The sequence below is a fragment of the Notamacropus eugenii genome, chromosome 3 (genome assembly GCF_028372415.1).
Source record: "Notamacropus eugenii isolate mMacEug1 chromosome 3, mMacEug1.pri_v2, whole genome shotgun sequence".
Lineage (NCBI taxonomy): Eukaryota > Metazoa > Chordata > Mammalia > Diprotodontia > Macropodidae > Notamacropus > Notamacropus eugenii.
In genome coordinates this window covers 434,139,721-434,428,078 of record NC_092874.1, presented here as the reverse complement: position 1 = coordinate 434,428,078, position 288,358 = coordinate 434,139,721, and the positions used below count along the sequence as shown (strand labels likewise).

The 288,358-nt window shown below is 39.9% G+C and overlaps 1 protein-coding gene and 3 pseudogenes across 2 annotated transcripts; 3 read left to right on the top strand and 1 right to left on the bottom strand.

Moving 5' to 3' along the window:
• Positions 1-18,553: 18,553 nt before the first annotated feature.
• On the bottom strand, positions 18,554-20,541 carry LOC140531753 (heat shock cognate 71 kDa protein-like; annotated as a pseudogene).
• Positions 20,542-56,432: 35,891 nt separating this feature from the next.
• SLC6A11 (solute carrier family 6 member 11) lies at positions 56,433-230,408 on the top strand. 2 transcript variants are annotated; one of them, XM_072598487.1, is made up of 14 exons: positions 56,433-57,086; positions 69,016-69,150; positions 70,485-70,625; positions 75,934-76,024; positions 121,368-121,500; positions 161,083-161,217; positions 193,532-193,635; positions 203,441-203,565; positions 207,495-207,607; positions 211,985-212,122; positions 219,672-219,774; positions 223,523-223,623; positions 224,756-224,926; positions 230,192-230,408. In XM_072598487.1, exons 1-14 carry the CDS (start codon positions 56,864-56,866, stop codon positions 230,342-230,344), a joined length of 1,866 nt encoding a protein of 621 aa, XP_072454588.1. In that variant the 5' UTR covers positions 56,433-56,863; the 3' UTR covers positions 230,345-230,408. The 2 variants fall into 2 exon arrangements, with proteins under 2 accessions (XP_072454588.1, XP_072454589.1); XM_072598488.1 differs by lacking the exon at positions 161,083-161,217.
• Positions 133,325-135,006, top strand: LOC140497483 (26S proteasome non-ATPase regulatory subunit 14 pseudogene; annotated as a pseudogene).
• LOC140497486 (protein regulator of cytokinesis 1 pseudogene) lies at positions 221,203-222,951 on the top strand (annotated as a pseudogene).
• Positions 230,409-288,358: the final 57,950 nt, after the last annotated feature.

Sequence of the window (288,358 nt, the reverse complement as noted above, 5' to 3'; positions counted from 1 at the left end):
TGGATTCAAGGAGGCAACAACAAACTCAGTTAAGTATAGAAATACAACCAGTTCTATAGGCAGTAAGAAGGGAAGGGGGAAAGGAAAGGTAAGCTAAAAGGGAGGGAAGAAGTAGTAAGGGAGAAGGGGATTAATAGGGAGTGGGGTTGAAAGAAGGGAGGGAAGACTGAGAGAGGTGGTGGTCAAAAATTAAAACTCTATTGTGGAGGGGAAGGTAGAAGGGAGAACTTTTATGCTTTTAAGTATAAATGGAGTGAGGGGGAAAGGGGATGGAGGGAAAAACACAGATAGTAATCATAACTGTGAATGTGAATGGGATAAACTCTCCCATAAAACAGAGATGGATAGAAGAATGGATTAAAAACCATAATCCAACAATATGTCATTTAAAAGAAACACATTTGAAATGAAAGGATATGCACAGGATAAAGGTAAAAGGTTGGAGCAGAATATATTGTGCTTCAGCTAATGTAAAAAAAGCAGGGGTAGCAGTCCTCATCTCAGACAAAGCAAAAGGAGAAATAGATCTAATCAAGAGAGATAAGGAAGGAAACTATATCCTGCTGAAAGCACCATAGACAAGAAACAATTTCATTACTAAACATATATGCTCCAAGTGGTATAGCATCCAAATTCTTAGAGAAGAAGTGAAAGGAGTTTCAGGAAGAAATAGGCAGCAAAACTATACTAGTGGGAGACTTCAACCTCTCCCTCTATGAACTTGATAAAACTCACCTCAAAATAAAGAAGAAAGAAGTTAAGGAGGTGAATAAAACTCTGGATAAGGTAGATATGATAGTTCTCTGGAGAAAACTGAATAGGGATAGAAAAGAATATACCTTTTTCTCAGCAGTACATGGCACATATACAAAATTTGACCATGTACTAGGCCATAAAAACCCCACAGTCCAGTGTAGAAAGTCAGAGATAGTCAATGCATCCTTTTCTGACCCGAATGCAATAAAAATTATATGTAATCAAAGGCCGTGGAAAGAGAAACCAAAAACTAATTGGAAATTAAACAATCTAATCCTAAAGAATGAGTGGGTTAAACAACCAATGATAGAGACTATCAATAACTTCATTCAAGAGAATGACAAAAATGACACAACCTACCAAATGTTATTTTATAATGTAGAAGCAGTTCTTAGGGAAAGTTTTATAACTTTGAAAGCCTACATGAATAAAATAGAGAAAGAGGAGATCAATGAATTGGGCATACAGCTGAAAAAGCTAGAAAAAAGAGTAAATTGAAAATTCCCAAATAAATACCAAATTAGAAATACTGAGGAGGGATCAATAAAATTGAAATTAAGAAAACTATTGAACTAATAAATAAAAGTAAAAGTTGGCTTTATGAAAAAAGAAATAAAATTGATAAACCATCTCTTCAATTTGATTTAAAAAAAGAAAGAAGATAACAAAATTACCAATATCAAAAATGAAAAGGTTGAACTAACCTTCAATGAGGAGGAAATTAAAACAATAATTAGAAATTACTTTGCCCAACTGTATGCCTATAAATTAGACAATCTAAATGAGATGGATGATTATTTAAAAAATATAAATTGCCCAGATTAACAGAAGAGGAATTTGAGTACTTAAATAACCCCATCTCAGAAAAAGAAATTGAACAAGCCATTAATGAACTCCCTAGGAAAAAATCTCCAGGGTCAGACGGATTTACAAGTGAATTCTATCAAACATTTAAAGAACAGTTCATTCCAATACCATATAGACTATTTGGGAATATTGCCGAAGAAGGAGTTGTACCAAATTCTTTTTATGACACAAATATAGTTCTGATACCTAAACCAGGAAGAGCCAAAACAAAGAAAGAATATTATAGACCAATTTCTCTAATTAATATAGATGCAAAAATTTTGAATAAGATATTAGCAAAAATAATACAGCAACTTATCACAAGAATAATACATTATGACCAGGTAGGATTTATACCAGGAATACAGGTTTAGCATTAGAAAAACTATTAGCATTATTGATCATATCAACAGCAAAACTAACAGAAAACACATGATTATCTCAAAAGATACAGAAAAAGCCTTTGACAAAATACAACAACCATTCTAAATACAAATACAGCATTCTAGTGTATTGAAAACAGTGGAATGCACAGGAATAAATAGAACTTTCCACAAAATAATAAGTAGTATTTACCTAAAACCATCAGCAAGCATTATATGCAATGCAGATAAACTAGATGCATATCCAGTAAGATCAGGGGTGAAACAAGAATATCCATTATTGCCACTGTTATTCAATATTGTATTAGAAATGCTAGTGGTCTCTGGAGGAGAAGTGAGGCTGGTGGCCTGCACAGCCCTCCCTCAAAAAAAACAAAGTCAAGTGCAAAGTCAAGTCATCATTTCCCTAATGGCATGGTCTTCTTTAGCAACGAAGGATGAACACAATCCTGTGAGGAGACACAGCTGAATGGGGACCTAGCTACCTGGGTGACTCAGCTCCTCCTCTCCTGTCTGCCTCCCCCTCCCCTTCCTTCTCCTCTCCAAAGGATGATAAATTTGGATGGCCAAAAGATTCCCAGTTGACTGGGTTTTATTGGCTAGTTTGTTTCCTTCCCTCCTCTCCCTTCCCCTCTGCTGCCCTCCCCTCCCCTCCCCTTCCTTTCCCTTCCCTTCCTTTCCCTTCCCTTCTCCTGTCCTATCCTGTCCTTCCCTGTCCTTCTCTTTCCTTCTCCTGTTCTATCCTGTCCTTTCCCAAAACTTTAAACTTACTGCACCCTGAAGCTGGGACTCCACTGGGTCCCTGCCTAAAGGCTCTTCTGGACCCACCTAGGTTTAGGGTGACTATCAATAGTAACTGTTGCTGTTTCCCTCCCAGCATGATGTGTTTCTTTTTCTTGGTCTCATTAAAGGGGACATGCCCTGGCTACTTCTTAACCAGTCCTATTCAATGAATGGGTGTGGCTTCACCCTAAGTGAGGTCTAAAGGGACCGAGGTCTGCCAGGGCATCCTGGGTCATCTCCAGTCATCCTGATGAATATCTGATCACTGGATTCATATGGCTCTGGAGGAGAAGTGAGGCTGGTTACCTGCACAGCTCTCCCTCACTCAAAATAAAGTCAAGCGCAAGTCACGTCATCACTTCTCTGATGGCATGGTCTTCTTCAGCAATGAAGGATGAGCACAAGAAATGCTAGCTGTAGCAATAAGAGAAGAAGACATAATAGAAGTAGACATCATAAAATATCTTGGAGGCTACCTGACAAAACAAACCCAGGGACTATATAAACACAATTACAAAACACTTTTCATGCAAATAAAGTCAGATCTAAATAAGTGGAAAAACATTAGTTGCTCAAGTGTAGGCTAAGCTAATATAATAAAAATGACAATTCTGCCTTAATTAATTTACTTATTCAGTGCCATACCAATCAAACTACCAGATGATTATTTTTGAGAGCTAGAAAAAATAATATCAAAATTCATCTGGAAGAACAAATGGTCCAGAATATCAAGGGAACTAATAAGAAGAAATTCTATGGAAGGTGGACTAGCCCCACTAGATCTCAAATTGTATTATAAAGCAGCAATCATCAAAACCACTTGGTATTGGCTAATAAACAGAGCAGTAGACCCGTGGAATAGGTTAGGTACTCAAGACAGAGCACTCAATCTACTATTTGATAAACCCAAGAACCCCAGCTTCTGGGATAAGAACTCACTGTTTGACAGAAATTGCTAGGAAAACTAGATAACAGTGTGGCAGAAACTGGGCATAGACCAAAGCCTGACACCATACACAAGAATAAAGTCCAAATGGATACATGATCTAGGTATAGAGATTGATACTATAAACAAATTATGGGAGCAAGGAATGGTGTATTTGTCAGATTTATGGAGAATGGAGAAATTTTTGACCAAACAAGATATAAAGAACATTATGAAGTGCAAAATGGATAATTTTGATTACATTAGATTGAAAAGTTTTTGCACAAACAAACCCAATGCAACCAAGATTAGGAGGGAAGCAGAAAACTGGGAATTTTTGCAACTAATGTGTGTGATAAAGGCCTCATTTCTAAAATATATAGAGAACTGAGTCAAATATACAAGAATACAAGTCATTCCCCAATTGATAAATCGTCAAAGGATATGAACAGAGAGCTTTTAAAGGAAGAAATTAAAGCTATCTATAATCATATAAAAAATGCTCTAAATCACTATTGATTAGAGAGATGCAAATTAAAACAACTCTGAGAAACCACATCACATCTATCAGATTGGCTAACATGACAAAACAGGCAGATGATAAATGTTGGAGAAGATGTGGGAGAGTTGGAACACTAACTTGTTGTTGTTGCTGCTGTGATCTGATCCAACCATTACGGAGAGTCATTTGAAACTATGCCCAAAGACTACAAAAGTGTGCACACCATTTTACCCAGCAATATCGCTTCTGGGACTCTATTCCAAAGAGATCACAGACATAGCAAATGGTCCCACATGTACAAAAATATTTATAGTAGCTCTCTTTGTGGTGGCCAAAAACTGGAAATCAAGGGGATGCCCATCATTTGAGGAATGACTGAACAAATTGTGGCATAAGAACGTAATGGAATACTATTGTGCTATGGGAAACGATGAACAGGAAGACTTCAGAGATGCCTGGAAATACTTATATGAACTAATGCAGAGTGAAAGGAGCCAAACCAGGAGAGCTTTGTACACAGCAACAACTACAGTATGTGAGGAATTTTTCTGGTAGACAGAACCTCATTGAAATGCATGGACTTAAAAAATTTCCAATGACCTCTCGAGGCAAAACGCCTTCCACATCCAGAGAAAGAACTATAGAACTGGATCGCAGATAGAAACAGTCCATTTTCTATTGTATTATGTTTTGTTTTGTTTTATTTTATTTTGTCTCTCATTCATTTTAATTCTTCTATGCAACATGTATTTAATAGGAAAGTACATGTAGAACCTATATAAGATTGTATGCTGTCACAGGGAGGTAGTGGGGAGGGAGAAGGGCATGAGAAGGAGGGACGGGAAGAAATCTAAGATATATGGAAGTAATTGTTGAACACTGAAAACGAATAAAATAATTTAATTTAAAAAAATGAAAATGAAAATGGAAGGATATGGAAGGAATGTGCCAGTAATATGAGACTTCAGAGAGTAAGGGTCACTTAAACTTAGCCCTGAAGAATAGATTATATTTAGCTAAAATTGAGGTATACCAGGAGACTACCCCAGCATGGAGGATGGAGAAAAAGGGAGGCAGAGAAGAACAGTTTCTGTAACAAAAGATTCACCTCACTTGAATTTTGAGTAGCCAAAGTCTTAAAGGGAGGGCAAAGGGAAAGTCTAGCACTGGATCTTGGCCTTTATGCTCTTTCTGCCACTGGCTTACTTGAGGCAAGTTATTTCTCCTCAGTTTCCTTATCTGTGAGGTGAGGAAATCGATCTAGGTAATGTCTTAAGTCCATTGCCACTCTTAAATTATGCAAGCGTGATTTAGAGAACCACTGAATCTTAGGGTGAAAAGGGACCTCAGAGGTAAACACACCTGAACAAAATTCACCTCTATAACATGTCCAATAAATAGCTACCCTGCTTAGAGTCCCCTAGTAATGAGAAATTCACTATAAATTCTGACCAGATGACTGAAATCTTCTCAGCTAGGAAGTTGGACCAAGGTGAGGTTTTCTGTGGACCTCAAGAAAGCTCTGCAAGATTCATTATGAACCTGTGGTAAACAGAAATGGAGTAAGTCCTGCAGGTTCTCCTATCGTTCCCCTAGCCTTTTCTATCCTAAATTCAGGGATGCAAGAATTTGAAGAGCTGATGGGAAAACACTGCTCCTTACTAATTTTTCCTACCATTCCATTCTTCTTTAGCTTTTCATCATGGAAATTATGCTTGATTATCTTTAACTATATATAATTGGACATTCATTCCACAGGGGTTGTTTTGTTTCTGTTTTTTAATAGAGAGAAGAGAGACCTCAGAGAGACATGCTTTCAATTGCTTTATATATAGGACATGACTGATGAGGTGTGACATGAAATGAGCCATTTAAAGAGATGCAGATATGAGCTGAAGCTGGTGCTCATTGTGTCTAATCCCACTGACAAGTAAATTTCATAAAACCTCTGTTTTGAATTCTTCTCCTAATATTAGCCATTAACTGACTGAGGGTTGCATAATCTATAGGCACTAAGAGAGAGATGGAGGGAGAGATGATAGAGAACAGAGAAGACTTGGTTGAAAATAGACAATTTAGTAGAAATGGCTGTATCGGTTGTCTTTGTTCATGCCTTCTCTATACCTACCTTTCCTTCTCCCATGCCTCCACCTTGCTCTGTTGAATTCCTACCCATCCTTTTCTGATCAGTGTGAATGCCATTTGTTCCATGATTCAGTTTTCTGCTATGACCTTTCTTTGGGCACTCACCTTGTTCTATTTTGTGTGATATGTCGGTGTGTTTGAAACATATCCATGGTATTCTCCATCCCCATAAGTATAAGCTCCAGAAAGGCAGAGGCTTGATCTGATTGACAGTTGTTTCTCTCCACCCAATCCTCCCCTATCCATAATGTCCATTTTATTGTCCTGAATCTTCTGCCTAGGGAAAGATCATTAGAGGCTTTTTATTTTCACTCAAGTTTTTTTCCCCTAATTCTTCTCTCAGTATTTTTAAAAAATATTTTAAAAAGTTTTATTTTGGGAATGGATTTTCAGTTTAAGATGATGTCTTGACTTGCAAGTGAATTGGCTTTCAGTGAGGTAGGGCTGTGCAAAGTCACCAGTCTCACTCTCTCCTCCAGAGCCATCTCAGTCTAGTGGCAAGGTATAGATCAGGATGACTGGAGATGGCCCAGGATGCAGTGAGAGACTTTGGCTTTTTTAGCTAAGATCTTTCCTAGGTCTCAGTTTATCTGAGGTAAAACTCATTCAGTGACTAAGGGCAGATAAGAAATGGGGCAAAAAGTGACCTCTTTTACCTGCTCAAAAAACAATCTGGGAGGCAAAGACCCTCAGGATTTCTGGCCAGAACATAAACAATCACTATTTGTATTCACTCTGAGCCAACAAAACCAGACAATGACCAACTGAGGCTTGGGTTGGGACCTATTATTGGCCAATCAGTGAAAGCCAGAATGTTTTAGGTTTAAGACATAGTCAAGTAGTTCCAATTCTGGCATGACCTTCTCTGGCTTCCTTCAAGCCCCAACTAAGATCTCATCTTCTACAGGAAGCCTTTCACAACCTCTCCCAATTCTAGTGCCTTCGTTCTTATAGTTATTTCTCTTTATCTGGTATAACTTGTTTCTATGTATTTAATTATTCACTGACTCTCCATTAGATAATGAGCTCCTTGAAAGAAGGGACTTTCTTTTGCCTCTTTTTGTATCCTCAGTGTTTAGCACAGTGCCTGGCACATAGTAGGTACTTAAATCTTTATTGACTGCTAATGTTATGTTTAATGTTGTTATTGTTATTATTACACAGCTGAAATATAATCACAGCATCTTGGGTTCCTATTGTATTCTTAGTTTCTCCATAGTCTCTATTCCAATAAGATTTTCCTCAAGCCCCTTTGCCCCATGGACTAACTAGAGTACTTTGTTTGACTAATTCCAAGGAAGTAGCATGAAGACATCATTCAGTAGGATGAGTGTTGGATTTGGCATCAATGTTCATGAGTTCAAATCCTGATGTTGCTATTTATAGCCATCCATCACTTCAGCTTAATCTTTCTCCCTTTATTTACTCAGTCATAAAATCATCAGGTTGGACCAAATCAGTCATTGTCAAACTTTTTAGTCTCAAGAACTTTTATACTCTTAAAAATTATTGAAGATCTCCAAAGCGGTTTTGTTTATGTGGGTCATATCTTTTGGTGTTTATTTGATTGGATATTAAAAGATATTAGTATTATAAATAGCTTTGACCTTACTAACCCTCTCAAGGAGCCTCAGGGACTTCCAGGGGTCTCTGGATCACACTTTGAGAACTGCTAAAATAAGTAATCTCAAAGGCACAACCCAACTTTGAATGAATGCCTGCATGACCTGATGTCTTAGCTCTCCTGATAGTTATATCAGGTTGGGAATGGCATCAGAACAGTCTCCTGACCTGGTAAAGGTTACAGTACAAAGTGGAAGGACAGTTACTCCATCCTCTGTCTCACCTCCAATCAACCTGACCTAGAGTCTATACAGTGTTATGCAAGATTGATCCAACCCTGATATTTACACTTAGGTCTCTGCCTCCCTCACTGTCAGGAAGGTTTTATGGCATAGGAAGCTCTGAACAGTTCACTGTTACATTAGACTCAGTCTCATCACCTCTCCCTGTATCCTATAACTAACTCATATTATTGTTTCTTCTCCCACCCACTCATGCCTGGGCCAAGAAATGATGTATGATGAAATCCATAATCTTCCTAATGCTATTGCCCCCATATCTTCCACATTAATAAATGGGAGCATCAGAAGAGGGAAATTAGAATAATGGAAGACCTTAATTAGGCTATATTAGTATCAGTTGGAAGTGGAGATGTTTAAACACCCTGTACAGTATCTAGAATATAACAAGCAATAAAGAAACATTTTGAACGATTGGAGAAAAATCAAGGGGTGCATGCTAACCATTTGAAGTACCTGAAAGGCTGTCTAGTGGAATGATGGTTAGGCTTCTCTTTGGAACACAGATATCAGAACTTGGAGCAATGTATGAAAGTGGTGAAGGTGCAAATTTAAGTGTAATGTCAGGAAAATCTTCCTAACAATTAAAACACTCATTGGAAATTTTCAAACAAAGGTTGGATGATCAATTGTTGGGAATGCTGAAGCAGGGATTATTTCTAGTGTTAGACTAGATGGAAATTGAGGTTTCTTCCAACTCATTTGGTTTCTAATCAATTTCTTGGTTTAGAGGAGAAGTATTCCCAGCATGGTAAGATTTCCTAGATTTTACAGTTCACCATTATAACCATCAAGAACCCAAGGTCACCTTTGTACCACATTGAGACATCAGAGGAGGTCTTCAGTGAAGACTTTAGAGACATTGACCATGACTATCATGATTTGTTATAAAAGCTAGAATTGATGCAAAATAATTGTCATGATGAGGAAGAAGCTTAAAAAGTTTAGGAACTGTCTCAACAAGAAAACCAACGTATGACCTCCTAGACAAGCAAAGAGACATGGCTGCCAAGGGCAATTTTTGGAGGAAGCAGATGGGAGATTATGAACAATATTGCTTCATCAAACAATGTAAAACAGTTGGGGCAAAATGAGCCTGAAGAAAACTTGACTTGAGATCCATCTAAACTAAGTTAACCTCCCCCCCCCCAAAGAATTTATAGCTGAATCTAAAACAAGTATAACAAATAGATTTGAAATAGAGAGTTGTGCCAGCATTTCAATATAGATCTATGCTCCTCAGTAATGATGATGGAGCAAGAAAATATGAGTTTTTTCCCCTCATTACACAATGAGACAAATGGAGTTGGGAGGAATGGTTGGACCTTAAGAGATACATATAGAAAGCAAGATCTCTACTGGAGTTTACACACTTTCAAAGACACTCAGGAATACATTTTCAAAATATCTCAATTAGTATAATATTCCAAGAGTAGAAAAAATAATGAACAGTACGATTATTAAAAGGAGGGACAAATAAGGAGGCATAAAAAATTACTAGCCTATATACTTACTTTCTCATTTTTGTAAATTTTGTAAATGTTTATGAGAATGATTTATTCATAAATTAAGGGACATGCTACCAAACCGTGCAGTTTACCTTCTAGCTGCTGAGTTTAATTTCACCCTCTGCCTACTGCTAAATTGCTACTTACCTATCTACCTTTCCCCATGAATTCTTAGAAGGCTTTTTAAAATGGATTTTTTAAAAATCAGAGAAAGGGCTAAAGAGACTTTAATTCAGTTGCCCAGAGGGGGATGCTTGTAAATCTTGGGGTTCCTTCAGGAAAGCATGTGTCTCTAAGAGAAGAAGAACTATGGCTATGGAGATGACAGTGGCTTCAATGGAATGATGGAAGAACTAATGTACAAGCACAGGAATTCTGGTCAAGCCTTCTGAAGAGAGTAGTGGGCAGCAAGGTAGCACAGTGGATAGAGCGCCAAGCCTGGAGTCAGGAAGACTCATTCTCTTGAGTCCAAATCTGGAACCCTGGATGAGTCACTTCACCCTATTTGCCTCAGTTTCCTCATCAGCAAAGAGCTGGAGAAGGAAATGGTAAATCACTCCAGTATCTTTACCAAGAAAACCCTAAATGCAGTCATGAAGAGCCAGACTGAAAATAACTGAACAGCAACAGAGAGTAGGATAAACTCTTTTTTAACCACACATGCTTTCACCTTTTGGAAGGGCATCTGATTCATAGGGTAGTGTTATAATTCTGGAAGACTATTTTGGTATCTGTGAGAAGTGGGGCTCAAGATAGAGGAGAATGGTTTTTTACTGTTAATGAACTTCAAGTTGGAATCTTTTGTGGATTATATTTTCTGTTGCATGAAATAAAGTCAATTCTACATTCAGTGTATTATTAGTCACTGGAACTGAGGGCCCTTTTACATTTTCTGTAGAGACCTAGATGTTATCTTAGTTTTGATGTTTCTGGGGTCAACCCTTGATGGTGGAGTCAAAATGAACTAATTTCTAATGTTCTCAGAAGTCAAGTGGAATGATGTGTGGCATGCTCCTAAGGTTTGATTTAGTCCATGTAAACCCAGAGCTAGGATTCTGGACAACATGTTCTATTCATATGTCAATCATGATTTCCCTTTACAGAAGTCACTCTGGCCTCCAGTGGATTATGCTTTCTTAGGTGTTCAGTGACAACATCCTTTAACAAAGACAAATTAGTAATTTGATTTGATCATTTGGCAAGATATATTGTTAATAGAATTCAGTGTTCACCACTTGACTATGTGATGATATTTATATGGAAAACCTTCATAACAACGAATGCTACTTGAAAATGGACTACCTTGAGAAGTAGTGAGTTCCCTGTTATAGAAAACATTCAAGTAGAGATTGATTTACTATTTATTGGGGATGCTGTAGACAGAATTCTTCTTCAAGTGTTGATTTGAAAAAAATGATTTCTGAAAGTTTTTCCAGCTCTGAGATTCTGTGATTTTTTGAAGGAAATTCTTACCTTTTCTGCCAATTATGTAAGATCATTTTCTCTTCTTTAAAATTCAAGATTTCCCTCCTCCCCTTTCAAAGCTGTTGAGCTTCAAAGGGCAGCTTTAGTTTTGTTCAAAGGAAAGCAAATCTTACCTTTTCAACATGGGAGAACCAGATAAAAATATTTCGTTCTCCTTAGGCATTAACCACCATGCTTTAGAGTCTCCTAATCCTACCTCTAAATAACTATTGATCAAATATGCAGCTGTCATGGGTTAGAGAGCAAAATGTTACCTTTGGGCTTAGATGGCTATGGAAAATTGGGAACAATGGCACCTGAAGTTACTTCAAAAGACAAATAATCAGGAATTAAGTTGACATGAAATCAACTGCGGACAGGAAAGTGGACAATTTACAATATTTTCAAGTTCAAATTACTAAACTCCAGGGGACAATCAATTTTTTTCTCTCCCTTATGTTTTCTCTAAATGTTTATTAGAAGTGCTCTTCAATTGATTTCTCTTGCCAGAGTAGTCAGTCAAAGCCATCTTGAAGAATGGCTTTTCTTCCACAATTTTGGGCAGTTAGGGCATGCCATAGTGCATAGGGTGCTGGGTCTGGAGTCAGGAAGACTCATCTTCCTGAGTTCAAATCTGGCCTCCAACACTTACCAGCTGTGGAACCTGAGCAAGCCACTTCACCCAGTTTGCCTCAGTTTCCTCACATGTAAAATGACCTGGAGAAGGAAATGGCAAACCACTGCAGTGTCTTTGTAAAGGAAACCTTACATTGGGTCACAAAGAGTCAAACACAACAAAAACATCAACTTTTACTGACAACTATAGATATACAAATATATGAACAAAACCATATAGACATAAAACAAGAAAAAGGAATAATAAAATGAATAGTAAAAAAACATACATGTGTAACCCCATCATTAATCATTATTCCCACAAAGACTACAGATTTTCTTACCATATTTTTAAGAAAGGATGGAATCATTTAAATTCCCTTTTACCCTGAATTTAACAAAAACAAATAAAATGAGCATTTCTATATACAAAGTAGAATAGAAAAAGGTATTGTAAGTACAACTACATATTTCTTACATACAACTTTCTTTTCCTTTTACGTATAGTGAAGACTATGCTCTCATTCTTTTAGAGTAAGAAAAACTATATTTCCCTCTCAGAGTTCCTGGTGTCTCTTAAGGTGACTTAAGCCCTCATTACAGTGTATTCCCCACATTGTTAACCACCAGTAATGGTATCTCAGTTCCATTTAACGAATGAACCTCACTGAACTTTTCCAAAGATCTATTTACCACAAAGATATATCAGGGGTCCACTCTCTTACATACCACTTTGTTCCCTTGGGAGAATGGGCTTAATCACAAGGCACTTTTTACATAGTGTTCACCCCTACAAATTCATTTCCAAATGTGGCCTGTTATATGACTAGATGAGTCTGTATCACTGTTATTGCTGGACTGGGGTGGTTGAATTGCTCAGGATTTCATTTCTCATAATTTCCTGACAATCCATGTATAGGCATCAGCTCCTGGACTCTGGTGGTTTGCTCTCCTGACCTTTAAAAACTCAGAAAGCCATAATTATTTCTAATACCTTTAAATAAATACAAAGAGGCAAAGAACAAAGAGGCCCATACTCATATCAATTTCTCAGGGAGAAGGCCCGAGGCCTTGGTCTTTATAACACTGTTTCTCACAAGAATACTGCCAGGCAGGAAAAATGACCAACCAAGGGCTAGATTTTGACTGACTAGTACATTTTGAATACATCTCAGTTCTAATTATACAAATAATTAACAATCCGTAACCTCATCAGAAAATGAGCAAATCGGAACCAGCTACATAGTATCTGTGCATACTCCAATTGGAGAGCAAGATTCTTATATTCCAAGTTCTCCATGTTAGTGAATTACATCACCTCCTGCCCCATTACCTATGACAATAAAAATCTTGCAGCCAACACACATAATTGAACCAAATAAATTAATGCCTTGAGCTTGTCAAAAAATTCTTCACCTCAAGTCTATCACTTCTGCTTCCCCATCAGTCCTCTGAAAATGTGGTTGGTAATTACATTGATCAAAATGCTCGTCTTTCGAAGTTGTTTTTTTTTAAAATGATGTTATTGTTGTATACCCCATTCTCTGAATTCTGCTTATGTCCCTCTGACTCAGTTCATTCAATCCTTCTCAAGTTTTCTGAAACCATCCCTTTCATTATTTCTTCCAGCACAATAATATTTTATCGCATTCAAGGATTATAATTTGTTCAGCCTTCTCAAATTGATTGATAAGCACCGCTTTCACTTCCAATTTCTTGCTGTAACAAAAAGAAGCACTAGAAATGCTTTTGTGCATTTATGCCTTCATGTCCTTGTAGTAATGCTGCTGAGTTATTGGATTTAGTGATTTTGGGAGCGTAAATCAATATTAGTTTACAGTATGGCTGGAGAAATTCCTACTTCCCCCAACAGTGCCTTATTTACATAGTATAGAGATAATTAGTGCCCTAAATGATGCATTTCACTCATGAATCACCTATTCCTAGAATATTTTAAATGTAGCAGTTCCTAATAATTGGTTCATTTAGGTTATCTATGTCCTACTTTGCAAATTTGAGCATTTTATAGCTTTAAAAGGAATTAATCCATCTCTTTAATATCCTTACTTTTGTTGGTATTTAACAGCATGCAATATTTCCTAATAACTCCCTTTGTTTCTTCATTATTCATTGTGATTTCACCTTTTTCATTTCTAATTTTGGTCATTTGGATTTCTCTTTTCTTTTCTGTTTACATTAGCTAACAGCTTATTAGTTTCATTAGTCTTTTGCAAACATTTCTTTGTTTTATTAATTCAATTATGTTTTTATGCTTTTGACCCCTGGTAATTGCTTCTTTTTCTTTAGCACGATCTTTATTTGCACTTATTTGAGATGCATTAAATTGTTTGATTTTCAGTTTTTAAAACATAAACAACTTGTGAATCTCTTTTTTTTGAGGTTAAAATAAGCATTCAGGGAAATAATATTGCTTTTTGTTGCAACCTACAAATTTGGTATGCTGTATTATAATTTTCATTATACTTAACATAATTTTATTGGTCTCTGGTCAATAAAAATTAGATAACTAAGTCTTTGAACTAATCATTCTTTTGCAAATAATGTTGATCTTCATTTAGTTCTGCATCTTTGGTCAAATTTACCTTATTAAACACTATTTAATGTGCTATAGTCCAGAGAAGTAGTTTAAAATTTATGGTTTTTTGCATTAATTTTAAAGTTTTTGCCACAGACTTTGCTCAGTAACTACGAAGGTCTCATGCATATTTGAATAACCAATAAATTCCCCAGTGAAGTCATACAATTTTTTGGTTGTTGTTGTTTCATTCATGTCTAACCCTTTGTGACCTCATTTTGGGTGGGTGGGCAGGGTTCTTGGCAAAGATACTGGATTGGTTTGCCACTTCTTTCTCCAGCTCATTTTACAGATGAGGAACTGAGGCAAACAGAGTTAAGTGACTGTATGCCCAAGCAAAGTGGGATTTTTTTTTTTGTTTTCTTTTCTGGAGTTCAGTTTCTGAGGCTCATTCTAAATTGTGAGCATCTGAAGGTTCAATCTCCTTTGAACCCCAGTAGTTCACAGCTGTGCTGAGTTATATGGGTTGTGATGACTTCTGGCTCTGAGCCTATTAGTTGAAAACTATATACACTGGGAGGTTGGCATTTTGCTTTGGGGTTTTTGCTTATGAGAAAGACCTTTTGATTCTCTGGATGGGACTCTGAGTAACAGCTTGTTAAGAGTCCCCTGACAACTCAAATGTTCTTGATGGTCCCTTATCTGGTGGTGTATGTAGGTGGTTGTATTACTTTGTCAGACAGTTGGAGCTCTGTCTGTTGATCTTTATGCTAATTCCTCTGCTTGTATTTTCTGTATTCACTTCTTTCTCATTAAAGTAAGATTGTTGACCCCTTTAAAACTTTTCTTTCCATTAGCAAAGCAGATCAAAGAACCTGTGCTAGCAGGTCATCCTGGGTGTGCTAGGGTTCTTCCTACTATAGCGTCTTGCCTGGGGTCACCTAGCTAGTAAGTGTTTGAGCCTGGATTTCAACTCAAGAAGATGAATATTCCTGATTTGAAGTCCAGCACTCTATCCACTGTGCCACCTAGCTCCCTTCGGTTTTTCTACATAGTTATAAAATCTAACTTTTTCCAAATCCTGTTCAATTCTTCAACTACTTTTTTGTTGATCTTTTTGGTTGACTTAGACTCTGAAAGTGAGGTGTTCAAGTTACTCAACACTACTGACTTCTTTCTAAATCCTTTTGCAATTCTATTAAATTTTTCTTTTAACATTTAGGTACCATGCCATTAGGTGATTATGCACTTAATGTTAGTACATTTTTGTAGTTAAAATTCCTATAATCATGATATGGTTGCCAGGGAAAAGCAGCATAGTGTAGGGAGTAGAGAGTTGACTTTGCAGTTCAGAAATTCTACCTCTGACACACCTTAGGGAAATCACATTACCTTTTGTTGTACCAAGGAAGGAAGGAAGGAAGGAAGGAAGGAAGGAAGGAAGGAAGGAAGGAAGGAAGGAAAGAAGGAAGGAAACAAATATGTATTAAGTACTTAATATGTGTTAGACACTGTGCTAAGTGCTGGGGGTATAGCTAGAGGAAAAAAGAAAGATAAGGAACTTTCATTTTGATGGAGGAAAACAACACACAAAAAGGAGCAGAAAAGTTAGGGTGAGGATGAAGGATGAACTAAATTAATTATATAGAGAAACAGACAGTATGATTATAATGATGGGAGACTTCAATTTACCCTTATGATGCCTAGATAAATCTAATCAAAAAATAAACAAGAAAGAGGCTAAAAATCTGAATAAATATTTAGAGAAATTAGATATGATAGACCTCTACTGCTTACTGAATGGAAAGAAAAATGAATATTCATGTTTTCAGCTGTGCATAGTACCTTTACAAAAATTGATCATCTCTTACAATATAAAAATCTCACAAACAAGGAGAGAAAAGCAGAAATATTATATGCATCCATAGTTGATTACAACACAATAAAATTATGTTGAAGGTGCTACTGAAAGTGTATTAAAATGAATGGGAGGCTAAATAACTTAATCCTTAAGAACTGGCAGATCAAAGAAGAAATCATGGAAAAAAATAGATAATTTCACTGAAGATAATGACAAGACAAAATACCAAAGTGTTGAAGGTACAACTAAAACAGTCCTTAGGAAATTGTATATCTCTAAACAACTCTATTAACAAGAAAGAGAAAGAACACAATAATGAATTAGAAATGCAAGTAAAACACCAGAAAAACAACCCCAATTAAAAATTTAAACAAAATAAAAATTGTAAAAATCAAAAGAGACTGACAAAATTGGAAACAGACACTGAATTAATAAATAAAAATAGAGGCATTTTTTTCTGTTTTTTAAACAAATAAATAATTAGCTAATATGATTAAAAAGAAGAAAGAGAAAAACCAAGTTACCAGCAGCAAAAATGAAAAAGGAGAATTCAAAGCAAATGAAGAAATAAGGGATATTATTATAGATTATTTTGTCCAAATACATGCCAATAAAACTTACAACTTATATAAAACAATATATACAAAAATTTAAAACAATCTACATTAACAGAACAAGTTACAGGAAATGTAAACAACCCAATATCAGTGGAAGAAACTGAATATGCCAGAATTTCCAAAGGAAAAAGCTCTAAAGCCAGATGGAGTCACAGGTTAGTTCTCTCACACATATTAAAAACAATTAATTTTAATATCACATAAACTGCAAAAATAGAAAAAAGAAAGGATCCGACCAAATTCCTTCTATGATACAGTCATGATACATAAACCATAGAAAATCAAAACGGAAGAAAGAGTGTAGACCAATATTCCTAATGAACTTAGATGCAAAAATGTTACATAAAATATTGTTGTTCAGTTGTTCAGCTCTGTTTGATTCTTCATGACATGTGGACTATTGCACACCAATGCTATCCATGAGGTTTTCTTGGCAAAAATACTGGAGTGGTTTGCTATTTCCTTCTCCAGTGGATAAAGGCAAACAGAGGCTAAGTGACTTGTCCAAGGTCACACAGCTAGTAAGTGCCTGAGGCTAGATTTGAATTAAGACCTTCCTGACTCCAGGCCCAGTACTTTATCCACTGAGCCACCTAGCTGCAAAGATTATGCATACAACTAGGTTAGATTTATCCCAGAAATGCAGTTTAATACAAAATATATATTTTATATTCATATTTAATAAATTTATGTAATATATAGCAATAAAAATTTCATTAGCCATATTAATAACAAAATCAAGAAGAATCATTTGATTATAACAAAAGGAACAAGAAAAGTTTTTGACAAAATACAACACCATTTCTGTTAGAAAAATAAAACCTAGAAAACAGAGATAAATGGATCTTTTCTTAAAATAATAAATCATATATAGTTGAAACCAAGAGGTTGGTACCTCTTGTGTGTCATAGAGATAAACTAGGATCTTCACCAATAAAAATCTTTATACAATCAAAGGAACATAGAAACAACAACTGATTGACTAACACGTGCAAATATGAGAAACTCTTTTCATCAGTCTTGGGCTCTGACTTGGCTTTCTGGTGAGCATAACCTAGGTCCTTAGTTTGCCACAGTTGGGACTTTATGCAATTTTGTATAAAGATAGTTGAGAGAAGCGGGACCCCTCTTTTTCTGATTTCAGGGAATTGTACCTGATTGCTCTCTCCCTCCAAACCTGGAAAGTCCCTCATATTCCCCCAATTAAAAATCAGATTACCTAATGTTATATCGAGATTAATGTTTTCTTTTAATTAAGTGGTCTTATTTGATCAATTGTTTTCAGTGTATAAAAATCTGTCTCCCCTTGTATTTGAGGTCTAGCCCTAAGCTAAGAAAGAGATTTTTAGGCAATTTTTAGACGGTTGACATGCATTGTTTATTGTTTATTACATTGATAAGCTTTGAAGCTCAAACCTTTGTTTCCTCAGTCATTTCATCTTTTACACACCACAGGTAGAAGGGAAAGAAAATACATTTCTGTTAATTTTTTAAAAACAATTGAAAGATGAGAGAGAGAGAGAGAGAGAGAGAGAGAGAGAGAGAGTGCTCCAGAGGTGGAATGTTGCAAGCTCTTTCAGATAAGGTCACTGGGTTATTAGTTTTACTTAATTGTTTACTTTGTGATGAGTAGCTTCTAAAGGAGCATGGTTAATCTTTAAAAGTTTGTAATGTAAAAACAAATCCTATGAGTAAATTTTTTTTATGGTGCCAATTTTAAATAATTTTTTTTCTCCAGGACAAGAATTGCATTTCCACTTGTTTACAGTACTGATAAAGTGCACTGTTGTTCACTTCCCTCCCCTCTGCACACATTCAAGTATTCAGAATGCCCAGATTTACACAGTAGCTTAAATGTGACTTTTAAACTGCTACTGTCTTGGCTACAAATTTTGAGTCCTTCAATTTTTGGAAAAGCTGTGTGGAATGCTCTTTCTTCTCTTGTTTAGTCCACCTCTTCAATGGTGGGTCCAGAAGAAGCACCTCCAGATGGGGCTGCTCCACTCCCTGGGAATCCACCAGGCATGCCTCCTGGCATGCCCCCTGCACTCTGGTACAGCTTGGTAATGATGGGGTTGCAGACCTTCTCCAACTCTTTCCGCTGATGTTCAAATTCTTCCTTCTCAGCAGTCTGGTTCTTATCCAGCCAGTTGATTATTTCATTTCATTTGTCAAGGATCTTCTGTTTGTCTTCATCACCAATTTTGCCTTGCAATTTTTCATCCTCCACTGTAGCCTTCATGTTGAAAGCATAAGATTCAAGAGAATTCTTGGAAGACACCTTGTCTCTCTGCTTCTCATCCTCGGCCTCCTGGACCATACGCTCAATGTCTTCCTTGCTTAGACATCCTTTATCATTGGTGATGGTGATCTTGTTCTCCTTGCCAGGTTGTTATCCTTTGTCTTTGCCCTCTCACCTTCATAAACCTGAATAAGCACACCAGGTTGGTTGTCCGAATAGGAGGTAAATGTCTGTGTATGCTTGGTGGGGATGGTGGTATTACATTTGATCAGAACAGTCATAACTCCACCAGCAGTTTCAATTCCAAGGGAAAGAGGAGTAACATCCAACAGCAACAAGTCCTGCACATTCTCAGATTTATCTCCAGACAAAATGGCAGCCTGGACAGCTGAACCATAAGCAACAGCCTCATTAGGACTGATACTCTTGTTGAGCTCCTTACCATTGAAGAAGTCTTGCAAAAGCTTCTAGAGTTTCAGAATTCGAGTGGACCCACCCACCAGGACGATGTCGTGAATCTGTGATTTATCTAGCTTGACATCTCTTAAGGCCTTTTCCACAGTGTCCAGTGTGCCACAAAAGAGATCATTCAACTCTTCAAAACAGGCTCGAGTGATTGATGTGTAGAAGTCAATACCTTCATAGAGGGAGTCAATCTCAGTACTGGCCTGGGTACTAGAAGAGAGGGTGCGTTTTGCACATTCACAAGTGGTGCGAAGACAGCGAACAGCCCTCTTGTTCTCCTTCTTGTGCTTTTGCTTGAACTCTGCAATGAAATGGTTCACCATTCGGTTGTCAAAGTCCTCCCCACCCAAGTGGGTGTCCCCAGCTGTGGACTTGACCTCAAAGATGCCATCTTCAATGGTAAGAATGGAGACATCAAAAGTACCACCTCCAAGGTCAAAGATCAACACATTTCTCTTGGCACCAACCTTTTTGTCCAAACAATAAGCAATAGCAGCAGCAGTTGGGTCATTGATGATTCGGAGCACGTTGAGACCAGCGATGGTTCCAGCATCTTTAGTGGCCTGACTTTGGGAATTGTTGAAATAGGCTGGTACTGTGACCACAGCATTTGTGACGGTCTTCCCAAGGTAAGCTTCAGCAATTTCTTTCATTTTGGTCAAGACCATAGAAGACACTTCTTCTGGATAGAAACTTTTGGTCTCCCCTTTGTACTCCACTTGGACCTTAGGCCTGCCTGAGTCATTCACCACTGTAAAAGGCCAGTGCTTCATGTCTGACTGTACAACTGCATCATCAAATCTGTGACCAATCAAATGTTTGGCATCAAAAACTGTGTTGGTGGGGTTCATTGCAACTTGATTCTTTGCAGCGTCATCGATTAAACATTCTGTGTCTGTGAAGGTGACATAGCTGGGGATGGTCCTGTTTCCTTGGTCATTAGCAATGATCTCCACTTTCCTATGTTGGAAGACTCCCACAGAGGAGAAAGTGGTGCCAAGATCAATGCCAACTGTGGGTACCTTCGACATGGTTGCTGGGGAATCGGGGGTCATAGCTGACCACTGTGGAGAAAGAAGGGCTGCTGCTGCGCTGAGTGTAAAATTTTTTTAAAACATCAAACTTGCAACAGATTTTTCCCATTACCTGTTTCTCTTCTAACTTTAAACATTAAATTTGTTAGTGTAAAATTTTTAAAACTTTATATAACTAAAATTATATATTTTATCTTCTACAAAATTTCTACCACTTATTTAGTAATTAACTCTTCCCCTATTCATAGATCTGGAAGGTAATTCTACTTTGCTCCTCTAATTTGCTTATTATACCATTTATGAGTAAGTCATATACCCATTTTGAGTTTATCTTAGCATATAGCTTGAGATTCTGGTTTATAGCTAATTTCTTCCAGAATGCTTTCCACTTTTCTCAGTTTTTGCCAAATAGTGAGTCTTATTCTAGTAATCTGGCTGTCTTGGTTTATCAAATATGATACTATTGTACCAAGACTTGCCCCTCCCTTCAAAGGACTCTGGGGCTTCTCCATAACTCTACTGAAACCCCAATTCTCTTATAACAGGGATCTGGGACTGCCTTCTGTGTTGGACTCTGCATGGTTCCCCTCTCTGTTACTGGGTTCAGTAACCTGTCCTGAGCTGGAATGTACCTATGTCTTCCATCTTTTCACAGGGGTTCCTAGTCACTCCCTGTTTTAGACTTGCCTGGGTCCTTTCCACCTTGATGCTGGGTTTGGGTCCTTCCTGTAGTTGAACTTTAAAAAAAAAACAACCTTGTTTTTTGTTCTTCTTCTGTAACAATTAGATTCATTTGAACATAACATCTCTTCAAGCAATCATCTTATATTAGCAGAAAGAGCATTGCTTTAAGGTCAGAGGAACCAAGTTCACATTCTTCCGTTGTGTGACATTGGACATGTTGCTTAACCTCCCTATTGTCATCATTATCATCCCTTTCATTGCCAGTATCTATCCATAGTGCCACCTAGGTCGGTACCTGCTTCCTCCACTTCCTTCTCCCCCACTCACTTCTTGGTCCATTACAGTCAGGCTGCCAGTGCTGTCTCTCAATTGAAATTACTTTCTCTAAGATTGCCAATGATTTCTCAACTGGCCCTCAAACTAAAGGCTTTTTTCAGTGCTCATTCTCCTTGTCCTTTCTGCCCCTTTGACACTTTTCTATTCTTCTCCTCAATACTCTCTCCTCCCTTTTTTGCTCTCTATTCTTTCTTGGTTATCATACCTTACCCAAAACTATATGATTGGCCTCATCGCTGATGTATAAATGTTTTTTTTCTAGTCAGCCAATGGGTCTGCTCCTCTCTGAATGTGGCATTTTGGGTCACATGATGTAGTTTGGGGCAAGTCTTGGTACAGTAGTATAGTATTTGATAAACCAAGAGAACCATATTACTTGGTTCTCCTGTGTGACTATTTCTTATTAATAGCCTTTACTGTATCATCTTCTGTCCTGGGTCCTCCTCTTTTCTCCTGCTCATCTGCTCTAACTGGTTTAAGTATCATCTCTATGAAGATGCCTTGCAATTTTTATAGTTTAGTCTTAAACTCTCACCTTAAGCTCAGTTCCACATAAGAAATTGTCTTCTGGGTATGGCTTCTTGGATGTCTCAAAGGCATTTCAAAATCAACCTGCCTTAAATGTACCTCATTATCTTTCTCTGAAAATCCTCCACTATCCCCCTCTTTACTATGCTTCCCTACAAGTCCACTGTTTCCCATTTGACCAAGTTCATAATCCAGAATCAATCTTTAACTGTTCCTTCTCCTTCTCCTTCACCTTTCCCATCCCCATATCCAATCAGTTGCACTGTGAATAAAGAATCAGCCCTGGAGTCAAGAGGATATGAGTTCAAATCTGACCATAGATACTTGACATTTAGTAGCTGTGTGACCCTGGGCAAGTCACCTAACCTTGATTGCCTAACAAAAACCAAGAAAAAAAAGAAAGTCCTTTGAAATCTGGCTGCTTCCTACTTTCCCAGTCTTCTTACTTTTACTCCCCTCTTTAATACTCCAGGATCCAATTACATTGGCCTCCTCACTCTTGATACTATATCTCCCAACTCAGCATTTTCACTGGCTACCATCAATGCCTGGAATGCTCTTCCTCCTTATCGTCACCTTCTGGCTTCCCTTCCTTTCTTCATGTCTCTGTGAAAAATCTCACCTTCTGCAAGAAACCTTTCTAGATCGGCCTCAACGCTAGACTATTCCCTAGGAGATTACCTCTAATTTGCCTTATATAAATCTTGTATGTACTTAATTGTTTGTAGATTGTCTCCCCTATTAGAATGTGAGCACCTGGAGAGCAAGACTACGTTGTCTCATTTCTTTGTATCCTCAGCATTGCTTGACACGTAGTAGGTTCTTAATAAATGCTTATTGACTGACTAGGATAAAATGCAAATTCATCAGACTGACTTTTAAGGTACCCTATTATCTTGCCCCTGTTTGTCTTTGCAATTGTAACTTCTCTCTTCTTAATGTCTTTATGTAATTTTTACCTGTAGACTGTTCTAATAGAATATAAACTCATTGAGGGCAGGAGCCATCGTAATTTTTGTCATAGTGCTCCCAGATTTATCGCTGTGTCTTGGACTTAAAAGTTTCTTTAAAAATGTTAGCTCAAGTGCATTAAATTAAATACTGAATCTCTCTCCTGGTTCTCTCCGCTGACCCCTGTTCAGTTATGTCTGATTCTTCACGACCCCACTTGGGGTTTTCTTGACAAAGATACTGGAGTCCTTTGCCATTTCCTTCTCCAGTTCATTTGACAGATGAGGAAATTGAGGCAAACTAGGGTAAGTGACTTGCCCAGAGTCACACTAGTAAGTGTCTGAGGTCAGATGTGAACTCAAGAAAATGAGTTTTCCTGACTCCTTGTCTGGTATTCTAGCCACTGTGCAATCTTGCTGCCTGACCCCTTAAGACAGTTTTAAGTCATAAAATCTCCACTGATTTTGCTAACGCTTTTAACCTATATATTGAATTCAGTGTTTTACAGCTTACCCAGGCTTTAATTTGCATATCAAAGGTTCCCACCTGTTCTGACTTTTCTAGAAATTTATCTAGATTTTTGTTTCTGGTTTATACATCAAAGACCAGAGCAACTTTGTCCTTTTTCTGTCAAAATGCTTGGAAATGTGGAAAGTCAAAAGTTATGTCATCTTATTTCAATCTCTAATTTAGCTATTAGGATATTCAGGAATACAGTCAAGTTTTAATTTGACTTTCAATAAGCCATCTTCATTTTTTTTTTAGCTCCCAAGCAATGAGTTTTTTCTCCTGACAGGTACACAAAATAAAACTAGATCATTAGAGAAACCCACCTCCTTAGCCTATCTTTTGCTCATGTTCAAATTAATTTTCAGGATAAGCCAGTCGGGATCTTAGGAATTTCTAGCCCCAAATCAGACAGTTTTCTCTGAGAAAACTATGATCTCAACTTCAGATATAAGAAACAAAAAGAAAAAAAAAACTGAATCTTAGTCTAGAGACACTTTGCTTACTTATTTTTTTAATCTGAACTGGTGGCTTTAACTGAAGGGCTGGTAGTCTTCTTTTTTCAAGGAGAAGTTTTATAGTCATTATACTCTAACAGATGATATGTATAAAGAGCCGGCCATAGAATTGGGAAGACATAAGGGTAAATCTTGACCATGATAGGTATGACACTAGGCAGGTTGCCCTAGGCAACTTCCTTTAAGATTTAAAGTTGGAGGATAGGTACTGATCAGCATTGGGAGAGGGAATTTTCTCACAGGGAGTTCCTTAAGCCCATGAAATCCCTGGTTCAGACTGAAAACTAAACAACGACAGTAAAATGCTCCAACACATTAGAATTTATGTGAATTAATTATAATTGATTAATTAGGACTAATTAATGAACACATATAGAATTAAGATGGCCAACAAGCATGCCTGAAAACCTGAAGCTCAGGAATAATGAATGCCCAGAAGATAAAATTTTATTCTGCATTTATTCCAAGACAAGCCCAATAGAGACCAATGACCCAAGATGTCACATTCAGAGAGGAGCAGGCCCACTGGCTGAGTAGGGAAAAAAAACATTTATACATCAGTGATGAGTCCAATCATATAGTTTTGAGGGAATGTGGACCCACAAAATCTATTGAACCCAGGGTAGCTATGTGTAAGGTGGGGGGGGGGGGGGACATCCTAAGAGCTACAACTCTCTTTTCTTATTTTGGGTGAGTAATGCAGGGCAATATGAATGTCAGTTCCTTAATAAATGACGCTTTTCTTCCTAGAGGCATCCAAAATCCTCTCTTTGATCATGAAACTCTAGTGTAGTATGACAATGTCTGAATGAATTAAAACTGACATTTCTCCCTGTGGCCACCAGATGGATTCCATTGAACTATATATCAGTACCCTCTGTTTTACAGATAAAGAAACTGAAGCAAGGAGAGATGAAAGAGTAAGGTTACATATTGAGCTCCTATTGGAATTGAGCAGCAAGGTGTCATAGGGGTTAGAGCACCAGGCTTGGAGTTAAGAAGACCCGAGTTCAAATGTGAGCTTAGACTCTTACTAGCTAAGTGGCCTTGGGAAAGTCACTTAACCCTGTTTACCTTAGTTTCCTTTTCTGTAAAATGAGCTGTAGAAGGAAATGGCAAAACCAGTCCAGTATTTCTGCCAAGAAAACCCCAAATGAGGTCATAACAAGTCAGACATGACTGAACAACAAGAAAAAAAGCAGAAACTACGGTTTCTGATGTCCAGTTTGGTGAGCTCAGACCTCAAAAGCAAGAAAATTTTGATTTTAAAATGTCAATATCCCAGGGATTTCTGATTTCGTTGCCATAAGAATGACTAGTTCAGGAACTCCCTCCATCAGTGTAACTTGCAACCCATCTATAACTTAAAGTCTCAGAGGATGAGATGATGAGGTTCTTCTTTTCCATAATCACATGGAAAGTAAGTATCAGAGATAAGATTGGGACCCAGGTTGTCCTGACTCCCCAGCCAGCATTCTATCCATTGTTTCAAGCAGTCCCTCTTGTTGTAATGTACTACAGGGAAGTTTTCTTATACAGTTTTAGAAAAATGGTCGTTGGCTTTGGTCATACTTTGGATTTTCTGGGGAATGTGATGATTTGAATGCTCTCTTTGGGCTCTGTTCTCTAGTTCCACCATCTTTGCTTAAAAAGCTTTAAAACTCCTTTCCAGCCGACTGACTCTTGGATCTTATTTTTCTAATTGTTCTCCCATAATAGCCAGTCTATCTTCCAGCATAATGATTTTATTACTTATTTACCAAGGCCATGCTTTTCTTGAACATTTCCTCTTTATTTCTCCTTGTCATTGTTTTTGTCATCATTTTGTCATGTTCTATTTTTACTAATGACAGGAGCTCTCATTACAGAAGTCAGGCCATTCTTTATGAACAGCAGTTTCTCTTTTACATTCTTTTAAATGTTTAATATCTAATTTGATCCATCATGCTAGATGCAACTGCACCGAGGGGCTGTTGCTGCACTTAATTGGTTAGTTCCTTTTTCCTTCCAATACCTTCCCTTGGAAATTTTTTCATCTGTATTTGTTCATTGTGTTGGAAGACTTTTTCTTTTGTCTCCTACTTGCTGGATTTTTGTCCTTTTCTTTCCCTTGTCTGAGAACCTGCTTGCTTTTGCGACTCCGGGCTCACTGAACTGGGTTTGAGGGGCTCTAAATGTAGCTCTAGTATGAACTTTTTAAAATTTAAATTAATGGAATGAAACAAACATTTCCATTACCTGAGTATAATTTTTAAAAACATGATTGCTGCAAATCTATTATGTGTAACTTACTATTATCCCTTTTAAATGTATAATAAAGTTCTCATGTAAATTTCTTTTTTTTCCTTCCCTCCCCATCTCCACTCTAGAGATGGCTACCATTAGACACAAATATGTATACATATAATATGTGCGTATAAAATCATTCTGTGCGGTCTTCTACTTGTCAGTTCTATATCTGGATGCAGATAGTATTTTACTTCATATGTCCTTTGTAGTTAATTTGGGTATTTATAATAGTCAAAATGACTTACTTGCTCAAAGTTTTCTTAAAACCATATTGCTGTTACTGCATACAACATGTACTAGGAACTTAGTGTATGATATTATCAGTTCAGCTCCCTGTGCCTCAGTTTCTTTATCTGTAAAACAGAGCGCACTAATATCTTACCCTACTTTCTCACAAGCACCTTGAGAGAACCTGAGAGACCATTACCAAAAGTGACTCTCAAAAGTGATTTCTTAGGAAATGTGCAAAGCAAACAAGGCTAACTGAGAGGCTTTGTCTTTTATCTAGGAACTTAAGGCAGCAATGACACTAGGTAGATTTGTATATGGGCCACTAGGTGCTGCCATAGTGCATAGGGTGCTGGGCCTAGAGGCAGGAAGACTCATCTTCATGAGTTCAAATCCAGCTTCAGACATTTACTTGCTGAATGAATTTGGCCAGGTCACTTGACTCTATTTGCCTCAGATTACTCACCTGTAAAATGAGTTAAAGAAGGAAATGACAAATCACTCCACTGTTTTCCAAGAAACCCCCTCCCAAGAAAAGGGGATCACAAAGAATCAGACATGACTGAACAACAGCTAAGCAACAACAGGTCTATACATTAGCTTAGTCTTTGGAGTTCACCTTCAGGCTATGTCAATTTAGAGTGACTTCTTTGAACTGAAACTCAAAAAATGTATTATAAGAGAAAAGTAGGTGGCATAATTGATAAGAGTTCTGGACCTGGAGTCAGGAAGGAATGTATTCAAATCCAGCCATAGGCACCTACTAGCTGGGTGATCTTAGGCAAGTCATTTAACCTCTACCTGCCTCAGTTTTCTCAACTGAAAAATGAGAATAGCACCTACCTCCCAGGGTTATTTGAGGATCAAATCTGGTATTATTTGCAAAGTGTTTTATAAATCTAAAAGTGCTACGTAAATACTAGCTGTTATTATTATTACTGTTAATGGCATGGTTAGTAAAGGAAATAGTGATCACAGTAAGACCACATGACTTCAATAAGATAAAGTAATGCCAGATAAATTTAGTTTACTTAGATGTATTTGACAAAGTTTCATACTCCCTTTGTGAACAAGACAAAGGGATGGGGACAAACAATGGTACAATTATCTGCATTGAAGGAATTGAGGGGATTGGAGCAGCGACTGGTGGTGGGAATTGAGTGAATCCCATTGACTCCATCTTGTGACTCCATTCTGGAGTTAGCTTAGTTCCCCTTCTATTCAGTTTTGGGTCTAGTCCAATTTCTGTCCTGTAAGAAAAGTTTGTTCAATTGTGGGAATGGGGAGAAAACTTTATTGCATGGTTTGAACCTCGCCCTGTGTGTCTGGGAAGCTCAACTACCTCTCCCTGTTGCTAAGAGACCCTTAACTAAGGCCCTAGGTTATGCTGACCAGAAACCCTGTCAGATCCAAAGATTGATGCAAGGAGTTTTCTCACAATTATGCATCTCAAGCAACCCATATGTCTTATCTGAAAACTAGCCCTGTACTGCCCAATCAGTTATCCTTTCCATGTTTCTTTGATTGTATGCAGACATTTGGGGGAGGAGTGGGACCCTGTTTGTATGATTTCTGGGAATTGTACCTGTTCACTACACCCTTTCTTTGGAAAGTCTCTAATCTTTCCTCCAATTAGAAATCAGATTACATAATGTTATATACTGGGTGTTTTCTTTTAATCAAGTGGTCTTATTTGATTGTTTTTCATGTATAAAAGTCTGTCTCCCTCTGTATTCAGAGTCCAGCCCTAAGCTGAAGAAGGGCTTGCTCCTGATTGGGTAGGCAACTGGCATGCATTGCTTAGTAAATCAATATGCTTGGAAGCTATAACCTTTGTTTTCTTAGTCATTTCATCTTTCACCTGCCACAGCATCCCAAACCAATTGAATGGCTGAATCCAAAGAATAATAATGAATGGTTTGGTGTCCTCTTAGGAAGAAGTCTCTATAGGAGCATTATGGAATTCTTTGCTCTATCTTGGGCTATTTAGCATTTTTATTAGGTACTTGGATAAATGCATGGCCGATATGAGGTAAATTGTGCATATATCACAAAATTAGTCAGGATAGCTATCAAATTGGATGTTAGAGCCAGGATCTCAAAATGTATGGTTGTTAGGCCAAATCTATTTGGATGAAATTAAATAGAAATGTATACAAAGTCTTACAGTTGGGTTCAAAACATTAACTTCACAATCACAAGGAGGAGCTCTGGTGCTATATATTTTATTTGAAAAGACTTGCAGGTGTTAGCCAGTTATAAACTTGGTATGTATCAACAGTACACTCTGGGAGCCACAAAATCTAAGATGATTTTAAGCTGCATTCAAAGTCTATCAATAAGGGGATGCTATGCCTTGTTCAGACAATATTTAAAGCATTATGTTTCTGTTCTAGGCACCACATTCTTGAAAAGAGTACTATTAAGTTGTAGATTATCCATAGGATGATGAAAAGCCTTGAGTCCATGCCATTCCCCAGGTAGGCTAGATAGCCCATCCCATTTGAGTAATATTGAACACTACCAAACATGGAACCAGTTAGAGAATTTGGAGAGCTGGGACTTGGTTTAACAAAATGGGGAAAACCCTCTTTGGAAGCTGATTGTGAGTCATATTTTTGACTTATAAACTCAGTGACAAATGGATTTTCCCAAGACATGAAGACCTAGCAGTAAGGAAAGGTGATTTGGAAAATGCTAATTAGGGTTGAAAGACTTTCTTCCTTGAAGATTTTATCAGCTAGGGATATTACATTTTTTTCCTCAGAAAACTTTGTTTAGAAGCAAATACTATAGTCAAAAGAGTGTAGGGTTTGAAGTCAAGGGGTCTGGGTTTAAATCCCAGGTGTGCCTCTTATAGTCTATGTGATGTTGGATAAATTATTTACTGACTATGGGCCTCAGTGTCCTCATGTGTAAAATCAATGTTGTTTTAGATGGTTTCAGGTTCTTCAGGCTCGAAAATGATGTTTATATGAAAGCAATAGCTGACATTTTCACTGAGTTTTAGGGTTCGCAAAGTACTTTACAAATATTACTTCATCCTAGCATGTTTACAGATCCTAACACTTTTTTTCTTTACAATTTTACATCCTAACACTTTACAGATGAGAAAACTGAAGCTCAGTTCAGTGAAGTGATTTATGTATACATGCCCAGCTATGAAGTATGAGAGGTGGGATTTGAACTCGGATCTCTTCTGACTCCATATCCAGCCCTCTTTACAGCTATACTTTGCTGTACCAGTCATTCAGCATTGGCTTTGGATGAGATAATATCTGTGGTTTCTTTCAGAGTGAAGTCTAAGGCACCCCCCATTTTCTGATGGATTTCAACAAAGAAAACAACCAACCTAGACTGGCTAAATGCCTCCAACCCCCTTTAATAAAACATAAATTATGGTGTTTCCAAGGAAATGCTGCCTGATCTTTTGGTGAGATTGGTGAGATTGCTCTCTACTTTGTTTCTTTAGAAACATACAGTATACATGTTGACATATGCATAAACATATCATAAACACCCTCTTCTGATCCCTTGTTTAGGCAATACACAATCCTGAGTTCATATGTTTGAAGACCTGTTTCTATATCCTGATCTCACCTCCCTTTCTGAATTCTGAATTCCTCTCCTCCTTCCTAGTTTCTCAGGCATATAGTGCCTTCATCCCCTTTCCTTCTCCACCCTGCTCCCCCACCCCAACACATTCTTCAGGTACCTAGGAGTCAGATGGTTCCATCTCAGGCTCTCTACACTCTATCAACAAGGCTTCTGAACTCTTAACTCATCTATTTCATTCCAGGTCCTTGATACAAAATATCATCTCACTATTTCATTCTCTACTCCCTCTAAAACATAATCAAAGCTCTGAATCTCCTCACTCTGCTCACTTGGAGTTTTCTGTATGAATTACTCCATCAGCTTGTTTTCCTAAAGGTGTGTGACTACTAGCCACACCCCCCAATAGATACCTGTCCCTGCGTCATGGGCACACTTGCTAATACCAATTATTCCCTGATAGAATGTTAAGCACAATCAGGAACAAATTTGGGGCACAGGATCATCCTGTAGCACTGAACTTTCTCCTCTATGTGAGGATAATCCTGGGGGGAGGAAGAAAGTTTTTTCTCCCAGCATCTAGATCTTCTCTGCTTCTCTCCTCTTCCACTTCCTGCATGTCAGAAGGGACCTTAAGGAACTTTTTACAGCAAGAGAAATCCAGAGGGCTCTACCTATTGGAAGGGCATTTAGTATTTTTGTTGGTGACAGACTTATGTCCTGGAAGCAATTCTGAGTAGTGAAAAGAATACTGTCCTGGGTGTCAGAAGACCTGAGTTTAAATCTCAATGCTGCACCTTACTCCTTGAGTGGTCTTGGGGCTTTGTTTCCCCTCTCTGGGATGAATTTTCTTGGGAAACAAGAGGATTGGCCAAATTGATCTCTGAGGCCCCTTCCATCTCTAAATCCTAATATTAAGTTTTCAACCTGCTTTTAAAAAGCAGATGGAATCTTATTTCCATGCAAATAGGAAGGTGTTTAAAAGGTGGTGGCGCCTTGGCAACTGGATAGACAGCTAGTGGTATGACTAATGTTTGGGGGTTTGGAAGGAGCCCAAACACACTTGTGGAAATACAAAGAAGGCCTGATACCATGTTATTAGTGCATGGAGTTTACTAAGAACTTCTGGAAAGATGGTAGAGTAAGAGCATATAGGTGACTCCCTCCTCCCTGTTCTCACTAAATCCACTAAACAAGAGAAATATCCAAAGCAAAAAGATGGGGAAGGAGGTGCTCAAAAGATATAGCTTTCAAAACCTAGGGAAGCAGACTTCAAGCTTCAGTGGAGGTCAAACTTCCAAGAGCTGAAACCTTTTCCTAAACCCCTCCATTCTCTCCTCCATAGTGGAAGATCACTTCCTTCTAACTGAACTTGTCAGTAATATCTGGAGACAGAAATGAGCATGAATGAGTTATCACTAAGGTCTTTCTCATTCCTGGAGTAGCCTTGTGGATACGAACAAGAAGAAGAGGAGACAAGGACTCATCTGGCAGTTTAGCTTCATCAGGATTTGAATCAGATGGCACAAATGCCATGTAGGAACTGAGCTGTTTGAAACTTACTTCCCATCCCCTCAGAGCAAGGTATACTGGACTGAAACCTTGGTGCAAATCTAGTTTACCAGAATTTCAGCAAAACATTTGATGTAATCTGTGTTATTAGAGAGATGTAGGTGCACTTAGGTAGATTCAGAATTGATCGAATGCCCAAAACCAAAGATAAGTTCTTGTTGACTTGGTACAAAGTCTCTAGAGGAATTCCCCTATCACCTATATTGGCTCTATACAATTTAATATTCTTGATTTTTTGTGAAGTGATTGGGGTTAAGTGACTTACCCAGGGTCACATAGATAGTGTCAAGTATCTGAGGCCAGATTGGAACTCAGATCCTCCTGACTCCAGGGGCAGTGCTCTATCCTCCGTACCACTTAGCTGCACCTATTTAACATTCTTATAAATGATTTGGATAAAAAGATAGATCTCATGCTTATCAATTCACAGGTGACAAAAAGTTAGGAGGTTAGCTAACACGTCACATGTGAGAGGCAGGATCCAAAAATTTCAGCAGGCTAGAACACTTGACTAAATCTAATAAGATGAAAGGGAATAGGTACAAATGTAGTTTGGACAACATGGTACAGTGAGTGAGTGGAGAAACTGGAGTCAGAAGACCAGGTTCCTGGTCGAACTCTGTCACTAACTATCTACGACCCAGGATAAATCACTTATGTTCTCTGGGTTTCATTTTACTCACAAGTAAAATGAAGGAATTTTATTAAATGATTTCTTTCAAGGCCTAAGTCTATGATTCTATGATCTTACACTTGGATTCAAATAATCAAATGTGATGAGTACAAGATTAGGAAGATGTATAATCAGTAGATGAGCAGAAAAATACCTTTTAGTTTTAGTAGAATATAAGCTAAATATGGTTCAATATAGAAGACAAAAAAGCTAATGTACTTTTGGAGGATGTTAAGAGAGGCAAACTTTTTGGGACTTGGTGATAAGGCCACATATTGAGAATTGTGTTCATTGCATCGAGTCACAGTTTAGGAAGGACATTGAAAAGCCAAAAATTCTCCAGAGGAGGGCATCCAGTATGGTGAAATGCTGTGAGATCATGGTATAGGAAAACTGGTTAGAGAGGGTAGGGATGCTTAGGCAGAAAATAAGATAACTGAGGGAAGACCAGATGACTGTCTTCAAGTATTTATAAGGTTGTAATATGAAAGAGAGATTAGACTTGTTCTGCTTGGTCCCAATGGGCAGAACAGGGAAATAGAAGTTGATGAGAGGCACATTTTAGTTTGATATAAGCAGAGGTGTCCTGGTAAATGTTTAACAACCATATGCATCAACACATTTTTAAATTTCTTCTGCATTATTAATACTTGAAGTCAAGACAATGAACAAGATAACAAACCAAGCCTTGATTTGCACCATTTGCTAAGGTATACATGAATGTCCACATGGAAAATTTAACAGTCTGGGCTATTGGAGCTGGTTCCATCATGCCCTTGTGGATGAGGAGAACTTTCTAATGAGTGGGAGCTATACAAAGGCTTTCTGTGGTAGTGGGATTGCCCTCATTAGAGATCAGTAAAGAAAGGCCTAAGGTCCATTTACCCAGTATGATGGAGAAGGGGTTCTTGATTAGGTGTCTGGAACTTTTTGGAACTAGACATTTTGTGATCCTCTAATCTCTTTTATTCATTCATTCACTCAATAAATCAAGAAGCATTTTGCTAAGCACCTACTATTTGCTATACTGGTTATACAAAAACAATAGTGAATCAGTCTCTGTCTTCAAAAATTTATTCTCTAATGAGAGAGACAATATCGACATATGTAAGGATATACCAAAATTCTAGAGGTCAGATACAAAGTGATCTGGGCAATGGGGAGGGCACCAGAAACTCTGTGGACCAGCCAAGGCTTTATGAAGAAGTTGATGCTTGAACTGAGTCTCGAAGAAAACCAGGGATGACAAAAAGCAGAAGTGATGAGAGACCACATTTCAGTCAAGGGTAAAAGCCAGTGAAAAGCTAGAGAACTGGCAACAGCAAGAAGATGAGTTTGGCTAGACCATGGAGTGCATCGAGGAGAGTAATGTGTAATAAGGAAGGGAAGGTAGGAAGTGATTAGGCTATGGAGCTTGAAATACCAGAGCACTTTATATTAGATCCTAAAAGCTCTGATGAAATTCTATAAATCATTCAAGGCTCAAATCAAATACTATAACATCTTCCCTTACTGCCTCCTTCTACAGCAGGAGATATGAACCTTTTTTTGTGTCATGCAACCCTTTGACAGTCTATGAACAACTTCTCAGAATGATGTTTTTTGTTAATTTGTTTATTTTCATTTTTCTACAATCATTTCCATAAGTGTAAGATTTTTCTCCCCCTTCTTCCCCTGTCTCTCCTCGAGATGGCATAAAATCTTATATGGGTTCTACATGTACGTTCTTATTGAACACATTTTCATGTTATTCATGCTGCATAGAAGAATTGAAACGAATGGGAGAAACCATGAGAAAAACTCAAACAAAACAAAACATAACACAAGAGAAAATATCCTACTTCAGTTTGCATCCCAATTCCATAGTTCTTTCTCTGGATGTGGATGGCATTTTGCCTCAAGAGTCCTTTGGGAATGTTTTAGGTCCTTGCATTGCTGTGAAGGGAAACAATTTTTCTACCAGAAATATTCCTCACACACTGTGGTTGTTACTGTGTACAATGATCTCCTGGTTGTGCTTCCTTCACTCAGCATCAGTTCATATAAGTCCTTCTAGGCCTCTCTGAAGTCTTCCTGTTCATCATTTCTATACCACAATAGTATTCCATTACATTCATGTACCACAGCTTGTTCAGTCATTTCCCAATTGATGGGCATCCCCTTGATTTCCAGTTCTTGGCCACTACAAGGAGAGCTGCTATAAATATTTTTGTACATGTGGGACCCTTTCCCATTTTTATGATTTCTTTGGGATACAGCTATAGAAGTGATGTTGCTAGGTCAAAGGGTATGCACATTTTTGTAGCCCTTTGGGCATAGTTCCAAATTACTCTCCAGAAAAGCTGGATTAGCTTGCAGCTCCACCAACAATGAATTAGTGTTCCAACTCTCCCACATCTTCTCCAATATTTATCATCTTCCTGTTTTATCATGTTAGTCAAGGTAGGTTTTGTGTGGTACCTCAGAGTTGTTTTGATTTGCATCTTTCTAATCAATAGTGATTTAGAGAATTTTTTTGTATGACTATACAAAACTTTAATTTCTTCCTCCGAAAACTGCCTGTTTGACCATGTATCAATTGGGGAATGACTGGTATTTTTACACATTTGACTCAGTCCTCTATATATTTTACAGATGAGGCCTTTATCACAGACACTAGTTGCAAAAATTCTTTCCCAGTTTTCTGCTTCCCTCCTAATCTTGGTTACTTTGGGTTTTTTGGTGCAAAATCTTTACAATTTAATGTAATCAAAATTATCCATTTTGTACTTCATAATGTTCTCTATCTCTCATTTGGTGATAAATTTCTCCAATCTCCATTAGTATGACAAATAGACTATTCCTTGATCCACTAATTTGTTTGTAGTAACAGTCTTTATACTTAGATCATATATCCATTTGGACTTTATTCTTGCGTATGGTGTCAGGCATTGGTCTACGCCCAGTTTCTGCCACACTGTTATACAGTTTTCCCAGCAGTTTTTGTCAAACAATGAGTTCTTATCCCAGAAGATGTGGTCCTTGGGTTTATCAAACAGCAGATTGCTGTATTCATTGACTACTGTGTCTTGAGTACCTAACCTATTCCACTGGTCTACCCCTCTATTTCTTAGCCAGTACCAAGTGGTTTTGATGATTGCTGCTTTATAATACAATTTGAGATCTGGTAGGGCTAGACCACCTTCACTAGCATTTCTTTTCATTAATTCCCTTGATATTGTGGACCTTTTGTTCTTCCAGATAAATTTTGATATTATTTTTAAATATGAAATAAAATACATAGATTTATAAAAGAAATCAATTATGTTGAAATACAAATTATATTGAAAAACAGATTCATGGACCCTGGTTAAGAATTCCTGCTCTACATTGAATTCATACCACTCATGCTTTTTATAACATCCTTTCTTGCTTTATTTATATGTGTGTCTTATCTTCTATAATAGATTATTCATTCAACAAACATTTACTAAGAGTCTTTTATGGAAGCTGTCAGGCAGTGAAGTGAACAGAGCACCAGCCCTGAAATCATGAGAACCTGAGTTCAAATCTGACCTAAGACATTCCATACCTATGTGACCCTGGGCAAGTCACTTAATCCTGTTTATGTCAGTTTCCTCAAACGTAGAATGACCTGAAGAAGGAAATGGCAAACCTCTCCAGTATCTCTGCCAAGAAACCCCAAATGAAGTCATGAAGAATTGGGCAAGACTGAAACAACTGGACAACAACATTCTATAGTTGAGGTTATGGAATATTTTGCAGGTCTTATTGATGGATATTAGTAGAATGCAAGTTCCTTATGAACATGGAATTTTTTATGTCTTTTCTTTATATCTCCAGCATCTTTGCCTGGCATTTTGTAGGCACTTTAAAAAATGCTAATTGATTTGATTAATGTCCTCTGGTTCCAGACACAATTACAGACTGATCCATAAATGCTATGCTTCTGTTGCAGCCCAAGGCATTAAATCAACATTTGGCTTGATTGTCTATATTGATGGACACTTTTAAGTAATTCTCTGACTTTGAAAGGTACCTTGGTATAGTGTTTTGTGTGCTGGACCTAGAGCCAGGAAGACCTAGATTCAGATTCTGCCTCTGGTATGTACTACCACTATCACTCTGGACTAATCATTTAATCACTCTGAGACTCAGTTTCCCCAGTCACAAAACTGGAATGATAACAATGCCTTTAGAATCTATTTCACAGTCTTATCATGGCACTGTGTTTGAGCACTCAATTAACACCGAACTACTATGGGTACCCAATTGGCTTAGTCCACTGCAACTTAGAATGCCCAAGCTCAAGAGATCCACTAGCCTCAGCCTTCCCAATAGCTGGCATTTCAGGCATAGACCACCATGTCAGGTCTTTAGGCTAACTTTACTGGACAAATTGAAGTGTGAGGATAGATGAGTTTTTTAGAGCTGGGGTGAAAAGAAAGAATGAAGGGCCTACCCCCAGCCTACCTTTCTACCCATGTACTCCTTAGCAGAATTTTTCAGCCTAATTGGCTGCTGGTGAGTTTGCAAAGGCAATATGAAACTAGTTCTGTACCAGGAGTTAGAAGGCTTGGATTCTGGTCTCACCTTTGTACATAAGGCAATTCACCTTTGTACCAGAGGCAATTCACTTTCTCAGTAGTCAAATGATGAGGATAATCTGGTTCTGGATAATTTCAGATAGCTAGAAGTTTCAAAATGTGTAAATGACTAAATGCATTATGCCATTAAGTCTCATGTGAGAGATTCTTTGGACATAGAGGGCTCAGAAATTATAATCTGGCTTACAGTCCCCACTCAAGAAACCCAGGGAAATCATGACCTGATCCCTCCAAGGTCTCCTCCTCCCCCTGACAAGAGCAGATGACAGTATTGAAGATGATAAGTTTATTGAAGAGAAGGGAAAGAAAAACAAATATCCTTCAATGGAAACCAAAAAATAAACAACTCTCTCTCAAAGATCTCTGTGAATCCAAGTCACAAATAGTCTTCCATATACACACAGGTCCTTTCTATGACTTCTTCCCTATTCCTTTTCCCCGTAAGTACCTCTGAAGGCTGCTTCTACCTATCTGCTACTGCCCTCTACTGGAGAGTGTCTCCAGTGGTGGAATTCCCTCTCCACTACCCTGTCTTCAACGATGGTGCCTTGCAGAGCACCAAGTGTTGTAGCCTATGGAGATGTGGTGACATTTCTGGCAGGATTCCTACACGTGTTCCTTTTGGAAATACCATTAACTTGGGAAATGAGAAAGGAAGACATTTCACAGCAGCCACTTCACATATTTCCCTTCCTTATTATAGAGAGTGCACTGAAAATAAATTAACCCTTTCTTCACATCACCAAAATGATCTCTAGGTCTGTGTTTTCAAATATCTGCTAGACATTTCCATCTTGGTGTCCTCCCCATGCCTCAGACTCATCAGGTCTAGAACTAACTCACTACCTCCTCCTTTCCCCTAAACCCCACCCCACAACCCCGTTCCTTTTCCCAAATTCCCTATTTCTATTTTTCTATAAATGCTTGATTTGTCCACCATACATGAGCTGTGGTTGTCTCCTACCAATACTAACATTCTGGAAAAGGGTATTAACAATGCTACTGGCTTGGAATAAAAGACAATTTTAGAAGTGAAGCTGAATGGAAAATAGAAGGAGCTGAGGAAATCTGAGAGATGATACTGGAATCCTAACTAGCATGTGACAGTAAGTGAAAATCAAACCAGTGTCTGGCAAAAAGTTAACAACTCATTGGAGGCTTCATTCCATCCTCCTTCTCTCTCATATCCCTTTTTCCCTGTTTCATTCTCCTCCATCCCTTCTCTCTCTCTCTCTCTCTCTCAATAAACTTTGAAATCTTTCCAATTTTGAAAAACCCTTTATTCAAGGGGAGTTGGTGACAAACCACTAGGTGATATCATATGTAGAGAAGTCATTAATGTTCAGAGTGGGGGTAAGGCAATGTTGTGAGAAATTCCCCAAAGCAGACCCAGACTCTTTCTGCAGCGGAAAAGTTTGTGAGAGAAGTCTTACTTGCTTTTCATTCTTCATTTCTCCAGATGGATAAGGATTAGTTTTTATTCTCTGCCTCATATAGAAAAAGCACCAAAGCTTTAAAAATATCATTTAAAAATCACCTAGTTCAATCATCTCATTTTAGAGAAGAGGCATCATGATTATCCCAGGTCACCCTCTGAGACAGTGGAAGAAGCCCAACTAGAATATGTGTGTCCCACCATAGTCCTCTTTTCACTAGGCTTGTCCAAAGGCTCCTAAAACCATCTCTGGCTCTATAGTACACATGTTGAGGTATGGCACCCAGCATCCCAGGGGTAACTTGATATGCTTTTGTACAAATAAGGATCATGATTTCTGTTTTCTGTCCCAAACAATACCTTCCAGTTTGTTCCCAGCAGGACATTGCCCTTTATGGTCATAGCTACATAGTAGGCCAATGTCCTGAGGGAAAAATCCATAATGAGTCAAGGACCCTTTTCTGGGTCATGCCTGATATGGAGTAGAATGATAGAAGTTTTTCAAGCTTGAATGGACCTTGGAGATACTCTAGTCCAATATCTTCATTTCACAAGAGAAGAAATGGAGATTTAGAGAAAAAAAATATTTACCCTAGAGTGCACAAATGTTCCCTGACAGAAGATTGGGATTCAGATTCAGACGGCTTGAGTTAAACTGCAGACTCTCTGCAACTTACATTTTTTTTTTTTACATTTTCTCTTTAATTTATGGAATAAAACAAGCATTTCCATAATAGAGCACAATAAAAAAAGATGATTGCATATGAAAATGCAAATCTACTATGCACAACCTGCTATTCATTTCAAATATGCAACAAAATTATAATGTAAATTTCTTTTCTTCTGCCCTCCTCCTCTTAGAGATGGCTACAGGTTAACTTGGTGCTGAATGCACAAATGGCTTTATTCACTAAAATCTTGTGTCATCACTGAAGAGTTCAGATCTCCATCTGGCATAGTAGCTGTATGACCTTGGGAAAGTCTTTTAACCTCTCTGTGCCTCACTTCCCCATCTGTGAAGAGAGAAGGATAGACTTGATACCTATTTTTGTGTGCCCATTTTGCAGATGAGGAAATTGAGGTCTAGAGATAGTAAGTGACTGGTCCACAGTCACAAAGCTGATGAATATCAGGGCCAGGATCCTTTCCACTATAACACACTTCCTGTGTCTATCATATGTTAGACACTGTGCTGGATCCTGAAAAAAACCCAACACTACTTGGGTAAACAAAAGATAAGTCTCTTGAAGGACAGACTGAACAAAACAACCCTGTATGCCTATTTAGGAAATTAAATTATGCTGTTGGAAACTGATTGCCATGTCTAAAACAGCATTTTTAAAAAATGGAACAATAAGGAAAGATAGGAAAGTCAAGAAAGAATGGGATGTAAACTAAAAATCAGGCAAAGTAAAATTAATTGTAGCCAATACTTTGGAAGGGATTATAAAGTTAGTAATAAGAGATCTTTTAAATATACCCATGGACTGAAACCAAGCAGGGAGGATCAGGTTTTCAACTTGATTGCATGTAAGAGACATGTTTATTAATGACAATGTGATAATAGAATTTCAATGGATATATATATATATGTGTGTGTGTGTGTGCCTGTGTGTGTGTGTGCGCGTGTGTATGTGTGTGTAAAATTACTCTAGACATAATTCCATTAATTTTTTTCTCTGGATGCAGATAGTATCTTTCTTCATATGTCCTTTATAGTTAATTTGGGAATTTATAATAGTCAAAATGATTTATTCTTTCAAAGTCATTCTTAAAAGAATATTGCTGTTACCCTACACACTGTGCTTTGGGTTCTACTCATTTCTCTCTTCATAATTTTGTGCAAATCTTTCCAAGTTTTTTTCCTAAAATCATGGAGTTCATCATTACAATGTCTCTAGGTCTCAGTTTTCTCCTTCATAAAAAGAGGGGGTTAAATTAGATGGCCTCTAAGATTCCTTCCATCTATGAATGCTATGAGTGAATCTCTTCTTGTCCCAAATTCTCTGTGCTGCACTATATTGTCATTGCCATTCTATATTTTGATGTTCTTATCCTTAAAATTATTTCTCTTTACTTACAATTATCTGAAAATTAAAAGCTAAAAATTGTCACCTTTTTGTACACTCACAGGGATTAGTAGTTTTGCCACACTTGACATTATCATGTTACTACCAAGAAGATATTAATTTTCCTCAGAGGCATCATCTGACAACCTATGGATATAATATGCACTCACTAAATAAGGTGGTTCCTAATATTGATCCCTGGAACACTCTTAGGGCCATAGTTCTTTATTTAATTGAATTCAGTTCAACAAATATTTGTTAAACACCTACTTTGTTCCAGGTGCCATGCTATGTGCTAGAAGTAAAAAAGACTAATAAAAGGAAATGAGAAAAAAAAAAAAGAAAACTGACAGTCCCTGCCCTCAAGGGGCTACATTCTTTTGGGGGCAGTGGAGAGAATATATACACAACTTCCATTTCAAATCTTTAAGCTTATTCCCTAATAGTGACAAAACATCCGCCTGGTATCATTATGAGTCACTGTTAAAAAAATAATTTTTTGATATGGAATCTTATAAAAGGCCATTTAAATGCCTAAGTGATTAAAATTCATTGGTTTTCTTTTATCCATGTACATATATCCCCTCTGACTTCCAATAAACTCTAATAGATTGGTCAGGTCTGATTTCCCCTTACAGAAACCAATCCATCAACCAAAAATTGTTTATTAAGCACTTATTATGTTTCAGGCCCTATGCTAGGTCCTAGAGATTCAAATACAAAGAATGAAACAATCTTTACTCAAAAAAGAAAAAAATAAATACATTTGTTTCCTTGTTCTTTCCTTTACCATCGTTTTACTACTATGGAAAGTAGAACTCACAATTCTGTATTCCAGAGTCACCTCTGGAATCTTTCTCCTGTTGGCAGTCAGCCCACATCTCAGCACAGTGCCCATCTGTAATGGAAGGTTGCACATGCTGCTCAACTGTTACATAATTTCACCCTTGAGTTCCTTCAAAGCCCAGGTGGTTTAACTGTGCTTGGGCTGCATCTACACTGAGAGAGGACCATTGGGTATTCAGGGCAGTTATTACTATTCTCAGTCTTAAAGAGGGGAAGGGGGAAAATCCCCAACATTATTCTTTAGTCCAATCTGAAGCAAAGAATCCATTGAAACTCTATTATCACATTGTCATTAATGAACATGTCTCTTACATGCAATCAAGTTGAAAACCTGATCCTCCCTGCTTGGTTTCAGTCCATGGGTATATTTAAAAGATCTCTTATTACTAACTTTATAATCCCTTCCAAAGTATTGGCTACAATTAATTTTACTTTGCCTGATTTTTAGTTTACATCCCGTTCTTTCTTGACTTTCCTATCTTTCCTTATTGTTCCATTTTTTAAAAATGCTGTTTTAGACATGGCAATCAGTTTCCAACAGCATAATTTAATTTCCTAAATAGGCATACAGGGTTGTTTTGTTCAGTCTGTCCTTCAAGAGACTTATCTTTTGTTTACCCAAGTAGTGTTGGGTTTTTTTCAGGATCCAGCACAGTGTCTAACATATGATAGACACAGGAAGTGTGTTATAGTGGAAAGGATCCTGGCCCTGATATTCATCAGCTTTGTGACTGTGGACCAGTCACTTACTATCTCTAGACCTCAATTTCCTCATCTGCAAAATGGGCACACAAAAATAGGTATCAAGTCTATCCTTCTCTCTTCACAGATGGGGAAGTGAGGCACAGAGAGGTTAAAAGACTTTCCCAAGGTCATACAGCTACTATGACAGATGGAGATCTGAACCATTCAGTGATGAAACAAGATTTTAGTGAATAAAGCCATTTGTGCATTCAGCACCAAGTTAACCTGCTATCTCTCACTTTTGGTACATTATTGGACCATCTCCTCTGTCAATTATCCATGTCTTTGATGATGCCTTCTTGCAGGCATGTAATTGTTGGCAACTTTAACTCACTGTGAATCTTTCCATTGCTCTTTGGATTTGAGGATTTTCCTAAGAGACATGTGTTTCACTTGTCATACAGGCCAGCCAACACCAGAGGGCAATTTAAGGCTCTCTTTGACTCTTGGAAAACTGACTACCTCTCTTCCCTTAGCTCTGAATCCCTGGAGGTGGTACACTTTCTCTCATTGATGCAGGAGTATGGATGAATATTCTCCAATCAGATTATGGGTACATCCTACTTAGGAAACTCGTCCTTTCAAACTGTACCTACATTGTGCCACCAATTATTCAAGCCTCCATACATAGGCTAAACAGGTGTTTAAATGAATTAGATAGACTGCAACAAAATGTAAACAGCAAATGACAACCATTTCAGTTTCACTCTCATTGACTTTTGCTCCATGATTGAAAGAAAAAGTGTTCAGATGCTATATTCAAACCTTATTCTTCTTGCTGATCCAGGAAAGGAGAAGCATCAGCCAACCACACAACCCAAACCAGGTGTTAACATTCTGGGCTTAATCCCAATCTCCATTTTCTCTCTGTTGCTGTTATTGGTTGACCACATGGAAGCTGGCAGGAAGCTTGATCCTTTCCCTCAAGAATCTCCTAGGGATCACTAATTAGCTTGACCAGATGGAAACTACTGGTTTCTTGTAGTGAAGGAGATATCTACCACTATGAGATAAAACACAGAGACAAAATGGATTAGGTTTTTCTCATAAAGAGTGTTCCAGATACTTCTCTTTCTAGAGGTCATTGTTATGATTTCATCAAGCCATATTTGTTAGGAAATTTTTCCTTATAACTTATCTAAATTTCTCTCCTTGTAACCACCACTTATTTCTCTTAATTCTGCTACCTGGGGTCAAACAGAACAGATAGAATCCTTCACCTACATGTTGAAATCAAAATATCTGAAACCAACCATTATGGTTGCCCTCCCCCCAACTCCCATTATCTTCTCCAGATTAAATATACTGTTTGGTCAACTAATTTTCAAATGGCATGGGTTCCAATCTTCTCACCATCAGAGGAGTTTACTCTTTTCTACACATGTGCCAAATTGTCAATATCTTTCATAAAATTCCTTATAGAACTGAACACAATGCCTAGATGTGATCTGACCATAACAGAGTACAATAAGACTATCATTTCCCTGTACCCTGGGGTTCTTAATGTATGATCTATGAATTCGATTAAAAATATTTTATACCAGTATTCTGACATAATTGGCTTCCATTTTGTGTATTTAATAACGTTTCTCTGAGAAAGGATTCATGAGCTTCTCCAGACTTCAAAAGAGATCCATGACCCCCAAAAGGTAGAGAATCCTTGCTCTATCTATTCTTCCATTAAGTTGTGCTGATGTTAGATTATATTTTATGGATGTCGTGTTACCCTGGTAACTCATATACAGTTTCCATTGCAGTCAAACCAAGTCTTTTTGTTTTGTTTTAGCATGACCTGTTTTGAAACTAAAACTTTGATTTTTTCAAACCAAAGTGTAGGACTCTACATTTATCCCTGTTAAATTTCATCTTATTAGATTCTGCCCATTGTTCTAGCCCATCAATATATTTTTGAATTCTGATTTTATCATGCAACATGTTAGCTGTTGCCGCCAGTTGTATGCCATCCATGGATCAAAGAAGTATGCCATAAAATTCTTAAGAAAAATGCTGAACAGAGAAACACTAAGGATAGAAGCATGGAGCATTGCTCTAAAGACTTCTTCTCAATCTGACATCATACTCACAGAATCATAGATGTAGAGCTTGAATGGACTTCAGGGGCCATTTAGTCCAACCTCTCATTTTACAAATAATGAAACCGAGGCCTAAGTAGGTCAAAGGATTTACCCAACATAGGTGGAAAACATCAAGAATGAGATTTGAACCCATGTTCAGACTCATTGCTTGCTCTACTGTTCTTTAGTGCTTCTCCCTAATACTCTCATGAGAAATTTATCAAGATACAAGTTGTCAAATGACTTGCTGAATTCCAGGAGCATGATGTTTATAACATTCCCTTGATCTTCCAGACTAGTAACCTTGTTAAAAAATAGAAATGATACCGGCATGACCTGATTTCTTTCAGTCTTGTGACAATCATCAATTCCTTTTGCAAATATTCACAAACCATACCTTTTATAATGTGTTTTAGAATTTTGTCAGGAATTGATAACAAGCTTACTGATTCATAATTTGAAGAATCCTTTCTTCTTTAATCTTCTTTCTTAAATTGGAACATTTGCCTGTCTTTAATCCTGTAATAAGGCAGCTAGGTGGCACAAAGGATAGAGCACTGGGCTTGGAATCAGGAGACTTATCTTTATGGGTTCAAATCCAGCCTCAGAAGCTTACTAGCTGTGTGACCCTGGACAAGCCACTGTTTGCCTCAGTTTTCTCATCTATAAAGTGAGTTGGAGAAGGAAATGGAAAACCACTTCAGTATCTCTGCCATGAAAACTTCAAGTGGGGTCATGAAGAGTTGGGTATGACTAAAACAACTGAATAGCAGAAGCAATTGTATAAGAACTCTTAAATTCTTCATAATTTTTCCAAGATTATTTGTGGTTACTCAAATATCATGAGTTCTCACATTACCCTGGGATGTACCTGGTTTGAGTCTGTTGCCTTGAACTCACTGACAGCAACCAAATGAGGACTAATTTATCAGGTCCTCACTCATCTTGAGTTTTAAATATTTATTGTTGTTTTATCTATTTTTTGTTTTGTTCAGTAGTTTTATCTACTATAGCTTATTTTAACCATGTTAACTATTTGTACTTTCTCCTTCCTCCATGAAATACTATTTGTCTTTTTTAGAGAAAACAGAAGTAAAATTAGATTGGGTAGTCTTACACTCTCTCTGTGATCTCTTACTTTTGTCCCATCAATGTTGAGTTGTTCTATCTACCCAAATCTTTCTCTTATCCCAAAATTACTTAAAATCATTTTGCTTATCTGTAGTATTCACAGCCTCAATCCATTCTGAGATTGTGATTCAGGATTATTCTTAGACAATAGAACCATTTTTTGCACTTAAACTTTGTTACCATCTCTTACTTCTGTCTTTAAAAAAATCAGTTAGTCAATGAGTTCCATGTGGATCCATATCAGTCTCTTTAGACCCAGCATCATGGTGGCAGCTGTGGTGAAGGAGAGAAGGTGACACATAATAAAAATATTATAAATGTAGAAACAAGACTTGGCCTTAGGTTAGATATGGGGGAGTGGGTGAGATAGAATGAGAAGGTGAGGATGCCATTGAAGTTACAGGCCTGTGTTACTACAACAATGGTGGTTGCTTCAATAGTATTAGAGAAATTTGGAAGAGTGGAGCATTTGGTAGGTAGCTGATAATATAAGATGAAGTCAAGAGAGAGGTTAGGCTAGGAGAAATAGATCTGAGAATCATCTTCATAGAGATGAAAATTGAATCTATGGGAGCTGATGAGATCATTACATGAGATAGTAGAGAAGAAGAAGAAAAGAGGGGAAAAGAAAGAGCCATGGGGGATGCTCATGATTAGGGGACAAAACATGGAGGAAGATCTAGTAAAGAAGTCAAAGAAGGAGCTGTCAGCCAAGTAGGGGGAACCTAGAGAAAGAGAAGAGTTATCAAGGTGAGAATGGCTGATAGTGTTCAAGGTTACAGAGAGATCAAGAAAGAGGAGAATTGAGAAAAGGCCATTAGATTTGTCAATTAAGAGCTCATGGGTAACTTGCTAGAGAGAAGTTTCAGTTGAGTGATGAGAGCAGAATGTAATCATAAATAAACAAAAAAATTTTAAAGAACTATTTTCTTCAGTGAGCTTTTGAACCTCCTTTTCCATTTGGCTCATTCTGCTCTTTAAAGCATTCTTCTCTGCATTGGCTTTTTGGGCCTCTTTTGCCATTGGAGTTAGTCTGTTTTTTAAGGTGTTAATTTCCTCAGCATTTTTTGGGTCTCCTTTAGTGAGCTGTTGACTTGCTTTTCATGGTTTTCTTGTATCACTCTCATTTCTCTTCCCAATTTTTCCTCCACCTCTCTTATTTGATTTTCAAAATTCTTTTTGAGCTCTTCCATGGCCTGAGACCATTGCATATTTAATTTGGAGGGTTTGCTTGCAGAAACCTTGACTTTTAGGTCTTCCTCTGAAGACCTAAATTGTTCCTCCTCATCTGAAAGTATGGAAGGAAATACCTGCTCACCAAGAAAGTAACTTTCTATTGTCTTATTCTTTTTCCCTTTTTTGGGCATTTTCACAGCCAGTTACTTGACTTTTGAGTTCTTTGTCAGGGCTGCCACTCCAGGCTGAGATTCAGATCAGCTGCTCAATTCCCCCAGGGGCTCTAGGCAAGGGGGCTTCAAAAATGTAAGCTGCAGCTGCTGGGGGTTCAGACCAAGCTCCCCTCGCCCAGGTGAGGGGACCTTTTCACTGAGCTTTGAAGCTGTTTGTGGGTTGAGCAATCTGGGAACTCGTTGCTGCCAGTGGCTCCCTGAAGTCTATTCAGGGTCCTGTCCCTGCCATGTCAGGCTGTGCTTCATACTTCCTGGGCTGCGCTGTGACCAACACAAAAATTATAGCATGCTAATAAGAATCAGAAAGTACTATGAAAGAAAATGTGAAGTTCTATTATGAGTAAGTGGGTTTTTAAATATATATATATGTATATTTATATATTTATACGTGTGTATGTATATATGTATATGTATCTGTGTGAACACGAACAAATATATAGGTATATGTAAATACAACACACATGTGTGTACATGTATATATGTATACACACATGCATATATGTATATGTGTGTCTGTAAGACACATGTATTATATATTTTATAATACATTCATATATGTGTGTGCAACCCATGTGTTACATATTTTATATTGGGTGTATATATTTATACACATATATTATATATATTTTTTATATTGTGGTATAGACTGTGTTTAGGGAGGAGCAGTACTTTTGGTGTGATTGCTACAGAGCCCTTTTTGGGGCTCTTTTCACCTTTGGTGTCCACCTATTCCACCTAACTCTCATCTGTGGTTCCAAGTAGCTGTAGCATGCATAGTGGCCACACCCTGGCAAACTGTTTCAGCAGATGGGCCAAACCAGGATGGGGGTAACCAAGGGTTCTCAAACCCATTGGTGAGTTAGGGGGGTGTCTACCCCAAGCATGTGAAGTCTTCCTCTAGGGGAGTGGGCAGATGAGAACAATTTGTTCAAATGGTCATGAAGGCAAATGAAGCAGGCAATGTGGAGTGCTTACAGCTTGATTAGACAGCGAATATGCCATGGTCATTCACTGCATCCTGAGCCATTGCCAGCCATCTTGACTCTGTCCTGCCACTGGACTATAATGACTCTGGAGGAGAGAGTGAGGCTGACGATTTTGTGCAACTCTGCCTTACTTAAATCCAATTTATGTACGAATCAAAAGACATTACCCATACCATTTCACTATTAAGCCTCAAAGTCCTGTGGCAACAGGCAAGTGATGAAGCAGCAGGTCCAGATACACTGGGAGCTGTAGTCACAACCCTGCACACAGCCAGCCCAGGCCATAGTGTCATTTCTCACTGGAAGTAGCAGTGGGACTTGGCAGAACACTAGTTGTCTGAGCAGCCTTTTAAGGATTGCACTGCTCACCTCCTGGTGTGAGGAAAGGGGCTAGAAAAGGTGCCTAAACATTGTCTGCTACCCAGCCTTGGCCTGATTACCATGGCAGGTGGGAAAACACACAAAAATATACAAAATGTATGAAAAGATCTTCAAAGATGATTCCAGTCACCATCGGCACATGGAACATGTGCACTCTAATAGACAACACAAAATCCAGTAGACCTGAAAGAAGAACTGCTCTTGTTACAAGAGAACTAAACAGGTGTCACATCCATTGAAAAACCATTGTTTCCCCTGAAGTATTACACTCAGTTTTGCTGGGTGGGTGATTCTTGGTTTTAGTCCTAGTTCCTTTGACTTCTGGAATATCATATTCCATGCCCTTTGATCCCTTAATGTAGAAGCTGCTAGATCTTGTGTTAGCCTGATTATATTTCCACAGTACTTGAATTGTTTCTTTCTAGCTGCTTGCAACATTTTCTCCTTGACCAGTGAACTCTGGAATTTGGCCACAATGTTCCTAGGAGTTTCTCTTTTTGGATCTCTTTCAGGTGGTGATCGGTGGATTCCTTGAAAATTTATTTTGCCCTCTGGTTCTAAAATATCAGGGCAGTTTTCCTTGATAATTTCATGAAAGATGGTGCCTAGGCTCTTTTTTTGATCATGGCTTTCAGGTAGTCTCATAATCTCTAAATTGTCTCTCCTGGATCTATTTTCCAGGTCAGTTGTTTTTCCAATGAGATATTCCACATTATCTTCTATTTTTTTCATTCTTTTGGTGTGGTTTTGTGATTTCTTGGTTTCTCATAAAGTCATTAGCCTCCATCTGTTTCATTCTAATTTTTAAAGAACTATTATTTTCTTCAGTGAGCTTTTGAGCCTCCTTTTCCATTTGGCTAATTCTGCTTTTTAAAGCCTTCTTCTCCTCATTGGCTTTTTGAACCTCTTTTGCCAATTGAGTTAGTCTATTTTTCAAGGTGTTATTTTCTTCAACATTTTTTTTGGGTCTCCTTTAGCAAGGTGTTGACCTGCTTTTCATGCTTTTCTTCCATCTCTCTCATTTCTCTTCCAGTTTTTCCTCCACCTCTCTAACTTGATTTTCAAAATCCTTTTTGAGCTCTTCCATGGCCTAAGCCCACTACATATTTATTTTGGATGTTTGGGATACAGAAGCCTTGATTTCTATGTCTTTCCCTGATGGTAAGCATTGTTCTTCCTCATCTGAAAGGAAGGGAGGAGATATCTGTTCACCAAGAAAGTAACCTTCTTTGGTCTTATTTTTTTTCCCCCTTTTCTGGGCATTTTCTCAATCAGTTACTTGACTTCTGAGTGTCCTCTCCACACCCACCTTGCCTCCAGATCTGCCTGGCCAGCACTTGGGGTCTGAGATTCAAATGCTGCTTCCCAGCCTGGAGGCTTTTGGTGGGGGCGGGGCTGCTATTCAGTGTGAGATTAAGTTCAGGTGTTCAGGTGGGGGCAGGGCCACCCCACGGGGCTCAGTTCCCTCAGGGGGTTTATGCAGAGACCTTCAACAATGGATCCAAGCTCCTGCCTGCTTTGGGAGCCCCTGTCTGTGGCTGCCTCTGCTGCTGCCTCCCAAGGGGGCCTGAGTTATGGGGACACCCCACCCCCTCTCGGCCAAAAAGATTCTCTCACTGACCTTTGGTGTCTGTGGGTGGAGGGACCTGTGCAGCCACTGGAGATTCTGTCCCTGAAGCCTGCTCAGATCTGCTCCCCTCCATGCTGTGCTGGCTGAGATGGGGCTGGGCTCTGCTCCAGGTCCAGTTCGTGATGGACCTTTCAGGTCAGTTTTTCAGGTCTCTCTGGTACAGAAATCTCCTCCACTCTGTTGTTCTGTGACTTCTGCTGCTCCAGAGTTTGTTGGGAGTTCTTCTTTACAGATATTTTATGGGCTGTGGGTTCAGAGCTAGCGTATGTGTATCTTTGTACTCTGCCACCTTGGCTCCTCCCCCTGGGTTATCCAGGTGTCACATCCAAATAGCAGCCGTGAGTGAAATAAGATTGGCAAATGAAGGCTAGTTTACTGAAGCTGGAGATGGATACACCTTTTTCTGGAATAGGCACAGTGAAGGGGACCACCATGAAGGTGGTTTGGGTTTTGCAATCAAAACTAATCTAATCAGCAAGCTGATATGCCTTTCAAAAGGAGTGAATGACAGGCTTATGACAATGAGATTGCCACTCACAGCAAAATGCCCTGCCACCATCATCAATGCCTGTGCCCCCACCATGACAAACCCTGAGGAAGTCAAAGAAAAATTTTATGAAGACCTAGAGACCCTTATTGTCAATGTGCCAAAAGAGGACAAGCTTATAATTCTGGGCAACTTTAATACTAGAGAAAACTCAGACTACCAGACTTGGCAGAGAGTCCCAGGGAGGAATGGAGTTGGAAACAGCAACAGCGATGGTCACTTACTGCTGAAGACTTATGCATCGCATGACTTTCTCATCACCAACACTGTCTTCCATATACCTAAAAGTAATAAAACTTCATGAATGCACCTTCACAGCAAACATTGGATCTAACAGATTATGTGATTGTAAGGAGAGGAGACAGACAAGATGTGAGAGTGACAAAGGCAATGTGTGGTACAGAGTGCTGGACAGATCATAGACATCCTTTCCAAGTTAACTATTTGCATTCATCAAAAGTGCCACCTCCCCAAGACAAAATGACTACCAGAAGAATTAATGTCAACAAATTAGAACTCTTCTCTAAGAGTGAAGAGTTTGTTGCTGACTTGGGGGAAAAGTTGAGCCAACATACAGTTGGCAACAGTGGAGCAGAAAAGGAGTGGGCAGCTTTCAGAGATTTGGTGTACAGCACTGCATCTGGGTCAGAACACTCACAAACACCAAGACTGGTTTGATGAAAATGATGGGGAAATTCAGAAGCTGCTAAATGAAAAATGAGAACTCCACAGAATTTACCAGCAGGACAGTTTATCCACCTCTAAGAAGGCAGCATTTAATTCCATCAAAAGCAAAGTACAAGCAAAGCTTAGAGAGATGCAGGATTTCTGGCTCAGTAAGAAGGCAGATGAAATTCAGTTTTATGCTGATAGTAACAATCCAAAGAGCTTTTATGATTCCTTGAAAGCTATGTATGGACCAAAAGCCCATGGTGCATCACAACTACTCAGTGTTGATGGAGCCACACTGGTTAGTGATAAGGACATGATTCTAGAGAGATGGGCTGAACACTTCCATAGTATTCTCAACAGACCACCATCAATCAATGCTGAGGCCATTGGCCGTTTACCTCAGGTTGAAGTCAATCCCTCCTTAGTTGAACTTCCAACTGAAGAAGAGGTTTTGAGGGCCATTAGGCTCCTTTCATGTGGCAAAGCACCTGCTGCTGATTCTATTCCAGCTGAGATTTACAAGGTAGGGGGACCATTGCTCATACAAAAGCTGACTGAAATTTTCCAGGTTATATGACAAGAGGAGGTTATCCCCCAGGAGTTCAAGGATGCTTCCATTGTCCATCTCTATAAGGGTAAAGGGAATAGATTGCCTTGAGACAATCACAGGGGGATCTCTCTCTTAGTCATTGCTGGCAAAATTCTTGCTAGAGTCCTTAATAGGCTGATCCTTCACCTGGAAGATGGTCATATACCTGAGAGCCTGTGTGACTTCAGAAAGGGCCGAGGAACTGTCGATAAGGTGTTCGCTGCCTGACAACTCTAGAAGAAATGCCAGGAGCATAACAGAGGTCAGTACACAATGTTTGTAGATCTGACCAAGGCCTTTGACACTGTCAGACATAAGGGTTTATGGAAAATTATGTCAAAATTTGGTTGCCCAGAGAAGTTAATCAATATTGTACGTCAATTTCATGATGGCATGTTTGCCCAAGTTCTGGATAACGGACAATGCTCTTGTGCCTTCCCAGTCACCAATGGAGTGAAACAGGGCTATGTGCTGCCCCCATGCTTTTTAGCATGATGTTTTCAGCCATGTTGACAAATGCTTTCAGTGGGGATGAACATGGCATCAAGGTCACTTACCATACTGATGGCAAGTTCTTCAATTTGAAAAGGCTACAAGCCAAAGCCAAAGTGGAGGGAGTGTTGGTGCATGATTTTCTGTTTGCAGATGATTGTGCACTCAGTGCAGTCTCTGAAGCTGAGATGCAACAAATTATGGATCAATTCTCTGCTGCCTGTGCTAATTTTGGCCTAATAATTAACACCAAGAAAATACAGGTGCTCCATCAGCCACACCACACCATTCACACATGGAACCATTGGTTGCAACAAATGGAGAAGTTTTGAATGCTGTGGATGAGTTCACTTACCTTGGTAGTGTAATTTCCAGGGATGTACACATTGGCAATGAGGTTGATACACGCATTGCCAGTGCTAGCTCAGTGTTTGGGAGGCTCCGAAGAAAGGTTTGGGAGAGAAGAAGTATTAGACCGACTACCAAACTGAAGGTCTACAGAGCCATTGTGCTGACCTCACTGTTATATGTTTGTGAAACATAGACAATCTACCAGCGCCATTGCAGGAAACTGAATCTCTTCCATTTGAACTGTCTTAGGAAGATTTCGAGGATCACCTGGCAGGATAAGGTATGAGGCACTGAAGTCCTTGCTTGAGCTGAACTGCCAAGTATTCAAACTATGCTTCAGAGAGCACAACTTCGATGGTCTGGCCACGTTGTTCCAATGCAAAATGCTTGCTTACCAAAAAGACTATTTTATGGAGAACTCGCATGGGGCAGGTGATCGCATGGTGGCCAGAAGAAACAATACAAGGACACTCTCAAGGTCTCTCTCAAGAATTTTGGATTTGACTATGCAACATGGGAGACACTGGCACAGGACCACTGAGTGTGGCGTGCCCATATCAGAAAGGGTGCTGTGCTCTTTGAGCAAAGCAGACTTGAGACAGCGCAAAGTAAGCACAGGATATGCAAATTTGGAATATCCACCCCAAATATTCACACAGACTATCTGTGCCCAACCTGTGGTAGAGCATTCTGAGCTCTCATTGGTCTGATTAGTCACAGTCAGACACACTGAAATTTCACTTTATCATGGTGATGTCATTTTGGTCCTCTTTGAAGATGAAGGACAATAACCAACCAACCAACCATATATATATTGCTTACATATATATATGTGTATGTATATATACATACACATATATTTATACACATACATATGTATATATATTATATATAAACATAACACACAATGTTACGAGAGCAGAAATGACAGAATTTAGAAAAGAATTGGATATGTAGGGTGAGGGAGGATAAGGAATGAAACATGACACTGACATTTTGAGTCTGGATGACAAGAAGCATGATGGTTCTCTTGACAAGAGTTGAAGAATTGAGGAGGGTTTAGGGGGAAAGATAATGAATTTCTGTTTTGCACATATTGAGTTTGAGATACCTGGGGGGAATGAGTAACTGCAGCTCAGGAAATATGCTTTTGTTGTTCATTTGTTTCAGTCATATCCAACTCTTCATGACTTCATTTGGGGTTTTCTTGGCAAAGATATTAGAGTGGTTTGCCATTTTCTTCTCTAAGTCATGTTACAGATGAAGAAATGGAGGCAGACAAGGTTAAATGATTTGCTTGAGGCTAGTTAAGTATCTGAGGTCAGATTTGAACTCATGAAGATGAGTCTTCCTGACTCTAAGTCTTGCTACTCTATCCACTGTACCACCCAGCTGCCAGGAAATATTCTAAGGTTGGATAAATAGATCTAGGAATCATTTGCATAAACATCATAATTAAAGATAAGGGAGCAGATGAGATCACCAATGAGACAGGGTAGACCAAAAAGAAAAAGAATGACCTAGGATGGAACCTTGTGAGATACCTACGGAATGCAGAACCAGCAAAGAGGGCTCAGAGAGGTAGGTGGAGAAGTAACAGTCAGATAGGTAGGCAGAGAACTAAGATACTATAGTATCACAAAAATGGTGAGAGGAGAGCCAGTCTAGACGGAGGAAGTAATCTACCATGTCAATTGCTACAGAGAGGTTTAAGAGGATAAAGAAAAGGAAATAGACCTGGCAGGAAGAGATCAATGGTAACTTTGGAGAGCTGAATTTTCAGTTGAATGATTAGATTGGCAATCATATTACAGAGGGTTTAGAAAAGAATGAGAAAAAAAAGTGGAGGCATCAGTGTTAGATGGCTTCCTGAAGGAGTTAGCCATGGTGGGGAGGAGAGAAAAAGGATAGTGGCTAGCAGGGGGTTTGATGAGGAGAAAGTAAGATGGGGTTGTTCTCAAAGAATGGCCTCTATTTTTTCAGTGAACTATGAGGAGGTCTTGAGGTAGGAAGGGCATGTGGGGTGTTTAGGAGTCATGGGAGGATTGAAGGGGAATGACAAGGTTTGAAGCTGCTGCAGTAGAATCTCTGATAGTGAACTGATTAGGGAGGAGTGGGATGATGGCCTTGCTGCAGTGAGAGCCTAGTCGAGATCAGCTAACATAAATCTGCAGTGACCCCAGTCAACACCATGTAGGTCACAATATATAAAGCTGAAAGAAACCTTATAGGTGCAGCCTCTTCATTTTAGGATTGAGGAAACTGAGACTCAGAAATGTTAAGTTCCTAACCTGAGATCACCCAAGCAGAGTCAGAGCTAAAATTTAGAGTCCTTCTGGCTCTTTACAGTCTTGCCTCCAAATGAAGCATCTCTACAGTAAATATATATAAAGCTTTCTAGAGCATATATAAATAAATTAAAATAAGACTATCCTGTAACTAATTATACCCATTTCATTTATTTAAAAAGCCCTGGGAAAGACACCTTCCAGGATGGGGACACAAGTTGTGCGAAGATGAAACCTCTAGGGAGAGATAAAGGAGTGGATGGGTAGGGAGACTGGCTGAGAACACCGAAGGAACAGGGCTTGGGGTATGCATCCAAGCATGTCAGAAAGCTAACTAGAAGTCTGCACACAGTCTATTGTAAATAGTAGCCTCAAAATAAATGATAAAAGAGCTTTAAGTGTGAATCAGATTAAGTCAAGAACTGGCTGTGTGCCCTTCTGAAGAAGGTATGGTCATAATGTAGCTTCGAGAACCACCCTCAGTGACTTCTTAAATAATCCTGAAAAATGCAATCTTCAGTTATCTGAAAAAATACTTCCTTCCTAATGGTATAAAATATCCTAGCATGTCGATATCTTTTTGGGAGAATCAGTAGACTTTAGTAGGGCTACCAACTCAGATACCCACAGGTTGTGTTACCAGTTAGGTAGTCCAATGGACAGAGAGTACTGATCTCAGGTATTAACTATCCCAATGATCCCTAGCAAGTCACTTAACTTCTGCCAGTCTCAGTTTCCCCAACTGTAGAATAGGATTAATAATACAATATTTTTATTAGCACTTATCACAATGTCTGGAATACAGTAGGTGCTTAATAAATGTTTGTTCCTTTCTCATTTAAGAATGATCGTTAACTTCTCAGAAACTGTTTCCTCATTTATAAAATGGAGATAATATACTTGTGTCACCTGCCTTCCAGGAGAGGGTTATGTAAAGTTTAAGGGCTAAAATTATTAGTCCAGTCTCTCTCACGCTACGTAATATGTCCAAAGTTGTGAGGCTCAAGAGAACTGCGACGCGATGAAGGAAGCAGACAATGTATTAGGGGTGGTTTCCAGATCCTGCAGGTGAAAGCCAGGTGGCAGGGGTCTAAGGGCAATTTACCTAGGGGTGGTGGAGGAACTGTGATCTCCATCCACTGCACCTGGGCCCACTAAGCATCTTGGAAAGAATGTCACCCTGTCTTTTTTTACCCAGCATTGTCAGCCCACTCAGCCTCGCCCCCCCCTCCCCCCCCCCCAGAGGTAGGTGTGTAGGGAAGGGAGTGAAGAAGGAAAGGCTGTAGTAAATGAGGTGCGAGCAAATTGGTCAGGCCACCGAGACTGCCGTGTTCTCCTCTGGGTTTGCAGTATGGGGAGGGGGGGGGGGGGGTGTCGGGGGCGGGCAGTTGTTGGCACTGCATTTTCTCCTCCGCTCCGCTCCTTCTTTCCCAAGGCAGGAAAGGAGCTGATCGCGAGCAGGGCCCAGTCTGTGGCTGGAACCAATCTGGTAGCGTCCCGGTGAAGCCATCCCGAAGACTGGGAGAGATGCGTGCCTGTGGGGACTAGGGGCAGAGGACTGGTCTGGCTGCTCGGCGGCTCTCGGCGGATGATGCATTGCCGGCAGAGCGCGCTGGCAGCAGCCACATTTGTGGATGAGAAGCTGAGCTGCCAGAGCCAAAGCCGGGGAGAGCGCGGGGGAAGGAGGGAGAGAGGGAGAATAAGAGGGAGGCGGGAGAACAAGTGTGCCCGCTCCCGCCCCCACCGCCTCTGCGGGGCTACCCCGTTAAACGGAGCCGAACCCAACCAAGCCCGTAGTAGAGGCGAGGCGAGAGGAGGAGAGGGGAGGAGAGGGGAGACAAGCTAAGCCCGAGGAAGGCTGCCCACCCTGGATCCCCAGCGAAGGGACTCGGGCTGTGCGCTCTCTGGGCTCACCAGTTCCTGTGCCTGCCCCCGTCCCTGGCACAGTCTCCCATCCTGCCAACTTGTCTTCCCCCGCCGCCCATCTGCCCTCTCCACGCCTCCCGCCCTCCAGGCCCCCTCCCCCTTCCTCCTCTCTCCCCCCTCCCCAGTGCCTCCTGAAAACCCAGCCCTCCCGGGGCGGCCCCGCAGTGCCAGGGACCCGGGGAACCACCACCGCCAGTGCGCTCCTCCGATCCATTCTCGCCCAGCACCCAGGCTGCAGGTCCGCCCGACAGTTCCAACGTTGGTCCGACAATCCCACCATCAGTCCGAGAGCCAGTAGCCATGACCGCCGAGAAGCCGCTGCCCATCGGCAATGGCAAAGCAGCGGAGGAGGCGCGGGACCCCGAGGCCTCCAATGCCAGCCTGGTGCCCAGTCGCGACAAGAAGGTCCACGAGCGGGGCCACTGGAACAACAAGGTGGAGTTTGTGCTGAGCGTGGCTGGCGAGATCATCGGGCTGGGCAACGTGTGGCGCTTCCCTTACCTGTGCTACAAGAATGGAGGAGGTGAGAGAGGGGAACGCGGGGCAGGGGATGAGGGGTCTGAGACCCCGGGTCAGGATTCTCCACTAGCAGAGCCAGGGGTGGGAGGGAGGGGTCTGCGGAAAGGGAATGTGTCTGATAGGAGAGACGAGAACTGGGAAGGGGAAAGTGCCTAGCTGAGACGGGACACTCTCTAGGGAAATATCTCCTGACTGGCCACTTTCCTACCTGAGAGTAGTTTACGTGAGTATGTTGCTGAGATGCACACCTGAGAGGGGGACTTGAATGACACTGTTTACAATACCCCCACCCCACTCCCCACCATATACATTTGAAGTTCGCTTTGTTATACTGCATTCTAATGTTAGCCCAGCACAACTTATGCTCCTTGAGGGCAGGACTATTAGATTTGAGTTTTTACAATGCCTGGTACATCTTAGGCATTTAATAAAACCTTGCTGTTTTGGATTGAACTATGATGTGCACCTCAGAAACTCGCCTTACCTTTGGGTATGAGAACACTCACACTTGAAACCAAGGTTTTTGTTTTTTATACTGATCATATGGAGACATGCTTATTACTGCCTTAATATAGCTATAAATATCTGTTGAGATTTCAGGAATATATCTACCCAGATCCCAGATATTGCCTGGCCATTTAAATACTTTTTGGTCCCTGCTCCTTCCCTTAAAAAAAAAAAAAGTTGGTAATTCAGTCTCTCAACTCTGTTAATTTCATATTAGCTCTGGTCAATCCCCAATTCCCTTCCCATCACCACCCCCAAACAAATCCCTATCTGTGTGGGCTTGAGCAATGAAGTGGTTCACTGTACTTGAAAGCATGCTGGAGAGCGAAGGAAGGAGAGGTTAAAAGTCCGTAAGAGGTTAAAGGTCCATAGAAAGAATCCTGACTCTGGAGTTAAGAGAAGCTGGTGTAATTCCCACCTCTAATGCTTACAAACCGTGTGGCCCCAGGTAAGTCTCTGTGGGCCTCATTTTTTATCTGTAAAATGAAGGGGCTAAACAAGATGGCCCAATAGAACCCAACTGAACAGCTTGTTGTGAAGATCAAAAACATTTGTGAAATGACTTTGCAATCCCTAGGATCATATGTGTGTCTGCTATTAGTTGTAGGAAGAGAATTAAGGCAGTCTGGTGTCCTAGTATAACTAGTGAGTCAATAAGCCTTTATTAAGTACCTACTGTGTGCCAAGCACTTTGTTAAGGACTGGTGACCACACACAAATAAGTCAAAAGATAGTCCCTAACCCTGAAGAAGATCACAGTCAAATGGGAAAGACAACATGTAAACAACTACGTACAAACAAGCTATATACAGGATAAATAGAAAATAATCAACAGAAAGGAGGCACTAGAATTAAGGAGAATTGGGAAAGTCTTCCTCTAGAAGAGGAAATTTTATCTGGGACTTGAAAGAAGCCAGAAACCAAAGATGAGGAGGAAGAGAACATTCCCAGGGAGGGGGAGTAAAAATGGTTGGAGCCTAGAGATGGAGTGTCTTGAACTGAACATCAGGAGACCTGAGTTGCATTCATGACCATTGGTGTATCAGTCTGAACAACTTATTTGACTCCTCTGACCTTGGCTGGCTGGTTTAATTTCTAAGTTCTCTTCTAATGTGTTACGACTATGAATGGATGGAAAAAACTGACTTTTCTAGGCATGTTGCTGAGCCTTTATTTCCTCAGACCTACTCACTTCATGGCAGGGGATGAAAGAGAAGGAACTTTAATTAGGGGAGGGTAGCAACAAGTCACTCAATCTGTCCCTGTCTTATTCCACCCCCACCTCCCCCCAAAAAGTACTTTGAGGGAAATAACACGTTGGGGTGGGGGAGGAATGAAGCTTCTGCTACCCCTAGTGTTTTCCCTTGACCCCTGGAAAGCTTGTGCAGTTGATTCTGGGAATCCGTAACTAAGTGAATATTCCTTCTGTAGACTAAATAATATGCCTTTCCAATAATATGTGTATTATTATTCAAATGTTTGTAGATAATGTTTTGATGGATAAATGTAAATTCATTTAGAAGAATTACAGAATTCAAAGCAGCCTTTTGTTGTCCTGAATTTTCTCAATCCAAAAATATTAAATATAAAACTATTATCATGTAGAGGTCCAACTTTTTGGAAAAAAAAAAAAACTGTGAAAAGGCCACACTACTTCCTTCTGTCCTAGAGGATAAAAAGAATACCCAGAACATGAAGAAGATAGATTTCCCTTCAATAGGGATAGGAGGCGCCAGTTGACTGTGCTCTTCACAAAGAACCTTACAGCGCACAACAGTTACACAAACTTGAAAACCCAAAGAAGTGTAACTAGTTTTGGGTATTACTTTGAAGTAATTGTCCAAGTCTCTTCCTTCCTCTAGTCTCAGATTTCTAATCCATAAAATGACGGTATTTGGCTAGAAACTGCTTTACAAGACCCCTTACTATTCTACTTTTGACGTATAGTGCTGTGGGGATGGTGCAGTGAGTTTTAGTCATGCATACAGTCACCCACAGCAAAAGATATTTAATTTATTATTTAGTATCAATGCACTACTTGGAACTACTGGCTCCATCCTTTTATTTAGCAATTATTTCTAAGTTTTTAAAATAGTTTTCATGGTGAAGGAATAGTCATTAAGGATCAATAAATTCAGTCCAGGAAAAAGGAGACAATTCATAGTTAGAGCTGAGTTCCAATTTTGGCACAGACATTAGCTGTGCAACTTTGGGAGAGTCATTTACCCTCTATCTGCCTCAGTTTCCTCATTTGTAAAATAAAGCTATTTATCTCACAAGGTTGTTGCAAGGATCAAATGAGATATTTATAAAATGTTTTGCAAACTTTAAAGTCCTATGTAAATACTAGTTATTATTATTATTAATTTTTACTATTATTTTAATACCTTTTATCTTTTCCCTAATTATGTTAAAAACAATTTTAACATTCTTTGAAAGTTTTGAGTTTCAAATTCTATCCCTCCCTTTGTCCCTGCCCTCCCCCCTTGCTGAGACAATCAGTGCTTATTAGCTATTTGACCACTTCAGTTCTTAATGAACCTGTCAGGACACATATCTGATAGAATACTCATTGGAAGTTGCCTCCACTCTTATCAAAAAACCCACAAATCTTGTTTGCATGATTTTTATGAGATTTCTACAAGCCCACCAGATGTTTTTCCCACTTTTGTTATAGTGACATAGTCTTAAAAAAAAAAAAAAAAGCACCAAACCCAACAGACTCAAGTAGCTCATTTTGCATATGGGATGTTTTCCATCTGTCCACAGCCTATTTCTCAAAGCTCTTTCTGTGCCAGTGGAATGGTGAGAACAGAAGAGAAGGGCCACTTCTTGGTTTGAGCTGTTTTCTTTGGAGACTTGCATAAATACAGCAAGTTGATCGAGTCTGCTCAGCACTGGTAATGAGGGGACTTCGGCAGCGTTTGTATGAGAGCTAGGTCTGGGAAACAAAATTGCCATCCTGCCTTCTGCTGTGGAAAAGCCATTGCCAATGCTCTGATTCTAGTTTCTGAGTTTTACAATTTGGTGTCATGTTGAAAAGCTCTCCTTATTACGTCCTAGTACTGGATATATTGGGTAGAGAGAAGATAGGAAGTCCTGAGTTCATTCCCTGACCCCCCACCCCCGCCCCATCTCTGTCTCTGTCTCTGTCTCTCTCTCTCTCTCTCTCTCTCTCTCTCTTTCTGTCTCTGTGTCTCTGTCTGTCTGTCTGTCTCTGTCTGTCTCTCTGTCTTTCCCTCTTTCACACACACATGCGCGCTCTCTCTCTCTCTCACACACACACACATACACATACACACATGCGTATATAAGACCATGGAGAATCTCTTCACCTCTCAGTGCCCCAGACAAGTCTCTAAGACTCTAAGTTTCAGATGCCTTCTTGATCTGAATAAGTGGAAAAATCTTCCAATAGCAAAGACATCAAATATCTGGACCAAAGGATAAATTTTAAAAACATTGTTTTGGGAACATAATAACAAAACAGTTAACTCATTCTCAGCAAAATGACTGCATACAGATTTCCTGTATTCTGAAATAAGTTCTGTAATACTTTGCTATTTGAAGGAAAAGGGGGTTGGTAATTAACCAATTAGAAAAGCCTTACTTTAATACTTTGGGACTCACTGCTACAGCAGGTTTCCAAATTCTAGCTTAAAAAACACAGAAGGAAAAGTTTCACTGAGAAAAGTCCAACAGCGTGCAGTAATGGAAAAAGCTCTCATAGAGATCCAGGAGATCTCGGCTCAGCCACCAACTCACTTGCTCCAATCAGCTATTTCACTATTCCCCTCTTACTTTCCTCATCTATTAAAGGGTTAGATAAGATGATAGCTAAAGTCTCTTCTCCCTCTGTAGCATTTTATGATTCTAGTTATTTGGCTTTTAAGCTGATGTCCCCAAACCTTCCCTTGGGCACGTGCACATGCATGTATAGACATGATGCATAGTGAGATTATGTATCAAATGTCAGGTGGCACTTTGCTTTTTAAAAAGCTACATAATGATTTACAATGTTGAACTATCTCCAAAAAATGAAACAAAACAGAAACAAAACTTTTTTTTTGCTGAGCATAGAGATGGCACTTATCAAATATTTTTTTCTATGTTTAAATGAATTGACTTATTGGATTCCTTTAGCAAGTCAGTGTAATCCTTGACTAATGTGAAATATTGAAATGGGATTGACCGCTAAAAGATACAGAGATAAAATTTACCCATTCTAGCATAAACTGAGTGAAGCAGATTCTTTTGTCATGAAAGAACTACTGTCTGCCCAGGCAGCCAGCAGACAGCTAAATCAATCATTTAATTGATAGGTATTTATTAAGCCACTTATTATATGCCAGATGAAGGTGGTAAAAGCAGTCCCTAACCCCCAAGAAGTTTACATTCTATCTAGCTATTAGGTAACTTCTGTACTCATCAAATAGATTAAAGGAATGAGTGGAGGTATAAAGACAACAATTTCCTCAGTAGTTCCATGAGATACTCAGAGATTAAATGAACTCTCCAGGATCCCTATTACTAGTAATTAATGACAAGTGGGATTTGAACTTAGTGCTTCCTGTCTCTAAACCCAGCATTTTATCTACTGCACCAATATGCTGCTTCTATAACCAGAGATTAAGCCTTGTATTTTTTTAAGGTGACTTACTTCAGGGCAATAACATTTTATTTATTTTTTAAATTAAATTATTTTATTTGTTTTCAGTGTTCAACAATCACTTCCACATATCTTACATTTGTTTCTCCTCCCCACCCTCATACTCCCCTCTCTCCCCACTCCCTCCCTGAGACAGTGTACAATCATATAGGTTCTACATATAAATTCCTATTAAATATACATTGCATAGAAGAATTAAAATGAATGGGAGATACCATAAATCAAAACAAAACATAATACAAAAGAAAATGGTCTGTTTCTATCTGCAATTCAATTCCATAGTTCTCTGGATGTGGAAGGCATTTTGTCTCAAGGGTCCATTGGAAATTTTTTAAGTCCATGCATTGCAATGAAGTACTAAGTCTTCCAGAAAAATTCCTCACACACTGTGGTTGTTGCTGTGTACAAAGTTCTCCTAGATCTGCTCCTTTCATTCATCATCGGTTCATATAAGTCTTTCCAGGCTTCTCTGAAGTCTTCCTGTTCATCCTTCTCATAGCACAATAGTATTCCATTACATTCATGTACCACAACTTATTCAGCCATTCCTCAGTTGATGGGCATCCCCTTGATTTCCAGTTTTTGACCAAAAAAGAGCTGCTATAAATAAGTTTGTACATGTGGGACCCTTTCTCATTTCTATGATCTCTTAGGGATAGGATCCCAGAAGCGATATTGCTGGGTCAAAGGGTATGCACATTTTTGTAGCCCTTTGGGCATAGTTCCAAACTACTCTCCAGAATGGTTCGATCAGCTCACAGCTCTACCAATAATGAATTAGTGTTCCAACTCTCCTACATCTTCTCCAACAGTTATCATCTTCCTGTTTTGTCATGTCAGCCAATCTGATAGGTGTGGTGTAGTACCTCAGAGTTGTTTTGATTTTCATCTCTCTAATCGATAGCTATTTAGAGTATTTTTTCATATGACTATAGATAGGTTTAATTTCGTCCTCTGAAAACTACCTGCTCATCATATCCTTTGACCATTTATGAATTGGGGAATAACTTGTATTCTTGTAAATTTGATTCAGTTCTCTATATATTTTAGAAATGAGGCCTTTATCACAGACACTAGTTGCAAAAATTCTATCCCAGTTTTCCGCTTCCCTCCTAATCTTGGTTGGATTGGATTTGTTTAGGGCAATGACATTTTAAAGGAAGCCTTCATCTGAGAGATTGTTTTAATTTATTATATAGGTGGAATGATTCAAAGAATCCTGGAGAGAGAGGTGGGGGGGGGTGGGGGGAGAGAGAGAGAGAGAGAGAGAGAGAGAGAGAGAGAGAGAGAGAGAGAACAAGAAGCACTATTTCTTTTCTTTAAAGATTTATTGATGCCCCTTTTCTTTAGCAACATGCTCATTTCTCAATTAGACACATTTCCCTCGCCCTTAACCCTTCCTTGTCACAGGGCAAAATAGTTGAGGAAAACCTATTAAAAAAACAACCATGTCTGGCAGAGTATGCCACATTTCACTCCCAGAGTCCCTTTCAATGGAATGTGTTTCTGTGTCTGTTCTCAAGGATCCAAAATTGGTCATTGCAATTTATCTGATTTTGGTCAATTTTTATTGTTGTTTTCATTCACATTATTTTGGTCATTGGTTATATTATCTGTCTAGCTCTGTTTAATTCACTCCATTAATTCATGCTATATCACCTCATACAAGTCTTCCTATGATTCTCTGAGTTCTTTAAATGCATGTTTATAGTGATGTAGTAGTCCATTACATCCATCCGAATTTCCACCTCCATTCCTCCACTTATAGACAATCTTTTAGTTTAGTTTTGTTTTGTGAAGGGGTCCAAATCACACTGCCACAAACACACACACACACACACACACACACACACACGAATGCTTCTATGGATATTTTGGTATATATGAGACCTTTCATTCTCTCCTTGACCTTTCTGGAATATAAACCCAAGTTGGTGAGTCAAAAGGTATGAAGTCTCATCGCTCTATTCCAAATCCACATAATTTCTTTTTTAAACAAATATTTGCATTTATCATTATTTATTTATTTTAATTATTGTTTTAAATTTTGAATCCCAAATTCTTTCCCTTTCCCTTCATCCTCTTCTACACCCACTGAGAAGGTGAGAAATATGATACAAACTACACATGTGAAATCATGTAAAACATATTTCCACATTACCTATATTTCAAAAAAGTAAGAAAAATAAAGAAGGTGAGAAAATTACACTTTACTTTGCATTCAGAATTTATTGGTTCTTTCTCTGGAGGTGGAAAGCATTTTTTTTCATAATGAGTCTTTTTGAATTTTGCCTTGGATTGTTGTATGGATCACAGTAGTCAAGTCTTTCATAGTTGATCATCAATACAGAGCTGCTGATACTATGCACAAAGAGCTCCTGGTTCTTCTCACTTCACTTTCCATCAGTTTATATATGTCTTGCCATGTTTTCCTTAAACCATCCCCCTTGTCATTTCCCATAGCACAACAGCACTCCATCACAATGATATGCCACAGTGTGTTCAGCCATTCCCCAATTGTTGAACATTCCTTGAATTCCAACTTTTTGCTACCACAAAAAAAGCTGCTATAAATGTTTTTATACATATAGGTCTTTCACTTTTTTCTTTGATCTCTTTGGGGTAAAAACATAGTGTGGTATTGGTAAGTCAAAGGATATATACAATCTTATAACCCTTTGAACATAGTTCCAAATTCTTCTCCAGAATGATTGGGCCAGTTCACTACTACATCAACAATTCATTAGTGGACCTATTTTTCCCTCGTTCCCTCTAGCATTTGTTATTTCTGATAGTACCTTAGAATTGCTTTAATTTGACTTTTTCTAATCAACAGTAGTTTAGAGCATCTTTTCATATGAATATAGAAAGCTTTGATTTCTTTTGAAAACTATCTGTTTGTATCCTTTTTATCATTTATCAGTTAGGGAATGGCTCTTATTTTTATAAATTCGACTCAGTTCTATATTTGGTATATATTTGAGACAGGAGGATTTTATCAGAGAAATCTGTAAAAAAAATTTGATATTATTTCATTGTCTGGTACCTTTTAGTAAAATATTGCTGCCATGATTATTCCTTTTAATTAGACCTATTTTTGCTTATGCTTTGTCTGAGATCATGATTGCTAACCTTGGTTATTTTTTAAAATTTCTTCTGAAGTATAATAGATTCTGCTCCAGCCCTTTATTTTAACTGTGTGTCTTTCTATTTCAATGCGACTCTTGCAAACAACATATTGAATCTATAATTTGGTTTATAATCCATTCTGCTATCTACTTCTATTTTATGGGTGAGTTTATTCCATTTACATTCACAGTTATGAATATATGAATTTTCCCTCCCTCCCATTTTCTTCTGTTTTTTCTTCTGTGCATATATCTTTTATCTTGTCCCTACTCAAAAGTCTGTTTTGCTTCTAACCACTGCCTCCCTTAATCTGTCATCCCTTTTTATCATCCTCCTCCTTTCTCTTATCCCCTTCCCCTCTATTGGGTAAGTTACATTTCTATATACAACTGTGTGTGTATATTTTCCCCTCTCTGAACTCATTCTGATAAGAGGAAGTTTCTAGCATTGTCTGCCACACTTCCCTATCTCCTCTCCACTATAGAAACTCTTCCATGAATATCTCTTTAATGTGAGAAAATTTCCCCATTCTACCTCTCCCTTTCCCCCTTTACCCAGTACATCCCTCTTTCTCACTCCTAACTGCAAACAGTTTAACTCTATTGAGGATTTTATGATTACTCTTTTATGTTCACCTTTTTATGCTTCTCTTGAGTATTGTGGTTGAATGTTCAATTTTCTATTCAGGTCTGCTCTTTTCATCAGGAATGTTTGAAAGTCTTCTATTTAATTAAATATCCATTCCTCTCCCCAGGTTTATATTCAGTTTTACTGAGTGGATGATTATTGATTATGATGTTAGATCCTTTGTCTTCCAGAATATCATATCCCAAGCCCTTCTATACTTTAATGTGGGAGCTGCTAAATCTTGTGTGATCTTGACTGTGTCTCCACAATATTTTAATTGTTTCTTTCTGGCTACTTGGAGTATTTTCTCTTTGATCTAAGAGATTTGGAATTTGGCCATAATATTCCTGGGAGTTTTCATATTGGGATCTCTTTTAGGAGGTGATCAGTAGATATTTTCAATGTCATTTCTCTCTGAATCTAAGGTATGGGGCAGTTTTCCTTGATATTTCTTGAAATATGTTGTCTAGATACTTTCTTTGATCATGACTTTCAGGTAGCCCCATAATTATTAAATGATCTCTCTTTGACCCAGGGGTGGGGAACTTGCTGCTTCAATTCAACATGTGGCCTTCTAGGTCCTTGGGTGACACCTTTTGACTGAGTCCAAGTTTTACAGAACAAATCCTTTTATTAAGGGGATTTACCCTGTGAAGTTTGGATTCAGTCAAAGTGACCCACTTGAAGACCTAAAGGGTCACATGTGGCCTCAAGGCCACAGGTACCCCACCACTCTTTTTTTTGAAATTAGGTTATTTTATTTGTTTTCAGTGTTCTACAATCACTTCCATATATCTTAGATAATTTCACCTCCCTCCCTTTCTCTCCCCCTCCCTCCCTGCTCCCTCCCTGAGACAGCATACAATTTATACAAGTTCTACACATACATTCTTATTAAATACATTTTCACCTTAGCCATGTTGCATAGAAGAATTAAAATGAATGGGAGAAATCATAAAACAAAACAAAACATAATATGGAAGAAAATGGTCTGCTTCATTCTGAAATCAAATTCCATGGTTCTTTCTCTGGATGTGGAAAGCATTTTGTCTCGAGTCCATTGGAAATTTTTTAAGTCCTTGCATTTCAATGAAGTACTAAGTCTACCAGAAAAATTCATTGCACACTGTGGTTATTGCTGCTTACAAAGTTCTCCTGATTCTGCTCCTTTCACTCAGTATCAGTTCATATAAGTCTTTCCAGCCTCTCTGAAGTCTTCCTGTTCATCATTTTTTATAGCATAATAGTATTCCATTACATTCAAATACCACAATTTATTCAGCCATTCCCCAAGTGATGGGCATCCCCTTGATTTTCAGTTTTTGGCCATCACAAAGAGAGCTGTTATAATTTATTTTTGTACATGTGGGACCCTTTCCCATTTTTATGATCTCTTTGGGATACAGTCCCAGAAACTCCCTACCACTCTTGATCTATTTTCCAGGCTATTTGTTTTTCTGATGAGATAGTTGATATTTTCTTCTGTTTTTTTTTAAAAAAATTTAACCTTGTTTCTATTGTTTCTTGATTTCTCATGGAATCATTAGCTTCCACTTACCCAATTCTAATTTTGAAGAAATTGTTTTTCAGTGAGATTTTGGACTTCTTTTTCCATTTTGCCAATTCTGATTTTTAATGTTCTTTTCTTCAGTGCCACTTTTAAAACCAAGTTATTAATTCTGTTTTCATAATTAACTTGCACTATCCTCATTTCCTTTCCTGATGTTTTTCTCTGCCACTCTTATACTTCTTTAACTCTTTAAGGAATTTCTTGTTGGGTTTGAGTTCAATTAGCATTTTTCTTTGAGGCGTTGTTTGTCTCTTTTTTGACATTGTTGTCTTCTTCTGAGTTTGTGTCTCAGTCTCCCCTGCCACTGTAGTAGCTCTTTATGGTCAAATTCTTTTTTTTTTTTTTGTTATTTGCTCATCTTTTCAGCCTATTTATTGACTTTAAACTTTAGGTTAAAGTTGGGTTTTTCTCACTTGGGTATGGGGAGCCATGTCCCAAACTTCAGGCTTTTTTTGCTGCTGTTTTCAGAGCTAGTGCTGCTACATATGTCTTTGGTGCTTTCCTGGGAGAGGTATAGTAATGCTGTCCAGTAAACACTTTGATCTTTTCCCAGGAAAAGACTCTGGTCCTCTGTAGCCACAAGTGCTAGCACTCTCTTTGCCTTGTAATGTGACCAGAGTCCCTGTTCCCTTATATCAGACCCCCATTCTTTCTCTCCACCTTGAAACTGCAACCTAGAACTTTGTATAGGCAATAGAGTTGCCAGTCAGTGGTAGCTGTACCCAGTGCCAGCATAGGATCTTCTGTAATCTCTTTCTGAACATTCATTCAACTCCCTCACTGTCTCTAGGCTAAGAACTCCCAAAGCCATTGCTACTGTTGTTGAGGCCACTTGTTGCTGCCATATTTATGAGCTCCAGACACACTTCCATCCTGGTGTTATAAACTTTTCCTGCTGACCTCCTAAGTTTTCTTAGGCAGGAAAAAATGTCTCACCCTGACCTTTTGTTGACTCTTCAACTCCAAAATTTGATTGAGGTGTGATTTTAAAGTTGTTTGGAGGAAAGTGTTGAAAGACTTCAACTGGGTTGCCTCTAATCCTCCATCTTCCACGTAATCGCTTTTTCCAAATGAATTAAAAGACATCTTTGTTGCACCCTGTTTAATACTTTTCCCCCTATGGACTCCCCTCTAGAAAGATATTTAATTATTTTATGTTTGATTAATGTCACAACACACAGCCCTCTGAAAGTCTTTTCTTATGAAAAAGATCATGTGTGGTTGGTTCATTTCCTGGGTAAAGGTGATTTTTTTAAAAATGAGAATATATCTGAGAAGGGAAAGAAGACATACAGTTTTTTAGGAGTGAGTAAAGATAAAATCACCACCCAAACTTTCAAAATATGTGAAAGTAGATTTTGAAGCTCAGAGCATATTACATTTTCAATCAGTTTCAGTAAACTAATTTCCTTTGGCTGTATTTTGTTGCAGGTGCTTTTTTGATTCCATATGTGGTGTTTTTTATTTGCTGTGGAATCCCTGTGTTTTTCCTGGAGACAGCGCTGGGACAGTTTACTAGTGAAGGTGGCATTACATGCTGGAGGAAAATTTGTCCTTTGTTTGAAGGTAAGTTTCAGGATCAGTAATATACATACATACATGTATACATACACACGTACATATACATACATATATACATGATTATAGATTTGTACATGTATATGTGACTATATATATGTTTACTGTCTATAGTCATATGTGTATTTTTTAATCTGGGACTATAAGTTCTTCAGAGTTGGGAACTTTTAGCATGAAAAGGCCTCATTAGTGGTCTTTCATTCCTACATGGGGCTACAGGGTAGTCAGTAATTATAATGTTAGGGAATTGCCAGGGACTAAGAGGTTAAATAACTTCCCTATGAACCTACAGCTAGCATGTATCAGAGGTAGCTTGCTTGTATATTATTAGCTAAAGAGCTCACTTTGGACTGAGTATATGCATACATTTCTCTATATGTAAAGAAAGCATATACTACCTATACGTTTATCTAGGCTTATATACACATATGGACATGTAGCCACATGTGTGCATACATATTGGATGTATATTTATAAGCATGCATATGTTTGTTTCATTGAAAGCTTCACATATCATTTCTTGTCATCTAAGAATATTTCATCTCTTCTATTTACCATAATTTGTTTAGCTATTCCCCAGTCAGAGAATAAATGAATTGTTTTTTAGTCATTTTTGCAATTATGAATCAGGATATTGTTGCTACTTTAGTATAGATAGGTCCCTATTTCACTTTACTGCTATTATATACCCTAATAGTTGGGCAGGAGAAACAGATCTTGTAGAGCATAGGATTGAATGTTTCCTGATTTTAAAGATATTCACACCCTTACTTTCTGGGAGAAAAGAACAGCAAACGATGACATCATAACAGTAGATGGTGTTATCTTTGACATTTTTGTTTCCTGCCCCCCCTTACCCCCATAGCTAATGACCATCTTCATAGCCAAAGCTCTGTTCTGTTAATACATTCATTTCCCAGGACTTTTAACCACAGCTTTTACTGTGTGCGCCTCTTTCTTCCTGCTCTATAGAGATGTCAGGCACATAGTGGGTGCTTACAAATTTCTTGAATGAATTAATATTATACATGTGTGTATGTGTATGTATTTGTGTGCATATGGCTGTGCTGTGTGATGTATGAGTGATGTTAAAGTTACTCCTCACCTCCCCAGGAGAACTTAAGCTTTGTAAGGGTGGGAATTGTGCTCAGTATCTTGACGATAGTAGGCACTTAATACATTTTTGTTGAGTTGAATTGAACTGAATAGAAGTGAAATTAAACAAATTGAATGGAATCAAAGAAACCGAGAACCCCAGCTGGGAACCTTGAGGAGGGTGAAGGGACTGCCTGACAGATCTGTCTCTGGTATTCCCTCCTCAGGCATTGGCTACGCAACTCAAGTGATCGAGGCCCATTTAAACGTATACTATATCATCATTCTAGCATGGGCTGTTTTCTACCTGTTCAATTGTTTCACCACGGAGCTACCCTGGGCCACCTGCGGGCATGAATGGAATACAGGTAGGAACCAGAAATCCTCTCTCAATGAACCCAGGATAATTCCCTATTTGTGGCTATGCTGGAATGTGGTATAAACTGGAAAGAATTCAGAAGGACAAACAAGATGGTGGAAGTCCTTGAGTTCATGTCATATGGAATGGGGTATATTTAACTTGAAGAAGCTAAGATGCAGGTAGAACGTGAGGCATGCTTTCTTTTTTCTAGTATTTAAAGGACTGGAATGTGGAAGAGGGTTTAGACTTGTTACGATTTGTCTCAAGGGGCAGAAATTGGAAGCAATGTTTGGGAGTTGCCTTGGGGCAAATTTAGGTTTCACAGAAGGAAAACCTTTCTGATGATTGATGATATTTGGAAATGGAAATTCTTAGGAGACTGTGGCTTCTTCCTCACTTGAAATCTGTCAGTAATGACTAGGTGAACACTTGTCTAGTATATCACAGAATGGATTATTTTTCTGGTGTGGGTTGGAATAAATGACCACTGAAGTTTCTCCCAACTCTGAAATTCTCTAACACAGGAAGCAGAAATACATTCCTAGACTTCCAGAAGGAGGTGGTGCTTAGGTGAAATACTGAAGAAATCAGGGGGATCTAAGAGTCAGAGTTTGTGAGAGAGTGAAAACATGCCAAGAATTGGGGTCAAGCCCTGCAAAAGCATATCGTGGAGAAATGGTGTATCAGTTGCAATGTCAAGTTGGCCAGGATGGAATACCTGGAGGGGAGTAATGTGTAAAATTATTTGAAAGGGTCCAGGTTGTAAAAATCTTTAAGTGCAAAATAGAGGACTTTGTGTTTGATTTTTGAGGTAACAGGAAGCCCCTGAAACTTATTGAGAAAAGAGATGACATGATCAAATCTTAGCTTTAGCAAAATCACTGAGGCAATAGCATGGAAGTTGGACTATAGAGGAGAATGACTTGAGGTCAGAAGTGCAATTGGAAATCAATTGTAATAGCCCAGGCAGGACATGGGGAAAGCTTGAACTAGGGTGATGCTATGGGAGTGAAGAGGAGATATTTGCAAGCAATGTTGTACAGAATGTATACAGCTAGTTGGGTATGTGGGATGAGTGAGGAGGAAGAGCTGGGGATGGTACCAAAATTGCAAACTTAGGGACTGGAAGTAAGGTGATGCCATTGACAGTAACAGGGAAGGTGGGAAGAGGGGAAAGTTTTGAGTTCTGTTTTGAACCTGTTGAGTTTGGGATACCCATGTGACCTCCAGTACAAAGTATCCTGGGGATAGTTGGAAATACAGTCTTTCAAGAGGGAGACCATGGTTGGCTATAGATCTGTATATCATTTACTTAGATAAGACCATTGAATCCATGGGCACCATTGAGATGAATGTAGAGAGAAGAGAACAGAGAGTGGACTTGAGTCCATAATGATCCAGGAATATAGACTGAAAGGAAAAGTCAGAGAAGTGAGAGAGATAGAGAGAGACAAAGACAGACAGAGAGACAGAGAGATAGAGAAGGAGAGGGAGAGAGAGACAGAAAAGGGGAGAAAAGGGGAGAGGAGGGGAGGGGAAGGGAGGTAAGAGGAAGGGAGAGGAGAGAGTATCCAGGAAGAGATCACTGGGGACTTTACAGAGAACAGTTTCAGCTAAATAATAAGTCTGGAAGTTAGAAATGCAGAGGGTTTAGAAGGGTTTGAGAGGAGACCAAGTGGAGGAGGTGCCATTTTATCCAGCCAGACATTTCTTATTAAAAAAAATGTCCAAAAGACCACCAGGAAATTTATGAGGAACAGCTTGCTCCCCAGCATCTGCTGCTGGTGGTGAGAAAGTTGGAAATCCTCCTGAAGAACTCAATGAGACCCTCCAGATTGAGTCAACATATATTTTAATTACTCTATGACTCCAGTGCAACGAGCAGCACAGAAGAGGATGAAAAATATGTTGGGAAAAATGATTCAAAGAGAAGAAATGAAAGAGGAAAGAAACAAGCATTTATTAAGTACCTACTCTGCACCAAGCACTGTGCTCAGTGCTTTATAAATATGATCTCATTTTAACCTCACAAAAACTCTGGAAAGTACTATTATGCTATTATTATTACCATCTCCGTTTCACAGTAGAGGAAACTGAGGTAAGCAGAGGTTAAATGACTCCGCAGAGTGTCCAAGGCCAGATTTGAACTCAGGCCTCCCTGATTTCAGGGCATCTAAGTGGTGTTGTGGATAGAAAGCCAGGTCTGGAGTTAGGAAGTCTCAGGTTTGTGAGTTCAAATCTGGTTTCAGACACTTACTAGCTGTGTGACTCTGGGCAAATCACTTAACCCTGTTTGTCTCCATTTCCTTATCTGTAAAATGAGGTGGAGAAAGAAATGGCAAACTGCTCTAGTTACCTTTGCCAAGAAAACTCTGAATGGAGTCACCAAGAGTTGCACAGGACTGAAAATGACTGAACATCAACATCAACTTCCTGACTCCAGGTCCAAAACTTATTTATTATGCAAAAATAACATACCTATATATTATGAATATGTTCTTAGAGAAAATATACTTCCCTTAAGGACTTTAAAATGGTTCATCCCCACCTTTCCACCCTATAGTTTATATGCAGTACAGCTGAGGATGGGGACAGGGAACGAATAGCCTCTCAAAGTGTTTCTTTCCATTCTAAGATCCACTGTTTTGACAGTTATATTTCTTATATTCAGTTATGGGAGAACATAGGCATGAGTCCCACTATATGCGCAGGAATAAATTGAGTGTGACCTATTGCATTGGAAGAAACAACCACATCACTGAGATCGTAGGTCCATCTGAGAGCATTTGAGGCTGCAGTTCATTTCTCCAAATGGTTGAAAAGTGCTGGCCATGGTGAGAGCTGAACATCACTCAGAAAAAGAGAAATCAACCGTATTAGATAAGATGGATAAAGGGGAGAAAATCCTTGTTACAGATACTTTATAGATGTGCAAGTCATTCCCAAGACAGCTGTCAACAATTGTGCAACTAGACCATTAGCTGCTAGAAAGAAGGAAAGAAACAAGCATTTATTAAGTATCAGGTAGTTAAGCACTGGAACAAAGCAAAGCTAGCACTAAATTAGAAAAAAAAAAAAGATTAAGATGAGAAACCATGGCGAGTAGGTACAAGTTTCATGTGCCTTATTTGAACAAGCTATTCAAAACAAACAATGGGAAATTTCCAAAGAAAAATAGATCGACATGTACCATCCCAATTTCCTCTGCAAGTTTACCTGAGGCAAAGCAGTTACCACAAAGGAGAGGCCAAAAGCAAGTATGCAGACAGCTTGGTGCCAAATCTAATTAAGTCAGGCTGTCCTGATGAGAATGCTCTGTATTTGGAGTCTAAACATCCCAGTCCCCTATCTGCTATGTAAAGGTGGGTAAGTGGCACTAAGTAAAGCAGGGCAAGTGGAGCAGCTCCCCAAAGGTGTTTGCTACTGTGGTAGATGTCCAGTGAAGAAATGCCCCTACTGATGATGAGGTCCCTACAGTGACTCCTGATCAGAAATGACATTATATTGACTCCATCAAGCACAGGAACACTAGAGAACCTTCTAGATAAGACCCCCCACACTCTAAATAGAGACTCAGCCTTTTGAATGTCATGAGTCTACTGAGCAGTCTGGTGAAGAAACCAATGTTTCCCTTCTCAGAGTAATGTTTTTAAATGTGTGAAAGGAAATGCATAGGACTGCAAAAGAAACTGGTTATATTGAAATAGTTACCAAATATTAAAGAATAAAAATCAAGTTCAACGACTCCCAGGCTAAGAACACCATCTCTAATGAGTTCATGCTAGCAATCCACATAAGAAAAGTCAATGAAGGGGCAGCTGGGTGGCACAGTGCTGGAGTCAGGAGAACCTGAGTTCAAATCCTGCATCAGACACTTACTAGTTGCTTGATCCTGGGTAAATCATTTAACCCTGATATCCTCTATTAAAAAAGTGGATGAAGATAATAACTGCCCAGTTGAATTAGTCCATTAATTTGTATGTCTTCTGCAGACGCTACAAATGGACAATGGAGCTGAGTCCAGAATTTAACAAGAAGAGAGAGGGTTGGATGACACTTGGAAAATTGTGTAGTATTTTTAATGACTTTGCTCTCTTTGGAGGTACCATGGTTCAATCAAAAGAACAATGGGTTTGGAGTCAGAGGAGCTGAATTCAGATTCTGACCTGACACTCCCAGTGTGACACTGAACATCCCATTAACTTGTCTTGGCACCAGTTTTCTCATCTGTGTAAGATGGGGGGAGGAGTCTAGGCTAGATTACCTCTCCTGCTCTAAATCTATGACTCCACAATTCTATAATGAGATGATCTCTTAGATTTTTTTCCAGAAATAAGTCTTCAGTTCTGTAATGCTGGCTGATGGATACTTGATTCTCTGAAATTAGAGTGAAGAGATCTGAGTTTGTTTCTTTGTTCTACTACTGACTGGCTGCGTGTCCTTGGGAAAGTCACTTAGCCTCAATGAGCTTCAGTTTCCTCATCTATAAAAGACATCAATGGATTTAAGTTCAGTGTACATAAGGAGTTTAGTGACATGGATATCTCTTTTCCCTCAGCAGCCCCATTGCTGACCGCGACAATCACTGCTTGGAGTTCACATGCTTTCCTGGAATGCATTGTCTTGGTTAATGTTTTATTACTCAGTTGTTTCAGTCACATACAACATTTTGTGATCCCACCTGTGTATTTTTTGACAAAGATATTGAAGTGGTTTGCTATTTCCTTCTCTAGTTCATTTTACAGATGATGAAACAGAGGCAAACAGGTTTAAGAGACTTGCCCAGGGTCACACAGTTAGTAAATGTCTGAGGCCAGATTTGAACTCCTGAAGATGAGTCTACCTGACTGCAAGCCAAGTGCCCGATCCACTGCACCACCTAGTTGCCTCCAATAAATACTAATTATTATTGCTAGCATTATTGTTGATTTCATGCACTATGTCCAACACAAGGTGTTCATCCAGTCCCCTTTTTAAACTTATATTATTTAATATATACCTTGGATATATTTACTTACTTGTGTATATGCTGTACATGCAAGCTCCTTGAGGGCAGGGCCTGTTTTATTTCTATCTTATTTTCTTAAATTCCCAATCCTAGCATAGTGCCTAGAAATTAGTAGGAACTTAAACAGATTATTGAATTGAATTCAGTTAAACTGAATGGCACAGTCTCCTTTGTGCTCAGGTTGCTTAGAGTAAGGAGGCTGGTAAAATGGCTTCACTTTCTCCCTGACCCTCCTTTGCTGCTGTGGCATATTTCCCTCACGGAAGCTGACATACTTTATGGCATCACTGTTTGGTTTCCATTGCAGATCGCTGCGTGGAGTTCCAGAAGCTGAACATGAGTAACTGCAGCCAGGTGTCCCTCCAGAATGCCACCTCACCTGTCATGGAATTTTGGGAGTAAGTGTGACCAAGAATTCCCCTCCGCCATGTTCCATCTCATCATGTTTTGAAAATAGTAGAAAACAGGATACTTAAAACGTGCTAATCAATGAGTATATTGATCCTCTAGATGAATCATAAATGGAAACCTAGATTTGGAGCAAGAAGACCTGGGTTTGAATCTTGGCTCAGTGGCACATTGTGAGACCTTGAATAAGTCACATTCCTTAGCTGACATCCAGTTTTCCTCATCTGATAAATATAATGGTTGAACTAGATGACTTTCAAGGTCCCTTCTGACTCTAAAACCCCATGTACAAGTACCTGTAGAGAAGACTGAGGACAGATGTGATAACTGATTTTAAATATTTGAATTCCATGCAGAAGATGGCATAGACTAATCTAATCCAATCAACTTGTATCAAGTGTTTATTATGCACACTAACAATGATATTGGTTATATAAGGCTTAAGGTTTGTAAGATGCTTTACATATGCAGTCTGCTTTGGTCCTCAAAACAACCCTTTATGGCAAGTTCTATTGTTATCCTCATTTTACAGTTGAGGAAACTGAAGGTCATGGAGGTTAAATGACTTGCCCAGTGTCACATAGCTAGTAAGTATCTGAGGCAGGATTTGAATTCAGTTCTTGACTCCAAGTCCAATGCTCTATTTTCCATGCCTAGCTGTCACTAACAAGACACTATGGTGAAGAATGATCTTCATCCTTAATAAGGGTCCATTTCAGGGTTATGTTTCACTCTTATATGCAGCTAGGTGATGTGGTAGATTAGAGTGCTTGACATCAGGAAGGCGTGAGTTCCAATAAGACATTAATCCTGGAAAAGTCACTTAACCTCTGTCTACATCCATTTCCTCATCTGTAAAATGGGTATAATAATAGCATCTACTACATAGACTAATTGTGAGTATAAAATGAAATAATGATTGCAAAGGATTTTGCAAATCTTAAAGGGCCATAGAAATGTTAGCTATTATTTTTACTATTTCTTATTATCAACATCATCATTATCTCAAAAGTTACACAAGAACTAATGGGCGATAGTATACAAAAAGGCAGCTGAAGATAAGGAAAGATTTTGTAACAAGAGCTTCCATAGGGGCAATAGGTGCCTATCAGTGAGGTATTCAAACAAAGGCAAGATAAACACCTTGTTGGGGGTATCTCACTTCCCCTACAAAATCACTTGGAACTCTTTGTCTGGATGTCTCCTGTGTGATTTTCATCTATTAGCTACTATTATGACTATTTGTATCTTTTTCTTGTTCCCTCCCAAATATAATAATAAGGGAGGAACTTTGCAACATAAATGTGAGCCATTATAAACTCCTTGAAAACAGAGATTATGTCTTGTTACTTCATGTCCCCTGTTCCAAGCTCAGTATAAGCTAGGTGATTAATAAATGTTTGAATTGAATTCACAGCTACAGTAGAGATCCCAAGGCAGCAGAGTATAGTGTGATATCTACTGAATTTGGAGTCACAGGAACTAGACTTAAATCATTGATCTGCCACTCGATGCCAGTGTGACTTTGGGCAATTCCATGAACCTGCCTGGGCATCAGACCCTTCATCTGTGAAATGAGATCATTGTACTAGAATATTTGTTGATTACCTTTCAGCTTGAAGTCTCTGATCCTATGATTCCTCTTTATTTGAAAGACTGAGTCTCTGAGGTCCCTTCTAATCATCAACATCAATTATTTTGTGAGTGCAGTTGACTGCTGATTGATTGTGGGCAGGAAACAAGAATTTGATTCTTTCTCCTATGACTTTCACTGAAATGGCTGAATAGTGTTAATGAATGAGTGATGAAGCACTTAAGAACTCTGTGTGTGCCATTCACTTTGCTAAACACTGGGGATATCCCCCAAGGAGTTTATACTCTGGTGGGGGAAGACCATATATAAAGGGGAGGAAAGGGAGTGGTGACGTTTGCATGGCAGATGGTCTGGAAATGACTGAGAAGTGATGTAGAAACATGATTCCAGAAACGACAAGGTGAAAGCTCACCTTTCTATCCCAGGGGTTCTGGGTTCCTATGGCAAGGGGATGGAAAGGATGAGGACAGCCAAAGTAAAGAAATCATAGTTTGGAAATGACCAGTAACCTGTAAAAGCTCATTTATATAGCAGGTGATGTTTTACAAATTCTTTACACAGGTCCTCTGGGAAGTTGGCTCTTCAGATACTATTGGTATTATCCCCATTTCACAGAGGAGAAAATGGAACATAGGTATCTTACATGACTTGTGTAAGGACACATGGTTAATAAGTATTAGATGTGGGATGTCAGCCTAGGTCTCCTGATTGCAAGTCCAGTTCTTTTTTGGGTACATTCCTCTGCCCCTCAGCAAAGATGGGATGTAGTAGAGAGTCTATTGGATCTGGAAGGAAAGACCTGGATTCAAATAGCTCTATGTTAGCTGTGTTACCATGGGTAAGCCTCAGTTTTCTCATTTGCCAAAAAGGAAATAGTAATTTCCATCATACTTACCCTGTTATGAAGATCAAATAAAATAATGTATAGAAAACACTTTGCAAACTCTAAATTCTTATATAAATATCAGCTATTATTATTTATTTTATTATATTATTTATTATATTATATTTATTATATAAATATTATTATTTATTTTTTGAGACTAGGTCTCCCTATCTCATCCAAGCTGGAAACACAGCAACCACACACCAACCTGATGCCAATACTGACAGACATAGCTTTTCCATATCAAGGAACCTGGTAGCCCTCCACTGATGGGGGTTCACCATATTGGTGATCAGCCTTAGCCCTATGACAGCTCAGACTCCCAAACTCAAACCTCAGCCTCCCCAGCAGCAGGGATCACAGATATAGGCTGTCATGCCCAGCTCAGCTTTTATTTCAAAAAATAAATTAACTTAAAATACAGGTTTCAAATAAAAATATAAAGGTAGATTATATGAGACCATAAAAAACTATCAGTTTCATGAGAACAGTGACCATTTCTCCCCCAGCAGCTAATATAGTATAGTGTTGTGTATACATTTGGTGCTAAATGTTGGCTGAATTTAATTGTGTTTGAAGGACATGAGGAAAGATTGCAAGGGAGAGATTAAAGTGATTTTCAAAGGTGGGGAGGAGACAAGGCATTAACTCTAGGTTATACTTTCTAAACTAGTGAAAATGGAATATATTGAGAGGTGGTCATTGTATAATTGTATATATGTGCATTGTGTGTGTATTACATATATATATGTACATGTGTAATACATATGAATAGGAAACAGTTTGCCAGAATGAGTACATACCATTATTATCTTTAGATCCCTCCACAAATGGAGTTTGTTAATGTGTATTGAAAAGGAACACCAGGCAGCTAGGACAAAGGAACCGGCAGAAGCATCGCCCAGAGTCTTACATGTCCTCATGTCCTAGTCACTTCCCAAGACAGAAATTCCCTCGACAACATCCCAGCCAGGTCTTCTGCTCATCTTACCTCTAGCTTAAATACTCTCGATGATGAAATGTGAACAATCTTACAAGACCCCCATTCTATTGTTGAGCAGCTCAATTATCTCAAAATCAAATCTCATGGTCAGTCAGTGGCTCAACCAATGAGCATTTATTTAGTGCTATCATGTGCCAGAAACTGTGCTAGGCACTGGAGATATAGAAGCCAAGATGAAATGATGCCCACCCTCAAGGAGCTTACATTTTATTGAGAGAGACAACATATGCCCATATGAAAATATATATCCTAGGAGACTATGGACATGGAAAAATACGTGTGGTCCAATGTTTTTCACTTGGTTAATTTTGCTGAACTTTCTCTCACCTCTTTTTTATTCTTTTTTATAAGTATTCTCTAATAGGAGGATAGAGAGAGATATATTGGAAAATATCAATGATGTAAAAATAAGAGAGTAAGGACATTTATTTCGAAGATAAATATTTTGTTGTTTAGTTGTTCAGTCATGTCCAACCCTTCATGACCCCATAGACCATAGCACATCAGGCCTATCTATCCTCCACTATTTCTTGAAGTCTAAGTCCATGTTTATTGCTTCCATGACACTATCCATCACAACCTCTGCCATTCCCTTTTCCTTTTGCCTTCAATCTTTCCCAACATCAGGTCTTTTCTGATGAGTCCCATCTTCTCGTTATATGGCCAAAGTGTTTAACCTTCAACTTTAGTATTTGAACTTTCAGTGAATAGTATAAATTTCTTTAAGGATTGACTGATTTAGTTTCCTTGCTATCCAAAGGACTCTCCAGGGTCTTCTCCATTACCACAATTTGAAAGTGTAATTCTGTGACCCTTAGATCTTCTTATAGCCCAGTTCTCATACCCATGCATAAATACTGGGGAAAAAAAACTAGCTTTGACTAGTTTATGGACCTTTGTCTGTAAGATGGGGTCTCTAATTTTTAGTATGCTATCCAGATTTGTCATAGCTTTCCTTCCAAGAAGCAAGTGAATTTGAATTTCATGGCTGCAGTCACCATCTGCAGTGATTTTTCAGCCCCAAAATAAAAAATCTGACACTTCTTCCATTTCTCCTCCTTCTATTTGCCAGGAAGTGATAGAACCAGGCACAAAGATTTTAGTTTTTTTGATGTTAATTTTCAAGCCAGCTTTTATACTTTCCTCTTTCACCCTCATCAAAAGGCTTCTCAATTCTTCTTCACTTTCTGCCATCAGAGTGGTGTCATCTACATCTCTGAAATTGTTTTTGTTTCTCTTGGCAACCTTAATTTTGGCTTTTGATTCATCTAGTCTGGCATTTCACATGTACTCTGTATGTAAGTTAAATAAATAGGTTGACAATATACAGCTTTGTGGTATTCCTTTTCCAATCTTAAACTAATAAGTTCTTCCATGTTTGTTTCTAACTATTGTTTCTTGGTCCAAATACAGGTTCCTCAGGAGACAAGTAAGATGAGCTGGTACTTTCCTCTCTTTGAGGACTTGCCACATTTTGTTGTGATCCACACAGTCAAAAGCTTCATAGTAGCCAATAAAGCAGAAGTAGACATTTTTCTGTAATTCCCTTTCTTTCTTTGTAATCCAGCAAATGTTGCCATTTGGTCTCCAATTCCTCTGCCTCTTTGAAAACCAACCTGTTCTGGTAATTCTCAGTTCACGTATTGCTAAAGCCAGGCTTGAAAAATCTTAAGTATAACCTTACTAGCGAATGAAATGAATGAAATTATTTGGTATTTTGAACACTCTTTGGCATTGTCCTTCTTTATGACTGGGACATAAACTGGTCTTTTCCAATCCAGTGGCCACTGTTGAGTTTTCCAAATTTACTGGCATATTGAGTACAGCCTTTAGTAGCATCTTCTTTTAGCATTTTAGAAAGCTCGGGTGGAATTCTGTCATTTCCACTAGCCTTATTTTTAGCTGTGTTTCCTAAGGTCCCACTTAACTTCATTCTCCAAGATTTCTGGCCTTCATTCAGTAACCATACTATCGTGGTTATCTGTGATATTAAGATCTTTCTTGCATAGTTTTTCCATATACTCTTGGTACCTCTTCTTAATCTTTTCCACTTCTGTTAAGTCTCTTGCATTTTTGTCTTCTATCATGCCCATTTTTGCATGAAACATTCCCTTGATAGCTCTAATTTTCTTGGAGATATCCTGTCTTTCCCATTTTATCGTTTCTTCTATTTCTTTGCATTGTGAATTTAAAAAACCTTCTTGTGTCTCCTTGCTATTCTCTGGAATTATGTAGTCAGTTGGTCATCTCCCTTTCTCCTTTTCCTTTCCTTCTTTCCTCAGTTACTTGTAAATCCTCATCAGACAGTCATTTTACTTTCTTGCTTTTCTTTTTTAAAAAAAAATACATATTTTGTTCCTGCTAATAGTGAGAACCTCTCTGTTCATAGGTCTTCAGGCACTGTATCTACCATATCTAATCCCTTAAATCTATTCCTCACTTCCATTTTATATTCATAAGGGATGTTAATTATATCATTCTTATATGATCTGATGGTTTTACTTACTTTCTTCAATTTAAACATGAATTTTGCAATAAAAAACTCATGATCTGAGTCATAGTCAGCTCCAGGTCTTGTTTTAAACTTATATAGAGCTTCTCCACCTTTGGATTCAAAGTTTAATAGATATGATTTCCATATTGACCATCTGCTGATGTCCATGTATAGAATCACCTTTTGGGTAGTTGAAAAACAGTGTTTTTTATGACCAGTAACTTATTTTGACAAAAATCTATTAGCCTCTGCCCTGTTTTATTTTATACTCCAAGGCCAAACTTGCCTGTTATTCCAATTATCTTTTGATTTCCCACTTTAGTACTCTAATGTTCTATGGTGAATGTGATATCTTCTTTTTGGTGTTATTTCTAGAAGATGTTGTAGATCTTCATAGAACTGATCAACTTTGAACTCTTCAGCACCAGTGGTTGGAGCATAGACTTGTATTGCTGTGATGTTGAATGGTTTACCTTGGATCTGAACAGATATTATTGTGCTATTTTTGAAATTATACTCCAGTACTTCTTTTCTCACTCTTTTATTGACTATGAGGGCCACTCTATTTCTTCTAAGGGATTCTTGCCCACAGTAGCATATGTAATGATCACCTGAATTAAATTCACCGATTCCTGTTTATTGAAGTTAATTAACACCCAAGATGTCAATGTTTAATCTTTCCATCTCCTGTCTGACCACACCCAGCCTTGGTTCATAGATGTCACATTCCAGGTTCCTACGCGATATTGACTTTCCTTTCCTCACCAGATGCATCCACAGCTGAGCTTGCTTTCAGCTTTGGTCTTGCTTCATTAGTGCTGGAGCTACTTGTAGTTGTCCTCAGCTCTTCTCCAAGGGCATGTTGGACACCTGCGGGGTTTTCCAGTGTCATTTTAAAAACATCGTTTTAAAACTATCCATGGAATTTTCTTGGCAAAGATACTAGAGTGGCTTGCCATTTCCTTATACAGTGGATTTCTTTCTGTTAGAACTCTTCACTATGACCTATCCACAGGGTAATCTTGCACAGCATAACTCATAGTTTCATTGAGGTATGCAAGCACCTCTGCCATGACAAGGCAGGGATCCAGGAGGTATGTGTGTGTGTACGTGTGTGTGTGTGTGTATGTTCAAGATATTTGCAAAATAAACAAGGTAATTTGGCAAGGGGAAGACATTGGCAGCTAGAGGATCAGAAAAGATTACATGAAGATGGTAGCTCTTCAGTTGAGTTTTGAAGGAAACTAGATATTCAGAGATGTGGAGGTGAGGAGTGAGTATACTCTGGATATAGAGGGATAGCCAGAGTGAAAATGTGGAGAGGGGAGATGGAGTTTTACCTCTTGGAACTTTTAGCCATTGTTCCTGGGTAAAGGTTCCTTCCTAAAGCTATGAAAAATCCCTATTCTTTTTTTCCACATGGTAGCCCCTCAGATCTTTGGAATAAAAACTCAATGAAATCAAACCAGAAAAAGTGAAGAACTCAGTAACTAATAGCTCAGGAAAAGATCTGTATGATGAAATCAGCCATACATCTTCTCTTCAGCCTATCATGCCACAGGGAACCCTAATTCTTCAGCATTCCTGGTTGCTTTCTGCTATTTAGACAGTGTAGGGTTTATGGCAAGAGAACTGGAAAGGGAACTGAAGCCATCTAGTCCAACCCTCTCACTTTACAACTGAGGAAACTGAGATCCAGAGAAGTTAAGTAGCTTGGCCAAGACCCTCTGGTAAGAAACATGAAATGGGATTTGAACCCAGGTCTTCTGATACTAAAACCAGTATTTTTTTTTCCATTCTAATATTGCCTGGGGGCATCTCTTCCAGGTCTTACACTCTAAACACTCTCTTCCTTCTAGAAACCATGCCTCATTTCCTCAGTAGGGTAAGATTATTTATTTGTTCACTTCTCCTACCCTACTACAGATTCCTGCATCGAGATTACTCACCTCCTTTGAACCCTTTTCTAGCCCAAATATTCTTTGATGGTCTTCCCTCATATCTGCTGGGTGGAAACACAGAATTCTTAGAAAAGGTAAAAGCTAATTGATGCTCTCTCAGCATCCCAAAATTAATACAATAACCTTTTGGTTGCATTTAAGGGTAGGAAAAGATTGGCTAGAACTCTAGGAATTTATGATAATAAAGAATAAGATGAAGATTTGACCCAGGTTTATCTTTGCTGAACTAAAGGCAAAAGGGGATTGTGCAGGTAATGAGTGTTAAAGGCCACAGGTGGCATGTCCTTTAGCAGCATCAGTTTACATTACAATGTGGTCATAACTATTAGAGCAAGTCTCAAAATCAACATCTTGTTTTTCTAGAAGAGGGATCACAGTATTTATCTTCCAAGTATCTCTCTTCAAAAATTTGAGCTTTTTACCAATTCAAGTATTTTCCTGAGTTATTAGTTACTGAATTCCTTTCTTTTTCTGGTTTGATTTCATTAAGCTTTTATTTCATTTGTTTTCTTAGTGAAAAAATTACTAACTTTCATCCAGATCATCACCATTTACAGTTGTATGAACTTGAGCAAGTCATTGGATTTGATCTCAGCTAAAATTTCATCTTCTGCAAGAGGCTTTTCCCAGACCTCCTTTATCTTAGTGTTTTTCCTTTGGGATTCTGACCAGTTTAGCCTCTATATATTCTCTTTGTACTTAATTTTTTCCTTGTTGTTCCCCAATTAGACTCAGCTTTGTGACACCAGAGGTTCTTTTTCTCCCCGTTTGAATCCCTGCTACTTAGCACAATACCTGGCACATACTTGCCTCTTAATAAATATTAGTTGATTTCACAATCTCTATAAGTTTTAGTTTCCTCATATTTGTACTTGTACTGCCCACCTGAAAAGGCTGATAGGAGAATGAAAGGTAAGAGTTTATACGAAGCAGAGATAGAACCTTGGACAGTACAAACAAGACCTGGGGCAAGTGTCACAAAATGTGTCCCTTTATCATTTTTTAAAGCTGAATACTACCTTCTAAAGGCTGAGGCACTGGCACGGGTCAAGGCTGCTACTGGAGATGCCACCTTGTGGAAAAAAGGACAATGAGCAACAAAGGAGAATCTTACGTGGAGTAGGAGGAAGTATACTATTTAGTAACTTCCTATTTTAATTTATTCTTCTTGATATTAAGTGTTAAGACCTGTTTCTTGAAGTCTTATTTCAAATGCATTCAATACCTTCCAGATTCAGCACCCTGAAATTGGCAAAGTATCAATCTCGATACCTTAGTTATGGCTCTATAGTAAAACACTATGTGAATGTGAATTATCGTTATTGACAGTTTTTCATTGTAAATTTCTCTCTGTGTATGTGTGTTTCTCTTTTCATTGAAACAATTATAACATTTCATGCCAACTATCACTTAAAGCATTGGATAATGAAGAAATCTGTAGAGTCTAAGAAAACTTTACTCAATGTTCTTCCTACTAATTGTTATGTTTCATAAATGATTTTTAGAGTAGACTTGTTTCTTGCCTCCACTAAATTCTTCTTGTGATGCTTCATTGTAGTGAGAACTTGATTCCAGATTATCAAAGGCTCTTCCAGAAGGGCACATTCTTGGTCAGGTCCTTCAAAAAAATAAATGATATGTTATTTTTTCCAATGACATATAAAGATAGTTTTCAACTTTCATTTTCATAAGATTGTGAGTTCCAAATTTTTCTCCCTCCCTCTCTCCTACCCCTGCCCCAAGATAACAAGCAATCTAACAGAGGTTATACATGTGTGACCATGGAAACATTTTCACATTAGTCATATTGTGATAAAAGAAACAGAACAAAATGAAAAGTCACTCAAAAAAACCCCACAGTGGAAATAATATGTTTCAGTGAGCATTTAGACTCCATAGTTCTTTCTCTGGATGTGGATAGATTTTAGATCATGAGTCTTTGGAATTGTCTTGGATTATTGTATTGCTGAGAAGAGCTAAGTCAATCATAGTTGATAATCATACAGTGTTACTGTTACTGTGTACAGTGGTCTCCTGGTTCTGCTCATTTCACTCAGCATCAATTCTTATAAGTTTTCTTAAATCCATTTGCTCATCATTTCTTACAGAACAATAATATTTCATTACATTCACATATCACAACTTATTCAGCCATTCCCCAATTGATAGACATTCCCTCCATTTCCAATTCTTTGCCACCACAAAAAGAGCCGCTATAAATATCTTTGTACATGTAGGCACTTTTCCTTTGATCTCTTTGGACTATAGACGTAGTAGAGGTATGGCTGGGTCAAAGGGTATGCAGAGTTGGATAGCCCTTTGGGAATAGTTCCAAACTGCTGTCCAGAATGGTTACTTTATCAGGTTTTAAACTGGATGAGCTTCCAAGAAAAGCTGAGCAGAGGACTTTGTATTGTTGGCTCTGACTTCATGACAACCATCTGAGGAAAAGTCTGGCTAAATTCAGAGAGGCTCATCACTTTAGCCAACAAATATTTAGGGGGAAGCACAGTAAATCAGGATGTATGTCTATCAGTGTATGGAAGGGTTAAGATTTGTGATGGTTGAGGGAGTACCCATACCCTTGACATCTTGGATATTTGAAGTACTGACAACTGTTTCTAAATAATAATTTTATGTTTATAGCATTATACTGATTGAGCAGTTGTTTGCCCACATCTCCACAAGATATATAATACTAGTATTTTTAGTATAATATTTTTATTGTGGGAGCTGAGGAGGGGGAGAGGGGAACCATGATTGGTCTTATGATTGCATTGGAGCCCCAGCATAAAAAATCCCTCCATCTATGCAGATTAGAAACTCATCTGTCACGTAAAATATTTTGGACACTTAGAAGGTAAATGACTTTCCAATGGTCACATAGCTCAAAGTGAAGCTGAGACTTGAATCTAGGTCTCCTGACTTCAGTTCCAACATGCTTTATGATTTATATTGAGATTTTCAGTCATTTTTCAGTTATGTTCATCTCTTCATGACTGCATTTTGGATTTGCTTGACACAGATAATATAGTTGTCTGGCATGTCTTTCTCCAGATCATTTTACAGATGAGGAACTGAGGCAAACAGGGTTAAATGACTTGCCCAGATTCACACAGCTAGTAAGTATCTGAGGCAAGATTTGAACTCATGAAGATGAATCGTCCTCTGTCCAAGCCCAGTGCTCTATCCACTGTGCCATCTATCTGTCACTGTATTGTGATATCATGTGTGAAATCTTTACGTAACACAAATTCCTTGGTTAATATTTACATTTATAACACATTAGGAGAAACTGACATGCTAAACAGTGAAGTCAATTTCTGGAACTCCTTTTCTGTAAGGTTGCTTATGGAGACATTCCTGACTGTACCTCAGTAATACAACGGGTCTATGATCTTATCCAGTGGAAGTTCCTTCCAATAATTCAAATTAAAGTCATCCATGCTTGCCTATTGTGAATAACTTATCTGTGTCCTTCTCTCAGTTTGATTCACAGACTACCCATTGTGCTGGTGTCATCTCACACATTGTCTTGACATTGAGAAGATAGTACCCAATCATGGGGATAGTCCATCAATTACTTCTTGTTACATGATCAGCTCACTGTTTTTCCATTATATTTTCTTAGATGGTATTTTTACACCATTTCCTTTTAAAAATTCTTTGTTTATAATGTAAATTAGGCAGTTTGTATTCACCATGTACCTTCATTGCTCTCTGAGGAATACTCAAATTAAATTTTCCAGAGACTCTAAAGTAACTTGTCTCCCAGCCAGACAATATCAATGGAAAAGTATTGGTAACCAAAAAGATGGATCTCTGTTTCCAAGTGAAGCTTGAAGTCACTAAAAGAACTTTGAAATTTCCAAAAGAAATCCAAGCTCCTCTTCTTCAATTTGGACTCAACTCATTGTTCTTTGAAGTGCCTTTCCAAGCGACATAAGTTTATCAACATGATCAATAGATTGTCTGTCCTACTATATGTCATAGTCTACACAACAGACATTTTTCATCCACTTGTTTTTTCTTACATAGATAGTAAGATCAATCCTTTTTGAGTGATCATAGCTCTCATTTAAGATGTTCTATAATGTTCCAGAAGAGCACAAAGTTGTTCACAAATAGTAGCATCAGGAGTATCTCACCATGTATATAGCATGGTCATTCCTTTTCTTGGATTCAGTGTGGGATCTTTTCCATGATGGTGATAAACAATTTTGGAAAAAATACAGCTTGTTGTTTTAGATCTCATTTGTTTTTAATGACCAGGAGGTCAATGAACAAAATTATATATGTTACATGTATATCTTACAAGGAATAGTGTATAATTTTGGCATATTCATCAGACACACTTTCTTGAAGGAGAAATTTTTTATTAATTTTATTTATTTTCAGTGTTCTACGATCACTACCATATAACTTAGATATTTTCCCCCTCTCTCCTACCTCCCCCCCTCCCTCCCCAAGATGGCATAAAATTTTATATAGGTTCTACACATACATTCCTATTAAATACATTTTCACTATAGTCATGTTGTGTAGGAGAATTAAAATGAATGGGAGATATCATATAACAAACCAAAATGTAATACACACATACAAAAAAAGAACTGCTACATTCTGCGATTGAATTCCACAGTTCTTTCTCTGAATGTGGAAGACATTTTGCCTTAAAAGACCACTGGGAATTTTTTTAAGTCTTTGCATTGCAATGAAGCTCTGAATCTGCCAGAAAAAACTTTTGCACACTGTGGTTGTTGCTGTGTACAAAGTTCTCCTGGTTCTGCTCCTTTCACTCAGCATCAGATCATATGTCTTTCCAGGCCTTTCTGAAGTCTTCCTGTTCATCATTTCTTATAGAACAGTAGTATTCCATTACATTCATATACCATAATTTATTCAGCTATTCCCCAACTGATAGGCATCCCTTTGATTTCCAGTTTTGGGCCACCACAAAGAGTGCTGCTATAAATACTTTTGTACATGTGGGACCCTTTCCAATTTTTATGCTCTCTTGGGGATACAGTCCTAGAAGCAATATTGCTGGGTCAAAGGGTATGCATATTTTTGTAACCCTTTGGGCATAGTTCCAAATTGCTCTCCAGAATGATTGGATCAGTTCACAGCTCCACCAACAATGAATTAGTGTTCCAACTCTCCCACATCCTCTCCAACATGTATCATCTTCCTATTCTGTCATATTTGCCAATTTGATAGGTGTGATGTAGTACCTCAGAGTTTTGATTTGCATCTCTTTAATCAATAGTGATTCAGAGCATTTTTTCATATGACTATGGATATCTTTAATTTCTTCCTCTGAAAACTGCCTGTTCATATTTGAAGGAGGATTTTTAAGTTAATGTTTTGCTCTACTAAATTGAATGCTTTTTTTAAGGTCACTAAACACAATCAACAGTCAACAAGCATTTATTGAGCTCTGTGTCAGTCCCTGGAGAGAAAAAGAGAGACACAAACAGTATTTGCTATGTCTTTCAAACAATTATGGGATGGTAGAATTGTGGTCTACTATGGAATATTATTTTATAGAGTTTATCTATTTCTTTTCAAGAATTTCATCCAGGATATCTACAATGTATGCATAGATTACTTTCAAAACATTCCATATAGATGTGGTCCTAGTTATAGATATTCTCTTGGTTGCCTCTTTGATATGATTAAAGCCTGAAGTTTTATTCCCATTCCCCCAATTTTGGTATCTTTCCTCCTTTAGATCAAATGAGATAATATCTATATAGCACTTAGCACAGTGACTGGAACACAGTAGGTATTTTGAAATGATAGCTCTTGTTAGCATTACACTTTAAGAATCTATCTCTCTTTACCTCCCGTATTATGTGGACTCCAACATGGATCTTTGCTATATATACTTGGTCTAAGCCTTTTGTTTGTGTGTTTTCTGTTTACTTCAGTGCCATTTTCACTTCCTGTAAAAGCACATATGGGATGACAATGTTAAAATCAACATGTGATGGTTTCGCTGTCCTTGATGATGAAAATAATTTATTATAAAAATCTCTGGAGGTCTTTTTCCATCTTTCATCTACTTGTTTGTTCTCTTTCCCATTTCATCCATTAAAGTTCTTGAGATGACTCTATTTACTTGAGTGTCTTACCAAGCTTTCTTTAAAGTGATTTCCCTTCATTTATTTCTATTTTGTGAAGAGACAGAGAGCACTAAGAATGACATGGGTTTTAGATCATTATGTACGCCAGCTTAGCTATTGGTATCTACAGGTAAGAGCCTTAATGGCTGTGGTGAAAACACTCCTGGAAGAAAGTAATTCTATCATTCTTGAAAGTTTTACTACAAGTCACACAAGACAAAAGGAAGTTGAAGCCAAGTGGAAGAATGGCTCGTGTATTTTCCTCAGAGGGGCAAATAAAGAAGTTGGTAAGTTTAGTTTTATTATGAGTTCAGAACAGAAAGAAATATTTGATGGAGCATTTGGTCAATTCATATTGTATTGCTCATGATGAGAATGTCCATAAAGATCACCATGAAAATGTTCATAATCTTCTACTGTTCTTTCTCTGTAAGAGTTTAAAAATAAGTTTATGTGAGTTTTCTTGGCTGCCATATTTATATGCTTGGCAAGTAGATCAATATCTTGCTGATTAAGAAAATTCTGGGCTCTTTTTAACTACTTTTTGTAGTTAAATCAATTTACATAACTTGTCTATCCATACAAAAATGTTATAATTGCTGTCAAGGACCTCTCCCGAATCTACTTCCCATTTTTGATGTCAATAACTTGTTGAAATTGATCAGAATAAAGTTGTATTAATGACATAACAAATCTTTTTATTCTTCTAGCTTTGCATTAATTTTCATCTTTGTTCTGACAAATTTGTGATCTATCAGAAAACATTTTATTCAAGGAGTCCTAAATTGATAACAAGTTGTTCCCTGGTTATGAAAAAATCTAATCAATTTCATTTTTGTGGTGTTATTTCGTATTCACCATATCCAATACCATCTAATACTTCTCTCAGATAAAGTGGTCATGATGCCTGTGTGTGATGCTTCTGAGTTGTCTACATGTATTTAGCCTCTCTCACTCCTTATTTCTTCAATCATATTTTCCAATACATTTTTGCTGTCCTAAACTATATCTGCCTTTGCCTTGAAATCACTGAGTATCAAAGCATACATTGATTTATTTGGAGGATCTTGTAAAGCTTCCTAGAACTTTGCTGCCTCTTTATTCCATAGTAATTGATGTTAGTGTATAATCTGGAAGCATTTTCATGGTGATCTTTATGGACATTCTCATCATGAGCAATACAATATGAATTGACCAAATGCTCCATCAAATATTTCTTTCTGTTTCTGAACTCATAATAAAACTAAACTTACCAACTTCTTTATTTGCCCCTCTGAGGAAAATACACGAGCCATTCTTCCACTTGGCTTCAACTTCCTTTTGTCTTGTGTGACTTGTAGTAAAACTTTCAAGAATGATAGAATTACTTTCTTCCAGGAGTGTTTTCACCACAGCCATTAAGGCTCTTACCTGTAGATACCAATAGCTAAGCTGGCGTACATAATGATCTAAAACCCATGTCATTCTTAGTGCTCTCTGCCTCTTCTTGCTACATTGTAACCATCAATTCAGTGAGTAGGTCACTCATTTTACTGCTTAAAGCCTCAGTAAATGAGATAACAACTAGACCCCTATTAGTGCAAATAATGAATTTCTCCTGTACTCCATGCATTTAAATTCACATTATTAAAAATTGTAATTATATAAAACATGGTGGTTGGTTCTAGCCCAATGGCAATATGCAATGTGAGTTGGAATAATGTGACTACTTCAGGGTATTCAATATTCTCACTAATTGGGGCTTAGCTGTTGTGTTTACATTCCCTATTTCATGGGATTGTTCCAAAGTGCCTTGAAAACTCTAAGATGTTAGAGATATATGATTTATTGTTATTGGGAAACTTAATTTTTGTCAAGGTTATAGGAGAAAATTGGAGTGATCTAGGGAAGCAAAGTTGCTTAGACTTTGGTCCAAAGGTCGATATCATTCATTAATGCGATGCCCTATTACTATGGCAACAGGGTTAGTTTTGTGTACTTTTGGTCAGAGTCATCCCTGAAGCCCTCCCCACATGGGGGTGGGGAGGGAAAAACTGGAATCATAAGACCTCAGAGCATAATCCAGGTGGAAGATCAGGGCTACTTTTACCAGCCTGTTTGACTGTGTGTTAAATGTCATCATGCTGAGTGGTCATAATAATTTATTCTTCTGTCTCATTGCAGTCAGTGGTTACTGCAAATTTCTTGACCCAAAGAAAGTAAATGAATAAATCAGCTTACTAACACACTTTTTAAAAAGAGCTTGCCTTGTGCCAGGTAGTCTGCTCAACACTGAGGGATGCAAATAAAAAGCAAAACTAACTTCTGCATTTATTTAGATTCCACTCTAACGAGGGAGATAATAGCCATGTAGATATATACTAGATACTTACAGGATAAATGGAAAGTGGCTTCAAAGAGTCAGGTAGTAGGAAGTGGAGGATTTGAAAAAGTCTCCTACACAAAGAGGTATTTGAACAGAGTCTTGGGGGACACGAAGGATTTTATGAGTTACAGGATGAGAGAGACAGCATTCCTGGCATGGAAGATGGCCAGTACAAAGGCAAGGGGCTGGTGAATGGGGCATTATGTGTGAAGAATGGTAAGGAGGCCTGTATGGCTGCTTCACAGAGTACATGGGAGGGAGGAAAGTGAAAGAAGAGTAGAAATATAGCAAGTGACCAAGTTGTGAAAGATTGAAATCCAAAGAAGTTTATATTTGATCCTAGGAGTAATAGTGAATCACTGGATTTGATTGCGTATGGAGATAATGGGATCAGACCCACTTGGATTTTTTTTTTAGATTTTCCTTAATTTTATATTAAACTTTTTATTGACATATTTTGTTTTTACATTACAAACATGTAGAGATTACTCTCATTTCATGAAAGATCTATATAACAAAGTAAGACTATACAGTAAAACTAAACAACTTCATCTGGAAGTGAATTTCAACATTTTGTATATGTAGCACCCCCCCTTCCCCAATCTCTCTATTTTTTTAATCAAAAGAAATCTATTTTTCTTCCACTTACACCGTTGAGGAAAAAAGAAAATACATTTTTAAAATAAATGTGCATAGCTAAGCAAAACTAATTCCCTCACGATCTGTGTAGAAAAAAATATATGTCTTATTCCTTAGCTCCAATCCATCAACCTCTCTGCATTGGTTCTTTGGAATCCTGAGCAGTCATTATATTGATTAATGTCTTTGCAGTAGAATCACACCCTCATTTAACAGAAATCATGTTGGTAACTGTGTGAAGGATGGATTGAAATAAAGTTTAAACTTGCGGCAGTGGGACCAATTAGAAAACTATTGAAATAATTCAGGAAAAAGGAAGTGTCTTGTTACAAGTGGAAAGAGCCCTGTATTCTGGCTCTGATAAGTCTCATCTTTGCATGATATTTCATTTTCCTTATCTACAAAATGATGGTTTGGTTCAGTTCAATTTAACAACTATTTGCCAGGTACTGACAATGTGACAGGGACCATGATAGTTATTGAGGATACAAAGAGAAAAATGAAATCGGGTTGAATCCCTTTTCTAGTCCAGCTCTCTATTTCTCCTTGTGCATCTCTAGGTGGTGAAATTGTTCTTGTAGTATCACAGAGGGAGTGAACCTCAGATGTGGAAGAGCTGAAGGATTACGTAGTCTAACCTAGTCTAATATATGGCTCAGTAAATAGAGAGTTGGACCTGGAGTCAAGTAGATCTGAATTCACATATGGCCTCAGACACTTACTAATAGTGAGACTAGGTAGGTTACTTAACCTCTCAGTTTCTTTATATGCAAAATGGGGATAATAATTGCACCTATCTTCCATGGTTGTTGTGAGGATCAAATGAGATAGTGTTTAGAAGATGCTTTGCAAAAGTTAATGATGAAAGACAGCTAGCTGAATATTTGAAAAGGAATTACCTCTATGACATACCTAGCAATTAGACATCAAGCCTTTGTGTGAAGACCTCCAAAGAAGGGGAACTCATCTGTTCAGGCAATCCATTCTCCTTTTTGTGGAAAGTTCTGAAGGTAAGCACCTTTCTCCCAAATCAAGCTTTAAGTTTTCCTTTCTGCAGCTTTTACTGATTACTCCTATTTCTGCCTTCTGCACTATTACTTTGCCTCCTTGTCCAGGCTTCTTCTTTTTCTTTAGAGAAGAGGTGTTTTCCTTTTATGCTGGTCAATATTTTCTCTCCCTCCACTTTTTGTAGAATTGCCATATTTCTCTCTTTCCTTCTTCCTGCTATCCGGTCAGCAGCAAGTGATTCATTCATTCAATAAACATTTATGAAGCACCTAATATGTGCCAGGCATTTTGCTAAGTGCTGGGGACAGCCAACTCTTGGCCTGACTCTCATCTGGGTCTGGTGTTTCAGTGTTGCAATTCATAGTAGCAAGGGGAACACTGAGATCCAGATACATAGCAGATGGAGATTCCCCAAAAGATAAGAGATGTGTATGCTGCTCCTTAAACAAAAGGGCTTCTGCAACTTGATTAGAAGACTTTTTCTCTTATTGCTTGAGGAAACCAGAAAGTAAAAATTTTAATTATTTATAAATGTAAAATGTATTTGTAATTTATTATTTATTTTAAACATTCTTTTAAAATTTTGAGTTCCAAATTTTCTTCCTCCCTCCCACTATGAAGACCAGAAAAATCATAGAAAACATTTTCATATTAACTATGTCACAAAAAATCAAAAAATAAAGAAAATGAAAAAATTATAATTCAATTTTCACTCAGTGTTGGATAACATTTTTTTCATGAGTCCTTTGGAATTGTATTGGATCATTGTATAGATCAGAGTAGCTAAGTCTTTCACAGCTGATCACCATTACAGCATTGCTATTACTGTGCATAATTATCTTCCAGTCCTTCTCACTTCACTTTGCATGGTTTTCTGAAACCACCCCCTTCATCATTTCCCACAACACAATAGTGCTCCACCACAATCATATAACACTTGTCCAGTCATTCCTCAATTGATTAGCATCCTCTTGATTTCTAGTTCTTTGCAACTATAAAAAGAACTGCTATAAATATTTTGGTATAGGTAGGCACTTTTCCTTCTACTTTGATCTCTTTGGACTATAGACCTAGTAGTGATATGGCTGGGTCAAAGGGTACGTAGAGCGTGATAGCCCTTTGGGTATAGTTCCAAATTCTTCTCCTGAATGGTTGGACCAGTCCACTAACAGTTAATGTACTTCCACCCCCTTATTCCCCTCATAGCATTTGTTATTCCAGATAGGTGTACGTTGATATCTCAGAGTTGTTTTAATTTGCATGTCTCTAATTAACAGTGATTTAGAGCATTTTTTCATATAACTAATAGATAGCTTTAATTTCTTCTTCTGAAAACTGCCTGTTCATATCCTTTGACCATTTATTAATTCGAGAATGGTCCTTATTTTTGTGAATTTGACTCAGTTCTGCACATATTTGAGAAATGAGACCTTTATCAGAAAAAATCACTGTAATTTTTTTATATTACTTCATTTTCTATGGTATCATTTAGGAAAATGTAATTTTCTTTTTAATTAAGTCTCTTTTTGCTTTTACTTGTCTGAGATCATGATTGCTATCCCTGCCTTTTTTTACTTCCACTAAAGCAGAATAAATTCTGCTTCAGCCCTTTATTTTAACCCTGTGTGTATCTTTCTGTTTCAAGTGTGTCTCTTGTAAACATATTGTTCGATGCTGGTTTCAAATTCATTCTGCCATCTTCTTCCATTTTTTTCATTAAAAATAATTTATTTGTATTCAGTTTTCCACAATCACTTCCATAAATTTTAAATTTATCCTCCTCCCTCCCCCACTCCCCAAGATGGGATGCAATCTTATATGAGTTCTACAATACATTCTTATTAAACACATTTTCACATTAGTCATGTTGCATAGAAGAATTAAAATGAATGGGAGTAACCATGAGAAAAACCAAACCAAAGTAAAACACAAGAAAATAGAAAATAGTCTCCTTCATTCTGCATTCTGACTCTACAGTTTTTTCTCTGGATGTGGTTGGCATTTTGCATCAAGAGTCCTTTGAAAATATTTTAGATCCTTGCATTGTTATGAAGGGCTAAGTGTGTTAGAAATAGTCCTCACAAACTGTATCTATTACTGTGTTCTGCTCATTTCACTTAGCATCAGTTCATATAATTCTTTCCAGGTTTTTCTGAAGTCCATCTGTTCATCATTTCTTATAGCATAATAGTATTCCATTATATTCATATACCACAACTTGTTCAGCCATTCCACAATTGATGGGTATCCCCTCAATTTCCAGTTCTTGACCACCACAAAAAGAGCTTCTATAAATATTTTTGTACATGTGGGTCTTTTTTCATTTTTATGATCTCTTTGGGATACAGTCCTAGAAGTAGTATTACTGGGTCACATTTTTATAGCCCTTTGGGCATAGTTCCAAATTGCTCTCCAGAATGGTTAGATCAACTCACAGTTCCACCAACAATGAATTAGTGTTCCAAATCTCCCACATCTTTTCCAACATTTATCATCTTACTGTTTTGCATTTGCTTCCATTTTATGGGTGAGTGTAACTCATTCACATTCACATTTCTGCCCTTTTTCCTTTCCTCTGTCTTTCCTTTTCTTCCTCTTTCTCTCCATTTCTCCTTCCCTTCTTTTTTCTCTTTTCCTCCCTTTTTTCCTTCTTTCCTTCCTTCTGTTTTTCCTTCCTCTACATAATGGGAGACCAGAAGATGAAGGGTCAGGGAAGAAATTATGATAATGATGCCTTATAGACAGGTATCTGTTTGACTCAATAGTTCTGGAATTTGGGAACGATAATTCTTGGTGTTTTTGAGGTCCCTTTCAGGAGATGAATGGTGGATTCTTTCAATGACTATTTTGCCATCTGGATCTAGGACTTCTGAGCAGTTTTCCTTGATGATTTCTTGGAAGATATTGTCCAGGCTCTTTTTTTAATCATGGTTTTCTGGTAGACCAATAATGCTTAGATTTTCTCTCCTGGATCTATTTTCCACATCAGTTGTTTTTCCAGTGAGATATTTTACAATTTCTTCTATTTTTTCATTCTTTAAATTCTGTTTGACTGATTCTTCATGTTTCATTAAGTCATTAGCTTCTAATTGCCCAATTCTAATTTTTATCAAATTGTTTTCTTCAGTTAACTTTTGCATCTCCTTTTCCATCTATCCAATTATTCCTTTTAAAGAGTTATTTTCTCCAGTTAACTTTTGTATTTCTTTTTTCATTAGTTCAATTTTCCTTTTAAATTCTTCTATGATTTCTCTTATCTTGTTTTTAAAATCATTGGCCAATTTTTCTTCTACTTCCCTAGTTTGACTTTTAAAATCCTTCTTGAGCTCTTCCAAGAATGCTCTTTGGGCTTGAGACAAGTTCATGTTCCCTTCTGAAGTTTTAGATGGGAGTACAGTCTAAATGCTGCCCTCTTTGGTATTCGTCTTTTGGTCCTTGTCCCCATAGAAAGAGTCTATGGTCTTATCTTTTCTGGTTTGCTTCTTGCTCATGATAGTCGCCCTTTTCCTGGCTTTTAAGAGGATCTCTGCTTCTGGGGTGCAGTGGGCTCTGTTCTACTGTTCTTGTGTTTAGAATTTGAGGCTTTGAGTATTGAAGCCTGTGGTTCTTTTAGTTAGAGGCTAGAGTGCTGTACCTTACCTGGTGCTGAGCTGGCTGATGTGCCAAAGCAGAAGCTATGTGAAGTCTTTCTGAGTTTCCCTGGAGTTACCTTTGAGCTAGCTGCATTAAGTGTTGGGGAGGAGTGGTCTAGCCACAGGAAGTTTCCTCTTCTGAGCACAGGCAGGCTCAGTGATTGGTAAACTAGAGTTTTCACTAGTGTATTCCCAATTCCCCTGGCTATGCTGAGGTATGCCTGGGGTCCTGGTGTTGATGATTGTGTGCTCCATCCCCCTGAGGCTCAGGATCTCCTCCCAGTTCACTGAAGTGGGACTGCCTGTGACATCTCTGGTCCTGCACTGGTTCCCTTCAACCACAGCAAGAGGGATCCTCCCTTTGCGATTTTCCTAGCCTCATGAGCTAAGAGACTGTTTACCCCTTTGGCCAATCCCACTGTTCCAGGATATTTTCTGGGAAAATATTCTCTGGGTTTTTCAAGGTCAGCAAGGGGAGGGGTAGAGCATTTACTGATCACTCCACTATCTTAGCTCCCAGAAGTTCAAGGTGGTGACTTACAGACATTCAGTCTGTGGGGTGATAGTCTCAGAAGTGACTGCTATAGTTACCTGGGGTTCCTGGGTTCTCTCTCTTGCTCAGTTCCACTGAACTTCCATCATGGGCTGATATGTTTGAGATTCCATAGTGCTGCTGCTGCTTCAGATCACCCAGGGTTTCCTGCTCAGCTTTGTTATGGCAGGGACTGCGCTGGTACAGCCTGTGTGCTGTGCCATCCTCCAGCCCCGTGCACCAGGGCCTTCCCATCAACCTTCTAGGCTGTCCTGGGTTGGAAATCTGCCACACTCTGTCTCCTATTGGATTCTGCCACTCCAAAATTTGTTCAGATTCTCTTTTCAGAAATATCTGAAAGAGTTTGTCTTAGAGATTAGGTGAGTAGTTACTCTCACTCTGCCATCTGGGCTCAGCCCTTAGGTATCTCTTTGAAACCAAGCCACTTATTCATTAAAGGAAAAGCAAAATAATCAAAGAATGAGACACTTTCTATTTGGGCATGATGGATAATATCTAGGTAAAGATTAAATCTCCTCTAAATGCAACTTTAGATATGAAAGGTTTTTATTTACCTTAAAGAGATTAGCTACAGTTTGGATGTATGAAGTTATTCTTCTATTTAAAAAGATTAGATTATGAAAAAAGTAAAGGTGAGGAAATCAATGCTATGTGTTTTCTCAAGGGATTCTTGGACCCTGCTGTTCTAATGATAGAGATGCATGAGTTTTCCTAAAACAAGAATGCAGTTTTGTATTGTACTATGTATGTTCTAGCAGGTGCCTAAGAGTAAGGTGAAGGAAATTGATTTGAAATTACATTAGATTAGGAGATTATATGAAATGTTGATGAAATCATTAGAATATCAGAGGTAAAAGAGACTTTTGAGATCATTTGTCCAACCCCGCCCCCCCCCCCCCCCCCAATAGATGAAGAAGCTGAGACCCAGAGGTAAAGCATCAAACATGAATGGCAGAGCTGGGCTTCAGAATGAGATCAACTGACCTGGAAAGGATGTTAATATTAATGTTGATTACAACTCACCCACACCTTGTCATTCTGTACAATTCTTGTCTTTGACCTCCCATCCATATTCTATAAGAAGTCTGCCTGGCTGCTGAAGGCTTTCTTCTAGCTCTTTTAGTATTCTGTGGGTACTAATGCAGTATTCATACTTTCTGTCTTTTATCACTTGCCCTTGTTATATACTGGGCCCGTTTCCCTTCCTGAGCACACATTTTCTGAATAATACCTCTTACACATCCTCTTGTATGTACACAATCATAGGAGATATGCTGCAGACTACTTAGGCTTGCTATACATGTCACCTTTAGTTTTGGTCACTTGCAAATTTTATTCTTTGGAAATTGCGGTATTTCATGATTTATAGACATGGCATTACTCAGGGGATATTAGTGGGTTTTTAAAAATGGTTTTGGAGTTTAGCAAGCAGCTTGGAATCATTCAAAATGCTGCTAAATTCTCCAAAGGCAATCAACCTTTCTTTCTTTCTGTTCAATTTTGGTCCGTTGCCTGGATCAGACAGTTTATTAAAATTTATTAAGTGCCTATTATGTGCCAGGTGCTGTGTTGGGTATACAAAGAAAGACAAAAGATAGTCTCTGCCTTTGAGGAGCTAATGGAGAGACAACATGAAAACAGCTATGAACAAGCAAGCTACATAGAAGATAAATTGGAAATAATCAGTAGAGGGAAGGCACTAGAATTAAGATGAATTAGGAAAGCCTAGGTGATCTGACTTATTTGGGCCTTTTAGATGAGTCTGCCTTCTGCAGGTATGTTTTCCTGTCCATCAAACTTTCTGTTTTATAGAACAATATTTCTTGTCATCTTCTACCATCTCCTTTGTAATGTTTTGTAAATGAGTTTATATGCTAAGCTGTTCTTGTCTTAACTTCCATGTTTCCTCTTCTTGGCAAGGAGATGAAATGAATCTTAGTTGAGGGTTTTTTGTTTGTTTGATTGATTTTTACTCTTTTTGGCTCCCTTTTTGTGACTACTTCTTTATGGTGGTTAATCTTTTGCAGGAAATAGTGACGGTTCATGTTGCCATCTTTTTCTTTTTTTACTTTTGTTATTTTTGGTTGTCTGTAACATGAACACCACACTAAGAATATGCCTGTTTTAATAAGAAAATACTGTTAATGCTACTACCTTAACCTAAGACAGTAAAATGCCAGCTACTTAGGGTGTGAGTTTTTGACCCAGGGGACCATGCTGCTGCCCTTCCAATCTCAGTACAAAGCACTAGTGTTGATATATAACTGCACCACTCCCCAGCATTCATCATTTTCTCCATGACTTGATACAGCTTCTCCTTGATAGCATCACCACTGTGAGGGGTTTTCTACTCCTTCCCTTGGTGTTAATTGCCAGCACCATGGACAGAGTGCTGGACTTGGAGTCACAAAGATGCTATTTGAATCCCATCTCAGACACTTACTAGCTAGATGACTCTGGCCAAGTCATTGTGCCCTTTACATTCTCAATGTCCTCAACTGTAAAATGGGAATAATATTAACACTTACCTCACAAGGTTTTTGTGAGGATCAAATGAAATATTATATATGCAAAGCACTTTACATACCTATGTAAAATTGTTTTTAATAGTTATTCAATTGATGATAATAATTATGGGAATGTACTTCCACTACCCTCATCAGCTCTGACACTTGTTCTTAGCAGCCAGTATGACAGAGTGAAGTGAAACACACATCTGACAGACAAAGGTATCTTCCTATATTACTATATATTCCTATATTCAAAAGCATACAAGGTTTTGACTTGATTTTCAGAGAAGTAGCTTAATGGCATCTAGTGGAAAAGGTGGATGACATGGGGACTAAAGACCTGGGGCTGAGTTAGAGTCCTGCTATTGGACTACTGGCTTTAGTTCTACTTGCTATGGAATCTTGACTTAAGTCATTTAAACTCTTTGAAACTTAGGTCCATCACCTGTAAAATGAATGTGTTTCCATTCCATTTGACTTTTTGTTTAAGCAAGCTCTTAATGAAGTGTAGAACTCTATGTGACCATGCCCTATGATGTTACTAGGCAAATTTGAGCTAGCCATTCCTGGTATAAAGTATAATAGTTTACATGCTCCAATTTTTATACAGTTTTGGGCAAAGGGTCTTCTTCTATAGCTGTGATCAAGGGACTTTGTGATTCTGACCTGGAAAAAATTCACAGTGACACAATTTAGTGGGGCAAGGGACATGCTGGTCATATAGAGGCAAGAAACAGATTTCATAAAGGATAATTAATTCTGGTATCCCCAGAGTTCTGCCTGGGGTGTTTACCAGAACCATTTATCCTTAGAAAGCAATTTTTCATGGTGGATATTGTGCTGAACCTGAAGTGGGGAAATCCTGAGTTCAAATCCTGCTTCTGAGACTTATTAACTATGGGCAAGTCTGAATCTCAATTTTCTCATCTTTAAAATGGGGACAATAACATCTAAAGTGCCCTCTATATGATTATTGCAGAGGGTCAAATGAGATAGCATTATATAAAACACTTTGTGTACTTAATGGGGTGATAATAAACATATGCTTTTGTAATGAATTTTACTTACTGAATGATGCTGGGCAAGTTTCTTCCTTCCCATGAACCTCAGTTTCACAGAACTGAAATCAGAATCTCAAAGTAAAAAGAGATTTTCTGATGTTATCTAGTCCAATTCAGCCATTGCTTGAAGATTCCTCACTACCTCCTGAGTCAGACCATCCCACTTTGGAAGAGTTCTCATTTTTAGCAAGGTTTTTTTCTGACCATAACCCTGTATTTGCCTCTTTATAAATTGCATCAATTGGTTCCAGTTCTATCCTTTAAGGGAAAGCAGGACAAATTTAATCCTTCTTCCAGGAGATGGCCTTTCAAGTGATGAAAACATTTATTCCATTTTTACCCTCCCCCTAGTCTTCTTTTTACCAGGCTAAATGTCTCTAAGGCCTTTAACTCATCTGGCATAAGCTCAAGGCTATTTGCTATCCTGTTTGATCCTCTCTGAACACTATCCAGCTTATCAAAGTCCTTCCTAAAATGTGACATCCAGAAATAAACATGATACTCTAGATGTGGCTTGACAGGGGCAGAGTACACAGAGATTATCCCCTTCTTATTCCTGGAAGTCATAACCCTCTTACTGCAGCCCAGGCTCTCATTAGTTTTCTTGCCTGTCATATCATGCTGCTGACTCATGGGAAGCTCTCATTGCACTAAAACCTTGGACTCTTTTGCCACCAAATTGCTGTCTAGACATTCCTCCTCTAGCTAGTGCTTATGAAGTTTCCTTCTCTATAAAATGAAGGGATTAGCCCACATGACCTCCAAGATTCCTTGAAGTTCCAAATGCCAGGTTCACTGTCCTACAATATATGATCAAATTTCTATATGTGATTAGTTTGATGGACATAGAATCCTATCTTAGAGAGATGGAATCAACATCAGGAAGCCATGTAGTAAGGATGATGAGGAGGTATCCTCACTTATGTATGAAGCAAATAAGGCCTAGGAGGCAAAGGGACTTGGTAGAAAACATCCAGCAAGTTAGTGACTAGACCAAAATGGGAAACCAGATCTCCTGGCTCCAAGCTAAGTATTCCCTCTGCTGCTGAGATTTCATCCCTCAAGAGATCTGTAATCTCATGAATGTAGTTTCTACTTTTCCCTCCCCCCTCACCTTCTGGTTCTTAATAGATGGTCTTTGGGATCCTTGGTCCTTGGAAAACAGGTATACAGTCCATCATTATCCCCTTCTCCAAAACTTTTCTAACCCGTTTTGAGCTCCCAGAGATTTTCCTTCACTGGCATACCTTTCATGAAAGAGGGGTCACCTCCAGACCACAGTGAGGCATCAGGGGTGATCTTTTTGCAACCCCATTTGGTCATCCATCAGAAATGTCATTTGGTCTCATAGGAGTTCATGAACACTTTACAACATACTTCTCTCTGGTCAACTACTGGGCCTGGCATATATGACAAATACTTAGAAATCAACATTCACAATGCCCAGGAAGGATGGTGACTATACATATACTTAACCAGCAATGTGTTTATTTAAGTTTAGATCCCTGGGAGCTGTTCTTAATTCTTATTCAAAAAGCATAACGAGTGAGATGATATTTGCAGAATCAGGCAGTCATTATAGGTCATGACTCATGAGTTATTGGTGACCCTCCTCTCTTTCCCTATGCCTGCTACATATAAATAGTCCTTGAAAAAAATAACAGTTTGAAAGGTAAAAGATCCAGAAGTTCCCTTCAATGTGTGGACTTAAAAGAAGGGAAGCCTGGATTGATCTCCTACGCTGGACCTCCCCTGGTCACCTCTTCCCTAGAAACCTGGAGCCTGGTCTGGTGATCTCCTGCTAGAAGAGGAATATTGGCACTTTTCTGAAGAGGAAGGCAAGGCAGAGGCATTTTCTCTCTGGTTATTATTTTCATAATTTTCAGTTTCTTACTTTTTTCTTAGCACCCAAGAACTATGACCTTCTGGGTCTTTAAGTGCCCCATTTGTAAAAGAGACAGTTGGATTACTTCAAGGGTCCTTAATCTACGAACTTAATTCTTTAATAAATATTTTTATAACTATATTTTGACATATTTGGTTTCATTTGTCACACTATAGATTTTGTTTTATGCATTTAAAAGTATAATTCAGAGAGGGGGTTCATAGACTCACTAAACTGCACAACAGGATCCCGAAAGGAGAAGGTGTCAGTGTGTAGAAGGACAAGTAGGCCAGACTTGGGTTCAATGTTTGCCTTTAGCCTTTACTTGCCTTGTGACCTTGTCTAAGACAACTCTGGGAGGTAGATGTTACAAATATTATTGTACTCGTTTTATAGATGAGAAACCTGGGCCTCAGAGAAGCTGATTGATTTAGTCAAGGTCACAAGATAAGTAAAGGCTATAGATAAGCCTTTGAAATCAAGAGTGTCCTATTCTTAAAGTTCACTACTCCTTCTATCCCCACAGACAACTAGGCATTCTCCTGCTATTGGCTCATTTGACTTGTATTTCAATTCCCTGCTGACCATTTTCATTCTGTCATTAACAATCTGAAGGTCACTCTTCTTGTTCGAGAAAACAAGCAAACTAATATTTGAGGAATTCTGCCTTCTTATCACCTTCCATTATTATCCAAGCCCTGATCCTATTCCTTCTTTCATCTCATTGCTCCTGAAATAGCTAAAAATATCTCTTACTCTTTTCCCTAACATTCCCAGGCTCAACTGAAGTTGAATTTTAATGATCTCTACATTACTCTCACAGGACCATACTCCTCTTTTGCTTTCAAAGTAATTTTCAAAAGAGAAAAAGAGAGAGACAAAGAGAGAGAGAGAACTAAAGAGAGAGAGAGAGAGAGAGAGAGAGAGAGGGAGGGAGGGAGGAGGGAGGGAGGGAGGGAGGGAGGGAGGGAGAGAGCGCTAACAGCTTAGTGGTGTTTGGGAAAATCTTGGGTAATAGATAATAAATGAGTTGACCACTGCAGGAAGTCAGGGAGTCTGTGAGGTGTAGGTGAAAATGGAGGCTGTAGCCTGACTTGACAATCCACTTGTATAGCTTCTTGTAGTTGAGAGATGGAATGTCATCTACAGAGAACAGTCATCAAGGCAGATTGAGTAGAATGAGAAGTATTCTTAATTAAGACTAGAAAACCAGTGACATCCAATTTTTGAAAGGCCATTCAGGACCAGGGAGGTCAGGCTACTTTTTATTATTCCCATTTTACAGATGAAGAAACTGAGGCTCAGAAAGAGCAAGTTGTTTCTTAAGGGTACACAGCTAATAAGTGACGGAAGTGGGACTAGAATACAATTCTTTTATTTTTCTTTCTTTTTTTGAAGGCAGTTGGGGATAAGTGACTTATTCAGGGTCACATAGCTAGTAAGTGTCTGAGGCCAAATTTGAATTCACATCCTCTTGACTACTGACTCCACTGTACCCACAGCAATTCTTCTTACATCTAACATTTTACAGGGAGAGAAAAGGAGGAAGAGAGGAAGAGGGAGGGAGGGAGGAAGAGAGAGAGAGAGAGAGAGAGAGAGAGAGAGAGAGAGAGTCTGGCTATAGAAGTGGAGGAAAGGGGATTGATGAAAGAAAATTTGTGGAGATGACATCAATAAAATTTGTCAACTGATTACATATGGAAAGTATGAGAAAAGGCAGAGTCAAGGATGACTTCAAGATTGTGAACCTAAATGACTAGACAAGTTGGGGGAGGGGAGGATTTTAGCCAGACAGATGTGCTGAAACTACCTTTGCTAGCTAGAGAGCTGCTTGTTCAGTCTTCAGGGTAAGCATTTATACCTCAGATATTGGCAAACCCTATAAATCAGGACTTGGTTTATTGTTTCATTTATTTTCTAGACTTCAGAAAGTGATGAGAGAAATGTTAAAAATGCACATTAGATTTTAAAGAGTTGGAAAGAAGGGGAAGGCAATTGTGCTAATTTACAAAAAAAAAAAAGGAAAAAAAAAACAGAGTCTGCAGACTCTAGAATAGCAAGCTTGATTTTGATTCTTAGCAAAATTCTGGCAAGTATTACTAAAGAGATGGTTAGCAAATTTTCAAAAAAGGATAAGATGATCCAGTCAGCAGGGTTTCATCAAGAATAAGTCACATCCAACTAACTTCATTTCTTCTTTTGATAAGCTGGTGGGAAAAAAGGAAATGAGCATTTGTTAAATACTCATTTGATCCTCACAACAACCCCATTTTCAGTTGAGGAGACTGAGGCAAACAGAAGTTTGTGCCCAGAGTCACATAGCTAGTAAGTGTCTGAGGCTGGATTTGAACTCCTAAGTATAAGTCTTCCTGATTCTAAGTCCAGTGCTATATCCACTATGCCACCTAGCATAGTTTTAGAGAGTTACCTAGAACACTGAGAGGTTTAATGATTGGCAGCTAGTATGTGTTAGATGTAGGACCTGAATCCAAATTTTCCTCTTTTTCAGGAAGAGGCTAGTTCTTTAATAAAGTCTCTCATGTTGTTGTTGTTTTTCAATAGAAAAGAGAAAATTAGGATAGACAATGGAAAACTGGGTGGAACTGGAACTGGTTGGATGGTCTTAGTTATGGTCTTATCAAGGCTACATATTGCCCTCTAGGTCCTTAAGTGTGGCCCTTTGACTGAATCCGAACTTCACAGAACAAATCCCCTTAATAAAAGGCTTTATTCAGTAAAACTTGGACTGAAAGGGCTGCAGATTACCACAGTACTCTTATCCAAACAGTAGTCTGTAGCTATAGGTTATCATATTGGAAATATATCTTCACTGGAATGTACTAGAGATTTGTGATGTTTAACAAGTTTTGTCATTAACTTAGGTAAAGGCAGTGATGACACGCTTATCAAATTTACAAAAATGCACAAAGTTCAGAGTGATAGCCAACACACTGAATCACAGAGTCAGGATTCAGAAACACTTTGACAGGATAGGACACTTTGCGCCAGTTCAAGTTAAGATAAAAATCTAATAGGGATAAATACACTTGAGTTCAAAAAATCAACTTCAGACACAGAAAATGGTGGTGGCATGGATAGATACCAGTTAATCTGAAAATATTTGGACTTATTGGTACACTGAAAACTCAATTCCACAATGTGATATGGCAGCTAAGAAATTTATTGTAATTTTAACTTCATTAAGAAGAGAATAATGTTCAGGACTGGAAAGTTTATATAGACCCACTGCGTTATGTTCCAATCCCCACTTTCTCCTTTCTATATGAACATATTCCTTTTTACATTCTCTTTTCTTTCCCCTCCAAAACCCTCAGAACAGAATCAATCTATTCCCAAAGTCCTCTGTTTTTCCTGTTCCAATATCCCAATACCTTTGAAAACATTAAGGTTCTGAAGGGATAGTTGTGTTTTCATCTACTCTTAGAATGTTAGCACTACATCATATGACCCCTTCCAATGGCTCAAGTAAATTTACTTTTCCAGGTTTCTTTTAAGGCTTATATTTGCACTACAAAGTTTCTACTCACCTCTGATCTTTTTATTAGAAATTATCAAAAGTCTAAAGTTATTTCTTTCCTCTCTAGGATTATATTTAACTTTGCAGAGGGTTAGTCCATGTTTTTGGTTTGTTTGTTTTTGTTTCATCTTACTTTGGGGAATATTTTATTTCTAGATCTCCTTAATAAATGCTTCTTTCCTTCCTTCCTCTTTCTGCCTCAATTTCCTCATCTCTAATGTAGGATAATAAGATTACCTACCTCCTAGGGTTGTTGTGAGGATTAAAGGAGATATTATTTGTTAAGGTGCTGTGCAAACCTTAAAACACTATACAAGTGCAATGAATACTGCTCTTACTCTCATTGCTATTATTATCACACACCCTCAGATTCATCTTCCTAAAACACCACTTTCATTCTGTCACTTTTCTCCTCACTAACCTCCAATAGCTCTCTCTGGAGTATTAGATTTCAAGTCATTTAGAGCCTGCTCACAAACAATCTATCCAAACTGATCTTCTACTATACCTTAACATATCGACTCTGTTCTAGTCACACTGACCTCCTTACTGATGCTGCAACTAGCCTAGCTCATGCTTCCTGAACTTTTGGATTTTGCATCAGCACAAACCTACCTTCCCATCATTAAAATAATATCTATCCTTCAAAGCACAGACTGTATGTTTATAGGAATGTATATATGTGTGTGCACATACACCCCCCTACTGTGTGTCAGGCACTCCTCTAAATACTTTACAAATATTCTCATTTGACTTTCACATCAGCTCTGGAAGGGAGGTGCTATTATCATATCCATTTTATGGTTGGAGAAACTGAGGCAAACAGAGGTTAAACGATTTGCCTAAGGTCATATAGCTAGTAAACATCTGAGATAAAATTTGAACTCAGATCTTCCTGACAGATAAGAGAGATAAAGAGGAAGAGGACCAAAAGTAACCCCAAGATTTTGAATGTGAGTTACTAGGGAAAGGTGATACCTTTGAAAGAAATAGGGAAGTTGGGATGGGCAGCCAGTTTTATGCGATAATGTTGAATTCTGGTTTACAAAATCCAGTTAGCAGTCTAGGTGAGACAATCAACTCTAAGCCTGGAGCTCCAGGATAGGTGGTTCTGGTGCAAGGTAGGTCACCCCTATAGATTCATAACATTCTGTCAAGTCTTTGGGTTTAATGCCACCAACATCCAAGGATATTTGGACTCACGCCTGCCCAGGTAATTCCAGATGAATCTGTGCTTATTTTCTCCCTGGCCTTCCCTCTATTGTTCCTGAAGATTTTTATCATTATTAATACAAGCCCCTCTCATGTGAGGATTGAAGTATAGGAAAGGAAAAAGGAAAGAAGAGAGAAGGAGAGAGAAAAATAGAGAGAGAGGAAGGAAGGAGGGAAAGAAGGAAGAAAAGAAGGAAGGAAGGAAGGAAAGAGAAAGAAAGGAAGGAAGGGAGGAAAGAAAAAAGAAAGGAAACTCTGAAGACTCATTAAGGAAGGAAGGTTTGTAGCAATTGTGGAAGAGGTTTCTGTTTCCCTATGGACTGGGGTTGATAGAAGGAGAAGAACACATTGGAAAGAGTGCTGGATGCAGTCAGAAGTACTGTATTCAAATCCTGACTGTCGTTTATGATCATGTGACCTTTGGAAAGCTATTTAACCTGCCTGGGTTTTAGTGTTCTCAACTATAAAATGAAGGGAATGAACTAGATGACCTCAAAATTCCCTTTCAGCTTCCACTATATAATCCTATAAGTGGTTATATATTTTTCTAGGACTCTGAGTTGCTGGGGAAGGTATATTTTCCATGTGTGGCCACAAGGTGGTGCAATAATTACACATACCTGTCCAAGGCCTCCCCAGGAGAAAAATAACTTGGTCTGGAAGCTGGGAGTCTATTGATAATTCCAGGAGGCTCTCAGAAAATCAGGGATGATTGGAAACTCCTAGGACCAGGGTAAGGTGAGAGGAATACTCCATCCTCTGTTCCATTCTTCTTCTCCTTATGGGGGACTTGAAACCTCTACCACCATATAAAAAGGGAGGATGAATCTAGCAAAAGGAGAGAGGAAAAAGGAATATAGTGGCAGTCCTACTAGATGAATGACCCAAATATTGGGTGCAGAGATATGAGGTACAGGGAAGAATCTAGGACCTCTGGAACAGGCAGCAGTGTATAGGGATCTCTTCTGTGATTGAGAGGTCAGAGGGAAAAAAAACTCTGGCACTTTTCATATTTTTTTTCTTTGGCCATCACTTGATAGTTAGTGATCTAGGAAAAGTCTGTGAGGAGGGAGAAGCATGCAATATGAGAAGGACAGCTGAGGAAGACAGATGTTCACTGGAGAATTACAGTGACCTGGACATGGGTGGTAGGAAGGATAATAGCCATGGAAGACCATTCCTTCTTCTGCAAATGACAACATAGAATATTAGTCCAACATATATCCAGATAATAATCTCCTGAACCCCTCCCCCAGATTATCAGCCTCTTGGCTGGTAGACTTGCAGGAGAAAAGCAACCCTCTCCCCCAACCTTAGGTAGCGTGTTACTACTTACACACTTTATAACAGACAATCTCATTTGATTCTCACAGTACAACTGTAAGATAATTTTTGTCAAATTAAAACTGTTTTTAACATAATTTTCATTTCCAAATATAGTAATCTTCCCCTCTCCTACCTAGAGAGTCATCCCTTATAATAAAAAATAAAAGAGAAAAGTTTCCATTAAACTAACCAATAGGACAACCAAGTCAAACAGAATATGTACACATTTACTACACATGCATATACTACACCCATGTTCCCCCACCTCTCCAATGAAGAGAGGGAGGGGCATGTTTTTACCTCCTTTTCAGAATCAAGCTGGGGTATAATAATTCCATAGCATTAAGTCCCCCCTTCTCATTTTTCTCGTTATTTCCACCTGATGATGGTTCATTATATGTATGTTATTTTCCTAGTTATGCTTCCTTCACTTTTCATCATTTCAGGTTTTTCATTGGTCTTATCATCCTTCTCTCTATCTTCATACTCTTCATAGTGTCTTTTGGTGTAATATTATTCCATGGAATCCTATAGCTAGAGTTGAAAGGGGTCACATTGGCCAACTCCTCCATTTTACCACTGTTGTCATGTCACAATTAGCCATTTTCCTAAAGATGGGCAGCTATTTGTTTCTGGTTATTTATTGCTACAAAAAAAATGTCATAAATATTCCTAGTATATTTTTTACCTCCTTGGGGGTATATTCCTTGTAATGAGTTCCTTAAGTCAAAAGGAATGGACAGTTTAATCACTTTCTTAGTGTAATTCAGAACTGCTTTTCAGAATGGTTTAACCAATCCAAAGTTCCACTACCAGTGTATGTGTCTTGCTCTTTTCCTGACTTCTCTGACATTAATTATTCCCACCTTTTATCATTCTAAGTTACTTTAGAATGATTGGACAAGATTGGTTTTGTGGTCCCTTTTTGACAAGGGAAGGGACTGATCAAAAAAGAACATTTTTAAGTACATATAGCAAGTTAATGCAGAACCAGGAGTGGGATTTAGGCTTGATGAATCCTTGCCCAGCCTTTATTCTGCTGTTTTCTCTTTTGCAGAACCTTTGAGTTCTTTTCTCTAGGGTTCACTCAGGGCAAAATCCCATTCCTTTTAAATGAAATCTCTTTTCCTTAATACAATCCATGGGCCTGACTGCACAAATCTTCAGAAGGAGAGAATAAATGGGCTTAATATTCAATCAGAACTTTCTCATGAAATAACCAAAGGCTTAATTTAAAGATTTAATCCCCTGATCTTCTATAAATCACATCAACAAACATAGTGATATTGCTACAAGTAATTAAATGCAAATTGATAAATCAGCTGAAACAGCATGACTAAAATTTTTTTAATGATGTCTTATTTTTGCATCACTCTAATTTCTCAATATATCCCTCCCAGGCAGTTTACAGTGAAGAATTAAAAAGAGAAAAGGGGTTGGAGGTGGAGGGAGCAGTACCACAAAATTCACCAATCCACCAGTCATGTGTTCCACCTCCATAGGCTCCCAACTCTGCAAAGAAGGAAGACCAGATGGATTTTTATATGTCCTCTGGGACCATGTTCAGTCATTATATTTATTCATTATTCAATTTCAATTGTTATTCTTGTCTTTTCCCTTTATATTTTGTATATTTCATTGTATACATGTCATATATATTACATTGTATGTATATATATCTATATTGTATATACACAACACAGACACAGATACACACACAGATACACACACACATATATATGAAATTGTGTATATTGTTTTCTTAGTTTTTCTTGCTTCCTTTCTATCAGATCCCGCATCTTCCCAGTGCTTTTCTGCATTCATATTCAGTTTCTTATAGTATAGTCCACTACATTAATGTATCATAATTTGTTTGGCCATTCCCCAGTTGATGGACTCCTTTCAGTTTTCAGTTCTTTGCTACTTACAACAAATGCTGCTAAAAATATTTGGGATTATACTGAACCATTCTTTCTATCAACTTCCTTGGAATACAAAACAGTACTATTTTTGAAGTAAAAACCTTCACATGTTTTAGCAAAGAACTACTTTCAGATGTACTGGGATGGAGGGATAGAATCATGTTGACAGAAACATCTCACTAAGTGAAAAACAACATGAAGCCTCATCTGGAAACAAAAATGTCTCTTTTGAAGGTATAAAAGCCAGGGAACATTGAAGAAAATCTAAATAACAAATATTTTCTTGGTAAATATTTCCTTTAACAAAAATTGGTTGTATACAAGAGTTCTGGATTGGATTAGAAAACTGGAGTTTCATCCAAACCCAGTAACAAATTGGATTACAACATTCCACAAAGTCACTCTGCTCTTCTACATCTCCATTTCTTCACCTGTAAAAGAGGGGGTTGGATCAAATGATCTCAAAGGCCTCTTTAAGATCTAACATCCTATATTCTAAGGTCCTTCCAGCTCTTCCATTCTATGTTCTAACATGCTTTTTTTTGGCATCCTAGATTCTAAGGTCCTCCCTAGTTGTTTCTAGATTTCTCCTACTTCCACTATTCCTTATTCCAAAAGTCCTCTAGACCTACCATCATATTATTACACAATTGACAGAGTTGTTCCTTCAATAACAGTTCAGAAACTAGCATTTTTAGACACTAACCACATCTCCAGATTTGCACCCAGAAAGAGATGTTTTTAATATAGTTGACCGATTAGACCCTTAATTTTATATAATGAATTTAGACGAGATTTAACTAAAATCCAAAGAACAACAGTGATTATTTTCGTTCCACCAGGATTTAGAATCCCTTTCATCCAGAGAACTCACTTGCAGCCCTGGAACCTCAGCTGTTATTAATGTCCCTGGGAGGGAGAAAGAATCAGAAATTGTTACACCCATTTTATAGACAGAAGGAAGGTCAGATGAAATGAGTGATTTATCCAAGGGTACACAATGAGGAGGTGGTTAGAGGAGAAAAAGAGTCTAATTCTGCTAGAACCTCAGAACTTTGGATCTTAACCATCATCCAGTCCAGGATTTTTGTGTCAGAGACAAAGATGAAGCCTATGAAACCTGTCTGCAGAATAACATTTTTAAGATAAACAATGGTTATAGCTAATATAACACTTTAAGACTTCCAAAGAGATTCACATGGACTATCTCACTTGATACTGAAAATACATAGCTAATTATATTGAAAATTTTTCAATTATATCAAAAAATTATTGAAATACTTTTCTTTAAAAAAAATTCACAGACTCCACAATAAGAATCCCTAATCTAATCCAACCTCTTCTTTTTTAGAAAGCATAACAGGGACTCAGAAAGAGGAAGTAACTTGCCCAAGATCATAGTCCTAGTTGGTTAGTAGCAGAGTCATAATTCAAATGGAGGCAGCTGCCTGACCTGGAGTCAGAAAGACATCTTCCTGAGTTAAAATCTGACCTCAGACACATGGGTACATGATGCTGGGCAAGTTACTTAACCCTATTTGCCTCCATTTCGTCATCTGTAAAATGAGCTAGAGAAGGAAATGACAAATCACTCCAGTGTCTTTGCTAAGAAATCCCAAATGGGGTCATGAAGAGTCGAAAACAACTGAAATGACTGAACAACTACATGATTCGAACCCTGGTTCCCTGAATCTTCCCTTAGTGCACATATAGGTAAAATAGGCTACCTCTTACCTAGTTAATCTCAAGCTTCTTCCTCTGGCCTGGATGACAAAAAAATGTTTGGTCCTCTTTTGCCTAAGAAATTGTGCTTTGTGAACCCATCCAGGGCCACTGTGAGGTTTGTCCAGATAGACCCCATCTGGTCTCTGCCATCTCTGGGCCAAGGAGTGTTGTAGCAAGGCTTCTGTGGGGCATTCTTTTACAGGATGCCATTGGCAGCCAGCTCTCCTTGCTATTCAGGAGTCTACTCTGGCCTGGTACATTGGGAAGGATTATTAAGGAAGCTTTTTCCCAGTGTTATGTTCCCTGAGTCCCTGGGAGTTCAGGGCCACAGCCATGGGGTTCTCAAAGACTACCCTTGTAGCAGCCGAAACAAACCCACTGCCCCCTCCCCTGGCTGTTCTTTCGCTCTTGTTGCTGAGTTCCTAAGTTGAAGTGGAAGTTGCTAACAGAAGAAAATATCTTGAGGATGTTTTCAAATAGTGTCTGATCAAATAAAAGAGTAATTTGTCTTTTTTAGTTTGTAGAAATCTAATTTCCATTTCACTGCTTCATCGGGCAGAGAGGGGAATGAAGGAAGCGGGGACAATTCAGTCCTAAGTGGGTAGTGTGCAAAAGTCGGAAGTAAAAAAAACACACACAAAACAAAACAAAGTAATCACAAAAACAACAACAAAACCTTCCTCACATCCTGCCCCATCTCTCAGCAAGACTGCTCTCCTTTATTTCTGGGGGTCTCCCATTGTTGATAGTTTGTCAATTTCTATTTCCAAAAGGGGAGCAGGAGAAACATCATGTGGGACTCTTCTGTCCAATTGTTTTTGTTTTGTTAACAGATTGAATTCAGTTTCCAGCTGTAAAGATGATCTCTATCTGCTGGTATCTCACTATAGAGCTGGAGCTCACTCTGAGGTCTTTTGTCGCTTTCAGTCTGGGAGGTGGACAATCAACAAGGGATGATTGATGAAGGGCACGTGGGAAAAGAAGTGAGCTTCATTCACAATGAAAGACTGTGCAGGGAAGTGGGGGAGATGAGAGAAGAAAGATAATTCCATCAGTCTTGCGAGCAGATTCATTTAATCAGTCAACACGCATTCATTAAACTGTGTGCTGTGTGTCAGGCACCATACTAAGTGTGGAGATACAAAGGCAAAACACCTAGAAACAGTCCCTGCCCTTGAAAACCTTTAATCTACCTGAGAGACACAACTTGTACATTTATTTTTTCTAATTTATTTATTTATTCTCAGTTTTCAACACTTATTTCCACAAGATTTTGAGTTCTAAATTTTTTCCCCATCTCTCCCCTCTGCCCACCCCAAGACAGCATTCATTCTGATTACCCCTTCCCCCAATCTGCCCTCCCTTCTATCACACCCCTCCTTTTTCTTATCCCTATCACCTCTATTTTCTTGGAATGCAAGATAGATTTCTATACCTCATTGCCTGTATATCTTGTTTCCCAGTTGTGTGTAAAAACTTTGAGTTCCAACTTCTCTCCCTCTCTCCCTCCTCACCCATTCCCACTGAGAAGGCAAGCAATTCGATGCGTTATACGTGTGGAGTTATACAAAAGACTTCCATAAAAGTGATATTGTGAAAGACTAACTATAATTCCCTTCATCCTATCCTCCCACCCATTTATTCTAGTCTCTCTTTTGACCCTATCTCTCCTCAAAAGTATTTACTTCTAATTATGCCCTCCTCCCATTTGCCTTCCCTTCTGTCATCCTGCCACTCCCACTTACCCCCTTCTCCCCTACTTTCCTGTAGTGTAAGATAGATTTCCATAGCAAATTGAGTGTGCATGTTATTCCCTCCTTAAGTCAAATATGAGGAGAGTAAGATTCGCTTTTCCCTCTCTCACCTCCCCTCTCTTCCCTTCCATTGCAAAAACTTTTTCTTGCATCTTTTATGTGAGAGATAATTTACCCCATTCTGTTTTTCCCTTTCTCCTCCCAATATATTCCTCTCTCATCCTTTAATTTTATTTTTTTAGATATCATCCCTTCTTATTCAACTCATCCTATGCCTGTATATAATCCCTCCAACTATCCTAGTACTAAAAAAAAATCTCAAGAGTTATATTATCTTTCCATGTAGGAATGTGAACAGTTCAACTTTAGTAAGTCCCTTATGATTTCTTTCCTGTTTACCTTTTCATGCTTCTCTTGATTCTTGTGTTTGAAAATCAAATTTTCTATTCAGCTCTGGTCTTTTCATCAAGAATTCTTGAAAGTCCTCTTTTTCATTCAATGACCATTTTTTCTTCTGAAATATTATACTCAGTTTTGCTGGGTAGGTGGTTCTTGGTTTTAATCCTAGTTCCTTTGACTTCTGGAATATCATATTCTAAGCCCTTCAATCCCTTAACGTAGAAGATGCTGGATATTGTGTTATCCTGATTGTATTTCCACAATACTCAAATTGTTTCTTTCTGGCTACTTGCAACAATTGGGAACTCTGGAATTTAGCTACAATATTCTTAGAAATTTTCCTTTGGGGATCTCTTTCAGGAGGAGATCAGTGGATTCTTTCAATATTTGCTTTACCCTCTGGTTCTATAATATCATGGCAGTTTTCCTTGATAATTTCTTGAAAGATGATGTCTAGGCTCTTTTTCAATCATGGTTTTCAGGGAGCTCAATAATTTTCAAATTATCGCTCCTGGATCTATTTTCTAAGTCAGTGGTTTTTCCAATGAGATATTTCACATTGTCTTCTATTTTTTCATTCTTTTGGTTTTGTTTTATAGTTTCTTGGTTTCTCATAAAGTCAGTAGCTTCCAACTGCTCCATTCTGATTTTTAAAGAACTATTTTCTTCAGTGAGCTTTTGAACCTCTTTTTCCATTTGGCTCATTCTGCTTTTTAAAGTATTCTTCTCATTGGCTTTTTGGACCTCTTTTGCCATTTGGGTTAGTCTACTTTTAAAGATACTATTTTCCTCAGTATTTTTTGGGTCTCCTTTAGTAAGCTGTTGATTCACTTTTCATGATTTTCTTGTATTGCTCTCATTTCTGTTCCCAATTTTTCCTCTACCTCTCTTACTTGATTTTCAAAATCCTTTTTGGGCTCTTCCATGGCCTGAGACCATTGCATATTTTTTGGAGGTTTTGCATGTAGAAGCCTTGACTTTTATGTCTTCCTCTGATGGTATGCTTTGCTCTTCCTCACCCAAAAGGATGGAAGAAAATACCTTTTCACCAAGAAAGTAACCTTCTATAGTCTTATTTTCCCCCCCTTTTGGGGCATTTTTCAGGTCAGTTATTGACTTTTGAGTCCTTTGTCAAGTGGAAGGTATACTCTAGGGACCTGTAAGTTCTCAGTTCCTCCAAGGTGGCACAATCAAGGGAGAGGAAGTTACTCCTCTCCTGAACTGTGCTCTGGTCTGGGAGCAACTATGAGCACTCTTTTCTGCCCAGGACGTGCGAGTAGGATTCCCTCTCCAGAGCCTCCACCAGTTCCACCAAGCCAGTGCTCCTCCTCACCCCAGGACCATCACTCAGGACTGAGACCCGGATCAATTGCCTGATTCTCCCAGGGTCTTTAGGACCAGGGCTCCAAAACTAGATGTTGCTGCCAGAATTGCTGCTATTGCCCTGGGGCTGGGGCCAGACCTCATTCCCTTCTCACCCAGGTGAAAGAGCTTTCTCAATCACCTTTGAAGCTGTCTTTGGCATTTGTGGGTTGAGAAATCTGGGAAACCCAACTGCTGCCTGTGATTCCATGCCCTGAAGCCTGCTCCAGTCCTGTTCATGCTGCACAACCAAGGCTGGGCTGTGCTCCACTCTGAGCCTGGTACAATAGACCTTTCCTGTTGGCCTTTTAGGCTGTCTTGGGCTGCAAATCTCTTTCACTCTGTCATTTTGTGGCTTCATGCTGCTCTAGAGTTTGCTTAGAGTCATTTTTACAGGTATTTTATGGGCTGTGGGGGGAGAGCTACAGCAGGTCTATCTTTCTAATCTGCCATCTTGGCTCTGCCTCTCCCCATAATTTTTAAATTGTCTCTCCTGGATCTATTTTCCAGGTCATTTGTTTATTCCAATGAAATATTTCATATTGTCTTCTATTTTTCCATTCCTTTGTTTTGTTTTTTTTAATAATTTCTTGATTTTTCATAAAGTCATTAGCTTCCATCTGCTCCATTATAATCTTTAAGGAATAATTTTCTTCAGTGAGCTTTTGGACCTCCCATTCCATCTGATCAATTCTGCCTTTTGGATCTCTTTTGTCATGTGAATTTGTCTATTTTTTACAGTGTTATTTTCTTCAGCATTTTTGGAGGGGTCTCCTTTAGCAAGCAGTTGACTCATTTTTCATCATTTTCTTGTATCACTCTCATTTTTCTTCCCAATTTTTGCTCTTTTCTTTCACTTGATTTTCAAAATCCTTTTTGAGCTCTTCCATGGCCTGAGATCAATTCATATTATTGTATTTTGCCTGCAAGTTTTGGTCTTCCTTGTCACCAAAAATAAGATTCTATACTCTGATTCTTTTTTCGGTTTTTGCTCATTTCCCCAGCCATGTACTTGACTTTTGAGCTCTTTGTCAAGATAGATCTCTGCTTCCAGTGGGGATAGGGGAGTATACTATCAGTCCCTCTATCTCCCCACAATCTGTGGGTCTAGAGCTCTAGAAACAGTTGCTGTCTCTGCTTCAGTTACTACTGTGACTGCTGTGGGTTCCTCCGCCCCCTTCCTCCTTTGCTGCCCTGGGGCTGGGGCCAGACCATTCTGCTCTCCCTCAGTGATCCTACAGGCTTTTTCCACTGACCTTTCAATTTGTCCTTGGCGTTTTGGAGTCTGAAAGTCTGGAAACTGCCACAGGTGAGAGAGATTCAGTCCCCCCAAGGCCTGCTCAGGTCCTGTCTGTGCTAGCACAGCCCATGGTGGACTGTGCCCTGCCCCTGTGTGACATGATAGACATTTCCCAGCAACCTTCCGGGCTGTCTTGGGCTGGAGATTTGCTTCACTCTGTCATTCTGTGGGTTCTGCAGCTCCAGAATTAGTTTAGAGCCATTTTTTACAGGTATTTGGCTGGGCTTGGGGCCAGCACTCTACAAAGTATGTGCTGTTACTCTCGACAACTTGTACATTTAAAGGGATGTATGTCTGCATATATATACACAAGTACATATGTGTCTATATGTGTATGTGTGTATGTATGGAGAGAGAGAGAGAGAGAGAGAGATGGGTAGATGGATGGATAGACAGAAAGAAATAGCATATATGATAGCTATAAGGTTACTTAGAGGAAAGGCACATTACACATTTTAGTTCTTATGAAACTAGGGCCACTTTTCTTGAAATTCAGCTATTGTTGTTCAGTCATTTCATAGTTGTGTCCAATTCTTTGTGACCCCATTTGGGGTTTCTTGGCAAAGATACTGGAGTGGTTTGCCATTTCCTTCTCCAGTTCATTCTCCAGATGAGGAAATTGAAGCAAACAGGGTTGAATGACTTGCCCAAGGTGACACAGCTAGTGTGCAAGGCCAGATTTGAACTCAGGAAGATGAGTTTTTCGCTGCACCCACTGCTCCAACTAACTGCTCTTTTTTATCCTATTAGGTTGAATTCAGTAGCCTTTGCCTACATAACTCCTGTGTTCAGAGCACTCTGCTAGAACCAACAGAGATGGAATTATTAAATAAAATACTATTCCTGACCACAAGAATGGCACTCCCATACATTCCTTCTATGGTATAACCCAACTGTCTCCTTGCCATTTCTCCCACCATCCCCTATGTTAGCAGTGCACCCCCTCAACTCATCTCCACTTCTTGGAATCCCTTGTTCCTCAGCTCAAGTCCCACTTCCTATAAAAGGCCTTTCCTGATCACCATTCTCCCCAAATGCCATCTGCAGAAATTCTCCTGTATTTTCCGAACGTATATTTCATATACTTAAATAGGGTAGAGTAGGGAAAGTGTTGGCATAGGACTAAGAGGACCTCGGTTTAAATCCTGTCTCTGACAATCACTGTCTATATGACCTTTGGAAAGTCAATTAACTCAATATCTTCACCTCTAAAATGGGTGGGGGGGGAGGTTTGGGCTAGATGGTTACTAGGTACTCTTCCAGTTCTGTATCTATGATCCCATAGTGTTTCTCCCAATAAAATGTAAGTTCCCAGCCTAGAGGGCAGGAGTTATTTTGTTTTCATCATCCATCTCTAGCATCTAGCAAAGTACCTGGAACATGGGCATATGGAGAGGGACTGGACATGGGGTTTTATTGATATTGGGAACTCCCAGGTGAGGAAAGTCCTTCTACCAATGTACATAGGCACCTTCTCTGCATCTTCTAGTCTTAGAGATTTGTTTAGAGTTCTGAGAAGTTAGGTGACTTGCTCAGGGTCACACAAGTTAGCACGTATCAGCAGGCATTTAGTAAGTGCTTATTGATTAAAGAAGCATATAATGTAGTACAAAATAAAAAATGTGAAAAACAAGGCATGATAGACTGTAAGAAAGGGAACTGCAAAAGTAATGCTGTGTGATTTGGAGGGAAGGAAGAACTCTTCTAACTGGGAAAATCAAGGAAGGCTTCTTGTGGGAGATGGCATCATAACTAAGTCTTGAAGGATGATCACAATTTTAACAGGAGAAACTGGATCATAATGTGATGGGGCTCAAGGAGCTCATTCCAGACAGAGACACAAGGAACAGAGTGAACAAAACTAAATAGGAGCTATAGCTTATTTTATTCCCCAAATAGATTATTTCTGGTTCCAATGAGCATCCAAACAATTAACCAATTAACTTAATTGGTTAATTAGTTAAATTAATCAATGAAGTTAAGATTGTAATTCTGAAGCTCCAGAACCAGAAGGAACCTGAGAGACCTTGAGGAAACCGAAGATCAGAAGAATGAATCAGCTTGCCCAAATTCACACAATAAATGACAGAACCAAGATTTGAATCCAGAGCCTCTGCTTTCAGATTCAGTGCTATTTCCATTGCCTCTTGAGAGTTCAGTTTAAAAAAATCATCTGGCTCGTTGTCAACACACACTCAAATAACCACATCCCTTTACTTTCATGTAAGGACATTCTTTCATTTTTTTTTTCTGTCCAACTCTTTTCAGTGCGTGTAGGTCTCATAGCCAGAATATACAGGAACCTGGGGGTCAGGACTAGAACTGGAAACAGTAATAAAGGAGATGGTCAGTTTTTTTTAACCTCCCTGTACATGGTCCAGTTTGTTTTTTAGGGCTAAGACTCGTCTAATATCTCTGGGCTAGGGGCTGGGGGTAGGGAAGGGGCTGGCAGACTAACATTAATTGGAATCATTAAATAATTAATACAGAATGAGGCTAGGATCTGACTCCCAGGGAGACAGACATCGGGTGAAACTTTTCAACTAAGCCCAGACTCAGCTTTCTCAAAGAAGTTTCCCCCAGCCCAGTGCTGATTGTCACAATTTGGGGGAGGGGCTTGGCACTCTGAATGGGGCTCATGGGGCAAATCTGGAGGGGATTTGTTTCTCAGACAAATAGCCATTTGGTGCTATTTCTCTGGCACAATTTGGAGTGTGGTGTGTTTTCCGTAAATGAAACAAAGACTTCAGGCTCAAGGTTGTGTGGGGGGTAAAAAAGGGAGAACAAGCTGGTGGTCTTTTTTTGGTCAGATGACAAGAGTCACCTTTCTTCAAAGAGAACCAACAAGTGGGATAGGTATACAAGATGCTACTGAGTTTTTTGTATACTATTTGTTCAGAGGGATTATACACCCAACATCTCCTTACCCCTCACAGCCTGATATCCAAGCCAAAAGTCACCCTGGATCTCTGTGTCACTAGGCTTTTCTCAGGGGTCATTGGAGGTGGTGGTTATAGATAAGCAGGGGCTAGGCTAGAGGCTGCTCTTCTGTCTCACAATTCCTCACTCTCCACAGGCGCAGAGTCCTCGCCATCTCTGATGGGATTGAGCACATCGGTAACCTCCGCTGGGAGTTGGCACTCTGCCTCCTTGCTGCCTGGACCATTTGCTATTTCTGCATTTGGAAGGGGACCAAATCCACAGGGAAGGTAAGGGTTAGCACTTCAGGCACCCAGGTGTTTGCAGGGGTCAAGCTGGACTCATGTTTGGCCTCACCCCAGCAAGGACCATGAGCACCAAGAAAGATTTCCCTGCAGAGGGTCAGGCTGGAGTCTCCCTCACCCCTATGGACTTGGGAGCTCAGGGCTTAGTAGCCATCTCGAACCTCAGTTGGTGATCCTGCTGTCCTAGATCACAAGGGTATGACAAAAAGTAATGGATCTGAAGGATCTGGGTTCATTTTTTGGCTCCGGTATTTAATATTTATGCGACCTTAGATAAAGAGTTCCCAATCTTGGACTTTAGTTTCTTCATCTGTAAAATGACTTAGAGATGAGATCTCTTTAAGACTACATTGCAAAGAAAGTGTCAGCTTGCACTCATAGAAGGAATTTCCTCACTGAGAAGTCTCCCATGTCAATAAAATCCCAAATCCAATCTTTATTGTACACTCCAGGCTTTCATCAGTCAGCAAACAAACATTCACTAAGCACTTACTTAGCATGCTCTAGGCACTGGACTGGAAAGTTAAAACCACAATGACAACAACAACAACAAAAATGATCCCTGACCTCAGGTAACTCACATTCTAACAGAGGAGACAACATATAAATAGCTAGGTACATGACATATATTCAGAATAGATGGACGATAACATCAGAGAGGAAGTTATTATTAGTCAGAGGTCCAGGGAAGTCCTCTTGAAGGAAGTGGGTTTTGAGTTGAATTTGGAAGGAAGCCAGGAGAAGGGGAGTTGCTGAGATGAGTCAGTCAGTCAATGAGCATTTATTGAACACTTACTGCCTTGCCAGGCATTGTGCTAAGCACAGAGGATACAAAGACGGCAAAAGGCAACCTCTGATCTAAAGGACCTCACATGCTAATGGGAGAAAAATCATGCAACAAGTACATAGACAGAAGATATGGTCCAAATGGGAGGTACTGTGAGAAGGGAAGATATTTATTAGCAGTCATCATGGCAGCTATTGGTGTAGTGGCTGTAGCACTGGACCTAGAGTCAGGAAGACCAGGGTTTGAATTTTATCCTGACACTTATTAGCTGTATGACCTTGGACACGTTACTTAACCTCTACCTCAGTTTTCTTATCTGTAAAATGAAAATGATAATAGCACCTACCTCCCAGGGTTGTTGTAAAGATCAAAGTGCGATATTTGCAGAATATTTAGCACATCTTAAAATGCTGCTTAAAATGTTTGCTATAATACTGCAAGAAGGCTTCCTGCAGAAGATAGCATTTGAACTGAGTCTTGAAGGAAAACAGGAGGAACCTTCCTGGTGTGGAGGACAGTTAGTTCAAAGGCAGAGAAATAGGAGATGGAGTATCCTGTTTGAGGAAAGGTAGGGAGGTCAGTTTGGTTGAATTTAGAATCTGTGGTTGGAAATAAAATATAAGAAGGCTAGATAGATAGAAAGGAACCCAGTTATCAAGCTTATAAAGGCTTTAATTTATGTGTACGATCTTTCTCCTAACCAAAAGAGGCACCATGAGGGGAAAAAATATGAGGATGTCAGAGATGTTAAGGAGTGAAAGTAGTATAAGAATCAATCAATCAGAAAGTATTGATCCCTACTATGTGCTTAGTAGATCAACTGTAAGGTCCTTGAGGGCAGGGCGCTTTCCTTTTTTTTTCTCTTTGTATCCCTAGTACCTAACACAGTGACTGCCACAAAATAAATGCTTGCTAATTGAATGATTTTTTTGCCCTAATGTATTGACCATCATGTGTATAGAACTGTACTGAGTGCTATGAGAAATACACAGGGGTATAGGATGCTGTCCTTGCCCTCAGGATCTTACAGTTGAGATGGGGAAAGAAGACAAAGCTTCACAAAGCAGCTAAAGAATACATCAAGAACACATTGAGTCAGTTAAGGGAAGGGAATAAGGATTCATAAAACTCCTACTATATGCCAGGAACTATGCTAGTGCTTTACAATAATTATCTCACTTGGAGTGCTGAGTTCAAGGATTGTAGGACATAAAACTCGAAGGAATCTGAGATTGCCTTGGCTATTTTATAGCCGGTAAAACAGAAATTCAGACTTGCCCAAGGTCATGCAACCAATAGATATCAGAGTTGGAATACAAACCCAACCCCACAGACTCTCAACTCAATTTGTCTCTGTCTCTCTACAGCTCTGATCCAAAGAATGGAGTCTTTGTGGGCTAGAATTTCATGGAGGAGGTAGACATTGCATGACCACTTGTAAGATGTGATTTTCAAGTTTGCATTGGACTAGGAACGTGCTGAGGTCCTCCTCTGCCTCTGAGATTCTATGACTGTAGACTTTGAGGTGGACCTTGGAGGTTAGCTTGGGAGGACAGACTATGCAGGGTAAGTAACCTGATGATAGGTTCTGGGGTAGGAAGGAAAGAGCAATATTGGAGGGAGAGTTACACAACCAGTCTGGCCAGAGTTGAGATGGTTGGCTAGATGGTGTGGGGCCAGATTATGGTTGCCCTTAGAAACCAAATAAAGAATAAGAAGCTATTGAAGGAGTGTCAGAACATTAGGTTACGTAGTACCCTCAGAAATCTCAGGAAATGATAACAGAGCTAATATAACCCCTGTCCTCATGAAATTTACTGTCTACAAGGGGAAAGCAACAGGTAAAAAAAGACTTAAGGGGATGGGAGGAGAAGGGCAATGCGTCATAACACTTGTCTTCAAGTATTTGAAGATTTATCTTGTGGGACAGGGGACTAAATTTTTCTAGTTTCCTGAAAGTAGAATTAAGAGCATGGGTAGAAGTTGCAATGAGATAGATTCAGTCTCAACGTAAAGAAAAAATTCCAAGCAACTCCAGCTGTTCCAAAGTAGAGGGGGGTGTCTAGAGAAGCATCAGTGGTAGTCACTGAAGTAGCAGCAGCAGCATTAACAGTAGCAGCAGTAGTAACAACAGCAGTAACAACAATGGTAGCAGTTGCAGCAGCAGCAGCAGTCGTCGTTGTCATTGTCATCATCGGCATCATAGTAGTAATACTGAGTCATTCGCAAGCTTAGCCCAAAGAAAGTGAAGAAAGAAAAAAGATTCTGCCCTCACTTGAGCAGCTCCCTCCCCAAACCACTTTACATTTATCATTTGTGGCAGCTAGCTAGAATAATAGATAGATTCCAGGACTAAAAGTCAGGAAGGCCTGAGTTCAAACCCTGCCCTCAGCCCTTTCTTAGTTGTGTGACCATAGGCAAGTCACTTTATGCCTCTCAGTCTCAGTTTCCTCATCTGTAAAATGGGAAAAAATAATAGCACCTACTCCTTATTGTTGTGAGAATGAAAGGAGATAATCTACATAGTGTGCTTGGCAAACCTTAGAGTTCTTTGTACATGTTAGCTATTGTTATCTTCTGTATGTACTGATATCTATACATGTCAGTTCCCTTTTTAGAATGTAAGCTTCCTGAAGGCAGAGACTGTTTCACTTTTGTCTTTGTAGTCCAGTGCACAACACAGTACTAGCACATAGTAGGTGCTTAATAAATGCTTGTTGATGGATGGATGGATGGATTGATTCTCTGGAGGAGGGAGACAGAAATATGTGTACCTTAAACTCCCAGTGTAGATTTTCAGTTGATGAAAAATTTCAGAGAAATGGAAGGGCAACCAATGTCTAGACTCTGCTTATTATACTTTCAGTGATTTAAAGATGGTGCCCTTGCCTTCCCCTCCATCGCTAAAACCTCTCACCCATCCATGAGATGATGCATTCAGTCCTCCCTTCATCTTTCCCTGTAAGACTGATCTCTAAAAACTTTCTTCACTTCCCTTCTTTCCCTTGGCCCCTCTTCAAATTTCCTACATTCCTCTAAAGTGGCAGAATCCAGCACTGGGTTCAGATTTTTATTCAACAGTCTGTCCAGTACAGAAACAGATGGGGATATAGTAGCTTTGGGCTGAGTGTGTGAATGACTATTTGACCAAAGCCCAGACACCTTCAGGCAGCCTAATTACCAAGAAATATGGGCCTCACTGGTGAGTAATATGAGGCTACAGGAGGCAGGGCCATACCCAATGACTTAGAAAAGGTGGAAGAATGATTTCCTTGAAAGGCCTGGGCTGCCTTTCAAGCACAGAGTATCCTAAGAACATTCAGGAGGCCACAGTCCAAAGGAGGTGGGTCTTCTTCCTCAGATCAAAGTGTCTCTGACAAGCTTTCTGGCCTTTAAAACTGTATAGGTTTGTAGAGTGTTCCAACTGGAAAAGATCTTAGAGACTACCTAGGACAATCCCTCATCAGCTCTCATCGGGAATACTGCAGTAGGTTTCTCATTGGATTCTCAGCCTCAAGTCTTGTGTACCCCAATCCATCTTCCTCTCCACTGCCAAAGAGATTTTCCTAAAGTGCAAGTCTTCTAGGCTACCTACTCAGGAAACTCCAGTGGTTCTTTATTACTTATTGAGTCAAATATAAATCCCTCTGTTTGGCATCTAAAGTTTTTCACAACCTGGCCCCTTTCTCTGTCTTTCCTTACACTTTGCTCTTTCCTCAAATTCTATTAAATACACTCACCCAATTGCTGATTCTCACACCCAATTTTTCGTCTCCAGTCTCTATGCTTTTGCAACGATGGCCCCCCATACCTGGAATATTTATGACCACCCACCTCTCCCTCTAGCTTTGTAGGATACTTTTAAGACTGAACTGTAATCCTACCTTCTGCAGGAGGCCTTTCTCAGGTCCCTCAATCTTTAATTAATACTTTCCCCTCAGAAATTTCTTTCCACTTAAGCTCTATAACTATATCTATCTATAGTTATACACATGATAAATATATATGTGTGTGTGTGTGTATATGGAGAAAGATCTGTGATATAGATAGATAGATCTATATCTTGAATGTATCTAGTTATTTCCATGTTCTCTTGCTCATTAGAATGTGAGTTCTTTGAAGGTACCAACTAGTTTTGCCTTTATTTGTATATCAAGAACTTAGCACAATGTCTGGCACTTAGTAGGCTTTTAAATGCTCCTTGACTAATTAACCTGGACCAAACATTTTTAATTCATGGATGAGGAAGAGCCCAGGCCAAGGGAAGGGAAGGGACTTGTCCAAGGTCCCACAGCTAATTAAAATGTCAAAGACAGGACTTGAGGCTAGTTTTGCTGGCTCCCAATATGTTGCTTTATCATAAGCACTCACTGACTCCTTGGGGGCTCTTACTGGGTGGGGTGCATTCTGCTCATGGCCCTGGTGGGAGAAAGTCAGTGGGAAGACTGCTGTGTTTTTTGGAACTGAAACCCTTCTGTCTTAATTAGCTTCCCCTTGCATCCTGAGCAGCCAGCATTTGAGAGAGGAGATTGCTCCACTCCGTGCTCATCCATAACTCCTTGATGTGATGACTGTGAACCTGTTGTGTTGGACCCTTGCCAATTCTAAAGCCAAGAATGGTCTGCAAGTTTTATTTCTTGACCATTATCCCTCTACTAGATCTGCCAAGTCTACTGGACAGTGACAGAAGTTTTAAAATATAGACATCTACTCTGCTGCCAAAATCTCTGGTCCTTTTTGGAGGGTCCTGAGAAGTGCTAGACTCTCTAAGATCGCAGGTGTCAGGACTTCAAGGGACCTGAGAAGTCCTCTAATCAATCAGACAAGCAGTAAGCACTCCTTAATCATTTACTGTGTGCCAGACAGTATTCTAGGCTTTGGAGTTACCAAGCCAAAGAAAAGTCTGGTATCCTCAAGAATGATAAATTATCTCCCTTAAGGGAAGATAAATATATACTCAGACAGTTCAGACTTCTCCTTTTCCAGATGAGGAGACTGAGCCAGAAGAGGTAAGGAAGGTACCAATCTCAAATATCTCCATGATGGTGCCTGAAATTCTACCATTAGAATTGCATTTTAACAGGTTCCTACCTGTTAAAAATGCAAATATCCTTTAGTATGAATTAGCTTAGTCATGTCACAGATTTAGAGCTAAAAGATACCTTAATAGTTACCTATAGTTTAAACCCTTTATTTTATATATATTGTGACTGGAGACCAAATTGATTAAGCAAAGAAAAGTGGAGTGGATTGTTCTAGGTCACAGAGGCCAAAACTAAGATCCATGTAGTTCATGGTGTAATACTATAAAAGGAATGATAGATTGAGTCAAGGGCTCATATTTCAGCTTTGCTTCTTACTACCTGTGTCACCTGGGGCAGGTTACTTCTCCTCCTACTTCTTAATTACTTACCCTCACTAGTCCTTAATTACTTATCTATAACATGAGGGGCTTGACCTTTAAGGTCCCTTCCAGCCTTAAGCCTATGTTGTGACTTATCTAATTAGTACTAATTTCATTTAATAGGTAACTTCCAGAAAATGACATGCCTTACCTCAAAAGAATATATCTAAGATGGCTGGACTGTGATAAAGAGCAGAAGAGGTGTTTGAGGGTGGAGGATCATTTCTATGGGATCTCCAAAGGCCTGCCATGTATAAGTTAAGGTGACCTTGGTCCCTAAGAGTAAGAAAGGCATTTCAGCAGCTCTGGTGGGCAACAAAGTGAGGTATCTGGGAAATCTAAGAAACAATCTGATAGAGTATTATGGTTCTTCGTCCCATTCTAAGGAACCATTCTTTCACCTTCTCCAGGTCATTGAGTATGCATGGTTTTGCCTACAGCAGAGTCAGTGAGACCTATCCACATTTCTTGAAACTTTGGTCCAGCTTCTATAATAAAACTAACCCACCTTTCATAGTGTTTAAGGCATATAAGGGCCCTTTGTAGCCAACAATCCTTCTTTGGAATGGTATGGGGAGGTTAGTGTCATTGCCCGTTTTTCAGTGAAGGGAACTGAGGATCTTGGAGGGACTGTGACTCAGACTTTCTGATTCTAACCAATAGGATGCCTCTTTATAACAGAAAGTCTCTTCCTCAGGAAAAAAGGATCTAAATGGTGTCCAGACAAGCAACCATCAGAAATTAGTGACCGCAATGCCAGGGAAACTGAAGAAGGCCTGTTCAGAGAGTCACAGTCATAAACTGTGCTCCTCCACCCCTCCTTCAGCTGGTTCCTTTTCTTTCCTTTCTTCCTTTCCCTGGTTCCTTCCTCCTTGTCCTCCTGTCCTTCCTTCTTCATTCAATCTGAGTTATTTACAGATTTCTCCCACCTCTTCCCCTCCCCCATATCCTGGTTTCTAGGAAGGATGCTGTTCAGATAATTGTAACATCATCACCCCCTCACCCCTGTGCCTCTTTAAAGGAAGCTACAGGATAAGTTCTGATGCTGCACCTCACCCCTTCTCCAATGTTCTGGATCCATTCTTTTCTGAGCTCTGGGGCATCAGAAGCCCCAACCTAACAGTTACAAACAATGCTGAATAGATTTCTTTTCCTTGCTTTGTCAGAGCAGTTTCACTCATCTGAATCTTGTTGGTCATGATCTGTGGAACCTTTCTGCTTAGATTCCCTCAAGCTAGAACTGGACTTAGACTCAGCTTTCTCAGTCTCCCACTGAGAGAGTGATAAAGTCTTTTTCCAGCTAATCCAGGGATTCTTAACCTTTTTCGTATCTTGTATCTTTTACCTTGACAAATTGTGAAGGCTATGAATCTGTACTCAGAATAATGTTTTTAAATGACTGAAAGAAATGTTAGATTTCAATGAGAGATGAATAAAAACCAAGATGTAATTTTTCTCATCCAAGTTCATAGACAGCCTCCCCCCACTGAAAATCTATCCACAAACCCACGTTAAGAATCTCTGAGTAAAAGAGAATTGGGGGCAGGGAAAGGTAGAAATGGGGAGGGGGCAAGACTTCCCCCCGCCCAGGCCTGCCCCTTCTCCTAGTTGCTCCATTCATGTGTGCTCAGTGTGGGGAAGAAAACTGTTTATCAAACTGTCCCTTGTGTTCGATGCTGAAACATCAAGTTCGGAAAAACCAGTCCATACCTTTGGCCTCTTGCTCAATGGCTCCCTCCTCCCTCCCTTCCTTTTGGTCTGGGCCCCAGCTTGCGGCCAGTGGAGACTCTGTCAGGAGTCCCCCACAGAAAATTTATTCTTCAATAGCTGACCATAAAGCCCCTAATGGATTCAATGAGGCATAAAGAGGGAGTAATGAGGCAGCCGTAAAGAGAAAGGGAGAGATGTGTGAAAAGGAGAAATGGGCCCAGGAAAAGGAACTAAGCAGCAATGCTTCTCCCTCCTCAAGTATCTTTTGTTGTAGCTTGAAGTAAGAGGAAAGAATGGCCCTTCATGGTGAGACTTTAGCATTTGGTCCAAGATTGATCTCTGTATTCAAAGGAGGAAAGTAGAGCGTTCATGAGATGCATGCAGAGTCTCTGCTCCCCAAGCCCTTCTGTGTGAGGCTGGAGAGTGGGGAAGAGAAAGATTCCCCCCCCCTTCCCGGGGCAGGCCGAGCATTCCAGGCCATCTCTAAGCCGTTGGCTGAGGGGGTCTTTGTGTTGCTGTGGGGAGCGCTTTTCAGAGAATCGCAGTTTTGGGGGGGAGAGGATAGCGGTAAATTGTAACATTAAATCAAAAGAATTTAGTGTCTAATTCAGTCCTTTTTTTGGCCTTGAATGACAGAGGTTCACCTTTAGAAGGAACCCTGGCAGAGTCTGGTGAGTTAGGAAGAAGGGGAAGCTTCATGCCTCTGTAATACCGGTTTTAGAAAAGCACAATGCCACCCTGAAGTCAGAGCGACTGGCAAGGAGGAGGGGAAGGAGGAGGAATTGCCTTCTGAAAAGTCCTGTAAGGAGATTTGGCTCAGGCTGGGTGAGTGGAGATGTGGCCTAGTGGGAGCCTGGTACCTTCTGAAGAGGGTGAGGACTTCTGAACAGACAATGGCTGAGCTAGAAGAGAACTTAGAGACCCCCACCTTCTGTCACTTTACAGAAAAGGAAACTGAGGCACTGAGGCTCCACATGGTGAAGGGACTTACTCAAGGTCACACAATTAAATAGTCAAACAGTTCAGACTAGAAGCTGAGTTACCTGAATCCTAGTGAAGTGATCTTTCTACTTTCCATGTTTCTTCTCCAACTGTACTAGGGGTATACATGGACTAAGGGAAGGAGAGAGAGAGAGAGAGACAGAGAGACAGAGACAGAAACAGAGACAAATATAGAACTTACATTCTATTGAGGGAGGGCGCATATTCACAGAAAAGTAAATAAATTAGACATTCACAAAAATACATAGAGATTAGGGTGGAGAGTATACTAACAACTGTGGGAATAAAGAAAAACATCCTGAATGAGGGAGCCCTTAAAGCCGCGAAGTAACCTACAGATTTCAAAGGCAAAGGAGAGCACTCTAGGCATGGGGAGCAGGCAGATGAGGGTGATGAAAGATCAGGCATGGTGCACAGTACGTGGGACTGATGGAGTTAAGGCATACAGTGTGCATGGAGAAGGAATAATGTGCAATCTGCCTAGAAAGATGGGTTGGCATCCAACCATGAAGGACTTTAAATGCAAAACGTAGAAATTTGTGTTTGAACCTCAAGGCAAAGGGGAGCTACCAAAGCTTTTTGAATGGAGAAGTGACATGGTCAGACCTATACTTTAGAAAGACCAGCTGAACATTTGTGTGGAGGGGGAATGGCAGAAGGAAGAGACGGGATGCAGGCAGGCCAAGTATGGTATTATTGTAATAGTCCAGATGTGGAGTGGTGGGGGCCTGAAGTAGGCTGCTTGTAGTGTGAGTAGAGAGAAGGAGAAGGATACAAGAAATGGCAAGGCAGTGGAATTGATGAGATATGGCAAATGATTGGATGTGGGAGGTAAACATGAGTGAAGAGCTAAGCATATCTGCTGGGTTGTGAACCTCAGGGACTGAAAGGGTGGTAGTGCCCTCAAAAGAGATAGGGAGTTTAGGAGAAAGAATGAGTTTAGGGAGAGAGGTCATGAGTTCAGTTTCAGACATGTGGAGTTTGAGCTGCCTATGCAACATCCCATGGAAAGAGTCAAGTAGACAGTTGAAGGTTTAAAACTAAAATTCAAAAGAGAGATGAGGACTGGTTATATAGAATTAAGAGTCCTCTGCAGAGAGATCATATGGTCATAGTTCCAGAGCTAGAAAGGACTTTAGAGATCACATAGGGTTTCTTAATCTTTGATGTGTCATAGACCCTTTTGGTGGCCTCGTGACAACTAGGGACCACTTAATAGAATCATGTTTTTAAATTCATAAGATAAAATATATTGCATTACAAAGGAAACCAATTATATTGAGAAACAGTTATCAAAATATTTTTAATTGTTTATGGACTCCAAGTTAAGAACCACCAATAATCCAGCATCCTCATTTTACAGATGGGGAAACTGAGCTTCAGAGAGGCTGTGTCATGAACAGGGTCATAGTGGTAATAAATATCAGAGATAGATTTTAAACCCAAAACCTTTGTTTTTCACTATACCATGATTTATTATTCTTGCAATATTATTTATTAAATATTTATTGCATTGGGGAAAAATAAAATAATTCTAATCTAAGGCATAAACCCTGCCTTCAGAAAACTTATAGTCTTCCTGATGAGACAAGATATATACATATATATGTGTGTATGTGTATACATATACATGCACACATATGTGTATATATACTGTGATGTGTTTAGTACATTGTATACACATAAACACATGCATATCATGTACATGCGTGTGTATATGTGTTATATAGATGGTGTAAATAAATGCATATACGCATATATACATGTGGAACCATCCAAGGTGAGTGCTTGACTATGTGACCTAGACAGTGAGTTGTCTAAGTTGTCAAAGGAAAGAGAGATCACAGTGGGATGGAATAGTCTGAGAAGGTTTTATGAGTGAAGTAGCATTGCCAGATGGGTAGGGTTTAAAGAGGAAGAAAGTGGGTTTTCCAGAGCATGGGCTTAGTAACAACAAGGCTCGGGGGTTGAAAACATACAACATGTATGTGGGACAGTGGAGAACCTAGCATAGCTGGTCCATGTTGGGAGAGTAGTGAGAGATAGGGTGGGACACATGGGATGAAGTTTATGAAGATGACTTTCCATCTCTCATACCTCACATGAGTTCCAGTGTCAATTTTCCATTTTGAATACTGAATTCTGTTTGAAAGATCTGGGTTAATATTCTAGTTCCACAAAACTAGCCATATGACCTTTAGCAAAACTCTTTAATTTCTCCGAGCCTCCATTTCTTCATATATAAAGTGATGATAGTATATGTAGAATTATTGTGACAAAAGGACTTTGTAAGCAATAGTGAATTATATGAACAGGAACCATTATTTTAGTTTAATATATCCAAGATTTGGACTTTCTTTGTTTTGGGATATTCCTTCACCCAGCAAAATCACTCACAATATTAATTTGGATTAAATGGACAGAGGTGGGCTACATAATGACACAGTTTGGTGAATACAAATTTGGTTTTATGAGTGGATCCAAGAGATTCATGGAACTGAGATTAGGTTAGTATGAAATCTCTCCTGGAGGGCTAGAGTGGGCCTGTGCCATTCAAGATTTTTGTCACTGGTATGGAAAATATAGAACAAAGTGGCCAAAATTATAAATGACATAAAGCTGAGTGGAATACCCAGCTTTGAAAGACAGAATTAGGTGTGATGAAACTCTCAAGCAGCTAGAATAATAGAACAAAAGTGATAAGATAAAATGGAAAATGGAAAAATGTAACATCTTAAACTTTGGTTTAAACAATCAACTACCAAAGTGAAGGGTAGGGACTCTTTTGAATGGAATCCTGCTGTTTCATCCCATGTTCACTGAGCTGGGACTGTGGGGATACAAGGATCACGATTAGAAGAAGAATTTTTGCCTAAGTCAACAAATTGAAGCCTGAAATATTGTAGTTAGTGACTTAAAATATGGACAGAATACTTTGACTTAGAGAAGGCATGCCTGGGCTTGGCCTGTGGTCACCCACAGTTGATCCAAAAAATAGATACAGCAGAACACATTTATATCTCTTCTTTGACGCTATTAAAGATTTGAAACATGGTTGTGCTAGAGTACCAATGGGAGTTATGGGACTGATGCTTGGAGAATTTGTTGGTGATTATGCCATGAGAATGAGTGATGTGTCTTCTATGCCACAGTCAGAAACAGGAGTCAATGTAGAGGCAGTAGATCCAATATTCCCAGCCCAAATGAAGCGGATGAGAAGGTCTGAGATGGTTGTTGGTTGGTATCACAGTCATTCTGGCTTTGGCCATTGACTTTGTGGTGTAGATATCAGTACTCAGCAGAGGTTTGAAGCCCTGTCAGAAACAGCCATAGCAGTCACAGTGGATCCCGTTCAGTGTCAAAGGAAAGGTTGTTATTAATCCTTTCAGAGTGATCAGTGCTAATATGATTGTCTTGGGACACGAACCCAGACAAATGACTTCAAATTTGGGTCACTTAAACAAGCCATCTATTCAAACATTAACTCATGGACTGAATAAACATTATTACTCTATATCAATGATATAAAGAATGAGCTACCACCCCTTCCATTCACCTAAGTTCAGAATTCTGAAGTCATCTCTGACTCTTTCCTCTCCCTAAGTTCCCAAATCAATCAGTTGTCTAGTCCAGTCATTTATAACTCTTCCATCTGTCCCTTCTCTCTCCTATACAACTGCCATCCTAATACAGATTCTTATTACCTCTGACTTGCATGATTGGAATAGGCTTGTAATTAGTCTGGCTGCCTCCAGGCTCCCCTTCTTCCCATATATCTTGCAGCATCAGAGACATTGAGATTGAGAAGGGACCTCAGGAGCTATCCAGTCTAAGTGGTGCTTATACAAGAATTCCCTCTACTACCTATCCTCACATAGTCAATCATCTAACTTGTGCCTGAAAACTTCTAGTAAGAAAGAACAAAGCACATCCCAATAGTGCCTCTTCCACTTTTAGATATTTCTGGTTTCTCCGTTCAATTCAACAAGCATTTTTTAAGCTCCAAAAATGTGCAAGGCTTTGAGCCAGGCACTGGGAATTGTAGTATCAGTAATGATGACAGCTAGCATGTATATAATACTTTGTGGTTCACAGAGTGCTTTAAATACTACTTCATTTAAATCTCACAACAACCTTGGAAGAGCAGGCAATTATTATCCCCATTTTACAGGTGAGAAAACTGAGACAAACAGAGGTTAAATTATTTTCCCAGCATCACATGGCTAATTAGTATCTGAGGCAGTATTTGAAACCAGTTCTTCTCAATTCCAGATGTAATTCTCTTTCCACAGGACCCCCCTAGATGCCATACAGGATAAAAAATAGTCTCTGATCTCGAGTCCTCCTCCACTATAGGACAGACAACACCTGCAAAGATAATCAAATATGAGATAATTTGAGGCTGCAAGGAGTACCAATAACTAGTGGGGGAATAAGTTCTTGGGCATTTGGTTTACCCAGGTGTGATCATACCTGGAAGCCAGAGAACAAATATAATTCATTTCCATTCAATTCATTTTGTCAAATTAGTTTCCTTTCACTCCCTCCCTTTTCCAATGCACCTTTGACTAAAAAAATCTCCCTAAAGTACAGGTCTCACCATGCTACTCCTCTGCTTAAAAACTTTTGATGGCTCCCTCTTGTCTCTGGGATGCAAATGCAAACTCTGCAGCCTGGTATTTCTAGCTCCTCATAGTCAAACGCTCCAAATTTAGTTCTTCTTTCCTGTCTTCCAGCTCATTTCCATCCCTTTATAAAGACTAGATTGTGTTCCTCCAGATCTCTGCTTCTGAATCCTTATCTTTCTTACCTCTGGTTTTTGACTTTGTTTTGTGTTTTTTCTTGCTTAGAATATTACTCCCTACATGGAATGCCCTCCTCACTTCTCTCCATCTATTACATCCTACTAATCCTTCAAGTCTCTGGGAAATTCCCACTGTCACCATGAAGCTTACCATAACTAATTCAGTTCATGCTGATTCTTCCCTGAATCCTTACATTTACTGCTAACTCTTTACTGTCCAGTGCTCAGCTCTTCTTTCATTGTTTCATGCATCAACCTTGTCTTGCCAGATAGACTAGCAACTGTTTTAAATATAGAGGTTCCTCTAGTTGACACTTTTAAATTTCCAAGGTTCCTAGGATGATGATGATGATGATGATGATGATGATGATGATGATAAGAGAAAGAATACACAGTTTTAAGTTTTCCAAAGCACTTTCCTTAAAATAAACCCATCAAATAAGTACTGTATGTATCATTATCACCAATTTTTACAAATGAGGAAATGGAAGCTTGGAGGGATTAAGCGACGCAGCCACGGAGCTAATAAAATACCAGAGAGAGGATTTGAAGCCAGGTATTCTGATTTCCAAGTCCAGACTATTTACTTCATGCTATAGACAGGAAAGGGTTGAGGGCCATTCATCTTCTTCCACAATATTGTTTGTACTGTCATAGATATTTGCTTCATTGGACAGCTCCATCCTTTACTCTAACTTCCCTGCACACCCTCCTACTCCCATCTGGTCTGTAGTGAGTAAGGATCCCTTTTAGAGTACTGTGGAAATATTAAGCTAGAAAATAATTCATTCTAAATCATAATTATAATTGAAAGTCACGTACCAAAACTTGCTGAATTTCATGACTGTGTGTGTACTGATCCGCCTAATGAAAAGCAAGCATTAATTAGGTAATGACACTAATAAAAATCCAGAGAGAGGCCTTTTCAGGTCTCTGGCAGGATGCTATAGGAAAGTGTCTTGCACATAATTGGTGCTTAATAAATGTTTATTGAATGAACAAAATGAAAAAGTAGGCTTATAAACCTGGCTCTGGAGCTTACTTAGCTCTGAAACCCTGGGTAAGTGATTTGGTTCCTCTGAGCCTCAGTTTCCTTCCATATCAAATGGGAATAAAAATACTTAAATGACTTGCCTAATAGAGGTGTTCTGAGGAAAGTACTTTGTCAACCTTAAGTTGCTATTGAGGCAGGGATTTCTATTTCCCAATTTCTAGTGCCTTCTATCAGCCACTGCCATCATCACCTCTTAATTAAAAGTAGTAGAAGACTTTTCAGCTCAAGAAAATCCATTTACTGACCTGAATTCAGGAAGAGGGAAATAGAAATCCTCTCAGAGTCTGAAGCTCTGTCCGAATATCTCAGAACTCTGACCTTTATCAAATCAATTGCTGGACTGTTGATAAGATCAGAAATGATTAATTCCATTAGGTCCCGAGGCCATAAACTGTAAACTGAACATATTGAAAGCTCACTAAACCCTAGGCTACTGGGCCAGATGGACCAAGGATCTGACTCTTTATGAACAGCCTAGGTTTCCGTAAAAATAATAGCTGACATTTTAGTATTTAAGGTTTTCAAAGAACTTTGTTCACAAAATACTAGTGAGCTAGGTAGTAGGTATTGATATTGACTCCAAGTCCAGTGTTCTGTCCCATGCTGCCTTATATCACCTTAACACCTTACCTTTGGTTAAGATGTTAGTTTATTATGAGATGTGTTCACACTCTTTGTCCCATTTTATAGATAAGGAAACTGAGGCCCAGAGAGTGACTTATCTGTCACCCACTAAGGCAGGACCAAAGTAACCCTAGAAACAAAGTCCACTAACTCCCAGTTGAGGCCTACTTCCATTCTTGCTCTATCTCTCTCTTTTGGGATAGTTAAGAAGATCCCACGGGGCTATCACAATCACCCCACATGCTCTTTTAAGGCAGAGCCATGACTGAACCCCAAATATATACCAGTGTCATTAGTTAGAAGTCCCAGCTGACTCCAAAACCTTGGGTTGTTGTCTTTGAAGAAGAGCTGTTGTAATGAAGGTAATCCAGCAGGGCAGGAAATAGAATATGATAATTTGTGCAAAACCTTTGGTAAATTTCAAGGTACTGTATTATTGAATGTTAGCTATTACTCATATCAACAAAAATACTATTTGTAAAGCACTCAGAGGTCTGCAAAGCACTCTGAACATATTAGCTCATTAGACCTTCAAACAGTGAAGTGAAGTGGGCGCTATTATGTCTATTTCACAAGTTAGGGAACTGAAGCTTTGTCCTCAATGAAGCCCAGTGACATGATACCTGGAAAGTCATTGCTAAGCTCCAAAACTCTAAAGAAATTGCAAAGATTTTTAGTAGGCTTTTTGTAAGAGATAGTGATTTCATTGGTGCAGGGGCACCTGCTCTGTGGCTTACAGCCTCAAGCGTTGCCAGGGACACTCAGGGAGACTAGTGACTTGCCATGGTCAGAATATGTGAGAGATAGGCCTTCTCCCCAGGTCTTCCCGACCCTTTGGCTAGCTCTCTAGCCACTACTCTAGGCTGCTGCATACTGTGGTTAGTCTTGTTGGTATCATTTTTTATTTTATTGTTGTGCAGTTACTTCAGTCACGTTTGACTCTCCAGGACCCCATTTGGGGTTTTCTCGGCAAAGATACTGGGATAGTTTTGCCATTTCCTTCTCCGGCTCATTTTACAGATGAGGAAACTGAGGCAAACAGGGTGAAGTGACTCGCCCAGGGTCACAAAGCTAGTAAGTGCCTGAGGCCAGATTTAAAGTCAAGTCTTCTTGACTCCATGCCCAGCATTCTATCCCCTGTGCCACCTTGCTGCCATCATTTTTATTTAGAGCCATTTAATTATAGCCTACCCCTGGTTTCTTTTGTGGCCTTGAATGCAAAGGAGATGGCTAAGGGCCAGGCCTCATCTTTGGAGCCTGGTGGACTCCCATGGCACAGCTTGCTACACTGACTATAATAGTGGCTTCAGCACTGTGCAAAGGCCTGTTATGGGTCATGGAAGTACCCTGTGTGTACCCAGGGACATCAGTCTGTTGGCAACTGGATACCTGCTAGCTACTCCTATCCCTGGGCATGTGATCATGTGATGGAGCAGAGCACACTGACCTGTTCTGTGACTTTCCATCTTTGCCACAGAATGTATGCAGCAGCTGGGGGGCAACCAGGGTTCTCTAATATGGGAGGGGGCTCATTTCCTCAAGGACCTTATCATCTAGCTGGGAAAACCATAGATCACATAACCTTATCTGTATGCCTGTGTTATCTTCCCTCCTGGATCCTGAGGGTCTTGAGGAGGACAGAGATCAGTAATTGTGAATCCTTGTATCTCATCTAGTGGTACAAAGCATGCTCCACAAATAGAAGGCATCTTAAAGTGTTTGTTGAATGAATGACCAAAGGATCTGAAAAATAACTACTCTCACAGTATGTGTCAAGTGAACAAAGAGATGAATCTTGCTAATGTTTATCAGCTTAAGGTTTCCAAAGCATTTGATAGACCTTAACTCATTTGAGCCTCACTATAGCTTAGTGAAGTGAGTACTACAAATTATTATTGTCATGCCCATTTTATAGAAGAGGATGGTGAAGACAAGGAATGTCAAGTAAGTTGTCCATTATCCAATAGCTAGTAAGCATAGGAGGCAGGATTTGAATCCTGGTTTCTCCAGACTCCACTCTGCTACACCGCCAAACTAATGGGTCTGGCAATAAGGCCTGAGGAGTTAGTTCCTTATGGTAAGATGGGTCAGGAAAAGCTTTAAGAAGGAGTTAGAACTTAAACTAAAATAGGTAGAATGTAAAGAGTTGAAGAGGAATGCCCAAGGCTTTCCTATCTCAATAATTTGGAAAGGACATGGAAAACTGCCTGACTACTATTGGCTCAGACTGAGATGGTTAATAATGCTGACACCTGGAGGATATATCAAGATCTGGCTGAACAATAGATGAAGGGAGTCCAGGTGTGGTTTGAAGGTGGGAATGGTGAGGAGAGAGAGACAGAGTAGACAGAGGAGGAGGAAAAGCAGAAAAGAAGAGAGAGGAAGAAAAGAGGAGAGGAGACTGAGAAGAAAATAGAAAAAAGACTAAGATAGGAAAGGAAAGATGAATGGGGGAAAGGAAAATGAGTGAGAGGGAGAGAAGAGATGAGAAGAGAGAAAGAAAGAGGGAGTCAAGGGAGATGGACAGACAGAAATAGAGACAGAGAGAGACACAGAGACACGGAGACGCAGAAACTCAGAGACAGATACAGAGACAGAGAGATTTTTAGGAACTGAGCGCCAGTTGAAAAAGGTAGCTTTTCTTAGTCATTTCAGTCATGTCTAAGAGTTGGTTCAATTTTGACATCTGAGACCAGAAGAACCAGGATTGGAAGGTCAATCTGTCTGTAGGAAAGAATCAGAAAACATATTGAAAGCTTCCTCCATGACGCAAAGAGTTTAGGTCAAGTTCTGGCATGAGTTAAGATTAGAGACAAGGTGAAATTAAGAGGATTATTCTGCATTCTCAGACTGAGAATGATCTAAATTTCATCTGTATGTTTGACCGTTTGAAAGATTCAGCAGGGCCACAAGTTTTGAAAATGGACATGCTATAAAACAAAGTAGGAACTGTAGACTTGAACCCCAAAAGCCAATGGCTTTATCTAATCTGAACCACTCATACCTGCCTAATGAAATAGCTTCTCTCCATGTCCATAGAAATAAATTAGGCAAATGACCTAATGTGTGTGTATCTGTGTGTGTGGGCGAGGTAGAGAATGATCTGGATTTGAGTGGCTGACTGGATAGAGGCAACTGGAATTGAAGGAAGAGAAATTTTATCAACCAAACAGAACAAATCTGGGTTCTATAACTATTCTGTGTATCTACAAGTATATACTTGTGTAACCGTGCAAAGAGTAACCCCTCCTTCTCCCTTCTCTCCTTCCAAGACTCCTTTTCTTAGGTCACTCCAAGTCTCACCCCCCAGCCCCAAACCAGGAGATTTCCTTGGCCAAGAGATGACCCAAAACTCAAAATCCTAGTAATCTATGATGGTTCAGGCACTTTCTCCTGACTGCAAAGGAGCAAGATCCTGTCTCTCTCCTCTTAACTCCTATCCCATACTTCTAGCAAGCTGTTGTACTTGAACATAGTGTTTGCTATTATCAAACTTCATATTGTTGATAATACATAGGAGTTGTTTAGAGAGGGTTGTTGGATGAGTATTTGAAGGATTAGAACCAGAACAAGACGCCTTCAAGTATCTTTTTGAAGAGAAGTGATTCCAGAGCTAGATCCTCAAGATATGTCCTTGACATGGAGCCTGAGTAGGGGCTTCATCTCCTTAACTGCTGGCAGCAAAGGCATAAATCTAACATGCCATTACACACATGTTCTCATTTTGTTTTTTGACAGAAATACATGATCCTTTATTTGTGTTCTTAGATTACTTTATAAAAGAGGTGAAAAAAATTCCATTCACACTTTTTCTTGGGTTTGGGGTTGAAAATTTTTTCCTTTAATCTTTGGGGCAGGGACTGGGAGAGAGAATAAATGGTATCTATAGTTTATAAGCTAAATTCAGGCAATGCCTTGCAATAGTGGAAAACTCTCTGGCTCTGGAGTCAGGGGATCTGGGTTCAAATTCCAACACTGAAGCTTACCACCTTTGTGAACTTGGTCAAATTCCTTACCCTCCCCCTGGGCCTCAGTTTTCTTATCTACTAAATGAGATGGGCTGGACTAGGTGGCCTCTGAGGTCCCATTTAGATTTAATCCCATAATTCTATGAATCCATGGTCCTTTGACCCTAATTACTTTCCCTCACATATAATATCAGCTCCTAGATACAGAACTCTACCTTGAGTATTTCCGTTTTGGTGGGTTTGCTCAAAGGAGAATAAAACAGTCTGAGATGCCGCCCTTATCTTTCAGCTTTTTATAGTAAGAAACTGAAAAATCCCTTAATGGGGGCTTATGGCTTGGCAGTGCCCAATGATTCCATGGAGATATCAATTTCATATTCCAAAGAGAGATGGATGGTTGTTTCAGAGCATCATCAAGATTACCAGACACGATTTGAAACCCATAGATGAGAGCCCAGCACACTGGAATGGAAGATATCCATCGATGACCATCAAGCTGATTCTTGCTCCTGAGCTGTTTCTATTTTTAGCCACTTTAACGAGAGAGTGCAGCAAAAAATCAATAGGCTTTGATGTGCAAACAAAGGCTGGTTCAGCCATTGAAATCAAATACAATGCTGCATCAACCATTTTTCAACGTAACAACTGAGACTGTAATGTTTAGGATCTAGTCAAAGACATGGATGGATACACCTTAATTATTTTGCTTTGCAGGTTGAAGTGATGTTAAAGTTAGTCAACTAAATTCTCAGTACTTCCCTCTATCTATCCCACAGTGTTTTCATTAAGAATATCTGGTCCAGTGAACACAGAAATCTCTCCAAAATTAAGACCCTGGTAGCCATATATAAACATTTTCAAGTATACTCTGCCTTAAAATAGAAATGAATAACAATACTTCCATAAATTCTGTTATCCCTATGACTTGCACTTGAACTTAGGAAGATTTGGGTTCAAATCCTACACCCAACATAGTAAGTGATCATAAGCAATTCACATAATATCAATGAGCCTCAATCTTCTAATCTATAAAATAATTAATGATACCTGTAGGCATGCATGACACAATAGATAGAATTGGCCTCCAAGTCAAGAAGAATTACGTTTAAACCCTGCTTCTAACACATATAAGCTATGTGACCCTGGATAAGTTGAACCTCTCAATGCTCTACACAGCTTTCTAAGAACACAAGTTGCTACAAATGTGACAACCTATAACGGTATACAGTTTCCTCACCTGGAGTTCCTTATGGACATAAACTTTCAGGTTAAGTCTCTATCTTATCCTACCCTTAAATCTGTTGTGCCTACACAAGAGGTTGTTGCAAGGACCAACACAAGGAAATTCTTGTTTATAAATACATCATAATCTAGCAGATAGAGTCTATACCTGGAGTCAACATGACCAGGGTTCAAATCTTGCCTTTGGCCTTGGCTAACTAGGTGACAACGAGCAACTCTTGTAGTCTTTACTAGCCTTAATTCTTTCAAATACAAAATACGGATAATAAGACCTATAGAAGCTACCTCTTAGAATTGGAGATGCTTATAAAATGCTATATAGATGTCAGCTGTCGGCACTGTTCACTTCTCTGTCAAATTCTTTAGAAGACCTGACTCTTCTTCCTAGCTCCATCCTTTCTCCATCTCTCACAATATGGCTTCAATCCCTGCATCCAACTGAAACATCAGTTTCAAGGTCACCAGTAGCTTCTTAATCACCAAATTTAACACTCTCTTTTCAGACCTCATTCTCCACAAACTCTCTACAACAATGGATGTGAATGACGGCCATTGTCTCCTTCTTTGGATATTATGACACTACCATCTCCTACTTCTCCTTCATCTTTGGCTCTGCCTTCTCTATTTCCTCTGATGGAACTTCTTTCCTCTCTTCTAAATTTTAGCATTAGAAGTATTTTGTTATTTTCAGCTGTTTATTTTCTCCCTTGCTGATATCCATCATTTCAACTATAGGATTGAAACCAAAATCTCTGTTTTGAGTTGCAGTTTCATCTCTGTAAGCATCTTCACCTGGATATCCTGTAATAAACTTTCATTTGAAATATGTCCAAATATATTATCTGCATCCTCAACATATTCCTTCTCCTTACTGACCAATTCTTGTTGAAGTCACCAGAATCCTTCCAATACTTGTATTGAAGTTTCAGAATCATCTCTTGACCTCTCCTCTTCCTTCCATCCAAAGTATCCAGTAGTCAGTCACTAAGTCCTGCTGATGTCACCTCCACCTATCTCCCTCTCTCCATTGTCACTGATAAAGTCCTAATTCAGGTCCTTTCCATTAAAGGATGATTGGAATTACTGTCTTTTAACTGATCTTTTCATTTCTAATCTCTCCTCACCTTTGCCTCCACTCTGGATATTTCTTGCATTTGTTTTTTTGTCTACACATTGTGTTCATAACTAGAATATAATCATCTTGATTTCAGAGACTCTTTCTTGAATCTCTGTGTATCCCTAGTGCTTACTGCAGTGCCTAGAATGTTATATATCTTGTAATTGCTTCTTGATGGACTGACCAACCTTTCTCTAAGTTTCACGCTGCCGCCATATTGGTGTCCATAAAGCCCTGTTCTGATCCCATACATTCATGCCCAGAAATCTGGGCATACTCTATTTACCTACCAAATAAAGCCCAAATTTCTTAGCTAATATTCAAAGTTCTCCAAAAATTACCCCTCAGTCTATTAGTCCTATTACTTTCTTGTCCCCTATAGTCAAGGAAGATCAAGTTAAGTCAATAAGCATTTATTGAGTGACTGTTATATACAGCCTGCACCCTATTGCCTCTATCTCTTTACTCATGCTGTTCTTTCTAATTGAAATGCCTTTCTCCTAGTCATGCCTACCCATCCTTCAAGATCCAACTCAGATGTCACTGCTTCAATATGACCATCACCAAGCCCTTCAGACAGAAGTAGCCTCTTCTGGACTTATTCTGCTCACACATATTTCTATATGATTTATGGGCAAGAGAAGCAACAGAATTTTATAGATAGAGAGTTAGACATGGAGTCAGGAGATCTAGTTTTAAATGCCAACTTAAACACTCACTATGGCAAGTCACTTAATCCCTCAGAGCCTCAGTTTTCTCATCTATAAAATAGAAATAATACTTGTCCCACTGACCTTAAAAACCTTGAAGCACAACTTAAATGTGAGTTATTTATATCCATTTCTCCTTCTAAAATATTATCACAGTAGAAAGAGGTACCATCACGTATCAGAGTGTTGGACTTGGAGTTAAGAAGACCTGAGTTCAAATTTTACTTTGGTTTCTAACTGTATGACCTTAGCAAGTTCCTTAATTTCTCTGAGCTTCAGGCAATTCTTGGAGACTGTTGATTACTATGGGATGTGATCTACATTAGTGGATGGAGTGAAATCACATACATGTGACCAAGTTAAAGATAGAGATGGATACTCCTTAACTACCTTGTTTGTCTTGCAGGTTACAGTGACATTTAAAACTTCCCCATCTAACTTCCCCATTGTTGTTCAGTCAATTTTTCAATCGTGTCCAACTTTTTATGAACCCGTTTTGGGTTTTCTTGGCAAAAATACTGGAGGGATTTGCTGTTTCTTTCTCTAGCTTATTTTACAAATGAGGGAGGAACTGAGGTAACAAGGTTAAGTGACTTGCTCAGCAACATACAGTTTAATAAGTATCTGAGGCTGGATTTGAACACAGGTCTTCCTGACTCCAGGCCCAGCCCTCTATCCACTGTAAACAACTTTCCTCCAAAATTCTCAGTTTTTCCCTCCATTTGTCCCACACTGTTACCATTAAAAAAAGTCTGTAACCTAGTGAACACGGAAGTCTTGATGGATGAACGGTAAACTCACGAAGTAGAAGACTCCTCTTAACTTGAAGCACAGGAATGGAATAGAGGTAGGAAGGGTAATAATAAATACATAATATATAGGTTAAAATATGTTTTTAAATGTATGTGGTATTTTGATGTTTATAAAGCACTTTAGGAGTGATTCAGCAAATGATTAGAAAAGGGATGGATTTATGTAGTAGTATAAATGTTGACTTTTACTAGTGCTCCCCTAGGCTTACAATTCTTTTCTTTACTCCTTTTCCTGAGTTTGTTGCCCCTCACCTCCATCTCCAGACTCTTTTCCCCTTCTCATAGGAAGGTGGCAACAGACACTAGAATGGCTGCTTTTTGAGGTTAGAGACCTTTGCCTTTTTGTCTTTGTATCTCCAATGCCCTGATTCAGTACCTGGAACCTAGTAGAGACATAAATGTTAAACCCCCAACTTTTCCACATTTAGGAGAGCATAGTCCATGTCAAATTAAACTACCCTGAACATGCTCCTTCCAGGCTCCAATCCTAGGTTCTTAAACTGTGCTTTAGAAAGAAAGACTATCTTCCCCAGGGATGTAATTATTGCTTTAACAACTTTCAGCCTTCCCAGCTTTGCTGAAGTTCTCCAGAGGCCATCTGTGCTAAACTCTAGCCTCCAGAGATCCATTTGAATCCATCTCAACAAGCATCTATTAAGCATCTATTTTATTAGGTCCTGGCAGACACAGAAGATGGAAAGACAAAACAGAAAAAAATCCCCTGCCCTGGAGGAGCTTATATTCCTCCAGGGAAATACAAGTAAAATGGGTAGATGCTTGATAACGTCAAGTGGGAAAAGGCACTGATAACTAAAGAGATCAGGGAGACTTGCTGAAAAGAGCAGCACGAGATCTGAGCCTTGAAAACTAAAATTCTATCAGATGGAGTTAAGGAGATAATGCTTTCCTGGCAAGGGGAAAAACCTGTATGAAAGTGTGTAAATAGAGGTGGACTGCTGAGTTCAGGGAGGAGCAAATAGGCCAATATGGCTTAAAAATAGGATTCATGAAGGAGAGTGATGTAAAATAAGCCTATGGAAGTAGTCTGGAGTCAGATTAGGAAGGGTATTAAATACAAACATAGAGGAAGAATCACTGAAAGTTGTGGGGCAGAGAAGTGACATGGTCAGATTTAGACCTTAGGAAGATTATTTTTGAGGTTGTCTAGAACAGTAATCTCCAATCTGGAGGTTATATCATGATCCCAAAGGGTTAGGGTAATATGCCTTTCTCCCTTTGCCAACAAGGCACAGGGCTTGTCTCCAACCCAACTCTGTCATCTCTTCATGCATTCAGCCCCTTCCTGCTACTGGCCTCCACCAGAGGTAGGTTGTTACAATTTGGAATAGGGCACCAGCTACAGCTGGTCAAAATCCCCATTTTTCCAGAGTCATGCCACCCTCCTCCTGGCACCCTAAGTCACTTTGTAGGTATGGTAGGTGCTCTGAAGAGGGGCACCCTCTGCACTCCAGTGCAGTAGCCACTGAATATTTATTTTTATGGGACAGAATGGTTCACATAGAATGAGTTGGGATTTACTTTATTTCTTTACATTATTTCCCCTCCTACATATGTTCCTTTTCTGAAATTCTGTTTTTATCAAGCGTACCATCCCCTTCCCAGTTATCCAGTTCAAAAACCTCTGTGTCATTCTCTGCTCCTCACTCTCTTTTTCATTGTTGTTCTTCAGTCATTTTCAGCCATGTCCAACTCCTTGTGACACCATTTGGGGTTTTCTTGGTGGAGATGCTGGAGCAGTTTGCCATTTCCTTCTTCCCTCACTTTACAGATGAGAAAAATGAGGCAACCAAGATAAAGTGACTTGCCCAGGGTCACAAGGTACTAAGTGTGTGAGGCCAGATTTGAATTCAGTAAAATGAGTCTTCTTGATTTCAGGCCTGACTTTCTATCTGCTGCACCACCTAGCTGCCCTGTGTTGATAATTCAGCTGCCCTTTTTTCAGTCGTGTCTGACTCTTTGTGACCTCATTTGGGATTTTCTTGGTAGAGACAATGGAGTGGTTTTTCATTGCTTTCTCCATTCATTTTACAGATGAGGAATCTGAGGCAAACAGGGTAAAGTGATTCAGCCCTTCCTCAACCATAGTTAATCAATGATCAAGTCTTATTAATTCTGTCTCCATGACATCTTTGCTATTTGTTACCTTCTCTCTCTAGTCACACTGCCATTGCCCTAATTCAGGCCTTCATCCTCTCTTACCCAGGCTATTGCAATGACTTCCTTATTGTTCTCCCTGCCATAAGTCTCTCCCCTCTCCAATTCATCCATAACAGATCTGCCAAAATGATTTTCCTAAATCACTGGTCTGGGCATGCAACAACCCAACCCATAAATTTCAGTGACTCTCTATTGACTGTAGGATCAAATATCATTTAAACTTTATTGTGTCATTTAAAAAAATAATTAGTTCAAGTTTTATGATACAAAATTATTAGTACATTTATGCATTTACATAATTTGCAAATAAGTGTACTTATGTACCATCCTCTGAGAGAGGTCGCATGGTACAGGGAATGACCTGGGTTCAAACCTTGCCTCTTACACTTACTAGCTATGTGACCCTGTGCAAGTCACTTCCTATGAAAATTCCACTTTCAATGAAATAACATATGTAATTCCTATCCCCTAGAATGGTCAGTTAGCCAATATTGTTGAAACACAACACTGGATTAACCACCAGATCTCCAATGGGTCATCATATTGCAAAGCTCAGAGAAACAACCAACATGTGCCTGCCTCTGCTGAAAAATACAGGTGGTGAGGGAGGGAGAGAGCACAGGAAACATTGTTTTTTTAACAAGAGTACATGTCCCAACTTGTTGAGAAATACATACATTCCTCCTCATGATATCTGGCACACATGCAACTTTTGATTGGTTTGCTAGTTTGCATCAGTTGTTCGCCAGCATCCCGGATAAGGGCAGGGCAATCTCAGGACCTTGGCTTAGTTCAATAGGAAAAAGCCTGTTTTGACAAAGGTTCTTGGTTTACCTGGAGTTTTATTCTCAATGCCTCCGGAGTATTTAGCTAGTCTTAGTCTTGTAAGCAGAAGTCCCTTGGTGCTCATGGGCCTATTTAATTTAACAGCAAAAACAATAACTCACATTTGTATAGCACTTTACAAATATTATCTCATTTTATCCTTGCTACTACTACTCTGGGGGGTAGGCACGATTATTATCCTAATTTTACAGATGAGGAAACTGAGGCAAACAGGTTAAATAACTTGCTCAGAGTCATAGGGCTTAAACAAAATTTGAACTCAGGTCTTTCTTTGTCTACTGTCCTACCTAATAACAACAACAATAAGGATAAGAACCAGATTTTTTTTATATAGGGAATTCCTGGGGTTGAGAAAACTCCCCCTACCATGCAGATTGTCATCTTCTCTGTAACTTATGGTCTTAGAGTGTTGCCTAGACCACCGTGGTTAGGTAAGTTGGCCAGAGTCACACAGCCAGAATAGGTCAGAGGGGTAACTTGAAGTCACATGTCTTTGGCTTCTGTAGTGCCAGTGCAATATTCACAGTGCCCGTGGCAGCCATGAATATCATGGCGCAATTCAGAATCATGAAATACCACAGACTCTCCACAGGGAAGGCAGAACCAAAACATTTACTCAGACTCAAATCCTTCACAGCAACAAAAAGTCTATATACAGTAACAATGCAGAGGACAACACCAGCCCCAAGCTTTCTCCCTGCTAGGCTTCCCACAAACCAGGTCCATTACACTCATCACAAGCAGGATCTCAAACAATATCACAATCACAAAATCGCTCATGCTAGCCAGGAGCCTACAACTTTCCTAGCTCTCACTGCTCTCAAGAATAACGTCCTCTACCTCTTCCTGCTCCATCTATTCAGCAAACTCCTCCAATCACAAGCTCCATGTGACTTAATGGACCTATTAACAAATAGGAAAGATTTTACAATTCAAATTACCATTACACTTCAGGGACAGATCTCTGTCCACTGTGCCTTGCTACCTCTCAATAAGCACAATTGTGGCTTCTTCAAATGGATGAGGGTACAGGAACAATTACAAAGTAGCAAAATGCCATCCAGAATGATATGTAGCAGTGCTGTCAAGTTGCATTCTGACACCTGTACTCCAGTCAGTGTAACACAGCTGCTCCTAAGAGTGAAAGAAATAGAGGAGGTGGCATAAGATGGTGGTTGGCCTTACTCAAAACCATCATAACGACATGGAGAATGTTGAAACACATGAAGTCCATTTGTAAGCTGGTGAGCTTGAAGGCAGAGATGAGTTTTTGCTTTTCTTTGTATCCCCATGGCTTAGCACAGTGCCTAGCAGAGTAAGTGCTTAACAAATGCTTATTGATAGTGTGGTGAATGCCCCAAGAAGGCAAAGGACATTGTAACATATCAAAAACACCTGTACCCCACCTGCTGACAATATTCTGCACAGGTGGTATTGGCCACAAAAGTGAGCACATTGTGAATGCACATGAAAGGGATTAAAGGCATAAATATTTTCATCCCATGCCAGTAACAAAATTGGAACTAAATCTTATCAATTATAGGAAATGGCTTTTTGTCAATGGTAGCTCCAGGCCACATAAAAATATATTGTGAACAAGTGAGAACAATCATAAAAAATGAACTTCATCCCTAAATTGAAATGACCTGAGGGGAGGGATGAAATCAAGCAGCTATGAAAATCTAAAGAGGAAAAAGTTGGAGAATCTGACAACTTTGAAAATCTTCGCTTAATATATATTCCAGAAATTCTATCTATTTATGAGAAGGATGATAAAAATGATATGAATGACTCAAATAATTTTGAAGAAGAGATGGGCATCCTTAGACAGGAATTTCAAAAAAAGTTCTTTTTTTTTAGTTTGACATCCCACTAACATACAAAACAGAGTAATTTTTAAAAGCTAGTAATTGCTTTAACTATCATAAACAAACCCACTCTTACACAATAATTAAAAGATCATGTAAAAATATCTCAAAATCTTCATAATAGCAGTACATGTGGTGACTGTTGCCATGGTGAGAATCACAAGAAGGAAGGCAGAAACTATCCAGAAATACTCTCAAGAATAATCATCAACTACTCCCATGGCAAAAACATTTTAAGAAATCTAGTAAAGATGTGTGGAGGATACTGAAAGATTAAATCAAGAGTGAGCTCATTTGCGCAATAGAAAACTTGAATGTTGTATTGTCCAATTAAAAGGAGCAAAATAGAAAAATGTGTAGGATGAATCTGAAAAAGAAAATTATAGCAGAAATTCTGGATTCTCATAGTCAGCAGTTAAAAGTCAAAGACAAAAGGTTGGTACGAAGGGGAAAAGTAGCCCAAAGAACAACATTTCCACCGCAAGTAGAAACTTTATAACTGGATCGAGAGGCAAAGAAATCAGAGGGGAGAGAGAGAGAACCCTTGCAGGAAAAGGATGGCCCCATAACAACAAAAATGCACATTGGATCAAACAATAAATAGAAGATTTCCGCACCACTCATCCAATTAATTACTAAATAATTGTGTCAGCAGGGAGGGGGATGGTGACTAGGTTCTCTGCAAAACTGGAAAGTGGCCAGGCCATATGAAATCCATAATTATTGGCTCAAATGCTTCAGGTGGTGCATGATTACTAGCAAAGTCCCAGCTCTCTGCTGTATATAGCAAGCCATATTCCAACTTTCCTTTTAATTACAATATATTTTTAGCAGTTTTAAAAAATTTGAGTTTCAAATTGTCTTCCTCCTTCCAGCCCTTCCTTCATGTACTGAGAAGGCTAGTAATATGATACCAGGTTATCAGGAATACATGAAAGCAATTAAATGCATGATTATTTTTGTCATATGCCAGTAACAAAATTTGGAAATAAATCTTACCAGTTATTGGCAAGGGCTTCATGCTGCTTTTTGTCAGTGGTAGGTTATATATGTGAAATCATGGAAAACATGTTAGTCATGTCACAGAAAGCAAGAAAAATTTTAAAAAACTGTATTTAATTTTGCACTCAAAGTTCATCAGTTCTCTTTCTAAAGAGAGAGAGCAATTTTCATCATGAGTCCTTCTGAATTGTCTTGGATCATTATATTGATGAGAACAGCCAGATTTTTCATGGTTGATCATCATTACAATATTACTGTTGTGTACAATAATTTCCTGGTCCTGCTTACTTCACTTTGCATTAGTTCATGTAGGTCTTCTTAGGTTTTTCTGAAACCATCCTCTTTGTCGTTTCTTATAGCACAATGTGTTCCATCACATTGATATGGCACAATTTTTACAGCCACTCCCCAATTGATTGCAATCTCAATTTTCAATTCTTTGCCACTACAAAAAGAACTATTATAAATATTTTTATACATGTAGGTCTTTTTGTTTTTTCTTTTATCTTTTTGGGATATAGACCTAGTGCCAGTATTGCTGGGTCAAAAGGTATGAACAGCTTTATAGCCCTTTGGGCATAGTTTTAAATTCTTCAGTAGAAAGATTAAACTGGTTCACAACTTCATCCACAATGCATTAATCTTCCTATTTTCCCACATCCCTTCTAGCATTTGTCATTTATGATAGGTTTGAAATGGTATCTCAGAGATTTGTATTTCTCTAATAAATAGTGATTAGGGCATTTTTCATGTAATTGCAGAGAACTTTCTTCTCAAAATTGCCTGTTAATAACCCTCGACTACTTATCAATTGGAGAATGACTCTTCTTTTTATACATTTGACTGTTTCCCACATACTTGAGAAATGAAGCCTTTATCTGAGAAACTAACTGTAAAAATTTTTATCTTACTTCATTGACTACTGTACCTTTTAGCAAAATGTAGTTTCTGTGATTATCACTTTTAATTAGGTCTATTTTTACTTTTATTTGCTCTGAGATCATGATTGCTACCTCCGTCTTTTTCACTTCAACTGAAACGAAATAGTTTCTGTTCCAGCCCTTTATTTTAAATCTGTATGTGTCTTTCTGTTTCAAGTGTGTCTCTTATAAACAACATATTGTTGGATTCTAGTTTCTAGTCCATTCTGCTATCTGTTTCTGCTTTCTAGGTAAGTTCATCCCATTCATATTCATAGTTATTTTTTCTTTTGTTTTTCTTTCTTTCTTTTTACCCTGTCCCTCCTTGAGATAGATTTAATTATCTAACTGAATGTGTATGTGTGGATAATTTCCTCTTTGAACCAATGAGAGTGAGTTTCAAGCATTGTTTGGCACCCACCCACACAGCCATTTCCCCACCACTATAAAAGATCTTCCTTGTGTGCCTTTTTTGGTGAGATGATCTCTATTCTTTTTCCCCTCCCCTTTCTCCCAGTGCGTATCTCTTTCTCATCCCTTCATTTTTTAAAAAAGATCATCCCAATATAATCAATTCACACCTAAGCCCTCTATATATGTAGATGCCTTCTGATTGCCATAATGATGATAAACTTTTTAGGAGTTGCACGTATCATCTTCTTATATAGGAATGTAAAAAGTTTAAACTTATTGAGTTCCTTATGATTTCTTTCATATTTACCTTTTTATGCTTCTCTTGAGTCTTGTATTTGAATATCAAATTTCTATTCAGTTGTAGTCTTTTCATCAGGAATCCTTGGAAGTCCTCTATTTCATTAAATATTCATTTTCCCTTGAACAATTATTCTTGGTTTTGTTGGATAGATTATTCTTTTACCTTCCAGAACATCATATACCAAGCCTTCCTTTCCTTTAACGGAAGCTGCTAAATCTTGTGTGATCTTGACTATGGTTCCACGATATTTGTTTCTTACTGGCTGCTTACAATATTTTCTTTTTGAGTTTAGAACATTGGAATGCAGCTATAATATTCCTAGGAGTTTTCCTTTTGGATATACCAACTTTCTTACTTGTGGCATCACATAGCTACATTGAAATATGAGACAATATTTCTCATTGTCCAGTGACAATAGTTACATACCATTGGATTTCACTCTAAGGTTTACAAAGCACAAATAGGTTTCCTCTAGATGCAGTCTAGAAAATTACAAAGGAGAAGATATGTAGGGAGATTGGGGAGATATTTTCTTACAGATCACTTCTTTAGGGCCAGACTTGGTCATTATAGTTTTGCAGTGTTCATTTTCTATTGTTTTGTTATTATTTCTACTTATATTGTCATAGTGCTTATGCATATTGTTCGCCTGGTTCTACTTACTTCAATTTGCATTTATTCATAGAAGTCTCCCCATGTTTCTCAGTATTTTTTTTCTGGGTGGCTCAATGGATAGAGCTCTGGATCTGGAATCAGAAAGAACTGAGTTTATATCTAGCCCTAGACACTTACTCACTGTATGAACTTGGGCAAGTCACTTAATCTCTGTTTGCCTCAGTTTCCTCCACTGTAAAAAAAGAATAATAAAAACACCCATCTCACAGGGTTGTGAGAATCAAATGAGATAATATATGTAAAGGGCTTAGCACAATATCTTGCACATAGTAGGTGCTATGTAAATGCTAGTTATATCGATAATGATGATATTTATCATTTACTATAACTCAGTAATACATTCCATTACATTCATATACAAGAGTTTGTTCAGCCAGTCGCCAAGAAATGAACATCCAATTTGCTTTCATTTCTTTGCTACCTCAAAAAGTGCTGCAACAGATATTTTGGTATATATGAGACTTTTCTTTTCATCACTGATCTCCCTAAGGTATATGCCCAGCTGTAGAATATCTGAGTCAAAGGACATTTTGGTCATTTTCAGAATGTGAAACTCAGAGATACTATGTGATTTGCCTATGATCACAATCTAAAAATAATTAAGGGGCATTTTTCTATAATGGAGGCATATCCTACTCTCAAGTTTTGATGCAAATATTGTAGGGTAAGGGGGCGTGTAATCCAGCTTCATCTAGATTTATATAGGTTTCTATTTGTTCAGAGAGTCTGATAGGATCAGACCACAGGTGTCATCTGATCTAGGCTGCCATTAATTTGTTATTTTTCTCTCCCTAAACAGAGATTAGGGCCCAATTCAGAGCCAAGAATCTGTCACTGTGACAGCTGGTGGGGAAGCTACATTTGGGCAGGGAACCAGCCAGGTTTGCTTATGATATAGGCAGACAGCTGTAAGTCCCACTCAGACTCCCTCTCTCCCAGGGAGTGGAGGCTATAACACAAAAGTTCCCTTGTGTTAGAAACTCAAAAAGACATGAAGAGTCTGGGCACATTTGGGGAGATTTTCTCCCTCTCTTGGCTCATATCTAGGAAAGCTAGAAAAATATATACTGGATATCTCCCAAGATGACTCCCCTCTTGCAAATTCATGACCTTATAGGAGTGAAACTTTTTGAAAGAAAAAATGACAGCCCAAAGCAGAAGAGCAAATAAGAAATACCCAGTGGACAATTCTATGTGGGCTCTCGCACAGTTGTTTGCAGCAAGGCCCAGCTAATCCTCTAATTCCTAGGTTTCCCCTCTACAGAAAGGGGGAAAACTGGCAGGACAGTTTTCTCTGCCTTAGAGTCCTAGTAATGTGATATACCCCCACATCAGGAGGGCTTGATTTTGTTCCTCAGATTTCTTGGGTGGTCTAGAGAAGTCTCCAGAGCTCATCTCAGAGTCATGTTTTCACATTCGTAGGACAAAATATGTAGATTTTCAAAAAATGCAATTATATTGAAATGCAGTTATTAAAAAAACAAAAACAACAGGTTAAGAATTTCTGCAAGGCTTGATGTAATTATTCTTTCCTTTTTACATCCAGCCACACAAAAGTTCGATCAGGCAACAGGGTCCCCTGTTAATAATTCAAAGTCCAGATCAATCCCTCCATTTATCAACAAACATTTATTAAGCATCTACTGTATTCCAGGCACTACGTTGGGTAATAGAGCTAGAATTACCAAAGTAAAACAATCCCCGGCCTCAAGGAGTTTGCCTTTTATCTAGACAATATGTCTAAACGCAAGTGTGTAAAAATAAATAAGGGTGGCATCCTGCGCTGTGGTGCTTCATAAACACTATGAGATAGTCAGTTTCTCCATTTGTAAAATTGGGAGATTAAACTAGATGCCCTCTGATATCCCTTCCAACCCTAAATTCAATTAGTTATTCCATTTACATAGCTTTTGAGCATCACAATTTCTACTAAGAAGGAATTGAGGCTCAGAGAGGTTAGGTCTTTGGGAGGGGGAGATACAGTAGCAGTTGAGAGATTAGGAAAGGTCTCATGTGGGTGGTGAGTATTGAAGGACACTAGGTGACCATAAGCAGATAGGTTTGTTTATGAATCTTAATGAAGGATATAGTACTGTTCTCTGAGGTAGTTGCTATAAATAGATCCTGGTTTTACAGATGAGAAAACTAAGCCTGGGAAAAAGTAAATTGCCATAGTCACACTACTTGTAAAGAAAGATAACATTGACTTCATGACAATTTTCAGAGCAAGCTTTAGAAAATAGGGGGCCTGGGAAAGTGTACCCAGAGTGTGGGGGGAGAAAGTGGCCAGACCAGGGTGAAGATAAGGAAGTATGGTGCTAGGGAGCTTGGGGTTCCTGGTAAGCAGGATCTTTGGTGGTCTAGTTTGGAGGGAGAAGCAGCTGGGTAGAAAATGATTGGGTAGAGCTGCATGTAAACCACTTGGCAAACCTGAAAGCACCATGTGAATGTCAGCTTCTTTTTTTCTTCTTCTTCTCTTCTTCCTCCTCCTTCTCCTTCTTCTCTTTCTTCTCTTCTCCTCCTCCTTCTTCTTCTTTTTCTCCTCTTCCTCTCCTTCATCATCATCATCATCATTATCATCATCATCACCCTTTCTGCCTTTGACACCTGAGAATGAGAAAACATTCCCCATTTGATCAGGGATCATTCAAGCTACCCAACTTCTCCCTAATTACCTCTCTTAGATATTAAAGAATCTCTCAAGTCATTGGAGTGAGACTTTTGGAAAGAAAGAAAAAAAGGATAGCCCAAAGCAGAAGAGCAAATAAGAAATACCCAGTGGACAATTCTATGGAGGCTCTCCCACAGTTGTTTTGCAGCAAGGCACAGCTAATCCTCTAATGTGAACTTTCCTAGGTTTCCCCTCTTACAGAAGGGGAAAAACTTTGGCAGGGACAGTTTTCTCTGCCTTAGAGTCCTAGTAATGTGATATATCCCTAGATCAGGAGGGCTTGATTTTGTGCCCCAGCTAGGTGGGCCTGGAATCAAGAATATGTGAGTTGAATCCAGCCTCAGACACTTACTAGATGTGTGACCCTGGGCAAGTCACTTAAACTTGTTTGCTTCAGTTTCCTCATATGTAAAATGAGCTGGAGAAGGAAACGGCAAACCACTCCAGTATCTTTGACAAGAAAGCCTCAAATGGGATCACAAAGAGTTGGACACATCTGAGAAAACTGAACAACAACATTCATATCACCCAAACCAATCTACATTCTCTTCCAGTAGCCAATCCCACTTAAAAATCTTGTAGGTGAGAGGGGAACTAGAGACTTCAGTTCATTTCCTTAGAGAATACTATTCATTTTGATAGCTGTGAAGCAAGCCGGTCTCAGCCCCAGCAACAAAAACACAGACTAACAGGTCCTCAGCCCTTTCTGAGTGTTCTCTCCCAAGTGTGGCATCCTGTGCTGTGGTGCTTCACAAACACTAACCAGTTTCTCCATTTAAAAGATTGGGAGGTTAAACTAGATGCTCTCTGATATCCCTTCAATTCTAAATTCGATTAGTTTCCACTTACATAGTTTTTTGAGTACCACAATGTCTTCTATGAATAGCATTAGCCCCATTTTACAGATAAAGAAATTGAGGCTCAGAGAGGTTGGATAATGTGACCATGGTCACACAATAAGAATCAGAAGCAGGATTCCAACTGTGACCTTCTGCTTCCAAAGTCAGCATTCTACATCATACACCACACAGTGCAAGTCTCTTTCTCTCTGTGTACCTCAGTTTCTTCTAGTATAAATGAAACTAAACAGGATGCACTAAAGACATGAGATCATATCCTTAGAGCTAGATGGGTGAGACCTCAGAGTTCATAATGTCATCCTCTTAACTTGTTTTACAGATTAAAAAAAAAAACAAAAAACGGAGGCCTACAGAGGTTAAATAACTTACCCAGGATAAGACAGGTAGTAAGAGGCAATGAATTGACAAGCATTTACTAATTATCTGCCATGTGCAAGATGGAACTAAATCCTTTCCATCTTCAACTCTTTATAAGTGCCCCTCATAGAATCCTAGTGCTTAAGAACTAGGAGGGATCTTAAAAACCACTTTGTCTGAGTCCTTCATTTCACAGGTGGGGGAACTGAGAGGTCCAGGAAGGGAAACTAATTTGTTCAAGGTGACACAGTAAATTAACAGCCCATATGGGAGGCTAGAGCCCGGGTCTTTCTAAAACCCCAGGATGTGTGACTCTCACTTCCAGCCAGCTTTGGGAGCTGTCCAACCTTGAAAGTTCCTTCCATCGGTCAGTCAGGCTGCCTTCTGAACTCTGGGGCTGTGGTTAGCTGGTTCGATAATTCAGAAAGCTAGCTTTCTAATTAGTCCCATTGTTCCAGCAAGTTGGTGAGGACAGGCATGACTACTTTTTTGTGGCCTTCCCAAAGCTTAGACAACAGCCCTGCTATGAAATCGCTGTGAGCTGGAAGAAGGGGAAAGGGGGAGATCACAATTCCAAGTATTGGTATGTAAATGAGCAATTAGGGTCAATTAAAACAGGATACAGTATAATTACCACCAATTGTGCTAACCTTTCTATTCACCCGGATTTGACCTATGGGAAAGGAAAAGCCAACAATAGGAGAAACTCCTCTTTTCCCCCAGGGGCCTGTTTGGAGCAGTTTACACTTCATTTAACTGGGACTCCAGGAACCTGACAGATTAGTCTGCAGGGTCAATTTTTCACCTCAGAGGACCTGAGTTATACCACTGGGCTGAGAGAGGTCAAGGTAAAGCCAGGCTTGAGGGTAACTTGTCAAAGACTCCATTGTCTTTGCATTATACTGTGCATGCATAATTTATCATAATGCTTGGAGTTCAAGGACTGGCTGTTAGGATACAGTTCCCAGCAGAACCTCAGCTGCTTAGGAAATGAAAGAATTTGGAGCTGGAAGGAGTCTTAGAGACCATCTGGTCCAACCCTATCCTTTTACAGACAAGCAAACAGGTTCGTAAAAGGAAAGTAATCTGCCACAAGGCTTTTAAGTGAGTAAGAAACCTATCAGAAGTTTGAGCTGAGTTCTTCATCCAAATTCCAATTTCCTATAGGAAACATTTTCCTATTGTCATTTTTCTTCTCTTTCCCCACTTTCCAATCTCTTTGTATTTATTTCATATTTACTTGTTTGGTACATATTATTTTCCCCCAATAGAATGTAAGTTCGTTGAGGGCAGAAATTGTTTCATTTTTTGTTCTGTATCTTCAGTACTTAGTATAGTACCTTGTATGCAATAGGAACTTAATAAATAGTGAATTAAATTCATAGGATCATAGAATCTATGCTCACCAGTAGAATGGACTTGAGAGATCATCTAGTTCAACTCCTTTATTTTTACATATCAAACCTTTAAGGTTCTATGGAACTCTTAATCTCTGACATTAAGATGCTATGACTTGAATAACTCTCTGATACTTAGTGTAGAGTGGTGCAAAAAGCACCGGACTCAGAGTTGAAAAGAATTTGGTTCCATTTTTAACTTTGATATTTACTAGCTGTATGACCCTGGGAAGCTATCTTCCTCTCTCTGAATCTCCATTTCCCTATCTTTAAAATGGATTATTGGAGGAGGAAAGCACTGTGTTAACCTTTAGGTGCTACATATTAATGTTATTTTTTTCTTATATTGCTCATTATCTTGATCAGGGAGACACTATTTGTGGTATGATAGCAACAGAAGTTTTTCAAGGAAAAAGACCAACTCTCAATAAATAGCTCTGATTTGGGGCAAGGCATTTAATCCTTCTAGGCCTCAATAAAATTAAAGGGTGAGACTAGATGGTCTCCTTTAGGTCTCATTCAGCTCTAACATTCTAGGATTTTAAGTAAAGTGGAGACCAAGGGAGACAATGGTGACATGGAATACAATAACCTCTCCTTATGACTTTTGCTGTCTTATACGACGTATGACTTCTGTCCCACCTTTGAATCTTAGCTTCCCCAGACTAAGCATTACAGGATCTCCAACCCATCCTACTATGATGTGGTTCTTACTAACTTCTCTGTTACTGTCCAGGGTGCTGCCAACCCTCCCAGTCATCCAGGCTCTGGTCCTCCAAGTCATCCTCAGCTCCTTTCTCTCACCCGTTGCTCATATCCAATCCATTGCCGTTCCACCTCCATAACACCCTCCTATTCATCCCCATCTTTCCACTCACCTAGTCATTAGCCTAGGTCATTCTCATGACTTCTTGCTTGGACCCTTACATTCACCTCCTATTTGGTCTTCTTTTTTCAGTTCCAATATCTACTCCACAGGGCCACCATAGTGATTTTCTTAAAGATTATAGGTTTGAGCACGTCACATCTATACTCAATACTCCCTTGTGACTCCCTATTCCCCCTAAGATCAAATATAAACTCCACCGTTCAGGACTGAAAGCCCTTTACAATCTGAGCCCATCCAGTTTTTCCAGGCTAATGATATTGATTTGCTTCATGCACACTGTTATCCAACCAAATTGACTTTCCTACTCCTTACACGTGACAGTCTCATCTCATCATATTTCCTTGCCTTTTCTCTGCTCTTTATCTATCTGTAATTTCCCCTATCTATCTGAAGACTTGCCTGTGCTCTAGACTACCTTAAGCAAATTACTTCTTCATTCTGGATCTTACCATACTCTAGAATTGGCAGTGTAAATGTTTAGCGACCAGTTCTCCAAAAATAAAAATATAAAGCACACACTGCACACTTTCAAGCTTCATCCACATCATTAACATTTTCTCCATCACTCTTCTCAAATCAAGACAATCAATAAAATAAGCCCTGATGTGGAGCAGTTGCCTATTTCTGAGGTGTAAATGTTCACACTGAAAATTTAACAGTCTGCTTGTGTTTGTGCCAACTCCATCATTTGCTGCCTAAGATCATAGATTTAGAACAGGGAAGACCTTAGAGAAAATATCTAGTCCATTTTCTAAAAGGAAAACCAGGCCCAGAGAAGTGTTTTCCCCAACCGAAGTGAAATCCCCTTTAAAATGCCAAATTTCCCAATCTGTAAAATGAGATCATTGGTTCTCAAATTTCTTTTTGAAGCTTCATTGGAATCTCTAGCAGTAAGATGATTTTAAATAACTTTAAGGTCAGTTGTCCCAAGTTATAAAAGATGGATTTAGTCCTTTCCCTCTCTAAGATTCAGTTTGGTACATTGGAATAGAGTACTAACTGTGCACTCAGAACCTCTGGGTTCAAATCCTCCTACCTCTGAATACTTGCTAACATTTCACTGGATATTTTCTCTGACTGTCATCTATTCCTGGAATACTCTACTTCCCCATCTCTACCTCCTGACTTCCTTCAAGTCCAAGCTAACATTCTATCTTCTATTAGAAGCGTTTCCCAATTACCCTTTATGGTAGGACCTTGCCTCCATTGATTATTTCTGATTTATTCTCTCTATAGCTCATGTGTACATTACATCCCCCATTAGACTGGGAACTCCTTGAGAGCAGAGATTGTCCTATCTTTCTTTGTATCCCCAGAACTTAGCACATTTCCTGACACATAGTAGGCACATAATAAATGTTTATTGATTAACTCACTGACTACAAGTGACAACCTTCCTGGGCTCTCTGTAAAATGAGGGGACTGGACTAGATGTTGTCAGAGTTCAGTTCCAACTCTGGATGAACTTTTCAGCTTTAAATGTCTGATTCTGAATCTCTGAATTTAATAGAGGAGGAAGAAGCTGGGATCCAGAGAAGTGACTTGCCCAGTCTCATAATTACTCAGAGGCAGAGTTGGGTCTCCTGTTAAGGTTGATTACAATATTCCTTCCACACTGAAGACCACTTTTATGGATTGTTTGTCTTCCCTTTTGGTTAAGTGTAATATCCAGTTAGCTGTCAAAACATTTTGGATATCAGAACTTAGCTGTTCCTCCTGGGATCTTTTTTCTGCAAACATTTAAAAAACATTCAGGTTGAGGTGGTGGCTACCAAGGAGGGAATTGGATGATCAATGAAGATGAGTCTGTTTCATAGACTTATCCCGGGCTGCCCCCTTTGTCCTCTAGGCTATGATTCAGTTACAAGATGAAGATTCCTTCTTCAATGAGCTTTCTTGAATTAAACTTTTGGGGAAAACAAAGCCTTCCTGATTTCTTTGTTTCTGTTGAACAGGTTGTGTACGTCACCGCCACCTTCCCCTACATCATGCTTCTGATTCTTCTCATTCGGGGGGTGACACTGCCTGGAGCTTCCGAAGGGATCAAGTTTTACCTCTACCCTGACATTTCTCGGCTCTCTGATCCCCAGGTAGGCTTTGCTCATGGACTGGCTTGTCCCAACCCTTCCTCTCATTCACTTTGTGACATTGGACAAGTGACTCCTTCGATGACCTTGCTTTCATTATCTGTAAAAAGAAGAGATCCTAGAAAATGATCTCTTCAAGCTCAGCAGTTAGTTCCATAGAATCTATACTATAGAAACTATACATAGGTATAGAGAAACCTGTTCATTCAAATCACAAGACAATATCTGAATTATCCAATACCTAGGAGAAAGTAAATAATCATAGGGTTAGAGATTTAAAGCTAGGAGGGACATGGAAGGCCATTGAGCCTAACCAATCCCCCTCATTCTACAGAGGAGGAAATTGAGGCACATAGCAGTTAAGTGACTTTCTCAGGTTTACGCAACTAGTAACTATTTGAGGCAGAATTTGAACCCACTGTGTCACCTACTCTTCCAAACTGGAACCTACACAATATTTTCAAGTATTCTTCCAACTTTAAGAGTCTAGGTCTAGGTCAAGAACTAGTGTCAAATGCTGCCCAGTCTCTCCTAAGTATTTAGATGTACACACCCTGTGGCATAAAGAATAGACAGAAATCAGTGTGATATGATTGAAAGACCCAAGTTGAGTCCTGACTTTGCCACCAACTTGCTAGGTGACCTTAGCAGGTTATTTTTACTCAATTTCTGTGCCTGTAAACTGAAGGAATTGGACTAAATGATCATGGACAGAGTTAGACAGAACCTCTGAGATTTTAACCCACTTGTCTTCTTCACATATTCAGCCTATGCTTCAGTCAAATTGGCCTCCACATGGTTCCCAGTCTACAACATTCTATCCCCAGTGTCTCCTACCTTTACTCTGGAAGCTCATCCCCCTGCAAACCAGGAATGCTCTCCCTTCTCATCTCTTAGCCTCTCTAATTCCCTTGAAGACTCTGCTCAAATGCCACCTCCTACAAGAGACCTTACTAGATTGTCTCAATAGTTAATTTCCCACCCCACTCCACCACCAAAATTCCTTTTTTATCTTGAATTTGTTTTCTATGTTCTTATCTGTAAATGTTGCTTTTCCTCATTTCATGAGCTTTAACACTCTACATAAAATGTAAGCTACCTGAGAATAAGGGCTATTTTCTTTTTGTCTTTGTATTCTTAGTGCCCAGCACAGAGCTTGGCACATTGTAGGACACAGATAACTTCCTGTCGAAGTGAATTCAGTTGAACTGAACATCAGTCATAAGTTGCATCTAGCCTCTGCTGAAAGATTCTACGGCAGTTCATTCTAGCTCAAGGATTTTTTTAGCTCTCTATCAGTGTTAGCTAAGGTCACAGCATGTAAACAAGATTTCCATTTTTCTGGGACCTCAGTCGGGAGCTCTCCCTTCCCATAGCTGATTAAGATGTAAACAGCCCTTCAGGAATAGAAGAAAAACATCAGTCTAGAAAGAACCTTTGAGGTCATCTTGCCTGACCTCCTCATTGGCAAAAGAACTGAAAGAGAAATGAAATCCACCATGCAGGTTGTGTGCTTCAGACAGTTAGATGGTGACATTCAGGGCTGGAACAGCAGCTTAGAAACCCATGTCAGAATGCATCTTGTTCAAGCCTCCTCCTCAGTCCAGGGAACCGTGAAAGGTTGTAGCCAGAGTACATCTGTGCTCATATTAGACAGTTGGAGGAGTCTTGAAGGAACTGCCTCACAGCTTTGGATTACCTGAGGCTGCTTCCAAAGATGCATTGAGAGATTAGAGAATCATGTTAGCAATGGATGGGAGATTTTCACAAAAAAAGCAAGGGATGTGACCAGAATAAAGAAAAGCAGCAGATGCGGGGGCTTCATTCCCAAGCTTCTTCCTTTGAACCACACAGCAAGGTGCAATAGAAAGAATACTAAATTAGGAGGCAGGGGATCTGGGTTCAAGACTTACATCTGGTCACTTATTATCTGAATAGTCAGTCAATTCAATAGCAATTAACAATGTTATCAATAATCATAAATTAAATGAACTTATTGACAAACTAATAGTCAATAAACATTTATTAAGCATCTACTATGTGCCAAGCACTGTGCTAAATACTGAAAAGACAAATGTGAAAAAGAAAGATAATCCTTGTCTGCAAGAAGTGAACAGCCTAATGGGGAGAAGACAACTCATAAAATAAAGTTAAAAGGAGGTAAGGGAAAGGCATCTGGTATGCAGACATGAAGGAGAAACCCAAGTTATCCAAAATGAGTGCAGCCAGGTGGGAAATGAGGAGAAGTCTGATGAGAGATCAGTCCTTCTTAAACGGAGGAATTTATGATTCTTCTCTAATCAGAGGAACAAAGGGCACTGAGAAGGTATGAGTAGGTGCTGTTATTCAGTTTTATCTGCCTCTTTGTGATGCCATTTGGGATTTTCCTGGCAAAGATACTGGAGTGGTTTGCTATTTCCTTCTCCAGTCCATTTTATAGATGAAGAAACTGAGACAAACAGAGTCAAGTGACTTCTTCGGGGTCACACAGCTAGTAAGTATCTGAGACCAAATTTGAATTCATGAAGATGAGTCTTCCTGACTCCAATCCAGGTTCTTTATCCACTGAACAACCCAGCTGTTGAAGGTGTGAGTGGCAAGGCTAATTGGATCTTGCAAAGTGAGGAGATTTAGTGTAGTGGTAGAGAAATCAAAGAAGTCCAAAATGAGTATACTTGGGTGGGAATTGGGCCTCAGTTTCCTCATAAATGAGGAGTTTGAACTAGATGTCAGTAGAATGAGCACTGGCTCTGGGCTGAGATAATTGAAATTAAAATCCCACCTCTAACATTTATAACCTACGTAACCTTGGGCAAGTCACTTAATATCCTTGGCCTCATCTTCCTCATCTACAAAAAGAGGAGGTTGGTCTAATTAGCTTCTGAGGTCCCTTCTACCCTTAAATCAATGGAATAGTATATCGATTCCAGATTATTAGTGGAATAAATACCCAACTTATAGATTATTCTGTCTGGGGTCTTCTCCACCACCATCTCTTACCATATTCTGTACCTCTTCCCTGCTCTTGATCATCTCCTGTGGAGGCTGAGGAGCTCATCATCAAAGAGTAAGAGCTTCAAAGCTCACAGAGGTCATCTAGTCCAACTCTTGTGTTTTACATCTAGGAACCACAAGGGGGCATGGTCCAAAAGTATCTTATTTACTAATAAGGTTACAACGTGTGTTAGTAAGGTTATCACTGGTGATACACATGCAGGAGAAGTTAGAGACCATTGGCTTATATTTGGTGAGATGAAGTATGGAACCATGGTAAGAAGCTTATCGTTTTTAGGAGCTGTATTTATACCCTGCCTCTGTTGCTTACTACTCATATAACCTTGGGCAAATCACCTCTGTGGACCTTACTTTCCTTCCTTATAAGATGAAAGTCTTGGAATAGAGGAAATTTAAAGTTCCTTCCAGTGCTATGAGCCTATTATGAATTGGAGGATTATCAGTGGATTTCCTTTACCCATAGATATCTTCCTTCTCTGGTCCCACATTCAGTGACCAAGGATAATTGAGAGTTGGCTCCCTTAGGCTGAGAAAGTAGGACAAGACTGCTGCTTGGCATCAATACTTTATCAAGGAAAAGAAAAATCACAGTTAAAGGTTCCATATGAATCCAGTATTGCTTCTTTTAATGGAGTTCTCAATTTAGCAAGTCCAGATGCTTTTGTTGAATAAGAAGTCTGCCTTGTTTTTTTCAATTTGTTCATTCAATTGTACCAACAAAGAAAGGTTTGATGAAATTTTAGCTGGGCCTGGTAAATCTTTATAACAAATTGAGAGTTTGGCTGGGTCTGGGAGCAGAGGCAGTACAAGGCAATGGGAAAAATGATGAGTTTGAGATCAGAAGCTCTGGGTTTGAATTCTGTCTCTGCCACTTACTAACTCTATGACCTGGGACAAACATGTCATTTTCCTTCTTCTCTGGGTCTCAGTTTCATTGTATCTTAAATGTCAGCATTGGACTAATCAGAACTTCTTAACCTGGGCTCCATGAACCTGTGTACACATACACACACATACATATATATGTACCCGATATGTGTGTGTATGTGTGCGTGTGTGTGTGTAAATTCAGCTTTAGATGCTTTACTAGCCGTGTGACCCTGGGAAAGTCACTTCACCCTCTTTACCTCAGTTTCCTCAGCTGTGAAAATGAATCAGAAAAGGAAACGACAAATCACTCCAGTATCTTTGCCAAGACAACCCCAAATGGGGTCACAAAGAGTCAGACATGACTGAAAGCACTCAACAACAATATCAGTCCATGAGCTCCAAGAAGAGCAGCTTCTTAGACCCTGCTACAGTGCTCTAGACCCTGCAGATGTGTCAAATGTTAGCTATTTATTGAATTGATACCTGACATTCCATGGTTAGTGATTAATTCTTAGATAGACAGACAGACAGACACAGACAGATATATAGGTAGATTGATTGATTTCCGGGCTGATTCTCCTAAGATGGAGATGGAAAAAGTAACTGAGCACTTCTTGTCACCAGGAAGGTTGCCATGGTTAAAACTTTAAAGACAGACAGAGACAGATAGAGACAGTGAGAGAAGAAGGAGGAGGAGGAGGAGGAGGAGGAGAGGAAGATGATGATGATAAAAGACAAAAAGAAAGGGAGTGAAAGAAAGAAAAAAAAGAGAAAGGAAGAAAGAAAATGAAATGAAGTGAAAAGAAGTGGGGAAAAAAGGGAAGGAGGAACCCCACAGCAATAATTTGATAGATTGGATAGAGTGCTCTCACATCATTTTAGAATACCACATGTGGATTAAATGCTTATTGGGGGCAGATCACTCTGTTAGGAACTGGCCATATTCCATTATTTCAATGTCATCTCATCAATGTGGTCCTTCCCTCTAAAAGGGCAGATTCTACCAGTTTGTATGCCCATGCTATGTAACTCTCATCCATGTTCTTCCATAAATTCACTACAAGAGGACCACTCAATGCAGTTGTTGAAGGCTATCCTTATGCTCTTTTGACACTGTATGGATACTAGTGAGGCATATGGACCATCCATCAATTATCTTCTGCCTTCTGTACCCATCATCTTTTCTAGTGATACATCTCTCTGACATTGTTTATTAATCAATAAACATTTAGTAAGCACCTGCTACATACCAAATCCTGTATCATGCACTGAGAGATACAAGAGAAAAGTGACATAACCCTTGCTTTCAAGGAGTTGATATTTAATTGGGAAAGACATATCCATATGTAGATATGTACAAAATAGATGCCAGGTAATTGAAAGCAACTGGACAAGATCAAGAAAGACTTCTTATAGAGATGGTGCTTGAGCGGAGTTTTGAAGGCAATCAAGACTTCTGAACCACTGAGGCAAAGAGGAAGTGCATTTCAGGCTAGCAAGAGAGTCAACTAAAACTGTTCCTACTTCTTAAGCCTTTGTAATGTGTCCTTCAAACATCTCTTTATTTCTGTCTGGACTGATGGAGAACCTTTGGGTTCTCAAATTAACTTCTTCAGGGACTGTAGTTTTCTAAGATTCTCAGTCAAACAACAGTATTGCAAGGATATGGGTGTTAAAAGGTTGAAGACAAAAAAGCATATATTAAATACTTACTGTGTACAAGGCACTTTGCTAAATGCTGAGTATGCAAAAACAAGTAAGAGAGAGAGTCCTTGCCTTCAATGTGCTTACCCTCTGATGGGGAAAGACAAAACATAGAGGGGAACTGGAAAGTAGAGGTTGGGAGGACCCATGTAAGGTCACAATGAAGAAACTCCTGGGGAGGTGACTCAGAGACCTGGGCCCTGCCATGATAAGAGAAAAGATCACTTATCAGAGTCTAAGGTTCTGGTGGAGGTGGATGAGGATGACATGGTTAAGAGAATGCTGAGAAAGGCCACCCTGAAACAAAGATACTAAGGGTTACTAACATAAAAATGACATGATCTCTCGTCTTAAGAAACTTACATACTACTAGGGGAGGTGGTGGGAGGGGGAATTAGGGAAGAGAATATTTATATATACCAGATGAGACAGACAGATAGAGATATGGAAAGACAGAGAGAGAGAGAGAGAGAGAGAGAGAGAGAGAGAGAGAGAGAGAGAGAGAGAGAGAGAGAGAGAGAGAGGAAGAAGATGATAGGGGTAAAGAAAAGACCTAGCCAAAGAGATCTCTGACAGTTTGAAGATAAGAAGAACATATTTGAGAGAGATAAAAGAGGTTGCCCTTGAGTTAATCCTTGAGAGGGGAGAACAATTCTGAAAGAAGGAGCTAAGGAAGGTTCAACTGGATATGGAGGCAGGATACATCATGGCAAGTTCCAGGGAACAATTAGGAGTACAGTTTTGTTAAAATTGAGAATGTGAGCAGGGGAATAACAGTGAAAGGAGGCTAAAAAGGCAGAAGTAGTTAGCAAAGGGCTTTAAATGAATGCTGAGATGGTGGGGTTTTTTCCTGGGACTACCATCACCCTCCCCACTCATACTCCTATCCCCATCCAATCTAGTACAATTTTTAGATGTTGGCAAAAGCTAAATGCCGCCTCACTTCAATCAGGTCAGAGCTCCTTTATGGGCAACCAGCTTCCATGATAACAGTATCAACTAATCCAGTCAATGGAGAAGAACTAATTAAGCACCTACTATGTGTCATGCACTAGGGATACACAAACAAACATGAAACAATCCCTGTCCTCAAGGAGCTTATATTCTGTCAAGGGAGACAACATGTATATATGTAAGTAGATGCCATATACAAATAGACATATGTTTATATAGAAAGACTCTGTGTGTGTATATAAATGTATGTATGTATAAGGTCAAGGGGAAAAGTGGATTAGCAACTGGGTGGAAGATCAGTAAAGCCATAATTTAGAAGGTGACAGTTGAGGTTTCAAAGACAGGAATGGTAAGAGATAGATGTGAGGAGGGAGTGCATTCCAGGATGGGGTGGAGGGGAAGGGAAGGAAGCGGGGTAATCAATGCAAAGGATCAGAGACAGAAGTTAGAGGATCCCATATGCCAGAAACAGTAAGAAGGCCATCTGTATGTTCGGAGAGGAGTAATGTAAAATGAGACTGGAAAGACAGCTTGAAGCCCAGTTGTAAAGGATGCTCCCTGCTTCTCTGGTTTGACAGAATGACGAGGGGCAGAACTGACCTGAAATTTACTGAAAGGTAAAGCAAAAAGTGCATTGAATGAGGACACTAGGCGGGGCTCGATGAATAGGGTACCAGAGTACTAGAGCCAAATTCAAACCCTTCCTCACTTGCTATGTGACTCTGGGCAAGTCATTTCTGTTTGCCTCAGTTTCTTTAAATGTAAAATGAGGATAACAATCCCAAGGTTGTTTTGAGAATAAAATGAAGATAATATTTGTAAAGTGCTATGAAAACCTAAAGACACTGCGTAAGTGCTAGCCATTATTATTTTTTTTAATTGAATTGAGAGTCCTATCAGGTTCTAATCCTGACTCTGCCCATAACTTGGTATATGACCTTGGGCAAATCACTTTCCTCCTCTGGGACTCCATTTCTTTATCTGTCAAATAGGGGAGGGGGATGTTACTGGTTATCTAAGACCCCTTCAGTGCTAGGTTTGTGACCAGCCTCTCCCGCAGAGGATGTCTTTCCATCCACCCCTATACCCTCAGTGGCTCAGTAAACAGGATTAGTGCCCTGGTGGGTTCCACTATTTACACAACAGACTTGAGGGGGTGTACACACGAGTCTCTTAATTCCAGGGCAGCGGCCTCCACTCACTTTGCTGACAGCTTACAAGAGCTTCTGACATGCCTATTTGCAGTATCATTAACATTTCTAAAGAAACACATAGTCACCAGGGCCCTGTTGCTAGAGTTTCTGAGATGCTGCTCTCTGGCTGTTTCTTTAGCATGGGAAAATCCCAGCTTCCCCTAGCCTCTCAAGACCCTTCAGAACCTCTGATGCATTCATTTTCCTTCAGGGCAGATTAAGTGCTTAATCTGGATTTCAGCTCTCATTTTCAAAGCTACCTTCCTCTAATGAAAGAAGTTGAAAGGCAGTGAAAAGAAGTGGGTGTAAATAAGGTCTCTGCCTTTGGGTGGTCTTCCCAAGCTGTTCTAGGTCAGCTGTATAAGGGGAGATGCTAAAAGTAAAGAAAACCTGGACACAGGCATCTGGCCCAGTTGAAAGATCCTTGGTTCCTAGGGAACCTGGGTTCAGTCCCTGCTATAGTCATGTGACCTTGAGCAAAACATTGTACTTCTCTGGGCCTCACTGTTCTCTGTGCAATCAGAGAACTGGACTAGCCCACCCAAGGATCTTGGAAGTCCATTCTGTCTCTGACATTCTGTGTTCTCAGGTCTCTCCCAGCTCTGACATTCAAGGTTCTAAGGACCCTCCAAGCTCTGACATTCTGTAGTCTAGAGCACTTGGCTTGGAATTAGAAAGACTCATCCTCATGAGTTCAAATCTAGATTCTGACACTTACTAGCTGTGTAATCCTAAGCAAGTCACTCAACCCTGTTTGCCTCAGTTTCCTCTTCTGCAAAATGAGCTGGTGAAAGAACTGGCAGACCACTCCACTCGCAGACACAACTGAAAAACAAGTGAATAGCAACCATACTTGCTCAGGGTCCCATGGTTAATACAGAGCAGAGTGAAGGCTCACACCCAGGTTTTCTGATTCCACACCCAAGGCTCTCTGCAGAGTATCGCGATGCCTTTCCATAGACTCAGCAAGGTAGGTAACACATAGATCATCATCCCCATTTTATAGATGAAGTTACTGAGGTTTGGAGATAGTGTCTCGGAGCTAGTACGTGTCAGAGTCAGGATCTGAGATTATGCCACTTGTGACTCCAAGTTTCGACTCTTTTCGCCCCACCACACTGCTTTTCTTAGGTCTAAGAAATAAATGGCATTGTTACTGTTATCTGGCCTCTAGGGAGGAATTCCTCTGGTCCCTAAACATTTCTGGACAACTTTTCCCAGAACACCCACACTTCTTTGTGTAACTGCTAACAAATAGTCCTGCATACATACCGGCAAGGATCTGTCTCGATAATGGGGAGATCCCAGGACAAGAACTCTTTCCCTGTCCCTTGGAGGTGAAATGATTTGCCTGGGGTCACATAACTAATAAATGTCTTCACTAGATTTAAACCCAGGTCTCCCTGACTCTAAGTCCTGAACTCTGTCCATGACACCACAGTGCCCAGCATTCATATTGCTATGGTACTATTAATATTCCTTCACCCCCTCCAAGGAGGAGCAGTAGCTCTGTGGGAGCAAGCATGGACCCAAGTTGGCTTTTGATCTTGAGCATTCAAGACTGGAGGAATCTTTGTTCCTGTGCCTAAAGGGAGTGAACGGCTTGAACCTCAGGCCTTTATTGTTGACTTAGTAAATTAAGATTTTCATGGAAAAATGTGAAGCTCCATAGTGGCTGAACCTCTTTGTCTCTGTGTAGTTGGCATTCTGTACTCTGTTATAACTTTCTAAACATCTATTTGTTTTCCCTGTCGACTCTCTGGTAGCTTTCAAGGACGGAGCACTCCTGCCTTGGGTTTTTTTATGTTCCATCTTTTCAGCATGCTGGGGAGCTATGTGGCCTCGCAGGCAGTCACATTCTCCCTGCTCCCCAGTCCTTCCACTCCCGCTCATCATTGTGTTCTGAGTGTGTGTTTGGAGGGTGAGAACAGAAGGGACAGTCTCAGTTCCAAAGCCTAAGGTCTGCTTTCCCATGGCATGACCCAGTCCCGAGGCTGGCCTCCTTGGCAGAATGGAGAATAGCAAATCAAGCCCTGCTCCCGAGGTTTCTGAACACACTGTGAAAACTATTCATGGCCATTGCTTAGGGGGAATGCCTGAATCGTGAAACTACCACAGAGTAACAAACACCATTGTGGAAGCTGATGTCCCCCAATGTGTGTGAGATGATATTCTAATGTACACCAGGTGCTAATCTTGAAGGTGAATCTTAGAACAAAGAATCAGAAACATGGAATATCCATGTCCCTGCATATTGGGATGTAGGACTGAGAATCCATAGTACGGGATCAATTTTTAGGAATTTTAGGGATCTAAGAGACTGTGTAATGTAAGACCCAATGACCAAAATATATGTACTGAAAGACTGGCTGTATGGGCTATATATGTTTATCTGAAGGTGAGCCTCTGGACCATAGGTATAATTCCTCCATGTGGTTTTCTTTTCCTGTGTGGATAACTGGCTATTTTTCAATTAATATTTATTTTCTTTCCTTTCTACTCCTCATTTAAAAGGAAATAACAAAAAAACCCTTGTAATAAATAAGCATAGCCAACTAAAACAAATCCCCACATTGTTCATGTCCAAAAATGTGTGTATCATAACGCACCTTGCACGAATGGTGGGCCATTGAACAGAAGGGAGAGAGGAGGCTGGATTCTCTTGAAGAGAGGGGCACCATTCTTTTAACAACCTTAAGCTTCTACCTGAAACAAAAGCCTATGTTTTAGCACCAACATCCTTGATGTTGTAAAGCTGTGAATCATGGGGCTCATTGGTCTCAGCAAAACTGGAGTAAAAGATCACTCACAGGGTTGCCACAAGGTGCAAAACTCATGACTTCTATGAATTACACAGGGAAAATGATGATAAGGATGGCAAAGAATCTGCTACTGGGAAAAAGTGGGAGAGTCATCAAAAGAAGGTCAGTGATAAACCATGGGCATGGCTTGGATGCTCTGTTGGCTTCCCTGTAAGGACAAGGGAATGTGAAGAAGGCCTTCTGAAAACTGTGTGGACTGCGGCGGCATGAGTACATAGATGAGTCACACAGTATGCATGGATATAGGAATTTTGTTTACCAAGCACTTTGCTCATACATTTCATTGTATCCTCAGGCTTAGCACAGTACTAGGTGTTTAATAAATGCTTACTGACAAACAATTTGTAAAGCAACAAGCATTTATTAAGCACCTACTGTATTATCAGGCACTATGCTAAGTTCTAGGGACACCAAAAAGTTTTAAAATATGGTTGTTGCCCTAAAGGAGTTTACATTCTAGTGGCAGAGACAACAGGCAAACAACTATATCCCAATAAGAGGCACAGAGTGCAAGTGGAAGGTAAGGGACAGTCATGTAGATCTAAACCTTAGGACTTACAAACCTCAACATATAAAGTGATGACTATGTCATGGCAAGGATATTTCCTATCCTTTTTTTCAAACACGGGGTTAACAAGGATAAAAATGGGACAAGAGGGAGCCAGGCTCCTCAGAAGCACTTTGTCCATTTAACTCAGCAAATTGGTAATGGAGGGAAGGCTGGTCCAAGGACCAGGTTTTAGATCCTGCTACTGTATGACCTTGGGTAAATCAGTTTATCTTTTGGGGCCTCAGTTTCCTCATCTGTAAAATGAGAGGGTTAGGCTAAGTCAGGGATTCTTGATCTTGTTTGTGTAATGGCCCCTTATGGCAGTCTGGCTAAACCTATAGACCCTTTCCCAGCATAATATTTTTTAATTTATAAAATATACATGATTATGAAGGAAACCAACTATAGTGAAATGCAGTCATCAGAGTATTAAAAAAAAAACTGCTATTGAAATCCTTGGTTGAGAGCCCTTGGATTAGAGAATCTCTAAGTTTCTAACTCTAAACTGATGAAGATCTTGCCATGTTACAAGTTGTTTCCTCTTGCTGAATGCCTGGCCAAGGTTGGTCTCTGACCTCATTCATCTAGTGTAATTAATTGCAGTCATTCTTTAAGTATAGAACTCCATGGTGACAGAAAGGCAGTTAACATTCCATCTTCTCTCACTTCCTGAAACTCCCTCAGTGGAAAAGAAGTTGTCCTATCGATCTTGTTTGCCATCAGAATGCCTGATTAAATTGTCCTGGCCCTGGTTTAATACTGGCCATGGGGTGACATTCTGTCATTGGCGTTCTTTGGAATTTTGACAGTACCTCACTTCTCTGGTACCTTGTTTGTAAAGACTTGCTTGGCTGTCACCCAGTTGTATGTCCACAGCTTGGCAAGTTTCCCTTGCACATAGAAGTCCTTTCCAAGGCTCATGGGAGACCACACACACATGCACACACACACACACACACACACACACACACACACACACACATAGAAAGAGACAGAGAGAGAGAGAGAGAGAGAGAGAGAGAGAGAGAGAGAGAGAGAGTTTGTTTGAGGATCTCCACCTCTCCTAGCTTGGTAAACAGTGTTGGCTTTGTAGGGGGTACTGGGAGAGGTTACACCGTTATAATCATAATCATCTCTCAGGTTTACATTCTGTTTCAAGGTTTACAAAGAGCTTTTCTCTCAGCCGCCTTCCTAAGTAGGCAGTGTATGTGTGACCATGATGATGCTTACTTTACAGATCAGGAAACAGGTTTGGAGGTGTGCTTTGACCAATGTCAGATCTAAAACCAGGCCTACTGACACCAAATCCAGTGAACTTCCCAGTATACCACACTGCCTCTGACTTTTGATGACTTCCCTCTGCTTCTAGAAGGACCATAAGGAGGAGTATTGAGGAGAGAATTTAGACAACTGGCCTCCAAGACCACTAAAAACCATTTTATAGAATTAGAGGTATGAACTTACCCTGTGTTTTTCCTGGGAACTCCCAAATGAAGCAATTCCTCCACCACTGTAGATCAGTACTAAAGCTATAAGTCTATGACTTTCCTCTCCAATGCACTACTACACATATTGAACTTACAAATCCCTTAATTCTTGTTTTGGATTTCTTCAGTCTAGTAGTGATATCCACAGTCTAGTAGTGTTATAGCTGAGTCAAAGGATATACAATTTAACAACTTTGCAAATTGCTTTCCAGAATGATTAGATCAATTTCCAATTCCATCAGCAGGGCATTAATGTGCCAGTTTTCCCAAAGTCCTTCCTTCATTTGTAATCTTTTCTCTTCTTTGCCAGTTTAGGGATGAGGTGGATACATCAAGATTACTTTAATTTACATTTCTCCAATTGTTAGTGATTTGAAGAAAAAAATTCAAGGTCACCTTCTGCATCCTGAACCATCACCAGTTCTCTTGATTCCAAATGACTGTGGAGGAGACAATGAGGCCAATAACTTTGCAGAACTCTGCCTCACTTAAATTCAATGCATGTGCAAGTCAAGACATCACCCCATGATGTCACTGGTCCTCTTCAATAATGAAGGATGAAAAACAACAAAGCATTGGGTCATTCAGGAACTAATTTAAGATCACACAGCCAGTATTCATCAGAGGTAGCACTTCAACCCAGAACTCATGTGTGTCAAAGCTGGTTCAATATTAGCTCTCTGTCTACTACACCCAAGGCATCAAACACACAGTCCATGGGTTCATATGGTCCACAACACTTCCCAAAGTAGTCTAATAGGAAATAGCTAATAAAAGAAATAAAAACAAAATAAAACATAGACAACATTACATTTGAAAACTCAGTCAATATACATCCCACAGGAATTCTTTTCTATGATTTAGTGGCTGACATTTCTGCTTGAGTTTGATATGACTGTACTATACTGAGACTGAAAACTTTGCATGAAATAATAAAATCTCGGTGTTAGTAGTGACCCTGGAAATAATATTGCCCATTAACCCACCTCCGGAAGAAAGTCCTTTTCCAGAATACTTTACCACTTCTACTTGAATACTCCCAGGTACAGGGAGATCACCCTCTCAAAAGGCAGATCATAGCATTATCAGATGGGGTAGTAAGGAAGTTCATTGTTATACTGAGCTAAAAGCTGCCTTCTCCTCTTTGTAAATGCTACCCACTTCTCCAAACTCTGCCCGCAGGCACACACTCTACCCCCACCCCCACCCTGGACAAGTATAAGCCCCTTTCTCTCCATGACACAGATGTTTAGAAGTAGCAATCATATGATCTCCCCTCTCCCTCCACCCTACCCCACAGCCCTCTCTCACTCAAATCAAAGCTAACTGCAAGTCATGTCATCATCTCCCTGATGTCATGGCTGTCTTTGAGAATGAAGGACAAACACAACAACCCTGCCCCATGATCCCCTACTAACTATTTCTCATGTAACATTGGTTTAGAGTCCCCTTACCAGCCTAGTTCTTCCTTTATATTGTGTTCTAGCGTATGAGCGTTTTTCCCTTAAAATTTTGAACCCCAAATAGGATCCTGAAAATTTATTTCATATGGGGAAAAATTTACTTCCTCTGGGAAGCCTAAATCCACTCCTGTTAAATAATATTTTATTTAAAATTAATTTGATTAATGGATATCACATGTACCCATTTATTTAATAGATAATAATTTAATGAGAATAATAAAACAATTTCCTTTTACAAATGGTTGGCATATTTCAACAAACTTGTCAATTGGCCCAAATCCTAAACCATTAAGAATATCATAAGCTCTTTTATTGGAAGTTTTCTCTTAAACCCTAGTTTTCAGGCAACATGGACTAGTGGGAAGGATGGTGAGAAAAATCAGGTGACCCTAAGAGGACTCTTGCCTTAGATTATGATCTTTAGCATTCTTTGATGAGATACAGCCTTGGGCTATAAATCTCATTCTGTTGTATTATTATTGTCATCATTATGACTTATAATTATATTTAAATGGTGCTTTAAGGTTGCAAAGCATTTTGTTATCTTATCAGTTCCTTATAGTATAATAACAGATAACATCAATATAGCATTTACCATGTGCCAGGCACTGTGCTAAGTAATTTATGATTATTATCTCTTTTGGTCTCACAACAACCCTGGGAGTTAGGTTCTATTATTATCATCCCTGTTTCACAGATGAAGAAACTGAAGCAAACAGAAGTTAAATGACTTGCCCAGGGTCACACAGCTAGGAAGTACCTGAAGCTGAATTTTCAAGCAGGTCTTCCTGATTCCGGGCCTCTCACTCTATCCACTGGGCCACTCAGCAGCTCCTCTGTGGTGGATACATCTTACAAATGAGTAAAATGTGGCTCAGATGGGGTGATAGGATTTACCCAGGCTCTCACAGTATTGAAGTATCAGAGTCAGACCCAGGAGCTCCTGATTTCAAAGCCAGAACTCTTGCTATCCATTCTGCCTCTGTTACAGTTATTTTGAAATCAGGAGAGCTGTATTATTGGGCTTTGTCACCTGATAAGTGACCTTGGCCAAATCATTTTACCTCCCTAAGCCTCAATTTCCTCACCTGTAAAATGAGAGGATTGAACTCAGTGACCTCTGAAGACTCAGCTCTAATCTATGATTCTATAGCTCTCTGGGCTAGGTCTAGATGGTCTCATCTAGTGGTGGTTCTTGTTTGAGAAGCAGACAGTCCAGTAGAAAAAGAGCCAGAGGTGGATGGTGCCTCACCAAAACCCCTGGCATGGAAACCCTGCTTTGAAGGTCTTGACTCTAATTGAAGGGTATTTGGGAACGAGAAGGATTCCATTAGTGAAAGATAAAAGGAAACCACACACAGAGGGCAAGCTTCTGATGGAAACTTGAAATCAAAACAGAACAAATGGTGCCAGGCCAGTTTTCAGAGCCAATGGAGTCTGAGCTGAGCAGGACAGACTCAGATCTGGCCAGCCAAGACAACCCTTGGATTTCCAGCTCATTCTCATTGACTCAGCCATGTGCTTCCCAGGGCTTACTTGTTCCCAGGTCACCCAAATCGGAGCTTGTTGGAGGAGAGACTATGATAATATTCACCATCCTAAAAGCTCTCTGAAGTAAATGTTTCTCTAGTTCTTACAGAGATACAGAATCATAGCATTTAGAGCTAAAAGGATGTTAGAGGTCATCTAATCTAACTCATAACCAAAAGAAATCCTCTTCTCTAAAGTTGTTTGTCCTTCATTCTCAAAGAGGACCAATGCGAAAGGACTTGCAAGCAAATTAGATTTAAGTGAAGCAGAGCTGTGCAGTCATCAGCCTCACTGCCCTCCAGAGTCATTAGAGTCCAGTGGCAAGACATAGGTTAAGACAATTAGTGATGGCCCCAGAAGCAGTGGGAGACCTTGCCCTTTTCAAGCTAAGGTGTTTCCCGGGTCTCAGTTTGTATTTGATAAGTGGTCATCCAGTCTTTGCTCAAAGGCCTTCAGGGAGAAGAAAGTTACCACCTCTTGAGACAAAGTTCAGAAAGTCAGAAACATAACCAGGAAGTGAATGAAGGATGGCTGGTTTGAGCTCCTCCCCCAAATGGAGGCAATGGAAGGAACTCACCAATGAGAGAAAAGGATTGTATAGGTGGAGGGATTCCATAACTCTAATTCTTGGGAAATTGTACTTGACATCAAAACTATATCTGTCTTTTTTGCAATGAGGATATTTACAAAAGATTTTACCGCATTCTTTCCAAGTAGGTGGTGAAAGCATTATAATTAGTACAATTTTAGCATAGGAACTCCCTGGTATAAAGAACTCCCAGGTAAAGAAACTCCCTCTGTCAAATCAAGTTGGGACCTTTCCTGCATGGATAGTCTTAAAGAGGTGAGTAGGGTACTGCCTACTGATTTATCCAGTGCCACTTAGTGTGAGTTAGAGATAAGACTTGAACCTGGGTCTTCCTGGCTTGGAGGTCAGCTCTCTATCCACTATGACACACTGCCTGTGAGCATTATTTTACAACTTAGAAAACTGAGGCTCACAAGAGCCAGGTGACTTGTCCAGAGTCACCGAGCTGATAAAAGCCAAGACAGGATTTGACTTCATCTGTTCCAGCTTCAGGTCTAGTGATCTTTCCAATAAGCTTACTACAAAGGGTGGGAGGAGTTAGGGATGGCAGCCAGAGGGGACTTCTGAAGCTAATGATGTGTGTGGGTGTGACAGCAGGAGGGGGAGGAGGGGAGGATGGACCGGATGATGACAGGTTGTGTATTTTTAATACCTACGTATGCTGCTGCTCCTTGTTCCGTTTCCCTACAGAGACAAGACAATCCATTGAGAAGAACTAAGAGAGTGTGTGATAACTTAAACATGAACATGATGATGATTTAAGACCTTTGAAAGACATGGACAGCTCACTAACTTGAATCATTTAATTCTAGAAGAGTTATTAAAAAACAGATTATTAAAAACAGATCATTCCATAGAGAGACCCTAGTGCTTTGGGAGCAGATGTGGCCAAAAAGGTCACTCTTACCTTGCAATGAGGTTCTGACTTTCTTGCAAGTAGAGGGCTCTCCAGTGCTGGGAATGATAATAACTCACATTTAGATTGTACTTTAAGTCTTGCAAAGTATTTTCTTCACAACAACCCTACGACTGTCAGTCAACAGGTAGAAATGTATTAAACACCAACCATGTGCTAGGAGCCATATTAAGTATCAGGGATTCAAAGGAAGGCAAAAACATGGTCTCTGCCCTGAAGGAGCTCATACCTGAATAGAGGGTACAGCTTACAAAAAACTACATATAAGATATAGTCAAAGCATATTGAAAATAATCTCAGAGGAAAGGCATTGGTAATATACGGAATGGGGAAAAGTCTCATAATGGGATTTTGAGCAAAGTCTTGAAGGAAGCCCAAGATACCAGAAGATAAAAATGAGAAAAAAAAGAGCATAACAGGTATGATGACAGCCAGTGTAAGAGAACTGGCAGATGAAGTTCTGTGTGTGAGGAACTGTAACTAGGTCAGCGTACTGGGAGCGTACTTCTGTTTATTAAAAATAAAACAAGACTGGAAAAGTAGGAAGGTTGGGAAGGGCTTTGAATACTAAACAAGAGATCTTTATATATTTGATCCGAAAGGTAATAGGGAGCCCCTACAGTTTATGGAATGAGAGTGGGTAATTGACATGGTTCCTGTGCGTTGGGAAAATCATTTTGGTAACTGAATACAGGATGGATTGGAATCTGTGGCTACTCAGACACTTCAGATAGGGAGACCAACCAGAAGACTAATATAATTGATAATACAAGTATGAGATGTTAATTATCTGCTCAGGGGAGTGACTGTATGAGTGGAATGAAGGAATATATGAGAGCTGTTGTAAGGGCAAGAAATGGCAAGACTGGACAACACGTTGGATCCATGGGTTGAGCTTTAGTAAGAAATCAAGGATGACACAGAGATCTTGAACCGAGGTTACTATGCTATTATCATCATCCCCATTGCAAAGTTGAGCAAAAAGAGACTGAAAATTTAGATGACTTGGCCATTGTGTCAGAACCAGAATTTCAACAACTTTAAATTCAGTAAGGGAAGCTAGGTGACACACTGGGCTTGGAGTCAGGAAGATCTGAGTTCCAATCCAGCCTTTGAAACTGCCTGTGTGACCTTGAGCAAGTCACTTAATTTTTGTTTGCCACTGGAGAAGGAAATGGCAAAACTACTTCAGTATCTTTGTCAGGAAAACCTCCTGGACAGAGATCCAGTAGATCATAGTTGGACATGACCAAAATTACTGAATGACAAGAAATTCAAATAAATATTTGTTCATAGGCTCAGAGGGTTAATAGAAGTCACTGAGTCCAAACCCCCACTTTTTTATAGCAGAGGAACCTGAGGATCAGAGAAGTAAAGTAGCTTAGTGAGAGTCATGTAGCTTTGTCTTAAGACTCAAACCCAGATCTTCACGAGTCCAATTCTAGTATTGTTTCCATTATGCCACATTGGGATCATCCAGTCACTTTACCACATGCTGAAGAAAAAAGGTAAAAAATAAAGTTGTCCCTGATCTTGAGAAACTTGCATTTTTCCTGGGGGACAAAACATATACACAGAGAAGTAAGTTAAATGATAAAAAATAATTTCAAGAAGTAGAAGACATGGACAAGTGAGGGAGATCAGGAAAAGCCTTAGGTAGGAGGGACTATATGAGTCAGGCTAACATATCTATCCAGCGATGTTTTCGTTGTTCCTCCTTTGCCTTCAGGACAGCTCCATGGTGTGAAGACTCATTTACTGGTCAGAAGTGTCAATCCCTGTTTGGTTACTATCTTGCTTTGTGACCTTGACCAGGCTTCTGTTTTCTCCATCTTAGGAAGATTGGTCCCTCCCAGATCTAATATTCTAGCAATTCTCTCTGATTGCTAAGAACTCGATATACTTTACAAGACAGTATTGTTATAATTACTGATGCTTCAGGCTGGTTAATGATGACTAGAGGTTATTTCTCAACAAATTTTGGAAGGATAATGAGATGTTGAGATCTCTCATTTTTTGCTATTATAATTCTTGCTTGGATTGTGACATTTGGTGTCCTTTCGGAGGAAGATAATCTTATCATCAATTTAGAGCTCAGAAGGCATCCCAGAGGTCTTTCAGAGGAGAGATGTTAAAGAAGAGGGCTCATTGTGCAACACTCCAGAGTGCTTCAGGAACCAGATTAAAATAAATTGGAAAATATTTAGCAAAATAAATAAAAATATAGTAGAAATGCTGTTCAGTTATCATGTTTCACTCTTTGTGGAGTGATTTGCCATTTCCTTTTCCAGTTCATTTTACAGATGAGGAAAATGGAAAATAGGGTTAAGTGACTTGCCCAGGATCACACAGATATTAAGTGTCTGAGGACAAACTTGAACTTCTGATTTCATCCAGTTTAGCACTCTACTTGTCTATGTACCACTCTATCCCACTGTGCCACCTAGCTACCCACAATAGAACATAAATAACATTAATATGTGGTTTTCTAAGTCAATATGCATAAACTTTATTACGGTTTAATGGCCACCATTTCTATTTGAGTTCAACATTGCTGATTTAGATCCACCCCCTTGTTTTACAGAAGAAGAAACTAAAACCCTGAGAATTTAAGTGATTTCCACAAATTCACAAGGCAGCTGGTAGCAATTAGGATTTGAACTTGGGACCTCTTCCTCTAAGTCTAACTCCAGCGTTCTTCCTATTGCTCTTTAGACTTCTATTAAAATAGGATCCTATCATTGGAATGTACTTAAACCCATAGCTAAGATTTTGCAATAAAAAATTATGCAAGATGTTAGATTATATATTATATAACACATCATATTATGTAATATAAATAATTGCCTAACTACATAGTTTACCATTCTGACCAGATCAAACAAGATAATAGAGGTAAAGCACTCTGAAAATCATAAAGAGCTATATGAATGTTAGTCACTATGGTTATTTTTCTTTATGTTTCAAATTATTTATTTCTTTTAGTAATAAGATGTTCCAACTGAAGAAATGCTAGTGGATAATCACTAACTGTGAAATTCACACCTTCGGGTTTGTAAAATCTTTCCCTCTGTCATGTCAGTGTCAGTGAATATAATTGTTATGTCCATGGTCTTCTGCTGCAGAGGGGCATAGTGGACAGAGCCCTGAATTTGGAGTGAGGAGACCTGGGCTCAAGTGCCGACTCTGACACTTATTACTTGGGTGATCCTGAGCAAGACACTTCACAAGCCTATACTTCCATCTCCTCATCTAGAAAATGGGGACAATTCTTGTGCTGCTGTCCTCCCATGGCAGATGTGAGAAAACACTTTGTAAACCACAGAAAGCTGGGCAAACATAAGTTTTTGTTGTTTCCTGGTGATTCTTAACCCAGACTCAGCAACTGAAAATAAATATTTCCAGCTTCTTAAGAGATAAACCAAGAAGTGATGGTCCCCAGCTCTGAGATTTGGGTAAGGGCAGGTTTCTGAGGTGCCAAGGAAAGTGTTTATTTCCATCAGAATTATGAAAAAGGTCATTAGCATGATGATTGAGGAAGATGAAATTGGTCTTTAAATTCATAGACATATCCATTCTCTGTCACCTGTGTACTGGAGATCACCTATCTTTGGAATATTTTTGTTCCACGAGAAACAAGTAATATGAAGAATTCAGGAAGTTTGGATTATGTATAACATGATAGATAGTGAAGAAAGTGGAACCAAAAGGATAATATAAACACTAATGTTGAGAATATAAATATAGTGAAAATGAATAGGCAACAAAATACAGGCCATACAATGGACAATGTTGATAAACTACGAAGTGAGAAGTGACATGTGCTATTAGGGTTGTTGTTTGCTGTTGTTTTCAGTTGTGTCCAACTCTTCATGACTCCTTTTGGAATTTTCTTAGCAGAGATACTGGAGTGGTTTGCCATTTCCTTCTCCAACTCATTTTACAGATGAGGAAACTAAGGCAAACAGGATTAAATGACTTGCCCTGCCAGTAAATATCTGAGGTCAGATTTGAACTCAGATCTTCCTGGCTCCCAGCTCAATGCTCTATGACCTATGTTGTCACTCAGCTGCCCCAGTGTCAGAGTACTTGGTTCAAATACAGTCCTGGTCCCTTGTTATTTGTGTGACCAGGTACAAATAACTTCCCCTCTACGGACTTTCTTCATCTGTACAATGAGGGATTTGATCACTGGATGGCTTCCAAGGCCTGTTCTATATCTAATTTTTACAATATTATTTTCCAATTATTGAAAATTCAGTGAATTTTCCACTGCCCCATATTACTTCTCAGGGAGAATTCAAAACAAATTTAAAAAAACCTTTTCCTGATCCCAAAGCCTCTGTGACAGGTTTGGAAAGACCTGCTGGTTTAGTGATTGATTAAAAAACTAGAGCCAGGATCCCAATGTTGCTTGCTGGACCTCAAGATTGGCATCACCAGCAGGCAACTCCCCAGGATGGAAGAAAGATCCAGCTTGATTCCAGTCAGCCCCAGCTCATGCCGTGCTAGCATTTGCAAATGGGGGCAGCAAAAGGGACTTCTAAAGGAATTTAAGTCTGTGGTTAGTACTTGTTATTTTAAGGAAGACTGGTGTGCATCAAAAAAAGGCACAATGGACCAGATGTTAGAGGCCTTGGGTTCAGATTCTGGCTCTGTCCTTTACTGCCTCTGTGACCCTAAGCAAGGCACTCAGTCTCACTGTTAGTCTCTTATTCTATAGAATGATGAGCTTGGACTAGATATGAGGTCCCTTCCAGTTCAAAATTTCTCTGATTCTGTTTCCTCCCCGAGAAAGTGGGCATAATAATATCTCAAGCCACTCTAGTATCACTGCCAAGAAAATCCCAAATGGGGTCACTGAGAGTTGGACATGACTGAAAAGCTCCCCACCCAACAATAGTATTTATAATTACAAAACATTTTGCAAGCATTTTCTCATTTGTTCCTCTCAACAACCCAGTGAGGTTAGCAGTGTTGACAGTGTCACCTCCGTTTGACAGATGAGTGATTGACAGATGAAAAAATAAGTTCATAAAGGACAGTGGGCAAAGTCATTTTCTCTCTCTCACTTCTCATCTGTAAGATGAGGGTATAGAATAGAAGGCCTCTATATATGTAGAGAGACATAAACACACACGCATGTATACATGTATGCACACATATGTACATGCTTATAAGCACATATATACATTAAACTTTAATAGCTTAACTTATTATTTAATTTTTAAATTTAATTTAATATTATTTAATAGCTTAAGCTATGCTAAGACTTTGGGGATACCCTGTATATGTAGCAGGGCTCAGGCTGAAGTTCAGGCTCACCAGACTCCATGACCAATATTCTTTCCGCTTAATGCCTGATCACCTTCCTTCTGTGGTTCATTGTAAGCCTCAAATGAGATCATAAGCTTGTTAATGAATCAAATGAAGCATCTATTTATTAAGAAATTCTATTAGCCAAACACTATCCTAAGTATGGAGGATGCAAAGGAAGAAGAAAAACAAAATAAGAAACAGCACCTGTCCTCAATGAGCTTATGCTCTAATTGGGAAGACAACATGTTCACATAGAACATGTACAAGATCATAGATTGTAAGGTAGAAGGTATTTGAGGCCACATGGTTCAGTCCTTTATTTTACAGACCCAGGGAGTGTAAACTGACTTGTCTTAAGTAAGCCATAGAGCCAGAATTTGAACCTGGGTCCTCTGCCTACAAATCCAGACCCTTTTTCTACTATATCCTGAGTTGAAGGCTATTCAAAAAGCTTAAAAGTGTATCAATACAAGATTTTATTATAATCATTACTGGCCTGCCTAGACGGTGAGGGTCTGCACTCTTTGCTCTTGATCTATCTTACTCCTCCCAAACCCACCTTTTGCCTCCTTCTAACCTCCTCCCCATTACTGCTTTACTCAACTTCTTCATGTTTCCCTTTTATGGGCAAGGTTACAGAAAGAGGGCTGCTATGACCAGTTCTCCACATAAGAGAGAAGACATAGCAAGGTCAATGCACACACATTGCCTCTCCCTACAACTGAACTGAATGGTTCCTTCATACACCAAAGTCCAGCATTTCAACCTACGCACACTTTACTGGCACTTTACAGTGACCCCAAGCCAGACTCCAGACTCTTAGTTTGGCCCAGAGTCAATCCAAGAGCCAGGGTGGTTCCCCAAAGGTGCTGTCTGGACACATCAGCAGAACATATTCTTAGTATGACTTCTTCCATACTAGGATGATCTCTGACCCCTTAACTACCAAGCTATTCCCACTGATTTTGCTGAGAGCATTAGCATTTAAATATGTCCAAAGAAGTTAAGCTTTCCCTCTCTGAAGGTCAACATGAATAAGCCAGAAAATTGGGTATTTGCATCCATCTCCCCTTTTCTCATAAAGGATATACTGTATTCATCGGCGTCTGTATGTGGCATTAGCAGAAGGTGGGAACGTGAGTGCCTAGCAACCCTGAGAATTCTGAAAGAGAGGTGGAGAGGAAGTGATTCCCATGTAATTATTCACTCCTACAAAAGCTGTTGTCAGGTAGATACTGGAAACACGGCTGTTTCATTCTTCTCCTAACCCACTTTTAATCTTTTGAGAATCTCTCCCACTAGAGAGGATGGAAAGAAAGAATTTAATTCAGCCATTTTATTCCTGGCCATATAAGTTATGTTTTCTCCCTAAGTTGTAAGCTTAGCTTACAAAAGTTGTGTTGCGCTATCTCTCTCTCTCTCTCTCTCTCTCTCTCTCTGTGTGTGTGTGTGTGTGTGCGTGCGTGTGTGTGTGTGTTTAAGAAAAGGAAATGGGAAAAATAACCTTGGATAATAGACCCCAAAGAGAAAGGTAAATCATGTCCCCCTGCTTACCATTTTCCATTTTCAGTTGCTTTCTGCTGATAGCTTCCACGTGTGGTATTGGGTCTGGATTTTCTATTGGCCATTTCAATAGATTTGCTTGGCAAGACTTTGGGACCACAAGATGCTCTCAAATTGAACAACAACAAAAAAGTTGGCTGCCTTATTCAGGACTTGGTGCCAGGGGTGAGAACCAGAGACTTGGAGAATCTTAGGAGTTGGAAAGGACCTTAGAGACTATCTATTCCAGCCTCCCACCAACTCTAGGAATCCCTTCTGCAACATTCCTAATGAATGTTCATCCAGCCAATCTCTGCTTGGGGGGATGGGAAGGAGGTTTAGAGACTATAAGCACCATGAGGGCAGGGACAGGTTGTAATTTGTATTGCCTTCAGTACCTAGTTTTCAATAAATCCTTGCTAAATGAGTGGGTAATCAAAAGACTTCTGAAAATAATAGAATGTTAAAACTGAAAGAGATGTTAGCAATTAGTGGGATAGTTCTGATAGTGAAAAATGAACCCATGGTACACATCCCCATAGAGGGAGCATTCTAATGGTAATCTTCATAGGAAATTGCTTCTTATTTTTTGATCCTACTCCATATCTTCTAGCAAAAGGGGGGCACAGAGTGGTCACTCAATAAATATCTATAGATTCTTTGATTGACAGAAAATCACTTGATGGACCAAAAGCTGATGAGGCTGATTATATTTATATTAAAGGGTTTGGTCAAAGGATGATGGGATCATAGATTTAGAACCAGAAAGGAAATTAGAAGCAATCAACTCCAACCCTATCACTTTACAAATGAGAGAAACTGAGACACAAAGAAGTGTATGCTCAATGTCATACAGTGAATGTCTGAAATGAGATTTGAATCTAGATCTTCCTTACTCCAAGTCTGGTCCTCTATCAACTCCATTTCTTCTGTTTTGTTGTGGGGTGTTTTTTTTTTGCCATTTCCTGATTTATGAATTTTCTTCTTCTGTTCTCTAAAAACAAATTGTAAGTGGATGTGGGTAGGAAGCAGATTATAGGATACTAGAATTTATAGGATCTTACAAATTATCTAGTCAACCTCCTTTATTTTACAGATGAGGAAACTGAGACTCAGAAAGGTTGAATGACTTTCCTAATGTCATCCATTAAGTAGCTGAGTTAGAATTTGTGCTCAAATTAGGATAATAGAGTGATAAATCAAGTGGCGATAATACTCTGCCATCTTCTCCCAGTCTAGTGATCCTCCATTTCACCAGAATAGAGCTGATGACTCCTATCTCATCCAAACTCTGTGAACAATCAAGAAGCCCAAGTAGGTCCTACATGTCCAGGACCCTGGGAGGATATAAAGGGAAGGAGGACAAAGATGCTGTTTGTTGTAAGAATTCACAATATCTACTGTATCTAGCCTGGTCCAGATTCAATAGATTCTGGGATCAACTTTCTGCCAAGTATGCTCAGCTCCCAAATTCTGCTCAGTTCACCCATGCCTGCCCTAAGCTCCTTGCCATGGACTGACAAGCATTTGCATTATCTAGCTGGCCCCAAACTCCCCACTGTACACTCTGGTTCTTTCCTGTCACACCATTGCATATACTTCATGTTCGTTTCATTTTACCTTCCTTCTCCCTTACCCCATCATACTTTCTTTGGGCAGCTAGGCAGTGCAGTGGATAGAGCACTAGTTCAGGAGTCAGGAGGACCTGAGTTCAAATCTCACTTCAGACACTTGACACTCACTAGCTGTGTGAATTTGGGCAAGTCACTTAACCCCAAGTGCCTCACCCTGGGTCATTTCCAGTCATCCTGATGAATATCTGGTCACTGGATTCAGATGGCTCTGGAGGAGAAGTGAGGCTGGTGACCTACACAGCCCTCCCTCACTCACAACAAAGTCAAATACAAGCCATGTCATTATTTCTCTGATGGTGTGGTCTTCTTTGGCAACAAAGGACGAACGCACACACATCATACTTTCCACCTCTTGTTGTGGAAGTGGAAATGCAATCAACAAGACATGTCCATCAGTTGCTCTATAAATCAACACATCATCCGTGAATTTCCAGACCGAAATACCCCTCCTTGGCCACATTTCTCATTATGTCTGGTCATTTCCAATTAGAATGTAAGCTTCTTGAGGTCAGGAACTATCTTTCTAGTTGCATTTATATTCTCATCTTTTAGTATGGTAATTAGCACATACAAAATGTGTTCAGTTCCAATTTATCTGGTGTACCTTGTATATATCTTGTTTGTTCATTGTTTGCAAGTTGTGTCCTCCACTGGACAGTGAATTCCTTGAGATCCAGGACTCTCTCTCTCTCTCTCTCTCTCTCTCTCTCTCTCTCTCTCTCTCTCTCTCTCTCTCTCTCTCTCTCCATATCTCTATCTATCTATCTCATCTGGTATATATAAATACTCTCTTCCCTAATTCCCCCTCCCACCACCTCCCCTAGTAGTATGTAAGTTTCTTAAGACGAGAGATCATGTCATTTTTATGTTAGTAACCCTTAGTATCTTTGTTTCAGGGTGGCCTTTCTCAGCATTCTCCTAACCATGTCATCCTCATCCACCTCCACCAGAACCTTAGACTCTGATAAGTGATCTTTTCTCTTATCATGGCAGGGCCCAGGTCTCTGAGTCACCTCTCCCCAGGAATTTCTTCTCTCTCTCTCTCTCTCTCTCTCTCTCTCTCTCTCTCTCTCTCTCTCTCTCTCTCTCTCTCTCTCCAGTAACTGACTTGCCTTGTACCCCCTTTAGAATTGTAAGTTCCTTGAGGGCAAGATCTGTCTTTGACTTGCATTTGTACCTCCAGAATTTAGCACAGTATTAGTCACATAAGAACTTAATAAATGCTTTTATTCATTCATTTATCTTTTCATGTAAATTGTTGTTTAGCCATGCTATGCCCCCAGTTCTGTGCTTGTGCAACCGGTTTTATCCCATTCAAGTGTACATTTCCATGTATTAAATTTCATCTTACTGGATTCCATTCATGGTTTTAGTTTCTTGACATTTTTTTTTTTTTTGGATTCTGACCATCATATGTGTTGACTGTTAGGTCCTAGTGGGACATCTTGGTGTAGATGTATAGTAGAAACTTGGGAATGCAAATCTAGAGTATAAGAGAGACATCAGGACTAGCCATAGAGACTTGAAAGGTGACAGTTAAGTAGGCCAATGGAAGAAGATGAGAAATTGTTAAGGAAGAGAATATAAGAAGATAAAGGAAGGGACAGGGGAAAAAGGAGAGGGAAGTGAAGGGAAAGGATGAATGAAGAAGAAATAGCGTCTTGGATTTTGGCAGAGGTCAACAGAAGACAAAACAATCTTTGCTCTTAATGGATCTATCTAATAAGGAAAACAAGCCAGGAACAAAGAAGTATGAATATATGAAGACCTGAGTTCAAAAAGATCTTGTCACCTTTATCCATGTGACTATTGACAAGTCATGGCACATCCCTGAGTCTCATTTTCCTAATCTATAAAATGAAAGTGTCACAATGTATATTTCATGGTTCCACTGGATGATTGTAAGAATCAAATGAGATTTTGACAGGGAAGTAATTCATAATTATAAAGTGCTGTATCAATGTAATTATTCTTATTCTCTTTATAGTACCACAAAATTTAAGATTGAAAGGGACCTTAGAGATTATCTAGTTCAATCCCATAATTTTTCTACAAGAAAACAAAGATAACAGGATTCAAATGATTTGCCCAAAGTCACACAGAAGTACATAGCAAAGCCTAGATTTGAATTTGATCTCACTCCCAGTCCATTGCTGTTTCCACCACAGACCTTATGAAGAATCAAAGGCACCCTCAGAACAAGCTACAGCAAAATTTGCTGTTGTGAAGTCCCATTGCCTCCTCAAAGCAAGATGGAAAAGCCAAGCTTTCTCTCTCCCATCTGGAGGGCCGCTCTGATCCTCTGTTCCATTCCCATGCAGCTCAGTTCTGTAGCTTAGAACTGGAGCGACCCTGGAATGTGGACAGGCCAGGGCTCTGACTGCTGAAACGCCCCCCATTCACCAAGTAGAGGTACAGCCGAGGGAACAGGGAGTGACCCAGCTGCTGACCTAGCTTCCGTGGTTATTGGGGTTTGGGTTTTGTTTTTCAACTTTTGTGGTTGTTTTTGAGAACTAAAAAGGCCCTTCTTTTTTCAGTTGACCTGTGCTGTGTGCAGTTTTGCAAGTGCCCAATCCTGTGAAACAGCTTGTCTGTCAATGAGTTTCTGCTACCCAGTTTTTCTCTCTTTGAGAGGTAGTCGGCCTTATTTGATTTAGCGTGACAGCCCCGGAACCATTTAATCCCCAAGCAATAGTCAAAGCTTCTGATAAACCACAAAAAAATATTAAGCATCTCTCAAGACCAAAGCCTTCTTCAAAAAAACATAAAGCTCCATCTCCATAATGTGGTTTGACCTTGGGCAAGTCACCTCTCTTTCCAAGCCTCAGTTTCCTCAATTGTTAAATGGGGACAATGGATCAGATCAGACCTGGGTTATGGAGAGAATTCAGAATGTCCGTGAAATTTGTTGGAAAAAAACGCATCTTTATTTTCACTAAATTTGTTTTCCTTTGTAGTCTTATTACACGTTGGCAAGTTTATTTTATGCATTAAAAAACATTATTCTGAAAAGAAACCCATAGGCTTCACCAGACCATCAAAGGGGGTCCATGATCCATGTAAAGTTAAGAAGCCTGGACAAAATGATAGCCATTCTGTGACTTTGGGTAGGTTCTTAGGGAGGGATTTTCTTTACTCAGCTGACCAGTTTCCTTCTCAGCCTAGACTATTAGAGGAATTGAGCAAACTCTTCTGGACTTTTACAACTATCAGTGCTCAAGTTGTGCCCTGATACGGAAGACATTAATGGTATGTCTGTCAATGAGCTGAGTCAGTTATCTGCAGCTATTGTAGAAGTTTCCTGTTGGATTTTTTAAAGACTAATTTTTTCAGTTAACAAGCATTTATTTTCTTTTTCTCCTAGATCCCTCCCCCTAGTAGAGGAAGAAAAAAGAAAAGAAAAACTCTTGTAGCAAATATGGATAGATAAGAAAAAGCAGTTCCCACAATGGTCATGTTGGAAAATGTATGTCTCCTTCTGTCCATCACCTCTCTCTCTCTCTCTCTCTCTCTCTCTCTCTCTCTCTCTCTCTCTCTCTCTCTCTCTCCTTCATTAACGTTAGCTCCTCTCCCTGTGTCCTTAATCCTATCTCTCTTCCAGACCTTATTCCCACAATTTTTCCATCCCTCTTCACTCTTTCTCTCTCTACTGGTTCCTACATACTCTACCTACATCTGCCCACTCAGGTCTACCCAGTCCTAAATATGTATTTCCTGAGCCATCTAACCCATCCGTTATCATCCTATCTCTCTCTTCATCTTCATCGTTAAACTGCTGGGAAAAGATTGTCTAGACCCTAAGAAGTTGCCTCCAGCTCTACTTTCTCACTGCCTCCACTCTGTTCAGTGCCTTGCAATCTGGCTTTTGTCCCTACACTACTGAATCTGTTCTCTCATAGAGTGCCAATGACCTCCTAATGAACAAAATTAACTTGGGTTTCTTGGTTCTATTCCCCTACAATATTTAACACTATTACCACATTCCCGCCTAATGGGAATTCTGCATTCCTTGAACATGAGCGGCATCAAACTTGCTTGGTTCTCCCCTTGCTTCTCTCACCACTCCTGCTCTGTCTCCTTCATTTGGTCCTCATCCTGTCCCCAAAGTGGGCCTCCTCCCCAAGGTTCTACCCCATTCCTCTTCCCTTTCTACAGAGTTTCTAGGTTCTGTCCCTCAGCAATCCCATTCAGTCCTATAGCTCTCATTTCAACCTTTGGAGGAAAATGATTCCCAAATGTCTGCCCTAGCTCAGACCTCTCCCCTGAACTCCAATCAATCAATCAATCAACAAATGCTATTTTAAATACAGCTATGTGCCAGTACTACAGATCCTTTTCCCTAGTGGACATTTTTGACTAGATGTCCTATAGGCACCTCACACCCAGTAGTCTAACCACTGTGCACCTAGCACACAGTAGGTACTTAATACATGTTTGTTGACTGACTCATTTAAACTTCCAAAGAATCTCTTACATCTGTCTGGATTTTCTCTATTCTTATGAACACCTCCCTAGTCCAGAACCTCTTGCCTACACACACTTTCTCATTGATCTCCTTTGTCAAGCCTCTCCCCTCAGATTGAGACACAGGTCAGATCATGTAACTCCCCTGCTCACAAAGATCAAGTGATTTGTACTGTCTCTAGGATAAAATAAGAAATTCTCAACTTAGCATCTAAAGCCCTTCATGATCTGTCTCTAGCTTACCTTCCCAAACTTATTTCATATTACTACCTTTCGAGTGCTCTTTGGTCCAGTCAACCTAGGCTGTTTGCTGCTCCCCACACATGGTATTCCATCTCTCACTTCCGTACCTTTGCAAAAGCGGTAGCCCATGCCTGGAATGCCCTTCCTTGTCCCTTTTGCCTCTTCGGATCTCCAGCTTTCTTCAGATCTCAATTCAAGTGCCGACTCCTACCCTGACCTCCTCCGTTGTTGGCATCTTCCTGACTTGAAATTACATTGTATTCACTTGTCATCTACTTTGTATTAACTTTCTTGAATACATTGTTTTCACCCATAGAAACATAGAATTCTTCAGGGCAACGATTGTTTCATTTTCATTCTTGTATCTTTGGTGCCTGACACAAACTACACATTTAATAAGTGTATGTTGAATGAATAAATCCCTTTTTGTGAGTGAATCTGACCTCTCTTCAGAACTTCAGGTCTACATCTCCACTTTGATGTTCCACCAGTCCCTTAAACCCAAAACCAAAACCAAGTTTATGCCCTAAACCCTTCCCTCTGAGTTAAATGGTTCTGCCAGGAATAACCGTTGCTCAGCTAGTCTCCCATTTTTCTCAGCATTAGTCATAATTTAGAGTTAGAAGAAATCAGAGAGGCCATCAAGTTCAACCTCCTCATTTTACAAATGAGTAAACTGAGGCATAGAAATGTTATGCTATTTTACCAGAGTCTTATAGTAAGTACCTGAGGCTGAGAGCTTCCTCAATCTAAGTACAGTAGTTAATCCGTTACGCTACGCTTCCTGCACTCTTGTCTTTGATTCTTTCCTCTTTCCTCTTCCTCACTTCTAATGTTATAGTTTTTTCTTTCACATCCACGTCTTTCTGTTTCCATTGCAACTACATAGGGGCCCTCATTACTGACCACTTTAAGTATCAAAATAGGGTTCTTCAAAATGACTTTTTCCCCCTTTATTTTCTCCCCTTCCAATCCACATTTCACATCCCAGCTACATTAATTAAGTTTTCTTATGCATTAATTCTAGTCATGACACTCCTCTTCTTAAACATCTGTGGCTCCCTGTTGCCCATTCAGTAAAGTTCAAACTTATTTGCCTAATATTCATAGTTCTCCATAGCTGGATAACACACCTTTCCAACCCTATTTCATATAATTCTTCTCCATATACTTATTCTATACTGTAGCCAAATGAGGACTGCTGGCTATCCCTTAAATAGGTGATGACTTTTTACATCTTGCAAGTGTCTCCTTCCAATAATTTTTCTTTTGCCTAGAATGTATTCCCTCCCCTATTCTGACAGTTAAACTTTGACTGATTCTTTAAAGTCCTACTCAAATGCCTCCTTTTCCAAGAAGTCTTCTGTGACTGGCCCCTTGTAAATAACAATTCTCCCCTGCTGTCCTCAATTCTAAATCCCTCTAGATCACATATAATATTTTATGTCATAGCTACATCTTTTTTGTTTCCTAACTCCCCTACTAAATTGTAAGCTCCTTCACAGCAGTGATTGTGTCTTATTTAAACTTTATATATTCTGTTGTACCTGGCCCAGATCTCTGCATACAGTAGATGCTTAGTGAATAATTGTTGCTGAATGAATGAGTGTATGGCAGCATTGATTACAGAGAAAGGAAAATATTCAAATTAATGTATAATTGATGTTCCTGGAAAGTAGCAATTTATCACTGGATGTGACAAAGCAGTGACTTGCTGGATAAACTGCATTCACACTGGATTCATACTTTAGTTAAGGTTTGGACTCTCAGTTCCTTTCCAGTTCTTAAAGTTCTATGATTCATTACGAAGCCAGTTAAAATTAATTGAGACGCTTGAGTTATTAAACCAAACTAAGGACAACGCATTTGATTTTTTTTAAAAATGGATTGGTCTACTATATGAATGTTTCCCAGTTATGCTAGCTGGTTCCCCAGAAAGACAATCAAGCAACACAATCTCCTCATTTGTCCCCTCCTGTCTCATTCCTCCTCTGCTATGACTCCTGTGGTCTCTCTCTGCAGGTCTGGGTAGATGCTGGAACTCAGATATTTTTCTCCTATGCTATCTGCCTGGGATGTTTGACAGCACTGGGAAGTTACAACAATTATAATAACAATTGTTACAGGTAAGTCTCATATATTACTCCCAAACTGAGCCTCAATCATAACACTTTTGTGGTACGAGGTAATTTTCAGATACCTCAGTGAAGGCTGAATTTTCTCACTCTTGTGGGTCAATGACAAAGATGACCTTAATCAGTTGCTCTGTCTCTGAGTTCCTCCAGTTTCTGAGTTTGATCGAAAGGACATGGGACTGAGCTTGAAGGGAGAGTGTGAGTGACATTTCAACACCCTGAGTCCAAGGAATTGCTTGAGTATAAGGAGTCATCCTCTGGATTCTCTCCTGAAGGATACATAGGCAATTTGGAGAGGAACAATTTGTGCTGGGAAAATGTACCAACTGCCTTGGGAAATGAGCCCTCTTCAGTCTCCTCCATGGTCAAGTGTGACGAAGTTGATGCTGCTTTGTAGACAAAGAGAACTTTAGGAAAGTGGACATTATTGACTTCATGTAACATAGGACTACACCTGTCATGGTCAAACCAAGAACAGTGACTGAGCAGCCTCCACCATTGATCTCTCTTGCAACTTTTTTGGATAGTTCCTAACATTTCCTGTGTGGGATGCAGCAGGGTAGATGTTAAGTGTCCATCAAAATCATATTAAAACTTTGAATAGACACACAATAGATTTCTTTGGGAAAGTTTGGGGATTGAAGATTACTAATCTAGCTAAATCTTGCTTTTTCTCAGTTTAGTTCAACTCAATAGGACACTTAGTGTTATTATCAGTAAATTATAAATATAATAAATCAATCATGTAAATATAACATTAATATATTAATAGTGAAATAAATATATCATAGTAATAACAAAACAAATTAAAAGTAATAATCATAACTAAGATTTATATAGTACTTGAAGATTTACAAAGTACAAATATTTTCTCATTTATCCTCAAAGTAGCCCTCAAAGGCAGGTGCTTCTATTATCTCCATTCTACAGTTGAATAAACTGAGGCAGAGGTTAAGTGACTTACTCAGGGTCAAATGAGAATTTGGGGCAGGATTTGAACTCAGGTCTTCCTGATTTCAGGTCCAGCACTCTATCCACTGAAGCACCTGGCAACATTGTGTGACTACCCACAAAGATGAATAAGAGGGAATCCTCTCCCTAGAGGAAAGGTTTTTAACCCTTTTTTATGTCCTAGTTCCCTTGGGCAGACTGGGGAAACCTCCCAACATCTTCTGAGAATAATCATCTGAAATGCTTAAGGTTAAAAACATAGGATTACAAAAGCATTTAGAATGGATTCAGTCCTTTTGGGGGAAGTAGGATGGAGACAGAGGTGGGAGAAGAGGAAAGGAGAAAAGGACATTACTGTCTTTTGATGTCTTGACCATGAACTGGCAGATTCTCTGGCTCTAGTCTTTTCCTTTTACATCCTCCAAAGATTATGATATTCCAAGAATGAGCTAGACCCAACTGTTCTGCCCATGTGGCTGTCCTGTCTCTTCCTTTCACAAATATTCTTTGGTCTTTACAATCCAGGGTCGACAGGCAATGCCCCTTCCTGTCATTTTCACTTATTTGAATGGAATTGTTTTTCTTCCATTATTCAGCGTTATAATGCTGGGTGTTAGCAGGAAAAAGAGCAGATCATTCAAGTGCAAAAGAATCAAGTGAGGCATGTTCTCTGGGGAACGGGAGGGGAGGGCTGCAAGGGGGAATCCATGTGGTAAAAACAAGAGAGCCATAAAAATCTATTTTTAAAACCTATTTGGTTTAATAAAAAAGAAAAATGCAAAAAATGGAAAGCCATCGTTTTTCTTATAGAGCAGAACAAATAGGAAAACTTCATAATGAAACAATATGAATGAACAGAATCAGATGTGACATTATCATTTGAGTTCAATGACTGGAAGTTACTTTAACTCTGTAGGGTGTGACTATAAAAGTAACATTAGTGAGTTAAAAAAAAAATAACCTATCCCTCCTTCACGCATCCCCATTTCTGTTGACCATTCCCATTACCCTTCCAGGATCATGATTCCCATGTTTCTCTTTGGCCTCAGAGGGCAGAACCAGGAGTAATGAGGAGGAGTTGAGGAGGCATCCAAGTTCACAACCTTGGAGTCATTCTTGATTTTTTCTCTCTCCTTTACTCCATTGCATCCATGAATTGCCAAGTCTTCTCTATATTACCTCCTAGATCTGTCCCCGTCTCCCAACTCACACAGCTTCTATTCTTGATCAGGCTGTCATCATTTCCTGCCTGGACTATTGTAATAGCCTCCTCCCCATTCATCTTCTGCCTTCAGTCTCTTCTTTCTCCAACCCATCCTCTGCACAGTTGCCAAATCATATTCCTAAAATATAGATCAGGTCATGACACTTTCCTATTCAAGAAATATGTAATGGTTCCTTACTGTCTTTAAGGCAAGGTGTGAAATAATCAAGCCAGTGTTCAGAGCTATCTCAGTCTTATTCCTACCTATCTTCCCATTCTTGCTGCATATTTTACGCCCCATCATCTACTCTCCTTCCAAGACAAACTCTTCCACTAAGCTATTTCTCATATACAACATTATATTTTCCACCTCTGTGCCTTTGCACATTCATGCCTCCCCTCCATTCTGACATGTAATTGCTCTCTGCTTCTGCCTCTCAGAATCACTAGCTTCCTTCAAGGCACAACTTTAACACTACTTGAAACATTTGCCAATACTTCCAGACATGAGCATTTTCTCCCCTTTAAAATTAATTTATATGGTTGTGCAAATCTATTTCATATTTGCTTACTTGTACTCATGCTCAATCCCTGAGCACATTGCAAGGGCCTTGAAGGCAAGATCTATTTCATTTTTAAAAAATCTCTAGCATGAACCTGAGGTATTTAATAATAAATGTTTGTTGGATTGAGTTAAATTAACAACCATGGCAGAATTTAGACCAATGAGTGTTGTTCTTCAAAGTCATCAATATCAGAGATAGTACCTTATTTAGTTGAGTTGCTTTGGTACAAAGCATTTTGGGGCATCCTCTTTTGGGAATCAAAATCAGAGAAATTTAGAACTGGAAAGAACAATGAAGAAATCACCTACTCCAGTGATTTGAAATAATTTGTCTACTGAATATTTTGAATCTTGAAACATATTAATAGGAGCCTATAAAATGCAATTTGGTGTGATCTGGGTCTCCCAGATCTGTCACTGACTAGCAATATGACTGGCCACAAGTCCCTTCCCCTCTGTGAGACTCAGTTTCCCCATTTATAATAATGGGGTCAAACTTGATTCTCTGCAAAGTCCCTTTTAATTCTAACTTCCTACCAACTCTGTGAAGTCATTTTGGATAAAGGGAGGGGTAGGGAAATTTGGGAGCAAAATAGAGAAATTAAGTCTTTTTATATTTAAAAATTACTACACATGATAAGTAGATTAGTAGGATACAGACACAAGAGCACCTAACTACAGATTTGATGGTTTTGTGCTCTCATATGTTTCTATACTTCCTCTTATAATATCTAGTAATAATAACATACTTTCCTATAGTGCCAAAAGTTTACAAAGTTCTTCCCTTATTACAGCTCTTTGAAGGAAGTAGTGCAAGTATAATTATACCCATTTTGCAGATGTAGAAATGGAGGCTCAGAGACATTAAGTGACTTGCCTGTGAGCTCACACCTAGCGAGTATCAGATATCTCCCTTCTATGGAGAAAGCTGGGGCTACTGTATCTGCATGCCTGTCTCACAATCCTTCCATTTATCTATCCAGCAGACTATTTAATTTCATCCTTCTACAACAGAAGGTAAATTTCCAAAGTTTCACTGAAAAACCAGAATTTTTGCTTCAGCCAAAATATTCCATGAACAAGACCATTCAATGTAGACCTTACCAAAGTAAAGCTCTCCTTTGTAACATCAGTAAGAACCAGCACATCATAGTCTTAGGGGTAAATTAATCTGCCACTTCCTGTCCATATCATGTATGTGTGGGAGGAATGAATTAAAAAGATTGTAAAAGAACCATGTTTTCAGAGGAAACTTTAGTTCAGGGTTACATACCACTTAACTTTATGCATGAGTGTGTTTGTAGCTTATGAATTTTTAATAAGAGGTCAAAACACATTAGAAAGAAACTCAATGATTCTGCTACTCCAAACCCCTCTTTTTTCAGATGAGGAAACTGGGTGCCAGAGAGGGAAAGGGACTTGCCAAAAGGTTCAGTTAATTATTAACTGAGCTGGGAGCAGGAACTAGGTCTCCTGATGTGCAGTCCAGGGTCTTTTTCACTATTCTATGCTGGAGATACCAAATAGCTACAGTAGAAAAAGCTTTGGGAATTAGGAGACCTGGGTTCTGCCAAAATTATCTTATCAAGCCCTTAGCAGACCTTGAAGTACTACGTAAATGCTATTATAATAATTGTTGTTGTCACCTTTATTATTGTCTTCCTGAAGCAAAAATTTGACATTTTCTTCCTCAGGAAACCTCAGTGTCTCCCTATAGCCTCCAACATAAATTATAAAGTTCATAACGAGTCATTTAAAGCCTTTTACAATCTGGCTTCAGCCTTCCTTTCCAAACCAGTTGCGCATAGTTCCGTTTATGAACTCTATGAACTTGGAACTCTATGTTCCGCCCCCAATGGCCTCTTTGCTGCCCCCCAAACTCAACTCTCTACCCCGCCCCACCTTTACCTTTGTGTACAAGCTACCCTGCCTTCCTAGCATACCCTTTTTTTCATCTCTGCTTCTTAAAATCCAGAAGAACAATAGCTTTGCCATATTCCATAGGAAACCTTTTCTAATCCTCCTAATTGTGAGTGTTGCCTCCCTCTTCCTCAAATTATCTTGTATATATTTATCTAGTTACATATTATATCCTCTCTGTCCTTCCCCCACCCCCATCCCCAGCTCCTTAAGAACTGGGACTTTTTTTTTTTTTTTTTTTTTTTTTTTTGCCTTTCTTTGTATCTCCGGTTCAGTGCCTGACACAAAAGCTTACTAAATGCTAGCAGATTGAGTGATTTGCTCCTGGAGGAAAGGGATTGTTTTCATTTTGTGCTTGTGTCCCAGAATGGAGCACAGTGCCTTGGGTATAGAAGATGCTAAATAAATGCTTTTTAAAAATTGAATTGGATTGAATCGATTCTTGGTCAGGAGCAAGAAGATTAGTCCAGGATGGACAAAGCCAGAGAAAAGAGCCTTTCAGGAGCTTGGGGGCAGTTCCTTCCTTTGCTCCAGGAAGAGGTTCAAAAATGATCCTACCAACTACAAGAAAAATAAGATTGTAGGTTCTGGGAGTGTATAAAAACAAGTCCAATCATCTAGTCCAACTCTGGGAACTTGGGTCCTGATAGGCTAAATGACCTAAGATCACTCTGCCATGTTAAGTAGCAGAGCCAGTATCCAACCTCAGTGTAATATGGTAGCCAAAAAAACAGCTAATGAAGTCTTGGGCTCCATTAAAAGAGGCACAGCTTCTAGGAATAAGGAGGTAATCATTCTGCTGTTCTCTGCCCTGGTCAGATCTCAAATGGAGGAGCGTGTTCAGTTCCAGGAACCACATTTTGAAAAGGATAAGGAGAGGGTAACCAGGAAGGTGAAGCACCTCAAATCTATGCTTTGGGAGGATGCTTTGAAGGAACTGGGGTGTTAACCTAAGAAGTCTCACAGAGGAAATGTGACAGCTATCTTCAGTTACTTAAATGGTGGTGGTTGTGTTGTTTGTCCTTTGCTCTTGGAGAAGACCATGACATCAGGAAGGTGATGCCATGACTTGCAAGTCAATTGCATTTAAGTGAGGGAGGGCTGTGCAAAGTCACCAACCTCGTCCAGAGCCATCTGGGTCCAGTGGCAAAATATAGATCAATACAACTGGAGATGGCCCCAGATGTAGTGGGAGACCTTGGTATTGTTGAGCTAAGGTCTTTCCCAGGTCTCAGTTTGACAGAGGCAAGGCTCATTCAGTGATTAGCTAGGTAAGAAGTTTGGTCAAGAATGGCCTCTTTTACCTAATCAAAAAATAAACAAACAAACAATCTGGGAGGGGAAGATCCTCAGGGTTTCCAGCCAAAATGGAAACAAATGTTATTTGCCTTCACTCTGAGAAATCAGGCTCCAAATAATCACCAAGTTGGGCTTTGGCTGCGACATCAATCAGTGAGAGCCTGATTTGGGTTCATGGCATGGTCCTAGAGGTTTCAGTGATCAAAATTTACATTCCTTTGGGGAGAGCACATACTGGTTAGGGTATGACATCTTATGTGAATAGAGGGAGAGGAAAGGCAAGGCAAGGGAAAGGAAGGGAGGGAAGAAGAGAGGGGGGGAGGGAGAGAACAGAGTGGGGGAAGGAAGGGAGGAAAGGAAAGAAGGAACTCTTTTTACCAAGTGGAACTGGCCAGTTGGGTCCCCAGTGGGGCAGCTTGTACTACTGATAGGCTGTTTATCCTTGATCTTGAAGAGGACCATTTGTTTTGGTTGGCTCAGAGCAGAATTAGGGGCAGCAGATAGCAGATGCAAAGAGGTCAATTGCAGCTGAGCTAAATTTCCCAACAATTGGGATTCTGATTTGGATTGGATAAGGGTACCTCGGCCCCATTTCACCCCTAAAATTCTGGGATTCTGTGACTCCAGGCAAATGCTTTCTACTCCATCACAGTGTCTCTATTCTGACCTTCTCTACTGTCCTTGCCTTGCACCTCAAATCCAGAACTCCAGTTGTTTTTTGAGAAACGTTTCTCTAGGCTCATGGACAGGGCTGCTAGCCCATGTCATTCAATCCTCAGGTCTTTCCTTACTCACTGTGATGGTGTTTCTGGCAGACATGAGTGCCTGAAATCCAAACATGGAGTGAAACAAGACAGAGTCACTGCATTTACTCTCTTGCTCGCCTCCTGATTCCTTCCCTTCACTTTCATTTCCAACACAGCCTCTGCCTGTGCTGAGTGGCGCAGCTTCCCATGGGGAGCAGCTGCCGTGAGCTCAGATAAGCTCTCTACATTGAGGGCTGGCAGGTCACTTAAAGACCCCTATTTCCTTGCAGCAATCAAGTTCCTCTCTGTCACTATTTCAGGGAAATGGCTTCTCAAAGATGGAATCCCTGGCCTTGGGGATTTGCAATAATGAAGAGCACAAGAACATTTCTCCATCAGTAATCATTGCTGATTATCCATTACCCTGAAGGCCTCTTTCTCAGAATTATGCCTTCCTTCCCCTCCCTACATCATTCTCTCATCCCTCCCACCTTGAGTTCCTAAGATCATAGATTCAGAGCCATTAATTCCAACCACCTCATTTTATAAGTAAGGAAACTGAGGCATAGAAGGGTTAAGTGACTTATCCATGTCACACAGCTAGTAATTATCTGAGGCAGTATTTGAACCCAGATCAGCTGTGGGTAAATTACTTACCCATCTCTCAATCTCAGGGTCCTCTGTAACATGAACATGATTATAGAATCAGAGAAGGTTGAAATTCTCTGAGCTCTTTGGGGTGATTTCCTTTCCACTCACAGAAATGAGATCCTAATGTCCATAATCTTGTTTGTGTCATGGGCCCCGTTAGTGGCCCATGGGGAAGCCTGTAGACCCCTTTTCAGAAAATCAAAATTGTAATGGAAGAAATAGCTAATAATTTAGGGAAAATAAAGATTCAGATTTTTTCCCATCCAAGTTCATAGACTTCCTGACATCTGTCCATTTTCCTTTGAAAGTCTGTGGACCCAAGTTAAGAAATATTCTAATGTGTTTTTCCTGACCTTGAGCAACCCATTCCCATAATTCAAATAAGAAAGCATGTATTAAGTGACAGGTCTGTGCTTGGCACTGCGCTCGGTCCTAGAAATGCAAAGACAAGAACAAAACAGGCTCTGGCTTCATGGAGTTCACATTCTATCGTGGGAAAAAACATACCCATATAAGAACATAAAAAATATATAGGAAATAAATACAAGGTAATTTGGAAGATCTGGGGAGGCACTCGCTGTTGAGAAATCAGGGAAGTCTTCCTTTAAGAGAGGGTATATGGACTGAGTTTTGAAGCAAACAAGGGTTTCTAAGAAAAAAAAGTGAAGAGAGAAAGCATTCCAGGCATGAGAAGACAAAACATGCAGATGGGGATGTCAGAGATGTAACACCGTCCATGAGGAACAACAAAAGGCCAGTCTGACTGGGCTCTAGAAGGGCTGTAATATCTTCTAATTCTGTGTGATGACAGTGATTCACGTTTCTATAAGAAGTTGCAGCTTCCCTGAGCTGAGTATCACCATCCCCATTTTAGAGATGAAGAAATGGAGACCATTAAAAGAAGTGATTTTGATTTTTCCCAGGGCCACCCAACAAGTAAGTGTCAGAGTTAGGACTGGAACCCAGGTCTTTTAGTGCTAAGCCTAGGGCTTTCCCCCATCCCCAACTCTACCCCAGCATGCTAAATAGTGTCATTGACAACCATCGGGAATTCTAGTTCCCTCTTAGGGTGGTCGAGCATGGGACTTTCCTGATTGCTTTTTTCTGGTTTCACATGGTCCCCAGTGAGGATCAGGTGGAACTGACCTCTCTCCCTTGTTGTTGCTGGTTGTCTCTGCTCCATTTTGATAGTTTTGAGATTCAGGGGAATGCCGTGTTCTTGGGCAAAGCTTTGAATCTTTCTTAAACTCGAGGGTACTTCTCTATATAGTGGGAAGAGCATTTGTTTTTATTCTCATTTGTTTACTGGGAAGTTAGAGCAATGAATCTAGGGATCAGATGACTTGGCCCTAATTAATTAAATTAACTAATTTCTTCCTCCCCATGTGACCTTGGGCAAGTCCCTTCACTTTCTGAACCTCAGTTTCTTCGCCAAATGAGAATCACATCAGCCTTCCCTCCCAGGGTTGAAACCAGGATCAAATGACAGCTCTTTGTAAATTAACCTGAAGTCTCAAGAAAATGTAGTCTTATTATCACTAAATATGGGAAAGAGACTAACAAAATATGAAATGCTGAGGAAACGGTGTTATTTTGATGGTCACAGTCTGCCAGAAAGCAGAAGATTGTTGCTGTCCAGCATAGTGGAGATTAAAAATAATAATAACCAACATTTCTATAGCACTTACTAAGTGCTTCACAATTATTATCTCATTTTGATCCTCACAAAAACCCTGGGAGGCAGGTGCTGTTATTATCCCCATTTTATGGGTGAGGAAACTGAGGCAGACAGGCATTAAGTGACGTGCCCAGGGTCACAGAGCTAGTAAGTATCTGAGGTCAAATTTGAACTCAGCTGTTCCTGACTCCAGGCCTGTCTCTTCCATATACTATGGCACCATCTAGAGGCCCATACAGAAGAAAGGGCTAGACTTGGGAGTCAAAAGACTTTAGTGCAAATCTCCTCTCTGATACTTTTTATATGTTAAAAATTTAGAGCTGGAAGGGAAGTTAAAAGCCATCTCCTCCAACCAGTTCATTGTACAGATAAAGAAACTGAGGCCCAAAGAAATAGAATGATTCACCCCAGGTCACACAGGGAGTGAAAGAGTAAGGATTTGAACTCAATTCTTCTGATTTCCTAATACTGTGGTCAAGTCCCTCTGAGCCTGATTCCTCATCCAGAAAATGGGAATAACACCATGTACATTACTTGATAAAACTATTGTAAAAAGTCCAGTAAATGGGAATAGCACTGCATACGTTACTTGACAAAACTGTCATGATGAAAGTGCTTTTTGTACTATGGAGTGTTACCTAAATATGAATTGTCCTTATTACCAACCTATTCACCAATGAGTAAAATTGGCGCCTCCCTACGTGGAGCAAAGTCTATACTACTATGTCCTGAAAACTGTCCAGTGCCGTCCTGTGTAAGGTCTTCTTCCTTCTCTCCTCCAGAGACTGCATCATGCTGTGCTGTCTGAACAGTGGCACCAGCTTTGTGGCCGGGTTTGCAATCTTCTCTGTCCTTGGCTTCATGGCATATGAACAGGGGGTACCCATTGCTGAGGTAGCAGAATCAGGTATGTTTGCCTAGAGGAGAGGAGAACCATTTGACTTTTCTCTATTTGTTTCTTAATGTATTGATAAATTCTGTTTCCAAAGTGATCATTAACATCCTCAATTGATACCTCCCAACCAGTGAAACCAAAGGCAGCTAAAGGCACAGTGACTAGAGCTCTGAGCCTAGAGTCCAGAAGACCTGAGTGCAAATCCAGCTTCTGATATTTCCTAGTCATAGGACCATGGGCAAGTCACTCACCCCTTCTCTGCCTCAGTTACCTCAACCCTACAAAGGAGATAATAGTAGTATCTACCTCACAGGTTGTGAGAACGAAAGGAGATAATATTGTTAATACACTTACTATGGTGTCTAGTACATAGAAGGCATTTGATAAACACTTGCCCCCCTTCCCCTTCCTTCTCAACTAAATAGGAAAAAAAAGTAGTAAAGACTGACAAGGTATGCTACCTTTTATCTTAAGAGGATGCCATTGTTTATAAGAAAGGATCTGTTCGGGGTAGCCAGGTGACACAGTGGATAGAGTATCAGCCCTGGAGCCAGGAGAACCTGAGTTCAAATCTGGCCTTGACGTTTACTATAGTTGTGTGACTCTGGGCAACTCACTTAGCCCTGATTGCCCCTCCCCCCAAAAGATGTGTCTTTTAACTTGAATAAACTGATGATGAATGATGTATATATGACATATGCACTGTATATACACACTTACACACATATATGTATATATATATGTATGCATATATGCACATACATACAGAGAGAGAAGAGTGGGGCATGGGTATACATGTAACATTTTAAAGTTGACAAAGAATTTTACATACATTATCTTATTGTGGTAAAATCGATTGAATGCTGGACTTGGTCTGGGTTCAAATCTACCCCCCCATACTTACTAGCTGTGTGACCATAGGCAAGTCAATTAATCTCTCTGAGCCTCAGTTTCCTTATCTGTAAAAATCAGGATTTGGTAACTGTAGTACCCATTTCACAGGATCTTCGGGAGACTTAAATGAGAAAATGTGAAACACTTGGCCCACTTTGAAATGCTATACAAACAGTTGATAGTCATCAAGCATTTATTAAGCATTTACCATGTGCCAATACTAACCTCAAAGAAAAGCAAAACATCTCCTTCCTTGAGGACCTTATATTTTAATGGGAGAGGAATCCTATAAATAATAGGTACACAAAAGATACATGCAGAATAGACATAAAGGAAAGTTTCTCAGTTTTGTTTAGGTTTGATTTTCGGTTTTTCACTTGGTCCTAGCCCCTGATTTCATTGGCAAAGAAAACTCCCAATGAGGAAACCCTCCTCCAATTCAGATCAGCAAGTACTCTGCAGCTTACAGTCTTAGAGAATTGCCTTGGTGCCCTGAGATGTTAAATGACTTGCCCAGGATGACATAGCCAGTGTATGTCAGAGGTGGAACAAGAAGCCTAAATTGTGGCTCTCAGCATCTAAGATTCAAAGCCGGAAAGGACCTTAGCATTCAAGCCCAATGCCCTCATTTTATAGATTAGGACAACTGAGGTCTTGGAGGTTAAATGACTTTCCCAGGGTGACACAACAGGTGATTATCCGAAGCAGGATTCAAACTCAAATCTCCCTGATTCTACCCATTACACTATTATGTCTTTCACCAATGACCAGCATTACCATCACCTTCCTCACTGACACCACTACCACTATCATCTGGCACAATGATCCAACCCCCTCTAAGAACTAAGGACAAAGCTGAGGTCTGGAAAGAGGACTCAGATCACACAGAGAGTTAGCAATAAGATCTTGGATTAAAGCCCCAAGCTCCAAGCTCTATTCCTTCACTATACATCTCTGCCTTCTTCCATTCCTCCTGTCCTGCACAGAGTACACACATCTGGAAATGCTCAAAAGCCAATCAGTCAATCAGCATTTTAAACATACACTATGCACTGTGCTAAGTGCTCAAGATACAGAAAAAAAGGGGCGGGGGGAAACAATCCCTGCTCTCAAGGGTATCACAGTGTAATGGAGAGAGACAACACACAACCAGGTCTATAAAAACAAAAAATATACAGGATACATTGGAGGGGCTAGGGTTAATTACAGAGGGAAGGCAATCAATTAGGAAATAAAGTGAAAGAGCCCAAACCTGGAAAACACCACAAAACGCACACCAGGAGTAGGAGATCTGTGCAGGCAGGAGACAAAAGCCTCACTGGGGATTCTCACCTCCAATGTTGCCAACAGTTCTTCTCCCCACTGGGTGGCGCCATACTACCAGCTTTCTGGGCATCATTTAGCTCTGGGTAAACAAGGAGATAACCCTCCTGGGTTCCATTTAAGAAAAGGAAATATAATCCTCTGCCCAAACAAAGTCATTTCATTCGGTTCGGTCCATTACACAGTTAAGAGACATGTGCTGATGGAGCTTTAGACTTTCAGATATTAGGAACACATTCTAATTCATCAGAGATTTGGTTTTTTTCAAGTGTGATCTTGTTCCCTCCAGCTCTAAATTCTTTCATTCTAACTGGATGGTGAAGAAGTGCTAGCATAAGGCAAAGATTTGATTGGGTGACCCCTAAGGCGCCATCCAGTGTGAAGATTATAGGATTCCATGAATAGCCAGCCTTGAGTGGAATTATAGTCGTATTTACAGAGAGGACATTAGTGCCGGAGCCCCTAGGTATAGGTCTTCTTTCCATAGCTAACCTATTAAGAACCCTCTCCATCACTGCTTTTCTGCCTTTCTTGTGCTGAACTTGAGTCCATGCTTTCTGCCTCTTGCTCCTGCACAATTTCTCTTTGTAAGATGGAGAGAAAAATGGAAATGCATAGAAGACATTCCAAAATTCCACTCACTCTCAAGAAATTGACTAAAATTAGAATCTCCCCATCCCCCTAAAGGAAAAGGAAAAGAAATGAAATAATTAGGAGCATAGATTTAGAGCTAGAAAAGACCTCATGATTTATTTAGTCACAAAATCAAAGCATTTTAGAATTGCAAACGTCCTTGGTAAGCAGCTAGGTGGCATAGTGGATAGGATGTCGGAGTTAGGAAGACCTAAATTTAAATCCTCCTTTGGACACTTAGCTAGTTATATGACCCTGGGCAAGTCATTTACCTTTTATGAGACTCAGTTTCTGTACCTTTAAAGTAAGATAAGATTATCTCACAGAGTTGTCATGAGGATCAAATGAGATAAGTAAAGTACGTTGCAAATCTTTACAGTTTTACATAAATGCTATTATTATTATTATTAGTATGACCCATTTCAAAAAAGAATCCATTCTATGACATGCCCAAGTGACTGTATTTTGCCTTTCTTTGTATTCTCAGCCCTTAGTGCAGTGCTCCACACACAGTAGGTGCTTAATAAATGAGAGCTGACTGCTCAAAGACTCCAAGGGGAGGAGCCAATGGGTTCCTCCCAAGGCAGTCTGCTCCACTTCTTTAATTGTTAATTGTTTAATAACTTTAATTGTTAAGTAGTTTTACCTTTTTAAGACTAGTTCCACCACCTTGCTTTATAGATGAAGAAACTTAAAGTCAAAGAGGTTCAGTAACTCACCCAAAATCCAATAGGTAGGTTGTAAGTGGTAGCTATAGGGATTTCATCCTCCATCTTCCGAGGCTGGATCCAGGGCTCTTTCCATTGTGCCATACCTTATGTCCCTCTCCTCTAACCCATAACTATCACATCTCAATCTCCCAAACAAAAGCAAGAAACTGAAATCAAAGCTCAATCAGTCATCTGGGAAGATAATTTCTTATCACCTCCTCCCCACTCCCCACTCCCAGACCTATATTTGTTCCTTCTCATTATTGTCAGCAGCTTGGCAAGAACTGCTTGGTGTCCCTGACTGGGGTAAAGGGGGCAGCTCTGTGGAAGGTACCTGGGGGATGGGGTGGATCACATGACCATTTCTTTCCTTGTCTCCAGGGCCAGGACTAGCCTTTATTGCCTACCCCAAGGCAGTCACCATGATGCCCCTTTCTCCTCTGTGGGCTGCCTTGTTCTTCATGATGCTCATCTTCCTGGGACTGGACAGCCAGGTAAGAAATGCCTGATGAAGGATTGGTGGGAAGGTCTGTAGCTCTCTCCATGGAGGAAATGGCCTTCTCCTTCTGCTTGGAGTTAGTGTTCAATTCAATTCATCTCAAATCATTTATTGAACATTTATTTATTTATTCATTCATTCATTCATTTATCAAACATTTACCAAACATTGGGGTAACATTACCCAAGCATTAGGGTCAGAAATATAGATTTCAAACATCCCTTGTCCTCAAAGAATTTGCATGCTACTGGGTTTAACCAGAGCACAACCAGTCTACATATCATCTTTGCTTAGCAATTAAAATCCTCCACCATCTGGTCGCACCCAGCCCAGCCAACCTTATCTCCCTTCGTTCCCTGACACCTATCTTCCACTTCAGTCAGACTCACCACCTCACTGTGCCCCAGACATTTTCCACTCTGATTTCTAGCTCTAAATGAATCACCCAGCAAGTCCTCATGAAGCATGTACCATGTACCACACACTGTGCTAGGTGTGGGAGACAACAAAGACAAAATGAAATTATCTCTGCCCTTTGGGGGCTTACCTTATATCGAGGGACCTTACCCATGCTGTTCTCCCCACTGGGAATAATCATCCTCCTTATAACTTTTGCTTATTCAAATCCTAACCATTTTTAAAGTTTATCTTAAATCCCACCTCTTCCTTGCAGCCTTCCCAGGTTCCCACCCTTGATAGATTTCTTCTTTGTCATTTAATTTGGTATTTCATCATGTATGACCTTGTGTTATTATAGAACTGTTTTGCACATATAAATCTTACATCTTTTACTAAAGTGAAGGTTTCCCCAAGAACAGAGGCTGTTTGTTATATTCCTTCTGCATTTTCCTTCATGCCTAGCACAGGACTGGGCATTCAGTAAGTGACTGCTGAGCATCTGGATGAATTAGGGAATGAATGGATGGAGTCAATATGTGAAGGGGATATATGGATAAGTAAATGAATGAATGCAAGTGAATTAATGAATGAGTGAATGACTATGCCATGAAACCCAGGAAAACTCTCTAGACAATCTCAATTGTCTAAATTAAACTCACATTCACTCTATTCCCTCTGCTTCCTTGTCCAAGCCCCAGAGCCTGCCACAGCTCCCAAGATTGAGGCTCACACTTCCTCCTCCTGACCCTTTCTTTCCCTGATCTCAAGCAGGGTGTGTCTTAGCCAGATCAGTGACTTCCCTTCCACATGACCCACCTCACAGCTCCCAGGCCAATATCCCAAACCCCTAATTAACCTATACTATCCCTGGCTTCTCTTTCTGATACCCTACATCTACCCATCACACCCTTGAGAAATTGCAGACCAACTTTCACCTGACTGGCCCTCTTCCCTTCTGAAGTAGTAGCAGCAGGAGATAGAGGCAGAATCTGTCTTGGAAGAATGGTCCCCCCATCTCCCCTTTCCCTCCTAGGTTACATGAGGTCCTGGCAATGAATCCTTAGCCCTGGGATCTTTGCTAGGATTTCCCCAGGCACAGGTCACAAACATTTAGAAGGGCTATCACTGTATTTGAGAATGATGTTTGATTTGCTTATCTGTTCTAGAACAGCTTCCACTTTAACTTCTAAGTCTCTGATCTCCAAGACACCTCCATCCTGTCTTAAATGGACTCTTCCCTAGCCTTTGTTTCCTCTTAACCACCAGCACAGTCACTTGCCTGTCAAGTCTAATTGCTCCTGCATGCTTCGCTCCCTCTTCCAGACCACCAACCAAGCCCAGGCTCCTCAGGGGTAGACTTATAGGGGGATAGTGTGATGTAGTGAAAAGGGGATTGGATTTGGACTCAGAGGACCTGGGTTTGAATTCTGGTTCTGCTACTAACTACCACTTATAGCATCTCTTTCTTTGGGTGAATTACACCTCCTTTCCAGGAGGCAATTTCCTCATCAATAAAAAGAGGGGGTTGGATGAGATGACCTCAGAGGTCTCTTTAAGCCCTAAATCTATGATCCTTCTACAAGAGACTCCTAACTGGAATCCCTGCTGTCTTCTCCTCTCCCATTCACACTGTATATCACACTCAGATTAATATTCCTTAAATAATGCTCTCATCATGACCCTCTTCTGCTCGAAGACTTATGGTGGATTTCTTTAGGCTCTCAAATCAAGCCGAATTTCTTTATCTCAGCATTCAAAGACCTCCATAATCTGGACCTTGTGTGTATAACTTCCTTTCTATCTGTGTGGGTGCCTACATCTTTGTGTGTGTATGTGTATGTTGGTGGGGGAGGATTATAAACTTAAAACCACATAAAATTCATAGGATCATAGATTTAGAGCAAGAAGGGACCTTAGTGGTCTTCTAGTCCAATTGCCTCATTTCACAAATAAGAAAACTGAGGCTAAGAGAGAGAGAGAGAGAGGAAGTGACTTACGTAAGATCACATGGGATGTGAGTACCAGAGCTGGAATTTGAACCCTGACTACAAATACAGTCCTTTGAGTGAGTTCCTAAAGGCCAGAGACTGTGTTTGCCTTTCTTTGTATCCCCTAGCACTTAGCACAGTGCCTGTACATAGTAGGTACTTCATAAATGCTTATTGCCTGACTCACCTATCTTGCCCTGCCCCCTTTCATTCAATCAGAATAAATAAGAGGTCCCAAGGAATGACCAGGGATTGACATCAGGGCAGCTTATCACAGGCTCAATAAATTTCCCGTAAAATCAAACAGTTTTATAAAGCAAATCTCTCAGTGCCCAGAACTGCTGATTTTTGTTCCCTTGTTGGGAGGCCCCCAAAGCTGTGTGGATCAGCAGCTACCGCAGACCCGGCTCTTCTGTGACCTTACGCAAGTCACTTAACCTCAAAGCACCTTCCTTAGCATGGCCATCAATTCAGCCAGCCAAATCCAATTTCTTCCGCAGAATTGGTTTCTGAGCAATCGTTACTAAGCCGCAGTGGTGAAGAACCACGTGTTTTTCCTGATAATCACTTTCTATTGTCCCAGGTCAAAGATTTGTGAAGCTAGGGCTTGTCATCAGCCAAGTGACTACTGCAGACTGCAGACTGGGCTGTCAGGCCCCAGGGGCTCCCCAGTAAGCTGAGTTCTGCCTCTGGCAGTACCCTGAGCCCCAGATGTTCTGGACCCCATAGAGTTGAGCTCTATGTATATGGCAGCACCTGGAGCCCCAAACATGGACAGTATAATAGGATCGATGGCATGGGGTTTGCTAGAATTCCGATCTGCATTTCTAAAAGTCAGTAGGATGGACTCAGAGCAAGACTAGAATCTGTACCATCCTCCACTTAGCAAGAAGAGAAAAAAATCAAGCCACCAACAGGGATGTATCAAGCACCTCCTAAGTATACTGGGCCTTGCTAGGGGCCATGAGGAACACAAGGAGGTACCTGGGACAGAAGAATCCAGAAATAATGTGGCATAATGAGAAGAGAGCTGAATTTGGGATCAACAGACCTGGATTCAAATCCTTCCACTGTCTACAACTTGTGTGATTTAGGACAAGTAACTTTCCCCTCTCTGAACCTCAGTTACCTTACCTGGAAATGAAGTGGGTTGGACTAGGATCTCTGGGTGTTTCCAGCTTTGAAGTCAGTGGTCCAGTTCTTCAAGGGGCTCACATTCTACTCAGTAAGACTAAGATCAAAGCCTAGAATAAAACAATAGCTTACAGAAGGAACACTGAGCACAGAGCTCGAAGGCTTGGATGTGATTTGGGTGAGTGACCTCCATATAAAAACAGCAATATTAAAAAAAACAGTTGGAATAGCTAGCATAATAGCAGCAGACATTACGCCAAGTGCCTCACCAGTGTTATTTTATTTGATTCTTATAACAACCCCAGGAGGTAGGTGCTACTATTATCACCCCCATTTTATAGATGAGGAGACTGAGACTAATTGGTAAGTGACTTGTCCAGGGTCACACAGATGGTAAGCATCTGGGACCTGATTTGAACCCAAGAAGATGAGTCTTCCTGACTCCAGAACTGGCACTCTATCCACCATACCATCTTGCTGTCCTTATGTAAACTGTTACTGAAGGGTGCAGTGTATAAAATGATGGATTCAGAGTCTGGGTTCAAATGTCAACTCCATAACTTTTTTCCTGTGTGACCTTGAAAAAGTTATTTGTCCACAAATAATAAGTAGCAGAGACAGAATTTGAACCCAGGGCCATCTCACACTAGGGGAGCTTGTCCCCTTCCTAAAGTGTTAAAGAAGAATTGCTCCCCCTGAGGAGACATTCTAATCAACAAACATTCATTGAGCACCAGCTACGGAAGAGACCTTGGGATCAGTTCTGGGCTCTCCATGCTCACTCCAGTCAAAGTCCCATAGGTTACAGTGTTTGTTATGGTCCATCTAACTAGCACTATCTCTCCTCTTAGTTTGTGTGTGTGGAAAGCCTTGTGACAGCAGTGGTGGACATGTACCCAAAGACTTTTCGACGTGGCTATCGGCGGGAACTGCTCATCTTGGCCCTGTCCATTGTCTCCTACTTCCTTGGCCTGGTCATGTTAACAGAGGTAAGAAATCTTTAGGTTTATTTTTAATTGATACTATTCATTTATCTTCAGTATTTACATTGACTTCATTTCCCAATATACCCCCTCCTTCCCTTCCTTAATAACAAAGAATAATGAAGAAAGAAGAAAAAAGAGTTCAGAAAAACTTATCAAACCATTAACTAAGTTGAGCAGTATGTATGTAGTATTCAGCATCCACAGTCCCTATTTTCAAAAAGAGGGAATGGGGGTTGGGCTCTTCCATTTGGAGTTAGCAATGGAGTTGTGTGATCTGGAAAGTGGATTGGCTGCTATTTTTACATGAGAGTAGCCTTACTGATCATGAAATTTGCCTTGGAAAATCACTACCCTGGATCAATTCTCGGATATGGGAGAAGGTTATATGTGTGTGGGTGTGGGTGAGACTGTAGAGGCCAGACTTTTCAATAGTCCCATGAAACCACATAGGAATTTCTTAGAAGTTCAACATTTTCATAAAACCAAAGGGAGCTACCAGACAGGCCAGGTTAGGCTATAAGCTGACCCCTGCCTTTATTATACCTTTTGTTCTCTGATTTTAGGCTTCTGGGCACATGTGTCCCACACCCCTGGGTGCCAATAAAAATTTGAAGTCAATATTTATTAAGCAGAAGTTCAGGAATGAAAAAGAGGTAGCCTCAGAGTCATGAAGACTTGGATCTAAGTCCCATCTCTTACATCTCATCATTATTATAGCTACTATTTATACAGAGCCTACCATGTACCAGGTACTCTACTAAGTACTTTACCAATATTACTTCATTTGAGCCTACAACAAACAACCTTGGGAATTAGGTGCTATTACTATTTCCATTCTACAGTCAAGAAAATGAAAGTAACTAGAAGTTAAGTGATCTGCCAAAGACCACACAACTAGTATCTGAGACAGAATTTAAACTCCAGTCTTTATGACTTCAGACCCAGCATTCTATTCACACACCAATCTATTGTTTGGTCATTTCTGTCATTTCCAACTCCCCAAACCCCCATTTGGGGTTTTCTTGGCAGAGATACTGGAGTGCTTTGTCATCTCCTTCTCCCTCATTTTACAGATGAGAAAACTGAAGCAAACAGTTGAATACAACTGAAATGAGTCAACAACAATAGGGAGCCAGCAAAAGTTAATGAGGAAGGAAGTAACATGGTCTCAGGGTTCCATCACTTCAAAAATCAGTATAACTCAAGCTTGCACCAGCCATCTTCCCAGGCTACAACAGATAGGCTCCTTCTATACACTGTGATCCCCCTGAATTCTTTCTGCGGAACTTACTATAATGGACTGAAAGTCTAAGGTATAGTGTTTCCCTTAGGTAGCACAAAAAATAAGGTGTGGTGGTGAGATTTTTGGATGTCAAGCTCAGATGTGCAGGCTCTCCCACTCACTCCTCACTTGTCAAACTCTTGTTAAGGTGAGGGGGTGAATAGTTCTGCTCCCTGGTTCTCCAAGATAACTAGAATGAAAGCATTCTTAAAAAGCAGATTTTCTTTTCCCCTTGTCTCTTCCCCATCCCTCCACCTTGGATACTCAGCTCTCCGTTATCAAAAGAAGTCTTAAAATTCTCTTGAAAAGGATTAGTTGGAGAATTCCCCCACTATCTTGACTGTTGTTAACAGAAATAGAGAAAGATTTCTTTTCTTAAACCTAAAGAAAGAACCTCAGTGGAGCTGAGGTTATCAGAGAAAACATTTTCAGCCTGTTTGACTGCTGACACCCTGGGGATGATGTGTTTCTCTTTCTCCACATCGTCATTCTGCCTGCATTTAAAGAGAATTTGCTAAATTCTGATTGCAGAAGAAGAGAACTTTATGACATGCAAATTGACAGTTAAGCTTGAGAGCTAAAAGAATTAGTGCATCAAAGGGATGTCAAGAGTGAATATTTTGACTGGTAGGCAAGGTCAAAAGGCAGCACAAGTCACTTGGACTCACTGATCTCCAAAGTCTCTTTGAATTCCCAGATCCTAGGATTCTATGATAAATGTTGTAAATGTTTGTTGAATTGAATCAAATCCAGTGTTCCACTTTCTGGGAATAGCCTGGTGTGGAGTCTATGGCTCAGAAGATTACTAGCAGGGACAGGTGCTAACTATGCTGAGGAGTCATAATGTTGCTAACAACTGATAGACTATCTTGAATGTGGGTCATTCCATTTGATCCTCACAACAACCCCATGAGGTAGGCAGGTCTGAGGTTAATTCCATTCCCCTCTATACTAAAATACTAGTATCATTAGTATTTCCTTAAAAGAGAAATGAGAAAACGGAGACTCAGAAAAGGGAAATGACTGGCCCAAAGTCCAATGACTGGTAATTCAATTAAACAGTTCATCAAACATGGTAAGTTTCTACTATGTACAATAATAAAAGATAACATTTATATAGCATTTACTACGTGCCAGGCACTGTGCTAAGGGCTTTATAATTATTATCTCATTGATCCTCACAACTCTGGGAGATAGTGCTGTTATTATCCTCATTTCACAGATGATGATGATGACGATGATGAGGATAGCAGCATTTATATAGAACTTACTATGTGCCTGGCTCTGTGCTAAACGCTTTGCAGTTTTAATCTCATTTGATCTCACAACAACCTGGGGAGGCAGGTGCTGTTATTATCATTCCCATTTTTTACAAGTAAGGAAACTGAAGCAAACAAAGGTAAAGTGGCTTGTCCAAGGTTACAAGCTAATAAGTGGCTGAGGCCAGATTTGTTACTAACTGCAGGCCCAGTGCACTCTGTACTGTGTCAGCTAGCTGCCCAAGATATTCAACTATGTGCAGGAGAAAGAACTAAGAAAGTGAAAATGTTCCTAACATTCTACTCAGGGATACACAACATGTATTCAAAACAGTAAATATGAATAAATACAAAATTATATGAAATAACTTCAAGAGGATGATTATATTAACTGGAGAAATCAGGAAAAGCTTCCTATAGGAAGTAGAACCTGAGTTGTATCCTGAAGAAAGCTAGGAATCACAAGAAGTGGAAGTGAGGAGAGAGTGAATTTTGGGAATCACGTGCAAAAGCATGGAGGTGGGAGATGGAGATGGCAGGATCCTGGTTATGAACCTAGCTCTTTTAACTATAAGGCCATTGTTCTTAACTTTATAACATATTGTCTAGCAGAAATGAATAATTATACCTAGTCAGAGGCTTGAGAACATTAACCACTAATCCTTCAACATCCTTATTGGGAGGTGTGATTAGGTGACAGCCTTTGATACCAGCCATTCTGACCTCTAATGAAACAGCTACCCTGTATTGGCCTTTCTAGATGTGAGGGTTACCTAATGTACTAATTCACCTGCTATTAGAATAATTATGGACTTCATTTCCCCTAGCTTTTTTAAAAGCTTTTTTTTTTTTAAAGTCCAACTCAGTTGAGAGAAAAAGAGAGTGTAATTTCAGACTATGAATTCCCTGTTATTGTTTCCTAAGGAAAATTCTATGGCTTGACCATTTAGTCATTTCATTTTCTATTTGAGTGACCTTTGATTATTTCAAAGGTGGCAGAAGAGAAATCATTCATTGAGTCTAATTTAAGCAAATGCACCATTTTGTTTGAATACTCAGCCTTCTCAAACTTAGTGTCTAACAATTTTCTCCCCTCCTCTATTTCCAGTGACTTTAGGCAAACAACAAGCACTTTTAAAAGTACCTTCTATTCAAAATCTAGGTTATGCTTAACAGATATAGAAATGGAACACTGTGGTCCCAGTTCTCAAAGAACTTAAAGTCTACCTGGAAAGATAAGACTTGTTTCCCTGAAATATGGATACCACCAGCTTGACTAGAATTGATAAAATAAGTTGTTTGGTACCAATTATAACTATGGGTAGGATCTCGGAGGATTCAGAGATGGAGCCACTAACATGGGATCTCCCATGGAATGGACTACAGCTTATGACCAGGTGACATCCAAATGAAGTGATCAGCCAAAAAAAAGTCAGAATCAAAGTGGCTATGGTACAGGGGATGCAAAGACAAAATCAAAACCCGAAACAGTTTTTGCCCTCAAAGAGCTTCTATCCAACAAAAGAAATAGACAAGAAATAGAGAGATAGAGGAAAATCAGGAGAATTATGGGAAGATTAACTAGGAGAGGATAATGGTCAGGTCTCAAAAGCACAGAGATGTCAAGATGGAGGAGGACTGAGAAAATTAGATTTAGCAACTACAAAGATTATTGTTAACCTGGAAGTGGGGGGCGGAAAAGCAGTTTCAGTTAAGTGGTGAAGTAAGATGCTGGTGGGAGGTAAAGGAGTAAATTCGAGGAGGGTACCATTATCTTTCTAGTCACTTAGTAGACTTGCATCCCTGACAGCATACTCACTTTTCACCTCCACCCCTGCCATATTCAATCAGTTGCCCCAATGCTACATCTCTAATCCATTTTCTTTTTTTCCACTTAAATTCAAGACCTCATTATCTCTCATCTGCACCACAGGTCATAAGATCATGAGCTCATAAATACTGAGCTGGAAGAGACCTCACAAGTCATTCAATTCAGATTTTTCACTTTATTGATAAGGAAACGGAGGCTAAGGGATATGAAGGGATTTGCCTAAGCTCACACAAATATCAAGTATCAGAGGTGTGATTCTAATTCAGGTCTTCTGACTCCAGAAAGGACACTATTTCTATTGTACTCTCCATGTCCATTGCTTCTCTCCACTCCAGTCTATCCACATTGCTACCGGGCTGATATTCCTAAATCTCAGCTTTCTGACCTTGTTACTCCCCTATTCAATAAACTCCAGTGGCTCCCTAGCATTTCTAGGATCAAATACAAACACATCTACTGGGTATCCAAAGCTCTTCTCAAAGTGGTTCCAACTCACCCTCTCAGCCTTGTTCTAGATCCCATTGCTGTCCTCCATGTACTCTCTGGTCCAGTCAAACTGACTTCTTAAGGTTCCTCATGTGTGACACTCTATTTCTCACCTCCATGCTTTATCCTATCTGTCCTTCACTCTTGGATTGCATTCCTGCCTCCATGAGTTAAAATCCTTAGCTTCCTTTAAAATTTAGCTCAAGGGTTACCTTCTACACGCAGCTCTTTGGTGATCCCCTAGCTGCCAGAATTTTTCTCCAAAATTACCTTGTATCTACTTTGTGTATACCTGTGCATATGGTAGAAGTGTTCTTCCCCATCAGAATATAAATACCTTAAGGAGGGGCCCTTAAAATATTTTCATCTGTTTTCCTAAGAACCTCAAGCATGCCTGATCCATTGTAGATGCTCAATAAGTACTTATAGATTGAGTGATTAAATGAGTTTAGATAGCTTTTTCTCAGACTTTGTGAAAGGGGAAAATATAAAACAATAAGATTCAGAGGATGATAGGGAAAATTGAAAAAAAAATTGGTATAGGGACATGTTTGCAGGTAGCAGGAATGGAAATAATACATACAGAAGAATTAAAATTAAAAGAGAGAAATATTGGAAGGAATGATCAAAGTGGCAGGGATGGGAAGGAGTGAGGTCAAAGGTACAAGTAGAGAGGATGACCTGGTCAAGGAACAGGCCCATTTCTCTCTTAGAGACTAGAATAGACAATGATGTCAAGGTATTGAAAGTCTCTTTAAAATAAGAAAGCAAATGAGGCTCAGAAGAGGGAAAATAACTTGGCCAATGCCACACAACTTGTTAGAAATGGAGCCAGTATGAAAATATTCATATGAATGATGAATAGTCAAGTGAGCTGACCTAGGATAGCAATATGCAATAAAAGTATTGGAATGAAAAGCCTTGAAGGACTCAACATGGTGACTGAATACTGTTCAAGATGACTGATAACGAAGCATGCTCCCCATCTCCCAACAGAGGTGATCGATGAAACTTGCAGCAAACATACATTTTCTGAGATGGTTAACATGGGAATTAATTTTGTTTGGTTATGCTACTAGGTGCTTTGTTGTTGTTGCTGCAATTTGAGGGTGAGAGTGAGAGTGGGATTCTAGGACTGGGATTTCAAAAAAAGAAAGAAAGAAAAAAGAAAGGTATGAAGGGGAGACAGAGAGGGAGACAGAGAGAGGGAGAGGGAGAGGGAGAGGGAGAGGAAGGAAGGAAGGAAGGAAGGAAGGAAGGAAGGAAGGAAGGAAGGAAGGAAGGAAGGAAGGAAGGAAGGAAGAGATATTAAGCGTTTTTTAAACTTTCACAGAAGAAAGTCCAGAAGGAAACACAGACGAGAAATCTCAGAGATTATAGGTGACACAGCAGAAAGTTGGCTGAATTTGGAGTCAGAGGACTTCAGTTCATAACGTTGCTGCTCCTTCTTTATGCCAGTGTTGCATTGGGGAAGTCACAACCCTTTTCTATGACTCAGTTTCCTTATCTGTGTAATAAGAGGGTTGAACTAGTTGGTCTGCAAAGTGCCTTTCAGCTCTGAATCTTTAATCTATGCTGAATTTATATATTTTAAAAGAAAAGAAATCATACATAATAGAGATTTGTAGTTTCATACACAAGCCTCTTTTTTCATTTTAATTTGCATGGGAAAATACAAGCAAAAAAAAATTCTTTGAAAACAAGAAAGAAATAGAGTCAGAAATCTCTACTGACTCTTTGGACTCTTAGACATAGATCCAGAAAATGTCGGAAGCAATAGAGATCTTGAAAGTCATTTAATCTAAAACTCTTATTTTATTGTGTAACTGGAGCTCAGAGAGGGAAAGTGATTTTCCCAAGGTCACATAGCCATTAAAGCCCTCTAGGAATGACCCAGCTACCTTTTGTCATGCATCTCTTCTCTTTTCCCAAAACACCCTCTGCCTATTGTGATGAAATTACCTTTCTCTTACAGTTGAAGGCAATTTTCATGGAGGTTCCAAAGATTAAAACTTGAAAAGTCCTTAAAATCATTCAAGCTAAACCTCTTATTTTAAAAATTTGGAAGCTTTGACCTAGAGAAGGGGAAGTCATTTTCTCAAGGGTAGAGTCAGTGGCAGTCAGACCTCCTCATTGTATGTAGTTATCACTATATATGTAACATATTCTGGGAACTTATTAGCTAAAGTAGCATTCAGGTGAACATTACACTTTTTTTTAGGGTGGTAAGGAATATGAATCAGCTTGAACCTGGGAAGAAAGAGGAGCCTTCCTAATGCAGAGGCCTAATGGTGCCTGGAAGTCAGACTGACCCCAGAAGTTGGCAAGAAGGGTCAGAGGAGCACTAGCTTTGAATTAAAAAATGAAGAATTGATTTTGGTTAGATCAGGGAGGAGAGTCTTAACCCTGAGGTAACAGGAAGGTTAGTCATTTGGTACAATAAGGCAAAAAGACTGAGAATCAGAAACTCACACTACTAATTGATTTGGGATACAAAAGCCCAGATTCTGACTCCAAGTCAAAAAATTATCCCAAGTCACAGCCTCATTCCTAAAAGATCCATACTGATGAGACAATCAGTCAATGGGGTCAAAATGAGAGCTGCCCTGAGCTTAAATGCAGACTAAGTCATTTATGAAGCTGCCACACTAATTCTGTCCCTCTCCCTGGTCTCTCCATCTGTCTCTGTTGTAGGGTGGCATGTATATCTTCCAGCTATTTGACTCGTATGCAGCCAGCGGGATGTGCCTTCTCTTTGTCGCTATCTTTGAATGTGTCTGCGTTGGCTGGGTTTATGGTGAGTATCAGCTACTGACATTTGCCATGAAATCTCTTCCCCTATGCCAGCTGCTACCCATTACACCTGTTTCCTGGAGGCAGTGGAAGGCACAGGCTCTTTGTTCTGTCCAGCCAATGCTTGATGTGACTATAGCTGGGCAGGAGCCCAAGCAAGCACCAGGATAGGCAGGATCTGCTGTTTTGTTCTCTGTGACTACAACATTCTAGACCTTGTTCCTTTATCTCTCTGACTTTTATCATCCACTCCAATCCATGCATAGATTTCATAGTTCTTAGATTCAGACCTGCAAGAGACTTCAAAGGTTTTCTAGTACAACCCTTACAAATAAATAAAGAAATCAAGGTCCAAAGAAGTTGTGACTTTCCCAAAGTCATATAGGTAGTAAGTGGCAAAGGAAAAATTTGAACTCAGGTCCCCAGATTCCAACATCAGATTCCACTATTTCATGAAGAATTATTACTTTTCATAGCTGTTAAGTATTCTTCTTAATATCTAACCAAAATCCCCATGGTGGTTTAAATGAGAGGCAGTGTGGCATGTTGGATAGAACACTGGAGCCAGTGAAGACCTGAGTTCGAATCTTGTCTTTAACACTTACTAGGTATGTGATCACAGACAAGCCCTTTAACCTCCCTGTGCCTCAGTTTCTTTTCTGTGAAATTAAGAGCTTAGACTCAATAATCTCTAAGCTTTCTTCTAGCTCTAAATCTAGAATCCTAGGAAACCTGAGTATTTTTCTCTCTTTCTATCCTCAATAGGAGCAGGGAATGCTTACTTATATGTACCCCCACACACACACTTCACACACAAAGATATGACAGAAAATCTATCTGCCTTCACTCTTCTTTTCCCTAGGTTAACAGCATAATTCCTTTGACCTTTATATATAGTTCTTGTAGACTAATATAGGAATTTTCTTCTGTATCTTCTGTGTGTGGGGAAGAAGGAGGGGTAATATAGTGGATAAACCCCTTTACTTGGACTCAGCATGATCTGTTTTGTAATACCACTTCAGGGGGGAGGAGCCAAGATGGTGGAGTAGAAAGATACACATATGCTAGCTCCGAACCCACAGCCCATAAATTACCTGTAAAGAAGAACTCCCAACAAATTCTGGAGCAGCAGAAGCCACAGAACAATGGAGTGGAGGAGATTTCTGTTCCAGAGAGCCCTGAAAAACTGACAAGAAAGGTCCGTTGCACACTAGACCTGGAGCAGAGCCCAGCCCTGCCTTGGCTGCATGGCACCGAGAGGAGCAGATCCAAGCAGGCTTCAGGGACAGAATCTCCAGCGGCCACGCAGGTCCCTCCACCCACAGGTGGCAAAGTGATGTGCTGGCCGAGGAATTGGTGGTTTGTGTCCAAAAAGCTCTGAACCATCTTCAAGAAATCTGGGAATTCATAGGAATTTCAGAGGACCAGAGGCTGTCAAGAATCATATAAAGGATCTATTGGACATGATGATCACAGAAGAAGAGGGTCTAAAGGAGAGACTCTTAGAAAGTATCAACTTTTGTCCAAAAGAACTTGACACTCTGTGCAGGGAATTAAGCCTGGAATCCTTTAAAGAGAAGGAAGAGAGAGCACCATCTTGTAGCTAGAAAAAGATTTGCTCACTCAAGTGAAAATGATGCTCAAGAAAAAGAAGGAGAGAATGCAAGAACTGAAATTGCTGCAAGAAAGAGACCAAGACTTATGTGAGATCCTTTGTACAATGCCCTATGGCATCAACAGTGGTTCAGTCCCTAGCTTGAAGGAGCTGGACCAGTTTAGGGAGCACCTGCAAGCTCTGGCTGAAACCAAGGCAAGTAGGCGGGAGGAGTTTATCAACACAAAGAAACAAATCATATTCTGTATGGAAGAACTAGATCACACCCAGACATGAGTTTTGAAAGAGAAGTGGTATGTGAGGATGAAGACGCTTTCTGCCTGTCATTGGAGAACGTAGCTGCACTACAGACACTTCTCCAACAGCTGGAATTACAGAAAGCTCAGAATGAAGCTGTGTGTGATGGTCTACGATCTCGAATCAGAGAACTCTGGGACAGATTACAAACAGCCCCTGAGGAGAGAGAGGCCCTAGCCATGTTCATGACTGGATCAAAGGCCAAGATAAGGAAGACGCTGCAGTCAGAAGTAGATCAACTGGAGGAGCTAAAGATTCAAAATATGAGGAAAGTGATTGAAGCAATCTGGGTGGAGCTAGCTCTGTATTGGGAAAAGTGCTTCTATAGCCAGGAGCACAGACAAGCCTTTGCGCCCTATTTTGATGAGGATTACACAGAGACACTGCTCCAGCTCCATGATGTGGAACTTGTGGAACTGAAGCATTACTACGAGACTCACAAAGAACTGTTTGAAGGTGTTCAGAAGTGGGAAGACAGCTGGAAGTGTTTCTTAGAATTTGAGAGGAAAACTTCAGATTGGAGCCGATTCACAAATAGAGGTGGAAATCTCCTGAAAGAAGGGAAGCAAAGAGCCAAGCTCCAAAAAACTCTTCCTAAGCTGGAAGAAGAGTTGAAGACAAGGATTGAACTGTGGGAGCAGGAGCACTCAAAGGCCTTCGAGGTGAATGGGCAGAAGTTCATGGAGTACGTGATGGAGCAGTGGGAGATGCATCGTTTGGAGAAAGAGAAAGCCAAGCAGGAGAGACCGCTCAAGAAGACCCAGCAAACAAAAACAGAGATGCTCTATGGACCCAGGGCACCCAGCAAGAGGCAAGTGCTGGGCCCCAACACGCCAGGAAAAGTCTGAAAGCTTAATCCCACCACAGCCACTCCCAATAGCACCATCCGCTCTGTCTTCGGTGGGACTGTCTACCACTTCCCAGTGCCCCACCTTCCATCTGCTAGAGGCAAGCCATCCAAGACTTGCAGCCGTTTGGGGCAGAGGACAGCCCCTCTGGGCAGACAGGGACACAACATCCTGACTGGTGGGCGTCCCCTACTTGGCCCCTCTCCGGCTTAACCTCACTGTTAATTCTGTTGCCAGCACCTATCCTGAGTTTGCGCAAGAACTTTCAGAGGCTTCCAGATCTGATGTCCCTTCTCGAATCCTCAATTCTATGATTATCCTGTCCTGAGAAGGCCCTCAGCATCCTTCCCACTTGTGGCTTCCCTGTGCCAACACTGGATGCAAAGGCACTGGGGTGCCTTGTGTATATGTCTCTCTCTCTCTCTCCTATATATGTGTGTGTGTGTGTGTGTGTGTATGTGTGTGTGTGTATATATATGTGTGTGTATATATAGGTGTGTGTGTATATGTGTGTGTATATATGTGTGTGTGTGTGCATATATGTATGTGTGTGTGTGTATGTATCTTTTATTTCAGGCTTATTCTCAATTAAGGAGATGTTTAAACCAATGACTAGCTCCAGTGTTCAGGGACTGATAAAAGGTGACAGCCATAGTGCGCAGGCCTTTTAGAGGTCCAATTGTTCCTAAGGACTTAATCTTAATCAGTAATCCTTCCTCATCAATGTTAAATAAAGTAAACCTAGTTTTAATGTAAAAAAAAAAAGAGTAATACTACTTCAGATACTTTGCCAGTTATGTGATCCCGGGCAAACCACATAATCTTTCTCAACCTTAATTTCCTCATCTGTAAAATGGGGGTAATAATAGCACCTTCCTTACATGGTCCTTATGAGAATAAAATAAGATAGAACATATAAAGTGCTTTGCAAACCATAAGGCACTATAGAAATGTTAGTTGTTATTATCATAATTTACATTATTTCTGTACAGGGAGCAATCGCTTTTATGACAACATTGAAGACATGATTGGTTATAAGCCGCTATCCCTAATAAAGTGGTGCTGGAAGGTGGTGACCCCAGGCATCTGTGCAGTGAGTATTCCCTCATCAAACATCCTCTCTCCGTCTCATAGCTTTAAGACCCTGAGATAATGAATGGCATGCTCTTTTCAGATAACAGGTCCATAGTGTCTGGGACTATTCTGGGTGGCTCCTCCCTCAACCAGAAAGATTGCATTACAGTCAGACTTGGACCATCCCTGCATTCACTGAGCATACAGTACACTAGAGATATAAAATGCACACACACACACACACACACACACACACACACACACACACACACACACACACACCCATGGTACAAAATAACATATAGCTGCTTCATAGAGGTGAAAGCTAAGTTTCATGTGAGTTTAGAAGAAGAGAGGATCACTGTTAGGGTTGGAGAAGGCTTCTAGGAGGAGGTGGTATTTGAGTCATGCCTTATCACCATCTGAAAGAGATCCTAGGAAGAAAACTTACAGGAATATGATAGCCAAGTTTCCAAATTCCCAGGATCAAGAGAGAATATTGCAAGCAACAAGAAAAGAAAAACAATTTAAATACTCTGGAAAAACATTCAGGATTTCATAAGACCTAGCACGGCCTCTGCACTAAAAGACAGCAGGTCTTGGAACATTTTATTTCAAAGAGCAAAGGAGCTGGGGCTGCATCCAAGAATAACCTCCAGCTAAGTTTAGTATAATACTGAATGAAAACAAAAATAGACATTTGAAAGATGGCTGAAGAGGCAAAGTGAGGTAAAGCATGGCTGAACATGTGTTTGACCAAGCAGGACCAGCAAGGAGCTCTGGCTGCATGCTCTCCAATGGATGCCTGCTTACAAAAGCCACTTCAGTCCCTACGTATCAATTAACCAACAAATAGGTATTAGGCATTATGTGTTAGACACTGGGGATACAAGTACAAAGAATGAAACAATCCCTACTGGCAATGAGTTTACATTCATTGGGAGATAACTATGTAAAAAGTACATAAAGTTTATAAATTCACACATATATGTGTATACATCATCTATGTGCCAGAGACTGTAAAGACTTCACATGGTGCACCCCTCTGTAAGGTAGGATTTCCTTGGGGAAGCATCTTGGGTATCCCCTAGAAAGGAGTGCTCCTGTACTGATTTCCCTCCTAGTGACCAGGCTGCTCTTCCATCTTTCAGGGAATCTTCATCTTCTTCCTAGTGAAATACAAACCTCTCAAATACAACAATGTGTATACATACCCCAACTGGGGCTATGGGATTGGATGGATGATGGCACTCTCCTCCATGGTCTGCATTCCACTGTGGATTGTCCTCAAGATGTGGCAGATTGAGGGCACACTCTCGGAGGTGAGTGATAACTGGACCCTACCATCCAGCCATGGAAAAGAGAGATCTGCCAGGTGGATAAGTGAGGAAAAGAGCGCACATGGAAGGGAAGACTTTCGAACTGGACTCTTTCTGGTAACCAAGGTTCCAAGGTGCTCCATGTTTTGATACTGGAACAAAAATCTGGATAAAGGGGGAGCTAGCATTTGCATAACATTTTCTATGTGCCAGGCAATGTGTACAACACTTTTTACAAATATTATCTCATTTGATCCTTACAACAATTCTTTGAGACAGGTATTATTGTTATCCCAATTTTACAGTTGAGAAAATTGAGGCAAACAGAGACTAAGTGACTTGCCCAGGGTAAACAGCTAATAAACTTACACAGTTTGTAAGCATCTGAGTCCAGATTTGAACTCAGGTCTTTATATATATATATATATGTGCAGATATATATGTATGGCATATTTATGTATGAGATATGTATATGCATATGTATATGTGTGTATGTATATATGTATGTATATGTGTACATCTGCCCGTATAGCTATTATTTATTTACACATATATATGTATGAACATATGTATATTGTATGGTTGTGTATAATTATATTTGGTTCTACATTTATGATTTTATTGGTTGGGGGGTGATCTCCTGTTGTGGAATCCCTCCTCCATTTGTAATCAATGAGCTTCTCTATAGTTTATACTCTGCAAGGATGACCTGGGGACACTAGTTAAAAAAAATAGAAAAACTAGATCAATGGAATAGGCTAGATAAGAATGAATCAGAAGTAATTGAACTTAATAACCTAGTGGTTGGTCAACCTGAAAACATAAAATACCTAGGAAAGAACTCGTTATTTGACAAGAAACGCTAGAAAAACTGAGAAACAGTCTAGGAAAAAAAATAGTTTTGGTGCTACATTTTATAACGAATTGCATTTATTTGTATTTATACAATAAATTCAAAATAGATGAAAGATCATGCTATTGAAAAATTAAAAGAGAAACATATCATATATCTTTCACAGCTATGTGTGGAGGGTACAAATTATTAACCAAATGAGATAGAAAAAATAAAAAGATAAAATAAATAATTTTGATTACATCAAATTAAAAGGCCTTTTCACAAACAAATTTCATTCATCTAAGGATGAATGAAATGAAACAGTCACCTGGTGGGGTGGGAGAGGGGAGAGAAAGCTTTGTATCAAATATCATTGACAATGATTTAATGTCCAAGATGTATAGAAAATTAACAAAAATATATAGAAACAAAAGTGAATCCCCAATAAAGAAACAGTTAAATTATCTATCACTTTTAAAAGAAGAATAACATTAAACAGTCTTATAAAAGAATGTTCCAAGTCACCAATGATAAAAGAAATACAATTCAAAATAATCCCAAGGTTTTGATGTACACCCAGCAAGTTGGCAAAGATGACCAAAAAGTAGAGATAGTTGATGTTGAAGGAGTTGTAGAAAAATGGTCACACTAATTCATTGTTGGTGGAGTTGTGAATCGTCACAATAATTCTGGAAAACAATTTGGAATTATGGAAATAGTGACTAAAATGTTTATCCCTTTTAACTCAGACATTATACTGCTAGGCATATGCTGTAAGAACATCATAAAAAAGAATAGTTCCATATATATTTAAAATATTTATGACAATACTTTTCATGGTGGTAAAAAAAAGAAAGAAAGAAAATAGACGACTATCAATTAGAAAAATAACCAAAAACATTGTGGCACATGAATGTAATGCTATAAGGAACAACAAAGAGGATAAATACAGAGAAACATGGCAAAATATATGAAGCGGTGCAAACTGAAGTAGAGCCAGGAAAACAATATAGACAGCAGTTACATCAATGTGAATGGAAAGAACAACTGTAAAACAATTAAGATGGAATTTTGTGAAATTGTAAAGAACCAACTTGCTCCAAAAGAAAAGAGATGAGTAGACACGTCCCCCAGGTCCTTTTTAGAGGTGAGGAATTCAACCTTATGGTCAATCCCATCCATCCTATGGTTTAGGAAGATTATTTTGGCAGCTCAGTGGAGAATGGCTTGGAGAATGGGGGAGGGGGGGAGCAGAAACGCCAATGAGAAGGTAATAGAAATAACCCACTCAAGACGTGGGGAAGGCATGAACTCAAGTTGTGGTGAGGAGAGTGGGGGGACAAGTGGAACTTAAGTGAGGAATGTGGTTTTTGGTTTGTTTATTTAATTTTGTTTTGTTTGCATTTGGAACTTAGTGTAGAAGTCTTTAAATTTATATGTGGATCCCTAGAATCACTGAGAATCTCTGGTCCTTGAAGAGGACTCCGCACTGACAACTGCTAGTTTTCCTGGGGGGTGGGAAGGGTGAGTGTCTTCTTACAGAAAGCAGAGTTCATTGGTCTTCCACAGGGCCTCAGGCCAGGTGGAAAAATGATCTCTTCATGCCTTCTTTCTGCAAAGATGATGGTTATTTCTGGAGCTCAGAGTCCTGCAGCCTGGAAGGTTCTCTTACTTGTGAAGAGATGGTCAGAGACCAGGTTGTTTTGTTAACACTCTGGGATGTCATGCCAACTTATATCTTCAATGGAAACTTTCACTTGAAATCTTATCACCTTCCCCACTGAGAAAATACCCCAAGGGTCCCACACTGGGTTGTGGGGGTTCAGAAATGTTGACAGATGCAAATTTCTCTGAAGATGACTTTGGGCTCAGGAATTTAGGATGAGTAGGGGAGGAAGAATAGAGACCCTTTGCTAAGCCACCAAGTGACTTCCCAAGGCAAGAAACTATCTTAAAACCTAATTAGAAAAGGGATCTTATCTCCTTAGTTTTCTTTTGTGTAAAATAAAAGATTTGGTCTAAGTGACCTCTAAATTTCTGTCAGTTCTAAAGTCTTATTTTGGAATAATCATTATTATTATAATTATAAAAATTTAAATTTTGCAAAAACACTTTCTAAATATTATCATATCTACCCACCCTGAGTAGTAATTCTTGTCCTCATTTTACAGATGAGGAAACTGAGGCAAAAAAAGAGGTTAAGTGGCTTATCCCTAGTCATAATACGTAAATAGATCTTCCTGACTCCAGGTCCAACACTCTATGATCTGTGCTACCTAACTGCCTGCTGACTTAGACTGCTTGTCTAAAGGTCAATTACATTCTTAGAGGATAGTCCCCATATTTAAGAAGCACAGCAGTGGTTTAAGGAAGAGGGTGACTGGGAGGACTTTAGAGGTGCCATTAGAAGGGGATCCCAGAAGAAGAGGTCCAAGGACTGGACTACACATTAGATCTAAGTTCTATCCATTAACTCACCATATAAGTTTTGCTAATTCATTTCCCTTCTCTGGGATTTACTTAGTTCATCTGTGAAATGAGGGACTCGTGCTCAGTGTCACTTCCAGCCTTGACTTTCTAAGATTATTTCTATTTGTTTAACGACTATGCCATGGTTAGTCATGAATATTACTCATGGACAATGTTAACCCTAATGCTCATTCTCATAGGGAATAACTGACATATAGCTGATGTTTACAAAGTCCTTTAGATAGCCAATAAGCATTTATTCAGAATGTGCTGTATACCAGGCACAAGTTAAGCACTGGAAAGATGAAGGAAAGTCAGAAACTCAGTTCATACCCCCAAGGAGCTCACATTCTAATGGGGACAACAACGTGCAAATGAACAGGAAGGGTGGGAAAGGCCTTCTGGAGAAGGTGGGATTTGAGCCAGGAAAGAGACAAGTCAGAGGAGAGGAGAGAGAGCATTCCAGGCATGGATGACAGCAGGTAAGTGTGAAAAATAAGGAAAGGGAGAAAGTGAATAATGAGAAGGGCCAACTTCCTTTAGCCAATGGAGCAGGATGAGGAGCATCAAGTCACTGATCCAGCTGTAGCTGGATCATAGAAGTAAAGTGTAAGTAAGGGTAAGTAAGTAAAGGGTAAGTAAGTAAGGGGGTAAGTAAGTAAGGGGGTAAGTAAGTAAGGGGTAAGTAAGTAAGGGGGTAAGTAAGTAAGGGGGTAAGTAAGTAAGGGGTAAGTAAGTAAGGGGTAAGTAAGTAAGGGGTAAGTAAGTGAGGGGGTAAGTAAGTGAGGGGGTAAGTAAGTGAGGGGGTAAGTAAGTGAGGGGGTAAGTAAGTAAGGGGGTAAGTAAGTAAAGGGTAAGTAAGTAAAGGGTAAGTAAAGTATAAGAAGACTGGAAAGGTGGAAAGGGGCCAGGTTGTGAAAGGTTTTAAAAACTAAACAAAGGATTTTTTATTTGATCCTGGGGATCATAGGAAGCCATTGGAGTTTACTGAATGGGAGAGTGACATGATCAGACTTGCATTTTAAGGGAGCCAGTTAGGCAGTTCTCTGGAGGGTGGATTGGAGTGGAAAGAGACTTAAGGCAGTGAGGCCACATTGAAGACTATCTCAATTGTCCAAGTAAGAGGTAATGGGGTGGTGACTGGGTAAGCAGAGAGAGAAGAGAACTTTTAAGAAAGTTATTGTAAAAGTAGAAATGACAAGATCTGAAAACAGAACAGATATGTGGAGTGAGTTTAGGTACAGTGTCAAGGATAACATCAAGGATGCTGGTCTATCTTGACAACAAGAGGGAAGTTGAGGGGAAAGGAGGGATTGAGAACAAAGATTCTGTTTTGGACATGTTGAGTTTGCAATGCCTATAGGGTATGACTATCATAATGACCCTGGGAGGTAGATACTATTGTTATTCCCATTTTGCAGATAAGTTCCATTATATAGATGTATACTTTATAAAGACACTCAGAGAGGTTAAGAGTTTGGGGACCTCAAGGGAATAAGAGTTAAGGCAGCAGAATGTACTGGTAGACCCAGCTGTGCTACTCATTCACTGGGTGATCAAATCCGAGAGAGAGAGGAGAGAGAGAGAGGGAGAGAGAGAGAGGGAGAGAGAGAGAGGGAGAGAGGAGAGAGAGAGAGAGAGAGAGAGAGAGAGAGAGAGAGAGAGAGAGAGAGAGAGAGAGAGAGAGAGAGAGAGAGAGAGAATGTCTTTGGGTTTAGAGGATCTGACTTTCAAGTACCACTTCAGATACTTAACAGTCGAATAACCTTGGCCAATTAATTTCATTTCTCATCTAGAACGTAAGGGTGGTTGGACTAGAACATGTCCAAGACCCTTTCTACCTCTGAATCTATGGTTTTTGAAAAGCAGGGTGGGGGCACCAAACCTGGCACAGACTGGACAGACAGACAGGGCAAGAGTCCAGGAACATACTTATGCATCTCTTATCTTCTTTCATCACACAGAAATTCAGGAAGTTGATAGTGCCCAGCCCAGACTTGAAGATGAGAGGGAAGCTTGGCACCGGCACACGAACGGTTACTCTAAATGACTGTGATGCCAAACTCAAAGGGGATGGAAACATTTCTGCCATCACAGAAAAGGAGACACATTTCTGAGAGACCTCTCTTCGACTGGGATTTTTTTTTTTTTACAAATGAAGAAATAAACTACTTCACTTAATTATAGGAGTTCGCTTGTTTTGCACAAAAATTATTAACAAGTTAATTTTAAAGTGAACACTGTATCCTTGTTTAAAAGTCATTATTTTTTAATTATTATGTATGTAACAGTCACAGGGAGATAATATTGTATGGGATGCTAGCAAAAACTTCTTGTAATGTGGTGATTTTAATTGTCATTTTCTAGGAATTAGGAAGGTCTGTAAAATATACTGTGTCAACCTTTTATATTTGGGTCTTGGGGATGGGGTGGCATTGAGCAGCCCTCATTATGCTTCTAACCCATTTCCACAGGTCACTGTGAACCATTTCCTTTCCAATGTATGTCTATAAAGGGGACTGCTTCTCTGAACACTGGAGGGAAGCTTCCACTCAGTTCTTACCATCTTCATTTGAGTCCCAACCTCCAGATCATAGGATTTAGAACTTGAAGAAGTTCTTTAGAGACAATTGAGTCCAAGCCTCTTGCTTTACAGATGAGCAGCTGGAGAATTTGGCATCTTGATAGCGAAGACAAGGCTCAACAGGCCTGGACATGGACATGAGGAACCCTAAGCCTGACTTTCAGTTTCTCCAGTTACTCACTGTGTGAGCTTGACTGAGTTTCCTTCCCTCTCTTAATCCTCATGTTCCTCATTTGTACAATGAAGGCACTAGAACAAGGTAACCTCAGAGGTCCCTTCCACCCAGCATTCTCCTATTTTTAAATCTCAAAGCCACAGATCCAGCCAAGATGTGGTTGGTGGGGAGCCATGTGTGAGAGATGGTTACCTTTCAAATCAGCATTTTGTGGGGCTTATTTCTCTTTAACCTAACAAGTGTCAGGTCAGATTGAACTGACTGGCTCTTACAACTCCAAAGACCTAGGGAGAGCCTCCTCCCCAGCATTTCTTGCCCTGGTCTAGGCTGTCCTTTATACCCACATCAATATTTGTCGTCCACTTTGGACGGAAACATCACCTGCTCTTTCTGTTTCATTCTATAAGCAAGTGAATAATGAGAGAAGAGCCAACTTACTTTAGCCAATGGAGAAGGTTAATTAGAAAAAGAGGTAGTTAATGTGATGAGTCTTTTCTGGAAATGTTGACTTTCAGCCCATTATTGTATTTGAAAAATAATTGGAGTAGGATGATGGGGCAGACTGACATGTTTGGAACCCCTTTATCAAAGTACTCCAGGGTGACATTTCTTTAATATTTCAAGGCACTGGTCTCATACTACCTAGGGGAGAAAAGCAGAATGGAAAGAATCCTGAGTAAATCCCAAATTCTTGACCAACTTGACAAAAACTTGATAAACTTTTGCCACTAAGTAAGATTCTAGGCAATTAATTTTCTCTCATTAGACCTCAGTTTCCTCATCTGTAAAACAAGAGTTTTGGATTGCATGCTCCTTATCGTCTCTTCTAACATCCTATTACTGTCTTGCTTTTTGTGGTCTATTTTTAATTAGGCCTGGGAGCTAGAATCATACCCATATCTATTATGCACATGACTCAAGTCACCTGAGAATATTTTTGGATTTGCAGAAACCCCCAAACTAGAGAGGCAGCTGTGGAATCAAAAGACCTGGGTTCAGATCTCCCCTTTGATACATACTGACTTTGTAACCCTGGACAGGTCCCTTAACCTCTCAATGCTCCAGGCAATTCTTGAAGGCTTTAATCGGTCCAGCAGGTGAAGATTTACTTTGATAGAGAGAGTTTCTTTGTGTATCGATGAAATCACAGATCCAAACCAAAAAACAAAACAAAACAAAATTTGCCCAATGCTCATATATTAAAAGAAAACCAGTCAAATTATGTAAATGATGCATTTCATTCTAATTTTTTTAATATTAGAAAATCTATAAATGTGAATTTATTTTTTTCAAAAGACCAGATAGTCATTGACATGTTGTACTGGATCTGTATAAAATATCCTTCAGCCCTAAGTGAATTCATTCTTTCCATGATGCTTTTTCCAAGTCTTTTGCTTTTTAGCACATAGGACTGACTGATTGATTGTGTAGTTAGCTTGGGTGACACTTCACCTGCCTGAGTCTCAGTTTCTTTCTCTAGAAAATAAGTGGGTTGAGCTAAATGGTCTCAAAGAGTTTCTTCAAGTACTAACATCCTATGATCCTTCTTTTTACCTGGTCTCTTGGTTGAGTTTGGGTTTCAGATCATTTTATTTCTTCCCTCTGGCTTGGGTGGGGGATAGGGGAATAGTTGGATCATGAGAAGGAGAGTCTGGAAATGACAGATTTTTTCCAATCCAGATGTTGTAAGCATGTTCTTCTCCGCCTCTTTAATAGTTCCTTCATGCTATTTGAGCCCTCCTTCTCTCTCTCTCTCTCTCTCTCTCTCTCTCTCTCTCTCTCTCTCTCTCTCTCAACATATCTTCACCTCTTATTTTCCAAGACTCTCACTTTCTATTAGCCGATGACAATACAAGAGTCTTTCAGTCCAGAGGAAAGCTCTATAAACAGTTGTTCCAACTCTCCACTATTTCTCTCTTCCAAGATAATGCAATTATCAAGTGCCAAATCTTTCATTTTCATTCTTAATACTTAATTCTTTCTTAGTCCCTTCCAAGTGGCCCTGTGTCCAAGGAAATATAGGCAGCCCCAAGTCTGAAAAAATTCTCCCCACAAATGAACATGGTTTCTGAAGGAAACTTATAGTCAAATGGATTCCTTGATCTTGCTTGGCAGCTTTTAAGCATGTGCCTCCATTCTTATTTGCTTGATTTTTTGAAACTGATATATTTGTTTCTTAATTATCATTTTGATTTTTTAGGAGAAGGACTTCTTGCTTCTTGCCTTTAACTAGCTGACAACCTTGAGTAAATCACATCCTCCTCTCTGAGTCTCAGTTATTTCATAAATAACATGAGGGTTTTGGATGGGATGATTTGTAAGGCTCCTTCCTATGTTTCCTGGAGCTGTGAGTTTTCCAAAATCAGAACTTTAGATTTATGGCACACTGGGGATGTTTACATCATAATGTTTGAAGGAAAGGAAACATGATTCTGTCCCAAAGTTTCCAAAGCTAGCTCATTTATCTGCTCTGGCCAGAAACTGTCTCTATCCCCAATTCTGTGATTTTGTCTTATTGGCCTCCACTTACCCATGACCCAGGCTCCACCTCTTCAACCCTCATTCTGATCTAGCATCCCATGTCCAGAAAGGTTGCAAGATGCCTCCTCAGGGATCTTGAGTCTCCATTTATGCCCTATGCCTTGATTTCATTTCTATCTGTCTTCACCAAGTACGTATCCCAACAAATCCTGGGTTAGGAACATCTTCTGACTCTGCTGCTATAGACTATTCCATCAACAGCTTTATATACATACATGAGGGACCACATGGTCTGAAGTGACTAACATACTGGGGGCTCAATTTGCGTGCATTTAACACCTGCACTGCTTAACATTTTATTCAAGGCACACAGGAGGGATTTTTTTTTCAAAATTTTCTACTAGTATTTGTGTACCTTCTTTGGAAACAAAAAAAAAAAGACACAAAAGAGCACTATGTCCTTGTGGTGATGACTTTTTTTGATATTCATATAGAAGCAATAGATCATTTCAGATATATTTACAGTATTATTAAAAGAAAGGGTTGTATTACACTTATACACAGCCGAAGTTTTCATTTGGTATTCAAAGGGCACAACAAAAATTTTGTCTGCTTACTCATTTTTAAAAATTAAAGAAATGAACAATGTGTGACATTGTCTTGCTGTTATGTTTCCCTTAATTTTTCCTGATCATCCTTTTTATATGTTCTTTTGGGTCCCAAGTTTGTTGGGAAGAACTTTAGACTTAAAGTGAGAAGACCAAGAAATCAGGTCTTATTGCTGCCACTTGATGTGAGACCCTGGGTGAATCACTTCCCCTTCTCCATAAGATGAGAGGTAAGCTAGATTGGGCTTATGGCTCATACTTATATAACTTTTTAAGGTTCATAAAATACTTTAATCAATTGATCTCATTTAATCATCACAACAATTCTGGGAAATAAGTGCTACTTTTATTCCCATTTTACAGATGATGTGATCAAGATTCGTAGAGTTGAAAGGATGTGCCCAGAATCACACAGTATGTGTCTGAGGCAAGATTTGAACTTAGATTTTCCTGACCCCAAATCTATGACTACATGGTTCTAAAGACCCTTCTAAGTTTTGGCATTATGTAATTCTGTGACTGTGGGAAAGAACACAACGAATCATTTCTCTGGCTACCAAATATCTAGCATTCTCAGACTCCTGGGCCCTAGCTGAAGATGTAAGAAAATCCAAGAGCAAGCAGCCACAGCCTCTTTCTAACCTTATCTCTTCATCTGCCCCATTCACAGAATGGGGCTGATAATTGTGCAGCTCTATCTCACTTAAATCCAATTTATGAGCAAGTCAAGAATACCCTCACGAAGCCATTGGCCCTCTTTGAGAACAAAGGACCACCACCAATAACAACATCTAACTTCTCACAAGCCAGAGTAGAGAACTTGCTGTTTCGTGAACACAAGCTATATTTTCCTATCTCCCACTTCCCACTATTTCATGAGAAGCCATCCTCAGGCACACTCACTCCACTCTCAACTCAAGTGACTCTCCAGCCTTCTCCATTGACTTGTCAGCATCCTTCCCACCCTCAAGATGCCTCCATTCTGAAAGCCATTGTTTCTGATCCCTAGCCTATATCACCATTTTTTGAGGGATACTCACCATGCTTACCTGACTCCCTATCCTCTCCCTAGCCTGCTTTCCAGCTCCCCATATGTGTTTTCATCCCCATTACAAAGATTCTTTTTTGCATGTGTGATAAAACTTCTAGATTCCTTATAAGAATAGTTTTTAAATGCATAAAATAAAATACACAGGATTGCAAAAGGAAACCAATATACGAAATAGTCATCCACCACATTCACAGACACCCCTCCCTCCTCTGATCATTGAATGTTTTGTTTCCCTTCCTAGACTTCTAAATTCCTTGGGGGGGGGGGAGGCAGAGAGAGGGGAGTAGGGCGGGTAGGAATCTTTGCAGCACCTAGTACTACTGCCTCAAACATAGCAGGTTCTCAGTTAATATTTGTCATTTTAAACTATGAAGAACAGCTTACATTTGTGTGGTGCTTTATACAGGAGACCAGTAAAAGTACCAGACTTGGATTCATCCCAGAGAGGCTTGGCCTTGAATCTTTCCTTAAAAACTGACTGAATGTGGAGGTGTAGTGACACATAGTGCCATACTGGTGCAGTTAGAATCAGAGTGGTTGCTTAGTCATTTTCAGTCATGTCTGACTCTTTGTGACCCCAATTTGAGGTTTTTGAGGCAGAGATACTGGAGTGGTTTGCCACTTCCTTCTCCAGCTCATTTTATAGATGAGGAAATGGGGTTTAGGTGACTTGTTCAGGGTCTAAGGCTGGATTTGAACTCAGGTCCTCCTAACTCCAGTACCCAAGTTCAAATTTCAGATCTACCACACCTACTGTACTACCTTGGACAAGTCACTCAATTCCTCTGAGCCTCAGTTTCTCCAACCCTAAAATGAGGGAGTTGATTAGATGAATGCTAAGCTCTGTTCCAACTCTAAATCAATGAACTTATCCTTAACTGCTCTGAATCTATTTTCTCATGTGCAAAATGAGGGTCACAATAACTATAGCAACTTTCTCATATTATTATGAGAATCAAATGAGGTAATGTACGTTAAGCCCCTTATAAAACCTTGGGACCCCATATGTAGTCAGTTACTAATATTATTATTCTATGCAGAATGACATGGACCTGCACCAGCTTGTTATGGAATCATATCTGTGGATTTTATAATGGAAGGCATTCATAAGATTGAATTGATTTTTATAGAAACTCATTTCACAGCCAGTGTTAGTGGAATTCACCAATTGTGAAAAGAAACAGATGCCTGTGTGTATTTCTGCTTAATCTGGGAGTGTGGATCTGGTTTGCAAACCTCTAAAATCTATGATTAATCTGCCATAGAGACCTAAGGTGTCTACACTATCTACTGGCAGGATAGAAGGGTTTCTGGGACCTGGATCCCCTGAGTCAAATTCTCTGTTCCTTACCTGGAGTCCTGCACGAATCTACCTGCTGCCCAAGTTTTCTTTTGAGTGGCCTGAAGCTCCTCCTCCTACCCTGAGAAACTTTGCTGGGGCAGAGGGGTACAACTGGATTAGAATGAATTCCTGGTTGCCTAGCAACCTAAGTCAGCTTCACGTGAAGGAGGTCACTGTAGACCACTGGAAACACAGATTGAGAAGTAGGAAAGGGGAAAGATTTGGAATAACTGGGATCACTGGAGGATTTTGAGAGCCATAGAGGTTGGTTGGGGGTAATTGAGGGTGAGCCATCATGCTGGGCTGTAGAGGCCTAAAAAACATGATGAAGAGTATAGAAATAGAGAAAACCTTAAAATTCTTTTCATTTGAAATGTGGTGGAGAGGGGGAGAAGGGTGCGGGAGGGGAGGCAATCCATCTCAGGAAATGGTGGTGTGTGCACCCTCCCAAGAGACGATGTTCTTTGTGAAGCATAAATAAATATGTATCACTTCCCAATTTTGTATGAAAAGGTAATTACCCAGGACCCGCTGCTGGATGCCTGATTTGCAATCATGAGGAGGCCCAGCTTTCATTTCTGAGAAGGCGTAAACACCAGGAGAGGCAGGCAGACAGCTATTTAAAGCAGCAGGTCCCACCTGGGGGGTCTCAGGCCAAGGTTGCTACTGACCTTGGCCTTGCTGTGCTGCCTGTGGGCTGGTGGTATTTCTTGATGTTCAGCCAGAAGCATTGTCAACTCAGTCAAGCACTAGTCAGGAAAGAGCTCAAGGCAAGACATGGCATTTGATTCCTCTGTCTAATGTTTGGACTCAGAGAGCTACATTCCTCTAACTGTAAATTCCCAGCATGCAGGGACTATTTTGGTGTCATTATTCAGAGCTGAATCTTGGTTAGCACCATGGAGAGTACCCCAACGTAGGCACAGCCAGGAGAGACTGGTTACTGAGGGTACGGAGATGAGACACTGAAACATGCCCACTCCTGTATACACACAACCTGATCTTGAGTTTCCACAGAGATAATGGAAAGATGGAGCCTAAAAATAAAGACTTGATTTAACAAGTGACTGAGAAGGAATACCTTGACCTTTATTTCCCTAATGCCACATAACTGCAAGTCACTGAGTATCTGAACTCCTTAACTCTGTATAAGCTGATAAATGTCTGTGGAGTTCCCCTTCCCTCAGTCTTCTTGCCCAGAAATGTGAAGATGGCACATAACGAAAAGAGTGGCCAGAGATTCAGGACTGAAAAGTATCTTAGAGGTCATCTATAATCCAAACCCTCTTATTTTATTAATGATGCTGTGACTTGCCTGAATTCATGCAGGTATTAAGTGGAACAGCTAGTATTTGAACAGAGGTCCTCAGATTCCAAATCTAGAGTCCTTCTCACTGTATTGCCTCCCACTCTTTGCTTCTCATGTGGTTATAGTTTCTTTGGGATAGGGGGTTATCAAGGAAAACTACTTCCCATTTACTTGGCTTCGATGTAGCAATAGAGTATAGTTTTAAATAAAAGAGTACTGATTTAGAGCCTGGAGATCTACACTTTAATGCTAACTCAGCTTCTTTATGACATCCTCACTTAGAATCCCTGGATTCTTTTAAGATTTAGCCCAAGGGCTACTTTATCCAAGAGACTTTTTCTGATCTCCCTCAGCTACTCTGTCATGGATGCTTTACATCTACTTTGAATGTATTATGCATATAACTTATATATAGATATAGACATAGACATCTCTACAGATATAGATATAGGTGTAGATATAGATATATTCCCCAGTAGATGTGAGCTCTTTGATGGCAAGGATGAGTTAATTTCTTTCTTTGTATTCTCAGAGCCTTGACAAGTTCAACCTTTCATTTAAAGCCCTCTAAAGTATGACTCCAACCCAGATTTCCAGTATTGTTGCATCCTAAATCAACCTCTACTACTTCTCCACTCCTCTTTATCAGCTCTGCATTTCAGTCAAATGGGACTAATGGGTATTCCTTTGAACTCACCCCATCTCTTGGCAGGCACCAAGAGAAGGTGAAATTTGAGCTAGACTTCAGAAGTATCATATAGGAATATCAGCTCACATTCACATAGCATTCTAAGGTGGCAAATTATTTTAGAAATATCTCATATGAGCCTTACAATAACCCTATGAGGTAGATACTATTATTAACACCTATTTTACAGAAGAAGAAACCGACACTTAGAGGGGTTTAGTGACTTGCCCAAGTTGATAAAACTAACAAAGTGTCAGAGACCAATTCAAACCCAAATTCCTGAATCTAAGTCTTATACCCTTTCCCCTATGGGAGTTGCCTCTGTAATCATCTTCATCATTGTCAGCAGCAGCAGCAGCAAAAATTGGCTCAGAGAGCCACAGAATTTGAAAGTCAGAAGGAATCTCAATGGCTATCTGGACTAATCAATTTATAAAAGAAATCCCCACTATAACATAACTGACAAATGGTCATCCAGGCTCCACTTGAAGACCTCCACCAGGTTAGAGACCCCACTGATTCTTTAAGACATGCATTGTACTTTGGGAGAGCTTTTCCTAACATACAGTCGCAATTAGTTTCTTTGAAATTTCCACTAATTCCTGGTTCTGTCCTCTGGGTTCAAATGGAGCAATTCTAATCCATACTCTGTATAATCTCCTTCAAATGCTTGAAGACAGTTATCATCCTCCTCCTCTCCTCCATCACTCCCCCATCTCAGTCTTCTCTTCTCCAAGCTTCTCCAATGCCCAGTTTCTTCAACTTATCTTTATATGACATGGTCTTAAGGCCCTTCATCATCCTGTTCACACTCCTCTAGGCACTCACTAGCTGATTAATATCCTTCCAAAACTGTGATGTCCAGGACTTAACCCATTACTGATGAGGTGTAATGAGAGTAGAGTGGGAGTGACCCCACACTCCAAGGTCCTATTTTGCTTTTTTGACTGCCACACTAGACTGCAGACTCAGTTTGCAGTCCACTTAAACCCCCAGATCTTTTTCAGAACTGCTATAAAATATGTGAACCCTCCATATTATACTTGTGAGAGTGTATTCATTAATACTTGAGTGCAAGACTATACATTTGTCCTTACTGAATTTCATCTTATTAGATTTAACCTAATGCTGTGGCCTGTCAAGATCTAGAAACGCAGAGAATAAGGAAGTAAGGATATTCTATTATGAGGGGAATGAGACACACAATGAGCACTTGTGATCTACCTACTCCGTAGACAATTAACATTTTGCCCCTCTCCAAAAAAAAAAGCATGGTGTCAAGGAGGGCTCATCATTGCCTTGGTCAGTGACAGAATGGATAAACATTTCTGCCTTCATGGTGATCCTTTGCCTTCATTCTACCATCACCATCCTTCAAGGTTCAAATATCTCGCTCACTTATTATGGAAGGAGCAACTAAGTCCTATAATACCCTTCAAGGACCAAACTCCTGTACTTCTTCCTTCAAGAAAACTTCTCTGATCCCCTCCACCCTGAGCCTGCTCTAATATGCTCTAAGGTCTGATCGATTGTATTTATACACAGTTGAACACTTCATTATTCTGTTTCATGTGTGGCTGTCATTTCCCCAGCCAGGATGAGTTCCTTGAGAGCAGGGACTGTGTCTCCTACTTAGTAAATGTATGACCTTGGGTAAGTCGCTTTTCTGGGTCTCAGCTTTATCCTCTGTAAAATGGGTGAATTTGAATAGGTTATCTACCTCTTAGGTCCTTTCCAGGTCTAATTCCCACAATTCTATGGAAACATTCCTTTTCTTGTCTTTGGGATTGTTTAATTCACCTAAGTAGTCCAGGATGGGAAGAAAATGAGCACGCACAAAATCACAGGCCTGAGCCAGGTTCTGGAGGGCTTCTGATGAGACTGTGTAGGGGACGCCTCTCAGAATCTTGGGGTTCTCTTCTAGCCCAGGTCAGATGAGGTGGCTCAGATGTTTATGTCTGTTTTTCCAAAAGTGACTCACAGAAACCAGTCACCAGATGGCGCTGAGAACTAAACGCAAACTATCTCAGTGATTGAATAGGGAATAAACAAGTCGCTGTCCACCCACAGTCATTTTATCCAACTTGTAGTGGGGAACAAAGGATAAGGAATCCAGGAAGCTGAAAGGCTGGGGATGTTCCATTCTTATCCTCTACAGCCCCCACTCCCACTCCTCAGCATGCAGAGAAATTGCCCTGGCTTTCGAGGCAGAAAAATCAGGATCCTGGCTCTTCAAGGATGAGCTCTTTGGAGTTCAGTTTCTTCATATATAAAACAGAGGAGTAGGATTAGAATGCCTCTGTAAGGTCCCTTCCAAGACCAGGTGAGTGACACAGGAGAAAGAAACCAAAGATGACCCCCCAGGGTCACATTATAAAGATCCAGTGGGTCAGAAATGGTCTCTAATTTCTCTTTCTCTACCTATTTTCTGCCTCTCAGGGTCACACTCTCTGATCATAGGATTGAAAATTAGAAGCAACCTAGGACATTATCTCTAGCTCAATCCCCTCCTTTTATAGGTGGGGAAAGCATGGTATAGTGGGAAAGAACAAAGCATTTGGAATCAGAGGACCTGGGTTTAAAATTCCAGCTCAACTACTTTCATTCATTCAACAAGTATTTATTAAGTGTCCACTACGTGCCTGGCACAGTCATGGATACTAGGGCTACCAAGACCTTGCCTGTATATCTCCCCTCAAGGAGTTTGTTCTATTGGGAAAGACAATATGTTCACATACATGCATGGCCATTATAATTTGGGGAAGAGGTATTGATGTGGGAGCTGTGCTTTGAAGAAGCTGGAAATTCTAAGGAATGTCAGTGAGGACAGAGCACAAGTCAGGCACAGGCTAGCATGGAGGTGGAAGATCTTTATGAACTTAATGAACTATGTGACCTTAGGCAAATTACTCTTACTGCTCTGAACTTCAAGTTTCTTCATCTGTAAAATGAAAACATTGGACTCGATTAATTCTAAAGTCCCTTCCATGTCTAAATTCTATGAAGGGAATCTCTAAAAACAGGCCCAGAGAAGTGATTTGCTCAAGATCAAATAGGTCATAAGATCATATATTTTGAACTGGAAGATACCTCAGAGGTCACCTAGCCCAACCTTCTAATCCTATAGGTGAAGAAGCAAAGTTGCCTGAGGTGACTTGTCCAAAGTCACACAGGAGGTAAGCACTAAAGGCAGGATCCAACCCCAAATCTAAGGTTCTTTCCCCAGCATCATCCAGTCAACATAGTGTTCTCATCTGCAGAGATCTTTCCTATCTTCTTGAAAGCCCAAAGGAGACTAAGCCAAATGCCAGGGAATAAACATTCTATTCGTCTTCAGCTATGCCTTATCCTGGAGCACATCACTACTTCTCTAACCCTCAGTTTCCTCATTTATAAAATGGGAAGGATAAGAATGGCTGCCCCGGGGATAGAGCCCTTTTCTTGCATCTTTTAGACTTTTGAGTGATGATCAAATCAGATAATGGATGAGAAAGTTAGTTTTGAAAACTAAAACCCATGATATCAATGTGTGTATACATATACACACATATACATATGCACACATGTGTGTCAGCTTTTTAGAGCTTGGAGTGACCTTAAACCAATTTATTTTTTAATTGAGGAGTTAGAGAGCTAGTTAATAACCAAGCCAAGATTTGACTCCAAGTTCAATGCTTTCTTCCACTGCCTCTTAGAGTAAGTAATTAATACTTTCAAGTGAGTACCACTGATATGTTGCTGTCTCCCAGGAGTGCTTGCATTTTTAAAGAAGACCTTCAAGAACAGAAATCCTGGCATGCGGGAGTTAGCAAGGGCTTTAGGAATGATCCAAAGGAATGAATTGCTAATGGTGGAATTCTGAAGGTAATTATTTCTAGCATTCTTTTAATCACACTAGAGAAGTGCCCACCTATTTGGCCTATATGTAAGGATGACAGTTTGGATGGGGCCTTCCTAGGGTTTCTGAAATCACAACACGTGGGTTTCTACCTATTCAGCCTAAGTATAAGATAAACCCTTAAGAAGGACTCATGCTCCATAAATGCCATCAGTGAACTGATGAGCAAGTGAGCAGTAAGCAAGGGTTTCACTTCCAATACCTGGTCACTGCTAATGGCTAGTGGGGCAAGTTCCTATTTGAGAACGGTCTGTTGGAAAATCCAAGGCCAGCTCCTAAGTCAGACATTCTGCCTACTCCAGTGATTAAGAGCCACATTGGCCCAGTTGAGTGGGAGCAGAGACTCAGAATGGAAGAAAAATGAATCTAATATGTTTGAAAGAAAGGGTGAGTCTGGCTCTGGGGTAGATAGGGCACACGGGGGAAGAGGTGGATCTATTGCTATAGTAAAATTCTATAAATTATCTGCCTACACTGTACGTAGTCTCCCTGAGAGCCCATGAGGAGGTTGAACTTACTAGCAATTCTCAAGCCAGGGGGTGAGGAGAGAGAAAATGAAACCATAATCCTTATTTGGGTCTGCATTTTTCTTGGTGACTTTTATAAGCGTTGCCACAGCTGGGAGCTCAATGGGGCTACGACTGATGGTTCAGTGATATGGGGCAGCCTTGGGTTTGATAGAACAACCAGGCTTCCACAGATCTTGCTGTACCCTCACACAAAGAAAGGGAGAGAATCTTATCGTCAGGAAGAGGAAATCTTTGTCTGGATGAAATCTGGCCTTTGTCTGGAGGAAATCTGGCTCCTGCTTGTGTTTCTAGTATATATCAGAGGAAGAATTTGAACCTAGATTATACCAACACTGAGGCTGGTCTCAAATCACTATGCCACACTGCCTCTCAGTAAATATTGGGGGTTAAATTAAGTCTGATCAAGGTAAGTTCAGGTTCTCAAATCACAAAATGGTAGAGTTGGAAGAGACCTTTGGATCGTCTAGTTCAGAGCTCTTAACCTCGGAGATTTTGGTTTTTTTAAACTCATTTTAAAATATTTTGACAATTGTATTTAAACATAATTGGCTTCCTTTGTAATCCTGTTTATTTCATTCTATGCATTTTAAAATATTATTCTGAAAAGATGTCCACAGGCTTCACCAGATTATCAAGGACACAGAGAAGATTAAGAGCCCCTGATGTAGTCCAGTTTCCTCATTTTATAGAGCACAAAACTGAGAACCAACGAAGGAAGTGAATTTTTCAAGGTAACATAGTTAATAACCTCTGCTTAAAGCCAGATTTTCCGATTCTAAGTTTAATATTCTTTCTACTATGTGGAATTCTTCTCTAACCCCTACAGATTTGAGGGTTCCTTCAATCCCAGATGGAGAGGGTTCACAAATGTAGATTCCCATTTATCTCTTCCATGCCTTTCCACTGGGGTAAGGGATCAATTAAGCTGAACATTTGAGGCTTCATTAGGATCTGCTCATAAGTTAGCCATTACAGACAATCAGTTAGATTTGAGTCTAGCTTTGGAAAGGAGTTGTTTGTGCCTATCGTGTCACTGAACTCCTAGCCAAGCTGTGCTCTACCTCCCCATCCTAAGTCTTTTTCTCTTCTTGGTTCACTCCTGGAATCATTCAGGTATCAGAATTTAGCCATTCTTCTCCCCACCATTCACCCCCAAACCTTTACTGGTTAGCTACTAGGACTAACTATGCAGGATACTGAGAAATAGAGAATCTTTAACTTCAAATAATTCAGCTGGGAAGACAAGATAAGGGGAGAAAAGTCAAGTAAGTAAGTAAATGAGAAGTAATAAATTGGTCCAGTTAGTAAGTCCTAAAGAAGTTCAGGAAAGAGATTATTGCAGATAGTCAAGGAAATTTTAATGAAGAAGGCAAGATTTGAGATTGGTCTTAAAGATGGATAGGGCTTAGTTAAGTAGAGAGAAAGAGAGAGAGGAGAGAATTTTAGGTAGAGGGAACAGTGAGTAAAGGTAAATACATGAGACCACACATTCTGTTGCAGCGACAACACAGAATTCAATTTAGATTGAATCAAGGGAATTATAACATTGTATGTCAAAGAAAGCATATAATGGAAACTCTCTCATTTAAAGTTGAGTGAAGAGAGACCCACAGTAGTTAGGTGATTTACCAAAAGTTACCCGAGAAATAACTGGCAAAATTGGGATTCAAACCTAGGGCCTCTGATTCTAAATGTAGGGTGTTTTCCATTATATCATATGGTAAATAATAATAAAAAATAACAATTTTATGTAGTTTGGGATCAGGCTACAGAGGTCCTTGAATTTCAGGCTCAACAATTTAAATTTAATTCTGTAGGCTAGAGGTGTCAAACCCACAGGTAGCCCCAAAGCAGATTAAAACATCATTGGGAAATGATTAACAAAATAAACAGAAATATAATAAAACATCGTTAATGTTACTTTGTGGTTTTATAAGCCAACATGCAACCCAGGGATCTATTTCTATTGGAGTTTGACACCAGTAGGTAAGCAATGCGAGCTATTTATTATTTATTATTATCTGTGAGTCAGATCTATGAATTCTTTTGTATAGGGATTTGGAACCAACCTCCACAAATGGATATCAGGAAATACTCTGACTCTGTGTCTTGGAGAGATGCCTGGGGCATATACCCTTAGTTACATAGGTAGTGTGTATCAGGACCTGAATCTTCCTGACTCTAAGACTCTTGACTCTATATGTTTCCTCTCATTATCATTAATAATAGGTCATATTTCTAAAGCACTTTCCAGTTTGGCAAAGCATTCCTCTCCCCAAAACTTCTTCAAAGAAGGTAATGCAAGTATTATTCTTCCTATTTTATAGGAAATTGAGGAAACTGAGACTCTGAGAGATGATTGATAACAGATACTCTTGTGGGATAGAAGTGACCTGGTCTGAATTCTCTGCCCCTTCCCCAACAGCTCAGGGTTAAGAGAGGGTGATATCTCTTTCTTTTGGAATGGGGTTTTTCTCCTAGCCATGAGCTCAAAGCCCCTCCCCAGTAGCTCTGCAGAGCCCCTCAGGCTGACAATGAGCTCTTGTTTCCATGTATCTAAAATTGTCTCCGTCTGATTAACGCTATACAAATCCTGTTCTGGGCTTCTCGTATCCAATTGGTTCTATTTCAAGAACATTCTGATTAGTGCCCTGATTGCCAGCTTGATGGTAGCAAGCTGATTGTTCAGTCCATCTCCCACCTCTCCAATCCCCTTCCCCCCACTGGGCTGCAGTATGAGAGGGGCTAGCTAGACTAGAGCATAGTGGGGAACTGTGGACAGTGAAAGGATCAAGTGAACTCCCAATTTCCTGATCTTAAATGGGGAGGGGGTGTGTGTATCAAAGATAGATTAGTTTCAAGGTCTTTTTAGCTCTAAACTTAAGATCTTATTAAACTCATAAAATATCCCATGGTTCTTGTTGGCTCCATTTCATGCTCATAGTTTAATCTAGGTCCTGTTAAATTGGCAGCATCCTCACCACAGAAGGACCTATTTCTGAGTCTGGGATGTTAGATGTCACTCTTTAGCCATGACTAGATGGCGTTCTCTTCTCTTTGGTTCTTACAACCAGTCCCTCCCTGGTTTGGGGACAAGGAACTAAGAAATATATTAAACTATGAGCAATATAGAACACTTCCAGGTGAAATATATCAAACTGTGAGCAATATAGGTCACCATCAGATGCTCTCTCTTAAAACAAACTAGGCATTGGGCATGGGAAATTCAGGTTCTGACTCTGACTCTGCTACTAGTAATTCACTGTGCGTGTGTCCTAAAGCAAGCCAGGTTCTCTCTCTAAGCCTGAGTTTTACATCAATAGGATGAAGACAATAATTTCTACCCTGCCTATCTCATAGGGCAGTTATGAGATTCTGATGAACTAAGGAATGTGAAGGTACTTTGTAAAGTATAGAGTGTCAAACAAATGCACCAGATTATTATGATATAGAAGACTAAATTCCCTGCCCTAGGGAGCCTGTGATAGACTTGAGGATGCACAGAGACTCTAGAACACTTACATATCAACATAAAAATACATCTAATAAAAATTGAATTCCTAAGATTTCAAGCTGACTTAGACCTTCAAAATCACTAAGTCCAAGAATCTTCTTTTGCAAATGAGAAAACTGAGAAGGGGAGTGCCTTGCTCAAAGTCACACGGATAGTATATAATCAAGTTAGGATCCAAACTCCAGTCCTCTGGTCCCCGATCCAAATTCTGTTCTACCACCAAGACAATGTGAGTTCTATGGAGAAGACATACAGTGAAAGAATGAGATAAATGGAGTTGATCCAGAATAACCCTCCCAAAGAGGCATCAGGCTGATTGACAGGCTAGGTGATACGTAATATCACTATGTAATAGCCCAATCTCTTAACACAATTTTTTCTTCCCTGGTTTTTGGGTCACTATATATTACATGCAATATATATATATATATGTATATATACATATATATATACATATATATACATATATATATATATATATATGTAAGGTAATTTTGAAGGGAAGGGATAGGTTTCATTAGTAAAATGCTGCAGCCTACTCATATCCTATATGTATCTTTCAAATCATCCTTTGACTCATCCATAATTTTGATTCTTCAAAAACTGTAGTGCACCATGGTATTTGTCACATCACTGGGTAAATGTGGGCATTTAAAAAATGCTTAAGGAATTGCTAAGGAATGTGAAGGTACTCAAGGTGAGAGTCAGGGTTAGTAGAAGTTATGTTGTGTGAAAATTCTGTCAAGAATAATATGAATTGGACACTCAGAGACTTTTAGTAAAATATTCAAATATGGAAGTTGGGTGGTAAGGCCACCTAAAGGACATCAAGAAATATATCTTATAGATAAGTAGTATACATCAATATGCTGGAAAGTTCCCCTTTGCAAAGGAATTTGATTGGCACCAATACCTCTATAAGGAGAAACAAAAATGACTGAGGGTCAAGATGTGTGGAACAAAATTAAAAGAAACAATGAGAAGGTACTAGAACTATTGAATATCAACTAAGTCCTTCCTGGATTAACAAAGTTGTATTGGGCTAGGAGGATGTTCTGGCTGACTCTTTCACTGGGCCAAAGACTGAGGGACAAGTAAAGCTCTACCAATGACATCATGCTATAAAGCAACCAAACTGCAGGGTATCTTGGCACCTGTGAGTTAATAGTTTGATTTGTTGAATTATAAGTGCCCATGCACCCTTTACTAATCAACTTTTGAGACTAGTTTTTGGATAATGTCCTCATTGGGTCCTCAAGAAAGAAGGGATTTGGATCATCCAAGATGGACTCCCTTAGATTTCCCCATTTTGTTACACTTCTTAACTCTATCTGGCCCTGACCATTAGAGTCCTGGTTCTAGCAGCATTGGTTGGGTACCTTGCTGAAATGCCAATCTGTTTGCCGATTCATGATCATCTTGTTACCAATGCTTCTCCAGGAAGGTGGCAATAGGGTGGGATACAATTGATTCTCCTTCCTGCCCAACAAAGTCTTTGGATCTTTATCAGGTTCTCCAAAAGAGACTGTGGTACACTAACTGACTCAATAAAATAGTTACAGCTTTCAGAGAAGTAAATAAAAGAAGAGATGTTTAATCCATACTTCAAAGCATATGAACTTTAGAGGAAATATTTAACAGTATGTGCATCTGTCATTAAACATGACATTTAGAAATTAATATATATTAATATTTATATATATGTGTGTATATATACACATATGTGTATGTATACATATGTATGTATACGTATCTATCTGTACACATATTTTTCAAGAAAACATTTTTTCAAAAGAGGATGAGAGCATCTCTTGAGTCTTGTTTGGGTTTGTTTTCTTAATTAAGATTCTCTGGTCTTCCAACTTTAAATAAAGTTGGAGTTAGAGGGGAAAGAGCTTTAGTCAAGCTTCTACTCTGTAATTTGACTTTTGACATGGCCACAAGAAAAGAAGATGAGCAGGAACTCTAAAAGAAAGAAAGAAAGAAACAAAGAAATCTAAAAATCTCATTTGCTTTCTCCCTGTAATGTTCCCCTGTCACTGGTCTAATAAAGTTCTAAGAAATTTTTTCCCTTCTTCCTAGAACATAGAATTTAAAACTGGAAGGATTTTAGAGATGATCTAGTGACTAGATTTTATTGTAATCCCCTCATTGGGCAGCTAGATGGCACAGTGGATAGAGCACTGGACCTGGAGTCAGGATAATCATCTTCCTGGGTTCAAATCTGGTTTCAGACACTTAGTAGCCATGTGATCCTAAGCAAGTCACTTTACCCCATTTGCCTCAATTTCCTCATATGTAAGTGAGCTGAGAAGGAAATGGCAAATCCCTCCAAAATTCTTGCTAAGGAAACACCAAAAGGGATCATGTAGAGTTGGATGTGACTGAACAACAATGAACAAAGCCCCCCTTATTTTATAAAGGAGACCCACAAAGTTTAGGCAACTTGCCTGAAGTCACACAGCTAGTAAGTGGCAGATCCAGGACTTTAATTCTGGTCCTCTGACTCCATATCTGAGCTCTGTACCTACTCCTTGACTCTCTCTGAGACTAGAGGCAAATTCTCTCCTTTTGCATTCCAAGTCTATGACATATCTGAGCACTGCTCAAGGTTGTCCCCTTCAATGGTCTGTATTTCAATGAGAAGTTCCAACCAATTTAATAACAGAGAGCTGCGTCCCCAGTGCAATCCCATGACTCATTTGCTATCCCCTTTCCTGAGACCTAGGGGAGGTCAGGTAGTACAATGGAAAAGATGCTGGACTTGAGTCAGAAGGCCTGAGCTCCAGTCCCCTCTCTGTCTTTACTACCTATGTGACTTCAAACTACATCAAAGTCTTCCTCCAATGTCTTCTCCAAGCATGGGGTGACCTCAACCTTTCAAAGGTCCTCCCAATAACATGTAAGCTCTGACAGGTTCTACCAAGCTAGAAATGCTTCAAGTATAAGCATGGCAATGGGCTGTCTACCAGCCAAAGAACATCCCAAGTTAAGTTGGAGAGTCTCTTCACAAGGCTGACTGCAGGGGATTGAATTTTTCAGGCCAGCAACTTCCCAGAGTGGCTCCTAGGTGGTAGAGGGATCACAATCACTATTGATAGAAGTGTTGATTATTGAAATTCCTGAGGTATTGAAAGTATGTTATTCTGGCTAAGTCCTCTTGCCTTTGGGGATTCCAATTTTTTTATATAGAAAATGAGAGAATTCTTAACTTGGCATTTGTTAACTAGGATGGGAAAAATTACATATTTATTTTGATATAACTGCTTTCCTTTATAATCCTATGTATTTTATTTTATGCATTTAAAAATATTATTCTGAGAAGGAGTTAATAGACTTCAAAAGACTGCTAAGGAGGTGAATAACACAAAGGGCCTAAATAACCTTTAAGGTGCCTCCCAACGCTAAGATTTATCTCCCACTGGTCCTCCTCCTACTCTTTCTCTTCCTTCTCCTTCACAGGAACTGAAGTATGATGGGAATAGATTGGGAAGGTAAAATAATAATAATAGTAGCAGTAGTGGTGGCAGCAGCAGCAGCAGCAGCAGTAGTAGTAGTAAGGTAGTAGTAGTGGTAGTGGTAGTAGTGGTGATGATGATGATGATGATGACGATGAAGAAGAAAAAGAAACTGAGGCTAAGAGGTTAAATTACTTGCCAGGAAAGGTCTTGCTCATTCCCAATCCCACACCATCTATTAAGTCACATTATTATGATCCCATCTCAGATAGCCAGAAAATAATCAAATATCAATCAGTAGTCAAAACATTGCCAAGAAGAGATTAAACTGATGAGATTCTAACTGGTATAAGGATCTTTAGATGAAAGATCCCAAATCCTAACCTCTATCAAAGCATGATCTTAGACATCACATAAAATCTCCAATGGGGATCGCTTCCTGGCCCAAAGAGAATTAAGGACGTGGGCCTATATTAACCAGGACCAGGACATTAAACCAGGTAGATTGGCCCTAGAATAAGTGGCAATGAATCTCTCCATAGACACAGCAGGAGATCCAGTCCCAACTGGCCATTTGGATAGGAGCCAGTAATTTAATTACTGTAGAAACTTTAATCTGAAGCCATTATCTGTGAATAATGTGTTTATAAGACTCCATGCATCAGTGATGGAGCATGGCACTCCACAGAAGCCATTAACATGAGAGACCTGGGCCCAGTAGGGGGATTCAAGGGCCAGGCACAGGAGGATTGTGTGTCCCAGTGCTCAACCGTGGACCCTATTCTTTAGGGATGAGAAATCAGGAATGAATACAGCTGGTGTCATTCTGATTAGGTTGGCACTGGTCAGAGCTTTCATTACTGACCAATTTAATTCTGGTTGAAATCTGTATGTGAGCTGTGGAATAGCATGAACCAGGTCTCTAGAATGATAGAGACTCCCACAAAAACATGCCACAACCATGACACCAGTAGAGAAGCAAAGCCATGACCAGGACAGAGCAGCTGGGACTTCGCCACAGGGTACTAAAATTATAGGGTATTGGTGGCTCTTGAAATCCTACAATAGCATAAAAACAATCGAACTTAGCAACTATGTAGCAAGAATACTCTACTCTTAATTGATGTAGATTTTCACTCTAAAGATACAGATTATAACTCACCTATGCTTAATCATAATGGGAAATTCTTCTCCATGTGCTCACTTAAGATCACCAGTCCACCCAGTGTGCTCAGAGCCTTACTTTCTCTTTACGTTGTAAAGATACCAAGGAAACCTATGAGTAGTCCTTAAGTTATCTCTAATTCATAGGTTCCCAAAGTGGATGACACTGACCATGGGGAGTGCTGGAACAATCCAGGGAGGGGCGCAGTAGTAATCTCAGGTGCAATTGGGGTGCATTGAATAAAAATAAGAGGGCAGTAGAAGCATAAGGAAGGAAGAGAAAAAACGAAAGTTTTGAAAAAGCGTTCATACATTTCATCTATTACGTAGAAGTTAACACTCATGGGGAGGGACAAGTCAAAAGAGAGGATAGACGAAATGGGGGCCAGAATAGGATGGAGGGAAATGGAGTTAGTATTTCACAATGTGACTATTATGAAAAGTCATTTGCAAAGCTACACATATATAGCCTATGTTGAATTGCATGCCTTCTCAGTGGGTATGGGTGGGGAGGGAGGAAGGAAGAGAGGTTAGAAGTCAAAGATTTAAAGTAATAGTAATTTCAGTACTTTCCAAATAAACACACAAAATGCAAGTTATAACCTATCAGTGGTCAAGTCCACCGACAGGTCTTAACAAGCAAGTGTTGACAGGCAAACATATCGCACATTGTAGAGAAAGTCCAGCATGCACTGGCACGAATGTGTGTGTGTGTGTGTGTGATGACTTGTTTACAGTACAATACCATATGGATACACATGCAAAATTATGTCATCAAAATTTCAACGCAGGAAAAATCCCTACAAATTTACAACAAATTATTAAATTTAATTTTAAATTAAAATAAAATTTAAATTAAATAAATTTAATTTAAGATGCATCATTTTTTTAAAAATATATATTTTTTGAAATGATGTAAAAATTTTTAGAAAAAGTCATTAAGGGGTTAAAAAAGTAGATTTTCATGGGCACTGAGTAATTTTTTTTAAAAGGCGGCAATAGGCCAAATAAGTTTAGGAACCTCTGCCCTAATTCTTGCCATGTGACCTTTTTTTTGACTTTTTCATTCATACATTTTTATGGCATCTTTACTCATTGTAGTTCCTTATTTAGGTGTTGCAACCTGCTCCCACTCACCATGTGTTTCTGCATTTCCTTCCATACAATATACATTTTTTAATTTTTCAGAAACTGTGTGACTGACTATATAGCTTGAAGCCATATAATAACTGCAAAAGTGTTAAAAAGATGAATCCTTAAGGAAAATTTATTGATACATTAAAGGAAATATGTAATTTCCCAAAGGCAATACAACCTATTCTTCTCCAACTGTTTTACAGTAATTTTGAGTCCAATTGATTGTCCTTTACAGTATACTATATAGTAAATGGAGCAAGGAACTTGGACTTAAGGAATATGAGTTCAAATCCTGCCTCAGAAACTTACTAGTTATGTGATTCTGAGCAAATCACTAAAGTCTTTATAAGTTATTCTTCCCATCTTTCAAATTATGGGGTTAGATTTAATGACCTCTAAGCTATATGCCACCTCTAAATCTATGAACTTAAATCACTCAATCTGTTTTGTCCTCTATTTCCTCGATTGAAAAATGAAGGAATTAGGCTCCACAGCTTCTAAGGTCTCTTTAGATCAATGATACCATGAACAACGGTAGTGGCTGTTCTAGATTTTGTATTAGTACAAACATAAATATGCATATGCTAATGGATGAGCTCTATATGCTGTCTATCTGACTGAATATTATTATCTAGACAATAGATATTTTTCATCCGCTTCATTATTTCTGTGTGAATAGTTAAGCTAAATTTATGTTTACGGTTAAGGATTTTGTTCAGGAGAGTTAGAGATTTGAAGCAACCACCAAGACATCATCCACAAGTAAAAACATCTTGAGGACCCTACCATATATAGGGAATCCTTTTTTCACTTGGACTGTCCTCTATATCTCTTTCATGACCTTTGCAAACACCCTCAGTGAATGTATATCTTGTTTTAAGCTTTGTCTGTTATTAATCATAAGAGTAGGATTATTGAAAAGAATTAGTTCTACTTTTCTAGGCTTTTATATGATGTCAGTGTATGAATAGTAGGTAGCTTACTGGAAGAGAGCTTTTAAAATATCATTAGCTCTGCTAAATATCCTTTTTTAAAATAATTAACAAATACCAAGCACAGTGATATCTTATATTCTCTACACCTTTTAGTCAACTCTGTGATGGTAAAGGTGTGGTCTACTGTAGACTATTTCACTGGAAAAGTCCAAATTCCTTACCTATTCCTTACTAGTGCCCTCATTAAGGATTCCCCAAAACACATGCAGATTACTCTCATAAAAATTTTACGTAGATGTGGAAATAGGTACATAGGTTGGTAGCAAGAATAATTCATTGAAAGAAGCTCTAGCATATCTCCTTCTCCCTGGAAGTCATAGCCCTGATGAACTCCTTGATAACTTGGCTCACATTTTCTCCTTCCTGGTTTCTCCTCCTAAATGAGGGCTCATGGTGACCTAGGGCCCAGAGAGTGCTGTCACCAGCATCCAAGAGCCAAATGTGTATGAGCATTCATGGAAATTGGCAAACTCTGGCTTATTGTTTTGTTGTTTATCTAGAATTACAAAAGTGATGGAGTAAATTTTAATAATGCAGATTAAATTTAAAAGTGTATTGTGTGTGGTTTTTTTTTTTCCTGGAGAGTTTAGTATTAACATTTACCAACATATCCCTGCCTAGAGCTCACTTCCTCCTTTCAGCATCCAGAGTTCACCAGTTTCCCCAAGCACAAACATTGATAGTTATGACTTTGGAGAGAAGGCTCCAGGAGCAGAAACAGAGAAAGGGGGTGGTGTCACAACTTCACTGCTCCTCCACTTCAACTGGTCTCTCCTGCTAAGCCTGTGAAGAACACATGCACCTCTCATCCCCCTCTCCCTGTTCACATCCCTGTGCCCAGTCTACTCTCACTTTTTCCTACCTCTCACTATATACTGTGGACAGATTCAAACAAGATGCACTAGCCCCCTTTCTATTCTTGTGTTCCCTTCAATCTTTCAGGCAGTGCCCATGGACTCCACTGTCTCTATTTTTAGTTCCTCACTGCAGTCTGCGTGCAGTAGGACCATTCCTTCCACAGTTTGAGGCAAGGTACCACTTGTGTCTTCTTTCACCTCTGTATCCTATAGCATCCCATTTTCCCTACCATGCTGACAAAATGGGCAATGAGACTGTGTGATCTGCTTGGGCATTAACTGGGAGGGAACTGGCCTCTCTAGAAAAGAGGAAGGAAGTGGGAAAAGAATGAAGGGCTAGCCAACTGCAGGGAGGACAGGGACTGGTTGCTGATTGTCAGGATTCTCTCAGTGTCTGGTGCTTGGCCCCATCCTACATATGTCCCTGAATATTCCAATATTCCATGAGTTTTATGATTTTATCAGTGTGGGAGCTCTCCAGCAATTCAAACCACAGTCATCCATGGCTGTGCTTCTTGTTTGTATCATCCAATGACAACTACCTCTTAATAAGAACACAACCACCACCACAATAATATTAATAGTCTCTTCAATGTCAATCCACCATCCAAACCATTCTGGAAAGAGGAAAGGGGGAAAACAGAGAATGACAAAGTAGAGAAATGCCAACTAGGGTGATGTATAACAGGTATTTTGTGTGCCATTATGGTCACTGTAAAAGGTGCGAAGGGTTATAAAGTCCACATAAAGACATGGGAAGTTTACATTCATTTCTAGCTGTTGTGCACAGTTTAAAAAATGAAAACCATATCACAAAAAGGCAACAGAAATAAATATAAAAGCAACAGCATATCAGAAATGTTATATTCCCTTAATTATCCATGGAAAACAAAAGTAAAAAGTGTAAGGTGATAGAAGAAGTCAAAGCAGCACAAATAAAATAAATAAATTCAATACCAATCAAAAACTTGATTGTGGAGACTTGAGAAGCAAAGAAATTAGGGAGAGGGGAAGAGAGAGAGAGAGAGAGAGAGAGAGAGAGAGAGAGAGAGAGAGAGAGAGAGAGAGAGAGAGAGAGAGAGAGAGAGAGAGAGAGAGAGATGAACCCTGGAAGAAGGAAATGGAAAATTTCTGGTCCCAAGAAACCCAACACAACAAAAATGCAAATTGGATCAAATGATAAAGAGAAAGTGTATGCACGATTAATATAATGAATAACAGAATAGTTAAATCAAAGGAGGTGATTGAAACACTAGCTTTTCTGCCAGACTTGAAAGTAGCGAGTTTGAATAAGCTCCATAATTATTGGCTCAATTGCTTCACAGTGGCACATGAATTATTAGCAAAGTATTTAGAGACAGCTAGATGGTACAGTGGAAAGTATGTTGGACTATGAATTAGAAAGACCTACTAGTTGTGTGACTCTGAGCAAGGCAAAATTTCTCATCTTATGACTCCTTCTTTATAAAATGGGAATAATAGCCCCTACACATCACAGGCATATGCAATATGCTTCACTTAAAGCACTATATCGATGTTAGTTACTATAATTGGACTCCATGTATCTTAACAGAAGGTATTGCATAACCATAACCAACAAAACCAGAGCACCAGACTGCTCCATACATTGGTTAATTACATGGTCATGTGTATTGTACTTGTTCACCAAAAATCCATAAGCACTCATAAGAAAACAATATACTGACCGAGAAGTATGCCAAAAAAGCTCAGGGTATAGAATGCGCAACTTACTATCAATTTTTTAATTATTTGAATAGCCGCCTGAAAGAGCTATAACATTTATATGACTTTATTGATTATCACAAAGCCTTTGACTCAGTTCTGTACTCATGACTTGCTTATGTACTATGAATATACAAAATAGTTACACAGAGTAAGATTAGAGAATTTGATACCCGCATGGAAAACTATTCTACTGCCAACACGTATATTAATGTCAAAAGCAATTGATATAAAATGTTTTTCATGGATATAATTTAATCCCATTCTGGTTCTACCTGCTTGAATCCTATTATCATGTGTCCCAAATACAGAGTATGGAATCCAAGATAAAGTGGAAGTACAACCAAAAGATGTGACTAATATCACTTAATGTAGAGGAATGAAATCAAGTTACATGGCTTCATTAAAGAACACATTAAACAACACTTTCATCTCATGGGATCATTCTCCAATGATATTAAAATATTGTTATACACAGTTTTGTCCTTTCACTGGTTTTCTTGTTGTTTCATGTGTGTGAATTCAATGTAAGTCTGTGTGACTGGAGGCTGAAAGAAACCTGAGAGATCATCTAGTCCAATGCCTGAATTTTACAGAGAAGAAAACTGGGGTCTAGGAAAGTTGTCACTTTTCAAGATCATACAGAGAGTAAGTTGCAGATCTAGGATAAAAACCTCCATCTTCTGACTCAGCTAAGCATATGATGCACCTAGAATTCAAGTCAGAGGAGGCAGGTTCAAATCATGATTCTGTTACTGTTACTCAGTTTCACCTATGTACCTTCAGTCAAGTCCCTTCAATTCTCTGAGTCACAGTTTTCTCTTCTTTAAAATGGTGTATTAAATGGCCTTTGATATCCCTTCTTTCTCTAGATCTAAATTTTTATGACTCCAAGTGCAGGTGTCTTCCTTCTGACTCCTTAAGGTCATAGACATTGTCTTATTCTCTTCTTGTCTCCCCATACTAGCTCAGCACAGGTACATATAAACCTTTCCACACTTGCAAGTTGATTGGTTTAAACCCCAATGGGAAAGATAAGCCAAAGCATCCTCACTCAGGATTTCTTCCTGGGGAGTTCAGCACAGATCAGAGCAGGGTGGAATTGGCCATTACCAACTGCCAGCCAGCTGCCATGACAGAAAGTCAGTCGGTAATGCATTTGCTTGCAAAGTAGGAATACTTCCCCATCCCCCAGTTGCTAGGTAACAGCTGCTAAGAGGCTCTTATTCTTTAAAGATGGCAGGCAGCTGACTGGGGAAAGGAACAGCTTCATTCTCTTCAGATTTCCTTGTAAAGACTTCAAAAACATTGACTTTGGGGCACAGCTTAGCATTTTATGTTGCCGCTCAAGCCCCTGACTCCTCCTGACCAGTCTGGACCATCCTCCTCCTCCCTTTGCTCAGTGTTTCTCTCCAGATGCCCCACATCATATCAGACAGCAGACATTGTGCTAGGAGTCAGGAAGACTTCCATTCAAATCATGCCCAAAACCCTTAAGAGCTGTGTGACTCAGTTTCCTCGTCCTTCAAATGACAGGGTTGGATTTGATGGTGTCTAATGTCCTTTCCACCTCTAAATTAATAGTTCTATATCTTCATATTCTTCTCCAGCTTGGCTCCCCTCTTCATGTATGTGAATGGTATATTCCCCGATTAGATGCAAGGAGATCATGAGATTGGGGATGGAAAGGGACCTGAGAGATTATCTAGTCCAGTGCCTGAATATGACAGGGAAGGAAACCAGATAGTAGGGAAATGAAGTGACTTCAGACCTCAGAAGGCTGAGCTTCTACTTCTTGTTAACCACTTTGAAATCCCACCTATTTCCTAATATATTTTAGTATTACAGAGCTAGGGGTCATCTATCCCAAATGCTTTGCTTTTACATACAAGGAAACTGGAACCAAGGGAGAGGAAGTGACTCACCCAACGTCACACAGGTATTATGTATCAGAGGTATACTTGAACCCAGATGTTTTGATTCAGAAGCCAATGCTATTCCACTGTACCACACAAACTCTCTGGCATGGCTCAAGTTCCACAGCTCTCCACGAAGATTCGCTTGATTCACTCCAATCCACAATGAACTCTTCCTGTCTCCTTCCCCTCATTGCTCAAAGTCTAACACTGTGGATAACCTTTTCCTGTGTTATCTGGGTCTCCCCAGATAGATTTCAAGCTCCCTGAAGACAGATTGATGGACAGTGGAAATAAAGAAAGGAAAGACAAGGTTCCTGCCTTCAAGAAGCTTGTTAGTAAGGAAGACAAAGCACGGAAACAAATAACTAAAATTCTAGGAAGTATAAATGTCAACACAGTCACACAAATTATAGACATGCAGAGAGATGAAAGAATTACTTTGGTCTCAAGTGGTCAATGAAAGGTTTCATAGAAGTTGTAGGATTTGGATTATTTCTTTGTTGAAAGCTGAGAGGCTTAAGGTGTAGCAGAATAAACAATGGACCCAAGTCAGAAGATGTACTTTCTGGTTCTGGTTGTAGCTTACTGGCCTTGTGATGAGCAGCTAGATGATGCTGTAGATTAAGTGTTGGGATTAAGGTCAGGAAGACTCTTCTTTTTTAGTTCAAATCAAACCTCAGACACTAGCTGTATGACCTTAGGCAAGTCACTAACCCTGTTTGCCTCAGTATCTTCATCTGTACAATGAGCTAGAGAAACCACTCCAGTACCTTTGCCAAAACAAAATGAAACAAATGGAGTCATGCATGAAGAGTCAGACATGATTAAAACAAGTGAACAAAGATTTGTGACCTTAAGCAAATCACTTCTCCACCCTGAGACTCTATTTCCTCAGCATTCATTTAAGGAATTCCTATCACATCTACATCATAAAAGACAGTGCACAAAAAACCTTCACTTGGCCCTTCCATCTGCTTAAACTGTGCTATAACTCTCTTCTTTTTCATGGCCAAACACTTAGAAAAAAAGACAGCTATAGTAACGGCTTTTGTTTTCTCAATTTCTCATTTCCCACTGCCTTGGAGTCTGGCTTTGGCCACTAGTACTTGACTGATACTGTTTTCTTCAAGGAGATTACTGTTCTCCTGTACTCCTTGGCTTCCTTCAGTGCTCCAGTCAGGTTCTACCTACTATTGTTTATTATCATATTATGTCATATGATATTATTTATACTTTCCTTTCTTGATGCCCCTGGTTAGTGCTTTCCCCCTCATCAAATTACCTTGTATCTGTTTATCTTGTATATATGTAGTATCCCTTCCTCAATAGACTATAATCTCCTTGAAGGCAGGGACTATTTTTTGTTATTTTATGTCTTTGCATTGCTAGCACCTAACACACAGTGCTTTGCAAATAATAGATGCTTGATAAAAGCTTGCAGCATTGAATTGAAATTAGATATTGGATGGGAGGGGATACTTAAGAAGCTTGTAACATACTGTAGAAAAAGGTAATGTGTGACTGGTAGAGCCCATGAGGGCAGTGAGTATGTCTTAGCTAAACTTTGTATGTCTCTCAGCAGCTAGCAGAGTACTCTCCACACAGCTGGAGTTTAATAGAATTTTGCTGCATCTCATCGAATTAGTCTTAGAAAAAGGAGGTTTTGGCTTTCCATAAGAGGAGATGAGGGGAGGGAGGCAGAGAATGAACTGAGAAAAAATAGCGAGATCAGAAAGGGGAAGGACTATGAGGGGAAGAGTGAGTAATCCAGATCAACAGGGCCAGCAAGGAGAAATTATAGGAAAACCAGCATGGAAGATTAAGACTGACTTGGCAGTGGAATCCAAGATGAGTTAAAAGGGGATGTCAGGGAATCAATTCAATTCAAAGAGCATTCATTAAGTTCCTACTATGTGTAAAGCACCATACAAGAAGATGTGGAAATGAAGCATCAACCAACCCATAAACTCACATTAGTAACCTACTGTGCTGGAGATAGGAGGACAAATACTCAAAGTCCTTACCCTCAGGTGGTTTGCTGTTTAGTGGAGGTTGGTGATAAGGACTGATATGGAATTAAGTCCAATGTTAGAAAACTAGGGGCGCAAAGGGCTTTGAGAAATTTAAGGAAGGAAAGATCACTTCCAAGTTCCAGGGAGAGACTCCCAAGGAGAAGAAGGCATCTGATTTAGACCTTGAAGGAATGGAAGGATTTTAACAGATGGGGTGGAGAGGTCTAGTCCCAAGCATAAAGGATAGCATAAATCATACTAGTATGCATTTCCTTGTGAGATAAATAATAATAATATTATTATTCCCATTTTGTAGATTGGAAAACCAAAACTAAGGGAAGGAGTAATTTACCAAAGATTAGAGGACTTTTAATAGTCAGAACTGAGTCGTGAACCCAGATTTGATTACAAGTCCATCCTACTACATTGAGCTGTCTTTGCATAAGCAAAAAACATGAATGGAGATGGTTAGAGAGAAATAGAACTAGCAAAACAATGGATATTACTGATTCAGAGCACACTTCTGCCTCTATATCTGGCTCACCAATGCTCACCAGTGACAAGCTGACATCATTGTTTTCAGTCATCTTTGGACCCTGGAGAGAAGAGCCTCCCTTAGCTGATCCATCTCCTCTCCTTTGGCTACCAACTTTCCACCTCCTGCTCCCCTAATCCCTGTGAGTCCTAGTTCTCATTTGCTAAAGTGGTAATCGTTTTCCCCGTGGTAACCTCTCCCACAGCCTGATCCCTCCCCACCTCTGCCCTACTTTTCCACCATCCCAGTTTTCCTCTGCCTTTCCATTCTATTGTGTTTTCTAAAACTTCTGCCCTGCTGTTAACAAACTGCCCTTTGTTCTCAATCTCTTCAACACATGCCTTTTCCATCTCCTTGTGCTCATAGAAACCTGGCTCTCTTAGGAAGACTCTTCATCCATTGCTACATTCGCCGACACAGATTGCTCCTTCTTCCTTGGACTGCCACACTGGGCTAAGAGAAAGAAGAGTTGGCATCCTTACTTCCTACTGCTACTTCCAGACCTACCTTGCACTATGATCTCTCTGCAAGTTGTTCTCCTTTGAAATTTCCTCTGGATCTACCAGCTTAGATCCTTGTTTCTATCTTCAGGTCTTCAGACTGTTCTTTCTAAAGGATCACTGTCTTCCTCTCCTCACTTGTATTCATTCTTTTTGACCTCAATAAAATGTTTATGTCCTTTCAAGCACTGCTCTTCAACTTCCTTAACTCCCATGACCTACATCTTCACTCCATTACACCCACCCACAGGGAGTGGTCATACTTCAGACCTCACCATTATTCCAAACTGCTCTCAGTACCATGGCCTGAAGTTTTCAAATTCCCCTTTCTGATCATCATTTTCAGTCCTTATATCTCTCCTTCTGCCTGATTCCTCCTAAAGTTATTTTTCATGTCCCCCATGATCTCTAGTCACTCCATGCCTCTTTTCTACTAATCTTTCCCCTCTGCTCTGGCTTCATTTTCCTTCCTTCACAGGCTATTGTTGACCAGTTCAACTAAATACCATCCTTCCCCCTTGAATCGCTTTCCCCTGACCCTATCAGTATTGAAAAATTGCCAGTCTTTATCCCCTGCTCTAAACTGGCAGGGACTAGGTCATATTCGTAGAATCATAGAATCATAGAGTTGGAAAAGATCTTGGATATGATCTAGTCTAAGCTTCCTTGTGCAAATATCATACAAGTAGGAAGTGACAGAGTTTCAGAATATTCCACAAGCTCCAGCCCCAGCCTTGGCACATAAGTGTGCAATAAATTTTTGAAGAATGAATGAACACAGAAGAAGAATGAATAGCTTTTGGAGCCTCATGTGTGACTGGCCCTGGACAAGGAAGGCTACAGATTAGCTAGCTGTGTTAGTGTGTCAGATATAGTTACGTTATTATTATAAGGTTCCCTGCTTGTGGAGAGTATAATTATGGTTTAGTTGGAGTCATCAGACTTCCATACACAAAAAGGAAGCTAGCTGTACAAATTAGCATATAGCAAAGGCGACATGTATGTTTGCTCAATTAGTCAATGCTCTGGATGGATCTAGAAGCCAGAGAGATCACTGTGGGCTCAGGTGATAATGGAAGGCTTCTGGTAAGAGGAGGGATATAACCTGTGCCTTGAAGTATGGCTAGGACTTAATTAGACAGAGAGGAACAGGAAGTCTTTTCTAGGTGGTGGAGCATAAAATGAACCCACTGTATGTGGGTCTAAGAGAAAGCTAATCCATGGTCATCATATTGTTCCTTGTAGAGGCAACATGCTTGAAATCCAATGACCCATTTCCATCACCCACTAAATGTGGTCACCAGCCATTGGTGGCTTTACAAACATGCTATTCTGTTTTGTCGTTAGAACTATGGCTCAAACACAGATGTCTTTCCAGGACTATATGGAAATTGCATCAAAACAGGGTCAGGTGAGAACTGTGGAAACCCAAGTTAGTGACTAGTAAGAATGGCCCTGACTTTTCCTAAAGGCTGGCATTTGGTACAGAGGATATTTGGAAAGCTCACTCACATTCTCAGTCCATTAGCAGCAAATTGTTTTTACATGTTGGGTTGGGGAGGTAGGGGAGTGAGCCTTATTCCTAACTTAGTCAGGCAAGGGTTAATATTGAGAGGTAATTTAATAATGATGATGCTCAAAACAGAATTCTAGAATGTTAAATGTGGAAAATGTTCATGGTATGTTAGATAAGGAAGAATAAGGAAAAAGGAAGAAAATAATCATTTATCAATGACTACTACGTACCAGGCACTGCAAATTGTGTTACAAATATCACATCCTTAGAACAGGGATCCCTACAACACAGAATGCTAGACTGTAGAAGGGGTCTGTAGAGGACAAAATGGTAGAACACAGTATGGTAGGTGTGGAAGAAGTCCTTAAAACACAGAATATTTGAATGTGGAGTATTAGATCTGGAAGTGATAGATTGTTAGAACACAGAATGTTAGAACTTGAAGTAAGCTTAAAACACAGATTACTAGGAGACCTGATGTTAGAACACAGAATATGAATGCTGGAAATGACCTTAGAATGCAACGTTACAGCTGGAAAGTGGACTTAAAATTTAGAATATTGGACCATCAAACCAGAGAATGTCAGAGCTGGAAGGACTCCTGTAATCTATTCTCTCCTTTTTCAGAGAAAGGAGCTGAGATTCTGGAGAAGAGATAGCACTCAAAGTTACATGACCAGTTTGTGGCAGAGCAAAGCCTAAACCTGGGGTCTCCTAGCTCCCAGATGAGTGGCTCTCTTCACAGTACCATGCAGATTTCCATACCTACCTCCCCCCAGGCTTAGGTTTAAATAGCAAATAATGAAGTAGTTGCCTGTGAAAGAAATCTTGGCAAGCCAGTCAGGAAATTCACGCACAAATGACCTCCTCAGCATGATCTCAAACAGCTGTGAGAGCAAAGTTCAACAGCCTATTGATATTTTGGGGCGATAACCAGGCCCACATGTCTTCCTCAGCAGCAGTTGATTGGACTGAAATCAGTCTCCTTAACTGAAAAGTTGGGATCTTATTTTTTTGCACATGAGGCCAATGCTAGGGAACTAGGCTCCAAGTGGTTAAGTCATTTGTTTAAGATTTCATAGCTGAGAAAGGTCAAGGATAGAACTGGAACCCTGAGATAGCACCTGGTCCCCTTAGCCTCTCATGGGGGTGAGTGAATCTCTTCCAATGTGGCCCAAGTCAGGAATGACTTAACCTCTGCCAAGTTGGATGTTTAGAGGTGGCAGATTAGTAGATTGTCATATTAAATGGTATAGGAAGATAGAGTGCTGACTTAAAGTCAGGAAGATCCTAATTCAAATTCCACCTTACATGGTGACTAGCTATCCACAATATCCCCCCTCTAAATACCCCAGCCAGTGCCATGGAAGAAGCTAAGTCTATTCTGGATTTGGCCTCATTGGATGGGGCACACACGCTCCCATGAGAGGCAAAGTGGACCAGGGACTGGCCCAGAGTTCCAGTTCTGTCTGGTCAAGTCTACCTGCCTCAGCGTTTTCATCTGTAAATAGGGATGATCATGAGGCCTAAAGCTGATGTCAAAAGACATAAAAATGTTTGCCTACTTTATTTATAACCCAATATACATGTTAGCTGTTGTTGTAACAGCTGAAAACAAATGTCTCAGTTAAATAACTTAACCTACATAACCTATTGCACTAGATTGACCAAAGTTAAATCTTGAAATGGATCAGAGTCAAAGGGTATGACCATGCTGGAAACGAAGGAGTGCTAGGATAGAGAAAGAATCAGAAGCACAGACTAGAATGAATTAGAGTTAGGGGCCAAGGTCCAGGGCAGATCAAAAGAGGGTGGTACAGTTATCCTTTTCACATCATGGGGGTTAAGGGTGTGGCACCCCCCCACATCTGAAAAATCTATGTAAAAATACACCACAGAAAGAGTCTAAATTGTTTCTTTTTCTTTTATGGGGTATTTACAGCACCTTATTGTAAAATTTGGGTTGATATACCCAATGCTATACACATATTTTATGCATTTCTGAATTTCTAAACTTTTTCTGTGTCATTGCTTGCCTTTTCATGTTGTCTGAGGTTTCTGCAAAATGCCCCCCAAATGCCCATTTAATTTCATATGCTGACCCACGATATATTGTAAACTTCAGTGGGGAAGTTTCAATGTGGAAGGGATAACTGTAGTAATGAGCTGGGAAACAGCTGGAGGCCCTTGAGTTGCTGAGGGTCACTCACCTGATCTCCCTGCTAGGGTGCTGCTCCATGGCAGGGAGTTGGATCTCTGAAATGGACCTCAGGCTTGTAGGGAAGAGAGGAATGTTTTAATTTCTATTTTTTGACAAAGTCATTTCCCTCCTTGGGGTATCAGTTTCTTCCTTTATAAAATGAAGGTGTTGGTCTCTAAGCCCTTTCTGAGTTCTAATATTCTGTTGTTTTCTTTTCCTTTTTGGAAGATGAGACACACAGTTCTTCAGGAAGAGACCCCTTCCCTCCAGACTTAGATCTCAGGACCTTTACATGGCCTGGGGGTCACACAGGGCTTACCTGGTCCTAGAATGTCATGAACACGGCTGGACCTGTAATCAGGAGAATCTGAGTTCAAATCCTGCCTCAGACACTTATCAGTTCGGTCTCCTTGTCCAGACTCTGGATCCCTGACACTGGTGCCTCAGTGCAAAGAAATCACATTCCAACTTTTCCCTTAGGAGAGTTGTATTTCAATGCAGTCAACCACTACTGAGGAATTCATGTGGGTCTGGCTGTCTCCTCAAGCATCAATAAGTTGCCACCCTTTTTTCCTTCCCCTATTTGAGATCTTGCTAGTGTGACCTTGGTCAAGTCACCCAATCTCTGTCAGCCTCAGTTGCCTCATCTGTAAAATGGGAATAATAATAGTGCCTCCTCCCAGGGTTGTTTGCAAAACTTAACTCACAATATAAATACTAGCTATTACATAGAACTCTGTCATTGGTTACTAAGACTGAGCAAAGCACTTCATAGGAGCTCAGTTACCCTTCTGGGCATCCTGAAGTGATGGAAGTAGTCTCAGGAGGGGAAGAGGTCACTTGTCTATAAAGGCATAGTTATAGATGAAGTTGTAATTTTTAGTCTAGATACTAGGTTTCACCTAGGGTAGGTGATACTAAGGAAAAGGAACATGGGAATTGAATCCCAAAAAAATGGATTAGCAGGACTCAGATTTTAGAGGCAGGTTCGTTGAATCTCAGTTGCCATGGTCTTCGGGCTATGGCAGGATGAGAAATGGGGACAAAGAATGGCCTTCAGAGGAACTGCCCTCAAAGGGGGGATACCCAGATCTAGGCAGCGCTCTGCCTCTCCACATCCCTCTCTTAGCTGCCCTCACTTCCTTCAATACTCTGTTCAAATTCACCTTCTAAAGGAGCCCCTTTTCTGATTTCTGTCCCCTCCCCCACTGCTGGTGACTTCCCTCTGAGATCTTTTCACATTTATATTGCATGTCTTGGATATATCTCATTATTTACATTTAGACCATAAACTTCTTGAAGGTAGGAATTATTATTTTTTTTGTCCTTATATTCCTAGCACTTAACACAGTTCCTGGCACATTTGTTGTTGAGCCGTTTCAGTCATGTCCAACTCTCCATGATCCCATTTGGAGTTTTCTTGGCAGAGATACTGAATTGGTTTGCCATTTCCTTCTGCAGCTCATTTTACAGATGAGGAAATTGAGGCAAATAGGGTAAAGTGATTTGCCTAGAGTCACACAGCTATTAAGTATCTGAGGCTGTATTTGAACTCAGGAAGATGAGTCTTCCTGATTTCATGACCAGCACTCTATCCACTCATTATCATAAGAGCAGGGCTCAGGTTCTCATAGTCTCTGGTCCTGGTTACTCAATAGACATCTATTAAGCACCTCCCATGTGCTAGACAATATGCTCACAGAAGGCAAAAGTCCTTGCCTTCAATGAGCTTACAGTGGGCAAACAACCACATACAAATGAGTTATATGGAGGATAAGTTGAAAATGATAAACAGAAGGGAGGTTCTAGAATCAAGGAGGACCAGGAAAGGCTTCTTGCAAAAGGTGGGGTTTTAGCTGAGACCTGAAGGAAGTCAGGAGGCAGAGATGAGGAGGGAGAGCATTCCAGGCATGGGGGGGGGGGGGGCAGGGGCAGCCAGGGAAAATGCCCAGAGTTAGGAGATGGATGGAATGTGTTGTTTGAGGAACAGCTAGGAGGTTAGTGTCGCTGTCAGATCGTATTCAAGGAGAGAGGAATAAGAAGACAGGAAAGTTGGCAGGGGGAGGGGATGGGCCAGTTATGAAAGACTTCAAATGTCATACAGATTTCATATTTGATCCTGGAGGTAAGAGGGAGACCCTGTGGTTTATTGAGTAGAGGAGGTGACAAGGCCAGACCTATGCTTTAGAAAGTCAGCTGCGTGAAGGTAAACTGAAGTGAGGAGATATTTGAGGTAGGGAGACCAAGCAGCAGGCTATTAATAGTCCAGGCGTGAGGTGATGGGGGCAACAGGGTGGTAGTCAGTCCAGTGTCAGAAGATAAAAGGGGATCTATGAAAGAAATGTCAAAAAGGTAAAATCGACAGATCTTGGCAGTGGATTGGATATGTTGAGGTAGCTAAGGAGTATAATTGCCTAATCTCCATTGTAAGGTTCCTTCTATTTTGACATTCTTTGTATGCACAGTACCAGGCACAAAGTGAGAGCTGAATAAATTATTGTTGACTGACTATATTCTAACATTCTTAACTGTTTTTACTAACCAGAAAGTGTTCTATAAACATAAGTAGTATCATCAATTTGTTCTTTCTGTCTTTGTTAATTATCATTATTTCTTCTCATTCTTATCATCATCATTATCACTTCCAGCTCTATGGCTCACTCTGTGCTCAAATCTCCCATGGATGTTGGATAAGCCTGAGCCATCAGGTGGTGTTGGAAACATTTGCTTCCATCCAAGAGGAACTGGAAATGGGGTCAAAGGAAATGCATGACTTAGAAGACACAGGATGCAAGATGACATGTTGGCTGCTGGCCTTCCTCAGGGCAGTGGAAATAAATAGAAATAGGTTAATGTCAAGGTTAGAACTAACCTAATTCTGGGCTGTTTCTTTCTCTCCCCCTATACCCAAAGCAGTGCCGATGGCCAGAATGTCCCTTCTCATCATGCCTGGGTGATGGGAAAGGCTTGCCTATTGATAACAGGGCAGTGCATGTTTCCTTAAGGCAGTCCACCATGAACAGACAGAGGATGCCTGGGGCAGCATTGCTCCTCCTGAAAAAGATTCAGACTGTATAAAATGAAGAACATACCAGACTGGCCTTGGAACACAGAGGATGCTGAGAAGAGTGTGAGTACTTGGCAAAGTGACAGTCGCTTCCACAGGGGTGAAAAGAGAACCTTTCACCACCCCTGCTGGAAGAAAAGGTATGGCCTTTGCCCAAGTCTGTGTCTAATCACATATTCACAGGGTGAAAGATACTAGTGTTGTACTGTGTCTGTGAAGTCCCAGACTTAGAAAGATATAGAAAATTATTGTGGAAACTCATTATGAACTAATGGCTACCATGTAATCTTGAGGAGACAGGTGTACTTTTACTAAAATGACAGAATCTTCTAATGTTAGAACCAGAAGGGCCTTAGAGACCATCTAATCTAACCACCTTATTTTACAGAATAGGAAACTGAGGCCCAGAGGAGAGATGTTATTTACTCAAGATGACATAGTACATTGGTTCCAGTTAATGATTAAGACCACAGTCTCAAAGATACGGCTACATTTACCTTCAGGAACAGGTTTGGTGGGGGGGTGGGGTGGTGATTGATTTGGTCCAGCATTGTTTTGCTCTATAGCTCTGCTTCAAAATCACTGATTATTTGTCTAAATAAAATTCTTCCTCCCTTTTCAATGGTTTTCAGGCACAGGTACAAGCAGTATCTTCCCCTTATCTGATAGCATTTAGCAGTGCATCAGAGGGTGATAGGAGAGCCTCTTGATCTGTTGGACTGTGGTTCCTTCCACAGAGCGGGAGCGACCTCCCAGGGGAGGCAACCACACCCTGATCTCAGTTCGCTGTATGGAATGGAGTCCGTACAATCCCCTTCTACTCCCTGGTCCTCAGTATCCTGATCCTAAAAAAGGAAGGATGCAATGATCAGGAAGGTTGCACTCCCTTCCCTGCAACTCTCACATTTTAAAATTCTGTCCTTGGTGAAGAGGGAAGAGCAGCTGGTCTCCACCCTCTGTGTAATAACCCTTCAGAAACCTGAAATGTGATTGATGACTTTTTTTCTTCCAGACACGCGTAAGGAGGTGGCTCGGGCTGAAACCAAACACAAAAGCTAGCACCAGAGAATGGGTGCCCTGCCCCAGAGTGGCTGCTCTCCAATGCCAAGGAAGGCTCTGAAATATTCCATTGTCTTTCCTTTTAGCCGATGCCTAAGTTTTGCAGAGAATCCTGAAACAAACAAAGGGATGGTGCGGATGTCCTCTCACATGCACATTCTTGGCTACAGGTGACAGGCTTGGCTGTCAAATGGAAAGCACCAGATCAATGCTGACTCATTCATTGCTGGCCCACTCCCCTTTGAGATTTGTTATCGGTCCCCCAAAGCTACTGTCATTACAAGGTGACCTCATAACATGTTACACACAAGTTTATTAAGGCTTATCTTAATTATATTTCAAATTGGTATTTTCTCGATGAGATATGGGAGACACCCTCACTTCCTCAGTCACATTTACTGGTCATCTCTTGAGATACGTGATTTCGTGAGAAGATTGTAATATTAGATGTCAAAGGAACATCTATTTTTGTAGTTATTGATGATCTCCTTCAGCATGGAATTTCTAACTTCATCTCCTGCCTACCCTCCAACCCCCAATTTCTTCCCTTGGTAGAATGCCCTGTTTGGGATCATAATGCTTTGGCTATGTTGATGGACCAATACAGTCCTTTGGAGAAGAAGGAAGGAAGGAAGGAAGGAAGGAAGGAAGGAAGGAAGGAAGGAAGGAAGGAAGGAAGGAAGGAAGGAAGGAAGGAAGGAAGGAAGGAAAGAAGGAAGGAAGGAAGGAAGGAAGGAAGGAAGGAAGGAAAGAGGGAAGAGGGAAGAGGGAAAGGAAGGGAGGGAGGTAGAGAGGGAAGGAGGGAAGGAAGGAAGGAAAGTACGAAGGGAAGAAGGGAGGAAGAAAGGGAGGGAGGGAGGGAGGAGGAGGAAACAAGCACTTGTTAAATACCTACTATGCATCAGGCACTGGGCTAAGCACTTTACAAATACTGTCTCATTTTCTCTTCACAATAACTTGGAAAGTGAGTGCTATTAGTATCCTCATTTTACAGTTGAGGAAAGTGAGATAAGCAGAGATTAAGTGACTTGCCAAAGGTCACACAGCTAGTTATACTTGAAGCTGGATTTGAACTCAAGTCTCCTGACTAGCTCCATTTTTTCCCCTCAAAAATATGCTCAAGCCATACCTTGACCGTGAAGCTCTCTGTGGCCCCTTTGGAAGCTACAATCACTCCAATTCAATTCTATTTTCTTTTGCTAGCTCATCATCCATGTACCACCCACATAAAGAGGTTTATTGCAGGTCATTGTTCTGACCTCTCTTCTCATCTCTTTCTATACTCTGTCTTACTAAGCTCAACATCTTCCATGAGTTTAATAATCACCTCTATGGAGATTACTCCCAGATGCATGTGTGTATGTATATATGCACGTATATATGCATGTATATATATATGTGTGTGTGTGCGTGTATGTATGTATGTGTGTGTATATACAAAAATATATTCATCCTTAGTCTATTTTTGAACTCCAATCCCACACCATCATTTGCCTAGAAAGAAAGAAGCATTTATTAACTGCTGCTATGTGCTGAGCACTGTGCTAAGCGATTTACAAATATTATCTCATTTTATCTTCACAACAACCCTGGAAGGTAGGTACTGTTATTATCCCCATCTTACACTTGAGAAAACTGAGGTAGAGATTAAGTACTTGCAGAGGGTATCACAGCTAGTAAGTGTCTGATAACAAATTTGAACTCAGGTCTTCTTGACTCTGGACCCAGTCCTCTATACACTGCGCCACCTAGCTGCTTCCTTATCTTCACTGATATCTATATTTCTATATCTACACCCATATCCATATGGGTACATCATTATCCATAACCATATCTATGCTTTCTATTGAATAGAATAAAAGGCTTAGTGCGGGTTTGCAAGCAAGATCATCCCCATTTCACAGATGAAGAAACAGAGGCTTTGAAATGTTAAGGAATTTGTGTGGGATCACAAAACCAACAAGTGCCTTTTAACCCAAGTCTCCTGATTCCAGGTCTGGTACTCATTCCAGACTGCCAAAGTGTAGAGTCAGTGGGAACTTTGCTTGGGTTAGGTTTCTCCAAGGAGTACCTGAGTGAGAGAGGCTGAGTAAGAATATGGTGAGGAGCCCCAGCAGCCCAGCCCCACCCCCATGTCTGCCAGCTAAACTTTAGGGAGTCTCTGTTAGAACCTAGACATGCTCAGCAAAAGGCCTGGTGGGGTGTATTAATAGATGCTTTGCCAGAATGGCCTATTGAGCCATGGAATTAGCCTAGGAAAGGCAATCTGTTTCCAGGCGCAGCAAGAGGGAATTGTTCCCCAGCTCTGTTTATGGGTGATCACCAAGCAGGGACCATAAAATGGGAATGAATCTCTCTTTCCCATTTCTTCTCAGCCCTGTGTGGCACATAACTCCAGTGTGAGCATCCAATGAATATTTCTCTCTGAAGGAGAACATGCAAATGGGACTGTTTGCCAGACACCAAGAGGCCAGTCTGCTTGGGAGCTTGGGGGATTAGAATTAAGATGGCATCATGACAGACATGTGCCTACCTTTGTTTCTGGTCTCTCATCCTTCTTGGTTCAAAGCCAACTTCTGAAGTTTACAATGTCTGTGACTTTGCACAGCTCACTTAATCTCCTTGATCTTCAGTTTTCTTATCTGTAAATTAAGGGAGACCTCTGTGGTCCCTTTCAGCACTGTAACCGTAAGGTTTACCAATCACTTTCCCAAAAACAACTCTCTGATAGCGGTACTACAAAGGTTATTTTCTCTAATTTCCAAATGAAAATTTATGTGAGTTTGGGAAATTCTTTTCCTCCTATGGGCCTCAGTTTCCTCCTATGTCAAAGGAGGAGATTGGAGCACCAATTCTTTGAATTCCCCTCCAGCCCTAGGAGTCTATAGCTCCAGGTGATAAAAAGGAAAGAGCCCTGCCTATGTGCTCAAAGAGTCTTCCTCTGCAACTTACTTTTTTTGTGCCCTTGGACAATAGTGATCCCATGGGCTCCCAGGGCCTCAATTCCCCATCTGGAAAATGAAGGGGGTTCATTAGATGATCCCTAGGATCCTTTCCACTTCCAAATCTGTGATGCCCCAGGCCCGATACAATGGAAAACACATAGGATGGAGAATCAGAGGAACTTGGCCACTCCTGGCTCTGCCATTGTCCCTTTGAAGGCACCCTGTCAGTACTCTCTTTGAAGACCTGGGTTACTTACTAATAAAAGAGCTAAGGAAATAGGCCTTTGAATTAAAAAAAACAGAATTGAATGAATTAGTATGAAAAAGAGAAAAACCAAAGGGGTAGCTTAATTACAGCTTGTGAGTATATTAAAAACTATTACAAAGCAGTGGCTCAACCTCTTATCCACTTCAACTGCATCTAAGACAAGAGATGGTCTAAAGAGGGGGGCAGAATCTCCTGATTTGAGAATGGTTAGATGATATAGACAGTGAAAATGACAAAAGGAAAATGTTCTTTTAAAATGGGATGGATTCCCCAAATGTCTCAGGAAAACGTGAGTTCAAATTTGGCCTCAATTACTTCCTAGTTGTGTGAACTTGGGCAAATCACGTAACTTTCGTTTGCCTCAGTTTCCTCATCTGTAAAATGGGAATAATAATAGCACCTACCTTTCAGAGATGTTGTGAGGATCAAATAAGATAAAAATTGTAAAGTGCCTGGCACGTAGTAAGCTCTATATAAATGTTAGCTATTATTATTTAGTTATCTCTTATCAGGAAGCCAATATCTCATATTTCCATAAAATGGGAATGAATCTCTCTTTCCCATTTCTTCTCAGCTCTGAGTAGCACATAACTCAAATGTGAGTCTCCAATGAATATTTCTCTCTGAAGATGAACTTGCAAATAGGACTGGGAAGGGGAGTGGAGAAAATAAAGAGAGAAAGAAGAAAGGAAAGGGGAAAGGATAGGAGAAGGGGGAAGGAAGAGAAAAGAGAAGAGAGAGGGGAGAGAAGAGGTAGGAAGGAGAGAAGAGAAAAGGGAAAGGGAGGGAAGAGGAAGAGCTGAGAGAAAAAGAAAAGCAGGAAATATGAAGGATGAAGGGAAGAGAGAGTAGATAGAAAAAAGAAGGAAAGAGAAAAGGGGGAGAGTGTTAGGGAAGGAAAAGAAGAAAAAGAGAGAGAAAAAAGGAAGAGGAAAAGGAAGAAGAGAGAGATAAAGGATTTAAAAAAGAGAACAGGAAAAGAAGAAAGGAGAGGAAAGAGAAAGGGGGAGGGGAGGAAAAGAGCAGCTGGATTTGCTCACTATCCTACCCTGTATGATTAAAATTTCTGAAAATCTAGAAAACACACTTCCTGAAATCCAATTTGGGAGGTAAATCAAAATATCATGAGAATGCTGGACTGGGAGTCAGAAAGACCTCTAACATTTACTAGCTGTGTGATCACAAGCAAATCGCTTAGCCTCTCTGATCCTCAGTGAAATCTGTTTAATTGAGATATTGCCCATGCTATTTACCTTATAGGTCTGTCCTGAGGCTCAAATAAGATCATGATTGTTCTAGAAATGTCAGTGATTATTATTTTGGAGTAATTGAAGAAGGCCCAACCTTCAAGAAAGTCAAGGAAGGCCTCCCTTGTACATCTCTGGATATGTGGATCTGCATCTAACCTCAGCTTGAATGTTTCCAGTGATTCTCAGCAAAGTCGTATGGTCTGTTCCTTCTCAGACAGTTGCAATTCTTAGGAAATCTTGATATTAAACAGAAATCCATGTTCCTGCAATTTCTCCCAAGGGCCCTACTCTGGCTCTCTCTAGCAAGACGGTAAGTCTATCCCCGCTTCCATCAGACAGCCCTCCATGTATCTGAAGACAGCTCTTATCTTCCTCTGGGTTCTTTTCTCCACAGTAAACATTGCGCTTTCTTCAATCCATCATTTTCCATGTGGCATGAATGCACACAGCCCCTTTGCCCTCCTTTGCTTCTGTTCTCATGCTTGCTTCCTAAGTTGTACTAGACTTCAGAAAGAGTTGATTACTGAGATGGGGGGAGAAATAAGTAGAGTAGGGGGCTGTGACTTGGGCAACCCAGCATCCCATCACCCTGGCATTAGGGTATCAGCTCTGGGTAACCATCTTCCTACCTGCCCCTGACTTCTCCCTCTCTCTTTCCATTCCTCATCCTATGGAATCCTCATCCCCTAATTTGGAATCAGTGCACCAAGTTCAAATCCTTCTTCTGCCAATTTGTCCCTTCAGAGTCACCATGTCAATTCTCTTTAAAGATGTAGGCTAATTACTAGTATAAAGGCTAGAGAATTAAGCTTTTTGAGGCAAAGGCAAAGGAACTCTGAATAGTCTGGAAGAGACATAGTTGGACCCTCAGCCCTCAACCACAGCTAGTTGGAGGGCATCACCTGCAAAGGGAGGTGCCACCCATCTGGCCCTCTAAGGGAACCATGGACTGACTAGGGGTCCTGGGGAAACAGCGATGCCATTTCTCATGAGGATGGCAGAGGGCAGCTGAAGCTTTGGGATTTTAACATAGTTCTAAAAACAGTCAGAGCTAAAGGCAATTAGAGAAACCAAGCAGACTTTTCATATATATGCTTCTATATATTGTTGTCTGTGCTGTGAGACTAAATTCATGGAGAGAAGGAATTGTTTCATTCTTTGCAGTTGTATCCACAGTACCCACTGGTATATAGTAGGGGCTGAATAAATGTTGGTTGATTGAACCTGAAGCACAGAGTGTTTTGCCCATGGTCACATTGTTAGCTAAGGTTCAAACCCAAGACTCATGACTTTCAGGCTTCCCTTGATCCTTCTGTCTTATTCCTAGTAGCACTTCCTGTGAGGAGTCTGGCCAGCTCCTTTGCCCAGTTATTCCCAGCTGGTACCCATTTAAACCCAAAGCTGGGTATGTATCCTAAACATGGACCAGGATTTTATGCTTGTCCACCCACACTCCAGCAACCACCTATTGTATCATCTCATCTCATGGTCAAGCCAGACCCTCCCTCCACTCTCTGGTGGGAGACTCATCCAAGAACTTGACATCAGAAATAGCTTACCAAGGAGTTTCTGCCCCCAAAAGCAGCCCGCCCTGGACTCACAAACAGAAAATCTTTCTGGCACTCCCTCTTTGGTAGCTTTGTGACTGAATCAAAAAAGACCTTCTCTCTCCCTTCTTCATTCCTATTCTTTTCCTCCTCTACCTCTCTTCTTCTTCCTTCCCTCTTTTTAGTTTTTTGTTTTTGTCTCTCTCTCATCCCTTATCCCTTTCTATATCCCTTTCTTTCTTCCATCTATCTTCTTTCCTCCTTTTCTCCTCCCATTTCTTCTCTCATCCCCTCTTTTTAAATCTTTCCCTTTTCTCTCTCCCTTATCCCTTCATCCATCATTCCTTTTATTCTATTTCTCCCCTCCCATTTCTCTTTCCTCTCCTTTCTTCTTTTTCCCCTTCTCTCTTTTTAATCTGTCTCTTTAGTCTCTCTTCTCCCTTTCCTCTTCCATTTCTTTCTCCCTCCTCCCTCCCCTCCTCCCCTTCTCCTTTCCTCTTCTCTCTTACTCCCTTCCCTCTCCTTTTTCTTCTTTCCCTTTCCTCAAACCCTCCTCTTTCTCTCTTTTCCTCTTTCTTTCATCTATTCTGTCTTGCCTTCATCCTTCCCATTTCCTACTTTCCTTTTCCTTTCAACTTTTCCTCTTCCCTCCCTTTCTCTCTTCTCTCCTTTCTACCTCCTCCCTCCTCTCTCTTCCACCCCCTCTTCTCCTATCCTTTCTGCTTCTTTTCTTTTTCTCTCTTTATTCTTTCTAGTCCCCCTCCATTTTCCTCATCCTCATTCATCTTTCTATTTCCTCTCTTCTCCCTTAATACCCCTCTCTTCCTTTCTCCCCTTCTCTTTCCCTTTCCATCAGCCCCTGGCCCACTGCCTTCACTGGCAAATTCCCTGCATTGAAATGCTAGACACATCCAACGCAGCCCCAAGGAGCCTTTTCATGCTTGCAAACAATTCCCATGAGTCTCAAAGCCCCATTTCCCTCTCCCAAGAAATGCTTAGAACTGAAGCACCTGTTCTTCTCCCTCTCCCTCCCTTCCTCCCCACCTCCTTAACCAGTCCAATCCAAGGCTCCCAAGGGAAGGGGGACAGACAGAAAGCTCATCATGGAGCCAGGGATGTTTGGGGAGTTTTGTTTTAGAGATTGGGGGTTGGGGAAACTTTTATAGACCTCGTGGTCAGGCTGCAAGGATGGGAGGGGGTTAAAGGAGGGGGAAAGAGTCTGAAAAAAAAAAACCCAAGAGGAAGCAATGCTAACAAGGTCAGCATTCCCTCCCTCTAGGGCTCTCAGAAGGACGTTTCTACACTGCAATCAACTGCACCAGCAGAACCTTTCTGAGACAATATCAAGGAAGTCAGGGATAAGATATTTTTTTCTAAATAATTTTTCTTACTTCCAACCTATAAAGAACATAGTACAAGTATTATTATACCCATTTCATAGAGACAGCAACTGAGGTTCAGAGCAGTTAAACTTACAGGATTCCAGGATTCAGGACTTTAGAGGTCATTTACTGCAACTTCATTTTATAGAGAAAGAAACTAAGGACCTAATAGGTGTTGTAAATTTGGGAAAGACATCTAGATAGTAAATAACAAGGTCATGATTTGAACCCAGGTCCTCTGAATTAAAAAATACCCCACTTCCTAATTCCTCTCATTCTGTGGACTTTCACTACCAACTCAGGTGCTCCTGTGTACCTCAGGGTCCTGTCACCATAGGATATTTCTCCCAAGTCTACCTTCCTCCCAGTTCCTACAGGTGGAGAATAGCCTTCTTTGTGATGCAGGCTAACTCGGGGAGCATTACCATATCTGAGGTTGGACCGCTTTTTGGACTATGACACTACCAACCCAACTGAATCTGTCCCAGGTGAAGTTAAGGCTAGTTACTGTTTTTGTGGAGATAGATAAGCCCTTGCAGACAAGGGAGGCCTTCCCAGGGCCCCTGATACCATGCACTGGAAAGCTGCTTACTTCCTCTATAGATAAAGCAGACTACAACTCCACTTGAGGAAAGCCTGATGTGTATATGTGTGTGTTATGATGAGCCAGATAGGATGTGAACAGGGAAGATTCATTTGAGTAACAATAATAAGAATAACTCAAATGTATATTGAACTTTAAAGTTTATAAGCCCCTTTCCTGAGTTTAATCTATGAAACAGACAGTACGAGTATTATTGTTCTCACTTTCTGGAAATATGAATTAAGATTCAGAAAGATTAAGAGACTTGTCCAAGGTCACACAGCTTTGAATAAACAGAATTCAAGCCTAGATTTCCTGATTCCAAATTCAGGACTCTTTATACTATACTGCCTCCTTTAGAGTTCAACTGAGGCAAGAGTGGGGAGGCAGCTGGTGCTGAGATCCCTGAATCCTGGCGTATGTGTTTTCAGAGAACCCAGAAAGACTAGTGACCATCCAACTGATACACCACCCTGAAGGAAGTAGACAATTTTCACATGGCTCAGGTTTTAGGTTCTTAATGGGGATATTGACAAGACAAAGTATACCAAGATATCATTGATCCTCCTCAAAAAAATGAAGCCCCCCCCCCCAACAACAAGAACATGGTGATAGGGAAAAGAGAACTTGGAATCTGAGAGTGCTAGTGCTGGGAGAGACTTTGGAGTTCAACTGGGCTGACACCTTTGCTTGGCAGAGGGAAAAACTGAGGATCAGAGGAGAAGTAACTCACCCCAGATCACATCATTAGCAGCTCAAGGTAGAGCTTGGAATAGTTCTGAGGTCCGTGAAAGACACCCAACCAGTCAATCAACCAGAAAACATTTAGTAAATGTCTACTGTGCACAGACACCAAGGGGGGCACAGTACAGCATTCTTTCCAGTCTGCTTGAGCAAGTGGGTCATTACAGTACTCTAAAGGCATAGAGGAGACAGAGGAAGGCCAGGTAAGTAACTATCAGAAGAAGATCATGGACTATTTTCTTAATGGGTGTGTACACACACACACACACACACACACACACGTTCCTTTCTCTCCTTTTTCCTCTTTGTCTTCTCCTCCTTCTTTTCTTCCTTCCCCCCTCATTCCTTCCTTTTCTTCCCTCTCCCCTTCCCCTCTCCCCTTCTTCCTTTCTTCCTTCTTTACTTCCCTCCTCACCTCCTTTTTTCCTTATTTCCTCCCTCCCTTTACAACTTCTTTCCCTTCCTCTCTCTTTTCTTTTACTCTTTCCTTCCTTTTTTCCCCCTCTTCTCTCCTTCCTTCCTTCCTATCCTCATTCCTTCCCTTACTTCTTTTTTCCTTCAATAAGAATCTCATTCCTTCCTCCTTGGCACTACTAGTCTTGTGGTAGGCAACATTTGAGAAATAGAAGTAAAAGATATGGTCCCTGACATCAAGGAACTTACAATATAGTTGAGATAGAGAGATACATTTCCAAGGAGCATATGGGAAGTGCCAGTGTTACTTGAGTGGTACAGACAGGAATTCAGGAATTCAGAGAAGGGAGAGATCGCTGTAGACTGGCATGGTCAATGAGGGCTTCCTGGAAGAGGTGAAAGTTAAATTGGGTCTTGAGGGATGGCTAGGATTTGGGTGCCCCATGCCCTATGTCCAAAGAGAGAACACATAGTTGTAGGAGACCTGGATTTAACGTTCAGAATTAGAATAGGCAGTCCAATTAGTCATGTAGTAGAATTTTTCAAACATAAGCAATAAGGACACTAAACAGAAAAGACACTTGTTTCCCTACTTTCCTCATCTTCTTCTCCTAGTCTGTCTAACTGTCAGAGGACTGGCTTCACTAAGCAGAAATAAGCTGACTGGCCACTAGATGACAAATTCTTTGGTCATGGCAACTCTTGAAACAGACAAAACTTTTCCATGTCTGTGCTCAAGTCTAGACCAAATGACTGCTTATTTTCCTTCTTGTCTTAAGGCTTCAGGTCTGCAATGGTATCCTGAATATCCCCAAGGAAGTCTTGGACTCCTAGAGAGTAAACAGGTTAGGCTCTGACTCTCCAATCAAGGAAATAGAGGTAAGGGTTGGTGTGCTCTAGTTCTCTTGGGAAATTGGAGCTAGACAGTCTTTGGGCAGTTACTTGGGCCAGGAGCCCCCAGGGCTGGAAGAGGTGCCTCTGGATAGCAACAGCGCCATTAAGAGCTGTTACCAGGAAGCTGCTGGCTCTGTCCGTTCCAGGCTCTCAGAGGGAAGGACAGGAGGGGGTTGGGATGGGGCAGGGGGTGGGGTGGGAGAGAGGGTGCTGGCACACAGAAAGAGTGTTTCTGGCTCCAAACCTCACATCTACTCGGCAGGCTCAGCACTGTTGCCAGGCAACCATTCCTCTTCTTTTTCTGTTTGTCTCGGGGTGACAGCCCCCAGGAGCACATCTGGGTGGCAGCTCTTTCCTCCTCTCATTTGTCAACCAATAGCCCCCTTCCTTTCTACACACATGCATCCATAAGAAAAACTCAGAGCCCCCCAACCCATATAAAAAGGTTGTTGTTTTTAAAACGATTTGTCGGTAATCCTGGTCCCTGTATGGATCGTGTCCCAGTGTGCCCTTCTCCCCCCACCCCCAACAGATTTAGTCCAGGCAGAGACCTCTGAATGATCTGAGGGGGTGGTACTCTGCAAGGTTTTGCCTACCCTGAATTAACTCCCCCACAGCCTTGCTGTGGCACCTCCCTCCCTTCCTCCCAGACCTGAAATTTCCACAGTGAGAAGTAGGTACCCTGGATTATACAACAAAGGCAGTGATGGAGAGGTGAGGGACCCAGAGTGGACAGCAGGGGCAGAGTGTCAGTATAAGGACCCTGACAAGTGTACCTTACCTTCAAGAAGGAAGAAACTAACCCTTTCCCTTTAATAGACAAATGTGACTCTTAGACTACGAATTCCATGAGGATAGGGATTTTGTTTGTTTTTATCTTCATATCCCTAGTACAATGCCTTGGACATATTAAGTACTTAATCAATGTTTGTTGGCTTGATTTGAAGTGGATATTAATTTATTAATAATCCTCTAACTCATCTATCCCAATGCTGTCATTAAACTAAGTGAATATCCATTCACACACACACACACAGAGAGAGAGAGAGAGAGAGAGAGAGAGAGAGAGAGAGAGAGAGAGAGAGAGAGAGGATTTCCTCCATTCTCACACACTCACTCCAATACCTCCTCCCATAGCTACCACACTTCACCCTACCAAACACTTCATTAGACTTCCTCAAACCCCTGTCCCTGATGCATAGGCACTCTCACCAACATCATAATCCAGGTGCCCAGCAATGCTCATCCAGCTATAACTTCTTACCCCTGCTCTGGATTTGTTTCTGCTCTCCCAAATGGGAGGTTGAAGGAAAATCTTCTTTAAGTTCTGTAGCCTTTGGTCCTCTATATGTCTGCTGTGAAACCCTCAAACATGCCCTGAAACTCCAATGAGAGGTAGGGTTCTACAGAGCTGGAATCTGAGGCATCCTGTTTGTGTTGGGTCAGTGAGGTCCTCTGAGGTCAAGCAGCAACAGGCTAGGAAGCAAGAGACCCAGATTTGTCTTGCTTCCGGAAGTAATTCTTTAGATGACTTTAGGCACATTGTACAACCTCTCTGTGCTTCAGTTTCCTTATCATTAAGCAAGGGGGGAGAGAGTAGACTTTATGGCCTTGAAGATTCCTTCCACCTGCAAATCTTCTTATCCTATGACATTTGCACATATTGGAACTGTCCAAATTCTGAATGCTCCAGACCAATACCACTTACTTAACTAATCTCCTTTGGGAAGCCAGAGCTTGCCTATGAAAAATAGACTAAATCTCAGTGAAAAGAGACAAAAATATGGATGGGAAGTCAGCTAGCAGTGCTCTTCCAGGCCTTGGGTCTCTAAAAACTGGTCCTCTGAAGAAGTCCTCTGTGGTCCCTGGCCACTGGGTACCTGACATAGGTCCCTCTATCAGGCAGCCCTGAAGGCTTGCAGGACCCTTGACCAAAGTGAGTTTTCCCCTTGCCCTGATGTCTCTGGACCTGGAGAGGCAAAAGGTATTGAGTCTTATATCTTGTCTACTTATCCCTTCAGGCTCAAGTCCCTTCTCTCTAATCCTGACTTTTCTATCTAAAGTAGCTGTTTTCTCTCCAGATGTCCAGTTTCTTCAGCACCCAAACAATCCTTCTGACATCTACCCCTTTCCATTCCCTCCATTCTGAAGGTCCCACTCCTGGGACCCTGGCCTCTAATTAGTGAGCATATCGCCTTATCATACCTGGTCTCAGGTCCTCACCCCACTTTCTGTCCATTCCCATGACCTGCCACAATTTACCACCACCCTTCCAGCTCTGTCTCTGAGAACAGTAATATTACCATTCCTGGCAAAGACATCTGATTGCCATATTAGTCCAATCACCATTCTTCCTGATTTCTCTTTCCAGACCACTCCTTCCTAGACACCATTCCCCTATATGCTTGCTCTCCCTCATTAGAATATAAACTCTTTATGGAAAGGGGCTGTTTTGTTTGCTTATGTTTATATCCTCATTTATTACATGGTATATGGTAAAGTAAACTTTAATTCACTCATTCCTACAATTCATTCCTACAGTTGAAAGTCTCCAAACTTGATTTTGTACCTCTGTATCTATGTCCCCTCCAATGTACCCTCCACTCTGATGCCCAAGTAAACTTTCTGGTGCCCCTGGCTAATCATGTCATTCCTTTAAATCAAAAAACTTTCAATAACTCCTCATTGTTGAATTAAAAAAATTAGCAACTTCTGATCCTGACATTCAAGGCCCTCAACAATCTGGCTTTTACCTGTCTGACCTGTCCAATTTTATCCCATATAGGGGCATGAACATAAATATCATGTGTTCTCTATATCAGCCAAACTAGATCCATCCCAGAGCCCAAAAGACAGAATAGATTCCCCTTCAACTTCAGCTGTATAAGCCTCATCCTGAGATGGCAAGATGCAAAGTAACCCCAGAAAACACTCCAAATAGGGAGCACATATTCAACCCTTGATCCGTTTAGCCTCTGAATCCTGAGCAGTGCAAGTCCAGGATTCTTCCCCCACCCCCATCCTGTAAAACCTTATTTTCATCTCTAGCATTTGGGACAACATGCAAAACATCCTTAAGTCAATTTTAAGACAATTTCAAGCCTGGGTTGGGTGAGACCTCAGGCCTCAAGAAACAATTTCATGTGGAGGAAGACCTGGGGATACTACTTGATTGCTACTCAGGAGGCCACCACACAGGAGAGAACAGGGTAGAGCTAGCCAATGTCCCTTTGAGGGACATCTGCCAGGAAGAGAAAGTTCCCAATCTGGTTGTTTCTTCTCTTAAATAATTATTCTCATTTGTTGTTCAGTCATGCCCAACTCTTCATGACCCCATGGACCATAGCACACTAATACTGTCCAGGGGATTTTCTTGGTAAAAATACTAGAGTCATTTGCCATTTCCTTCTCCAATAATCCTTGCTACTTGAGCATTAAATTCCACCATTTTAACCTTCCTGAAGAAGCCTAAATGCTGCCAGTATCCTTGAAATTTCACCCCCACCAGGGGCAAAGGCATAGTCAGTCTTCCTAGTTGTGGTTCTGTCTGCCCACACTGAGCCTCTGAGACTCAGTGCACTCCTTATCCCACCGTCTAAGCAAGAGAGCCCTCTATCACTCTCTGAGCTCCAGACTTTCACGAGCATCAAAATGTCCATCCCTGAACTTCAAACTCCATTTTTGGCCAAGCCTCAGAATTCTCTCTGAGACTTGTAATAACCCTTCTTCATTCTAAATCTAAGTCTTTCTGAAGGAGAAAAGGATGAAGAGAGAACATGCCTCGTGAAAGTGATGAATGAATCCTGACATTGTTAACATGCACAGTCTACAAAGTCCTCAGGACTCTGGACAGCAGTGAGGGAGACTCAATTCAATATTGGAAATGTACCACCAAAAATCCAAAGAGAAACTGATGCTGGATTATTTACTTCATTGCTTCTGCTTACAGTAGATAATTGTGAGCTGGCTGAACTGCAAGTGTTTGATTTATTTTTTAATCTATTCCATATCCTTGTTCAACAGCAAGGCAGGGTGTGTGTGTGTGTGTGTGTGTGTGTGTGCATGTGTGCGTGTGAGTGTGGTCATGTGTACTTACATGTCTCTGGACTTGTGAGTATGTGTGCATCTGTGTGTACATGTGCACTGCATGTGTATGTGTGAATGTGTGTGTGTATGTGTGAATGTGTGTGTGTGTGCATGTGTGCGTGTGAGTGTGGTCATGTGTACTTACATGTCTCTGGACTTGTGAGTATGTGTGCATCTGTGTGTACATGTGCACTGCATGTGTATGTGTGAATGTGTGTGTGTATGTGTGAATGTGTGTGTGTGTGTGTGTGTGTGTGGTAGCATGGGTATGAAAGAATGGGTTAATATATGAAAATGTGATTATTAGAGAGTGAGTGTGCTAAGTGTGCACGAGAGAAAGAATGAGTTTGTGAGTGCATGGGAGAGAGTCAATGTTTGAGACTGTATTGGTCTTTCATTGCCAAAAAAGATCATGCCATCAGAGAAATGATGACATGACTTGCACTTGACTTTGTTCTGAGTGAGGCAGGGCTGTGCAGGTCACCAGCCTCACTTCTCCTCCAGAGCCATCTGAATCCGGTGACCTGATATTCCTCAGGATGACTGGAGTTGACCCAGGATGCCCTGGAAAACCTTGCGCCCTTTAGGCCAAGGTCTTTGCAGGTACTCACTTAGGCCATTCATTGCATAGGCCTGTTTAAGAAGTAGCCAGGGCATGGCCCCTTTAATGAGATAAAGAAAAAGAAAGATCAGACTGGGAGGGAAAACAGCAACAGTTACTATTGATAATCACTCTAAAGCTAGGAGGATCCCATTGGCATCCCAGGGAGAGGACAGGAGAGGAGAAAGGAAAAGAAGGGGAAGGGAGGGGAGGGGAGGGAAGGGAAGGGAAGGGAAGGGAAGATGTGAGAGTATAAGCATGATCGTACATATGAGTATACGTGAGATTGTATGAGAAAGAATGAGAGTCTAGGTAAAGGAGGGAGAGTATACTGTGAATAAGTGTGTGTTCTTGTGCTTACATATGGATTCCTCTTCAGGTTCCAGTTCAGATTTTCTTAATCTGGGATTCATAAACTTAGGGGTTTTCTTTTGTATTTTGATAACTATTTTGTTATTGTTGTTCAGTCATTTTAGTCATATGTGACTCTTTGTGACCCCATTTGGGGTTTTCTTGACAAAGAATGGAATGGCTTACTATTTCTATCTCCAGCTTATCTTACAGATGGGGAAACTGAGGCAAACAGGGTTAAATGACTTGCCCAGGATCACACAGCTAGTAAGTGTCTGAGGCCAGATTTGAACTCAGAAAGATGAGTCTTCCTAACTCCAGGTCAAGCACCCTAGCCACTCTGCCACCTAGCTGCCCTTTGATAACTATATTTCAATATATTGGTTTCCTTGGTATTCCTACGTGTTTTATTTTATGCATTTAAAAATATTATTCTGAGCATGGGGCCACAGGCTTCACCAGGCTGACTGCCAGAGAGATCCAAAACACAGAAAACGTTAAGAAGCTGCTTTAGTCACTCCTTTATGCCACTCTAGCTGTAAACTATAATCTTCAGTAGGGTGTTTTTCAGATGTGCTGAACTGACCTGGAGTAGACCCAGCAGGGGCAATGCCTGTAAAATCAGAAAACCTGAGTTCAAATCTGTCCTGTGCCACTATCTGGCTGTGTACCTTAAACTTGCTAAGCCTCTGTTTTGTCAACTAGGAAATGAACATAATAATCTACACACTACCTACCTCATGGGACTGTTTTGAAACTCCAACAAGATAAGGAATGTAAAACATTTTGGAATCTCAAAGTCAGGTAGGTGGCATAGGGGATAGAGTGCTGAGTTGGGAGTCAAGAAGATTCAAGTTCAAATCCTTCTTCAGATACTTCCTCACTGGGTGACCCGAGACAAGTTCCTTAACTTCTCTCTCATCCTCATCTGTAAAATGAGAAGGCTGGATTCCATGGTCTCTGAGGTTCCTTCAAGTTCTGAATCTAATTACTGACATTTATGTAATCCCTTTAAACTTGTAAAGTACCTTGTATAGATTACCTCATTTGATCTTCATGAACATCCTATTGAATAAGCACTATAGGCATTGTTACAGAAGAGGAAACAGGTCTAAATGACTTTCCTATGTTTACACTACTCAGAAGTATTGGGGGAGATTCAAACCTAGGTCTCTCCTGCATTCATAGCTAGCAGCCTAGCCAATAACCAGACTTGGGTCTTCTGGGTATTCAGAGACACTTGCTTGGATTCACCTCTACCACTGTGGTGGTTTCCCATTCCCTTGAAAATCATCACAAGCACAGAGAAATTCATGTTTCATGCAGGTAGGACCTCTCCTCCATCATACTCCAGGCCCTTTCCTGAATCCAGCTCGGCCTCTGCCACACCTTCCTCCTGCCACTGAGGACAGAGTGGCTGAACGCTTAAGGTCTGATGATAATTGTCTTTCGTGGAGCGATCCAAGGTAATTAATCAGAATAATGATGCCAGCAGCTGTGACTGCTAATGAAGTTAGAAACTGTCAAACTGAAGGTAATAATTGTCTCCTTTTAAAAATAAAAGCCAGTTAATTATCATAATTGGGGCACAATGGTCTAATATTTCTCACCCCACTCAGGGCATGAATATGAATATCATTGGAGCCAGGATTTCAAGCTGACATGTTCAATACCTGCCAGCAGGATCCTTGTAAAAACATGAGATGGGTGGTAGGGGGATTGTTTTGGAGAAAGGTATTTCTCCATGAGTGCATCCAGGGGATCCTACACATTTCACACACACCTGTTTTTAAGTTAGTGGTTCTAACTTCAACTTCTTTCAGAGTCCTTTCATCCAACAAGTGTTACTGAGCATATGTCAAGCCCATCCCCAAGGCTGGTTCTTGGCAAAACTTTGAAATCCACCAACATAACAGGCAGGGTCAGTAACTCAGTAGGAGAGTCAGGATTTGAACATAGGTCATCTTAAACCAAATGTAGTGCTCTTTCTGTTATATCATTATCATCTCGCTCATCTAACAGGCCTTGTTGGAGATATTGTGGTCTATTCTTCACTGGATATGTTTGATTAGTGATTCAATGACCATCAGCCAGGGATGAGACTGTAGAGAAGTCTACTGGACTGTGTGGAAAACTGGACTAGTATTGAGCCTGACATGGAACCCTTGAGTCATTTGCTGATTCCAGAGTTCTCTACAATACCTTCAATCTATTTAGTTTCTTGTTCAACAAATACCTACTAAATGCTAGCTTTTGCATTCCCAGTGGTTGTTGAAGATAGGACGCCCCATACCTGGAAATGTTTGAAAAGAACTTAGGTGACTACTAGGACAGCTAGCTGGTGCAACAGAGAGAGTACTGGGCTTGGAATCAGGAAGACTCATTTTTCTGAGTTCAAATCAAGTTTCTAACACTGACTAGCCACGTGATCCTGGGCAAGTCACTTACCCTATTTGCCTCAGTTTCCTCATCTGTAAAATGAGCTGGAAAAGGAAATGGCAAAACTCTCCAGTATCTTTGCCAAGAAAACCCCAGATGGAGTCATGAAGAAAAATGATTGAAAATGACTGTGCTTTCTGAACTTTGGATGACTACTTGTCTAAAGAGGTGATGGTAAGGGAGATGTCCTAAATCCCACCCCCACCCCTAAAGAGCTTAAAACTGAGTGGAAGGGATAAAGTAAATAAAAAATTTAGAATGTATTTGTATGTAAAAGTGTTGCAAACTGCTGCAGTTTCAGTTGAGGGAAAGGTGATAGGATCATAGATTTAAAGCTGAAAGGGACCTCAGAAGTCACTGAATCCAAACCCCACATTTTACAGATGAGGAAACTGAGGCACAGAGAACTTAAAAGACTGGCCAAGGGCCACACGGCTGGAAAGTGTTGAAGAGAGGGTCCGCACCCATTCCATTGCTCTATCCCCAACCATCCTCATGCTGCCTGTCAATATAGAAGCCTTTGAACTAGGCAAGAAAGAATTGGAAGGATGTCGAGAGGCAGAGGCAGGGGAATAATTAGGAGCAAATAGGTCTTTCCAGGACTAGAAAACAGTAAGATCATAGTAAGGAAAACACAAGATGAGTTTCTGGAGCAGCAATTCTGTGAGTCAAACTCTGAGAAGGCTCATCATGACCCAAGACTATCAACTGAGGCAGAAAACGGTGTTGGCACTGACTTAGTCACCAGATCTCAAGGGACCAACTGGAGGATTCCCCTGTCCCCTGGAAGCCTGACAGAAGAAGGTTTAGACAAATTAATGGAAGTCATTCTTTACACAGGAATCAAGTAGCTTTATGGAACTCAGCACCCTGAGAGATGACATTTTTCATACATTTTTCAGTCCTGTCAAATTCTTCATGCCCCCATTTGAGGTTTTCTTAGCAAAGATATTGGAGTGGTTTGTCATTTACTTCTCCAGCTCATTTTACAGATGATAAAACTGAGACAAACAGGGTTAAATGACTTGCCCGGGTCATACAACTAGTAAGTGACTGAGGCCAGATTTGAGCTCTGAAAGATGATTCTCCCTGATTCCAAGCCCAGTGCTCCACCATACTACCTAGCTGCCCTGAGAGATGATAGAGACTGAAAATATCGAAGCTTCAGCCAGAGTTTAGATAAACAAATACTTATGTGGGTTGTAGGTTATTAAGAATATAACTAACAGAATGAATGGGGCATTACTTTAGGGCATGTTAGGAAGGGCCACTTCTCTCTTCAGTGGCTGTAGTTCCTCCCTCCAGTGACTATCACTCCCATGCCTTGCTTTGAGGATTTTGGTCACACCAACTCCCCTCCACACACCCACACCCACACCACACCTACTGTATGGCCTGTGCAAGCTGCTACTTCTCAGATCTCCTTGCTGTGGCATACCTCTTCCTGGTAACCTCCCTTCCCCCAAACCTCAGGAACTAAGGGAGGAAGGAAGGAAGGAAGGAAGGAAGGAAGGAAGGAAGGAAGGAAGGAAGGAAGGAAGGAAGGAAGGAAGGAAGGAAGGGAGGGAGGGAGGGAGGGAGAGATAAAAGAAAGAAAGAAAGAAAGAAAAAGAAAGGAAGGAAGGAAGGAAGGAAGAAGAAAGAAAGAAAGAAAGAAAGAAAGAAAGAAAGAAAGAAAGAAAGAAAGAAAGAAAGAAAGAAAGAAAGGAAGGAAGGAAGGAAGGAAGGAAGGAAGGAAGGAAGGAAGGAAGGAAGGAAGGAAGAAAGAAAGAAAAAGATAAAGATTTATTGTCTACTGTGTGCTGTGTGCTAGGTACCGTGCTAAGCTCTTTTTACAAATATCATATCATTTGATCCTCCCAACAACCCTGGAAGGTAAGTACTATTATTATTCCCATTTTACAGTTGACAAAATTGAGAAAAACCGAGGTCAAATAACTTGCCCAGGGTCCTACAACTAGTAAATGTCTGAGGCCATATTTGTTCAGGTCTTGCAGACTCCAGTTCCAGCACTGTTCATCTGAGCTTCTTCTCTCAGAAGAAAAAGCCATATTTTTAGTGGGGGTGGGGCATTGGACAATCCTGTCTCCTTATGTGATTCTACCTACAGTTATATTATCTATCCTCCCTAATGCCCCCAACACTCTCCCTCCACCAACTAAATTTGTTTCTAGTTACGACTGATTAAGAAACTCAGCTGTTTTAGAAACATGCCCAGCCATGGAGGCTAATATCAGGAAGGACAAACATATCTTCTTCACAGCCCATCTCTTGATGCCCTAGTC

Excerpts from the sequence above, each read along its gene's own strand:
- SLC6A11 (XM_072598487.1), top strand. The coding sequence starts at position 56,864 with ATGACCGCCGAGAAGCCGCTGCCCATCGGCAATGGCAAAGCAGCGGAG. Across the intron at positions 69,151-70,484 it reads AATTTGTCCTTTGTTTGAAG|GCATTGGCTACGCAACTCAA; the intron begins GTAAGTTTCAGG and ends TTCCCTCCTCAG. Across the intron at positions 70,626-75,933 it reads CGGGCATGAATGGAATACAG|ATCGCTGCGTGGAGTTCCAG; the intron begins GTAGGAACCAGA and ends TTTCCATTGCAG.